Source organism: Drosophila ficusphila, unplaced genomic scaffold (genome assembly GCF_018152265.1).
Source record: "Drosophila ficusphila isolate 14025-0441.05 unplaced genomic scaffold, ASM1815226v1 contig_791, whole genome shotgun sequence".
NCBI lineage: Eukaryota > Metazoa > Arthropoda > Insecta > Diptera > Drosophilidae > Drosophila > Drosophila ficusphila.
In genome coordinates, this window is record NW_025064737.1 from 20,779,324 (window position 1) to 21,060,286 (window position 280,963).

At 41.3% G+C, this 280,963-nt stretch overlaps 32 protein-coding genes and 1 long non-coding RNA gene across 43 annotated transcripts; 19 read left to right on the forward strand and 14 right to left on the reverse strand.

Moving 5' to 3' along the window:
• The first annotated feature begins 624 nt into the window (after positions 1-624).
• On the forward strand, positions 625-1,294 carry LOC108095699 (enhancer of split malpha protein). The gene has a single exon (XM_017196870.1). It carries the CDS (start codon positions 686-688, stop codon positions 1,100-1,102), a length of 417 nt encoding a protein of 138 aa, XP_017052359.1. The 5' UTR covers positions 625-685; the 3' UTR covers positions 1,103-1,294.
• Positions 1,295-4,716: 3,422 nt separating this feature from the next.
• Positions 4,717-5,434, forward strand: LOC108095687 (enhancer of split M1 protein). The gene is made up of 2 exons (XM_017196858.1): positions 4,717-5,008; positions 5,071-5,434. Exons 1-2 carry the CDS (start codon positions 4,798-4,800, stop codon positions 5,325-5,327), a joined length of 468 nt encoding a protein of 155 aa, XP_017052347.1. The 5' UTR covers positions 4,717-4,797; the 3' UTR covers positions 5,328-5,434.
• A 981-nt stretch (positions 5,435-6,415) lies between these two features.
• On the reverse strand, positions 6,416-7,382 carry LOC108095701 (enhancer of split M2 protein). Its single transcript, XM_017196873.2, has one exon. It carries the CDS (start codon positions 7,273-7,275, stop codon positions 6,610-6,612), a length of 666 nt encoding a protein of 221 aa, XP_017052362.1. The 5' UTR covers positions 7,276-7,382; the 3' UTR covers positions 6,416-6,609.
• A 5,163-nt stretch (positions 7,383-12,545) lies between these two features.
• On the forward strand, positions 12,546-13,886 carry LOC108096012 (enhancer of split m3 protein). The gene has a single exon (XM_017197361.1). The coding sequence runs from the start codon at positions 12,752-12,754 to the stop codon at positions 13,433-13,435; it is 684 nt and encodes a 227-aa protein (XP_017052850.1). The 5' UTR covers positions 12,546-12,751; the 3' UTR covers positions 13,436-13,886.
• Positions 13,887-14,672: 786 nt separating this feature from the next.
• LOC108095720 (enhancer of split m4 protein) lies at positions 14,673-15,405 on the reverse strand. Its single transcript, XM_017196894.1, has one exon. The coding sequence runs from the start codon at positions 15,336-15,338 to the stop codon at positions 14,880-14,882; it is 459 nt and encodes a 152-aa protein (XP_017052383.1). The 5' UTR covers positions 15,339-15,405; the 3' UTR covers positions 14,673-14,879.
• Positions 15,406-19,721: 4,316 nt separating this feature from the next.
• On the reverse strand, positions 19,722-20,586 carry LOC108095709 (enhancer of split m5 protein). Its single transcript, XM_017196881.2, has one exon. It carries the CDS (start codon positions 20,504-20,506, stop codon positions 19,970-19,972), a length of 537 nt encoding a protein of 178 aa, XP_017052370.1. The 5' UTR covers positions 20,507-20,586; the 3' UTR covers positions 19,722-19,969.
• Positions 20,587-23,709: 3,123 nt separating this feature from the next.
• On the forward strand, positions 23,710-24,809 carry LOC108095712 (enhancer of split m6 protein). The gene has a single exon (XM_017196884.2). It carries the CDS (start codon positions 23,800-23,802, stop codon positions 24,010-24,012), a length of 213 nt encoding a protein of 70 aa, XP_017052373.1. The 5' UTR covers positions 23,710-23,799; the 3' UTR covers positions 24,013-24,809.
• Positions 24,810-28,070: 3,261 nt separating this feature from the next.
• Positions 28,071-29,048, forward strand: LOC108095691 (enhancer of split m7 protein). The gene has a single exon (XM_017196862.1). The coding sequence runs from the start codon at positions 28,182-28,184 to the stop codon at positions 28,746-28,748; it is 567 nt and encodes a 188-aa protein (XP_017052351.1). The 5' UTR covers positions 28,071-28,181; the 3' UTR covers positions 28,749-29,048.
• Positions 29,049-31,217: 2,169 nt separating this feature from the next.
• Positions 31,218-31,947, forward strand: LOC108095717 (enhancer of split m8 protein). The gene has a single exon (XM_017196892.1). The coding sequence runs from the start codon at positions 31,304-31,306 to the stop codon at positions 31,841-31,843; it is 540 nt and encodes a 179-aa protein (XP_017052381.1). The 5' UTR covers positions 31,218-31,303; the 3' UTR covers positions 31,844-31,947.
• A 645-nt stretch (positions 31,948-32,592) lies between these two features.
• LOC108095819 (protein groucho) lies at positions 32,593-39,480 on the forward strand. Of its 7 annotated transcripts, none has more exons than XM_017197096.2 (13): positions 32,593-32,756; positions 33,801-34,164; positions 34,317-34,411; positions 35,114-35,177; positions 35,247-35,429; positions 36,212-36,400; positions 36,463-36,561; positions 37,170-37,226; positions 37,365-37,541; positions 37,600-37,871; positions 38,058-38,731; positions 38,798-38,997; positions 39,058-39,480. In XM_017197096.2, exons 2-13 carry the CDS (start codon positions 34,129-34,131, stop codon positions 39,163-39,165), a joined length of 2,154 nt encoding a protein of 717 aa, XP_017052585.1. In that variant the 5' UTR covers positions 32,593-32,756; positions 33,801-34,128; the 3' UTR covers positions 39,166-39,480. The 7 variants fall into 7 exon arrangements, with proteins under 7 accessions (XP_017052585.1, XP_017052586.1, XP_017052587.1 ...); XM_017197092.2 differs by having other exon boundaries at positions 32,594-32,756; positions 36,206-36,400; XM_017197093.2 differs by lacking the exon at positions 32,593-32,756 and adding an exon at positions 32,792-33,088 and having other exon boundaries at positions 36,206-36,400.
• Positions 39,481-39,881: 401 nt separating this feature from the next.
• Positions 39,882-42,804, reverse strand: LOC108095820 (exocyst complex component 8). Its single transcript, XM_017197099.2, is given in 7 exon segments — positions 39,882-40,623; positions 40,677-41,206; positions 41,261-41,833; positions 41,836-42,032; positions 42,087-42,417; positions 42,478-42,633; positions 42,694-42,804. Coding segments are annotated over 7 exon segments (2,013 nt in total). The 5' UTR covers positions 42,734-42,804; the 3' UTR covers positions 39,882-40,437.
• Positions 42,805-43,129: 325 nt separating this feature from the next.
• On the forward strand, positions 43,130-44,353 carry LOC108095871 (charged multivesicular body protein 2a). Its single transcript, XM_017197174.2, has 2 exons — positions 43,130-43,563; positions 43,619-44,353. Exons 1-2 carry the CDS (start codon positions 43,251-43,253, stop codon positions 44,074-44,076), a joined length of 771 nt encoding a protein of 256 aa, XP_017052663.1. The 5' UTR covers positions 43,130-43,250; the 3' UTR covers positions 44,077-44,353.
• Positions 44,354-44,509: 156 nt separating this feature from the next.
• On the reverse strand, positions 44,510-45,673 carry LOC108095872 (UMP-CMP kinase). The gene has a single exon (XM_017197175.2). It carries the CDS (start codon positions 45,590-45,592, stop codon positions 44,831-44,833), a length of 762 nt encoding a protein of 253 aa, XP_017052664.1. The 5' UTR covers positions 45,593-45,673; the 3' UTR covers positions 44,510-44,830.
• Positions 45,674-45,729: 56 nt separating this feature from the next.
• LOC108095873 (DNA replication complex GINS protein SLD5) lies at positions 45,730-46,732 on the reverse strand. The gene is made up of 3 exons (XM_017197176.2): positions 46,534-46,732; positions 46,016-46,469; positions 45,730-45,957 (listed from the first exon to the last, which is right to left on the reverse strand). The coding sequence occupies exons 1-3, from the start codon at positions 46,642-46,644 to the stop codon at positions 45,836-45,838; spliced, it is 687 nt and encodes a 228-aa protein (XP_017052665.1). The 5' UTR covers positions 46,645-46,732; the 3' UTR covers positions 45,730-45,835.
• A 41-nt stretch (positions 46,733-46,773) lies between these two features.
• On the forward strand, positions 46,774-47,493 carry LOC108095874. Its single transcript, XM_017197179.2, has 2 exons — positions 46,774-46,926; positions 46,989-47,493. The coding sequence occupies exons 1-2, from the start codon at positions 46,801-46,803 to the stop codon at positions 47,445-47,447; spliced, it is 585 nt and encodes a 194-aa protein (XP_017052668.1). The 5' UTR covers positions 46,774-46,800; the 3' UTR covers positions 47,448-47,493.
• Positions 47,475-47,960, reverse strand: LOC108095875 (phosphatidylinositol N-acetylglucosaminyltransferase subunit P). Its single transcript, XM_017197180.2, has one exon. The coding sequence runs from the start codon at positions 47,958-47,960 to the stop codon at positions 47,484-47,486; it is 477 nt and encodes a 158-aa protein (XP_017052669.1). The 3' UTR covers positions 47,475-47,483.
• On the reverse strand, positions 47,926-48,376 carry LOC108095876 (EKC/KEOPS complex subunit PCC1). The gene is made up of 2 exons (XM_017197181.2): positions 48,286-48,376; positions 47,926-48,226 (listed from the first exon to the last, which is right to left on the reverse strand). The coding sequence occupies exons 1-2, from the start codon at positions 48,315-48,317 to the stop codon at positions 47,926-47,928; spliced, it is 333 nt and encodes a 110-aa protein (XP_017052670.1). The 5' UTR covers positions 48,318-48,376.
• Positions 48,377-48,853: 477 nt separating this feature from the next.
• On the forward strand, positions 48,854-50,668 carry LOC108095662 (tRNA (adenine(58)-N(1))-methyltransferase catalytic subunit TRMT61A). Its single transcript, XM_017196826.2, has 3 exons — positions 48,854-49,099; positions 49,153-49,611; positions 50,310-50,668. Exons 1-3 carry the CDS (start codon positions 48,931-48,933, stop codon positions 50,630-50,632), a joined length of 951 nt encoding a protein of 316 aa, XP_017052315.1. The 5' UTR covers positions 48,854-48,930; the 3' UTR covers positions 50,633-50,668.
• LOC108095663 lies at positions 50,608-51,654 on the reverse strand. The gene is made up of 2 exons (XM_017196827.2): positions 51,263-51,654; positions 50,608-51,018 (listed from the first exon to the last, which is right to left on the reverse strand). The coding sequence occupies exons 1-2, from the start codon at positions 51,529-51,531 to the stop codon at positions 50,682-50,684; spliced, it is 606 nt and encodes a 201-aa protein (XP_017052316.1). The 5' UTR covers positions 51,532-51,654; the 3' UTR covers positions 50,608-50,681.
• A 14,293-nt stretch (positions 51,655-65,947) lies between these two features.
• Positions 65,948-88,569, reverse strand: LOC108095995 (E3 ubiquitin-protein ligase Arkadia). Of its 2 annotated transcripts, XM_017197339.2 has the most exons (11): positions 87,959-88,569; positions 86,055-86,448; positions 77,769-77,950; positions 74,708-74,778; positions 73,683-73,772; positions 71,133-71,414; positions 68,780-68,964; positions 68,595-68,701; positions 68,050-68,203; positions 66,670-67,919; positions 65,948-66,456 (listed from the first exon to the last, which is right to left on the reverse strand). In XM_017197339.2, exons 1-11 carry the CDS (start codon positions 88,026-88,028, stop codon positions 66,443-66,445), a joined length of 2,799 nt encoding a protein of 932 aa, XP_017052828.1. In that variant the 5' UTR covers positions 88,029-88,569; the 3' UTR covers positions 65,948-66,442. The 2 variants fall into 2 exon arrangements, with proteins under 2 accessions (XP_017052828.1, XP_017052830.1); XM_017197341.1 differs by lacking the exons at positions 77,769-77,950; positions 87,959-88,569 and having other exon boundaries at positions 86,055-86,396.
• Positions 88,570-101,446: 12,877 nt separating this feature from the next.
• Positions 101,447-117,392, forward strand: LOC108095943. Its single transcript, XM_017197279.1, has 3 exons — positions 101,447-101,840; positions 110,771-111,011; positions 115,625-117,392. Exons 2-3 carry the CDS (start codon positions 110,825-110,827, stop codon positions 116,242-116,244), a joined length of 807 nt encoding a protein of 268 aa, XP_017052768.1. The 5' UTR covers positions 101,447-101,840; positions 110,771-110,824; the 3' UTR covers positions 116,245-117,392.
• Positions 113,114-114,243, forward strand: LOC108095942. Its single transcript, XM_017197278.2, has one exon. It carries the CDS (start codon positions 113,169-113,171, stop codon positions 114,183-114,185), a length of 1,017 nt encoding a protein of 338 aa, XP_017052767.1. The 5' UTR covers positions 113,114-113,168; the 3' UTR covers positions 114,186-114,243.
• Positions 117,393-119,918: 2,526 nt separating the features above from the next.
• On the forward strand, positions 119,919-124,830 carry LOC108095700 (glucose dehydrogenase [FAD, quinone]). 2 transcript variants are annotated; one of them, XM_017196872.1, is made up of 4 exons: positions 119,919-120,018; positions 122,682-123,887; positions 123,950-124,236; positions 124,297-124,830. In XM_017196872.1, the coding sequence occupies exons 2-4, from the start codon at positions 122,693-122,695 to the stop codon at positions 124,663-124,665; spliced, it is 1,851 nt and encodes a 616-aa protein (XP_017052361.1). In that variant the 5' UTR covers positions 119,919-120,018; positions 122,682-122,692; the 3' UTR covers positions 124,666-124,830. The 2 variants fall into 2 exon arrangements, with proteins under 2 accessions (XP_017052361.1, XP_017052360.1); XM_017196871.1 differs by lacking the exon at positions 119,919-120,018 and adding an exon at positions 120,094-120,179.
• A 32,932-nt stretch (positions 124,831-157,762) lies between these two features.
• LOC108095880 lies at positions 157,763-172,299 on the forward strand. Its single transcript, XM_017197187.2, has 6 exons — positions 157,763-157,914; positions 158,245-158,356; positions 170,478-170,648; positions 170,758-170,934; positions 171,001-171,115; positions 171,177-172,299. Exons 3-6 carry the CDS (start codon positions 170,576-170,578, stop codon positions 171,319-171,321), a joined length of 510 nt encoding a protein of 169 aa, XP_017052676.1. The 5' UTR covers positions 157,763-157,914; positions 158,245-158,356; positions 170,478-170,575; the 3' UTR covers positions 171,322-172,299.
• A 109-nt stretch (positions 172,300-172,408) lies between these two features.
• LOC108095881 lies at positions 172,409-173,137 on the forward strand. The gene is made up of 2 exons (XM_017197188.2): positions 172,409-172,461; positions 172,527-173,137. The coding sequence occupies exons 1-2, from the start codon at positions 172,455-172,457 to the stop codon at positions 172,964-172,966; spliced, it is 447 nt and encodes a 148-aa protein (XP_017052677.1). The 5' UTR covers positions 172,409-172,454; the 3' UTR covers positions 172,967-173,137.
• A 956-nt stretch (positions 173,138-174,093) lies between these two features.
• Positions 174,094-175,667, reverse strand: LOC108095878 (protein HGH1 homolog). Its single transcript, XM_017197186.2, has 5 exons — positions 175,508-175,667; positions 175,205-175,392; positions 174,647-175,150; positions 174,372-174,589; positions 174,094-174,307 (listed from the first exon to the last, which is right to left on the reverse strand). Exons 1-5 carry the CDS (start codon positions 175,590-175,592, stop codon positions 174,193-174,195), a joined length of 1,110 nt encoding a protein of 369 aa, XP_017052675.1. The 5' UTR covers positions 175,593-175,667; the 3' UTR covers positions 174,094-174,192.
• Positions 175,668-175,855: 188 nt separating this feature from the next.
• LOC108096000 (seminase) lies at positions 175,856-176,869 on the reverse strand. The gene has a single exon (XM_017197346.2). The coding sequence runs from the start codon at positions 176,824-176,826 to the stop codon at positions 175,972-175,974; it is 855 nt and encodes a 284-aa protein (XP_017052835.1). The 5' UTR covers positions 176,827-176,869; the 3' UTR covers positions 175,856-175,971.
• Positions 176,870-176,902: 33 nt separating this feature from the next.
• LOC108095999 (seminase) lies at positions 176,903-178,120 on the reverse strand. Its single transcript, XM_017197345.2, has one exon. The coding sequence runs from the start codon at positions 178,086-178,088 to the stop codon at positions 177,084-177,086; it is 1,005 nt and encodes a 334-aa protein (XP_017052834.1). The 5' UTR covers positions 178,089-178,120; the 3' UTR covers positions 176,903-177,083.
• A 326-nt stretch (positions 178,121-178,446) lies between these two features.
• LOC108095650 (seminase-like) lies at positions 178,447-179,697 on the forward strand. The gene is made up of 2 exons (XM_017196815.1): positions 178,447-179,248; positions 179,654-179,697. Exons 1-2 carry the CDS (start codon positions 178,447-178,449, stop codon positions 179,695-179,697), a joined length of 846 nt encoding a protein of 281 aa, XP_017052304.1.
• A 33,357-nt stretch (positions 179,698-213,054) lies between these two features.
• Positions 213,055-217,670, forward strand: LOC108095862. The gene has a single exon (XM_017197163.2). The coding sequence runs from the start codon at positions 213,552-213,554 to the stop codon at positions 215,964-215,966; it is 2,415 nt and encodes an 804-aa protein (XP_017052652.1). The 5' UTR covers positions 213,055-213,551; the 3' UTR covers positions 215,967-217,670.
• Positions 217,671-229,929: 12,259 nt separating this feature from the next.
• Positions 229,930-230,613, forward strand: LOC108095721. Its single transcript, XR_006245809.1, has 2 exons — positions 229,930-230,231; positions 230,287-230,613. It is a non-coding gene; the product is annotated as an uncharacterized LOC108095721 (long non-coding RNA).
• A 6,941-nt stretch (positions 230,614-237,554) lies between these two features.
• Positions 237,555-245,477, reverse strand: LOC108095831 (fructose-bisphosphate aldolase). 2 transcript variants are annotated; one of them, XM_017197113.2, is made up of 4 exons: positions 245,223-245,475; positions 240,870-241,686; positions 240,493-240,692; positions 237,555-238,852 (listed from the first exon to the last, which is right to left on the reverse strand). In XM_017197113.2, exons 2-4 carry the CDS (start codon positions 241,663-241,665, stop codon positions 238,763-238,765), a joined length of 1,086 nt encoding a protein of 361 aa, XP_017052602.1. In that variant the 5' UTR covers positions 241,666-241,686; positions 245,223-245,475; the 3' UTR covers positions 237,555-238,762. The 2 variants fall into 2 exon arrangements, with proteins under 2 accessions (XP_017052602.1, XP_017052601.1); XM_017197112.2 differs by lacking the exon at positions 237,555-238,852 and adding an exon at positions 239,426-239,779 and having other exon boundaries at positions 245,223-245,477.
• Positions 245,478-246,644: 1,167 nt separating this feature from the next.
• LOC108096005 (dipeptidase 1) lies at positions 246,645-261,616 on the forward strand. 2 transcript variants are annotated; one of them, XM_017197356.2, is made up of 8 exons: positions 246,645-246,937; positions 252,125-252,859; positions 253,025-253,094; positions 253,159-253,335; positions 253,427-253,511; positions 253,596-253,671; positions 253,834-253,972; positions 259,267-261,616. In XM_017197356.2, the coding sequence occupies exons 2-8, from the start codon at positions 252,204-252,206 to the stop codon at positions 259,372-259,374; spliced, it is 1,311 nt and encodes a 436-aa protein (XP_017052845.1). In that variant the 5' UTR covers positions 246,645-246,937; positions 252,125-252,203; the 3' UTR covers positions 259,375-261,616. The 2 variants fall into 2 exon arrangements, with proteins under 2 accessions (XP_017052845.1, XP_017052844.1); XM_017197355.2 differs by having other exon boundaries at positions 246,645-246,910.
• The last annotated feature ends 19,347 nt before the right edge of the window (positions 261,617-280,963 follow it).

A 280,963-nucleotide genomic window follows, 5' to 3' on the forward strand; every position in this document is an offset into this window, starting at 1 on the left:
GGTCCCCTATCCCTCTGCCTTTATGTTGATTGCCCATTAGGAATACAATTTGCAACTCCTTTTCCATGATGTGATCCCCTTGTTGATCCTGGGCTTCCTTCGGTGTCGTGAGAAATTTTACCAAGGAACACCTGCCCCGTATCGGTGTGTCCTGGATTGCCGATGTGTTGGTGATTTTTTGCTGCCACTGCGAGGATTTCTCGGGCCACTTGAATACGTTTCCGAAAATTTTGAGGCCAACGAAAAATTGTTTCCCACACTCGACGGACAGTTGCAGTTTTTGTAGGGGTTTGTTTCCTTCGCCACCGCCGATGCACTCTTCTCCTCCTCGTCTCGCTCTCTACCTGCTCCTTGGAACTTCCCCCGGCTCCTGGCGAGCGTCGTATTTCAGGTTCTCCGCCCCGATTATCTCTGCTCTTCGAGGGCGAGGGTCTCTGGTGGCTTCGGTCTGTGTTTCTGGTCTCTGTTTGTGTTCCCCGTCCCTTTCTCCCCTTCTGCGGTGCGTGTCGTTTGGCAGGGGTCCGTTCTCGCCCTCTCTGTCGCTCGAGCGCACAGGAAATGCACTTCGAGCCGGGCCGGCTATAAAAGCCGACAGTTTGCCGGTTGGGAAATCATTCTGACATCGTCAGCCTTTCAAGCAACACACGCACTACCAACCCAAAAAAAACAAATTTCAAATTTCAATATGTGCCAACAAGTCGTCGTTGTCGCCAGCACCAACAACAAGATGAAGACCAGCTACAGCATCAAGCAGGTCCTGAAGACGCTCTTCAAGAAGCAGCAGAAGCAGCACCAGAAGCCTCAGGGCTCTCTGGAGTCCCTGGAATCCGTTGACAATCTGCGCAACGCCCAGGTTGAGGAGGCCTACTACGCCGAGATCGATGAGAACGCCGCCAACGAGAAGCTGGCCCAGTTGGCCCACTCGCAGGAGTTCGAGATCGCCGAGGAGCAGGAGGACGAGGAGGACGTCTATGTCCCCGTTCGCTTCGCTCGCACCACCGCCGGCACCTTCTTCTGGACCACCAACCTTCAGCCAGTCGCCAGCGTCGAGCCCGCCATGTGCTACTCCATGCAGTTCCAGGATCGTTGGGCACAGGCTTAGAAACACCATCGCCTCACCCTTCAATCTTCAAGCTTTAAGAACTCGAAAAACATTGTGATAGCATCAGCGGCTTTAACTACCCAACAATCTCGGCGATCCAGCGCTTCCATTAGTTGTTAAGATATTGTGATAGAAAAAGAGAGCTTTAAAAACAAACGTACAAAATACAAAACAAGAAATATCAAAATCAAATTCATTCATCTTGTAATTGGGCACAGGGGTTTCGGGTTTCAGCATAAGAAAGCAAACAACTCCCTTTTCAGTTTGTTGTGATTCTTTTGGCATTCCACATGAATGAATCGCTTGTTGTCCTACGCAAAATGTTGTTCTGGAGTCAACGTGCCAGATAAGAACGTCTACTGGCAGACATATTTCGAGTTATTTCCAGAGCATGATAAAAGGAGGAAAACACTTGAATTACTTCCCATAAAGTCGGTTGTATATGATTTCTGGGAAGATTGTCGAGTAAGAGATGAACGTTAGAAGGGAAATAGAAAACAAAAACAAATTCTAGGATTCTGTTTAAAAGGTATATGATTGTAATTTCATAATGATTAAATTCAATGACTCAACTTTTGAATATTGATAAACTAATATCCAACCAATTCTCAGAAAGATTAATTAAAATGATGTTAAGCGTAATACCGCAAAATAATTTAATAATTAATTAACTCTGGTAACAAGTTATTTTTAAACAAGGAAATGCATAGCGTACTTCTCTCCAACCTTGTTCTATTAAAATCTAAGAAAATATGCTATAATTGACTGCAGTTAAAATACATCTATAACTGGGTCAGTTAAGAGCGGTAGATCGCATCCTGCAACAAACCAGCCCACACTCGACAAGAAAGTCAATTCTTGGGATGGCTGCGTCCCAAAATGGACAACCTTGTGGCCAGCCTTGTCTTGTGGCAATTGTGGCCAGAAGGTGTGATGTGCTCGCACTCTGGAGAGATGGCCGGGAGCCAAGTTGGCCCGGAGCCAAGTGTTATGGCTATCACCTTGGTTAAGGCCGCCATCGCCACCTGTGCGATGCCAAATATGGATGTCGTGCGCATAACTTCACGGCAACTCCTGGCAGCGAGCTGCTTGTCGCTTGTCGCACAACTTATTTACGATCCGGCGAGGGAGTGGAGAAAGGCCGAAAGGCGGGGAAAACCCCAAGAACCTGGTAAGAGATACCAGAACCGAGAAGTAAAAACCAAACACCGAAAACCACAATTAAAATGCAACATGTAGACGTCAACACCTCAAGACATCGAATCACATGCCAAGGCGTCTCGAGGCGGACGTTGAAATTGGGCATAAAAACAGTTGCCGCAAAAGATAATCGCCTTGGCTAGGGAATCTCAATCCGAGGCAGGTCCCTCAAAAGATTCCCACTCTTTCGCACACTCCGACTGTCCCACTCTATCAATCTCAAACGCATTTCTCCAGCACTAAAAATGCAAATTGATGTTGACAGCGGGGAAGAAGCAGGCGAAGGAGTTGGAAAAAAAGAAAATAAAATAACATAACAACATGAATAACCAGAAAGATCGAGAACGATTCGAGTATATATTAGGTAATCATATACTCTCTTTTATTATATTATCTTACCTATTATGATTTTATTAAAATTATAAGATATCCAAATTAAATAATTCACATTCATGTAAAAAAATTTGATCTAAAAAGTTAAGTATACTGTATGCGATAGTTATGATTTACTATTTCATTTCCATTACTTATCCATAAATACTACAAAAACTTACTTTCTCTCTATATGAATATATGAATACCATTTGTTAACTCTCTTAACAATACAGCAATACCCCTTCGAAAGAGAATGGATAAGTTCTGGTAGCGCCGTGACGTAAATTAAGTAGCAATATAAGTTTCTGTTAAATTGCCTTTGACAGCACATAATTAATTTCGTATGCAAAGCGACGCTTGTCTGCACGAAAGAATTGAAAATTGGAAGAGAGAACCCATCACGGAATGCCGTTGATAATGCTGATGACACTGTTCGAGTCACTGGGCGGTGATAGCGATGAGTCCGGGACTCCGTGGAACGAGACCCGATGGCTATCTAGATGGGCCGTGGCTCATTTGCATACCTGTGCAGTGGGCACTGATCGCCGAGTACCGAGTACCGATCACCAACCAAATCACCAACCTGATCCTGCGCCGAGCTGTCTTCGCCGTGGTATTTTATGGTCGGTCTTGGCTTGGGGTCTTAGTTCTGGAACTGGGATTTGGAATGGGAATGAGACTGGGAATGGGGATGGTTGTCTTCAGCGGTGGGTTTAATGTACGCGTGTGTACCCAATTCCCGACGACCAGCGGAGCGGCCTTCGCGTGCGTGACGAGCATTCGCTTAGCGGTCATTGATTGGCCAGGCCTGTTGGTTTTGGCCAGTTCTCTACGGAGGGGCGCCGTCAGCAACAAGTGTGTGAACATCATTAAACGGTGATTAGGCCCGGCCACCACGCTCCCTTGGCCACCGCCGGGAATTCCCCCTCCACCTCCCCCTCCTCATCGACACTTGTGTGTGCGACTCGTGGAGAGGCCTCAATTACTAGTGTGCCCCATGGAGATAGGCGATTGCGATGAACTGTAGAACAATGTGGGCGGTCAGAATGTTGTAACCGAAATAGACCAAAATAAGTGTGGAGATTTTTAAGATCATTTGTCAAATAACCAGATTTTATTGTCGATTTTATTTTGATGATGTGCACTGCGAAACATCTTACAAAAAGGGTTGGTTTGAAAAACAACCATAACTTTTCTAAATTTTGTGCGATTTCAGATTAGTACTCCTCTAAATGATTGAACTGCATCATCGATTTCGATTTTTTGATCTATTTTCTCGACATTTTTATGATGTACCCCCTTGCCGAAAATCCGAAAAAACGCTTTTCCCAAAACTAAGCCAAACCCTGCACTTAAATATTTGATGAAAATTAAAGGCCATTGGAAAAAATACTACGCAGTTCTAGAAAAACATAAATCATCTCCCAAATAAAAAGTTTCCTCAACTTGGAAATCTGTAAACACAGTTATCAGAGTGATAACAGCAACATAGTAAATTATACTTCCCCGATATTATCAATATTTTTAGACTCTAAACCATAAACAAGATAGTATATCGAAATTTGATGATGCTGTTTTGAGAACAACACTTTACAAAGACCGCAGACGAGCCAATCAATCAAAAAGACGCAAAGAAAAAAGTCTTAGCTGAGGTACTTTTAATACCCTTACAACATTGCAAAATGTAAAGATCTTGTCAAATAAAACAAAGTAAAATATAAAGATACCCAGTAAATTATATACCCGTTTGCTATAATTTAAAACAATAAAGTTACTGGTCTTTTTTAACCTTTCCAACGTACTTTAATATGTTTCAAACTTGTTATCAAAACTTGAAGTCTTTTAATAAGGGTAAACATTTTGTTAGTCACCCAAAAAAGTGCTGGCACACCGTAGAACTTTGTGGCACACATAAACGAGTTTTTGTTTGGTTTGCTGATAAGAAGACCGGTCTTATCAGCACGGTATAACTGATATACTATCTAATAGTAGCTCCACAGAGCCATAAAAATATATAAAAATCAATGAAAGCCCAGACATTCACGGCAATTCAAGTCAATAACTACTTCAGAGAGAACGCGTTCTTCTGTAAAAACCCAAAAAGTTACGAAAACCCCAACATGGTGAACCAAATTCTTACACTCTGCTGCCTGGTTCTGGTGGCAACCGTATCCGGAAACACAGTATCCACCAACGATACTGCCTGCCCCTCTTTCTGTGCCAGCATCTACAAGCCAGTGTGTGCCACCGATGGCCTGAACTTCAAGGAGTTTGCCAGCGACTGCAACCTTCTGTCCCACAACTGTCGCCGCGAAAGGACAAGCCAGCAGGGTAAGTTGAAAAAAATCGAAATTAGTTTAGAACTTGATTTTTAATAAAATATATTATTTTAGCCTATGCTGCCACCGATGCCGCTTGGTGCAGCTCCGAGTTCGTCGAGAATCTGCACGAGAAGTTGGGCAACTTCAAGCTGGAGGTCAAGGAGTGCTTCAAGCCCTGCTCGATGATCTACCAGCCGGTGTGCATTACCAATGGCAAGTATCGTGCCGAGTTGGCCAACTCCTGCCTGCTGGACAACTTCAACTGCGCCCTGCAGGCGTCTGGCGCCCAAACTGAGCTCTTCCGTCTTTTGCGAGAGCAGAAATGCTAGACGAGATCGGTCGTAAAAGCAGAACAATACACAGACACATCCTTTGTTCGAAATAGTCATCCTTTTGTTTTGAACGAAATATAATCCCACGAATTTATGAGACACGAGTAAACGAGTTGTTAATTAGGGTGTTCACAGTGGGAGGCAAAGGTTGGCGAAAGTGAAAATGATTTTAGGGCATGGGCAGTTGGTCAGATTTGACATGGTCAGCATTGCATTTACTTGTCCTTTACACTACACTATTTATGTACTCTTTTAGTATTTTTTTAATATATATATATTTTGTTTTATCTTTAGAGGTTGGTTACCAGTTTCCAGTACCCCAATTTATCAGTAGCATTCTTTTTTAACCACAAAACGTAATCAAGAGCATATAAATGTGAAATACAATGTATGTTTGCGGTTAGTTCTCAAGGGTTTTAGTGACCCTTACTCTTCAAGGGTATAAGCTCTTTAAGGCACAACTCAATTCACAATCCACTGACTCGACACAGTTCATTAACACAGGAAATAAGTGTCCAGGTTAACTTTGGTCATCCCCCTTTAGTTTTTTTATGTATAGCCTGGGAGCATCGATGTGACATTCACTGCAAGATGATACCAGTTTGCACATCCCCCGCTCTCTGCATCTTCAGTTTATCGGTTGGCCAACCCGTCTTTTCAAACCGCTCATCTGTCAGGCCTCATTAGGTTCCACTCATAACACTGCTTCCGTTATCCTTTGCTCCGATCTTCGTTCTTCCGTTACGGCAGTTCTCCAAAAGATCGGGTTCTGCTCTCAGATCCCCAGTCGTGATAAGGCAGAATAGGTGTAATGGTTGTCATTATCCCAAATCGATGATTCTGTATATTTTGATTTTTAATTCTTTACGAAGCTCTATTTAAACGATCAACCATGATTGTTGCGTGTCGCATGTCTTCAACTTGATTAATATAACTAGTGCCCCTTCCCTTAAAGTAACTCAAAGTTACCATCATCATAAAGAATGGAAAACCATAAAAATGATCATAAAACTCAAAACCCTAAAAAGAATTATCCCCCTTATTATTTACTTTTTTTAGACCCAAAACAATAATAAAACGTTTCCTTTTCTTGTTCTTCCATTTGTATGGTACAAAATGAGTGATTATGTTTTATTTTACATGCAAATTAGTATCACATTAACAACGTAAATATTGCGCGGGGAAATAAATAAGTGAAATTACGATAATTAGGGGTGTGACCCCCAAGCGATTGAGATCTATTCGGTGATGGGGTGAGGTTCTTGCGGGCGGACTTAAGCTAACAGAGGGTTCCGGGCATTTGACTGAAGCTCTGGCAGAGCAGGGCGTGCAGGAGATCATCGTCGACGCGATCCTGGGTGTTGGCCCAGAAGAAGGTGCCGTTATCCGTGCTGATGTACTGCAGTGGCAACTGCAGATCCCAGAGGTTGCTGGGCAACTGTGTTGCACTGTTGCTGCTGTTCAAGTTGATGTTGCTGCTGGTGTTGCTGTTGCTGTTGCTGCTACTGTGATGTCTGTGCTGGCAATTACGTCCATGCTGGCAGTTCCCACAGCTTTGGGCACTGACCTTGTCCACGTAAACGCTGCTGATGAGGGTGGGCGTGTTGGGCGGCTGGGTGAGGGACACCTCCTCCTCGGGAAGTTGCCTCAGCTCCAATCCGTACTTGTGAAGAGACTCCTCTGGCGTTGACTTAGGCTCATCTTCGACGAGCAACTCGGGTTGCTGCTGCTGCTGCTGCATTTGTGTGTTGTTGAGATCCACGTTGTTGGGATGGGCCAAGGTCAGCTGGGCGGTGCGACCCTTGCCACCACCCACTTTCAGCAGACGACGCAGCGGCTGCCAAACTTTGCGCATGTGCCGTGCGGACTTTTCGTTCGACGGTGTTGTTGCCGCTGTCAAAGCTGAAGTGTTGCTGGCCGTCATGTTTTTCGTATCCAGATACATGTTGCTGCGGTGTGTTGTGGAGCTTTTTCTTGTGAGTTTTTCTTCTTTTTAAGCGAGCGTTGCGTGTGCGCACCTCGCGAGAGCTGGTCGTTTTCTGATGCTGCTGCGCCGGCGTCGCTCATATTTATATATGAGGCGAGGTTGCTGCGCTGCCGATGGCCAGTCAAGAGTGAAATCGTACGCCGGCTGATCTCACGAGCAGCTACGGCCCAAGCACCGTACGAAATTTGAGTGCACTCTCACACACAGCCAAAGTCGGGGTGAGAGGTGAGCCCGGCAAACGAGGAGCAGGAGGAGGAGGGGATCCCGGCTCGGTAAAGGCCTTTTTATGTGCGCGTATTTCCCAAATAAATTCCAACAGGAATCCACAAGCTCCAGTCTTCTGTGTGTGTACTTTTCCCATGCACGTACAATCGACAAGGGCCGCTTGATGAGTTTTGGCTGCAGGTAGATGAAGACGACGCTGCCGCACAGTGGGCCTCGCACTATTGGTTAATGGTAATCAAATGTAAATCTTATTGTTATTGCAGTTTTATTGCTACCATAATAAAAGCTACTTTGTACGGGTCTTCCTTTTAGAATTTTATTAACTCTTTTACATTTGAGAGGGTTAAGTCCTTCTTTATTAATAGTTTCCATACACAACATTGTAAATGTGTCTTGGGATTTGGTGAAATTAAATGATTATTAGACTTTATTATATAAAATATTAGAATTAAATACTTTAAAAACCATGTTTTCTATTGGGAATTAATATTCTTTGTATTTATATTAAATATAAGATATTTAGACAATTAAGAAATTTTTATTACTATCCTCCTACTATTTTCTGTTAATACTGCCTACCAATTATTTGTCACCCAATGCTACCGCAGATTTAGAACCACTGTGCGCATCGCCTGTTCGTCATTTATGCACGACTGACTTTGTTTTCACATTCACACGGTACCCAGGGCCCGGAGCCCAGTAGTACATGGGTAGTTGTCCGGTCTTTGGTTCTTCGGGGCCAGGGACTTCGGGGATAAGGCAGGGGATGGGGCACATCTCGCCACAGGGCCGTAGTCGAAGGGGCACGAACAGCACCTGTTCCCTTCTGCGAGCGTGGGACTAAGACGCTGGCCATTTCCGTCCTGGGGAACTGGCAGTGGAAACAGGCGAAGGCAAAAGGCGCAGGCGTCGCCGCTGCTCGATGTCGATGTCTTCGAGTGTGGGAAAGGGCTTATAAGAATTTCACTTGGGTTTTCGGCTTTTTTCGGGGCACTATTATTGTTGTTGCTGTTGCTGTTGTTGCTGCTGCTGACGCTGTTATTTCTGTTTCCTTTCGATGTGATTTTTGTGTTTCGGGCTGAGCAGCTGTTATTGCTACTTGTTGGCCTGTTTGTTGTCATTTATAATCAAGGCTCGCAGAGCCCGGCGCTGATAAGTTCATTTTAAAAGGGACTAGTCGCAACGAGGGGATTATGACATGTTGTGGTTCACACGCTCTGGCAAACTGGCAACCTGGCAACCAGCAACTGGGAACGGGAAACGATGTGGGCATGGCCAAGGGGCATGGCTAAGGGGCATGGGGATGGGGATCTAATGAGGCCGTGACCTCATTCAGGCAGCAAGTCCTTGCCGGATCGCAGGTTCCCACACTGCAGCACAATCAGAGTTAGCTGCCATAACTAGTTAGGCCAGCTCAGCTACGAATCGGGTTTTCTTTTTCGTTTGTTTTTCTTTTATGTTTTTTCCTCATTTTGTGGCCGAAAACTCGTGCCAATCGCGTGTGCACCGCACGCTTGCGCACCAGAGATCTCTCGAAGCGACTTGACTCTCTTGCCTTTGGCCGCTATTAATCTTGGCTGAAACACCACCGCCTGCAACTCCCAACCCGCGCACCTTTGCCCCCAATCAGCGTCTAGGCTTTGAACTGCACGTTTGCCAAATTGAAAGCGACTGACTTGGCAACACGGACACCGGCTGAAAATCCAACTCGAAGCCCGACTTCCAAGCCAACTCCGACTGCGATTTCGATTGCGATCGCGGCTCCGACTGAGGCCAGCTTGTGCCTGGGCTTGCGCCTTTCGAAGAGAGATACTAGGAGTCGTTAGGCGGCTTATACACTTTTTTATAAGGGGAGCTTTAGTTAGAGGATATGCCTTAAAATGGGGGTACCGAAAAAAATCCAGTTTCCGATTAAGATATCCTAAGCTTAATTAGCTCAATTGGAGCTAAGTTATTAAGCTAAATAGAAGTTATAATTAAAATTAATGTTTACATTCACGAAAATGGAGCTGAATTATTAAACTTAATAGCACTCCTAATTAAAATAAATGTTTAGATTCACGAAAATATATTATATATGTTTATCGATTCCTTTTTAATTAAAATTCTTGAACAAACTATTTAATTTTGTCCGTTTCAAGTTATTCAAGGCTGTTCAAGAAAATTCGAAGATAATGGTAACCTTTTTAATCTGTTAATTGGTATTAGATATATAAAGAGCATTGCGAATTCGCTACCAGTAGACCCCTCAACACTGTCTTTACCCATCAGCAACTATTTGGCTTTTAAGCTTTTGGTTCACACGACCGGCGATGGCAACAAGTTTTGTGCAAAACTATATACACATCGGCAGACACACGGAGGGGCATATATGACAAGCAATTAGTGTGCATTGAGGTTAGTCGAAAATGGTTTTGCGGTCCCTCTGTCCGTCGCTCCGTTCGTGATTATTTTGCATATTCGCATTACTCATACGCCACGTGTGCCGGCCAAGTTGAAAGTTGAGGCATCTTGAAAGGCGAACCATCGAAATGCCTTGAGAGGCTTAATTGTTATGGCTCCAGTCAGCAGAAAGCCAAGACCAGTGAAGTCAAGCCAAACGGCTAACGGAAGTCAGGGCCAGAAGACAAACAAACAGAGCGATTCTGCAGCATCATGGGAAATGCTTAGCCAGGCAAAAAGCACGGCCACAAAAACTAACTCCGAGGCGTCCAACCACAAGTGTCATATTGCTGCGATGCGATGGTGATAAAGCCGGCCCAACGGCAGCTGCGAATAAAAGGGGCATAAAAACAGGCAGGCAACATTTTGTACACTCTGTGCTGACCAGTAGCCCTGAGATCAGCGAATTAAAGAAATACATATACGAGTCTTAGAACGACAACCGGATGTTAAAGTTTATGATGAGCGGCGACAAATGCCGAAGGGTTGGCAATCGGACTATGCAAAAACTGTTTTTTCGGAACCCCCAATGCGCCGAGATAGCGAAACTGTTACACTTAATCGATACGCTTCAACGAAAAGTCAACCGAAAGCCAAAGGCATTATAGAGGTGGTGCACTGAGAGAAAATATGAATACCTAAAATATGTTTTAAAAATGTTACTATACTTAAAAGCCCTTAAGATATGATTTAAATTGCAAGATACTTAAACTGGATGACATATTAAAACAAAAAAACAAATGTTTAAATGTTGTTGTTCCAATTCTTAGAGATATTTCAAATAATTTTTGTAAAACCCATGATCAATAATATAATTTAAAAAATTCTTTATGACATCAATTATAATTCGAGATAAACTCAACAAAATTAGCATTTATTCCATGTTTATTTTCAATTGCTTTAAAATACTCTAGTTAATTACCCAAATTAGACTTGTATTTTCTCCCCGTGCAGTTGCCGCAGTCATCATCATCAGCCAAGCATGCGACATAATTGCGCGAGTTAAGGCAGCCCCTCCAACTGCCCCTCCCCACTCGCCCCGCTCGCCAGTTCGCCCACTGCCCCCCATCGGCGGCCGACAGTCAGCCCGCTTGAAATCAACCAGCAGCAACAGCAACAACATTTCAGCAATCCATCGGATCGCATCACAATCCAGCCATCCGTCCAACGTGTGGGAAACACACGACAAATCTGTTTCCCACGGTCTCGTAAAGTAGGCACTCACCGCACTCACACACGCGCAGAGCCATGGGACCCACAATCACACACAGGCGGTAGTCGTAGGCTCCCTCGTGTCTCATTGTTGGTGTGAGCGGTGCGGAGCACCGAACTTCGACAGCGAATGGGAGCCGAGCACTGTCATCATTGACAATAAGTATGACATAGGAAGGAGGGAAGCGGGAATCGGGAGGGGATGGATGGGGCTGGAGCGGTCTGAGAGCCACGCGCAGTCGCTGAGAATGAGATCCAATCCAATCCGAAACCCGACTGCCAACTACCGACTGCTCGGGCTCCCTCTGGCCATGCAATCAATTGAAGACGACGCGCGCCAGAGCACCGCCACAGTTACGGATACAGATACATTTGTATCTGCGGCGAGGCACGCTCTCGCTCGCTCCCATGGCAGGCACCTTGGTAGGAATCCAATGAAATCGGTTGAAGATTAATATAGTTTTTAAAAAATATTAGTACTAGGTTCAAAAGACAGGATTCAGAGTTTGATATTTGGTAAAGGTATTTTTATAGCATACTTATGGGAGTCAAAAGGATAAACTCGATTCATTTTTAATTTCTTCGCAAATTTGACATATTTTTGTTGCTTTGAACAAAAAGACATTATTCTTGAGCTTTACCTATTAAATGCTTGAATTTATAAAATTGGAAACATCTAATGCATTGTTAAAAGCGTATTATGGGAATATATAAGCATTGTAACATCTTTCCAGTTTTGTAGCATATTTTTTGGGGCTCACTTAAAATTGAAAATAAGGTGTATATAAAATTTTTTTTTTTTTTTTTTTTTTTGCGATATTTATTATTGTCGCCGGAATCGTTCAGGACCATCTGAGCATAACCGGGCGTTTAGAAGATGGGGTAGGTGTGGTACATATGGGATATGGACCTGGGCTATGGTATATACAAATATTTACAACTATTTACAATAATTTACAATTATTTAATATTTGAATTTAAGTTTTATGTTCCTTCAATTAAAATAAACAAGTGTTTTTCAGATCGCAAGAAATTTCTTGAATAGTGTTATTACTTATTATGCATTCTATTTTAGTTTCCGTAAACCTACCACTTCATATTACAATTTTAAACCCACTGTGCCTCTGCAGATCGTCCAACCCCCATCGAGGGCCCACAGTAGCCTCTCTTTGTGCCGCTGCCGAGCGGTGCTACCGATCCGCGACCGAGGAGAGCCGAAGTGGAACTCGATTTTGGCCGAGTGCCTGGGAGCGTGTGTGCGAGCGATCATGCGGGAGCTTTGTGGCTGCGAGAGTGAGCTCCCCGGTCCGGGAGAGTCCGCCTGCCACACGGCTCGTATAAAAGTAGGGCTGGGAACTAGTTTTCCACTCATTTCGAAAAATTGCCGCCAGTCGAACGCACCGCAACCGGTGGAACGCGCAACGCACGCGCAACACGCTCGAAAAATTAAACCGAAAACTTGTAAACCCAACCAAATTCAGAAGTGATAATGTGCAGTTGAGAGACGAAGGGCTAAAGAACAATCCTTAGAAGCAATAAAACAAAGCAAACGATCATGGTCATGGAGATGTCCAAGACGTATCAGTACCGCAAGGTGATGAAGCCGCTCCTGGAGCGCAAGCGACGCGCCAGGATCAACAAGTGTTTGGACGATCTCAAGGATTTGATGGTGGAGTGCCTGCAGCAGGAGGGCGAGCATGTCACCCGGCTGGAGAAGGCGGATATCCTGGAGCTCACGGTGGATCACATGAGGAAACTCAAGCAGCGAGGTGGTCTCTCTCTTCAAGGAGTCGTTTCGGGTGGCAACAGCCCGCCCACTTCGACCAGCACCGCCCACGTGGAGTCCTTTCGCTCGGGATACGTTCATGCCGCCGATCAGATTACGCAGGTCCTGCTGCAGACCCAGCAAACCGATGAGATTGGCCGCAAGATAATGAAGTTCCTATCGACGCGACTAATTGAGCTGCAGACGCAGTTACTCCAGCAGCAGCAGCAACAACAACAACAACAGCAGCAGCAGCCACTACAAATACCGCAATCCTCAGGACGACTGGCCTTCCCGCTTCTGGGAGGATATGGACCGGCGGCCGCCGCTGCCGCCATTAGTTACAGCTCCTTTCTGAGCAGCAAGGACGAGCTGATCGATGTGACATCCGTCGATGGCAACGCACTATCCGAAACGGCGTCGGTCAGCTCGCAGGAGTCCGGCGCCTCGGAGCCCGTCTGGAGGCCCTGGTAATCGGACCCGATATCCTGCCCAATTGATCTTATCCCTAACATTATAATCGCAAACCCAAAAAATGGCTAATGACCGTTCTGCAACAAGATCCGTTGTCTTCCAAAGTAAATCATAACAACCTAAGTTAATTGATGTCGATTCGCTAATCGATTTCAAATTGGTTTTGAAATACTTTTAGTTTTAGCTCCGATAATCGTAGTTTGTAAATTGTTTAGTTTCAACTGTGATATAACTAAAATACGATGATCAATCAATCAGTGAACATATATATTCGAGTGCGCTGTTTCCTACTGCAAACGTTTCCTAAGTTCATTAGTTCATCGCGCCTCCTTCATTGTTTAGCCTACTTTAAGCTTTAAATAGTTTATAAATGTTAATTTATGTTTAGCTGAGAAAGACGAATCAAAAATACATTACCCAAATAAAATAAATCAATAAAATTGCAAAAGTATATGAAACTCTTCTTAATTGGTTGGGATGGGAAATATGTTTGATTCAGAGTTACTGAAGCAGATTTTTCTGGATTTTTTTTAGCATATAAAATAATTATTAAACCATTTTGGTTTAAATTTTAAAATATAATTTTAAACATATCCTGTTTTTAAAGTACTGGTTTAATACAGTCGAAAAATGTAAATTGAGTTCGTATGTATTTAAAGGTTACGCAATAACCAAGCAACAATGTTTTATTGGCACGAGTGATCCATTTTATTTATTGCTCCCATAAATAACCCTTTAATTAGCATGAAGATGCATCAGCCTTGGTGTATGCAACAAATTTGCGACATGGCTCTGATTCATTCTCATAAGCAGATCATCTAATTGGAGCTCGTTTTGTTCCACCGATCTGATCGGCATCCAACAGATCCTCTCTACCTGCCCGAAAACTGGTTGGAATTGCAGCCAAATCAACAGGCCAAACAACCCCCGACGATCTCCACTACCTGCTGGCAGGTAAATTGATCAACAATAAGACCAAAAAGGTCCAGGATCGAATCGGATTAGGGTCCGCTCGTTTTTCAAATGAGTCATGCCAATTAACAAAGGACTTCGCTCCCTATTTATTTTCTGTGTTGATTTGTAAACGGAAAATTGTCGGAACAAAAGGAATGAAGATTCCTTTTCAAATTAATTTTTTGGTAAAATGTAACAGTTTTTTGGAAGACCAATTTGATTGCTTCCCTTTTTTTGTTTCTGAAAATGATTGAATTGAAAGTAGAAATAAAAACAGTTGAGGTTTCTTTTGAATTGTATATATATTTTGATTTTTTTGTAAATGTTAAGTAAAATGTATCACAATTTTTGAGTAAAGCTCTCGAGTGGTTCGGCTTGCGTGTTAATTTTTGTGGAATGGTGTCAAAAATTAACGGAAGACGTTGATTAAAGCTGGAGATCCCGTGGAAGACTTGGTTGCAGGATGAAGGTAGCAGGACACTGATTTTTCTTAGGCCTGAACCCAACGATCCTGGGGGATGGCGATCTCGTTGGCGGTGCTGCAGTAGAGGGGCTCGATGAGGTCGTTGTCGGCTGGCAGATCGGAGACGGCGGTCCAGAAGAAGGTGCCGTGCTCGGTGCGGACAAAGTGAACGGGAACGGTGGGCAGTTGCTCGAACTCGTAGTCCTCCATGTCGCAGGACTGGGAGAGGCGCTCGTTGGCCTCGTTCTCGCAGGACTCCAAGGAGGCGCAGATGGAGGCGGACTCGAGATCGGCGTTGCGGCTGTTCTCCATGGATTCGAGGGACTCCAGGGAGTTGGCCTTGAGGGCGTTCTTCAGGTTCTGCTCCTCCTCGACGCGCTGCTGCTGCTTGAAGATCTTCTGCAGCAGTTTCTTGACGCTGTAGGACAGCTTCTTGTTCGACTTGATGGTCATGGCTTGGTTGGTGTTGCTCTTGTTCTGGCACATGATGATGTGTTTGAGTTGCTTAGCTGCTGTGTAGCTGAGATGTGTACTGTACGAAGCGTTGAGCTCGAATGATGTCTGATCCTGCGGCCGAGCGGCCTTTTATACCCGCACAGGATGGGGAGAAACCCGAAGCCGAGCAGGTCACAAAACACCGAGTGTGGGAAACTACAAGGATACGTGTCCCGAAAAATCCTATACACAGAGTGCGGATACCCGGCGAGGCAACAACAAAAACGGCAGGTGTGTTTTTCGAAAAGGGACTGCATCGGCATTAACCTGCGTGCGTCGGAGTGTGACGGCATGTAGTGCCGCTCCGCTCGCACCTGTTGGAGGTGCCGGCAATTTTATCCTGCTGCAGGATCGTGAGAAACGAGACTTTCTACCAGTTCCCACAGTCTCGCTGCTCGAAAGGATCCTTTTTGAAAAGGAGAATCGTTTTTTCCCTTTTACTGCCGATCACTTTTGGTTTTTATGTGCACTTATCTTATTATGTAGGCAGTGCGAGCGGGACGCAAGATGATGGAGCCGGGGGCGGGGGAAATCCCTTTTCCATTTCTCAAACACGTGTGCAGCTCGGGAACGTGGGAGAATATTTTCAATTTTCAACGCTCGAACGGAGGCGAACAATTAATGCCCGAAAACCAGAAGATTCCATAGCTCAATAGGCAAACAATCCGGAGAATTACGAGGGGTGGGGCTTTAAAAAGGACCAAGGAGGATTCTAAATGCGCTGTAATTTGAAATTTATCAAATTGTACGTGGAGGCGAGGCGTTGCCCGAAGGAGCGAGATGGAGATGGGGATGGAGATGGAGATGGAGGACAAGGATCGTCGACGAAGGAGTTGCTTTTAATTTCTGTTGCTGATGGCACACAATTAGCAGGGGACCGATTCTCATTATGATGGGTAAAAAAACTGTAAGCGAAGAAGGAGGAGGAGGAGCAGGACCACGAGGACATCGTTGGAGGAGCACACGCACAGCGAGCGCCCGTCCTTTTTTTGTGCGGCTCCTTCTCCTTTTTTTGTGTGTGGATCGTTTATGGCGCGTGAGGCGCTGAAGCCAAGGTTTCCCAGGATTTCTTTCTGCCCTTTGTTTTTTTTTTGGGCTCCCTTTGGATATCTCTGGCGTACTTAATGGATTGTCCCTTGACTTAACCATAAATATTTGGAACCCGGTGTGAGTTGGGACAAATTAAGTAGGAATCTTCGGGTCGGTGAGAAGTTGTAGGCTGGCGTTAACAGTGCGTCCTGATTCTGGGATCTATTGAACTCATGTCGAGGTGATGATGATTACATGGTTGCCTTTGTTGGCTAGGTGGGTGTGGTTATCGATCGATGGGTTCATCCTGAAGGTAATAATATGGGAAATAATGTGAGTGTAAAGCAATCAAACGCTAGATTGGATTCACATATCAAATAAATTATTGCCTTAGAAATATTTTTTTAAACACGAAGTCAAAGATCCATTCTTCAAAGCTTTTTTGTATCTTAAAAATGTGATTCTGTGCATTGGATATATAAAAAAAACACCAATATATATACTATTAAACTAATTTAGTCTACTAAATTAAGTAATCAGGGCTTTATTTTTTTTATTGTACCCAAGTCCAATGAAGTCGTTCAAAAGATACAATAAGCAAACAAAACCGAAAATGAACTGCCACATATTCTGGATTAAGAGCTAAAGCCATTTCTATAAAGACCCTCCTCTTATTAGGCTTCAAAATATCTTTGATTGAGCGGTAGAATATTTCTATAAAATCCCCTGTGTTTTATCGCAACAAGAGCTGCCCTCAATCTTTTCAATATCCTTTGCTGGATCAACAGTCCCAAATTATTGAATTACTTCTTGGAACTGACCTCTATAGCCTTGGACGAATCTCCCAGTTCCTCGTATCGCTTTTGGTTGACTCATGCTACCGCATTATTCGGACTTATTATGCACGGATTGTATCGATCTAATTGTGTTTTGGTCCTTTATTTTTTCGGTTGACTCATTGCCCCCAGTTTTCCTTTCTGATGGATATTTTTTGTGTGCCTATGTTTTTTTTTCCAGCATTTTATTGTGTGCCCACGTGCAGGGGCAAAACAAATAAAAATAGTTAACCATTTGGATGGGAAACCAAAGCCCCGCTGGGGGTCTTAAATTTTGGCTGCCCCTGCAGTGGTTTTTTTCGGGTTTTAGGTGACTACTGTGGTGCCTTCTTTTTCTCCATCACTTTTCTATCTTCCAGGGAAATCTTTGGCCGAACACGTGCACTGATTTCTTATCGCCGCCCGATCATTTAAGGTACCAAAACTGTAGATTAGCCCGGCGCACACAAAGGCGGAGACAGGGAAAAGACTACAAAAAATAAAAATAAAATCAACCTGACCCTGGCAGTCCATTGTCTCCCGGCCAAGTGTTCAAAGGGGGGTGGGAACGATCGTGTTTGTACACGTGACGACCTCGTTTCGCTCACAGCAGGGTGTGACTGTCCAAAACTGCGACCCCGTCACGTCCCTCGATCCACCTAGCCGAAACTATCCATCCAGAAACCATATATCTCCGGCCAAAATGCGGCAACGTGAGCAACTTGCAGACGTGAACATTTCACACATGTGCGTTCGATTGGCGGCGGGAAAAGCCCACCGATCATCGAGGTCTTCCCTCTCTCCGAACGCCGCAGGTCCGGTTACACCGGACAGGACCTTCCACACCCACACGGTCCGTGCGGAGGATGTGCTAACTGGCCGACTCTGTTACGGTATTTCCGTTTACATTTTCCGTGGTCAGCAGCGTGAACATCAAACGAGGCGTGCGAAAAATTCCGTTGAACGTAAGACGATCTGCACTTGAGCTGCGAGGATGAGACGAGCTGGAGGGATATAGTTAGTCCCATGTGCACAACAGTTAGCATAACAATAACAAAGTATCGGTAAATACTCGTATATTCTAAGGAAAAAACTAACACGAATTGCGGATGTCCTTTGAACAAAATGGGAGATATCGTTCATAGGCAGCTTTACATCTTAAATAAGTTTTTTAATGGCTGAATTTCCATACAGAAAAATAATAATAATAATTCAGGAATAATTGATAATAAAGAAAACTTCCAGCTTGGTAAATTGTTATTATATTATAGTTATGTCATTATGTTATAAGTTGTAATCATAAAGCAAAGTCTAAAGCCTAAGTTGGTCGAATATTTCCAACCAACTAGTGGGTACAGCCCGTACTTATGTAAATACGAATATGATCTGGTGGACCTACGTGGCGGTTTCTTTGGTTTTGTAATGATAAAATAACACAGACAGTAATCAATGTGGCGATGCACCACACATGTGGGGTCCTGCACATCATCGAATTACACAAAGACTTTGCAGCGAAGGAACGTTGCACTTGACACGAGACAGCGCGACATGTCTTTTATTTTTGGATTTATTTTTTAGTTTACAAATTAGTATGTGCGATGGTGTGTCGCAAATGCGGGAGGCGAGTTCCACGAAAGCAGAGGCCATTGTCATTGTTGGTTTAGGATATCATCGGAGCCTCGAGGAGTCCCGTTCGACGATGATCCCCGCCCATCACTCAGCACGCACGTGCAGGACACAAAAGGGGTCGTAATTGACGGTTAACTCGATGAACCCGGAACCTCCCCTGTGGAAAAAAAAGACCACAACGATATGTGATCGCTGTCCAGGGGTTCGAGGGATATGCAGATTCGATAACACCCAGCAACACGTGCACCGCAGTGTTAAGCTGTCGACCGAGGCGTAGACAGGTCTCGAGTTATATTGTGTCCCTGCCCCTCGGGGGCGTCGCTTGGCCAGGGGTTTGTCTGGGCTTCAGTGCCCGAGGACCTCCTACTTGGACTCGGGGGACCCTAATTCTCCGCCGAGGAGGTCCCAGCTGGGGTGTCACTCAGCAGATCTTGTTTAGATCGATCGTCAGGTGGGGGAGGGATTGCTTAATGTGTGCCTTTTACACTTAAACAGGGGAATTATTCTAATGAATTGATGTATTCAACAGGGGTAAACACTTTTCAAATTCCTTGAAAGGTAAACATTTTACACTGGGACAAAACAACTCCACTTCATATTGTCATCCTTAAATAAACACATAACTGAATGCCTCTATCGACTGTACTTTTCAAATAATTTTTATTTCAACCATACCGTGATAGAATACTTGGAAACTTTATATAAGAAATATGGTATGGGAAAAGGTCTTTATTATAGTTTTGGAAAATCCTAGTTAAGTCAGATATTTTTTAAAGAAAATAAATGCAACCCAATTATAAATTATTGCACAACATTTTATCGTACAAAAGTATTTATCAAAATATTTTTGATTCTGTATAAGGAGCTCTTTTTTGTAATGCGAAATAAATAAGCCAAAGTATTTAATTTTGTATGTTTTTTATTTTAAAACTATTAAAGCTGTTGATGTTTTTTCCTAAATACTAAATCTTAGTAAACTATTAAAGCTTGATTGGTTCTTATGATCTAGGTAAAGCTGTTATCACAGTGTTATCGATACAATTGGAAGACATGATTCGTTGTAGCAGGAGTTGCTGATGGAAGACATGATTTGCAGTTGGAAGACTGGATTCGATGTTCTCGTTGCTGATGATGGAGTTGCAGAACGAATTACCACGGACGCCACATGGTCTCTTGTGCTGGCTTGGGGCTCGCAACGGACTCGGAGTCCTCGACATCGCTGTGGTATCCCGAAGAGGCGGGGCTGAGTGGGCGTGGGGCGGAGGATTCGACCGAGGTCTGGATCTGATCAGCCTGCAGCATCCGTTGGAACTCCACTCCCAGGTGGGTCATCACCGTCTTGCCCACGTCAACACTCATGGCCGGGGTGCAGGCCATCACTCGGGAGATCTCGCTGACGGCGTTCATGTAACCATTCTTGAAGCTGTCCATCGGGAGCGGGGAAACAGGCGCCTGCTGCTTGACGACCTGTTTGCGCATGAAGACAAGTGCCGCCTCCAGCATCTCGGCCTTGTCCATTCGCAGGATGGCATCGTCGCCCTGGAACTCGGCCACTAAAGTCTTCAGCGTGTCCAAGCACTTGTTCATGCGGGCTCGTCGCTGGCGCTCCAAAAGGGGCTTCTTCACCTTCAAATAGTGCTGGGTTTTCGAGACGAAAGCGGATTCGTTGCTGGTCTGTGGTGCCATTTTGCAGTAATAGTAGTTGCTGAGTAGGAAAGAGCTGAGCTGATCTGTGCTGCTTGCAGGATGCTGCTCGAATGATGCTGGATTCGTCGACTGCACCGGCTTTTATACCCGCAGCCGGGAAGAGAAGGTCCTGGCTGGAGGACCTGCTACCTGCGAGCAGCGTGGAGATCTGGAAATCTTATTGCTGTGCGTGCGTGGGAAAGGAAACCGAAATCGCTGTGCAAAGAATGAGTTTCAGGCTCCTTTCTTGGGCTCCCTTTGTGCGTTTATTCCTTTCAATTGTCTAGCCAAGGAGTGTGGGTCCTGGCGACGCTTTGTAACTGCAATTAAACCGTAAAATGCTGGCCAAGACGTGAGAACGTGGTACACGGAATTGGTCCCAATTGTCTGCGACAAACTGATTCGGTTTGGGCCAGCAAATGAAAATCAAACTCGGTGAAATTGTAATTGTCTTGTTGTGGCTTACTGATCTTTGGCTTGTTGAGAGGAAAGGAGGAGGACCGTTTAGATCCTTTATGGGACCATTGCCTACGAACTATGGGCTTATGATAGTACTATAGATTGTAGTAAATGTGTCATAAAATTCAATAAATATTTTGTGGAACTTTCCAGAATTTTATATAATTTTCTTTAATTTCTTAAATGGTTTAAATTAATCAGCACATGATATTAATGCTTTTATTTGTTATTAAAATATTATACAATTTTTTGTGAGTCAATATTTTATCAAAGAAAAATTAAGTTCTGTAGATATTTAAAAGTAACAATAAAATCCTTTTAATTTTGATATCCAAATTATTACAAACAAGCACTTAAAAACATTTTCTATTCACGATATTTTGGGGACCCCTTAACCCCGCGTTTCCCCATAAATCTTGGCGTAATGTTGGGTCGATCCCCTGCACACTTCCAACATCCCTTAGAGCTAACCCCAATCCCAATCCCTATCCCAGATCCAATTCGAATCCCGAGAAAGTGGCAGTCACCGTTGCCGAGGTCTTGAGGGGTCTTTCGGTTTGTTTTGCTCGATTTTCATATCGTGAGAACCGCTTGAGACGCGTCGTGTGTTTCCCACGCGATGTGCACACCTGCCATTTAAGACGCTTATATGGTTACGATTACAGGCACGGATACACGGAAAGCCACCGAGACACAGATACACCAACACACCGACAAACACTTGGCTGCAAATACACAGAAGCAGCAACCAGATGAGGGCACACATTTATCTGTCGGCACACATTTATTGCGCCGGCGCGACGCTTATTATCAGCCCAAGTAGCAATCGTCGTGCGACTGGCTGATGGACTGACGGATTGACGGATTGACTAACTGCCCAACTGACTGGCTGACTGGTTGACTGACTGACGGACTGACAAACCTTCCGACTGATTGCTGCCTGCTTTACTTTAGTTTTTCACTCTTGTCGTCGTCATTGACGATTGTTTAATTTAAATTGCCGGCTACCAGTCGGCGGGCTTAATGATTATAGTCGGTCCCAGAGTTTTCATCCAAGTTCCGTGGAACTTGTACGCAATAGTTATTTGTACTTTACGACATGGGCTAATTGAACGAACGCACCCGCAGAAGAAGTTTAACGAGCCGTCTGTCATTGATCCGAATGGAAGTTGAGGGGGATTTGGAGAGGTCGGGGTGTACTCGTTGGCTTGTCAATGGGCAATCAAATCATTAATGTCTCCAAGGTGAGTGAGAATCCCCAGTTGCCAGCTGACAGCCGCCGGATGGATTTCAACGATCCAATCGGCCAACTTATGTTGCCAATCCTTTGAGGGATTTATGCCCGACCACCAGTCGGTTTGTCAGGTAAATGTCGCTGGCAAATGTTTGCGCAGCCATAAATTAGTCAGACGATAAGTGGGCAATTGTTGGCTGACATTAGCTCAGAGCCCACAATCCGTGGGATGCTCAGAATAACTCGGAGTTAGCTTCAAGAAGAATGGTCACTTCCTGGTGTTAATGCGATTATTCTGGGCTTAAATACGCCATGAGAAAATAGTCAAGAAATTAGTGGAAAAGGGAACAACATTAGCACTTTCCCTTCTTTATAAAACAAGTACAGATTTTTAGGTACCAAACTAAATCTACTGACTCTTAAGAAATATTTAATAATAACTTGAAAATCTTTGTAATCTCTCCATTACACTTTAATTAATTAAATCGACCTTGCCATTTAACATTCAAACACAATTGACTCCCCGAAAGCAATCAACATCAACCCACTTTATTCGCAGCTCGTGCCAAAGAACAACCCTCATGCAAAACCCACCTCCCAATCAATGGACCACAGACAACAAACACTTCAAATTATGAACCCACATAAGTTGAATTAAATCGCTATCATAGACACGACCACAAATGAGAAGCACCTTGCTCTAGCCAGGATTAAAAGTGCGGCGGGCTCCCAAACACGTGACTGACCCACGTCCCAATCAGCGGAGCAGCACTTGTCCTCCGCCACGCGCTTGGCCAACCGCTGAGCTTTCCAGGCCCAAAAGCAAACATCAATCAGGTGGAAAGCGATTGGAAAGCAAACGCGTGACCCAACGGCGGGCGAAGCAATTAACCAAAGTTGAACCAACTCGGCAGCAACACCACCAACAACAACCACAGCAACAAAATCAGCAGCAAGTGCAATATGTGTCAAAAGGGGCAACAGTAACAGCAACAGCAAAAGCAAAAGCAACAACAACGATGGCAACAAGGAGCAACCACCACCAAGGCAACGAAATGAGCGGGGCTGTGGCCTAAATTGCAAACAGCTGCCACTCGAACCGTGGGATACTTTTTCCCCTAGCCTCAAAAATCGAGATATACGCTCAGGATAGGGGAAGGCCCTTGGCTGTCGAACCTTATCCATGGGAACCACAACTGCTCAACGCTCTCAATATTTATTCTGTATTGAAACGGAAAAAAACGAGGATGGTTCGACAACACAAAAAAAAAAAGAGAAGAAGGGACCACTGGAGTGGGGGAAAACGAGATTATCCTGCACGTGTTGAGCTTGCTGCGGGGTTCCTTGCGCTAAAAGCGTGGCAGGCGCAACGTTGGGCTGAAACTCGGGATGATGTTGCTGCTGCACTTGCGCGGAGTTTGCACATGTGGCAGGCACATGTGGCACTTGTTGTTTTGGGTGGTGGGACCGTTGGGTGGTGGTTGTCTGTCAGCCTATAAAAGCGCGATCCTTGCCATCAGCCCACAACAGTTGCGATTTGAAAACCAACGCGTTAAGAAGTCCAATCAGAAAAGTGAAGTTTAAAAAATTACATAAAACCATGTCGAAAGTAAAGAACTTATTGGCCAAAATGCTGCAGCGTTTCGGCAAAAGCAGCGCACATAACGATAGTCAGCGGTACGACAGCTTGGAGGAAATTGCCCAGAATCAGGCCAACGAAAGGATGTTGAGAGAAACTCATTTCGGAATGGAGGAGCACCTGGTCATCTGCCTGGAGACTTCAGCGGGCAGCTTCTATTGGCATTCGCAGTAGCAACACTTGAAGGAGCGGCAGCATCATTACCTGCAACAAAAGCAATCCAAATTGCTGTCAAGAGGAACGGACAACTCCAGTAGCAACACCACAGAGAAGATACAGTAGCAGCAACACGAACTGCAATTATTATTGCAATGTCAACAGCAACACCTCAAAAGCCAAAACAATAAGAAGTACTGCAACTTCAGTTGCAAAAGGAGCACTCGAAAGACTCAGAAGCAGTAACGAAAACTACAATTACTCTTATTGCAATGTCAACAGCAGCAATTATTGCAAGAATCAAGGCATCAGCTAAACCTGCAGCAACATCTCAAAAAGCCAAAATAAAAACACCAGTAGCAATAACAGCGAACCCTGAGGCAACCGCAAATGAAACTTGGTCAAAACGCGAGAATATCAGCCGCAAAAACAGTAGCAGCCAAATGAACTACAACAATTGCGGCAGTGTCAACAGTAGCAGCATCTCTAGAAATCAAAGCATCGATGACAACAACAGCCAGCAACCACAACAATCTGAAAACTACAGCAGCAACACCAACCAAAAGCAGCAACAACATGGGCCACAAACCGGTAGTTAGATGCGACCAAAACGACTGAATGAATGAATGGATAATACAAAACATATCATTCGATGAATGAATGGAGCTGTCGAGAGATCGTGCGAATCGAGTTGCGTGCCGGCAACAAGTATGAATCTCCAACTAGTCTGAAGGATGCAATCAGACATCCTCTCCAGTTGGAAACCATTAAATACATTTGTGATATGAACTCAGCTAGTTAGTGTAGAGTAAATGTTATTAGCTTATAAGAAACTTAAATATAAAAAAAAAATTATTTGAAAGTATCAGTGTTTGCTATTTGATTAATTGGTTTGATTAATTAATGGGATATCCAAGCCAATTGGATTCTGCTTGAAAATAAAGCCACCAAATTATGCCTTTAAAATATCTTTTAAGGGGCTTATCAATGACAACTTAACCAGCCTCAATTAAACCTATTATTGGTTACATAAAGTCACCTTCAAAATACTAACTAATTGGTGTTTGTTATAAGTGAGAGCTTTTTTTGACACGTCTTCTAAATTTGGTATTACCCACTTTTTTAACCATGTGGTATTTTAGTCTTATACGCAATAAGCCAATTAAAACTATTATCCCCCACTTAAATCTCTTTCGAAGCCAAATGCAAATCAAAGCTAAAATTACTTAATCGGACAATATCCCTGCATATCCGGGCATCAAGCTAATCGCAGCTAATGATAATCGCCGCCCTGTCATTCCGAGCAAAATGATAATTTCCTGTCGCCGATTCCCAAGCTTCGGGCTTGCAAAAAAAAATCCAACTTTTTTTTTTTGCATTTTATTCGATTTTATTGCGCATGCGTGGCGCGCAGCAAGCTTCTGTTGGAGCCCTTCAGCTTTTGTTTTTTAGCTGCTCGCGTCTGTCGCGCGTTTGGCGTGCCAAGCATGCGCACACATATTCAATTACACGGCAGCAGCAACGGCAGGGCAGCAGCAACATCGGCGCACAGCAGCAACATCATCAGCACAGCAGCAACACCAGCGATTATAGCGATGCATTGACAATAAGCCAACCCCGTTGCGTGCCCAAATGGTTGCCCCTATTTAATAAAAAAAAAAGGAGAGAAAAAACAACACAGAGCTGGCCATGTGCAGCTCGAAAAATTTTCTCACAGTCGCCAGAAAATTGTAACGGCTTGTTGTTCAGCACACTCTCAGCACGCAGCGCACACACACTTCCTGCCCCAGCAACAACAACCACAACGACAACAACAACAGCAACAACAACTACTGGGTTCTTCAAACCGGCCACGTATATTGTTTATATAGTTAACGAATGCGATACATTTAATCTTTAGTGTGTGTCAATTTGCCGTACAGTCATTTAGTTTGCATGTCCCTCGTCGATCCATCGAACCTTCCCTTTTTTTGCTCTGGGTCCCACGATGATGATGTCCCGACGTGAGCAGGAATACCATACGCGTATATGTATGCCACTTAGCGCTGTACGATCCTATACGATTCGATCCCAGGGCCCAAGTGTTCAACAGAAGCTACAATTCAGCATTCATAATTGACAACAGCGGGTGCGAGGGAGAGGGCAGCTATAGGGCCCACGATGGACAAGAAAAAATTAAATAAAATAAAGGGCAGGTGGTAGTTTTTTCAGTACTACCCGTGACTCGCACAAGCAGCTCGGTCAGATTTACAGTGGTTCAAGTGGAATTGGAAAACTGTTAAAAAACTATAAGGGCTGATTTTTATTGAACCATTAACTATTTTCTTTAAATAATTGTAAATTTGTAATCGCATAACTGCAAAGTCTCATTATTGAGCTGCTTAGTGTGTTTATTTTGCATACCTGTGCACAAAAAAATCCTCAAAAAATTATACCGTACGAACATTCACGAATCATACCTTTTTTCCAGGATGCAGGTTCTCACGCACAGTCATTGCATCCCAAATTATCCATAGCAAGTAAAGACCAGGCTACGGAAATCCGTAAAACATAAGGTACCAAACCTGCGCAAAACACCTTCCACAAAAGTCCACTCCCTTTACGATAGACTCCTAGAAATTCCACAAATTTACAATAAACCCAAAAGTCGGTTCCCACGCACAGATAGACCCTGAAATTAACCATATCAAGTAGAAAAGAAGTATCGAACAATCCGGAATGTCATGAGTTTGAAACCTGCAAGGACACCTTCCACAAAAGTTATAAAACTGCACACATCTTGGTGTTGAAAAACCCAAGGAACCACATCCCTGAATTCACATTTCCACGATCTCTATTCGAGTTTCTACAATTTACCGTAGCAAGTTAGGAACAGGACACGAAAAATCCGTAAGGTACCCGACTCAAAACCTGCAAGTCTTACAATTTCACACATTTCCGATTTGGAAAACCCCATTTCCGACATTTCAAAAATCACATTCCCACGATTCCTAAGGAAGTGGAAAAAGTATCCTTAGCAAGTAGATGGCAGAATTCGTAAAATCCGAGTCCTTAGTTTCACGTAGTTGGAAAAGCCAAGAATTCTTCATTCATGCAAGGCACACCCGAAAATTCACGCATGTGTTTTGTAGGTTTGGCCCACTGTGCAATGTGCATAAGGGCTCGAAACTCGGGACTCGCACACGGACTACCTCCGATTATAACTTATAACACCAACGAGCGAGAAAAATCTTGTGGGAAACTTGAGGGCAAAGTGTTTCCCACGATTCGAATGTCAGTGGAAAGGAAAACAGAGAAGCAGCATGTGCAACCACCGTGGCACCACCACCACTGCACCATCGCATCTTCATCCCCTGCCAAGCACACGCACACAGAACCACAGTTCCGGTCAAAATTATAGCAACTGTTCTTGAAACTCTTAAAAATTTTTAAGTACATATTACAAAATTATTATGGAATATTTTTTTTATATCGATGTCAATGATTTTCTTTTTGATTAAACATCCAACATTGATCTAATAGCAGGTATCCAAATTGTATATTTTAAATTGTATTGTATTTGTTACCTCGCCTGTGCTCCAAACTTGTTTTTGGAGAAAAACCCACCACCGAAAATTCAGGCGAGAGGATCGTGTCCCAGTGACTGAGTAAGAGTAATTTGCTCGGCAGGTGGTGGCTCACGCTCTCTTTCTCTTCGTCAGCGCGCGCTGAGCACGAGCATAGTTGCCCGTTCGGGTTCAGTCCGTTAACGGTCGGATGGCTCTCTCGGGTCAGCTTGGAGAACTCAACGGTTTGGGAAAACTTTTACAGGTGATTGGGAAAACGTTGTCCAGGAGCTTTGCGAAAGCAACTGCAGCGGATGAAAAAGAGTGCTAAATCCATTAGGTGGACTTTTGAGCGCTTTTAATCCTGAGTCATAGAACTATTGCAATTGCAATTGCTGTTTCCTTCGAACTTATTGGTAAACCCTCTTTCACTGACTTTTATTGTAACGGACAGATGGACCCGAAGATACTACCCTATACTTTCTGGCACTATATAAGCAGCGGTAACCGGAGACGAAGGCAAACATTTTCAAACATTTTTTGAGCAGTCAACATCTCAGGATACAGTCCTCCAAGCCAGTGAAGAAATTCTTCAACAAGTCGCTCTACAAGTACCCGAAGTCAAATAACAAAACATAAACAATGGCCACCAAATACGAGATGTCCAAAACCTACCAATACCGCAAGGTGATGAAGCCTCTGCTGGAGCGGAAGCGTCGTGCCAGGATCAACAAGTGCCTGGACGAGCTTAAGGACCTGATGGCCGAGTGCGTTTCGCAGACTGGCGATGCCAAGTTCGAGAAGGCCGACATCCTGGAGGTCACCGTGCAGCATCTCCGCAAGCTGAAGGAGGCAAAGAAGCAAGTGCCAGCCAATCCCGAGCAGAGTTTCCGTGCCGGTTACATCAGGGCAGCTAACGAAGTGTCCCGCGCTCTGGCCTCCCTTCCCCGAGTGGATGTCGCCTTCGGAACCACTTTGATGACCCACCTGGGCATGCGCCTCAACCAACTGGAGCAGCCCATGGAGCAAACTCAAGCAGTCAACACTCCACTCAGCATCATCTGCGGCTCCAGCTCGAACTCCAACTTCAGTTCCCGCTCTAGTGCCAGCTCTTGCTCCTCCATCAGTCCCGTCTCCAGTGGATACGCCAGCGACAACGAATCCTTGCTCCAGATCAGCAGCCCTGGACAGGTGTGGCGCCCCTGGTAAAAACCAGGTCGAAATCAAAGGACTAAATACCCTCGACGGGCAATCGCGCAATTGGAACTGCAGCTTTAGAAAATGCTTTACAATGATCCTCATTTATTTGTTACGTTACCAAGTTTTAGGTTTCTAAGTTAAGTCTGTGATAGGGCACGCTTTATTAACTTTTGTCTTAACTCAATCGAGCAGAAGTCTGTTTTTTTACTCTACATATATACAAATGTTTACCAGCTAAGAGATCTCAAGAATACAACAACAAAAGATAAAAAATGAAAAGAAATTAAATACAAAACATATGAAACGAAACCTTACGACCATCTTCTTATTTGGGAATAATTCTTTTACAGCTCTCTCCAATAAGAAAATATTGGGATTATTGTTTGTGTTTTTTATTTTAAAGAAGTATTGGATCTTGGATCTGATTAACAACAATCCAGACGAGGCTAATAAGATCATACGTATAGAGATATCATTCATAATCAATAATCAGATAAACAAAGCGAAATCTTCTTTTTTTCTCTACAACAAACAAATTTTCATCCCATAAAAAACAAACCTAGTAAGCACTAGTTAAATTAATACATGTTCATGGGAATGAACTTTTTATGAATTATGTTCATTATCTTAAAAGCCATCATTATTTTAACAAGTTAAATTAATAACAGCTTCCAATAACAAGTTCAATATAATATGAAAAACATGATGCACTGATGGGCCCTCAATAAAACGACATTCATTTATCAACGCAAAGCCGCAAAATTACACTTACGTAAAGGTAATAATCGAAAAACATGTCTTACCAATTTGTAATATCCTCTATGGTACCCTTTTGTAAAGGACCGATGAACTATTGAAAAAATCTAAAACCGCATGCCCCCTGTCAATACTAATATCTCAACCTTTACATTTTCAATAAGGGTGTAAACGAAAGGTTAGCATTTCAGCACACGCCAAAACTACTTATCCCATATTCTATCCCATTTATTTAAATTCCATTGAGAAAATCTGACCACCCCTCAAAGTACTTTCTTTGCAATGAATCAGTCGAATATTGGGAGTTTCGCAAGCCCTCTTCTAAAAATGTAAGCATCCCTTGCCCTTTGACATACGCAATAAATTTCACATTACTACCTATTTTGACCTTTAAAGATTTCTACCTATCATTTGGGTAATTAACTACTTCACTACTTCTTTTTGAGGGTATAAAGAAGGGAGAAAAATTTACATGCAAAGGACCATTAATTTGTTATAGAAATCATCAAACAACCCACAAAAAAAATATCTAATGCCCACTCGATATAAGCAATGGAAAAATAGTAAGAATCTAATAGTACCTACTTGACATTATGTTACGGATAAGTAAGCATTCTACCTTCGTTCTTTTGTAGGCTGTTTACAATCATTTATCTTAATTGACTGACTTTGTCTTTTATCCTTTCTGCATTTTCATATATAATCAATCAAATATCATTAAATTTTAGTGGGTTGCATCGGACACCACATATATCATTTAAATTTTTCCAAAACAATAAAAGAAGTGCTAACATCAATTACTCAATGCAGTTTTCACCTATTAAAAGCCAATTAGGGGGGTTGCAGGGAGTCAATCTCATCCCAAAGGTGAGCATTCCTGCACACTGCTCACCCCGGATAATAAGTACTCAACATCGACCACGAGTCAAGCACGCGGGGCACACTTTCTGCGCCCGTTTGACCCACGTCCCCCTGCCACACCACCCATCGAAAACCGAAGAGCGATCGAACGACCAAGGCGACCCGGCACGAAGCCAATATGCCACATCCACTAATTGTGTCCAATAAACACTCGTCGACGGGGCACTGTGGGAACGGAAAGAGGAGATCTGCAGCTCGGAGATCGGGGCAGGAGTAGGGGCATTATGCCATCATCGTCTGCAGGCATTGATGAAACAATAAGCGAGTAGATGGCACGGCAGGATAACAATGCCAGGGCAGCCCACGCACAACCAGAGTCCCCCACCACTCCTCGATCTCGGTTCCCGATCCCATGTACCCATATACGTTCCCATTCCAACCGACAGGATGAGGCAGTGAAGTATGCATTAAGGATAATAACACCGGCCCAGAAAGCAATGCGAACAGCCAAAAACAGCGACAGCTGCAAAAATGTGCCCTGATCCTTAAACTCAAAAAAAAAAAAAAAAATGAGAAGCGGAGCGGAGCGAAGCATGTGGCCAAAAGGGAAAACAAACGAGAAAAAATTGTGTGAGAAACTTACTTTCAGCTCGGTTCCCACGCCACGAGCCACAAGGATTGTCCTCCGTCCTACGAAGTTGCAGCTGTTCCTTGCGAGAGAGACGGCACGAACGGGGCTCCGCCGTGCGAGCGAAAGAGAGGGCACGAAAGGTGCGTACCAGAGGGTGGATTTCAGGGCCCAGGGAGCGAGTATAAAAGGTCGGACCTCTGAGGACCAGAGTATCACTCACGATTCCTTCATCGAACAGGCAACAACCAGCCTAAAACGAAAGAAAAATTTCTAAAATTTCATTCTTCCGAAATTACGTAAATAAACCAAAACAAAAATGGAATACACCACCAAGACCCAGATCTACCAGAAGGTGAAGAAGCCACTGCTGGAGCGCCAGCGACGAGCCCGCATGAACAAGTGCCTGGACAACCTGAAAACACTTGTCGCCGAACTCCGCGGCGACGACGGCATCCTGCGGATGGACAAGGCCGAGATGCTCGAGTCGGCGGTGGTCTTCATGCGCCAGCAAAAGACCCAGAAGAAGGTGGTCAAGGAGGAGCCATCCCTGCCCCTGGACAGCTTCAAGAACGGTTACATGAACGCTGTCAACGAGGTGTCACGTGTCATGGCCTCCACACCTGGCATGAGCGTCGACCTGGGAAAGTCGGTGATGACTCACCTCGGCCGCATCTACAAGAACCTGCAGCAGTTCCACGAGGCCCAGACCGCCAGCGAGTCCCTCCAGGTCTCGATGGACTACTCCTCAATGGACAAGGCACCCCTCAGCCCCGCCTCCTCTGGATATCACAGCGACTGCGACAGCCCCGCCCCCTCGCCACAGCCCATGCAGCAGCCCCTGTGGCGCCCCTGGTAAAAACGGGGTTAAGTGGTAGGACGGTGGAGTGGCAGGACCAGCCAACAACGCATCTGTGATAGCCCAACTGTGATGGCAACAAAATAGCAAAATGAAAACAAATAGCAAACCAATTAAAACAAATATAAAACAATTTGAAAAGAACATAATAACAGTTTATTTATTTGGGTCTGTGGGAGGGGAACTATTACTTTTCAGCATTTCCTTTAGCTTTCTAATTGGGAATTGGAATTTTTCCAATAAAGTGTTAATAATATTAATGTTTATTTAACGTACAATTTACATATGCAAAAAAATTTGCATGACTTTTATTGTTTATTTCTTCTTTTTTATTAGGGGTTTTAAAATTAGTAACGGTTTTTCGGGACATAAAAAAAACATTCCCTTGAAATCAACCTATGATTGAAACTTCGCGCCAACTACACTTAAAAACGATTCCCTCAATCCTCATGAAGTATGCATTTGTTTGTAATTTTGGAGTTGTTAAAATTTCATCTTACATAATGAATGGAACTTAATAAGTAAATTGTATTTTTAAAAGGATTTTAATTAATATTTTATTTGATACGTGTAATTAGTTTGAAAGGCTGTACAGCGCGTATTTTTTCCAACACTGGTTACTTCAACCCTGTGCAGCCCAAGCGAGTGGCGCTCGATAACGATAGGCGAAATTGCAAGCCTGCTTAGTTCATGTTATGATCCGAGATCCCAACCAATGTCGAAGGGTTTTGGGATTTTAAGAGCCTTGGCACTAAAAAATCACACTAAAAAAATCAAATTGCGAGACCGACGCGGTCTGTGTGTCGCGGATAGGAAAATAAGAAATTATAAATAGAAACGGGCCTTGCCGATGCCCCAAAAGCCCCCCGATTGCCAACTGCCCCAAACGGCGAGGATATAAAGTGTTACCGAGGTGAAAATCCGCGTGCAAAGTTTGTTGCAAAAATATATTGAGGCGAGAACGCCATTTACAAGCCGCGTTTGTACAGCGAGTGCGCGTGTAGTAGAGCCGGAGAGAGCGAGAGAGCGCCGCCGCCAAAGCTGCCCAACACATACACGAATGTCAGACACTTCGCGGTCGGTCGGCAGAAACAGGCAATTTTATACGGGCGAAAAGTTACAAAAAAATAGTTTACCCAATTTTTATGTGGCAGAACCACGTCAAAGTGCAAAAGAACCCGATTGGACTGAGCGAAAAAAGGAATAGCGGGCGATAAAACGTGCTAATCCGGGCGCATAAAACTGGTACTGCCATTATCTCGCTTTTTTTAATTGCTTTTGTTTATTTTTTGTATAGGACACAGTATAATTTTTCTTTTGCGCTGTACTCGTGAGTGTGTGTGTGTGTGATTTGCCACTCGCTGGTTTCTATGTATGTGCCCGTATCTAACAGAGTTGCCGCCTGATATGCAGTTTATGAAAAACACATTGCTTTTATACTAAAATAAATAAAAAGGGTTTGACTAGTGGCAAATCTTCAACTAAATCTAAAAAAAATCAAAAAATGAATTCAGTGAAATGTTTTCAAGAGTGTGTTAACTCCAGTGCGTGTTTCGGCCAGCATGGCAACCCTGTTTAATTGCAGTCTGTCTGTATATGTTCGCATGTTGTTTGTGCGAAGTGTACTGTCTTTACGAAAGAAAAGTGATATATTTTCATAGGATAAATACTGCCCAATTCGACTGAACAACAGGGCTATTGCCCACAAAGGCCCCCGAAAAGAGAACAGTGATTTTGCGTAACAATTTCAGAGGCCACATGCAACTGTGCGCTTGATTTTTCGGCGGTAAACACTCACACTCGTACCCTCGCTCCCGTTTCCTGTGCTTGTGTGCGTGTGTCTCGCTGGCTCCGCGTGCCAGTGTGTGTACGTGCGTGCAAACGTATCGAAAAAAAAATGGTGCAAAAATATGAAAAAGCATAACTAAGCAAATATGTTGTAAAATTCCATTCTCAGGATATGCAAAATGCGAAGTAGTCCGAAAATGGAGTTCCACTAAGTGCCGGTTCCGCCTGCGGAAAAATAAAACTAAAGAGAAACTGCCATCGAAAATATAGGAAGAGAGGAAAAAGAAAAAAACAAGAGCCATAGAACTCTGGGAAAAGAATATAGTCGACGTTTTGAGAGGTGTTTCCAAGGAGTGGAGTGTTCAAGGGTAACCGGACGGAAGCTGAGGAATCGGCGAAAGAAGGAGGAGCAGCAGGACTTCCGCTCCCGGAAATAGGTGTCCACCTCGGAACTATCGCTACTGTTCTAGCCGGCAACATACCAGCCTAACAACAACATGTATCCCTCACCGGTGCGCCACCCCGCCGCCGGGGTAAGTTTATTTGCAAATAAATCCAACCTCTGACCCCAAGTCCGTGCTAATTGTGCTTCTGTCTCTCCCTCTCTCCCTCTCTCCCTCTCTCCCCCGTCGCCTCATGTGTGCCGCCCACTTACTCGACCACCCACCCATTTGGATCCGCGTAGGGACCACCTCCTCAGGGTCCAATCAAGTTCACCATCGCCGACACATTGGAGCGCATCAAGGAGGAGTTCAACTTCCTGCAGGCGCAGTACCACAGGCAAGTATAATTGGTGGACTCCACAGTGAAGGCTGCCTTTTAGGAACCACGATATCTTAACATTGACAACCAAATATGAAGTCTCTGTCAAATACGAATTTTAAGTCCAAGTGCTACATCTAGATTAGGATCTTAAATCATATTTTGATCCTGTGGAAGTGCAAATGAAAACAAAATATTTTAGTCTAAAAAAATAACGTTTATAATAATTTTTAGTTAACTGGCTTAGTATATTAGATAATCAAAATAATAGACACCTTAATTATTAGTTCTCTAAATTGAAATGTAATCCTCGTATATTGAGATTTACACGTTTTCCAATTAACCAAACAAGTGGCGTTCTTCTGACCGACATCTTTTATCCTCATTAAAAGTTATTGTTCCTAGAATTTGGGGCTTAGAACCTTTTACAATAACATGGCCCAAAGAAATCACATTTTAAAGCCTTCGCTGTACCGCCTTCGTATGGGATCGTGCGAGTGTGTGAGTGTGGATGCTGCGTCTGCGCTTTGCGAAAAGTAAAACAAAAAGCTGAGCAAACCGGTTTGGCGCGCCATATGCGCCGCTGTCATAGGATTAACCTGCGCCGCCTCAGCCGCAAACTCCACGCTCCACAATCGCCGCTTCCTTGCGTTCTTAAATTCAGTTCGCTTCCGTCGCCCAACTAATTTGCCCGTTGATCACTTTTCCTGTGAATTCCAGCATCAAATTGGAGTGCGAGAAGCTGTCGAACGAGAAGACGGAGATGCAGCGCCATTATGTTATGGTAAGTCGACGGCATGATTCGCAAATTATCGAGGTCACTTAGCTAATGCCTTGCCCTTGCTATCCGCAGTACTACGAGATGTCCTATGGCCTTAATGTGGAGATGCACAAGCAGACGGAGATCGCCAAGCGGCTGAACACACTGATCAACCAGCTACTTCCATTCCTTCAGGCCGACCACCAGCAGCAAGTGCTGCAAGCGGTGGAGCGGGCGAAGCAGGTGACCATGCAGGAGCTCAACCTGATCATTGGGGTAAGTGTATCGAGAACGGACGAAGGATCCCGCGGCAACAGCAGCAGCAACGCGTTTAAACCATTATCAGCTAGAGTCGAATAGGGAACAGAGCGGATTGGGGATGCAGTTGCCACTTGGACGAAATAAAATCAGTCAAGGAAAAGAAGAAGTGTCACTAAACTAAAGATTTCGTCTTACAATGTGGCAACTGTATACATAGTTTCAGTTATGTTCGTTCTTTGGGCAATATTTGATTTGAGTTTGTTTTTCTACTTCCTAATTTGTTATGATTTCGCATTCGACCAATCTAAACCAAACAACTTTGTGCAGCATCAGCAGCAACATGGAATACAGCAACTTTTAGTAAGTTTCTTTCGTTGCAAGTTCATTTTATTGTTTGTTTACTGTTGCCGTCTGCCGCTGCATCCGCCGAATGTGCCACTGCCACAACAAAAACTACAGCTACAGTGCCTCACTCCCTCTTGTTCCTTCTTGTCCATTTTATAATTGTTTCAATAACGCTTCAAACGCCGCCAAATTGTTGTTGCTGTTCTTATTAACCCCAGATGGTCTTTGGTCTTGATTCGAATTTAATGTCATTTATATAAGAAGTAAATAAAGCCCAGTTGCTAAAGCAATTATTTTGACTAGAATGCAAAGACCATTTAGTGTTAGTGTTGTTGTGTTTACACACATTCCACTGCTTCCATTATCTCACTAAGCACGATGTTCATTTTGGAAAGCCGCCATGCCGCACACACCCGATTTCATACGATCTTATGGTTCCATTGCAGCAACAGATCCACGCCCAGCAGGTGCCGGGCGGACCGCCACAGCCGATGGGTGCACTGAATCCATTTGGCGCCCTGGGCGCCACCATGGGCCTGCCACACGGACCGCAGGGTCTGCTGAACAAACCGCCCGAGCACCACAGGCCGGATATCAAGCCCACGGGTCTGGAGGGGCCAGCAGCCGCCGAGGAGCGATTGGTGAGTGCAGCACAGATCATAATTCCGCATTGTTGGAGCTCATTTTAATGCTGATGTTGCAGCGCAATTCGGTTTCGCCGGCTGATCGTGAGAAGTACCGCACACGCTCGCCGCTGGACATCGAGAACGACTCGAAGCGTCGAAAAGATGAGAAACTGCAAGTGAGTATCGAGCTTTATTCGGTGTTAGCATTATACACTGGTAGTATCATCTCCATCATAACCGATATAACTGTCATCTCATCTGAGCTGTTGCTGTCTCTCAACTCACCAAAAAAAAAAAAAAAAAAAAAAAAATTAAAACCTCGTAGTCTATTCATTGTTGTTGTCTAATTCTGCTAACACTCTCAAATCATGCTAAACAAAATCTATATTGCTTATTTATAAGAGACATGACAGAAAAAACAATACCAAAACTTAACATCACGATTGAAGGGAGCCTGTTCCGGTTTTCACTTTCTTGTAGTATAGAAGGGTTTCTACACATATTATTACTAACCTATTTTGTTGAAATTGAATTTATGTAACCACACCTTCAATTAGAAACTAAAAATAATTAAGTTCAGTTTTTGTTTTCTTAACTGCTTTATCCAAACGTATTTTTTCGTTTTATTTTAAAACAAGCCAAATAAGTGAAAGCCAGAACAGGGATACATAATTAGCTATTAATTATTGCTATTGTGGTTGTTGTTATTGCTATTGTTCTTTGTGGGTTTTTGTATGAATTTTGATTTATATTGTTTTCGTATTTTTTTCAAAATTATTTCCAGGAGGATGAAGGCGAGAAAAGCGATCAAGATTTAGTCGTAGATGTTGCAAATGAAATGGTGAGTTGAGTGTCGGCCCAGATTCAATGCAACCATTCCCAAAATATCCAGAAAAAAAAACTTTAACCAAAACCACACCTTTGCTATTCTATGAAACCGCCTTAAAATGAATACTAAATACATGCGTAATCCTTGCAGGAATCCCACTCACCGCGCCCCAACGGCGAGCACGTGTCCATGGAGGTCAGAGATCGGGAAAGCTTGAACGGCGAGCGCCTCGAGAAGCCCACCAGTAGTGGCATCAAGCAGGAACGTCCGCCCTCTCGCTCCGGCTCCAGCTCGTCACGTTCCACACCCAGCCTCAAGACAAAAGATGTAAGAAGAGAGAAAACATCAACTATAATGCAATGTTAACATAATCTTTCTCGTTTAGATGGAAAAGCCGGGAACACCGGGCGCCAAGGCACGCACACCGACACCGAACGCCGCTGCTCCGGCGCCAGGCGTTAATCCTAAACAAATGATGCCGCAGGGACCACCGCCAGCCGGATATCCGGGTGCACCGTATCAACGGCCGGCCGATCCCTACCAGCGTCCACCATCGGATCCAGCCTATGGACGACCGCCACCAATGCCGTACGATCCGCACGCGCATGTGCGAACCAATGGCATTCCACATCCTTCGGCCCTGACGGGTGGAAAGCCGTAAGTTCTTATTTAAGAGATAGATTATAAACAATTCTTTCCTTTCTTTTCCTGGTTGTAACTCCAACTTCTGACTGAAATAATATACCTCATATTGTTTTTCTTACTTAACTGAATAATCCTTATTCAGTTTAACCAATATACGAAATTAAATACAATATTAATAAATCTTTTTCCCACTTTTAGTGCATACTCTTTCCATATGAACGGCGAGGGTAGCCTACAGCCAGTGCCGTTCCCGCCGGACGCGTTGGTAGGCGTTGGGATACCCCGGCACGCCCGTCAGATCAACACGCTGTCGCACGGAGAGGTCGTCTGCGCGGTAACCATCTCCAATCCCACAAAATACGTGTACACGGGCGGAAAGGGCTGCGTCAAGGTGTGGGACATCTCGCAGCCGGGCAACAAGAATCCCGTCAGCCAGCTGGATTGCCTGCAGCGCGACAACTACATCCGCTCGGTGAAGCTGCTGCCAGACGGCCGTACGCTGATCGTGGGCGGCGAGGCGTCGAACCTGTCCATCTGGGACCTGGCCAGTCCGACGCCGCGCATCAAGGCCGAGCTGACCTCGGCGGCGCCCGCCTGCTACGCCCTGGCCATCAGTCCCGACTCGAAGGTGTGCTTCTCGTGCTGCAGCGACGGCAACATCGCCGTGTGGGACCTGCACAACGAGATCCTGGTGCGCCAGTTCCAGGGACACACCGACGGTGCCTCGTGCATTGACATCAGCCCGGACGGCTCCAGGCTGTGGACGGGCGGCCTGGACAATACGGTACGCTCCTGGGATCTGCGCGAGGGTCGCCAGCTGCAACAGCACGACTTCAGCTCTCAAATCTTCTCGCTCGGCTACTGCCCCACAGGTAAGAAAACTTTAAGCTATTCTTAAAAGTTGTTAGTTGATGTTAACGCTTTGCAATATTCTTTAGGCGACTGGCTGGCTGTGGGAATGGAGAACTCGCATGTAGAGGTGCTGCACGCATCAAAACCGGACAAGTATCAACTGCATCTGCACGAGAGCTGCGTTCTGTCGCTGCGCTTTGCCGCCTGCGGCAAATGGTTCGTTTCCACCGGCAAAGACAACCTGCTTAACGCATGGCGAACACCCTACGGTGCCAGCATATTCCAGGTAAGCTTATCCCATTTGCTTTAATTAGACCAGTCTTTAATGCTTGTTGATTTGTTCCAGTCGAAGGAAACATCATCCGTACTTAGCTGCGACATATCAACTGACGACAAATATATTGTGACGGGTTCGGGCGATAAGAAGGCTACTGTCTACGAAGTTATTTATTAAATCCACAAAACCAAGCAGTTTTTTCATTTTGTAATAAGCTCGTATAGTTTTTATTACAACAAAAACAATTAACTACAACAAACAAAATGTTCGAAATCATGCAAATAACAAACAGAAAAAAACAACACCAGCAGTATCGGCAGTAAAACAACAAGAGAACGCAGCAGTAGCAACGCATCAAAAAGCGAAGCAAAAAGGAAAAATTCTATAATATATATACAAAAAGGAAAAACTAAATTTTTAAGCGTACTTGTAGCTACTAAGCCTAAGCTAAGTCCAATAAATAAAAACAAACCAACAAGTTGAACACACAAATTGCAAGTAAAAGAAAGAAAAAAGAAACAAGTAAAATGAGAACCAGATCGAATTAAAATGATAATGCATGCGAGCAACAGAAAAGAATATGTTGTAAAATTAACAAATTAAAACCAGAAACAGTCGGCGATACCTACCTACGTTCATCTTAACATAAAAACAAATAGAAGGATAAGTGGAATAGTCATTGCAGTTGCAGGAGCGTTGAGATTATGATTACCAGCTGAGCAAAAGAGTTAAATTCGATGCGAGTGCTTTTAGTTTGTTTTATGTGAACGGTTTTTGTAATTTAGCTGACGAGTCAGGCAGCGGATGCAACAACAAATGTACTTTTAAGTTGTCAGTTTCCTTACCTCCCAACATCCCCCCACACACGCATACACACAAAATACACAAACACATTTGCATAAAAGAAGGTATATATATATAAATATAAATGAATATACTTAGTAAGCATTTTAGTTAAGAGTTTTACATTATAAATTAAACACGGAAACAACTTTTGAAACACTCACTCGCATTGGGGGTCAGAAAAAGCTAAGATCAGTCAGCTTTTGCTTGTATGTAATTTGAAAATATGTAACGAGGAAATGTGGAATTACTTGTGTGAATCAAACTCTTCAGAACCAACTGTAAAATCCTATATTTTGAGCAGCTTAGCCCAACAAGAGCCGCGTCAACAACCGAAACCGAAAAGTAGAACACAGCTAAATTGTTTAGTGTTTAGAGTAAATAAAAAAAAACGAATCGATTTATATATATTTACAACTATATATAATGCGAACGGCGAAATTGTAATAAGCAAGAGATAGAGTGCAGCACACGCTTCGATTTTTAATTTTACAAATATTATTATTATTGTGGTTATATATGTATATAATTATATTATAAATAATTGAAGCAAAACGAAAAAATAAAAAATTATATGTAATCGAAAGTAAATCTCCAGGATGTTCATTAAAACACGTCTGTGGTGTAGACGCTTCGCTGGCGCGGCATTGGAGCGCCTTGTTGCCGGGACATTTTCGAGTGCAACTCCCGCAGTCCTTCGCACTGGCGGCCTGAGATCTGCCGAAACTTTTCGATGGCAATGGGCAGCAGATTGTCCACCAAAAATATCTTGTTCTTCATCACGAAGTTGGGCTGTAAAGGAAGAGGTTAAAAAGGGTACAAACCATACTTTTTGGGAAACTTACATCCACGGCCATATCGCTGGGTGGCTTCAGGGAATGCTGGGCAATAAACAGTTCTTTCAGCAGAAGTTCTAGACTCTGCAGCAGGGTTTCACACTTGGCCAGGCAGCCACAGTGTTCGGTGAGCTGCAGGAAATGGCGAATGAAGACCACCGTGGATTGGTTGAGATTCATCCAGGTGTCGCCGGTGGCCTGCGCCCGCACGTCGATGCCCAAGACATCCAACTCCAGTAAAAGTCGCTTTAAATTCGACTTGGTTTGCAAGTTGTACGGCTGCCAACTCTCCTCAGTGCGTCCCACCGAATCCAGCAATCGCTCCTTGGACTCCTCGATCAGCGACTCAAGCGTGGTGCGCAACAGACCCTCTAAATGGTAGCTGATGTCCAAGCCGATCTCCGTGAGCTTCGTCGAGGGCTTGCGTACACGCTCCACGCATTTGGCCACCGACTCCAAAGAGGTTCCCTTGGTCAGATAGTGTTTGATCAGCTGGCTGGCGAAGTATTGCAGTTCAGCGTTGCACCAAACCACCAGAGCTGAAAGGATTGGTTTGTGATTAACAAGTATTATTGCATCAAGAAGGCACTCACCACTAACACACGCAGGTTGTTTCTCGAAAGCTGTGAGAAAATCACAGGCCACCTGCGTCAGATCACAGAAGAACAGCTCCGATATATCGGCATTATTCCTGCGGGCCTCCCTTTGTGCTACCCGTAAACTGACAGCACAAACCTTAAGTAGAGTGGCACTTGCCTGTCGGTAGCGTCCCATCTCCACGAGGATTTTTAACGGTCGCTTGGCGGCCCTCAAAGCAATTTGCAGATTTCGGTTATGACTGTTAGACAACTCCTTTAGCAGAACATTGACCAGTTTCAGCTCCTGCTGCTTAACCTTGGTTTCAATGGCGTCCGCCAGTGGGATCTTCTTCCTGTTAACATTTTTCAAGAAGTCCTGAGTGCGCTTTATCAGTTCTTGGGCGTCTTCAAAGTGGCGCTGGGCTACCAGGGTTTGGATCTCCTCGCTGGCCGTGCTTAGCCACTCGGGAGTCTCGTCTTCTAGGGATTTGGGCTCGCCAGGACTCTGAGGAGTGCTTTCTTTCTCTGGGGTAGAAGCTTTCGATTTCTGTTTTACCCTCGTGGGAGGCTGGGGTGCTTGACCCTTCTTGGCCTTTTTTGCTGGTCAAAACGAAAGGCTTCTTCCAGTTTTTCGATCCACTCAGTTTTTCCTGCTGCCGTGATGCTTTGGTAGATCTTAGATCCATCTGGTGTAATAATATTAATGGCATTCTTAACGCCATCCAAATCTTTGATGTTGATTACGGCTATTTTTTTGGGATCGTACTCGGTCAGAAACTCCAAGCGCCTAAAACATATTTACCATTAGTTTTTGGTTAATATTTGTATTGACAAACCCTACTTATCGTGCTTTACTTTGCAGACAATCAACACATCGTTGAAGAGAAAAAAGAAGACCTGCTGAATGGGCCTATAATCATTGGCATCCAACTGAATTAAAGCTCCCTCGTTCAGAAAGGTCTTGCCCTCCAGATTGCCGTTGAATCCTTGGACCATTTCCTTGACAGCTCGGGTGGCATGGCTATTTTCAGCATCCTCCGATGCGGTGGTGCTGTCCGCCTCCAAACTTTCCGTTTTCAGATGATTCGAGGTCTTGCCATCAGTCATGGTGGCCAAAATGTTGCGCTGTTCAATCAGAATGTGCGACATTTGGTACATTTCCGCCTCGAGATCTGCAGGCGAGAACATTATTACAAACATGTGGATATGAATAAATTGTGGGCGAAACCTACGAGATATCTCCTTTGCCGTCTGTATAAACTCCATGTAGTTCTTTTTGCATGTTTGTTTGAGCGTTGAGGCCGTAGTTTCGTTGTACGCCTCGATTTCCTTTTTTCGTTGTTGCAAATCGCTGCCGCCCACGCATTCTCTTGTCAAGTCTTTGGTATCTGTGGACGATAAACAACCTTATAAGCTCACTATACTCCATTAAACCAAGAAAAACTAACATTTCTCAACGCTAAAGGCAGGATCGTCGAATTCCTTCATGATTGGAAAATTAGAATCTGGAATGTAAAATCAGCTGAATCAAAACTATTCACAATAGGGCGTGGACACAATCGGTCTTAAAGGAGGGTGAACGCAAACTAAAATGTAACGTTTACACTGTTGTTCAGCTTATAGATGGACTGACGGACAATTCATGAGTGGTACGCATGCACTGTGCCTTCCGTCAAATTTAACTTTATCCATTTTCTAAACAGATTTGAAAATTAATTTCAATGTGAAGTACTATTACAATTTTAATTTTATTTGGATTGTAAAATTATCAAAACACTCCCCACCTGTTGCTATTCCAAATTTAAGAACACAGTGTAAACTACTTAAAATAAAGCGAACCGGCACAGCTTCTTCTTCCCGTTAGCCATTACCCTATAAGCGCGCACACGTCTTGGCCACCTTAAAAATCCACACCTTGCGTTTATTGTTTTGGTTGATGAGTAATCTTTGAGAAACTCCGTCATTCCTTCTTAATTAGATCTTAAAGAACGAAATATCCTTAAAAATGGACTGGCTATTTGGCAAGAAGATCAGCCCCGATGAGATGCTGCGCAAGAATCAGCGGGCGTTGAACAAGGCGATGCGGGATTTGGATCGCGAGCGGATGAAAATGGAACAGCAGGAGAAAAAGATCATCGCTGACATCAAAAAGATGGCCAAGGAGGGTCAGATGGATGCCGTCAAGATCATGGCCAAGGATTTGGTCCGCACACGGCGGTATGCCAAGAAATTTATGCTTATGAAGGCAAACATCCAGGCTGTGTCCCTCAAAATCCAGACGCTCAAGTCGCAGAACACAATGGCCCAAGCCATGAAGGGTAAACAGGTTGCCTTTTTTTTTTTGCTTATCAGCTACTAAAACGCCCTTTTTAGGTGTCACCAAGGCCATGCAGAACATGAACCGCCAGCTGAATCTCCCACAAATCCAGAAGATCCTGCAGGACTTCGAGAAGCAATCGGAAATGATGGACATGAAGGAAGAGATGATCAACGATGCTATCGATGATGCCATGGAGGATGAGGGCGATGAGGAGGAGACCGATGCAGTGGTGTCCCAGGTGCTGGATGAACTTGGCCTTCAGTTGGGCGAACAACTGGGAGACCTTCCCGCTGCCTCGGGTTCGCTTTCCATAGCCGGAGGGGCCGGTGCTCAGAAAGCCCAGGCTGTAGCCGCCGGAGGTGTAGGAGGCGGTGGAGCAGCCGGGGGAGCTGGAGGAGGCGGTGGCGGTGGCGGAGGAGCAGGAGCTTCCGGTGGAAGTGGCGCTTCATCGCCTATGTCCGATGCCGATGCGGATCTGCAGGCGCGCCTGGACAAGCTGCGCAAGGATTGATCTACTCCTAAGAACCACTGCCTGTCCATTTTATATAAGAGCCACCACCCGTTTGTATCTCCCAGAAAGCGAATGTTATATTAAAGACGAGAATCCTTGTGATTTTCGTTCCCTGCGTGTTTGAAAAATCGATGAGTAATTACCATTTTCATGCTTTTTAAGGGAGTTTTAATGTATTAGTTGCAATAAACTCGCAATATATTTTACTATAGAGCTATGCTAAAATTCGGTTTTATAAATTTTAATTTTGACTTTAATAAAATTGAGCAAAAGGAAACTATGAAGTGCGAACAGTAAACAGGTTACTTAAATACCTGATAGTACCTTATCTGAATAGTGGAAAAGTATCTTTACCATTACTAATAACAAGCGTAAATGGTTAAACAAAAAACAAACGGAAAAAATTGACACCTGGACACACACCAAATTTTTCTTTTAACGCATATGTGGACAGTTGTTCCATTTTATTAGTTTCTTTTTTAAATGATCTATAATTTTGGCATAATTTTCTACAACAAAATATTACAAATCCATTTTGTCTTGAGAATCCTTTTTGCTTATCACCCCTTAATTTACAAGATACTGAAAAAGTTATGTACCTCATTCCCTAATTGTGTATACTTTTTCAGTGTAGTTTATATTGGATGAGAAAAAGTACCTTTCGCATTATTAGTAACAAGCGTATATATTTGCAGGGGTACAAATGAAGAGAAAAGATAGAACTACACACAGGACCGGAAAATGAGGATGATATCTAGAAGCCGCTGGCCACGAATACCCGTTCCACCTCGCCAAACACCTGATCCGCATCCGGACTGGCATCAATCTTTTTCACCTGGCCCGCGCTTTCGAAGAACTTGATGATGGGCAGCGAGTCGTTGTTGTACGTCTGGATCCGCTTCTTTAGGCTCTCCATGTTGTCGTCCGTCCGGCCGGAACCGCTTTGCCCTCGACCCAAACACCTATGGACGCACACATCCTCGCTACAGTCGAAGAACAGGACGAACTGCATGTCCACCTTCTCGGACATCTGGCGGTTCCAACCGTCCAGATTATCCTGATTCCTGGGGAAGCCATCAATGAGGAATCGCGACTTTCCCGACGCCTTCATGGCGTTTTCCAGCAGCGAACACGTGACCTCCACGGGTACAATTTTGCCATTGCGAATGTAATCCTCGATGAGGTTTCCGAACTCGGAGCCCTCCCGCGAACGCTCCTCTCGGAGGAGATCACCTGCCGACAAGTGCGTGAACTGGAATCGATCCACTATTTTGGAGCACTGCGTTCCTTTCCCGGCTCCGGGACCTCCCAAAACGAAGACAACCTTTGGCTTTTCCACGCTCATGATTTTGATTTTGTAAGGTGGTCGATTGGGGGTGGTGGCTATGGTCCGATTGCTGGCCTTGGAATGTCGCAATAGCTGCTTCGTCAGCGTAAAAGGTGAGAATTCGACTCCGAGGGAACCACACTCGATGACTACTGCTCTCAATGAAGATTGAACCAAAGCCCGCCACATTGACGACTGAACTTTGGGGCTAATTGAATGCGTGGTTTGTCGGTATAGAGCGCAGTGTGACGTCACGCACAAGCGCAGCTGTTCCGGCTGCAATTGTTGACCAACACTGTCGGGGTTTTAGCGGGAACGCGTTTTTCTTTCAGTTTTGAATATTATGTAAAATAGTACATTTTTTAAATTATTAATTTATGTATAATTTAACTGCTAACGAGGTTGTATGTTTAAGTTTTGCTTAAAAACCTATTAAATTAGCTGCGCTTGGTTATTCAGTATTAGATCAGCCACTAGTTGGTATGGTATAATATGCTGGGAACCGGCTGCCATATCCACCTCCTCATCATCGACACCCACGATTACAGCGGGCACTAGAATATAAACAAATACTCAAGATAAAGCCGTAGGTCAGTGGTCAATGAGTATTACCTGCAACATTCGCCTTGAGGAAGACATGGCTCATCAGGTTGGGAGTAACTATTCTTTGTTCGGCTTCTCCTCTCTGTTGATTAGGCATATACTGGGTGGCCACTTTGTGGAAGTACTCATCCACATTGTTGGCAAATTCTTGGGCAAATTTGGCCTCCTCGGGAGACAGCCGTTTGTCGTCGTGTTCCCGACTAGCCTCTTGGTTCAGTATGTGCTGCGTGAAGGTCTCGATCTTCTGAAGGCGACACCGCATATAACTGGCCATTATATAGCGCACCCTCTCCAGTTCCATGGAGTGCACCACCGCCCGGAAATCATTTTTGTCTAGGTCGCGCATCTGCTCCTCCATGTGGGCCACCTGGGAGACCATTAGCTCCAGCATGTCCGTTTGGCTGGGTAGGATTTCCGGAGCGCACATTTCGTTGATCCACGCCGTCTCCAAAATCTCCAGAACCTTTGGTAATCGAGATGTACTTAGTTTGCAGGGTCTATACGGTTTTTGCTCAACTCTTCCCCACCTTCTGTGCTGTTATCTGTTCCATATCGTCGTCATCATCGTCCTCCAGACCTGCTCCATCGCTCACATCGATTTCGAGCTGGGTTTCTGGTACATCTTCTACATCCGACATGGTTTTGGGGATTATTGTTTATTTTGGTGCAGTTTTTGGCGCAATGGGTGAAAATGTTTGCGGCTCCCTGAGAATGTTGCCCATTCCCTGGGAATGAGAATACTACTACTACTACTGCTACTTTCTGCGCTTGCCAACACTAGAACAGCACATGCGATGGCAGCCGCACAACAAACCGATTTCCAAAAGAATTTTCGCTTAATTGTCGAGAAGATCTTCAACCACTGGCAAGATCTCCGGTTGGCTGTTGAGCATGGCATGGGTGGACGCAATGGACAGCAGGTTGGTTACATTCCACTCTTAAAACGGTATATAATCTAACCTTTTCCCCATGCCTTGCACAGGTGGCCATCGAAATCATGGACTACACCTACCAGTACTGTGTATCCAATGAAAACATCACCCAAGGTGAGCTGCAAGAGGTCCTGGAGGAACTGATGGACCAGGAGTTCAACACCCTGTGCGACGACGACTCCATTCCGGAGATCTGCAGGAATCTACTGCGTTACAAGCTTCTGGCCCAACAGAATCAATATCCTCAAATTGAGACTGAGCTAAGCAAACTTCCTGCTGGCAAGGAGTGGCTGCGTCCGGATGTGAAGATCACTTACACACCAATTGAAGGTGATTCTTCCTCCGATGATGACATGGATGAGGATGACGAGGAGGATGATGAAATGGGCGAGGACGAGGAGGATGCTCCCACAAGTAGTGGGAGGATGACCCGCTCACAGACCCGCAAACAGCAAGCCCAGGAATTCGTGGAGCCCGAAGAGGGCTGGACCACCGTGCGAAGAAAGTGATTTGCTTGTTCGAAAATTAAAGCCCCGTTTAGTTTTTTAGTTGTAATACGCTGTATTTACTTCCTGGAGATCCAGGAAACGTAAAGGTGCTATGGGAGCACGTGTCACAGGTTGGTGGAAAGTCCTGCAAAGGTTGCAGTCGATTGGAGAGGGCTGCTTTGGCACATTTTCCCGGTTTTCCTTACTCTGTTGCAACTGCGACCAAGAGGTAAATGCTGTGCCCTTGGGTAGAACCAACTTGGGATCCACCACAGAGGCAATTGAATCTACGTCCACGGTCATCGAGAGATTTATAGCTGGGTATATGAGAAAGGCAAAAAACCAGGCGAAGACCAGCACCAGAAATGGCACAAATACAGCGAAATACTTGTCCGGTAGATAGGAATGCAGTCCAAACTCCACAGGCAACAGGGCCCAAGCCACGTAGATGAAGAACAGGACCGTAAACAGCATATAAAAGGCAAATCCGTAGACCGCCCTATGCGGAGTCGGAGCCGGACTGTGTTCCGGCATTATCTTCGCTCTCTGGGATTACTTTTTCCTCCTTGGAGTCTCCAAACTGCTTGATAGTGTCCTGGCAGAGGAGTAGGCTCTCAAAGAAGGAGGTGATGGCTGTGCGCAGGCTCTTTACTTGGTCGGCTCGGAAATTAATGACTAGGACATCGCCATCCAGGCTCAAAGTTTTCTGCACGAAGTTCCGACGAGGTTCCTGGTCAACACTCAGCACTCTGTAGGCGATTTCAGCCAGTCGTGGAGTGTCAAACGGCACTCTTATTGTGCTGTTGAATAATATTATGATTTACTTGAATAAATTTATAATTTTATTTACGAAACTCACGATTCATTAGGTTTATTAGCAATTTGTGGCATTATAAAAGTTTTAACCGAACTGCAGTGGCTCACATGTCAGTGTAGAAGGTGAATGGCACATTAGGAAGAAGAAGCCCATATACCAATTTATTAAATTACCTAGAAAAGTTTTGAATACGAAGTTATCTGATAAGTTTTAAAACAAAACGAAAACATTTTTTGGATATTTGGCATAAAACTGTGAAAAAATTGAAACAAATCTAAGGGTCAGTTTTTTAGGGGACTGTCTCGCAACCATTAAAAGGTATACCAATCCAAAATCATTATAATACATCATAAAAATTATAAGAAAATCGATGAAAAATTCGAAACTAAATTAATGATGCAGTTTCTTAGAGAACATCATCACAATCATTTTGAGGTGTACCAATCCAAGATCGGACATAATTTAAAAAGGTTTTGACCATATTTAGAAAAAAACATTTTTCGGTTTTTGGCATCAGTGTGAAGCCTTCACTGTACCAACAAAAAAAATTGTATAGCACTGAAAACTGGAAAACGTGAATAACTTACCGATAGCTCGTCCATTTCGCGAATCTTCCATCTCTAATCTTTTAACACGCGCTCATTTTGTAAATAAACGAGAGTTTCGTTGGTTTTTTTTACCTTAAACATGAGTTTTCTGAAACCCAAGAGTCACATAGAAAAGGGCGATGTGGTGATATTGTATTTAAGTGTTAGTTCTATGCATGCCATTGAAGCGGTACCGGAAATAGTCAACAAAAAGGGCGAAACTATACCGCACATCTTTCAAACTAACTACGGTTCGCTTAAAGTGGAAAGTAAGTTTTTGTCATCATTTTAAGGTTCTTACTGATCGTCAAGTTTATTACAGATATAATAGGAGTGAAGTATGGAAGCCGAGTGGAGCTCTCTAAGGGTTGGGCCCATGTCCTTCAGCCAACTCCGGAACTCTGGACCCAAACACTGCCGCATCGCACACAGATTATTTACACGCCGGATATCAGCATGATTATACACCAATTGGAAGTGCGACCCGGTGCGGTGGTCATTGAGTCGGGCACCGGATCAGGGTCCTTATCGCACTACTTTCTTAGAGCTCTGAAACCCACGGGACACCTGCACACCTTCGATTTCCACGAAGCTCGCGCGGATCAGGCACGCGACGAATTCCGGCGACATGGACTTGCCGACTTCGTCACCGTCTATCACCGGGATGTGTGCAATCTGGGCTTTGGCGGAGAGCTGGACGGAAAGGCCGATGCGGTCTTCTTGGATCTGCCCTCACCCGATCTCGCGGTGCCGCACGCTTTCAAGGCGTTGAAGCTGTCCGGTGAGTGGCCAACATCTCGTTGACAACTAGTTGTCAGCGCCCTTTTGCGGGCAATCCGGCAATCAGGCGGATATGTAGGCTTAGTAGAGATGGCACGGGTACAATTAGGCCTTAGCTATATTGGGTACATTGGAAAGAGTACCTCAGTAAAACCCAACTTTTCGAATAGGATTCACATTCTTTTAACTTTCTTTTCTTTTTGGTTTTTAGCCATATTTTTATTTCTTTGTGTTGAATAGATATCTTTGTATTTTAAGGCAGCTTTTTAAATGTACCCAATTTCTAGAATAACCACGAAAAATACCTATATAAACCCCATCTCTGTCGGTCAGTCAGTCAGCTATCCATCCAGTAAACCAACGCTGCAGTCAGCTAGTCAGTCGGGCTGCCATTTCACCGTGTTTGACATTGAATGAGCCCGCTTTTGACACTTGATGCGGCAAAGGCAGGCTGACCGGGCGAGTTTGTCATTAGGCGGATGGGAACTTCAATTGTTCAGCAGGTTTGCACCGGACCTAGGTACTACTGTATTGAAAACCCAAATAAAAGGAATGCAAATCGGTTTAAATGTTAGGGAAAACTGAGTTTTAGATACCTCTGATTATTCTTTTAAGGTTCCAATTATATTATCCAAAATATTTTAAGGACTTCAAGCCTAACCTCTCGATAAACCTGATTTCCCCTTCCCTTTCCTTCAGGTGGTCGTTTTTGTTCGTTTTCACCCTGCATCGAGCAGTCGCAGCGCTGCATCCAGGAGCTGACCAAGCTGGGCTTTAACGAGATTGTCTCCCTGGAGGTGTTGCAGCAGGAGAACGTGGTCAAGACCCGCACGCTGCCCGTCATCGATTTGGAGTTCCTTAAATTGCCCAAAACGGACGAGACGACCGCAGCGAACGCCGAAGAAAGCAAAGCGCCCAAGGAGGTGAAGAAGTACCTGACCTCCAGCAATCCCCAAACGCTGCCCGGTCACACGGGCTTCCTCACCTTCGCCACTCTGCCACCGAATATACCAAAGGCCTGATGAATAAACTTGAATTTCTTTTTATTTGACCCTCGATCCTCGGGCTTCATCATTCGTCGTAGGAGTAAGAGTAGGAGAATTCCTCGAAGAACTTGCGCTCGCTGGTCTTCACAAATCCGCAGTGGTAGCAGCGCTGCTTTTTCACCTGCTCCTGGGTCTTTCGGTTCCAGGACTTTCTCTCCGGCGCCCAAGGAGTCCGCTGCTCCGGAATGGCCACCTCAGTGCGCTCCGGATTGCCGCTGCAGGTGGGACACCGACCCACAACCGTCGGTTTGGGCAGCATGCCATAGATAAGCGGTCCAGGTGGTTGCTTCCCGTAAATGGTGACGATTTCCGGGAGGCTGGAGTACGGACGGGTGGGAAAGAGCTTCTCGCGATTGAGAAAACTGAAATGCGGAGAAGAGTTGAATTGGGAAAATCTAATACGTAAGTGGGGTTGCGAATTATAAATATTTGTTTGGAAGAGAAAACAGCAGACAAGTCATATAAATTATTGTTGACTGCAGTTAATCGTAAACAAGTTGCTAAGGTAAAAATCCCATGAATAAATGGTTAGATACTTTATACATTTTCTAGATCTTTTCAAAAGAGACTAGTAAGTTTCAGTTTTCTCCCCAGCACAATACTAACTTGGGCCGCGGCTCCAGCCAGAGGTTGTTGATGCGCTTGGTGCGCATGATGTCGCCCAGTTTCTGGAGGAGTCGCAGGTTCTCGCGCTCGATCTGCTGCTGGCGCTCCCGCTCGACCTGCTGCTTCTTCCACTTGCGCTGCACGTGCTCGTGGGCGCGGGGCGAGTGGGTGTCGATGGCTGGGCGAGCGGACATGACCTTCTCGCGGTGCTGGGCGTAGCGCAGTTGCTCCCACGGCTGCTGCAGCAATTTGTCGCGACGCGAGATCATCTTCGGTGGTTTCTTTTTTTCGGCGGAGGACAGGTGTTGATGGCTTGGCTAATGGTTATGTGCCGTTTAATCCGCCCGGAATCACCTGTGTTTGCCACAACAAACAAGCGAGCGGTGTGCGTCCATAACAACCTTGCCAGGACAACGGACACTCGGCGAATGTTGCACCATCATGCCGGGGGATTAAGTTCAACAACCAAACAGCGGAACAGCAAGCAGGCAAGCAATCCAGGCGGCGGCCGCTTTGCTCAGCTGTCCGCCGAGTTGTCCATCCGCGCAGAGTGACATCTCCAGTGACTCTTGACTTGCAAATTTGCAGGCCACTGCCGGTGCGGTTGTTACATAATTCTGGGCCGCTTCTGCTGCTTGTTAGGTCCCCTGGATTTCTGTGTAGTAGCCGCTCTTCGAACACAAAAAAAAATAAATAAAAAAAAAATCACCGGACTTTGGTGTGGCGGCAAAAGTTCCTTTCTTCTTTTTCAGCCGCTGCAACTGATGTTGGTGCAACTGATGTTGCTGCTGCTCATATGTCAACCAGCAACAACATGCAACCGGCAACAACAACTGGTTGCAGTTGCAGTTGCTGTTGCCGCAGCCGTTCTAAATACTCCTCGTTTAGTGTTTTGATGGATGTTAAGTGCCAGGCCCATATTGAATTCAATCATTTTGCATCGATTCTTGGTAGTCGTTTAGTTTTTTTCTAGTTTACTTTTGAAGTACTTATACCTCGCTTTGAACCAGAAATTAAAGGCTATTTTGGTTCCTTGTTGATAAGGTAGCAATATTTAAATACTAGTACGCACATTGAATTCAATCACTTTGCATTTATGAAGATTGAAGTTCAGTGTTTTCCCTACTTTTGCCCCTGCCAACAAATCAACCACTTGCAATTCCCATCGATCCTGTCAAAAAAGCAACTCGGCGCAATTGTTCTCGTTTGAAGTTGATTAGCCCCCCGTTGTTGCTTACAAAATGTGTCTATTGTGTTGGCCTGCAACGGCAACAGCAACAACAACAACAACACAAACAACAATAACAACAACAATAGCATAAGCAATGGCCTAGTGGGCAGTGCGTGAGTTGGCAGTATTGGGCGAATTAAAAGGTCCACGCCGCATTATTGGCCAGTTAATTGGAAGATCGGTAATTCGATACCGACAATGGCAACGTGTTGCTTATCACAGCTCGCCTTGTTAGGCGCTGGGCCCATCGGGATTATCTTGTTTGATGAATCGACAACTGTAACGAATTTCCACCACTCAACTCCGGAGGGAGTCGGCCGATGGGTCGGCGCTTTTCACCTTTGGCCGAAATCGCTGAACCGCCCGCTTGACTCGTCACTAAACACCTGCTTAGTTGTGCATAAATTTCATTTGGATATGATTATTTTTATTGAAAGTTTTTTGCAAAATGGCATATAATTGTGCCGGCCCGGCTCTGTGGTCCCACTGACGACGGGTGTGTGTGTTGCTCTGTGTGTTGTGTTGTTGTTGTGTGTTGCCAGGGTGCAGCCTTACACCCGCCAGCAATATGGCCAGTTTCTCACCTTTAGAAGCCGGCCCCAAAGTCTCCGATAGCGCGGGACGAGCGCAAAATTGATGGCAGCGAGTGGCGTGAGTTGCTTTATGGTGATAATTTGGATACCCTTTACAGGTGTATAATTTTCTAAATTCCTCAAATAAGCATGTTTATAACAGCCTTATCGTAATGAGTTGGTTTTTATTTAAGTAACTGAAATGTATACCTGAAATTACAGGAAGATTGCTTTTATTTCATTTAACTTATTTTTACAGCACTTTATAATGACACCATAAAGATATTTACCGATTTGTTGAGTACGTTCGCTTTGTATAGACGCAATAACTTAAATCTACCTTGCTATATAGCTTAGGGCTTAATTTGTTTATTTTTTCTTCATGTAAACGATTTGTTCTGCCTCATTTTTCTATTATTATTGTATAATTTATGAGTAGTTATTAATCATGCAGTGTGGAAACTTTCAATTATCAGTGAACATGTACTTAGTTATATTATATAATATTTTCTGTTTTAACATATTTCCACCCATGGTTTTGCGGATACCATTTACCCAATTTGGCAATTGACCCGATAAGCCCGAACACATGTACTAAGCCCTTTTGTTTCGTTTGGCACTCGCATATCCTACAAAGTGTATACAGAGAGTAGTGGACCGCGGTGCCGTCCATTTATTACAACATGAGCCGGCAAACAGCAACAACTGCGGAAAGTCAGTTGAAAACTGCGATTTGCTGTCAGCTAATAATAATAATTTCGATATTGAAAATACGTTTTCTTAGTTAGGTACGACACTAAACGATTTCGCCCAGTCGTCGTCGGTCGACGGCGGCGGTGGAGCAGTGCTAAAAGTCAGGCAGACCGACTGCACCACCAACTGCACCACCACCGACTTGCAAGTTGACCGTTGGTGGGGGCGTGCTATTTGCTGCCGCTGCTTCTTCCACTCCGTCTACCCTTTTTTTTTTTTTTGTTTTTTGTTTTTTCTTTGCGGACAGGTGGTGTGTGGTGTCGATGTTGGCCGGATCGTCGACTTTTGGCTCAGACTGTGTGTTGCCCATTGCCCGTTGGTGTTCAATATGAGCCACAATTGAGGCATTTAATCGAGCATCTCTTAACACGCCTTGGAATGTTGACTTATTATTGGCCCAGGCAGGCATTCGTACTCCCTCCTCCGTCTATCTGCATCTTTTAGGTGGTGCCTGCCAAAGTATCTCTGGGTCTGGCCAGTCGGCCGAGTCTCCCAAGTCTGCCAAAGTCAGCCAAAGTCTGGCAAAGTCTGCCGATTCTGCTGTTCGCCGGCCAGCGAATTGCGTCGGTGTCAGGAGTCTGTAGTTACCTCACAGTAAAAGCGTTTATCATCATTAGACTCAATCTAAAGACGTTTTCGGCCGGGGTTATCATGTTGATTATGTTGTGTGAAAACAAATTACATTTCTTCTCGCCCTCTCGGGTTTTAGCACCACTTGCTTGCCTCGTTCTTTTCTTTTCTGTTTTTTTTTTTTTTTTTTTGCTGCTGCTGGCTAATTACGTAGAAGATCGCTGATTTCAATTGTGCTTATTGACAAACCAATTGGCCAACGATGATTTTTATTTGGAGAAAGGAAAGGCTTTTCCGCGATCCGTGAGAAAAACCCGTGAAGTCGAACAACAGCAGAAAATATTTCCAATTTGCTAATGGCAATAATTGTTTCTACGTTTTTTTTTCGTTCCTCAAGTACCAATACTTGGCTGTAATTTTTTCTTCTATTTTTTTTTTTTGTTGTTTTATGTTGCTTTGCACAGCTGTGTTCTATATAGTTGCTGTTGTTGCAAGTGGCATTGCCTGCAGCTGCAACAACAACAGCAACATCGCCGGCAACAGCAACTTACAACAGCAAGAATAAGTGCTTTAGCAAGGTTAAGTTTGGCCCTGACTGCCTGATATACACAGGTCATCAAAGAAAAGGTTTCAAAAAGAACAGGATACTTAAAAAATATTACAATATTACCAAAGAGTTTTTTTGTTATTTTATTATTTTAATCCCTCCTAAGATGTTCTTGTTGTTTGTTTTTTTTTAAGTCAAAATAAACCCTAAAGTTTCTATATTCAAAGCTATTTTGCAGTCCAGTGTAGTTCATTTGTCGTGGCGTGGAAAACCAAAAACTCCAACTCCAATAAACATTTTATGCACTTTTAAATGCAATGCATTATTGTAGTTGCACCGATAACGTTATAATTTTTTTCAGCTTTGTTTTTTTTGTTTAGATTTGTGCCACACACAGACAGGCAAGACACAAAAGCAAATACAGAGCCACCAGGGTCAATGTCGCACCTTGACGCCACAGCGAATATATAGATTTTGAAGCCGACTTTTTTTTTTGTCACAATTTATTGCATTCGGGCTGGAGTCGAGCGCTTGCCATTTTTATTTGTATTATAGTATTTTATTTGCCTGAATCTGTGTGGCTTGGCCATTTTATCTTGTCAACGCAATCGCCTGTGAGTGTTTATTTTTAATTAATTAACAACAATCGCATGGGTGTCAATGGCATGCCTGCAAGTGACACACTTAGCTCCCATGGAATCGGACTTAAATGCCTATTGAATGCTGAAAGTGAGTGGGGGAAAATCGCTCCTTCTGTTTGCTTAGCCCGAAAAATGCACACAAAGTTTCTCCGGCACCAAACAACTTTGAGTTATGCAGAAACTACAACTCAACAGCTATGCAATGCCAATCAATAAACTTTCGCAGAGAGAAGCCGCAGGGAGTTCGATTCTCGGGGCTCCATGAGAACTAATTGAGCCATTTCGAGGTCTATGATAATCGTTTGTGATGCGGCAGCCAGCAGAAACCAACTAGCGTCCAAGAGAAGGCAACGCCTTCACATTATCCCAGAGTCAGACTGTGTCAACTCAAAAGTGCACAGCAAAAACATTTTAGTTGCTACAAAACTAGACATAAATTATTAATTATATTTATATTTTTCTAAAAACAACAATTGAGAATAAATATTTCAATGAAAACATAAAGGTATTATGAGATACAATGTGCTTTTATTTCATACCGCCTTTATAGCAGTGTACAATAAAATTAAAGTTTTGTTTATGAATGGAATTACACGACGACATTTAGATGGCCGAAAGAGCAGGCAGTCCGGGCCAACGGAACGCAGCTGGAAATCGAGAGGCCGCCGAGTCGGCTCAGATTCACAGACACTTCATCTAAATGTCAGGCCATATCTAGCGACACTCGCAACACTCGGATTCGCACTAGCTGTGGTTTGGGGTCTCGGGAACTGCGACTTGGAGTTGGACATCTCCTGGTCTATGGTCTCTGGTCGCTGGTCTCCAGTCTCCGGCTGTCGGCTCTCTTTGGCGGCTGCTTTGGCCAAATCAATTGAGCCGCCTTCCCCCATAAACGAGCCAAAACAAATGACTCCGTCTCTTGGCTCGCGAGGCTGTGACTGCTCTGCTCTCGGGACCCGGGGCAGCTCAAGATCATTAGTATAATTTAAGTAAATTAAACGCAGCGATTAGGTTCGGGATACAGCACTCGGCTCTGGTCTGGGTGAAATAAAACCAGGTGGGACGTGAAAAGGGGGACAAGGGGATGGACAAACGGCACCAAGTATTCCCCAATCGTCGTTGTCGGCAAAATGCTTGTGTTTATTTAAATTTATTGTAACATTTTCGTTGGCGATTTCAATTTGTAAAACAAGCGAGCAAACAAGCTGTTAAAATATAATGATTGGCACCAATGGAGCACCAAAGGAGTTGGGGCAAATCGGTACCCGAGATGTGGGTTAAACTGGCCGCATATGCTTATCCGATTCCCGGGAGATGCTTAAAGCGAATTTATGCGGCGTTTAAGCATTGTCCGGCCGAAGTATTTTCGCTTTATGATTGCCATGAGCAGTCGAATGCATAAACCATTTGGCATTGAAAACTATCGGTTAGCATACATTGTGTTTTTGGATTTCCTTTTTTCTCTTTCTGTTGTTTTTGTTGTTGTTTTTAAGAGTCACTGGCTTTTTCCCACACAGACAATGGGCCAAAACGGCGACAACTGAGTCTGGTTCGGTTGGTCTGGTCTCGAGTCTTGTGTCTCGGATCTCTCCGCATCGTGTGCAATATGAGGAGCGCTGCAGCTCCGACTCCGACTCCAAGTGCAACTGCAACTGCAGCAGCAGCAGCAGCAGCAGATCACAAAAGCTCGCAAGGAGCCAGACAGAATTACAAGAGCAGGGCTGCGGAACAATGCCGAAATGCAGGCAGTTCAATCGAATACAGTGGGTCACAAATTGAAGGGTTTATTTTTGACCTCATTGGGAGGAAGAGCTCTTATCTGTTATAAACACTTTCAATTTTTAATAAGCTTATTAATAAACTTACTTACTTATTTTTGTTAAGAGCTATCAAAAATAGAAATAAAGTTTTTATGTAATAAACTTTCTTTAAATCAATGACCACTGTTCTATAGCAATTGACAAAAGCCCCAAGTACTCCGGCACTAAAGGAAACAACAACAGCAACCACTGCAGTGAAAAGAACACAAAGCGAGTAACAAACAAATAAACAGTCAGTAGAGTCAGACACAAACAGCAATTCATATTTGCTCTGATTTATATGGCGTCTAGAAGTTTTCCATTTTTATTATGTATCATTATTATTATGATTTTTTCCCAGGCCAAGAGGCTGTGGAGCAGTCTCGGCTTTTTGTGCCCAGCTAGCCGGTGTAATCAATCAGCAGGAGGAGCTACGGACTGGTAGAACTCCCGGTCTGGTTTTCGGCTTGCAACTTTTGGCGGCCCAGGAACTCCGCTCTGTGCGAGTTGGGCGAAAATTAATGTTCTTTAATTTGCAAGTTTGTGTCCTAAGTCTTTCGTTTCGGCCTGCCACACACAGGCTAAATTGAACTCGAAAGGGGGGAGGAAAAGAGAGGGAAGGGGCTGGGAGGGGAGTGGCAAGAGCGGTCCGTTGTTGCTGTTGTTGTTCCACAGAAATGTCATTAAAGCGCCACACAGATCTTCGTGTGCTGGGTGTGCAAGGCTTTTTGATCTCCACTGAGCCAATGTCAATTGCTGGCATCGCCCGCGGATCGCTGAGACAACGGAGAAAGATCTGCATAGCTTGATATTCTAATTGCTGAAATTGTTTGCCACAGACAAGTGTGCTTGTGTGCGGGCTTGTGGCAGCCATGCCCAATGAATAATCATCGAAATCCGTTCGTTGACAAAACCAAACAACAGCCATCGAACACTGAAAAAAGCAGTTGTTAAATATAATATTTTACAATAATTGTATAAAGAAATTCTATTTAAATCTGGGAATTTGATGAATATGACATTTTCTCGCACTTATACTTAACTTAACATTTATCACACTTTGAAGTGACTATTGATCTGATTTCTCTGCGTGCTAAAAATGAGATGCCTGCGCCACAAGGCCCTGTGTCTCCTGCCTCTTTTGGTGGTCCCTGCCTCATTGGCCTCCTCATTGTGTCGCACTGATCCAAATCGCATCAAATTTTTCGCTGCACTCGTTTTCAGCTCAGTTTTCTTGTTCCCCTCGACTGATTTTTTTTGGTTTTTTCTTGTGGCTGGCTGTGTCTGCGGGTATCCTCCTTGCTCTGCGCTTTTCAATCAGATATGAAAGCTGGAGCGCGTCTTCGCGGTTGTTGTCGCAACGCAGCTTTATTTTTTGTGCTTTTTTTTTTGTTTTTTTGTTTCGTTTTTGGGCCTTTGACTTGATTTTCTTAATTAAATTTTTTGCTACGGCGGTGCCAAGGCTATTCCCGATCCTCCGGCTCCCGCCGATGATGATAATGGGGGTGGGGATGATGTGTGTGTTTTATAAGTCGAATGTTGTTGGCTCAGTCGCCTGATTTGAGGGCCTTGATTAGGCATCGCTCGTTGTTGCCGCAGTTAACACACTCCCACAACAACAGTTGCCTTCACCGCTTCACCGAAAAGTGCATTCACAAATTTGGCAAGAACAGCAGAAAATGAAAACGGCCACCAGAATCAGCTTCTTCTGCGGCACAATCTTAGGAGCCATTACGTGCACTTGGCCGCTCAACAAGAACTTGAACCTCATTAACCCATCAGCTCCCCCGAAAACAATTTGACCCGGGCTCAACTCGAGCGTACTGTTGCCAACCAGCCGGGGTTTCCACTTGGTCCGGAGCCAGCATCATTTACATCATCATTCACAATAAAATAAAAGTGCACACGCCCACTTAAAAGGGCCCCATAAATTGTATGGAATAATCAGTTTCAACATAATTTATTGTAATTTACGAGTGTCGGCCAAAGCGGGCCACAAGTATACATATATATATAAACTTTTTTATGCACTGACATTGCCAGAAGAGGAGTCGCCGTGCGCCGGTGCCTTTTTTATAGAGCAGCTAAATGCTACAAATGAAAATCCTAAACGAAACATCGAAAGCATCTTGATAAGCAGTCGAGAAACGGCAGGCGAGCGTTTTTCAGCTGAAGGAGAGACCCAAAGTTTGAACTCCAGCTCCAAAGTTGAAGTCGGAATCGGAGTCGAAGTAGATTTGAAGTTGAGCGTGCAAACACCTTGGAAACTCCATATTTCATTGCCTAATAATATTTTTGTTGGCTCTGCCCCATCTAGATGTTGGTTTCGAACTTCTCTGGTTTACATATCCAGCTCCTCCAGCTGGGCCTCATTGTAATTGAAACTATTGTTTTGGCTCGGCTCACTTATATTCCCCATTGTATCAATCACTCAATAAAAAATCATCGATCAATCAATTTCAGCCATCAGGGGAAGCAGATTCCCATCGAAGCGCGGGCTTTTGTCTTCGAACCATCCGCATACTCGTCCGAATACCATTTCCAATCAGAATTGAAATGTCAGCGGATAATAAACTTCAAGTGTCAATGCAATCGCCGATTGACAAACTGACAGACGAATATCCTTTTCCTTTTACTTTTATCGCCGTTTCGCAATCATTCAAAGTTTCATCGTAGCTTCGCCAGTGGTCCTCGTATCTGGATCTCTATTTTTACTTTTCCGATTTCATTTTCAGATATCATCGGTTTGTTTTGCATACGATTGTGAAGCTCATTATAGAGTGGGTATTTTATAAGGCGGCACAATACAAACAGCTTTGCTTCGAATGGGCGAAATTGAAAATTTTCACTTTGTTGGCAGGGTAAATAACCTTGAGTTGTGGTTGGGTTTCGAAAGGGAAACTTTAATTTACCCGGGTAAATCCAATTAAAATTATTGTGCAATTATAGGAGCATTGCTAATATATACAATTACAAACGATTACGCTTGTATTCATATCTGTTTAAATATAGCTTATATTTTTCAGAATTCTTTAACTAAATGGGAATTTCTGCCTTACCCACTTAAATTTTAAGCTCTTTCAAACTGAAACTTCATTTAAACATCACCCAAATAGCTGGTAATTTGTCTGGCTAAAAAGGAACTAACCTTGTTGGCGAACGGTAAAGCTAACATTTTTCTTGTATCTCAGCTGATAGATCACTTTGGTTGAAGAATTGGCAAATATTTGTTTGTTTACTTTGATTAAATTTCGCCGTCTAAAGCGCTTTCATCCTGCAATTACTCAACGGGCGTAATATGTCTAAAAACTCCTCCACGATGGCTGCAATTTCTGCGAGTTCAAAGTGCTTAGTAGGCCTGAAAAAGAATTCGAGCTGAAACACAGAAAGGAAAAAAGGATATTTTTGCGTAGAATATTAACGGATATCGATTGTCAGACATTGCCAGTGTTTTTTGTGACTAAGAGATATTTTATATTATTTATATTGGGCATACTAATATATATAGATTTTTTTCTACAAATAGTAAATATTATTCCATCCTAATTTTTTTCTGTGCAGGTTAAGGAATTTCAGCCTTCGCTGGGTTCGCTAATTTGCCACTGAGTGGAGGACTTGAGTGGGGAGTTACCTTTCCGTTGACCAGGTCGCCGCGCATCTTCCCAGCGTAATTTAAACTAAATCGGTTCGCTGGCCGAACTGCGTAGAGCACCGAAAGATCCCCAGCCAAAGTCTGGCCCAGTGTAATGGCTAACACGGACGCGGATCCACACACACACTCACACACAAACTCTTACGAATAGAGAGGCTGCGGTGGGAGCCGTTGCATGTGCAAAAGTTTGCCCCGTCTTTTGGCTCCGTCTTCTCGTAATAATCAATTATTTCTGTGTAATTTATGGTAATGTTCAGCCATGATGGATTGACTGCTCTAATGTCGCTCTAAATCTTTGTGGCTCGCTTGCCGGGTACGCTCGCCTGCCATCCTCCACAGCGATCCTACTGGATCGGTCCCGAAACCCAGCCGCAGTCGAAAGCCGGGCCAAAACCAAACCAGAGCAGAGTGGAGTGGCTAAGAGGAGATCTGGCCAAGGCAGGTGCAATTGCTCAGTGCGGAGAGATGCTCGGGTCTCCCACTAAAGGCTTTCTGCCAAACAGCCGAACTGCAACCAGAAAGGCAGGTCGTTGGACAATGGGTCATATTCTCAAATACTTTGAGGGTTCTTGATTGCTTAAATACGGTCTTTTATACTTAAGATAAACTAAGAATTGAGAAAAATACCTGCTAAGAGGTTTAGTAAATAATAAATAATATTTAAATATCATTACATTTCATATCCCATCATTTTACTTCTATTTCAAATAGAACATTTCATCTAACTTAATACTGTCTTAAATATCTCTTAAACATAAATGGAATTTATTATAAATCTTTGGTCATATTTATTATCCTATAAATTCGAATCCATCCCATGGTGCAGCTCGCTTCTTTACTTCCGTCACCTCGCCCCATTGCCGAACACCTCACTTTCCCGCAGAGGTAATATGTAGCATATGTTTTCGTAAGTTTTTTCTTGTATTTTGTTTAATGGCAGCTTAGATTACACGGGACTCCGATGATCAGGTGTGTGGGGCGGGGAAATAGTTGGGGCCTCGCATGTTGCCTGTAGCGAGCTTCCAACGGATCGTCGAGTCCCCCGGGAAAACCGAAAACCCCAAAGAAATCCATGTAACTGATGTTTAAAATTGCTCTGTGATTTTCGTGGCGAAATTAATGTTAAATAAGCTTTTAGTTTATGTCCCGCCACAGCGTTGATCAATTTCTCAGTCACCTGGCTCGTCTTCTGATTTTCTAGCTGGTTTTCCTACTGCTGCTTCTTCGTTTTCCCCTTCTAAACCTTGTTAACTGCATTTGTGTGTGTGTGTCTGTGTTAGACGCTGTTGCCTGGATTTCTGGCTTGTTTATGTGTAAATTATGCTCGTACACATTTTACCCACAATTGTGTATAAATTATAGACGAATTATTGTGTTTGCTGTTTGGCTCTGGCGTGGCTTACATATTAATATAGCACCAAAGCCGCCTCTAAACATTTGAAATTCAAACGAAGGAGAGTGTGTGTTGTGAGTTGTTTTAAGCGGAGTAAATGGAAGTTTAGATATTGCTATGTTGAAACAGGTACTACAAACATCATAAAATAAATGGTATAGTTAACACGAGTATTCTAATAAATATGTTATATAAAATATAAAATAATTTCTTGCTCTTTTATTATTATTGTAGGTTAAATACCACCCATATGCCCTGAAACTTATTTTGCAGACTGCCTAATGGTCTGCACTCCTCGCTGGATATTAGTTTTCTTTAGTTTCGGTTAGCAAGCATGGCTCTTGGTGAGGGCGTAGCGGAATATATTTGGCTTTTAAGAGCTGGGGCATTAGCTACGATGGCAATTGCTGTGAACTGCATAAAAATGATTTGGCATGCAGTGGCAGAGCGAAAGCCCCTAAAATGCCCGAAATCCCCCGGAGGAACTGCTTAGTTGCAGGAAGTAAATGGTTAGGGCCATGGGAAAGATCCACAGAAATCGGGCCTCGGGAATCCTTCAGCTCGCCGTGGTGTTATGCAAATGCCTGGGGCAACATCATCGCCACCAGAATCAGCAGCACCACCACTGCAGAATGCACCACTCTGGGCACCACCCTGTGTGCAGCACAATGGCTACCGTGCGCGTGCAACAGAACACGTACAAAACAGCAGCTGTTTAACATTTATTTGCCTATTTATTAATTTCATGTAACATTTTTTTCCTAGGAAAAGTTCCACAATGCGAAATCAAAGCCAAAAGGCAACAAGCTCGACGCATTCTCTTGACGCCAGGCAGTCGCCTCGGGTTTTCTGTTTGGACCTGGGTTCGGGTTCGGGTTCAGTTGCAGGGTCTTCGAAATGTCCAAGCCATCCAGCCGGGCCAACTGTTTTGGCCAAGACAATAAGCCAAGAGCCTGGGGCCATCGGGAGGGACTCTTTGCCATACTTCTCCCACTATTTGACTCGGTCTCCCGAGCTCCTGCGACTGTTTATGTTGCTGCTGCTGCTGCTGCGACTGTGGTTGTTGTTGCTGCGGCTGCTGCTGCTGCCACAAAAAGTGTCGTGACCCCGGCCAAGGCATTGCATATGGCCAGGATTGTGGGAGGCTCCTTAAGAGGAGGAGGAGGAGAAGGAGGAGGGGCAGGTCGGTCGGTACAAAAATTACATGTTGTTCCTGTTGAAATGTTTGGTTTTGGGTGCCCAGCATTCCCATTGTCGTCGACGTTTATTTATAAATTTCTTTGCGTTGTTTACTTTTTGAAATACACTTTCGATTAAAGTCTATCAACAAACCGAATAAATAAATTATACATATTTCATTTTATCTAGAATAAGAGCTATACTTTTTTTATATGTTTAAATATTGTTATACATTTTGAAATCATCGCTTACATCTTACAAATATCTACTATTATTAATATTGTTCTTATTTTATTTTATTTATATTTTCTACTAAAGTCTAATTTCTAAATAATTAAAAAAGAGCATTTAATACTCGTTTAAAGAGATGCCACAATCAGTCTGATTTTATGTGATTTGGACTGTTGGCTAATATTAAGGGCTGAGGGGAAATATGTAACAGTCCTCGTGCTGCTCCTGCAGCCTTCGCCAGGAGTCTGGCTTACATAAGCATCTCTTCTGGCTAGGACAAAGGAAATGCAAAAATGCCAAAAATCGCACAACTCAAAAAAATCGTAAAAAAATAAACAAAAAACAACAAAGAAATACAGAAAACGCGAGTAACTTGCACACAAAACGATTCTGGCACCCATGAAGAGCAGTAGTGGCCGATGGATTTGGGATTGAAGATGGGGGATTGGGGTTCGGGATTTGGGGAGGATCGGACGGGAGGATCATCGAATTGGCCTGGGCGGGTGGTGATCGTGGCACATTTGCATACAATGAGGCCAGGACTGCGGCACACACAGTCCTCTCTCCTCCCCTCCTCCATCCTCCTCCCTTCCCCCTTTCCCAAGTACTATATGTTATCTGCGACTGTGACCTACACCAATATTTCTGAGAATGCTGCTGTTGGCCGACGTCGTCGCCTGTAAGTGTGTCGTCGTCGTCCAGTCCCAGGTCTCCATCTGTGGACTCAGTGCCACACAGAGAGAAATCACTACTAAATTATCTAATATTATTTACTAGCAAAATTGCGAGATTTTACGGGAAGCAGAAGTAGTCAAATATTGTTAAAAATTCAATGAGAAAATGTTACTTCAAAATAAATAAATATTTAAAGAGCTAAACATCAGCTGACTTAAAAACATGTTTTGGTTGAAATAATTGTGTGCGTCCCAGATAAAAATCAACAAGAATTTTTATAAATTATTTAAATTAATTTTACTTCACTTTGTGTTCCCGAAAAAAAAAACCAAAGGCTTAACATAAAGGTATATATTCTATTAAAGACTTATGCTTTGATTACATTTAGGGATATTTTGATAAAATGTTACTTATTTTAATGGTTATGAAAAGATATTTCTGCGAGTGCCTTCCTCGAGATCCAGCTCGCCAGTCACATAGGCAGTCAGTAATCTCAGACAACCGACAACGGACGACGACGAGGAGTCATTCAATCGCGCCAGCTGCGGCGTCTACATCGTCAGCGTTCCGTTCCGTTTCGTTCAGCTTAGTTTTTTCTCTGCTCTCTCGGCTTTTTGTTTGCTTTGTTTTTGGTATCTTTTTTGGATTTTTTTTTTTTTTTTTTGGTTATTTTGCTGGCCATTCTACTTACAATATTTGTTGGATATCACCAAAAGATCTCGGCAACAGCAGCAGCAGCAGCCGAAAAAAGGAGCCAGCCTCCTCGTTGGGGAGCTCTCGAGTGGGGCTGTGTGTGAAATCCAACTGTCTGGCGTCTGTTCTGCGTCGTCGCCGAGGTTTCATTGGGGTTTCATTGGGGCTTCATCGGTTTCATCGGCTCCATCGTCGTCACCATGAAGTGGTGCCCCCAGTACGAGTACTTCGAAATTGAAAATGTCTATGAATGCTACCCAAACTTGGCGCATTGGTGTGGGGAGTGGCTTTCGGGCTTGAATTTGGTGTGTGCTTTTTTTTGGGGGGATATTCGGTCGGTTGGTTTTTGGGCGAAAGCGAATGATTCGAATTCGGCTGCTGGTTCAGAGTGCAAGGCATTAATGGAGAACCCAGGAAAATCATGACATTTTCCCATCGCGCTTTTCGCCATTATGGTAATCGACTTATGATCACTGATCAAAAGGAACGCAGCTGAGATTTCAGCTTAATTTATGATACGTGTTGGGATCTGGGTCAAGTCAATCTCCTTAAAAGTTTTGTGTGCTTGTGTCACAAAGTCCTCATTCCCACTCAAAAGAAAGAAACAACTTCTTGAATTTTCTTCAAACGAAAATACTTTACAAGTTTGTTTATTCAATAAGCAAAATACGAAAGCATAGCAATAAATATGTGTATAAATAAACGTTTAATAAATAAAATAAAATAATTAACCTAAATAGTCTACGTAGATGCATATGTGTAATTGTGGAGTTACAAATACATGGTACAGAAATACGAATTATCGTAAACTTTAAGCGCGCGCCATAAAAATGTCGCTAATAAAAACGTTAACACTAATAGAGCTCTCTTGGCTTGGCTTGGATATTTCTCGCTACTGTTTGTAATATTTTGCGGGCCAATCGCGAAACTAATTTCCAAGCGCTATTCTCATGCATATAGACTCATACTTATTTTTAAGTGTTCTTTTCAAGATTGCACATACAAAATTGGAATTGGAAAACAAAAGGGCTTTGTGGAAATCACTTAAATTAGCTGTTATATCGAGAAACGAATGTGTTATAGCACTTGCGTTTTTGTTTTCTTTGTTAGGTAAAAATAATTTAAGCGCTAAGATGACAAGTGGCAATTAATTTAAGTGTGATTATCACCTGGCCGCCATGAAAGATCTCCAATCCCCAGTCTCCGATCCCCGATCTCTGGGTATTTCCGAGCTTTGCTGGTCACTAATTTTTGGGATCTGCAAGAGACATGATTTGAAGGGCGGAGGGGCATTAGCATAAGCGTGGCATGTGGCTAGCGGAAGCAAATGGCTTATCAATAATTAAGCTGCCTTTTACTAGTTCTCCGCTTTGTTTTGGCGGCCTTAATTACTTAGCGATCGGGTGCCAATTGGCCGCAGTTTTTTGGAAATCGTGCCAGATCTTCAGTGAAAAACAGACTAAATACTAACCTCTATCCTCAACCGGTTCGCCGGCATCCCCATGGCCCGTGGCCGCTGGCATCGCTGGCATCTGTATCGGTATCGGTATCGAAATGGGTATCGGTGGCACCACGACCACTGCCGCCGCTGCCGCCGCTGCCGCCGTCGCCGCCGCTTCCTGCTCCTCCCTTCCGTGATGAAGTGCTAAGTGCTGATGTTGGTGGTGCAGATGTGGCTGTTGGCCCAGTAGAATCTGCTGCTGCTGCTGATGTTGCTGCTGCTGCTGGAGGGGATTTTGGTGGCTCTGACTCTGGCTCAGGTGCTGCGAAAGGTGCTGGTGGTGGTCACCGGTTGGCGGCCACTGCTGATAGGCCACCGGCACCAAAGGATCCGACATCCACTCGAAACTGAACGCCGGTCCAATGGCCTGCGTGGTGCCGAGGCCACTTTGGTGGGGCGTGGCACTAGTGGGCGTAGGGGGCGTGGTCGTTATGCAGGGACTCAGCTCGTGGGAGGATCCAAAGCTATCCAGCGAAGCCTTCTGCGCCGATTCCGACCACGGAGGACTGGGATTCCACTGTTCGATGAAGTCCGCCGGATCGGGAGGCAGTGTTTTATTGGGTAACCTCGGTCTCGTGGGAACTATGGTGGCATATATAACGGAGGCATCGCTACTGGCCACCGATGAGGTGGCATATGCAGCTGCCGGATGAGTGTGGATGGCATAGCAATCGGGTTCCGGAGTAATCGCCGCCGCCGGAGAGCGTTCCGCGTGCAAGTAGAGTGGTTCCAGCTTGCGAGCTCTCTTCTTGGGCGGCGGGGGCGTGGCCGATTTGGAAGTGGGCGGATTGGGGGTACTCGTCGAATTGGAGGGATTAACCTGGCTGTAGTCCACCGGTTCCTGAAAACTGAACAGCGGCTGATCCTCCTTGAGTTCGATGGCTGAATCGGCGTGATAGACTCCGCCGTAGGTTCCCATGTGCGGATGGTGGTGATAGGCGGTCGCCGGATGGTGGTGATGATGGTGGTGGTGTGGGTGGTGCGAGTGGTGTGTGTGGTGTGCATGGCTGCCAAAGCCACTCGTTATGCCCAAAGTGGGCGTGGCTCCACCTGGAGTGGAAGGCGGATGGGAGGCATGAGGACTGTAGTATCCACTGGAGGGAGTTCCAGGAGGCACACGGATTCCACTGTCCAGTGGCATTCCGAACTGGATCTTCGACTGGACGGTATAGTAGTGATACAGCCAGGAGTTGGCCAACATGATCGAGGCCTCGCGCTCACTAGAATGGGAAAATAAAGAAACACTTATGGTAAAAATCTTATAATAACAGAAAAGGTTCTTTAAGTTGATAATATGGTTATAGATAATTTATTTTATATTTAAGAAAATAATTTAATTTAATTACTTACTTTAGTACTTGGTTCGTGCAAACGATAACAGGTTGTTGAGTGGAATCGGGACTATCTCGCACCTGTAAAACTACGTGAACCCACGTGTATTCTCCACTGGATCTTTGCATTCTCACCAAAAGAATACAACTTCGATCCTGTTCCGATTGCGTAACTGTTTTTTGTAAATTATAAGACAATATCATTAGTTCAACAAAAATATAAGTGTTGTGGAAAAAAAATGATTTTATTGGATTCTTAGAGACTTGTGGTTAAGCAGGTTTTATATATTTAAATACATTTTGTTGGAAAAATCCATTCAATAGAAAGGTTTAACCAGCGTCTATTCGCTTTGAATTGATTTGAATATCATGAGCTTTATTAACGATTAGTTAAATATGTTTTTAATACTAATGGCAGGCATATTTCTTTCCAACGCTTTTATTGCTTTAGGCTGATATTTAATAATGTGTTATCTACTTTAAAAGAAGCCATAGTGTCATAATGAAACCGTCATTTACATTAACTTGCTTATGATGCTTAATAACGATAATGTTCATACTTACTTAGTCTGTGTTTATTCTGCGCCTCTCTCAGATTTTCGCTGTGGATGAGATTGTACCAGGAAGTGCCCTGCAGCGTGGTCTTATCGTAGCCCAAGTGAAACTCGCCACTGAAAGCGATGAAATAACCATAAAGATCGTTTATCTCTAATTTTAACTATCAATTTCCATTTATCGCCGCTACTCACTTCTTGTCGATGTGGGCTATTTTCATGTCCATCGAGTGGATGGTGGTGAAGACGTTCGTGGCACCTTGCACCACACACTCCCTGGTTTCGGGCATGGCGATCGGAGTGCAGGTGGCCAAGAAGACGGGCTCGTTGCGACTGCAGAGCGGCAGGAATGACAAATAGTGACCCTGGACGAGGACAACCTGCAAGTACACAGATGTGCAACGCATTGAGCTTTTGTTCTTTGCTCTGAGATTGTTTCCCTTGTTCTGCGACTGCAGCTTCGGCTCCCACGAAAATTGGCGCCCAACGTGGGGCAGCCAGTAGGGTAGAGTAGGTACCATGGCCATTTTTGGACCGGCATGCCGGCGCACTCTCTCATAGACATTTTACTCTGATTCCATAATTTAAAAAAGGCAATCACAGAAATGTTTGTATGCCAACTCCTCCACACAGAAACCCACCAGGCAGTCTCAGGCTCGGCGACTCGGAGCCATTGTCTCCCAATTAAAACGTGCCTGCATTTATTTCGTCCCAACTGCAATTGCATTTTCGAGGCTTATGGGCCTCCGCCGCCGCAGCTTCTTCTTCTTAAATGCAAATGCAGCCAGCCCGACGATCCTGATACCAAAACCAAAAAAAAAAAAAAAAAAAAACCTCCCGATCCCCCAAAAACCCGTCGGATGACGCAGACAGTCGTCGTTTGTGGGTTTTGTTTTTCTACTCACGGGTTTTTGGTAAATGAGACGACCTTAGACTGGGGACCAGGCGCCACTGCCGGCGCTGTCGCCGTCTCTTCTCCGCTTCCCTGGCTCTTGGCTTTTATTTTCCGATTTTTTCGGGCCTTTTGTCTATGGGGTATGGCCGTCTGGCTCACTGGGTACTAGCTATGAACTGTGCCTGACCTCATTCATAATTATTTATTGGTCCATTTTTATTGCATATTAACGAGTGCCAGGGAGTGAATGTGCTTACATTTAGCCGGGCTTTAAGCTCGACCTGGCGGGTTATCGTCGGTTCAGTTCATGTGGGTCTAGAGCGTCGAGTGTGCCATGGATTAGATTAGGTACTTAAGTTCTGCGCAATGCAGAGAATGGTTTCGAATGTCTGTTATTTCAACATTCAGTGGTGTTCTGTGTTTTTGTAATATTTTTAATTTTTATAGAACTTTTACGGCTTCGTAAAATCTGATTTGCTATAAGCTAGATAATGATTAACAGAATTTAAGGCATTTTTCAAGGCGTTTTTTTTACTTTTTTAAAATACCCCTTATATTATGTCAGCTTCCTTGATTTGTTTGTTTTTACCCAAGTCAACCTCTCACACCTTTATCCGCAGAAAGCGCTGAGAAATCTCGTTGCCAGCACTTCCTGCACCTCATTAAACTGCCAACAGTCAACTTAATTAAAAACATTTTTAGCCAACTGTCAACACCTGGCCTTATCTCCATAATTTTGCTCACTGCACATCTGCGAAAAGCGAGGCACACCACAAAAAAATGGACGCGGCTCGGATCGGCGGAGATATGAATAAAAGTGAAGCGACCGCCCACCACATGGTGCACAGTAGCATATCCAGCAGATCCAACATACATGACCAAAACGGGAAAGAGTTGCTGCCACAGCCAACGCGTCGCTCAACACGTTGACAGATTTGGTCTTGTCTTGTTCAACCTGCGGCCGAGATGGCTGGGAAGACAACTTCATATGGCTGCCTCGTTTTATTCACATCATCATCTCGCCGAGAGGCGGCCAATCAGAGCAGGCAAAAAAACCAAAGAAAAAAACCAGGTGGGCTGCGGCTGCAGCACCCACCCGTTTCCCATCAACTGTCATCGTTTGTCAGCTTATAGGAAACCCGGCTCGTTGGCAAGATGTATGACCAGTTGGCCGCCGGCTCAAACGCATGGTGCCAGTACCAGTACCAATACCACTTCCAAACTCGAAACTCCATCTCCATCTCCATTTCCCTGCCCTCATGCATAATTCATGCCAGAGCAAGATGTCGATGTTGAGCGGCGGAGCGGAGGAGCCTGCAGTGCGGTAAAGTGTTACACGCAACACGCTTCCCAGGTGATTCATTCATCAATTCCTGTCAGAGACTTACACGCGCTTACTCATCCACGCAAGCATGCACAGAAAAAAATTTTAAATTGATTTACATTCAAATGAGTTGTTAAGAACATCAGTGGAAGAGATAAATAACAGCTATTAGTTTAAAAAAATCTTTAAATTATAAAATACTGCTATTATATTACTAAAATCAAAGGGTGCTGGAACAACTGTGTAAAGTACCCCAACTAATTTGAATATTAAACAAATATATTCATAAATTTGTTACTAATTTTTCTTTCCAGTGTATTGACACTCACCTTCTGATCGCCAAAACGCATTTGCCGTCGCGCATTGCGGCTAACATTCATGCGACAGAGGAACATGCGATGCTCGCCCTCGAGACTGGAGGCGCCACCAGCACCACCGGCACTGCCATTGGTGGACGTTGAGTCGCCGGTGGTGCCAGCACCACTGCTGTTCGCCTGACTCGAGCCACCCGGCTGCGGCGGCACGTTCCTATTCAGTTCGGCCTGGATGGTTGCGTGATCCTGTTTGTCAATGATATCGTAAACGGAGTCACCGTGTATCAGCAGATCCTCCTGTAGAAGAACGGGAGAGGAGACATGGTTAACAAGGGATTACACTGGTTGGCAAATAGTTGGGCATTACACTAGATCGGCTAGTGGTATTTGGCTATGGTTCAACAACTGTCGACGAACAGTACACTCAAAGTATACACCTAGGATGAGTTATTAGGTGCAACTTGGACAAAATAAGACCTGTAGCTGAATGGAGCACTATTTTGAACATCTGGAAACCTCAACGAACGAATCCCATGATTTTTAGCTGAATTCGAAAAAATATATTTTTGTCAAATTTACGAATTTTTGTAAGAAGTTCCCCTCCATTTATTTTTGTAAAAATTGGTCAAAAATTAACATTTTTAACTATGTACATCAATAGATAGGAAATTTTATTACGAGTTCAACGAGGTATGACATTCCCGATTCTGACTAAAATTGTTCTCGTTTTTCCGGAAAAACGAAGCTTTTTGTGAGCAAATATGGATTTTTAGAAGCAAATAATTTTGTAAGTGTTTTTATTTTATATTTTATTCCTATTTTATTGATTTTATCCTGTGTAAAACGTTCAAATTTATTTCCAATTAGTCAGCATCTCTCCCTGCAATTTGTTAATGATGTGTCAGATGAGTTTCGCATGCTCATCGGCGTTTGGTGAGGCTTCAATGTTAGTGGCCAATTGCCTGCTGGCCGTTTATGTCATGAGCTTTTATTATTGTTGACAATTATGGCCACCGACGAGCGAAGGAGAGAGCGATCTAAACGAAGCCAACCAGGCGAACGATCGGCCAATTTATAATGGCAAGCCGATGTGGTTGTAATTTATTTATGGCCACTGTCGCTACATGACACATGACAATGGCAACTTGTTATGGGAATATGCAAAAATCGAATTCGAATTATGATGCCCAACAACAGCAGCAAGATCGGCAATGGTAAAAGCAACCGCAGCAGCCGCAGCCACCACAAAGTTGCCAAGATCTATTGACATTTTTGGCAGTTTGTTAATTAACTTGGCCAGTAGTTGTTGCTGCCGCTGCCGTTTTGCAGTTTTTTTTTTTTAGTTTTTACCGCCGCTAACTAACTCCGAGCCTTGCCACAAATTAAAAGGTTGGGCAAGCCACTTTTGGGCCTGTCCATGTGCACACCAATTCCGTTTTTATTGTGGCCGTAATTATGCCAACACATGGCATACGATACGAGTGAATTTATGAACTTCACTGACCATTTAGTGGCTGCCGGTGGGTGTCTCCCCACCAGTTCTCCACTCCCTGAACTCCTCCGAACTCCTGATAAGGCTCGGCACAAAGGCCAAGAGGCTGTCAAATGTCATGGTTGCCAATTGGCTTACTTGTTATTTTTTTTCCTCCTCTCCTAGCTTTTTTGGGCTCTCCTGTCTTGCCGTTGGCTTGTTCTTGTCTAGCTCTTTGACTCACTGGGTCGGGGGAAGTGCAACATTTGGTTGATATGAAAGGTTGTCTGGCCGCGGAGAACAAGTGGAGCGTTTCCTTTTGATACGTGAAGCTGATCGAGCTCCCAATTCATGGGATCACAGGCCAGGCTCTGATTTATGGCATAATCTTAGTGGGGGCCCGTACATTGCACATACGCCCCGTTGCACCGGCATTCGAAGACTTCGAGGAGCCGACAATCACCTGGCCACTAATCTCGGGTACCTTTGTCAATGTCGGCGCAGTTATATGTAGAACGGAGATATGTCACATGTGCTCGGTTCGGCTAGATTTATTTAAACCGTCGGCCGGCTCAAATGCAAAGTGAAAGGCCAAGTACATATGAAGGTATATATACTCGTTCGCACAGATATTTTTCTACATGTATAACCTTGCTATTTAAGCGGCATAAACGTGCAATAAACAAAGCTTGAAACACGGGGCAACAGCGACATCGAGCTGAGGTTTTTAAGGAACCAACGGACTTATATAAGCTCAATGAATCGGGCCTGTTTAGGTCTTTAGACAGTTGCTAACTTGTCAACGGGAGCAGCAACAACATCAGCAACTAGTACAGCACAAAAAGTGCAACAAATATGTTGCTGTTGCAGTTGCTGTTGCTGCTGCAATGCTGATGTTGCTGCTGCTGCTGCTGTGCTTATGTTGCTGCTGCTGTTAGGAGACTATGACATGCTCTGACGACGACAGGCATCGTCGTTTGCCTGTTGTCGCTTGTCAGAGATTTGTATCAACGTTGTAACAATTTCGGCCCCCGAAACAGAAAACCAGCCCAAGCAATCCGCAACTTTCGCAAAGTCCGAGAAAATCCTCTTACCATGGAATGGCCCAAGTACTCGGCCGCATTATCCGATATATAGAGCAATTTGCCATTTTGTGTGAGCATCATCAAAAAGCCGGAGAGTGCCTGCAAAACAAATACGAGTTAGAATACAGGGTGATTGTGTGTGTTGCAATATGTTCTTAAAATAAACTTTATATTTAAACTTTACATAACAAATAAAAACTATATTGCTAATCTCTTTTTAATACCTTGTTTGAATAAACTTGACTTGGCTCTTTAATAATTGTTATTTTGTTGATAGAGGGCGTGTAATTTAAACGGCCTACCATGACTTTGAGCTACTTCTTTTTTAACACCCTCTAGTTGAAAGAGCATAAATTGAATCTTGTGTTGGAAATGCAAATTCATTTTCGCGTCTGAGCACTAATAAATTGTTAGCCCAAAAGCCCGGCCAAAGCCCACGTTGACAACTCGCAAAAAAAAAGTCTGCGAAGAGAGATCCGAAAAGGGGGTGTATGAGTAGTACCGTGGTTATAGTATTTAATTCAGTCACGAGTGTGCACAGGTATGTAGATCAATCTCAACCGACTGGAGCAGTCAGTGCCAGGCAGCTTGACTGACTACTGTCTTCGGTCTTCTGTCTTCTGGCTTCGGTCTTCTGGTGGCTGCTCCTGTAAATCTCTGGCTTTTCCCGGGCAGGCATTTATTGTTTGGCCCGCTGGCTTTTGGCTGATTTCCTCTTCTCGCTTTTGGCGCAGCAAGTGGCGGCGAGCAAAACGATTTCTGACTTATGATATGGCCAGCTTTTGTGCCATTAATAGAGTTGTTTTCCCGGGAACTTTCGGTTGAGTTGTCACCGCGCTGGCTTAAATTGAGTTGTTTCTCTCGGTTCCCCGGGAGCCTAATCGAAATGTCATCGCAATGGAAAATTGCCGAGGTTATATGGTAAATGAACGCAGATCCGGCAATCGGATTCCTAATTACGCTCTGATTGAATATGAATTGTAAGGAATATTTCTATGGAAGCCCAAGCCGGCATTTCTTATATTTATTCTTACCTTTGAGAAGCCAATATTTGGTGTTGCTGTCTGGTGATGAAGATGATGCATCGCATTGTGCCGCTCGAAAACTGCAATGAGGAAAGTACAGAAAACAGATTCTTGAAAATAGTGCTAATTAAGTTAATTGACCTTTTGTGTCTTGCGCAGGCGCGCCCTGCCGATCAAGAGATCCGTGTAAATTAGGGGGAAATATCCAATAAGTGGATATGAGTATTTTCCCAGGCCGGTTATTTGTATGCAAAAGCCTGGCTAATTAAAAAACTATCTGTTAATAATAGACTCGGAACCTCTCTCACTTTGCGACGGCGGTTGTTAGATGCCATTGATTGTTAATTCATTGATTATATTCTACATACAATGAGCAACGATGTTTGCCGCCTAGCGAAAACAAAAAAACAAGTGAATCACAAAAAGAAAATGTGTCATTGTCACTAAGAGCAACTGCAACAACAGCAACATCAGCATCAGCAGCAGCAGCAGCAACAACAATGATAGTGGCAACAGCAACATCAGGCTGCGATCGCTGAGTGCAATTGCTGGTTTGCAGCTGCAATGCAGGCAGCATCAAGATCAATTATTTTTAAAACACTACGAGATACTCCCGCACCTGGCAAACAAAACAAAAAACCGAAGAGAAACAGCCACAAAATCAGCATCAGGCCACAATCACCACGGCAACAGCAGCAACAACTGCAGCAGCAACTGCAACAGCAGCAACCGCAACTGGTAATTTCATTGAACTTGAACGGAAAGGCCATGAATGCAGTCAGATTTTCGCTGGGCCTTTAATATTATCCACTATCCGGGCAAAATACTCAGAAATCCGTTTTGCCAAGAAGTCTGTCGTCAGCGTACCTGATTCAGCCAAAATAAAAATAAAAGGGGAGTGTCAGTCAGCTCAATGCTTTTCCACTTTGCTACAATGCACAAGGGCAAGGGAATGTTGGTGATTTTATTAGCGCTCTGGCTAAACACATCTCAAATGAAAGTAATACACAGAATTCTAATGAATAATATACATTTTAAGCCAGAAGGTGAGGAGTTGGAGCTTGATTAACTAATACTGATAATGATAATTGCCATTTTGCAAAGAGTTAGTTTCTTTGCATTGTAAATGAAATGGTAATATTTTATCGATGCTCATCAAAATGTAAAAATGAATGAATTAAACACCTTGAACTACAATCGGAAACTATTTTTAATCTGTGACCACTTCACAGGTTTTTGCCTTTTCTGTGAGATTCGCTAGCAAACACGACAATACTAAATGCTTGCCAATTATACGGTCTTCGATCTGATCCAAGCCGCCGGGCTCAAGATCTTGCATACGAGCTGAAAACGGAAAGAATCGCATTGTATTGAAAACTCAATTTCGTTTTATAAATATGTATTTCATTAATCGCGACTATCTCGCCAGCCACACCCACCCACATATCTACAAACACAGACGGAGAGCAAACGAATCCATTGAACTTGGAGCTTCAAAGAGATACAAAGCGATTTCGATGGCGTGCCAATATTAACACAATTTGTGATTATAAATGCTTTTAAACGGTGCAATGACAATGAACAACAACAACAGCAACAGTAACAGCAACAAAAGCAACAGCAGCAGCAGCAAAAGCAATAACAATAAGGAAAGCACACCCAAATAACCGAAAGATAGGAGGCCCACAAAACGCCGACTATTTCTCACACTTGTGGCAATGTGCAGAGGAGCGAGATGGATGGAGAAGAGAGCAGTACTTAAGTTTAATTTTTTGCAATTTGTAGAACACATAAATCGCACATTTTGATTTATCGCAATATTTATAGCAATGCCAGGCAGACGCTCGTTGTTACCATTGCAATTGTGAAATTGCCTCGCAAGACTCGCAGCTTGCAGTTTGCAGTTTGTACTTTGCTGTTGGAGGAGTTGGTGGTTGAGATAGTGCGCCTGGGATGCTGGTATTCCACGGATCTGCAACAGTTTCACATGGGTTTCCTCCAGTTTTTCCTACGTTTCTGTCTGCGCACTCAGATGCGAGCCGAGAGTTAAGAGTTCCCCAGTCTGGTGTTTTATCTATGGGCCTATGTACCGCACAACGCTAATTTGAAAAACAATTTTCGTAATTATCCACAAAAAAAACTAAAAAAAAACAGAAACAAAAACAACGAAAAGAAAAAATAGCAGCGCAAATAGGTAAGTAAAGAGCGAACGATCTTGTTCGGTTGCGCGTTGACCTGCGCGCATGCGCATTAAAGGAGGATGGGACCTCTGGGGATTGGGGACCGATCCGATGGATCCCCTGGATCCGAGGGGCCCCCAGCAATTTCGGCCCGCCTGGAACTGGGTGCGTGCCTAGACGCTGCGGCAATTACTTGGCCAAAAACAATTTCAGCCCGGCTTTTGGGGGCATGATAGAGGGACACTCGACATATGAATGATGTTGGTTTAAACTGAAGCGAAGCCATGCGCCTAGCGGTTTTTCATTCCAGCTTAAACGAAAGCCAGAGGTACACTTTGCCAAAAAAGAGGGTTTTACTGTTTGGAATTTGTAAACAATAAACTAAATCAATGGCTTTGCAACGATTTCTTGAATAAACAGCTGAAGAATCTCTCTATTTCCAAACGCTTTTGAACTCTTTTCAATTTAAGTTTCTTTAATCTCAGAGGACTCATTGGTTTTATTTATTAAACACACATAACGCCCACATAAATTGATTTGTGCAAACCGAACCTATTCGCAAATTAAAATCATATGAAAACGTGTAAAAAAGTGTTAATGTGCTAACCAAATTCCTACGACTCGAATTTACAGGTACTCATTGTGATGGCTGATTTTTGGTAAGGTTTTTGGCAAGAACGTTTATTAAAGTGCAGCGGCGGTGGGTCCTGCACTCGGCAGTCTCAATCTTCGCGGCTGCGCAGAGTCACAATCACAGCCGCAATCTCCATCTGCTCATGACTCATGCATATTCAATCAGCGTGCAGCCAATTATCAGCATGCATATATGTATATATATGTATGGTTATATCCGTATGTGTATATGGATGGGGGCCAGAGTACCAACTCACCTTGTTTGAAGTAGTTGGCTTTCCGCACATAGACACAGACCAGAGCCATCAGCTGCAGTTGCGAGAGGCGCTGGCGCGTCGATTGGGGCAGCGGCAGGAGATCCCTCAGATTGGCTATCTCCGCATTTATGAGATCGCGTCGCATCTTCGAGGCGCCCTTCGTCGACTTGTTGGCATCGAATCTGCAACGGGCAAGTGGATATGGATATGGTTAAACAATTAGAATATATGGTCTCGTTCACAGCTACGGCTTAATAACTGCCTGCAAGTCCGAATGCAACATACAAAACAAAACTAGCCGCCAGGCGATGCATGTGTTTTCACAGCCGCCTTCTCGGGTGTGTTTTTCCTTTCCAAGTGTGTCTCTCTTGGGCTTATTAACCCATTACGAGGCGTGCTGTGTCATTTGGGAATTGCCGAAGGAATTCCACCTATTGCTACCAACTTTATTCGATTTTTATGGCACAAGTTGTACCAACACCCACATTTTATCTTTGTTTTCAACTTAAAAGTTAGAAACATAAGCAGCTTGGCATTTTCCAATGTGAATAGAATACTGCTGAAAACGTGGTTGTTAAAAAGCCACATAGCTTATGTTATTATTTTAATTAAGCGGTTACAATATGGCCAGTAATTTTTTTGTGGTAATTGAGTAGCTATTTTAAGTGGCACATTATAATTGATTACAAATTAAACAAAATATAAACTTTGCGAGCTAGTCGTTTGAGTTTTATTAGCTGTTTAGTTGAACTGTAGAATTCAGCTTTTGTAAACCCTTACAAAAACCAAATAAAGTCTCTAATTTAAAGGAGGAAGGAATGTAATTATGTAGTTATAGATTGTAAATTTTTGGATTGTTGCAAACGCTTAAAAACCTAAAAACCCTTTAATTTAATAAGGTAATATATTTTTTTTGTCTTATTTAATCAGTATTTATTTGCCTCTTGATCCGATGACCACAATGGGTTAAGGATGGCTCGCAGAAACCACGGCGCGATGCCCGATGCATAAATAACTCATCGCGCATTTAAAAATCATACGGCCAGCGGTATGTGGCTGTGGTTCGGCGGTGGTGCGGTGGTTCGGCTCGCGGTGGTTTGCCGGTGGTTTCTGGCGGTGGTTGATGTGGGGCACACTTGCCACATGCCTTGTGCGGAAAAATTGTGCAAGTAGGTTGGTCAGCGCTCCACTCCACTGCGCAGCATTGCGATTGTTGTTGTTGTTGCTGGTTTTGGGCAAGCGGCACAAGCGTTTAGCGAAGCTGTCCGTGTGTACTTTTGTGAGCATATTATTTACAAGGTTGAAATCATAAATCATAAATTTGTCTTTTTATGCAGCGGCGTCGGCGGCGCATGCGGCGTATGAGTATTTTTTATTTATGCTGACGTTTCGCCCGTCCATTGTTGTTGTTGCCGATTATTTTGCAAGCCTTTATGATAAATATTGGTAATATTGTTGTAATAACAGCAAGTGCCCGCGCCTTTTTGGCTTTCCTCGTTCGACTGTCTGCCATTTTGCCGCTGTTATTGCCTCTAAATGGCCATGTTAACATTTAAAACAATCTCACTGCGTCCGTGTGACTGCGACTCTGAGTTGCATGCAACCGCTTCAGAGGCATGCAATAAAAATAAAAAGAAATAAGACAACACAGTAACAGAAACAGAATCTGAATCTGAGGCCGAATCGAACGCTTCGTTCGCCTTCTGGCTTTGAAATATATTCATGCATAAGGCCTATTCACTCTTGACCACTTGGCCGTAATAGAACAGATTTAGCTCGGGCCCAGAATCGAAATTGAGTGGTCGAGTGGCTCACACTCACTCACTCGCTGGCTGGCGCGCATTTAAGTCAAGGTGATTTGTACAATTAAAACGAATATTGATTTAAACGCTGCGATTGCGATTGCAAGTCGCTTGTGGTCAGGCTGACATATTTGTTTAGCTTTCAGCAGGGCGCCTGTGTGGGATTTGGTGAAGGGTCTACCAGCTTTTAAGCTATCTAAGGTTTTTCGGTGGGTATATTAAATTCCCAGCTAGCTGTTACTACTCTTGATTTATATCTGGTGAGGTCCAAGTTTGGTCACTCGATCCTCCCACACGTTTAAGCTGGGAACGTTCCTCTCCCAATTAGCTACTTAAAAATGTCAAAGGCTTCTGCGATCTGCTATCTGGCTGGCTATTTGTGGCATAATTAATAAGTTTCTCAAATATTTATCATAAACAAGATGCCAGTGTCGCAGGCGATAATATGATAATGCCATCAGCCTTTCGTAATGCATGGCCGAAATAAAAAAATGTAAGGAAAATAAAAATCCGAAAAACGTGTTAATGGGCAGGCTGAGATATATCAGATATATATATATAAAGCTGTAGCGGGTGGAGAACGTGGAGAACCCCGGCTGCAGCTGTAATCTACATCAAAATTTATCTGAGTGAGCGAGACATGTCAACATTTCTTAATATATCTATCGCTACCTTGAAATCTGCACTAAGTAGCACCAACTTGTTGGCCGTTCGCCGTTGTGGCAACTACTGTACAAGTTGTTGTTGCTAATTAAAAGCATAAACACGATTCTTAGCGAGGCGTTGTGGGATCATCCAGCCAGTGGCCACTGTGTTGGTGGGGCTGGCAACCTGGAGCCACATGCTTAATCTGCGACTGGGGATCCTCTGGCGCAGTGGAAGAGATCTTAATCAAGTCTGGTCCAGCTCCTCGGGTCCTTCTGGCCCTCAGAGCTCAGAGCACAGAACTCACAGCTCGACCCTCGACTAGATAAACACACACCGTCCTGGCGATGGCAACTTAACGTGCTCCACAGAAATTAGGCACAAATCTTGTTGGCTGAGATTCCTTCGATTCCGAGTGAATCGAGTGATCTCAATGCCAATCGCCATCCCTCACTAATTAGCACATAAACCGCCCGGGTAACATAATGCCAAACTATTAACTTAAATGGATTTTAAATGCGCATCTATGGGCCTGACTGAAATCCTTCGTTTTCCGACTGATTTTTATGGTGGGCCCCGGCCCTCAAAGCGCCATCGTAAAAATGTGGGCAGCGAATAAATCACAAGACCACTGAACTCCCCAACTCACCCCAACTGAACTCCACCCGCTAGGGCTGCACTGAGAAAAATTATTGCCAATATGGATAGAACTTTAAAAAGAAGTACTTTATCCACGAGTTTTTAGAGTTTCAATAAATTCAGATCCTGAAATATTTTTCGTATTTTTGTGTTCATTATAATCATAGCATCTTAAACTGATTTTACAGCTGTCATAAAATATTCAGGTTAAGTATTTGGTTTAAGAACCAACAAAATAAGTTAAATATTAACACATAATGAAATTTAATAACATATTAGCAGTTTTGTTCTCTTGAACATCCTCCTACTTATTTTAATGATCAATGCACTTTTTTTTCTGTGCAGGTATCAATCCAAAGCCGAGTTTTAATATGCATCAGGGGCGTCAGTCGGGTTGGAGGATCTCGGCCCAGTCCACTCGCAGACCATCGAGTCCCAGAGCCAGTCAGTCAGTCAATACCAATTGCAGGCCAAGAGAAACACGAAATTTGCGCAAATTTTTATTGCACTTTTTCCTGGAGCGTCTTGTCTTCTCTTCTCTTCCCTTTTCTTCTCATCGCGTCTGCTGACTTGACTTGTGCGAATTGTCTGGTCGCAGACTAGATAACTCCCACCCCCCGCGATCCCCTTTCTCCTTTCTAGCGCTGTGTGTGTGTGTGTGTGTGTGTAATTTGGGCGAGTTTATTTGCCATATTCCCACGATATAGTTCGGCCAGGCTATTGGGCTTGCGGGCAGCTCTAATGATTTCTGGCCGCTCCGCTCCGCCCCGCCCTTTCGAATTTCTGCATCTCTGGCCGCAACACAAAAAATAGTGCAAAACGGCGTATAATGAATGCCAGACCTCTCAAACTGATGGGCAGTTCTCCGGGGCCCAAAGACTCACAAGCCGGAGCTTCGGGTAACCCTAAACCTGGCCTGAACCCACACCGTGTTTGGGGTTCCTGGCAAATTAATTGCCCAGGCGCCGCACAATGCTTTCCATTTTTCGAGGTTTCGAGGATTTCTTGGAATTTTTTGCTGCCGCAAACACTTGTTTTGTCTGCAGGACTTCGCGGGTGCCGCATTGTGTTCTGCGTAAGTCGGTGGCAGTAATCGATACCTTTTTTCTTTCTTTCCAACGCACACCTACAGATTAGCATCGGGGCGACGTTTAGCACAGAAAAAAATAAGAGCTCGACAAAAAAGGCAGCGCAAAATGTTGGCCATCTAATAACCATGGGGAGCTCAGCGGCCTTTAGCCAAATTATATGGGGGGCCATAGGTAAAAGTTGCCTCAGGTGAGCGTTAAGTGTTATGAAGCCAGGCCTATGCTTAAATTGTTGCTAAAAGACTGTGACCTAAAAGTTGTTGCGAAACGAAACTCTTTAAGAGTGAATTTATACTTTGCCTATTTTAATATTATAAGGAGGATAATGGTTACTTTTAGAGAAATATTCATTAAAAAAAAAGGAGGTTAATTAAACCCAAAATCTATCCTATTAATCCTCTTCAGCCTGCAGCAAAAGTTCGAAATCTATATCCTGAAGCCATCCTTCAATTAACTCAATCAATTAGCTAACTTACGAGTTTGTGGGTCCGTAAATCGCAGCCATATAATTTACTGCTCTCAAAAGCTCATAAAGAAGTCTGGCGGGCAGCTACTGTGTTTATTTTGACGCATATATTTCAAAAATGCGAGCCACACCAGCGGACCACGCCATCACCACCACCACCACGAGACCATCCTGCACCGCTCTGTACCACTGAAGTGGAGATACCAAAACCGCACCGAAAATAAACCACAGACCGCAGCTGAGATTTCATTGCCTCAGAAGAAATGAAATCAAGCTGCTACCGTCTGGCGTTCGCTGCTCTTGTATGTTTGATTGGAATCTTAGCCACAATTTAATGATGGACTGCCAAAAGCACACTTCGATGATTGGCTCTTGGACATCGTCATTTGCGGCCGATGCAAGTTGCTGCGAATCTCCATCTCCTCCGACGCCGCCGCATAATTTTTCATATTTTTATGATTTGTTGCTACCGGGTACTAAACCCGTTTCTTTTTGCTGATTTTCTTCTTGTTTTTTTTTTTTTTTTCAGACTTTTTTGTTTTTTTTTTTTTTTTTTTTTGTTTTTGAGCTGAGCCTAACCATGGAGAGCGGCTACCGTTGCTGCATTTGCTTTCGATTATCTTAATTTGCGTGCGAAACTGAGTTTTTTCTTCCTCCGCCCGTAAGCCAAGCCCCAAATTGTGTGTGTACGGAAATTTTCCCATGACTTGGTTCTTGGATCTCGGTCCCTGGCTTCTGTATACTTTTGTGCCCGGCGGTGGCTTGGCCAGAAATTACCCCAACTATGGTACGGTACGGTTCGGTATGGAATGGCTCATCGGCCTGGGACTCTCGGGATTGATGGTTTGCTGCCGTTGCACTTTACCGTCAGGCAATTAGCACAGGGATGCCGCAACTAAATAATTTGGTAAGCCCCGGGGCAACTTCATCGATCTCCGAACTAAACCTGCGGCGGAGGTGGCTCACTTATTTGCTCAACATTTCGGTTCGGAACGGATTCGGATTCAGTTTCGGATTCCGCAGATAACTCTCGGTTATAGCGAGGAATTCCGAAATCGGTTTGACGCGCGTCATCAAATATTGATCGAAGAAATTAGATGGAAGCGGAAGTCGGCCACTGAAAGAAAATCAACCAATTCCGGGAAAATCTATTCAAGTTTGAATAACGGAAATTAAAATGAACAGTAGCACTGTAGAAAAAATAAACACAATTTTAAAAAGAAAATGGCAACCAGTAAACCCATTTGAAACATATTGAGACATTAAAAAAATCCTTCTATTTAAAGAGTTTAAATACAAGTGAAATACAAAATTCATTTTAAGTTTAGGTAAGAAAGTAACTATTTTGCAGTGCATCGGTTACAGCGAGATCTAGTGCAGCATTTACTGCAGCGATTGCCGAGTTGGGTAAATAGCTTACTCCGCTCGGCTGATCGCTTTTCTCGTGAAATGTGTTAATGAAATTAGCAGCATAAAATTGCTTCCAAAGCAAAGAGCCCCGTGCAGTGTTACAGATACCCGAACGAAATTGTATCTTAGCCGAGTGTCCGCGGCATGCTAATTACCAAAATTAACACCAACGGCGCAGGCCCGAAAGCAAATACAAACTCAAACTCAAACAGAATCCGTACGCAACGGTTTCGGTTAGTTTCACTCAGGAAGCAACCGATAAATGCACTTCTTTGGAGGCTCACCAAAGTACACAGAAAAAACAATATATTTTTTTTTACATTTGCTAGAATCTTTTATTGCATCCAAATTGATATATTTCGTTTTATATCAAAAATAACAGAATTATTATTGTATCAAGTGCTTATCCTTAAAATACTTTGTTGTAAGTGAGCTAGTTTTTTTCTGTGTACTCCTTGGCTTTGACTCTGAATCTGAAACTGACTTTTCCTCGGCTTCCTTCACCTTTTCTTCGACTTTTGTGGTGGCTCGAGTGGTGCCAGGTATGTTGACTCTACGGCTGGATGTGTTAAAAACAACAAACGCCAGGTTTTCTTCGGTTTAATTAGTGTCATTTATTATTTAGAGCATATTGATATAGTTTTCGTTGTTTAACGGTTGTTTGTTTCAGTGCGAGGCGTGTTGTTGGCACTTCTCGTTCGAGCATGGAAAATATTTATAGAAATCCGACCGATTTTACTATACCTACCACGAATATTACAATCTGTATCTGTGAGTGTGCAGAAGCGCGTGCTTCGGCGCGCGAACAATGAACTTTTTTTGGAGTGGAGTAAAAAGTTTGAGGTTTAATTTTCGATAGTTCGATGGCTGGGAATTCCAACAATGCCACATGCTAATTGATAGTTTCATGGATCCCGTAAAATTCAGATGAATGAACTGAATTAAGGCAGTAACAGAGATTGCCATTAGTTCATTTTTATTTTAAGAAGTTATTGTCTTCACAATATATATTTTAGCAATTTTATTTGTACGCTAATGGTTTGCAAAAATGCTATGATACGATAGATGAAAATGTCAATAGAAAATTTCAAGCCCAGTTGACTTTGTCTAAGGCTTATCCACTATTTAATGGTCTATCTGAACTGCTACTACAAAATGCTCTAATTTCTATGAGGATGCCGCAACCGCAAGAGCCAGAAAATGACACCCACCCAAAAGTAGAGGAAAAAAGTGCAAGATCAGGGCAACACCTACCCAAGAATCTCCCACACAAAGGCAGGATATTCCCCCCAGCAAGAAGGCCAAGAAAAAGAGCTGGAAAATCTCAGCAGACAAAGAACGAGCCATCAACAACATCACACGTGAGTTTTACACATTTCAGAAGCAACGGCAGCCAGGAGATGTGGCTAACTTTACTGGCATCTCCTCGACTTTGTCGTCGATTCCCGGGCTTTCTGCGCCTTTTTTTCTCTGCCATGGAGACGCCTTTTTTGGAGCCCCATCGTCGTCTTCGTGGACGTCCGATTGCCAACGTGGTAATGTCAATCGCACTGTGCGGGTTTAACTTATGGCAAAACATTTGAAGCACTAATTAATTGGAGCTAAATAAAATGGCACAGCATCTCCGTTGCGGTTGAGCCGGGAGTGAATTTTGCGCGTTTTTCAGCTCCTCGCGAATTGGCGTTGGGGGTACGCAGACCGACCGGAGAGATTACGAGGGCCAGATAACTGCGAACTACAAGTTGCCAATACAAGAGGCCATTAAAACCGGCAGCAGGAGCAGCAGCATCAGTACACTTGGAGAAACTGAGGAATGGATACACAATGTTCTATCTCCCAAAAAATATTTTCTCTATCTGTTACTAGTTTCTATTTAATATACAATGCAGGAAACATGTTGATATTGAAAAACATCTAAGGTTTTTTCTGCAGTGCAGCTGTCCAAGAACAACTAACTGAAAAACAAAAGCAGTGAAAATCCAGCAGGAACCGGGGGAAAACATCGACGAAGAAATTGAAAGGAGTCTGGGCCTGAATCTTGGCCCGAGGAGCGAATAGGCCGAAAGGAGTTTCGCTGCCGCCAAATGCGAACTTGGCCTCGTATTTCAAATCCGAATTGACAAATATCGAAGCGTGCGAAACAAATTGAAATTAAAAGTTTGCATGTTGGCCCGGTTTGTGATGCGTGGCTGTGTGAAAATGGAGATAAGCCAGGATGTTGGCGCTAAGAACTTACCTTGTAAACATGCCGGCTGTCTGTTGCTGTTGCTGCTGTGTCGCATGTTGCTGCTGCGCCGTGTGTTGCTGCTGTGTAGCCTGTTGCTGCTGCTGCATATGCTGCTGTTGCGACAGTGTTGCTGGCGTTTCATGTTGCTGGAAGTTATGATGCGTATGCATCTGGTGTTGCAAGTGATGCTGCTGCTGCTGTTGTAGGTGTTGCTGCTGTTGCTGTTGCTGCTGCTGCAGTTGCAGGACATGTTGCAGATGTTGCTGCTGCTGCTGCTGGTGGGGGTGTTGCTGCTGCTGGAGGGCGTGGCTGGGCGTGGTCGAAGCCGTCACCTTGTCTAGGCCACGTTTATTATCCGCATACATTTCGTCGATCGCACGTTTGCAAATATTTAAACACAATTCTAAAAGCAAGATATGACAAGGCTGTTTTCGTCATTGAATCTCGGATTGTCACGGTTATTTGGGCAAAATCTTAGGGCAATCACAATGGGAAATAATGATAATATCAATCAATATGTAGATCTAATGAAAGTCTGCAGACTCGAGCTTTTCGTTTTGCTAATGAAATGAAACAACAATTGTTGATTAGGTTTGTTTTTTTCATCCGCTGGAAATAGTTCAATATATTGTTTGAATTGTCTGCGGCACAAAAAGCCGTATTTTGAAGGAACTGATTTGTATTGTTATTGCCTATTTGAACAATTGCTATGCTCTGTTCGGAGTATCCCCAATGCCCTCCAATGAGTTGGCGCTTTTGATGTTTTTTTTTTTTTTTTTGGGCACCTCGATTGCATAAGGAGTTGGAAATGATTTATAGCATTTGCTTTGCTTTTCGGTCTTCGATGGCGGATAAGTAACTAGGGGTTAATGAAATGTCTTACAACACAAATACTAAACACTCGTTGCGTTAGGATCTGTGTTGATCATATTTGAAACTCGTTAAGACTCAAATAATGATCAATCAATTAATGCTTTAACTTTCCGAGAAGAGGTTGAGGCTTTTAAATGTTTCTTTAAAAGTGAAATTTAAATGATGTGAAGCAACAAATTTGTATCAATCAAATTTAATTGCATACAAAAATAAACCTTTAAAAGATGCTGTTATGTACAAAAGAGGCTTATTTGATATTTATGATTTTCAAAAATATAAGATTTTAATGGTCTCCTTTTAAGTTTATTAAACAGGTAATACATTTATTTTTGTTTTATAAATTATAAGTCTACATTTTTCGTGTATGTACTCAATGCAGTGACCCACATATTATTTTAAAATTTCTTTTAAGTTTATCTACTTTTCCGCTCCGAAGACCGAACCTTCCCACTATCACTTTCCTTAAAGCCAAAAGCAAATACGGCACATTTCCAGGCCACTTGGGATGGCGCCAAGAAAAATCTCGAAAATCTCTTCTGGGTTCTACTTCTCCCAGCCGAAAAGTGCAACAATTGAAATTAGTTTTGTTAAGTGAATTTCAAATTTCCATCTCGAGTATTCACTACCGTCTGCGCGGCTGGCGTTTTGGCCTGGCTTTTTGGGTCTTTGCTGCAACTCATTGTCAAGTGAACTTATCACCGCGGAGGGAAACAAGCAGAGAGACGACTGAGATAAAAAATTTGTTCGAGTTGACGTTTGGAGTGTCATCGAGTCGATGCTTGAATTTGTTTAGAGTTGTTTGAATAGGGACCACCAAAAGTCATTGAATGAAATGAAGAACTCCACAGATATATCTCTTTGTACGCGACTTTGCCTGTGTTTTGATTTTTATTTGACTTTTTTGGGGTTACGGCTTTGGTTTTGCTCGCTTTTTAAGTATTTTGTTGTTTGATTTCTATCAAAGTTAATAATGAAATTGGTAAATTACGATTTGGGTGCGGGTGGGGGAAGGCAGAAGGCAGACCTTGATCGCAACTTACCTCTCTGCTCGAAAGATTCAATTTGCGATATCCATTTGGTTATAGAGCTAGCTCCAATAGTATTTGGCATAAACGGTTACTTCATAATTTACTTCGATCAGCCACAATGTTTGACACTTGATCAATAACTTGTATTTGCTTTATTTACTTAGGTATGTGGAAGAACTATTTACTTATATTATTAGATCCAAAGTGGGGTTTCTATTGCACACTATTTGCTTTGATTATTGCCTATTCTTTGCATAGGTATTCAGGGAATCATTGCATATTCAACACTTTGATTAAATCAAGATTTATGCGGTTTCTTTTCGAGAAAAACTTGGCTAGAATTAGCAAATCAAATCGGTCAAATGACGCACAACATGTCGCGGTAGGTAATAACTTAAGCTTTTAAGCTTGACAAAAAGATGGGGCGAAGGCGATTTGCGATCACAATACAATAAAATACCGACGGCTTTGCGGCCCAGCACCTAAGCTCTGGGGCTCGAGCAAATCCGTTCCGTTTCCGATCGTATAAATCCACAAAATCACACAAGAACCTCGGATCGGGGCACACAACCGTGTTGAATGCGCGCGTGCACCTTTCTGTGCGGATCACCGGAGCGACACAGAAGCGGCAAACTTGATTTCGAAACAGGTAAGGTGGCTTTCGTTCAGTTTCAGCCGTCTGCCGAGCTGGCCAACATCCAAAGCCGGGCTCTGCAAGTCCCTGTTTAGAAGTGCCCGTGTGTTGGTGCTGAGCGGAGTGCTCGCCCAATGAGGTTGCCGATCAGACACTGTCCAAAAATGGTATAAGAAACCAGTGAACTATAAGAAAAGATTCTAAATTCAAAAAGGGCTTAGATGTAGATGTAGAAATAGCTGAACATAAAATAAAAATGTAAATAAAATTATATTTTAAAGTTCCATAGATGATGGTTAAGAAGCCAGTTCATGTTTTTATAGATTTAAAATCTGCGTTTTTAGTAGTTTGGGTTTGATTAATAATTTTAAAGGAGCAGAAACTATTTAATTTATCATTATTATTATTATTTATTTCTTGGAATAAACTCAAAACGAAATTACCTTATTATTTCGCTAAGTGTACCTGTATTGATTACGCTCCGCTACCCACAAACAAGCCAACACACACTCTCACCTATTTGGCCAACTGACCAATACAAGCAACGAAGCGATCATTTTGTAGACGCCTCTTTGCACACCAACAACAAATAAACACTCACTCACACAAGTGCAAAACTCTTGCCGGTTTTTGTTGCCCACTCAGCTGTAAATCTATTCAAATTAGCCATAAATCAATTAAGGCCGATAAATACAGTAATAAAACAATCCAAACTTGACTCGCATCAGGGATATACAGATACAATCTGTGAATATTTTACATAATTACATTTCTAGGTAAGTTGAAGATTAACCAGCGTTAGTAACAGTTTAACCAACTTTAAGGTATGCTGGCAACTCTGCTCATTTATTTGGCTAACACATACTTGAGATTGAGTGTGTGTTGAGGTGATCGTTGATTGGTTACCTGTGGCAATGCTTGTTTATAAACTATTTACAAGTTTTTTCCTCTTTCGCTTTGCTTTGTTTTGCCTTTCGTAGTTTGTGGTCAACAGAAAAGGCGGCTAAACTGTGCGAGCCAATCGCAATCTGATTTAAGCCGATATTTCCTTTTTTCTCATTTGTCATGTGCGTGTGTTAGAGAGTATCTGTGGGACTAAGTCGTAGACTTTCCCCGCTTTAATTGCATTCGATTAGCCAAATTACTGTGGCTTAAATATGGGAATGAACGTTGATTATATTTGTCTAAAATGTGTTTTGAAAGCGATTGGTATACGCTTTTGCAAAACTTTGATGGGTATAATTATGTATTATTAATTAATAAACTGTACAGCAATTTCAAAAAATTAAATTTATAAAAAACTTTAAATTTCTTTAAAGGTATTAAGTTTCTTAATTTAATTTTAATTTTATTGAAATGGTCTGGCCTAAATAGTCGAATAAATCACGACTTCTGTGGTTGGGGCAGACATACTTAACATCAAATTGCTGTCAATGACTTGGGGACAGGACTCGTGTCTTTCTTTTTTGCCTTTCTTACCTGGTGGCTTAGAATTTCAGCTATGGAACATAAAGGAAATTACCATTTAACGAAGCGAAACATAAACAAGTCGTGCGTTATATGCAATGAATATTCGATTAGCCAAAAGAGTTTCGGGCCAATCGATTTGTAGAGGTGTAAGACAGCAAGAGGTAAGCAATTGCATACAAATTAATTTAATAATTGCCAAGATGGCCAAATTGGGAACAGTTTTTTGACATTTTTGATTATTTTATTGTTAAAATCAAAGCAATAAATTTAATGGAATTTTCTGTGCATTTTTTCGTGGGAAATTATATAAAGAGGAGAACTTAATAATCATCGGTCGAAAAGTAAGTATGAAAAAAAAAATGTATTTTAAGTTAATCATAACAATAAAAGCATATGTATACAAATATTTCGGTGAATGGTTATGTTAATTTTTGTGGGAACTCAAATAAATAAAGGTAAAATATTCACCATAAAATACAAATTGATATTTTAACAGCCTTACTAACCAGCAAGGATGAGTCATTTGTCCAATGGGTTAAGTATATATCATCATGTCGTAGTTAAGACCTTCGGGTCGCTCTTTGAACTTTCGGCAGTCGCGTGGCTCAGGAACGAGTCATTCAGTTGCACTCTTGGGTGACTCAAACACGTCGGGACTATCGGAAGACAGCTTGAATATTAACTAGGGGAAAAGGTAACAGAACGTTCTATCCCGCATCGAAAGGTTTTGGGTCAGGCACTCGTCTTGGCGGAAGTCAGGGAGTCAGTCAGTCAGGCACGCGCTGAGTTCGAGTCTTTTGATTTAACCGATCGGTGCTAGATCAGGCCATATAATTGGTGGAAATAGCGGTAACATCGGAATTACCCTGCTTCTTTAAACATATTCGAATAATTGTTCCAAATAAAGTAGGTTTTGGATAAGAAATTATTTAAAATTGGCTAACAAATATTAGTTCAATCTTATAGTAAATATACTATGTTTGATTTAATCCTTTGATTTTTCGCATAATATTTTATTGTTAAAAAAAGTTATACTCTTGATTAACATAGTGGAGTGAAACAGAGTAATAAGATTTCATTAAATTTTTTTTTCTCTGCTCAACGGTTGCTCCACTTTGCTTGAATTCCATTAGAGGCTTCCCTTGTTGTTCCTTATTGTTTTGGCCGAGAGCAATCCCACGCCTATAAAACGTAAGCGAGACCCCAGCACGAGTCAAATGTCGTATTTCATTAGACTCAACTCATGTTAACGCAGCGGTGTCTTGGGTCCTCAATATCCCCCACAGCCGATTCGAAACCAATATCCCAGTCAGCGCCAATAGAATTGTAAACACATCGGGCCAATGCGCCCACAAGAAAATAAAAAAAGGAGCGAAGCGGGAAAATCCAGAATTGAATTACATGAAAATGCTCGATGCGTTTGCGGAAAGGAAATCGTACAAACTGGTCATGAAAAATGCATCACTTGACCAGGGCGCAGACCATAAAACGTTTGCAGTCAGACGACGGCGACGACAACTTGGTAAGAACTTGGCCACAACTTGGCTTATGAACCGAACCGCAGTCGGAGTCTGGCTTTTTGTGGCTTTGCCTGGCAGACGACTGATCCTGTTCCCGGCCGGGTGATGAAAATGTACGACTTTGGCTCGAGGCGCTAAGTGAGCTTACAGAAAATATTTCACTTTTTATGGCAATGCGGATGGGTTAGGGTATATTTAGCTCTTGGGGGTGATTGTTGGTTTTGTGAAACAAAGGTGGCTAATACTAGCTTGTGGTATTAAAAGGCAATTTCGAATACCTAAATCAAAGAATCAATTTTTGAAATCTGTATAGTGTATGTTTTACAATTGGTTGTCTATTTACCGCAACTGAAATTATTTCAAAGCTTATTGCAATAAAATGACCTTTAAAATAAAACTTTAGTTTATACCAATATTAATTTAAACTAATAATAAGAAAAAGGTTTTTTATGAAGTGAGGAGGAGCTTGTTTACCTGCTTTTATTATTTAATTTTGGGATTGAGAAACTTTCGAATGAGCTAATGTTTTGTGGAACTTTATACCCTTACAGGTAATAGGTTCAAATCGCAAGTACAGGGTAACTAGTATTCTGTTCGGCCTCCTGCCATCTCATTTCTCTTATTTAGTTACAGTTCCACACACACCCAAAGAGAGCGAGAACGAGATACCTGAGCGGACGCCCCGGGGTCGCCTGGATCTTGGGACTTGGCCAAGACAATCCTCAAATCCTCAAAGCCCGGCCAACGATGATGACGACGACGACGACGACGATGGTGGTGACGACGACCAGCCGTCTAGGTGGTGCTAGCCTCTTGCCCTGGTGGTTGCGGTGGTGCTGGCCCCGGCCCACTCTGAAATCAATCGATTCGACATTATTATTAATTTTTCATAACTTCTGCGGCGGCCAGCGCCTGGCGGCCCTCTGTGTGCATTATGGCGCCCTCAAACCCCAGCTCCACGGCCATGTGAAACTAATCTATTTGTGCGGCAAAAAGGGCCGCCTGCCTAGTCGGACTCCAATCGCGGGGCTCATCCGCATCCTCGAGCCGCAGATGGTGCACTGGGAATATACTTCACTAAAGAAACTTATATATTTTTCATAGCTGGAAAATATAAATACTTACAACAAATTGAATAAACTACAGTATTAACAATTAAGAATAAAATACGATATTAACTATGTGATATATCATTCTCCAATCTTACTCAAGTACTTCTTAACATACAATTTTTGCATAAGACTCCTAATTGTTCCAAGTGTATTCTGAGCCTGGCGAGCGGACAGCCAAGCGTGTTATCTGCTATCGCTTCGCTTTGATCTTTCACCGCTTCTGCTTTGCATAATAAATTCGCTATCGATGAAAACTAACTTGCAACCCGATGCGCAGTGCCGGGATTTCCCGGCAATTTGTTTGCCTTTTGGCCATCGGCCGTTTAATTCGATTGCCAGCGCGATTTCGGCTTCGCCTTAACCATTTTATTACAATAGCATAATTATACCCTTGCAGAGCAAAAGGGTATTATAATTTCAGTCAGAAGTTTGCAACGCAGTGAAGGAGACACCTCAGACCCCATAAAGTATATATATTCTTGATCAGCATCACGAGCAGAATCGAAATATGTATGTACGTCTGTCCGTCTGTCCGTCTGTCCGTCTGTCCGTCTGTCCGTCTGTCCGTCTGTCCGTCTGTCCGTTTCCGCGCAAACTAGTCTCTCAGTTTTAAAGCTATCGTGCTGAAACTTTCCCAAAAGTTGTGTAGTTGTTGCACGCAGTATATATGTCGGAACGGGCCGGATCGGCCGACTATATCGGATAGCTCCAATACAAGAGAATGAAATAAAAAATTCTCACTCTATTGTTTTTCATCAGATCGACTTGAATTCTTCAAGATGGCGTTTTCTAACTGTTACTGAATTTCGGATTAAATTTGATCAAAATCGGATAACTCTATCATATAGCTGCCATAGGAGGGATCGAAAATTATATATAGAATTAATGGAAATAAATTGATAACATCGTTGTTTTTCATCAGACAAGTATAATTTTTGGAATATAGAGTGTTCTTACGACTCTTGAATTACGAGTTAAATTTGATCAAAATCGGACAACTATATCGACATATTTGATGACCGCAAGGGTATATAAGCTTCGGCTTGCCGAAGCTAGCTTCCTTTCTTGTTTTTTACTATGCTTAATGAGTTCTGCTTTGATTAGTTTTTCACATTGTTGTTGTCCGGGATCTCCTTCGTTGGGATCTCCTTCGTTGGGATCTCCTTCCTTTTTCGAACCCGCCCTCCTTCAATCTTCGCTGGCGGCAAAATTGATGTTTGTTGGGTGTTCGGACGCGGCTGGATACTCGATTTTAGCCAAGGCGAAGAGCCAGTTTAATGACTTCAGCTGGTCTCAGATTTCAAGTTGTTAGCATTACTTATTGAAATGTTTTAATTTAGCAATTGACTTTTATACGGCCTGGCGGCAATTGGCTATCATGTGCTTATATTGATCTGATAATTAGAATTTAACAAGGTGGCTGAAATATTATAAGTTTTCTATTTTTGACCATTTGTTAGATTAAATCTTTTACAAACTATAAGTAGGGCAACACCTACAAAACAAATGAGAATCTCAGTTCGTGGCAATACTCTTCTCAATTTTATAATTTTTTAATGAATATTTTATTAGTTAGTTTTTTTAATATTTGCCAGTTTCAACTAAAAATAATTATGGAAATAAAATTAATCCAAATTGCTAGTGCATATTGCTGATTTGATCGATCTAATAATTTTCGGCAAATATTCGAACAGATTTTGTTTTATTTCGAATTTAAAAATCCCGCTTTAATGCTTTTAGCCAAGTTTAGTAGCTTTTTGGCTCAAAGCTCTTGACGGAACTATGAGTACAAACAACTGAACTGCTTACAAACTGCTTTATCCCGCGAACTTTTTAAAATCTTTATTCAATATATTTTATTATGTAGGTATTTATATTAAACTACGCAATCTTCATTTTTATTAATTAACTTTCTCATCGGTCTCCTACAACCGCAGAGAATAAAGTTATTGTCGTAAATAAATCTTTAAAATTTATGATAAGATGATAAAAAAAAGATATTTGTATTTATACAGAAAGAGCTACTTATGAATCGTAAAACAAGTTTTTTTTTTCTATTTATAACATTCTCTGACGCATTTGTCAGTTTATGGGGTCTTGTATAAATATTATCATAATAAAGTTATAAGGCAGTTTTTAAAAAAACTTGAGCCAAAAATTAGTCATAGTTCAACTTCATTACTTAACACAACCATCTAGATTTTAAAAGCAGACAAATTTTAAACTTTTAAATATAAAATCAAAATAAAAGACATATTATTAAAGTAAAATTAAAAATTTTTTATAAAAATAATTTTTTTTACACAAATTTTTATAAAAATAATTTTTTTTACACAAATTTTTATAAAAATAATTTTTTTACACAAATTTTTATAAAAATAATTTTTTTAAAGTTTACAAATTTATACAAAAATTAAGTTGTCGCCAGACTTGGGAAAAAGGGTTGTCGGTGACAAAAACTATAAATGAAAATTGTATCATAAGATTTTTTGTTTGGCTGTCAGGTGTTCTGCAGCAGGTGCGTACTTTGTTTTCCATTGGCGAAAACGCTATCAAATTGTCGGTATCAGCGAGTTGTATGTGTATTTTTATGTGCTGATCCGCTGGGGGCCATCGGCACACACGCATTGTGTTTCAACATTTTGTTGGCGCGTGGCTTGCTTTTGTTTTCTCCCGCTTCCCACTCTGTATTTAGAACACCGTCTATATATAATGCAAATATTTTTGGCGGGGTTTCGCGGTTATATTGAAGAGGCCTTGACATTGGGCATGTGCGGAAAAACAACAAAGTCAACTACGGAGGAGAATAAATAATTACAAAAGTCACAAAAGAGGGAAACAACTTGTAGGACCTGATATTTTGAAAAAGTGAATTTATTATACTCTTGTAAATGGTTTGATTGTAATATATTTGTCTCAATGTAGTATATTATTATTATTGTTTAATATAATGTATTGAAAATTGTATTTTGACCCTGATGCTTAAATCAATAATTACAATCATAACTTCTTAAGTTTAAAAATTATGGAACTCTCTGCTAGGGTATGCAAATCTGGCACATGCCGGGAAAAAAAACCGGCAAATATAAAAAACGAGTACTCTGAGTACCGAGCGGTCGGCGCATGTTACTGTTATTGTTATTGTTACTCACTCAACCGCAGACGACACGCTTGCACACAGATACAGACACTCACGGTCAAGGCATTTGCAATTTCGATTCTCAGATTTTGCTAAAAATAAAACATCTCCCTGCTGACCGTCGTATCAATTGATAACCGCCTTAGTGCCGAGTAATTGTGTTTCTTTGTTACTCCGAGTCCAAAACAAAACAAACACGTGGTATTTTTGGCCAGCACGATCAGTTACACTAAATAACAAGAAAGGAAGCTAGCTTCGGCAAGCCGAAACTTATATACCCTTGCAGTCATCAAATATGTCGAACAAAATGCATAAAGGCTAAACAACATCGAAGCTATAACGATTTTTCTATTCATTTTCCATATTTCCGACTATAGATCATATGGGAGCTATATGATATAGTTGTCCGATTTTGATGAAATTTAATTCGTAATTTAAGAGTCGTAAGAAAACTCTATATTTCAAAAATCATACTTGTCTGATGAAAAACCACGATGTTATAATCTTACTTCCGTTATCTATATATATAAAAATGGAGACAAAATATGTGCGCAATCGCATCACATGAAAACGGCTTGACCGATTTGGCTGAAAATTGGTAGGGAGATAGCTTAGAACCAGAAGAAGGTTTAAGCATAAGAAAATTTTGGGAAAACCTTCTGGAAAAGTCGCTAGCGGCTCAACAGATGTACACAATGTTGTATGTAAAAAAAAAGATCATAGCTGCGTTGATTTTGTGTATCGATGAAGTCGGTAAAAAAATATTTAAACAAAAAATAGAGCGAGCTTAAACAATTTGAAATAATGCCTGCTGTTAGACGAATAGGAATTGGACGTGCAACATTGACTATTATGTTGTTAAATTGTGTTGACCAGCGAAGCGGGCACAGGACCTCTAGTTTCTATATAGATTTTTCGATCTTTCCTATGACAGCTATAAGATATAGTTGTCCGATTTTTATGAAACTTTTTTCTCAATATAAGAGTTGTTAAAAAACTTGATATTCAAAAAATCATGCTCATGGGATAAAAAACAACGATGTTATCAATTTATTTCTATTAATTCTGTATTCTGTATTTTTTGATCTCTCCTATGGCAGCTATACGATAGAGTTATCCGATTTTGATAAAATTTAATCCGAAATTCAATAGTAGTTAGAAAACGCCATCTGAAAGAATTCAAGTCGATCTGATCAAAAACAACGGCCTGAGAATTTTTTATTTCATTCTCTCGTATTGGAGCTATCCGATATAGTCGGCCGATCCGGCTCGTTCCGACTTATATACTGCGTGCAATAACTACACACCTTTTGGGAAAGTTTCAGCAAGATAGCTTTAAAACTGAGAGACTAGTTTGAAGAGAAACAGACAGACGGACAGACGGACAGACGGCCAGACGGACAGACGGACAGACGGACAGACGTACAGACTAGACTTCTGCATGAATGCATCCAAATCGACAAATGAATCACTTATTCTAAATGTGGGCACACTATTTTTTCTGCACAGTATATTTGGGTGTGAGTGAATAGGGTAGTATTGTCTGTTTTGATTGACAGTAGTCTCACTCATTCCATAGTTGTATAGCTGTTAATGAGGACAGCAAAATTGGTGTGCAGTAGTCAACGCACTGTACAGTCCCTGCAGTTCTGGCTGTCACCTGGTGTCTCGTGGCATTCAAGCAATCAATGTGTAGGAAAGGAAAAGGGATATTCCTAAGTTTCCCTCTCTTTCTCACTCTTATAATACGATTTCGTTGCTTGCACCCGACGGCGACCCGACTCCAAATTTGTCTTCTATTCTTTCGTTTTTCTAATTGCACTGTTGTCATTCTCCGTTAGAAACAAAAAATTGGTTTTCGGTGGAAAATATGGCTGAGGGGCGCTCGACTTATGTATACTCTTTTGATGCTAAAGTTCTTCATATATTAGGTATAATATATATATATAATCATATATATTAAATATATTTTATAAACATTATTTAATTTATTGAACCAAGATAACCATAACACAACATTGATTGCAAATATAGATATAATATAACTCGCGTGTCATATATGGTCGGTTATACCCAAAAAAGAAGGGTATACTAAAAGGGTGAAAAATAATATTGAACTGCTCATTCTTTTGCGTTGTGCGTTGACAATTAGTTGTGAAATTACTTAATTTGTGCAATGGGCAGCGGAATCGTTTAAAAATCATGTAAGTGTCGTTAAGATTACAAAAATATTATGTATTTTACTACAAACTTATTTAAATCTTTTTAGGATTCAGCCTGTGTGTACGAAAAATTCGTTTGAAAGGTAAGTTTGCTTTAAATTAAAAAAAGTAATACATATATAATATGTAATAATAAAAATATTTTTGTACCATAGATGGACGCAAAACAGCCGTTGTCCTGCAAATATTCCTCATAAATGGTAAACAAAAACTTTCTAATTTCATATTATTTATGTACTTATCCCTTATGTTACAAAATAAGATTTATTAATAAAAAAAAAAAAATAATATATATATATTGTTTTTCATATGAATTTGGGGATGACATTTCAGACATTGGCATAGATGATTTCACTAAGGGTGCCCTCGCAAAAGCCATCGATGACAACATCGCCTCTACGCCATCTACGATATCATCGATGTCTTATACGAATTTTCTGCATACAAAATTCGTATAAGCCATCGATGCCTCGCTCGATGACTCGGACAAAATGGTCATCGAGAGCGACATGCATGTCAAATCCTAGAATGCCATACAAAACTTTATATGAAGTGACATCAGTGCGACACCAGGTGCTACGGACACTGGCATCGGTGGGTCGTCGTCCATGTCATCGACGACAAGCCACTTTTGGAACTGCAGGGGTGTTTTGGTGTGCAGTTGACTTACTGTACAGTGAGTGAAACTTCATGACTGCTTCATACACACATATATGAATAGTTCTCGTGTGTATGTATGTCCGATTTAAAAATTGATTTGTTTTTTCGTTTTAAATGTATTTATATTTATTTATATATAAAATAAAGAAATTAGAAATTATTAATATTTAAATTTAAACTAATTATAATAATTATTTTATGTTATTAAAGAATCTATATTGAAGTTATTAATATTGAAATGAAGGAACAATATTTTGTTTACCATGTGGCAATTTTGGTCAGTTTTTCGGAACATACATTTTTGGCAACAGAAACTTACTGCACTCATCTGCACAGTTGTTCACAGTCAACATACAAGCTGTACAGCGTGTTTAAAAAAGGAAAAATATAGTACTCCTTACGAAGAGTACAACCATATACTGAACTCACACGAAGTGAGTACACTAAAAATGTTGTGCCATCTTCTTCTGACCTATAGAGTATACTGTACAGTAAAGAATGAGTGCAGTGTTTTTGAAGACACTACACTACTGTACAGATCTGTTATGCCACAAATGAGTGCATTCATGCAGAAGTCTAGTACAGACGTATTCTGATTCTACTCGTGATGCTGATCAAGAATATATATACTTTATGGGGTCTGAGGTGTCTCCTTCACTGCGTTGCAAACTTCTGACTGAAATTATAATACCCTTTTGCTCTGCAAGGGTATAAAAAGTGTTGACAAATAAATGTGTTAGCGATTTGATTGACTACCAAAGAATTGAATTTAATTCTGTGGTTTTTGCTTGAATTGCAAACGAAATAATGATTTATTTTATCCTTAATTAGTATTGGTAAGTGTGTTACTGGAGATAAGTTGGTATTTGAAAAAGGGGTAAAACCATAGATTTGTAATCTTTTAAATTTGTGTTAAAAATCTTTTTAAAATTATAACCGCATAGGCATGATGTTTTTCTTTTTAATGCTAAGATTAGTTTTGGTAGGGCTATCTCGGTCCTTAACTTATCAGTCCAGAGGCCCGTGCGTCTGACTCGTGTTCTTTGGGCTAAATTTGGCATTAGATTTGATTGCGTACTCTAATTTTATACGTTACACGCACAGCGTGATATTAAAGTATGTTTATGAAACTCTGACAATTGACGCAAAAGGCTGACCACGCCCCTTCGCTTTATGGCAATTAAATGACACTTTGGCAATGAATAAAAGAGGCGTCGGGGGGGATGGTGAAATTTGTGGGCGGGAAAATGCAAATTGCCAGACATGTGCGTGCTGGACTTTATGGTCTTGTTTCTTTTGTTTTACGCGACGTACACGTGTCGGCAATTGAAATAGGAAAGCGGCTATGGCCCAGACACCCACGAGCCCATTAAAATCACACATAAAGAACATGGAAAAAAACAAGGGGAAGCGCTTCCGGAAGGGAGATTTCAACGACCGTCGTCTCATGTGTTATGCTAATTTCACTTTTATTGTTCTCTGCCCGCCTTTTGCTGCCATTTTAGTCGGCAGCAGACGATTAAAGCCAAACAGGAAATCAGCCATCGTTCCCCGTTTACCGTTAGTGTCGCAGGCAGCGGCGAAAGCCAAAGGCCAATGAATTGCCTTTCCATTACGGCAACGGCAAGAAAGACCGAGCGAAAATATATCTTTAGAAACAGTAGGTTCTCGGGCGGTGAATAAAGTAATCTGTATAATTCCTGAGTTTATAAATTTTTAGAATAAATAATTTAATTAAGTTTAATTTAATAAGCTTAACATCAAAATATTTAATAAAGTGGTAATAACTTAATTTATCGTGGTAAACAATCTTGTTTTTGAAGTGTTCAAATACTTTCATTTTTTAAACAAGAAAATACAATATTATGAAATTTAGGTTCACGTAGATTTTATATTTTGAATTTTGCCTGTGTGTGTATGTATGTATATAAAGATAGCCGTCAGTGCAAGCACAACTCATTGAAACACACAAGCAGAGCAGAAGGAGAGGAAGCAAAAGCAATCGGCTGTAACAAAATTTCCGACACGTGCGACAAAATTGCCTTCCATGGGGAGGTGGAAATGCGAGGTGGTGGGGCAAGGCCCGAGGGTCCGGATTTAGGCAACCAGAAAGGCACGACCAAAACAAACCCGACCCAATCCCGAAAACCTACCCCTGGGGTTCCCCCGTTTTCTGGCAGTGTTCCTCAACATTGTTGCAGCAACATGTTTCGATCCATTGAGATGCGTTGGCGACTTTTAAGCGGATGTGTGTCAACCATTTTTGAGTGGTCCTATAAATAGTTTTATTTTGATGGATGCTTGAACATAAGTATGTACAAATAAATGCTTCGTCTGGCCGCGATATTTTAATTGGTACTGTTGTTTCTTCAGATAATGCCAGCGATTGTAATTTAGTGATTATTTTGCGTACAAAGGTCCAGTTTATAAAAAGTGACTAATCAGTTTCAACGTAGATGATTAAATCTTTCAGTGCAGGACGGAGAATTTAATAACACAAAATATTAACTTTTAAATATTTGGAATAATTTCTAAAATTATTATTACCAATCTTATTATTACATTTTTTTAACTAAGTTATAAATATTAAACTGTTTTTACTATTCATTATATTTTTTTTTTTTTTTAATAATTTTATTAACTATATTAAACATTCTCTGCCACTTTTGCCGGGTGAACGGCGGCTGAGCTGCCATTAAAACGTCGCTGGTTCGACGTACCACGTTCATTCTGCTTTGGACGGTCGAGGCGTTCGGAACACGGGTAGAAAACGGGAAAAGCGACGAAAGCTTCGAACACGAGCGTATACGTATTTTTCGCATTCACAATCGCGTATTCGCATATCCGTGTTTGCTGTTTGCCAGCGCGTGTGTACCACTGTGTGTGTGAGTGGGTGTAGTTGTGTTGGTGCGACGGCCACACGCGCAACGAAAGCGAAAGTTTTGTTTGGCGCGCGTGTTGCCATTGGCGTCTGCGAATTTGCCTCCACCTAGAATAGATTAAAAGCGTGTGAAAACAAATAAAAAAATCAAGTAAAAAAATAAGATAATGCTCATTATTCCCAATGAGGCTGCATTAAATTAAGGGAATCTAGAGCGGAAGAAACACGACATCAACATCATTCCTGCAAATACCCGGTAAGTCGGCAGGCCTCGAGAAAAGGTTGCCCATAAATCTCCCGGCATTAGCATTAGCATTTGTGTGCCACACGTGCGGCGCGAAATAATAATACGAAAAAAAAGAAAATTGCACTTGACAGCCGACATTCGATGCTGAAAGCTCTCCTTCCAACTAGAGAGGCTGCCTCTGTTTTCTGTTTTCTTTTTTTTGGCCCTCGAGAATGCCAGATTTTTTCATGCTTGCCTCACCTTCTGAAGGACGAATTTAGGTCAGGATCCTTGGGACTTATCACATGACTCATGCCACGGCCTTTGGCCTTTTGTTGACTCTTCCACCGCTTGCAACTGCATTTTGGCGGAGCCACATGGCGTATGCGCAATATTGATTTCTTGTTTTACTCTTTATTTTATTTGAAGTGGTTAAACTTTTAAAGTAAGCAGGGTAGAAATCTTAACATAAGCGAGGCAAAGAAAGCCACATGTCAATAAGTATAAAGGTGTTTGGATAAGTTGAAAGCCCCCAATGTCAGGCTTCTACAAATGTATTTCCATAATTTATATTCCCTTGGTTTCGGGAACTTTTATTGTTTACACAATCCCAGTCGCACTCAATTTTTTCACAAGCAAAAAGTGTAAGCTAAATAAAACAAAAACTTTGCTTGCCTTGGTAAAGCAATAAAGCCCTTTATTTATTTCTTCGCTGTCGAGTTCCAAGAACTAAGATATAAAGAACTTCCTTCCTTTAGTTAAATGGTCTTTGGTTTTCCCTCAGTCGTAAACCCGTAAGAAAGCGTGTGAAAGAATTTTTTCAAATAAAATAAAATAGAAGTAGAGCGATTGTTTTTGGCCAGTTTTGCAGCACTTTTTTACGGCGTTCTGAAAAGAAGCGATGGCTCAGCTAAAGTGAATCAAGCTGTGACTCCCACAATTGACAGCTGTTTGTTTATTTATTTATATTCTTACTGTGAAACCAATGCATTTGTTTAACTAAGATTTTTGGGCCTGGCAAGATGTTGTCTGAAAAGGGGCCTGAATTTTAAGTGGTGCTTAAGGGAAAAAAAATCAATGATTTCCTATTGACAGTGGAAAATTATTTTAACGGTTCACATATTGCTTATGCTCATTGTCATTATAGGAACATTATTTTTTATTTTTCTAAAAATTCTTGTTAATTTTGTCTTGGGCCTTTAGCGAACAGGAAGTTACCAAAACCCTGTGTGCACATTAAACAGGTACCTTCCATATCTATATCTCCGATAGGTAACTCTTGCGCGTGTTCGGGGGCCGCTCCATTCATGACACCCCATGACGCCCATAATCGTAGATTTATCATTTTTGCTCGAACGCGCGCCCCGCATTACAACTACAAACAAAGCAGTAAAAAGAATAAAGAAAAAAATGCGCGACCCATCCGATATATAAATATAAACAAACAACAACACGGGTCGGGGAAAAATATACGAAGCTGATATGCGGATCGTTCGGTTTGGCCCCAAATGTGGAGAAAAGAGAGCGCGCGCAGCTTGAACGGAGCAACACGTGCGCCGTTAATTCAATAAAAAAATATATACACAAAAAATAATAAATAATAGCTGCAAAAAAAGAAGAGCAAGAGCAACTCTCACACTCACACTTCGCTGTATTCTCTAGGCCACTGGGCGTGTGGGAAAGACAAAGATAGAGCTATAGCATAAAAGTTCATTAACGGCATGTGAGCTTTCCTCCGTGTGTTTGTGTGGTTTGTGTGTTCATTGTTTTTGTTCGACTCTCTCGAGGCTTGTGTTTTAGATTAAGTGGAGAGCGGCTTTTATCTCTCTAGCGCTTACTTGCCTAAGTACACTGCTAAAAATTCGATCAGACTAAGAGCATTTGGGTTTTTAACTTCAATGTTTATGAAAAAATTAAAAATTTATATAATTACAATGTTTTCTAATTAACAAAACAAAAAAGTTTTTAGTCACTTTAAAAAATGCCTTTATGAAATGTCAAGAAATAAAGAACAATTCGATTATTTTTTGATGTGTGAAACCCAAGTTTATTGCTCGTTTTTGTTGATTTTTCTCTCTTGTCTAGTCGCTTTGCTCGTGTCTATGAAATTATCGCCAAGTGGACTGCCGCTGCCGGTTTCTCAGTCACCGCCGACTGCGATTGAATGACAAAGTCTTCTTTGTTTTTGCGTGTGTTTTTCGGTTTTAATTTATGCAGGCAACTACAAAATTAATTCTCTTTTTCGCTTGGCTTTTGGTCATGTCGTTTGGCATCTGTCTGTGTTTGGCCGCACGTGTGCGCCGATTTGCGCCTGTGCTTGTGGGGGGCTTTATTTTAAACTGTAACGTCTGTAAATACTAACGGCTTCTGTGGGTGCCCCATGAATGCCAAATGTGAAACACGAGACGCCATAACAATAAAAAATTGCCTAATTTCCTATGGTATAATTAATTCGGCAAATGGCAAATTAAGGGGATCACACTGTGAGATCCACTAAGATTTATTCAAATCCTATGGCATAAATTTACGGTTTCCGGTGGGAACTTAATGGTTATAAATAGAACAAACATTTTTGTTCAGCTTCAGTGGGGTATATATGTACATATGTATAGGAACACACCCAAGTTCGTTTAACTATGTATGTCTCTAGATGTATGACGTATACGCAATGTTTACCAAATTATTTGGTTGACATCGGAATTTCCCGTGATTACCGGTAGCTAGGTTACATAACTCTAGCACAAAGTTATTAAAACGACAGGTACATTCAAACACAATTAAAGTTAAACTGGACAAACTAATGGAATCTCATACATTTTTTATATTTTGCATGGGAAATAATATAGTTGCTTTCTTTAGTCTAATTAACACAAAACTAATGTCACAAAGTAAATTGGAAAAACTTAAATTTTTATCAATATAGAGACATATAAATTATTAAAACAATAAATGAAAATGTATTTTACTTTTGGTAATATTTTTAAATATTTTTCGGTGTGTTAGCTATCAACAGAAGTGGCCTCTTGAACAGTCCTACGACAGCTGTTTGCACTTGGCCAACTGGATGGCCGGCAACTGGACAAACACTTCGTTCGTTACCGAGCAATATAGCTAATTGCTGACCCAATAACGAGAGACACACGACGCCTTAATAAAAATAAATGTAACCGTAAATGAGTGCACGCGCCATTATTTGTGTTGGGAAAAACTCGTTTCAGGAAAAGTAAACCGACCTTCCCCATTCCCCATACTCCATTGCCGATATCTATATCCATATTTCCCTCCTATAAACGAGCCACACGTGCGGCTAAGACAAGCAATATGCGCTCAATGGCTGTTGGCATCTATTGTTTTTCCTTCTCCCGTTTCGCTATACATATATTTTTTGCTCGTTTTATGACCACATTAGCGAATTATATTTCACTGCCAGTCAAAGCGTAGAGGCACAGACTAAGCAGACATAAATTAAACAAAGGCGAGGCTTTCGGGGGCTTGGGCCAACACGCGCTGCTTCTGGTTTCTTTTGGTAATTCTCTTCTCTTTGTTTTTTGGGGATGCCCCTTAGACGATTGCTGTCGGTGAACTGTTTTGGCCAGTCTTTTGTAATGACAACTTGGGGTCAGACTGGACGGCTAACTTCAAAAAGAGTTGATTTCCGACTGACAAATAAGTCAAGACTGATCCTCCATTGTCTGCATGTTTTTTAGTCTGAATCTCATGCTTGTGTGATTCTGGTTTCCTGAAGAGATTAATTGCCAACGATAATGTTTTCAAGCATAATTGCGCTTATGTATCAATTGACCTTTATCTGCTTTATGAGATCGTTGAAAGCAAAAGGAATTATGTTGCCAGAAACACAAAAACTTTTCCCCGAGAAAACCCATTTGTTCTTTTTGTAAAGAAGTTTTTCTTTGCATCGCCCTGTTGCTTGGCAAACCGAGACACACGTGCCCTCAAAAGTGATTAATTAATGGTAATTGTTGTGCTTAACATTTTTATGACGTGCCAGAGAAACGAGCCGAACAGAATTATTGCTGACAAAATGTCAAACACTCCTGAAAGCCAAAATTTATGTTCTCGAATCATTAAATTCATGCAAAATCGAGCTGAACAATAGATGGGCTCTGTCTATTCTACCCACGATCCAATTAGCCGTCACAACCGAACGTAATAAAAGGCGAACAATAAAGTTGGAGATATTCCGACAGACAGTTTAAATTTCAAACATTATCTCTGGTTTCGATATGCAAAAAACCATGGCGGTCTATTAATTAGTGACGCACGACCTGTATCAATCACATTCACGTTTTATGTTTTCGGCAGATCTGGTTTCGCCTTGTGGGCTAAACAATAATATTTTTTATAGCCTTAAGCATTCAGACGTTTAACTAATTAGGTTGTTGATTTATTTTTGTTGAGCTGGTAATGGATCTTAATAAAATAGTATTAAAAAATCATAAAAAGAATTTTTGCAAGTGAAATATATATTTTATTAATTTTTATACCCTTGCAGAGCAAAAGGGTATTATAATTTCAGTCAGAAGTTTCCAACGCAGTGAAGGAGACACCTCAGACCCCATAAAGTATATATATTCTTGATCAGCATCACGAGCAGAATCGAAATATAGCTGTACGTCTGTCCGTCTGTCCGTCTGTCCGTCTGTCCGTCTGTCCATCTGTCCGTCTGTCCGTCTGTCCGTTTCCGCGCAAACTAGTCTCTCAGTTTTAAAGCTATCGTGCTGAAACTTTCCCAAAAGTTGTGTAGTTGTTGCACGCAGTATATAAGTCGGAACGGGCCGGATCGGCCGACTATATCGGATAGCTCCAATACAAGAGAATGAAATTAAAAATTTTCACTCTGTTGTTTTTGATCAGATCGACTTGAATTCTTCAAGATGGCGTTTTCTAACTGTAATTGAATTGCGGATTAAATTTGAACAAAATCGGATAACTCTATCATATAGCTGCCATAGAAGGGATCAAAAAATATATATAGAATTAATGGAAATAAATTGATAGCATCGTTTTTTTTATCCCACGAGCATGATTTTTTGAATATGAAGTTTTTTAACAACCCTTATATTGAGAAAAAAGTTTCATAAAAATCGGACAACTATATCTTATAGCTGCCATAGGAAAGATCGAAAAATCTATATAGAAATAACGGAAATAAAATTATAACATCGTTGGTTTTTATTTGATAAGCATGATTTTTGAAATTTAAAGTTTTCTAACGACTCTTGAATTACGAATTAAATTTGACAAAAATCGGACAACTATATCATATAGCTCCCATCTATAGTCGAAAATGAATAGAAAAATCGTCTTAGCTTCGATGTTGTTTAGCCTTTATGTATTTTTTTCGACATATTTGATGACTGCAAGGGTATATAAGCTTCGGCTTGCCGAAGCTAGCTTCCTTTCTTGTTTAGATCGCTTTTAACAATTGTGAAAAACGTTAGAAAAATGTTGTCATTTTTTGCACTCTCATTCCCCCCACGGCAGATGGCAAGCCCATTTTTGTTATTTTTTATTTAACTATAACCGTATCTAAATACAATTATGACGCATTTTGATTGCCTTTTGGTTGATTTTTAGTTTGTTTAGTTTCTGTTGTCCCTGTTGCTGTCTGGCTTTCTGGCGCATGTGCTGAGATAAGAACAGAAATTAGCACTTTGATGACTTGACTTGCCCATGGGGTAACATGGTCACTTTTGCACTGGTCGCAAATAAGCAATAAAAATTCAACAACCGAACGGAAAATACCCTGGATATTTTGTTAACCTGAACATTTGAAAAAGTGAAAAAAATAAATTTGTTCATTTTTATTTCATTATTTATATTTAATAAAAAAACTCAAGCTGCAGCTACTTTTGTACTATTTATTTACCTACTGAATGTACCCGTTGGTAAAATAAAGAGGGGTAAAAGCTAATAAATACGCAAATCTCGGGTAAACATAGTCGATGTAAACACTAATTGTAAGAAACAGTCATAAAGTACACATGCTGCGGAAAATTCTATTCGCAAATTTGGATGGGACTTTTATTTGCTCACAACGTCTTCAAAATGTCGGCGCGTGTAAAGTTGTGAGATAAGGTCAAAATTAGTGGAATTCCCCATAGAGATTAGAGGCCCACGGGCGTGACTGTAATTGGAAAGGGAAACTTAATATAACACAGTAGGCTGGCAAAATATTAAGTATACGCCCCGGAGGACCGTGAGTTTTATTACCTGTGCTTGCCAGCACTTGTAAGCTCAGCTGCTTGGGAAACTGTTTATCTTAATAAAAGACGAATCGTTTGGGTTATGAATATTTTAAGTTATATTTTGGTTAATGCAGTAACTGTAAGATGATGGAGGAAAACATTTAGAAAGATGAGACCCCAGTGAAATTTAAAACGCTTTCTGGGCACACAAACAAGTGAGGGCAAAGCTATAGCTCAGGGAAATACGTGATGGCTTACATATGTTTTTGGCCACACAGAAAATGACTTCGAGAAATCTTTTGTGCAAAGAAATAAGTGAGGCTTCGAAAAGGGTTATATTTATTAAGAACAGGACGGAAAAAAGAGTTACAAATATATACAAAACCATGAAGTAAATTTTACTTAGATATTTTTCTTTGTGTACTCATGTCTGGGCTAATGTTAAGGGAGTGCTGCTTCTCAAGTGAACAATGAGGGGCACTGTAGAGCCCGCAGCGTTTAGCGTTACGCATGACAAATAACTTTCAAAACGGCAACGCCTTTGCAGACGAGCACACGCGTACTTGTAAGATAAAAAAAAACAGTTCCCTGAACTCCAATTTCTTGTCGGACACGTTGACAATATTTGGCTGGGTCTTGTCTCTCTGATGTAGCCGCCGGTCACAACAGTCTGCCGCGCAAATTAAAAAAAAAAAAAATACAGGGAATCCAAAAGAACCAACTGAAAAGAGAAAATCAAATTTCCCTTCCGTTTCGTTGGCGTGCGAAAAGTCATTGCCATAAGCAGATTCCTTTGTTTTGTTTTTACTTCTTGCTTTGACAGCTGACAACAGTGCGTGTGTTTTTTTTTGTTGTTTCCTCCTTTTTTGTGGCGTGTCGTGTTAAACAATTATTGGCTAATTTGTAGGCACGCAGTGGGAAATCTCATCAAAGTTACTTGATTGACTTGACCCCCAACCTGCAGGTGGCAGAGCTACAGGTGTTTGTGCCGAAACGTGTCTCAAATTGTTGCCCAATCCCCGTTTAGATACTAAATCTGCTCTACGCTTTAAGCGCTGTACATTTACTTTGCTCCTGGCTTTTCCGCAAGAAGATCTCCTTTTTCCCTAGAGATTTCTTATCACTCTTACCACCCTGCAACATTTTTCGTTTTAGGCTCGCACGCGCCGCATTAAATTTGCCACTGGGGCAATTCGTTGAGGCTTAGTATTTGTTACGCACATTTTGGTCTTTTGTTACAGACATTTTCCCGGCCGCCACTTAAAGCATAAACTTGCACGATGGCTGCACAGGGAAAATAATATTTCTATTTAGATGAAGTGTTGATTATGAAGGATATCATCCATCAAAAATTTTTTTTTTTTTAAGTAACTATGGGTATATCTACCCCTGTTTTTATATATAATGTATTAAAGAAAAGAAAATATTCCTTAATTGATGGGAACCTTTTTCTCAGTGAACTGAGCAATCGCCTCATCTCGGATCAGCCTTAGAAGCTTTAACTATCGGATGACGGATAAGGCATAAATAATGAAAAGTAATTTCAGCCCATATTGGCGCATTGACATCGGCCTGAAAACGAGCGGCAAGAGGGCGAGAGGAAGGGAGGTTGTGAAAGCCTTAGCACCCACAAGTATTTTAAATATTGCGGGCTGGGGCCAATGGAACTGGAGGACAGGTTGGCGAAATGCCGTCAGGGGCCACAAACATTTCATCATCGTCGCAAGCGCTTTTACCAAATGTAATTACACTCAAGAGATACACGTGCCGCCAACAGCCTGCCGTTCCTTGGGCGTTTTCAATTTGAATTTGACTGCCGACAGGCGGGGCTCATCTTCCCTCATCTCCTGTCAGCCGAACGAGCGAACCACTTGAGCAATTTCGCGTGCCCATCAATATTCCGGCCCACCCCCGCAAAACTCGCTTTAAGTTTGTTTACCTTTGGCGATGGATGGTCGTTAGCCAGGATTTGGAACCCACCTAATGAGCTTTGGTCGGCGGTCGGGTGCGTCATCTTAAATTCCCTTTCGGTGTCAAGGTTGCTCCAAAATGTCAACTCGGAGATCGAAGGCGACTTGCACTTGGGGCTCTGAACTCGGTTCGAGTGATTTATGTAGTTATAATGGCTGAGTCTGCCAGATCTGGGATAAGACGATTACTTTGTGAACTAGATTTGCCGGGTTTTAAGCAAACAATTTTTTGGGATTAGTAAAAAAGTGAGATGTCAACAAGGGTAAGAAAATAGAGATTGACTAACTTATAATAATGGCAAAAGAGAGTGAAAAAATTTGCCTAAGTTATGCACTTTAAAAGGAACTTAAGCTTACTTGAACATTTGACCTTCAGCATAAGCAAATTCCCAAAAATTATTTTGCATGACTAAAATCTTTTGAAATTCCCATTGTACGAGCCGAACAATGCGATGCTAGCAAACTTCCGCTCTCGGTTCTTATCGCCACCGAAATAAACACAATTTACGACCGCCGCACATCCTGACCCTTCTTAATGCCCACAAAATGTGCTCGGTGCTCTGCAGAAAGCGACTGCAAGTGGCGGCCAGCACACAAATTGCTCCAAGTTAAACGAACTCGAAAGAATTCGCTTTCTTTGTATTTGATTGTCTCATTTTATTTCGTTTACTGTCCGGCGCGTGCAGCTCGGTGGCTTAATTATGCACCGAGACGTTCCGTTCAATCAATTAATCAATGCGGCGGCTAATTAATTTGTGCTTTTATTTGCATTTGCTTTCAGTGTGAACACACGCTGCCAAAAAAAAACAACAACAACAAAAGACGAACCAAAAAGATGGCGCCCACCATATGTTCGGAGAAGAAGCAGTTGCGCGAAACGAGGCGACATCATGGCGTGGCCACAGCCGCCATTTCATCCTCCACCGCTGCCACCGCATCCTCCAGTTCCTCCTCCTCGTCATCAACCGCAGGATCCACATCTGCAGCTGCCGCCACACAAGCCAGTTCGGTGCTTAACTTTGGTGAGTAAACATATGCAGTGAGAAGTTGAAAATAAATTAATTTTGTTCAAAAAATACTTTAAAAATGTTTTAAATTCGAGAGAAGTAAAAATTATATTTAAAAAGTTTAAATGGATACATATTAAAACTGAAAATCAATTTAAACATCAGTCAGTCACTATCTAGTAATTCGATTTGTTCAGTTCTAGTAGTCTGTGGTGGGCGCACGCGGCGTATACGTAACATTGCTTTACACATTCATTGCAATCTCCGCCTTGTCCCTTGCACTTTTTCCTCTTATTGAAAGCATCCCCTGCTGATTTGCTGTTGCGACTGCTACTGCTGCTGCGTTTCCCAGCTTTTTAGCTGCCCAGTTGCCAATTGCTTGGCTCACATTACTCGGTCATGTTTAATTAATTTATGTAAACTCGGCCACCCCCTCCGGGCACTGGGAACTGAGCTCTGGCCTCGTTGGCCACTTCCTCATTGCCATAACATATGTGCGGCTCGACGAGAGAACTCGGATGCACGTGCCCCGGTCGATGGGTTCGCACTGGGTTCTTCACGTGTTGGCCTCCGGTGTTCTATTGCTCCACGGAAGGCACGCGAGTTTGGGGTTATGCCACAACAATTTGCGTCAGCAATTGGCTCCAGCTGCTCTTCCGCCTGCGTTGGGTGTTGGGTAAGACACACTCGGTTCGCAAATCTGGCCGACACATTTATATAAGCGAAATGGATATGAGCTGTGTGGGTGGGGAAAAGGTGGCAGTCGAAAAAGGAAGGCAATTTATCAGGTATCCGAAATAGAACATTTCTTACTTAAGTGGTTGAATAAGAATACTCCCTTTTTGACATTATATATGTGTAATAATGTATTGACTTCAAAGAAGAGTGTTAGGTAACCATTGAAGTTACAATTAAATTGATGGTGCCTTTTACTGATAGTTTGAAACTCCATTGGAGCTCTCTTCTTAGAAACCTTTACACAGCACAAGCAAACGAACCTAAATGATTACTCATTACCAGAGTAAAGTTTTACGAAATTTACCTAGATTTTTTCCAAGAAAGATTTCACAAGCACACGATAACAGGGGCGTCGGATCGGGGGGCCTTCCACATAAGTGTGTGTCATAACCTCCAGCGTTGTTTTTGCCGCTGTGCCACTTTTGCCGGAGCTTTATTTACATGTTTTGCACATTTGCTCCGCTTGCTTTTAGCCAAGCTGGCTGATTTTTTTTTTCGTTTTGTTGCTGACTTTATTGGTGGCATTTTCAATGTGAATTCATTGAAAGCACCGCTGTTGTTGTTGCTGTCGTTGTAGCCTTTTTATTTGTGCTCGTTGCTGCCTGCTAATTTGCAGCAACACATAAAAATAAACCGAAAGAAATACACCGACACACGTCTAAAATAAAAATGGGTGTGACGAGGCCACGTGCAAGCCTCCCGGCGACATCCCCCCTTTTCGCTGCTTTCACTGGGAAGGCGTTGGTAGAACAGGGCGTGGCCCAAGGGGGTTGGAGTGTTGGCCAATGCCCTCGCCCTCTGCCTTCGGCCGAGGTGTTTAAAATTTTATTTTCAAGCGTCACCGGTGACTAATTCACCGAGAACGAAACGAGGCACGTGCAATCGCACTGCGATGACGAGGCCACAAGCAAAACAGCAAAAACATAAGTTCACTTAAAACAATGAAAGAAAAAAAAATACATTTTTTTAAAAAGGAATTTAATGTTAAGAGCTGACTAAGCTCTTCATATTAAATATTGGATAATTTATGCTATATATATTATAATATTTTTTTTTACGACAGCGTAAACTAATTTTATAACCAATTACCTCCAGACGTGCAGCCGATTTCCGGAACTTATGAAGTAGTCTGTTTACTTTGATAAATTCATGACGGAATTTTTGCTTTCGTGTAGCTACTGTGCAATGCGATTGCAAGTCAAAATAACAACCACAAAGTAAGTTATCTTCCGGAAAGTTAAGGGTTTTGTTTTGCAGTGAAAAAAAAGCCTTACTTGTTCACAACATTTTCGTTTAATGAGGAAATAGAAAAAATAGTGGGATCGTTTGCTTGGTTGTTATTTTTTTACGTTACGACCTTAGTAGGTTCAATTGTCTTTGAAGTTAAACACACGAAAATATATTTCACAACAGAAAAAAAATTATTACCGAATCATGGAATTGGAAATGGTAGAAAGTTTAAAAATCATGCACAATTGCGCCAAACTGCATTTGGACCAGATCGATCCCATAACCCGGACTTTGAAATGCAGAAGTCTTGAGATTTTTGATGTCGACGAAGATGTTAGTTTCTCTGATGTCGAGGAAGAGGAGCAAATGGAGCTGTCTGTCTACGAAGACGAACCAGACTCTCAAGATCGAGCATTATTGGCTGTCCATGATATAGACTGTCTGATCCGACAGATCGAGCTTATGCAGTTGGCCATTAGAAACAGGCAAGTTAAGGAAAGTAGCGAAAAAATCAGCGAAGAACCGGTTGAACAATCGTTTGAAATAAAGACAAAGGCTCAAATTCAGTGCTTGGATCTGGAAAATCTGGAAACAGCACTTGAAGTCAGGGTAAATCCAACAACCAAGCAGCCCAAGTTTCCACCATTGACCTGCGATGATTTACTGGAAGCAAGAAGCCTCGTCAAAGCGCATAATTGCATTCAACAAGAAATAGACCATATTGTCTGCAGATACCAACAACTACGGAAAATCAGTAGGCAAATGCGCAGAAACCTTCACTGCATGGGACTTGAATTAAAAGACTTAAGCTCCAAAGTGCAAGGACACCTCGAGTGGATCCGAGAAGTTGGCAAAGAGTTGAATGTTTGTAAGGAGAGGTACGACTATCTGATGAAGGCCAAGGTGTCCAAACTGGAGGCCAGGAAAACCTGTAAGGTTCATGCCGAAAGATTGACCAGATTCAATGCAGCCTATCTGACCAAAAGTAAACTGCGTCGGGAAATCATTGAGTTCAGCGAGGAGGTCAACGATCTAGTGCTCCTCATGGGTGAACTGCACCAAGAACTGCATCGAAGCATGGCTCTTTTCGAAACTCAACGCACCAACGAGCAGGAAAATCCAACCGAATTCCTGATTTCCACAGCCGTGGCAGGCAGTCTGTCCGATATGTTCCGTGAATCAGCCGAAAAGCTTAAGCCCTCCGATAAAATCCAAAAATAATGCAAAAGTTGATTAGGAAATATTGGTGGAGAAAATAAATAAATCACGTCCATTGGTATTCCAAAATTTTTTTTAATTTACAGACCCAAATTTTACTAGAAACTGAAATATAAAATGATGTGGGGAAGATGATTACCTTTGAAATATTTAACATTCTAATTACAGCAAATAAATACAGCAAATTGGTATTCCAAAATTTTTTTTAATTTACAGACCCAAATTTTACTAGAAATTGAAATATAAAATGATGTGGGGAAGGTGATTACCTTTGAAAAATTTAACATTCTAAATACAGCAAATAGTTTCCAAATGTAATTTTTCCTTACCTCTGCTAGGAAATTCCAACCATCTTAGCCTTGATACGTAAACAATTTTCCTCCATTTCGCTTCCCCATTGTCGTGAGGCGTCATCAGCTGGCCGTCGCCTTCGCGGAGCCACTCTCACGTTTCGCTGCACTGGGGCCGTGGTGCAGCACAAGCTCTATTTGCTGAAAGCAGGGCACACTCGGCTCCAGTTGGACCCGAGCGGTTTCAGGGTGTGTGCAGTGCCATGTGCAGCGTTAACTGCAGGCGGCGCGTCATCAATCCGACCCTGACCATAGACACACTCGCGGAATCGGCGATTGGGTGTCGTTTCTGCGGCGGAAATGGGAGCTGTTGTGCAGGTGCACTTTCAAAAATAATACAACACAAAAAAATTAATAAAAAATATATATATAACCATTTTTATCGTTTGCCATTATACAACTGGATTAATAAATAACACTAAATAAAGTAATTTTAATAAAGTATTTTAGTTTATTTTTTTTACTGCTACATAAATTCAGTTGTATTTTTTCAAGTGTTCTGCCTTCGTGACTCCTACAGCTGATGATTGCAAATAAGCATTGCAAAAGCGTAGCGATTGCAAATTGATGCGAAACGCGTTGTTGTCGTCGTTGGAACGCTTAACCCTGGAGCTGGTCACGTTTTTTGCCCACACGCGATGGCCACATTTACATGAAAGAAACCCACACATAAGCATTGGCTAGCTAACACTAAGACTTTGTCATAGATCGCGACATCGATTGACAACCGACTGATAAGCGTAGCACTTGACCACTCGACTGCACCGTGGGCATCGCGGTAAAGTGCTGAGCTCTCTACTTTTTTTTTTAAATAAATCGGAAAACCAGTTTAATTTTAGACCTCATTTTTATTCCATTATTGTGTTGCCAATCATCACAAATCGCTGATATTCCATAATATTATTACAAAGTATAAAAAGAGGTTTGTGAATGTAGTTCACATAATACAAAGTATGCATTCGAAAAAAATTTAACTAATAAGCAAAAATATAGTACACCAAACTAGGTTAAATATAACAAAAAAAAATTGTGAGTCACTTATTCTTTGTTCATGACTAAACTCTTTTGCTTTTGTCTCGTTTTTCATTGCAGTGGCCAAGGGTTCGATGAACTCGTCGAGTCGTCGACGCGCGGTGAGATTTCAAAGGAAACCGCCGCATGTCCTGACCCGAGGGGTGTCCTCCTCCACGGACACGAGCAGCGGGGTGGAGACGGAGATGGAGATGGAGGGGGACTCCGGGCAGGGGATGCAGCTGGAGGGGAACAGCTACTCGGATGACAGGATCCAATTTCTGCCGCAACAGCCACATTCCAGCAGCGATGACAACATCAAGACAGTATTACAGCCGACATCGGCCAGTGGATATAGTAGCAAACACAATCGATCGGCGGGGGCCAAAAACTGTGATCAGGATCAGGTGCCAAACCAGGTGAGCGTCGACGACGGCGACAGTGGGTACGAGTACAGTCAGGATCCGGTAAAGGAGCAACACCTTTACCACCAAAACAGCGAGGGTCTTCTGTCCATTGCCATCAAGACCATCAAGCTGGTGCAGCGCAACAAGCTGCTTCAGAAGCGACTGGCCCAGCTCCAGCTGGAGACCTCGGAGTTCATTGCCTCGGTGCTGGCCAACCCGGAGAACCGCCACTTCCGGGAGAAAATCTCGCCCAAGGCGGAGGCCAAGGTCAGCAACATGCTGCTCCGCCACTGAACGGCCGATTTTCTTTTTGATCTGGAAAAACCGAAACAAAAGTTACCCTTTCCTGGACGTGGGAGAGTGTTGAAATTTGAAACCGAAATGCAGTTTTTAGGGAATATTATTTACCTAGAGATGGAATACATTCAGCACAAGCTAGTTAGCAACATGTTGCAGCAACATTGAAAGACCGTAAAATAATATTGCCTACTTATGGGCTGCGCAGGCAAAATGCCTCACAAAATGGAAAATTTAGGTAAAACCATATCGAAATATAACATATATTTTTTAAATTATGTATCCGCCCGAACTTCTAGTTGGTAATGCAACTTAATTACCTTCCCAAAATTCCACAACATAAATTTTGTTAATTTATTATTAGCAAAAACATTTCCAACTGAAATTTAGGCTAAAATATATTTTTATTTTATTTATTTAAATATTATACCCATTTTTTATACAAGTAATAAATTATCAAAAATTTAAATTTCCATCACAAAAAAGGTAAACACATTTTTTCCACGCCCAGAGAAACCATTTTTAGGGAACTTTGTTTCGGAAAATTCGTACTGATTAACTTTATGAAAAATGCATCAAAGCTTAACAATTTAAATATACAACATACATACAAAATCGCTATGCTAACATTTACAAAAGAAAACATATTTATATAAATCCAAAAGTCCAAAAGTGTATCTGTAGTCGTTAAGTATAATACATTTTATGTTTTACAGTTTCTACACTCAAGAATTAATTTATAATAAATCTAACTACTACATATATCTAGATAAACAAACCAGGCATAATCAATGAAACCCTACGACGCTTTTCGCTTTATACAACAAATAGTTATAGTGTAACTTGATTGACATGCAAAGCAATTGGTTTAAAAAAAAATACGTAAATCATTTCGGTCTGAAGTAATGAAACCGAAAACTTTTAATAAATATGCCTAAGTATCTATGAACTATCAAAATGCTACTAAGCAAAGCAAATCAAAGCAAAACCAAAATGTAATTACCCTCAAAAACAAATCTTTCCAATTCTAAAACTTTTAATCAACTCAACGTAACTGGCATTTCCACAAATTAAAAAAAAAAATATCAACTCATAAAATCCACCACAAAAGATTTCATCAATAAAATTAATAAGGATTAAACATATTTTGCGTTTACTTATTTCTCTTTTGGGGTTTCTTGACTCGAACGCAGTTTGAATAAAGCAAATAAGTCATGGCTAAGTGAGTACGCGTACTTTGGTGTGTCAATAACACCCAATCAAAGCGTTCAAAGACCGTCTCGGCATCCAATGAATTGACATGGAGTCTTTCATGGAGTTCGTCACGTCAGCATGCGTGTTCTGGAAAATGTTAGTCATGCGGTAAGTAAAGTTAAAAATATATATATGAATTAATAAAAATATTAAATTGAAAATAGATTTCTTATGAAATTGTTCTTGTTATTTAACATTTTCTGCTTAATAAAGTACAAGATTTTTGGGAACATCCCAGTGTTTGCCGGCTGTAACGCATATCCCCTTTCAATACCCAGAAAATTATTCAGCAATTGTTTCAAGTTCATTCAATTAAGTCGGGCCTCCTTAGCCTGGCTAAGACCTTTTGAGTGTCATTTGGCGATTGGATTTTGATTATGAAGGTGGAACACCCTTGTCTGCACGTTGACTAACCTCATCTTGGCTTTTATTTTTGGCCACAATCTTGACACCCAAAGCACTCGGCTCGATTTCAGCCCTCAGACGCGTAATCATAATTTTACCAAAACGCTTGTGACGTTGGTCAATCATCGCGTTGCGTTTATGGCATTGTGGGTGCTCCATCACCGGGGCTATTATTATTGTTAGTTTACAGGCATTATATTGTTTTATTGGGTTTTTTACGCACTCTGGTCACGTCTTCATCTGTTCGAGACACGTGATTTATGGGCACAAGTACTGGGCGCACCGACCCACTTGACACTGAAGAGTTTTTATTACCCGACCGGCAAACGGTGCAGAAACTGTTGATTTGTGTTTGTTTTGATGCCGTGATTTGGATTCGTATTTGGAAATTTGTATTATTTGATATCCGTCTGAGCAGCCACCGTTTGTTGTCTTTGGCTGCCGAGCGTTAAATCGTTGGTATTTGTGTATCAAATCAGATCGGTGAGCTGGTTACCTTGGCAAGGTCGTTTGTCAAGTGCTTTGGGGAGTGTTTGTCCAAGCGATTAAAATTGTTAATATTAGAAATGAGTCACTTGAAGTGGCCTATAAATAACGTTCACTCGGACATTAAGTTTACTGGGCAAGATGCATTTGTGTGGCTTGTTTGCTTGAGCCAATTTTTACACTTGACGTTAGCATTGGAAACTATTTGAGTTTGCTAATTTGCAAATCGAGTATGTAGAATGTAAATTCGTTAGCAAATATTTTATAAGTTAGGCTGTGCTAATTACGAGAAGGTTCTTTAGATGTTTAATAAATATTCATTGAAGCAGAAGTGGATAGTTTTGGCCCCATATCTTTGACCTTTAATTTCATTTTTTTTTTCAATTTAATTTGTCTGCTGAAATTGTGCTGTATCACCTTTAGCTTCTGGCCAAATATCACCATATTGGAAAAACCAGCCAAGTGATTATCCATTTCTGTCTTTTGTTAAGTAGTTAAAATTTAATTAGCAAGGCTCATTGTTTCCAGCCTTTTATCTTTAATCAATTATCAGGTCTCGAATTGAGCACTTTGTAGAGTGAGTGTTTGTACTCCATAGAAGTGAATGAGCCCGTCTATTTTACTCTTGCCGAGTCATGCCAAATGAATATGCATAAATGCTGGGCAAATATCAAAAAGAGCAGTGCAAAATGCATTTAAACCGATTTGTTGGCTTTGTGGCTATAAAAAGAAAAACAGGCAACATTCATGTCCAGCACTCAAGGTCAGCTATTTTGCGATTCACCGAAATCGCCAAAAATTTGAGAAAAAATGTGTGTGTTGTGAAAGTATCTGCGAAATCGGGCGAGCTAGAGCCAAACATTTTTTCCAGTTGCCCATTAAAGAAACGATTTGGCTGTTGTTTGTATGCAAATGAGTCTGGGTCAAGCTTTTATAATCGGCTGAATGCCATCTTAATGGTCTTCGGGCCCATGTAACCCAAGCGATCTGGTGAGGTCATCTGCGAAGCCGGAAAAGCATCTCTGCAAACATGACATTGAACTTCACCGGCAGTCCAATGACTCGTTCCATTACTTTTGTAGTTCCAATAATAATTCAAAAATCGAAAACCGTAAACAGCGGAAGCACTTTAATTCACCTACTTGATCTTTCGCACCTCCACGCTAATAAGACGGCGACAAATCGCTGATCACCGACTTGTCCATCCCGATTAGGCTTACAGCGATCATCGAGTTGCTAATCAACTTCAACATGCAGAAAATTCCCCAAAAATAGCTCGTAAAATGGCAAAAATTTGCAAGTTCATCCGATGAACTTGAAATGAGATGGTCCATCGCCGAGCGACGCACAAATGTATCTGATATCTTTTTTTTGTGATCGCCCGAACGGAGCGCGTTGACCAACTAGCCCGGCAGCTACCCGTGTTGTTACCCGTGTTTTTTTTCACTTTTTTTGTTATTTTATCTCGCATAGGCTTCAACGTTGCAGGCCGGGCAGCGAAGTTTCATTTAACCGCTGGACTTCAGCGGGCGCGCATGCGCATTCGTAAGATAAATCGGTGAATCGATCTAGAGTATCTGCCAATATTCGTGACCCATTTTCGTACAGAGCAAACGCGCATATTTCGTAAGTGCATTCTATCGCCAACATTTCGCATGGATTTTGCATGGGCAAACGTGTTTAGAATTTCACAAGAGAATTTGTGACAAATTGTGCTATAATGTGCCTATGTGTTCAAATCTGGTCTGCTGACGTAAACTCTATATCTATACTAATATTATAAAGAGGTAACATTTGTTTGTTTGTTTGTTTGTTTATTTGTTTGTTTGCAGGGAATAGGCTCCTGAACTACTGGTCCGATTTAAAAAATTCTTTCACCGATAGAAAGCTATATTATCGTGGAGTTAAATAGGCTATAATTTATTTTGAAAACAATTAGGGATCCGTAAGAAAATTGCAATATTGTCGCATATAAAGTGAGTTGCTACCTCATCACACTGACAAACACGCTCCCTTAGCATTTTAACTCAATTTCTGTGTTCACTGTGAAATTGTTAAAAAAAAAAGAATTTTTATTCAATTTAAGTTGAACTGTGAAAATTATGTGGATCGTGCATTTGAGGATAAATTCCCCACTCTGTCCATAGTCCGAAATGCTTAGAGGACGACGTGCAAACATTGGCCGCAGACATCCAAGCCAGCAACAAGTATATTCACAAAACTTAAGCGAAGAAAGACAAATGAGCTCATGGAGATTACTGACATCATTCAATCGCTTGGCATTCCAATATGACCCCACTGCGAAATACAGTGATAATGAAAATTTAGAAATTGGACCAATGGCGACTATATACCGATATTGCAGTGCGTTAAAGTTTAAAAGAGAAACGGCTGGATTGTGCTGCGCAAGTGGAGAAGTCAAACTGGAAAAGTGTTAAATAACCATCTTTCTATACTTCCATATATTTGAAAAATGTTGCAACATTGACTTTTATGTTGTTAAATTGTGTTGACCAGCGAAGCGGACACAGGCCCTCTAGCACTCTATATTTAACAAGTTTGCTTTTAATGAGAACTAGTCAAGTTGCTAAACCAACAAAGAAAGAAAAAAAAACAGTTCTGCGGTTTTCGGCTAATGAAATGCATTTGTGTTGCGGGTAGAGTGCAATAAATTGTGCATGCTCGGAATTTTTCAAGAAAATATTACTGAATTTAATTGTGGTGTCTATTTCATATTCTTGTTATTTTGAACTAAAAAGAAAATCAATTGTCCATGCAAGCAATTAGTGGTATTAATTTTATTCATCCAATTATATAATTTGTTAAGCTATTATTAATGTTGTTAAGTTTGAAGTTTTATATGCAATATATTGTGGTGTTATCAACTTTATGAGCCTTGTGATTTTTACAGAGATAATTTTTGGGCAATCCAACCGCAATGTGTTAATTCCCACTAATGGGCTAATATACTACTCATAAGCACAATTAGGTTGGAAATCAGATTTAACAAATTTCATGTTATAGTTATCGAAATCTTCAGGCGGCACGTCTCAGCCAATTAAGTCGTGTTTAATGACCCGCATTGATTGGCGTGGAACTGATAGCCAGAACCTTAATGAATGTAACGCCCTTCGGAAGGCGGGCCTGAAAGTGAAACCAGCTCAAAGTTGTTCTTTAATCGTCGTAACCGATCGGCTGAATCGAAATTCAAGGTTTAGGCCAAGTTATAGAACTCGGGTAAAGACGAAGCCGAGGTATTTCTTTATTTAAAAGTGAATCCGATGAATCGTTGAACGAGTTTTAAACTTGGCTACTGTATCGACTCATTCAACTACTTGCCGGCTGTATTGAGGTTAATTGAAATGATTTATTAACATTTGTGCAATTTTTGTCGGCGCTTCGAAAAACCCCAAATTGAGATAATTTGCATAAAAATACATTTGGCGCCCACAACTTAAAGTAATTTAATTTCGATTTTTTTCCCAGTTTTTTTTTTTTTTTTTGGTAATATTGTTGTTGTTTTGTGAAGATCCGCGTGCGGTTTATGGGTCAACGCTTAAATATTTGCTGGGTCTCCGCGATCGATATATTTTGATTTTATTTGCAATGTTTGCTTTGATTTGGTTTCTTCTTCATTTCGTTTTGTTTTGACCACGAACCGGTTGGCTAGCATTAACTTAACTTCGCTCCTTTTGCGAAGTCATTATTTTTATTGGCACTTTTGATTTTCGCGATTTCTTGTAACCCCAAAACCTGTTGAACTTGAGCTCAAAACGCGATCCGGACGCACCGCAGTCGATCGGGCGTAAATACCTTTCAGAACATAAAAAATAAAAAAAGAGGGGGAAAGTGAAATCGTTCTCAAGGTCGTTGCAATTTACGTGCAGCTGCTAATCAGGAGTTCTGGACTTACTCAGAATAATAGCTTTCAATAGTTATGTACATTTTGCTATATACTTTTCTACTTTAAATTCTTAACAGCACAACTCTTGCTTTGTGGCAATACCATAAATATTAAATGTAACAATGCGAAAATGGTTTTTTGAACGAAAAAAAGTCATAAATAAGATAATACAAATCAAAGCATAACAAAGGTAAAATTGTTTTGCTTTGACGTTTTTACAGCAAACAAGTAATTAAAATTGAAGCGAGGCAACATCATTATTTTTGTTGTATGGTTTTATAAAAAGCTGTTAGTTGTTTCCTGGAATTTCTTAAAATTTGTAAACTCGTAATTGAAAAAAAAAATTGTTATTACCAATAGTAATTTTACTACATTTTTTTTGCAGTTTAAATAACCATGAGATTCTTGGGAGTGCTGATTTTCTCCCTGTGCTGTTTTCAAGCTTCGAGGTGTCAACTTCTGGTGGATTTGGCCCGTGATTTCGAGACATCGCTGCTGAACACAAGGATTCCGGATACCAGTCGCTTTCTGCCGGAGTATGACTTCATTATCGTGGGAGCTGGTAGTGCGGGTTGTGTGCTGGCGAACCGGTTAAGTGAGATTTCCTCTGCGAGTGTTCTTCTTCTGGAAGCTGGAGATCAGGAGACCTTCATCAGTGACGTCCCACTTACGGCAGCTCTCACCCAAATGACTCGCTACAATTGGGGGTACAAAGCCGAGCCCACGGAACACGCCTGTCAAGGGTTAAAGGGCGGCGTTTGCAATTGGCCAAAGGGGCGTGGCGTTGGGGGTACCAGCCTGATAAACTTTATGCTATATACTCGTGGTCATCGCAAAGATTATGATGAGTGGGCAGCTGCTAATAACTCAGGTTGGTCCTACGACGAAGTACTTCCGTATTTCCGAAAGTCAGAAAGGATTGGCATCCCAGAGCTTTATAAATCACCCTATCATGGTCGAAATGGTCAACTAGATGTGCAGTACACGGACTACAGATCGCAGCTCCTTAAAGCCTTCCTTAAATCCGGCAGGGAAATGGGCTACGATATCACGGATCCGAATGGCGAGCATCTGATGGGTTTTGCGAGGTCGCAGGCCACCATTCGAAATGGCAGGAGGTGCAGCACAAGTAAGGCTTTCATTCAACCGGTGGTTCAGCGGAAAAATCTACACATTTCCATGAAAAGCTGGGTCACCCGACTGATCATCGATCCGGTTACCAAGACTGCCACTGGAGTGGAGTTCGTAAAACAGCGACAAAGATTTGTAGTGAGAGCTAAAAAGGAGGTGATCCTCTCAGCAGGAACTATCGCCAGTCCGCAACTTTTGATGTTATCCGGAGTGGGTCCGGCGGATCACCTTCATGAGCACAATATCACAGTGGTGCAGGACCTTCCGGTGGGTTACAATCTGCAAGATCACATAACCGTAAATGGTCTGGTGTTTACTGTGAATGATTCAACGGTGAATGATGCTCGTCTGCTGAATCCCTCGGACATTTTTCGGTATATCTTCAATGGACAAGGACCCTATACTATTCCCGGTGGCGCTGAGGCATTCGCTTTTGTACGGACTCCAAGTTCAAAATTTGGTAAATTTATAACAATCTTCATATTGCTAAAACGAATTTAACCTTTTGATTACCCCTAAAAGCCAAGGACTATCCCGACATGGAATTGGTTTTGGGTGCAGGATCCCTAAGCGGAGATCGTTTTGGCACCATGAGAAATTTGTTGGGCATCACCGATGAGTTCTACGACTACATGTTTGGGGATCTGCAGAACAAGGAAACCTTCGGCCTAGTTCCAGTGCTCCTGAGACCCAAAAGTCGGGGCAGAATATCTTTGCGGAGCCGCAATCCTTTTCATTGGCCAAAAATGGAACCTAATTTCATGCATGATCCGGATGACGTAAGAGCGATGATCGAAGGAATTGAAATGGTAGATGTATTTTAATAAACATTTTTGGAATGCTAAACTCATTCTGTGACTTCTTTGCAGATCCTTAAACTGGCCCGATCGAAGCCCATGGTGAAGATGGGAACTCGTTTCCACGATCGTCCTTTTCCGGGATGTCAGCACTTGAAGTTCGCCAGTAATGAATACTGGAAGTGCTGTCTGCGAAGATATGGTTCCAGTTTGCAGCATCAATCGGGAACTTGTAAGATGGGTCCTGCCGAGGACACAACTTCCGTGGTGGATGCCCAACTCAGGGTCCACGGAATCCGGGGATTGCGGGTTATAGATGCTTCCATACTGCCCAATGTTCCGGCTGGTCACACAAATGCCATTGTGATCATGGTGGCCGAAAAGGCGTCGGACATGATCAAAGATGCCTGGCGAATGAAGATCAGCCCCCCTAACTCCTGATTTAATTTTTAAGCCTGTTATTTATTATTTAGTCGAGCCATTAAGCCAAGTTCTCATGTGATACCTAAGCTAGCTTGTAAGGTTTTCATTGGGTTGTAAATGGGGTTTCTTTTGTGATTGGTGTAAGGAACAAATATTTATTCAATGCACTAATATGTAACTCTTTAAGTATTAGGAGTTTCTTCCTTTTTCACATTAAATTAAACTGTAGTTAAAAAAACTTGGATTTCATTTAAATTAATCCGCCAAAACTGTAAGTTATTCAAAGACGTTTTATATATTTTTGTAGCAGCCAACATTTGTTGCTCTGCTCAAAGCTTTTTTGTACAAATTTATGTAAATAATTTCACAATACAGTGGCGCTTCTTTGTTGGAAGGTAGGTGGCGTGTTTCACGTTTTTGTGCTTTACGTATCGTAACGGCTTTTGTAACGTAAGGTTATTAAAACGCCAAAAGTGGAACCGAAATAAACCAAGATATCTTGTACTCAGAAAAGGTGGACTTGCCCCAAATTTAGCTTCTTCTGTTACCAAAATAAGCAGTGTCACGCACAGGCATATTTCCGTTCACATGGGACACAGGCGGAGGCTAATACCAATGGCTTTGCGTGCCCCATTGAGGATTGTTTTTAATGACCGCTCGCCGGGTAATTGCTGACCTCCCCCTTAGAAACAGAGACAAAGCACCCGCCTAGCAACCGTTGCGTTTTAGAGGTTCCTTAACCCGGCCATAAAGCTAACCCACTTTGTCTGGCCGCATACGTATTTATTTGTATGTGAGGCCATGGCCACGTGGCGTATGTGGAATATGCTTAATTAAAATTAAAAAAAGTAGGCGGGAGTAACGGTTTATAGTTCTCAATTTAGATCAGAAAGCTATTTAAAAAAACCCTGCTATTAAAAGGTTACTTTAAAAATTCTTAAATTCTTTACGAAAAGTATTTAATGCCCGAAATTCTTCAGACAACAAACACTCAAAGGGCCAGCAAAATCAAAAGACCACCTTACCTTTCTGCATACTGATTGATTCCGCTAAAATATTTAAGCCAACCTTACAAACCCGAATAATCGAGCGTTGCTGTGGGCAGGATTTGGCATACTTGCGGTGAAATAATTCTGCGGGTGCGAACTGGGATTTCTGTCGGTGGCAAACGCGCTCTATTCAAATTACCAGGATGCCCGTGCCTGTGGTCAAAGTTCAACAATGCGACATTTTGGGGCGCAGATTCCCAATATACGCTGTCAGCCACAAAACAATCCAATTACGCCCTCGGTTCACTGCAGTTTCCGAGCTAATTGATTTCGAAAATAATGGGGTCCAAATGAAATGGAGTCTTAATGAAAATCGGGCAGGTGATTGGGTAATTAGAATGTCCGTTTAACAGCGTTTTTACGCCAGCTCCCTTACATTCTGAAGGGGACTTCTAGCCAATGTTTTTATCCGCCTTTTCAGCTGTTGCTGTAAAAGAGGGTAAAACGGATGTTACCCAAGTGAGGCAACTTAAAGATAAGACTGGAAAATGTTGCACTTAAAAGTGGGGGTTGCATGCAAAGCAGCTCACTGAGTTTTTACCCTATCTCCCCTGGCTGATCTAATTAGGAATCTTATGATGTGAGAAGGCGACTGAATGGGTCATAGAATGCCGTGCTCCATGAACTGTGCAATCAGGGGCGTCTATATCTAGGAAGTAGTGTGTGTTTGTAACCTTGCAACAAGCACTGAATCATTTTCCTCACATGCTTCGTTGCCCGTCAGATGATTTAATAAACGTTAAACCAAAATAAGAAATCTTTTTAAATTCCTATACAAATGTTAAGTATCAATTATTGACATTAAAATCCCTCTTACTGCATTTTACATTTATTTTTATAAAAAAAATGAAAAGTCTTTACCATTTTTGTAATAGTTTCAAACTTTGTTTGCCAACATTTTGTTTCTTTTTATTTTATGCTCGGCTTACTCGCCAAACTGTTCGAAGCCCTCGAAGAATGCAACGGAAACGGAGAAGAGTTGTAAAGTTGGCTTAAAAAAATTAAAAGTGGCCAGTGAGGTCTAGAGAACTGACCAGTCAAAGGCTCAACGAAAGGGGATTCAACGTTCCGGCTTAGTAGTTACTTTAAAAATGTTTCTGTTGCAGAAAAGTAGAAACTTGCCAGTAAAAAAACAGCAAAGTCCTGAAAAGTTGGATAAAAGTTTTCTCCTTTTGTGTGCAAATATTTAGCACGGAAATTGCACTTGCAACAGGAGAAGTCCTTGAAAAGAAACGAAAAGGATTGCTGGTGTGATAATTAAATGCGCACAAGGAGCAAAAGGAAACTTTTGTTACCGAGTTGCGGTATGTTGGACTAATTGCATTATGGTGTAATGAATTAAAAGAGGCTTTCAATTTGTCACTCTGACTAAATGGTTGAATTACTTAAAAGTGTGCCTTCATAACCGAATCACAGTAAAGGTAGCGTTTTATTATAGTAAATGTGGCTTGAAGAAGTAACACTTTGCACACTTTTGGTGAAAGTTTTTCCCAAGATTTCGTGGAAAAATGGGCACAACATATGTTGGTGTCAATGCCGGCGAATTTTTGCCGAGTTTACGAGGCATTTCGCAAAGTACACGTCAAGGCGGTAAGTGCTCGGGAAATATGGCAGCCTAGGCCAGGAGGGCGTTATAATTTATGGTAAGCCAATAAAAATAATTGAAAAACATTAATGCCAAGCCGCCTGAGACTGGCAGCGGTTAATGGCGAGCATTGAACTCCGGGCCCGGCCCAGAAATGTCCTTGTCTGGCTGAAACAAAAGGCAACTCCTGCGTGCTCCTTCTGGCCGCTTCATCGATTTGCTTGGAGGGGAATCGAAGTGAAATCGGAGCTGGCACTAACCAGGCTACCGGAATATTCAAGTAATGGCTGGCAATAAAAAAAGGAGCCATAAAAAGGCGAAGAGAGCAGTGGCAGAAAAAGTCAAAGTTGAAGGAGGCCTTCTTGAGTTTCGAGGCTGTGAAAGGTTTGAAATAAATAATATATTAGATGCGGGAAACGGCTGTCTGTATTGATTTCAAATAAAATCTGTATAAAGGTTACAAAAAAGTGTGTAACTCTGATACGTTGACAGTAACAACACAGCTGGTTAAAATAATACCAGATAATTGAAGGCCCTTAAAATTAGCGGTGTTTAACTTAATTAAATCTTATCATTAAAGCTAAAATAAGATTGCAAGTCAACCATGCATATTTTTATATAAAAATAGCTCAAAGTTTTAACCCTTTTACCTGTCGAAATGACAGTCACCTGTCAGGATACCCAAAGGAATGACAAACATTCAGGTGATGCGATGGCAGAAAGTTTTTGCTCCTGAAGGCCACATCAAAGAACATTCTGTTCATCGAAAACTTTGATTGAAAGGCCAGCAAAAAGCGTCTATTGTTTGGGCAAAGCAAACTGACTGAATGAGTGAATGCCTAAAGTTGCCTTCCCTTAAATCCACTGCTAAACCGAAGGGCTTTTTAGACTTTAAACCGTGAAAGCCCAAAAAACAGCAATTAGCTTATTAAAATTATGTGCAAAATTAGAATGAAGGCAAAAAAAGGGTGACACACAATTTAATCCAATTTGAGAACGGAAATCCTTTCAGGGATTAACTCATTCTGCGCAAGGCATGTGGCTTTTATCTTTTTATTAAAAAACATGCTTTTAAAATATCAAATTTAATCGGCGTCAGCGAATTGTGGCATCGTATTGCCGTTCATAAATCAAACCCCAAACATTTTGATATCCTCTGTGTATACTGTTTTATTTTATTGTTGAGTTTTTTTTAACTCGGCTAATGCAGCGACTCCCTTGAGTATTTTTGCCTTTCGCCACCCTTGAAAAGGACTTTCCGCAGACACGTACGCATATTTTTGGTACTTTTAATGGCAAAATTTATTAACTTCGTAAAAAAATGTGGGTCTGGGATTACTTTTGAATTATTTATGACTGCTTTCGGTGGGTAATAAATGCCAAAGCCCAGTGAGCTCATGATAATAAACATATGATTTGCTTGAAGAGATTTGTGGTGATTAACAGCGTATCAGATCTCACTTGTTTGGCCAATTAGCGAACATTTGACTGAATTAATGGACTGACATTTGGAAATTGGTCAATATCATCGTCGGACTCTGGGGCAATCAACAAATTTTGTGTCCATGAAGCGTTTCGCTCTTGGTGTGGACTTAACGCAATATAAATGGTAATTTCCTGTTTTAATTTGTTCCGGGGGACCATATTTGCAGTTTGGACATGGGACATTCAGTGATAGTGCACGAAATAATTTATAGCTAACTCATTGAGATGTGTTAGGGGAAAAGCCTGTTGCTGTCAGAAATCCGTTAAATATAAATGAACTAACAAAACTCATATGAAAACGAGAACTTGTGGCTTTTCGCTATCTCAATATAAATACAACAATATTTTTAAAATATGTTTAAGTGTTTGTAGGCTGTAGGCCTTACCCAGATTAAATGCTTAGCTCGGGCCTAAAAAACATTTAAAGCCTTCAAATCCAAAATTTTCCCCCATTACTAAACTTCCGATTCCAGCTGCTGACATGGAAGGCTAAAGCTAATATTTGCTTGCCGTATTTTAAATTAGGGATTTCGGCTGCATGTTTACGGTGGCCACAACTCACGAACACGTGCCCAATTTCGTCCTGGTTTCATTTGGGCCCAGGTGGCGTTAACCCTTGTAGGTCCTTTGTTGACTCGTCGCTCGGCGCCTTTTCATTAATTTTCGGATGCAAATGCAGCGTTTTTTGTTGGGGCTTAGCCAAAATGGGACCAACATCCATACCTTTTCACCTTTCATCAGCGAAGTGCGGTTCCTGACAGTTCTCAAAGCAGAAGAAAGATTTAAGCTAATAATGTTAAATGTACTTGCCAGAAAATTTAGTTAGCAAAACCTTTTAGTTAAAATTTAAAAATAAAATCAAGGTTTGCTTAAACTTAATGAGACTTTTATTTCTTAATCGATTTAGTGATTTCCGTTGAATTGTCAATACAAAAGTCCATAGAAAATGTGAATTCCAATTTCGCAGCAAACTCTTTGAGCTGCCATTAGCGGCTTTATTTTTTGGGGTCAATAGATTTGGTGTCTGTTTGAGCCCGCTTCATTAAGCGCTTTGGCTGTTGACTTTGCCACGCACAATTAGACGCCCGAAAAGCGCATCCAGGAAATTAGCAACGAGCTGTTGAATGGAAATTCAGGAAAATCGGCCAGCAAATAAGCGGATCGTTTGAATATCAAATTAGGCAATAAAGGGTTAAGTATACTGGGTGTGGAGTCTAATTTGTTTGTTGAGACAGTTTAAGAAGAGAAAGTTAAAAAATCTTACAATACCTTTTAAATTGTAAAAGTTAAATTGATATTGTATAAACATATCTAGAACAAATCTTAAGAATTCCTCGCACATAATTACCATTGATTAACTGTTTCAATTATGAGCATTTAACTGATTCAATATTTAATTTGCCAATTAGTCAGTCAAGAGCAGTTGCTCTCGACAGGTAAATGCGACAATAACTGGTGCTGCTAAGTGAAGCTTATGTGGTCGTAAATAATCGCCGAAGAGAAGAGATATTTTACCTCCAGATTCCTAAGCCCTTGAGCCTGCTACAAACATGCAACAGCCATAAATATTTTGACGCACTTACTGCCATTTCGTGTTTTTGCTGGCATCCTAATTACATTTTAATGCTCCGACATTTGGCAGATTTTATGCGAAGCGGTAACGATGTCCTTACACCTTCTTATGATGATGATGTGTAAGGGCAAATGTTTTTCTGTCGCCAGAAACTGCAAGATAGCTGAAGAACCCTATAGTATCTATAAAATGGGAATGTCAATGTGACTTGAAGTTACTTTCAAATTTGCATGTCCCCCACTCACGCTATAAATTTGTACCTGCGACTTTACAATCAATAAATGAAAGCGAGTCCTGGCTCAAGGATTACATCGATCAGTTAAACCATCCAGCCAATCAGCGAAAGTAAAAGCAAAGTGCTGTTAAATTATGAAACTTTACTTTACGCATCGCATACAAATGAGGTGCAAGTGTATATATCCTGCGAGATGAAAGCGGATTTCCCGGAATTAGTTAAAGTAGCTTGACACTGAATCGACAGAAGGCTGAAAGCGATTCAGTGTTCGAATTTGTAAAGCTTCAGCGTGAATAAATAAAAATCAATTACCTGAAGGCTGTAATTAAGTATGCAAAGTGAAGTTGAAATATTTTGCGAGAAGGCAGTCGTTGAATGCTAATTGGCTGCCATAAGCTGTAAGCAACCGTAAGGTTTCCCAGCGTTTTCATTAAAATGGGAGCATTTTCCATTTAGCTGAGTGGAAAACACACTTTATTTTTCTCTACCATGCGCGAACTTAAGCTTAAGTGATTCAGAACGATGTGTAACCTATTGAAAATACATTTTTTTCTTCTGATTCTCCTGTTTATAATATAAGTGTTTATTTTTTCCTGCAGCATCCGCAAATTGAAACAGGGAAGATGTGTAAGTTGTTTACATATTTGCCATGAGGCGCTGTGGGTTGTTTAAGTACTCATATTTTGTTCAAGTTGATTCACCAAGAATAATTTATTTGATTTCAATTAAAGTATTTAAACACATTTTATTTTAAAAACAACATGCTTTCATTTTTTAATATAAAGTCTATGCCTATATTCTGCGTTTTCTGCATTTTTATTTTCTATCTCTGAGGAAAACATCCTTTGGTGTCCTTTATCTGGCCCACTCCACTTGGATGTTCAAACAGACGCCGTTGTCAACAGCCCAGAGCCTTGGGGCTTGTAGGAAAATGGGACATTTGGGATGGGTGACCTTAGAGCTATGCTGGATTGGATGTTTAATATGGACGGGGAATGTTTCAGCTTGCATAAATATTTGCCAAAATCAGAAAGCTAATTGAATAGCTGACCTTTTCCTCCCACCTTTAGTTTAAATAAAATTAGTTTATGTCTTTCCAATACTTCTTTAGTATAAAATTGTATTCAACTGTCGGTGAAAAATTTTGTAAGTGTAAATATTTACATTGCCTGTCGATGGGGCTCGTATTCACTGACTTGAGTTGATTTATTGGTAACTCAGCTTGAGCTGAGACAATGATAATCTGCGCATAATACGGAATTTCCCTCCCGACAAGAGACACAATGATTAAGCACTAAACAATCGATGGTATCAGATGGGTCGTCCTACATCGCCCTTTCACTTCCTTGACAAGGGTTCACCATGTTGGAGTCAAGGGCAATTCTGGGGATTCCTTTTAGATTTGTACCCCGAAATAGACATTTGTCTTTACCTAGTGACTTAGTAGCTGGCTTTAATATTCATTTAAAATTATAAAAAAAAAATCCAGGAGCAACAGCCGCCAAGATAAATTGACAGAATGCGGATGTTGTTTACGCTTTCTCCTTGTAAAAATACAATTTCCTCGACCATGCAGTCGTAAATCAACATCGAGACCACCATTTTCACGATACCATAAAGTTATCTTCAATTGCCAGAATGAATTCGACGAAAATTTATTGCTTTGAATGTATGTTGGTTAAACTAACAGCAAATTTTATGTTATAATTAGGATATTTTGACCGCCATGTTTGTTGTGTCTTAGTTTTGCTTAGAAAACATGCAAACATTGTGGAAATTTTACACATGCTCTCAGACAGCTTAACTGATGGGAGCTGTCCGTTTTTATTAAGATTGTGGTTAAATTGTACATTTATCTTATAAAGAAAAACATGAATTGATTTAAGCCAGATGTGACCATAACTTGAGCATGATTTTCTGAAAACTGTCAAACTTCTGGCTGTCTGGAATACAAATGAAGCGCAAACAGCTTCCTCCAGTAAATGTCCTGTTAGCAGCCAATAAGGCGAAGCCCTTCAAAAAACTGAATCCATTGTAATGCCTCATTATTCTGAGAACACTCTGGCCAGGACTTTTATTATGGCTCGTGATTGCGGCAACATCTGGCCAAAAGACATCGCACAATGTGCCTGTAATTGTGGCGGAAACGGTTGAATGGAAATGGAAATATAGTCAGTCGCTCTTGGCTTAGATCCAGCTGGCACCAGCTAAAATTGGGGTGGGGTTTTGATTGGAACTAACATCAAACCATTTTAATATTTAAAATATCATTTACCCTTCTGAAATAGCCTGGTTAGTTGGAGTTTCTCGGTTGAATTATTTAACATTCAGAAAATGGGATACGCTTTAAAAATATTTCGTGCTTTTTTGTTTGATTTACTTCACTGTTTGAGTTAGAGGTATTTTTTTAATAATTATTAAATTTAAATATTTTCTTAAGAAAAGAAAAGATTGGAATGAAAAGAGGAATTATTTTAGCCCCACTTCATTAATTATTCATTTGATTTATATAGTCTTTGTCCCGGAACAACCATAAAACTCTGTTCAGCGGCGAAAGACAAGCAGGAGCGACATGAAAATAAGCTAAATTAATTCTCACGTTGTTAACCTCCGCGAAGGAAGACAAGCTTGAGATTGCCGCTGAGCATAAAGCGGATTAGGGTCCTTGACCTCAAGGAACAGGGACGTGCTCGTTAGCTCCCACGAGCCTGATGACAAAGAGCACTTCCAGACAGAAAGGACATTCCATTCCGCCCACTCACTCCCACCACTGCCATCATTTTCGGGCATTGTGATTTTGAATTCTAATGGACTGCGCCTCATCCTCTTTGCGTTTTTTTAATCGCCGGCTTAGTCCGCTTACTTCTTCAGCCTCTTAATTGCAGATAATAGGGAGACTATAATACTTCCATATTAAAGCCAGCTGGGGTATTCAATCACTTGCAAAGTGAGTCTACCTGTGGGTTAAAGTGAACACACAATTTGTTAAGTGTCAGAACAGAAAGGTTCTCATATTCAATCTGACACTGATCAATGATGACGATTTCTCACCTTCGCCAGAAAACCGTTGCGAAAACACGCATTTCTCAAAGAAGATTGCGGGGAAAAATCAACCGTAGAGAAATGCAGAAAAAATAGGAAAAAATTTTCTGGTTATCAATCTATCTTTAAATAAAATAAAGTGAGTGACTATTGTTATTTTGTAATAAAACGTTTTTATGTTAGCTATGGGTTATGTTCATTATTCTAAAAGCTGTACCTAGAGTGAATTGAGTTTACGAGGAGTAAATATTGTTGACTTTATGATGTTACAATATGCATGACTCAAACCCATTAACAAACCACAACATTTGTTTGTCCGCTCTCCTTGGCAAGCACAACTCAGAAGCCAGTTGTTCAAATGTTGTGACATTAAATGATGTTTTGGACAATTAACAGCAATAACATTTGTGTGGCCCAAAAGCTGGAGAGGGTTGAGCTGTGAAAACTTCAGCACGAAATGGGTGAGGCATAAATTTCAGCACTCGGGCGACAGACATCTTGTGCGAAATGCATTCCTTCGAGCTGTCTTGACACTGAGCAATGTGAGCAAGGAACAAGGACATCGTCGCCAGGGGAGCAGAGTCCTTGGAGGCAACACCCGCAGCAGCGGCAGCAGCTGTTATGGATCGGGGCGATAGACATTCCAGGACACTATCGCCCCAAATCTGTGCCGCTTCCCAGCTGCAAGCTCCACCTTTGTCGGGTTGTCGGTTGTTGGTTGTTTGTTGTTGTGTCTTGGTTGTCGGCTGACGGTTGTCGGCTGTTGTTAATGATGATGACAACCAAAGTTGGTTGTGCTCCTGTCACCAACCACTTGACATGCTCGGAGCCGCTTTGTCCTCAACTGTCCGTGGTCATAACGCCACAGACATATGTCAGTCCGAGTCTGAAGTCACACATGTTTTTGGTTGCGGAGATGTGGAGACACAAGCCTGTCATGGGTTGAGAATAACATATTCCTGTGGCCACACAAGCATTTATTTTTAATATCCATACCAAGAGGAAGTTCATAAGCAAATAGAGCGTGAATCATAAAAATTATGAATCAATTCTGATGAAGACAAATACCGACACATATATTGGGGCTCTTTCTTCTCCAGTTCTTAATTATTTTTCAAATATTAATATGCTTACCAGTTATCCATTGGGGACTTGGGGCACCGTTACTGGGTTAAATGTGTTTTTATTTATTTGTGGCGTTTCCTGCGCAGACTCCGTATCCGATTTAGTCGACAGCGCTGCCGCAGTCGCTGCTTCAGTCGGCGTCGCTGCTGGCGAAGCAACAGACGACTATAAAGTCCGTACACCCGATGAAAGTCTTAGTAATTATGCGGCTTCCGAAGGAAAAGGAACCATACGGGTTCCTTGAAAACTTACAAGAAACATTCCTTGAAAGAATACGAAATAAATCTTGTCACGTGGGCGTGAACATTCCATTCTAATGCTAATTAAAATCTCTTGTTCATCAAAGTTCCCTTTTATGATCTTCTAATTGGATATCTGATATCCAAGGTATCTGCCAGTTAGATAACTTGATTGCTGTTGGAAAAATATTAAAGAGCTCAACAAGGAAGACGTGTCTCTTTAATGATTAGATACCTTAACTAGAATTTTACGTAAGTTAAAAAAGATGCACCGATTGTTATATAAATAAGCTTATTTTAAGGCCTTCACAACCAATTATGAAACGTTTAGTTGTCACAAAATGCAAATTTTGTTGAAATGTTTACCGAACAAGAACGTTTTAAGCATTTGGTGCATTTTGATTTGAGGTTCTCACGTTTTTGCTGTCGGGATCAGAGCCCGGATTTCTCGTTTGGTTTCTATTTGCAATTAAATTTGCATGCTTTCAGTTTAACACCGTGCCGTTATTTGCCATGCATATTTTATGCATCTAAAAGTAGCAAAAAAAGTTTGCACAAACCACAGCCGGACATGTTGCTAAAATATATATATTTGACAGCACCACGAACTCAATTTATTTTTTGTTTAGTCATCACAGATGGTAAAACAGATAAAACTCATTAAAAAAAACTCTTTTTTCTGATTTAATCGGTTCATTATTGGAAGTGAACAGCAGGAACTTATAAACAGAGTTTTAAAGAGTAACAAACTATTTAAATTAAAAGAAATAACATATAGTGCACGAGATATTCCCCTCTAACTAAACATTTTTGGGGAACTTATGCTTCCATGCACTTCAATAATGACTCGTCGACTTTCGTCACTCCCAATGTGGCTCCACATATTTGATAGCTTGGAAATGCCAACTAGATGGTGACAACCCGACAAACATTAACATTAACACCCCACCTGTCCCCGTGTCATCATCATTAACCACGGGAACCAGAAAGAGGAGTGGCTGCCGGGGTGCAGCGCTGATTTGCCACATTTCAGCTCAATCGCTCCGGCACAAGGAGCTCCTGCCCGAGGATCCTGGTTCGTGGCTCCTGGAACAGCTGCTGCCTGCTTCTTGGCCGTAATGATGATGTTGCTGCCTAAAAAGAAAAGCGAGGAGTCACGCGGCTTGGGGAATCAAAAAAACAGAGAACCCAGAACACAGAGCACCCACAATGCCACATTTCTCAGTGTCAAGACGGCTTGAAGGAATGCAGAGAACGTTTGTTGTTCAGTTCTGCTGTCATTGCGTCATTGCGTCAGTTTGTCATTCTGCCGCTCCATCTGGCCAGCTTCATTGGGCCGGGCTTTGGCATTTGCTTTACGCATCCTGTGTTTGCTTTGCCATGTCATCTGATTTGAGTTCCCTTTATCTTTGACTTGTCTACAGCCCCATGTGCTTCCAACTACAAAATATGAGCTGAAATGAAATTCCTGAAAGCACTCTCATTACAAAAATAGTTGGAATTACAATTAGTAATTTGATTACATTTATACGATTATACATTTTTTAGAGTTTTCAGTATTGTTTGGTATCACAGAAATTTTATAATAAATATGTGCGGCATGTAATTATTCTGTTTCCATGCGAATTTCATTAAAACGTCAATTCGAATTAGATTTTCCAATTAGACAAGTTAATTTGTAAACAGAAACATAGCAGCCCATTTAACCGCAAAAACCTTTACGGCTTTAGGCCATTTCCAATCTCCTTACCACATCGACAGCCTTCGCTTTGCCAGGTATTACCGAGTAGACTAAAAACGAGTTTATCATTTTAACAGCCGGCAATTTGAGGATTGATGGCAAGCGCTTCAAAGTGCAAAACAATTTCCCAGGCTTTTCCCAGCACCCTCCCGCCACAGAATAGAATTCGAAATTGAAACGAAGGGCAGAGAAAAACCAGACTGAGGGCAAATGGCAGGTGAGGCTGACGGATTCTCCACTTCGCTCGCCTCGTTCTTAAAAAGGATTTTCATGCTGAATGTGCGAGTTTGTTTCTTGGCAGCAATTGGATTTCCATGTTTCCACATTGTTTGCGCCAGTCAGGTGAGAAATTGACATCATTGATCGGCGTCAGATTGAATATGAAAGCCCATTGGGGCTGCCACAAAACAAATTGAATTGCATAGATGGGATTTCTAGTGGCTTTCTTTTCGCTAAGCATTTCAATTGATTTATTTGTGCCGATTTTATATTTGGAATGACAGATGTTATGGCAAATAGAAACAACAGGTTGTGATGTCTTTGTATTTTCATACAATATAAAGTTTTTGTATACCACTTTAAAGGTTAAAGTCGTTTATTACATATTTATTAAATGGTGCTCGAATTAAATTGCTTTAATATAAAATTATTGTCCAATTTAATTTATATGAAACACATTATAGAGTAGTAAATATCAGTTAGTATTACTGCATTAATATATGCTAAGCTTTTATAATTTCCTATAATTTCCACTCTTTTAATCCTCTGTTGTGGCATTAAATTTCATTTCCCCTGGTCATAAACCAAATTTTCCTTAAAACAGAAACATTCAGTGGGAATGCGGAAGTTTTTTTTTCTACTACTTTTCCTGCAAAGGTTTTCTTTGCTCCATTTTACTTCTGCCCACGATTTCTTTTTGCGAAGGAAGTAAATTAGAATTTCGCTGTGCTTGGCTAGGGAAATTTATGGCTTTCGCTCTGGAAAACTCACCTCGTATGGGACGTCGCAGTAGGCGGCTTTCCTCGGGACCACGCGGCGTATGCGCAACAAACGCGATTTTTCCGTTTGATGAAAATGTATGAAAATGTGTGCATATATTGCGGCGCCTTAAGCTGGCGGGCGAACCGAAAATTAGCATTCACTGGATGCCCGAATCCGCCCAGCTGCACTTTAATTTGCATACTTGATGGCGCCTTATAGTGATCCTGGAACATCTCCGCTGTATTCCTGTACTCCTGAGCTCCTTTACTCCGGGCTTAGGACCTTAACTCCTCCGCCCTTCGATACGTTCGCCAAAGGAATATGCAAAGCACTTTAGCTGACAGGATACCCCGGGCATATCCCTGCTATTGTTATTGTCGCATGATGAATTATTCAGACGCCTCGGCTTGTGTGCTCCCCATGGTAAATGGTATTTTAAATATTAAAATAGATACACGTTAATGGGAACGCCAAGAAGTAGGCCACAACTATTTTATGGCCCAGGACAGCCACAATTTAGTTGGCTGTTCCTTCGACTGCTCCGAATATCGAAGTACAAGTTCCTGTCAGGATACGTTTTAGTCCTAGGTATTTTAAGTTGAAGCTGACTGTAAGGCAAGGTTGCTTTAAAGTGGAAATGAAACCAATGAAGGAATGTTCCGATTTCGTTTACCTTGTGGCTAAATCGAAACTCCTTGCCCCGAATCCATTTATTTTGGACAGTGTCCACTTCGTGTTCATTGCCTGCAAATCTTTCGGTAGTCAATATGTGCGAGCCATTACTCAAAGGCTTGGACACTCCGCACTAGGAATCCTGTCTGCTTGTCCGTCACGTATTGTAATATATGACCGGGGACAAGGCCTCGGAATTCCAGCTGCTGGTCATCAAGTGGGCCAGATGCCAGATGTCCAACTGGCACATTGCCATTATTAATGATGCAATTGACATGGCCAGCATGCAATGGCCAAGAAATATGCCATCACTTCAGGGTAACTACATAGTTGCGAATCGTTTGTCAATGTGCAAAATCAGTAAATAGATCACTAAATCCATTTTTAATCGCTACTAATGAAATAATAGTTACTTTTTGTAAATGCTTTTTAATAAACTTTGTATAAATATATACAAAATATGTAAGAGAATAATTTGTAGCTGCAACAAAACAGAAGATAGAAAACAAATCATTTATATTAATTTATTTTTAATCGTAAAAAAATGGGTACTTCTTAGTCGTTAGAATCATCGTTTTATCTCTTAGGCTCCATTCCTTTTTTTGTTCCATTTCCTTGTCTGGCCTTCCACAGGTTTTCCAACCGAATTTTTCCTTTGCCACTGTTTGCTTTCGTAATAGATTTTCCTATTTTTCTTTTTTCCCCTCAAGGTCTTTTGTCACTCGTGTGACTTTCCTCTCGGGCGTCCAATTCAATAAAAACTTAGTACGTGTTGTTTGGTTAATCGATGCTTGCTGCTGCGAATGTCTCCCGATTGTTTTCTTTGAGGTTAATACAACGTATTGGCCAGGTCATTACTGTTTGCCTTTGTAATTTGTTTGCCTAATGGAAACACTCAAGAGGGGGCTAATAACATCACATGTGACTATTAGGCGGCCCTTAATGGAGCATCCGAAACTGAGATGGAAGTATGCTAATTTCGGGCCGGTCAATATTGGCTCCTTCTCCTCAATTATGAGATAGATGAAGGCAGTCCCTTGGATGTTTGCCTTATTTTTGTACCCTTGCGATATGGAGCAAGCCAGTTTTCTGGGTCATAGCTTCGCCGAAGGGCGTAAAATTGTACATGCAGGACATCAATTCAATTTGTCCAACAAGGGGACAAACGAGAAAGTCAAAATGGAGAAAGTAATAAATTTACAAAGAGGTGCTGATGTGGGGAAAGCGGGAAAAGCGGAGAAACAACACGCGCAAGTGGAAAATGAGCTGCAGCTTAGATAAGTGGGGCTGTTAACACTTATTCAGGGCAATGGGGTAAGCCTGGCTCGCATAAAATGTAACAGGATTACAACGGTGTCGATGCTGCTGCAGTGTTAGTCCTGCTGAAAAAACCTTAACTTTCCTTGGCGAAAGGCAAACATAAACATGCCGGCAAGGCCAAAGTTGTTGCTCAGTTGGCAGGGGACTTTCCCTATCATCCTTCCATCCTGGAAAAATCGACAAGCAGCCGTGGCAGAGCAAACAAACAGAGAACGAGGAAAAGCCAAGATATTGCTCTGATAAGAAGGTCCTGCTTTTCCAACCATGTGAAGCCATCCGTGTTTGCTTGACATTGTTGATTTTTGTAGCAAAATCAATAGCAAGGTGTTTTAAACGAGAAAAAGCATGTGTTTTTTTACATTCAACCCAAGTCTTTTACTTTGAAATTTTGTTTAACACTATTTCCTGAAATTAAAGGTTAACTTTAACTTCTCTCCTAAAAATGGATAAAATCCAACTAGTATAATAAGGCTCCAAGCAAAGCCTTTCACTTAGCTGGGCTCTAATTGCCTGCCATTATCTTTTTGCCAGGTTTGTCAAGCAGCCACTTCCGCTTGTCGCCAATTCCCGTCACGTTCTGGCCATAAAGCTTAAGTCAGTAAGCCAATTGCAGAGTGTTTATAATTGAAATTGAAGGAGTGGGCAAGCGGAAGTAGGAGCCACGTCGAGAAAATAAGGGTTTTGGTGGAAAAGCGGATATAAAGCGATTTGACTTGGTGACAACTTAATTTCCTACTCTGAGCTTTATCCTGGCAGTTGCTACAAGGACACGGTAAAATGGGAGCTAAATTACCAACATTAATACACCTGTGAACAAAGTTGTTGTCCTAGGAAAAAATTTTAAAAGGAACTGATTTTCCTTATCCTATTTGCTTTTGCGAATGTAGGAAACCAGAAAGCCAGAAAAAATGTTGTAAAAATTTGTCAAAATTAACTTTATAATTATAATATCAGACAGGAAAATGACTATTCACAGGGAAATTACCATGAATTTGGATTAATGCTGCCACAAATTATGACTGGGCAATTATTTAAATTTCAAATGACTAAGCTAGAAGGGGTTACAGGGATTGCAGGGGAAAGTCCTTTCTGGCCACAAAATCTCGGTCGGAAGTGCAGCTGCTTTCCACTTCATTGGCTTAACTGCAGACCGTGTGGCCAGGACAGTATTGTGGCTGCTAAATAATATACAGTCGAGGGAAAGAATGGCTGTGTCGTAAATGGCCCTTTCTAAGTATAGCCCCGGGCCCTGCCGGGCATAAATTTCTCGGTCCTTACAGAGATATCCTGTTGAAAAGCATTTAATTTCTGGCAATTTCACAGCCCTTCTCCGGTGCATCTTTTGGCTTTTGCTCGCCTGAATGCCTGCAACTATTGGATTTGCATGCTGTCTGGCGACTGTCAAAATGTCATGAAATTGCTGCAAAGTTTGGCTTAAACCAATTCTATTTGCTCAGCATGCAAAATGTTTGTTGGCAACATTCGAGTTGACAGCTGCACTTATTGGCTTAGGTGAATTGAGTTGGAAACAGAGGAGTTCTTGTTCTTCAATATTTGCACGGAATCCGTTTGTTCATAATCAGGGATCTTATCTTTTCCTTTAGTCAACTTTAAATTTAAATCAAAAAAAGCTCACGTTCCCTAGCTTTTTGTGATTTATGTTATGTATATTTTTTAATTTCCTGTTTAATTAGGTAGAGGGCAGGAATATTTTCCAACATAATTTAATTAATTAAAAAGGAAAGTTCTAAAGCTATCACCAGTCCCCCTCGTGCTCCCGTTCTCCGATGAATTTATACTTTTTGTCAATTAGCTAAAAACCGCAGCTAAACAAGCCAGGAATACAGAGTGGGCGAAACAAACATGCCTGTTGATGTTGGCGCGTTGAAAAAATGCAGGGAATGAGCCGGGCCAATTCATTAATTTACTTGACCAACAAACAGGCAGGAGAGCAAAGCAAACCACCCAGGAAAACATAACAATTAAACGTGCTTTCTAAGCCGGCGATTCAACGAGGCGAAAAGGTGAGTGAATTTTCCCCAAGTCCACCTGTTCGCATTTTTCTTTTTTGTACCTGGAGCATGGAAAAATTGAAAACAAATAAAGTTATCATCAAAGGATGAAAAAGAGCATAATGAAAGGTTAACTAACTACTTTTAACGTTGATACTGGCAAGGTTGGGAAAGGTCGATAAATAACGAACGAATTGGTAATCCAATGCTATTATTTATTTTGTATAATAATAGGGCATTAGCTGAAATACAAATTTTAGGGCAAATCTAGGAAAAACAAAGCTAAAACCAAAAATAAAGTTTGGGCACGAGAGATTTTCTTTACGTAAAATTGGGAGGAAAATTGCACTTGGACCAAGAGGGCTTTAAAGCGGGTGGTACAATAATTAAATTGTCAAAAAAACCGAAACCAAGCGAAAGTTTTGTGACTGAGCAAGCAAAAATTAAGTGCGACATTGAAAATACATTTTCTTCGAGTGAGTAAAAAAGTGTAACGTGTTTCAGAAAATATTAATATTAAAGTTTCGGCACTCCAAAAAATTCCATAAAACTATTCAAGAAGCTTATTACAAAGTTGTGCCAACTTTTTCCTAAAAAGTTTTTTAACAATGCCACATAGTTTTTGTGTCAATGAAGAACATATCGTTCAAAGGCTTTAACAAAGCAACCATTTATTAACACACTTAAATATTGGATAAACATTGGATTTGATTTCAATTAGCTAATTAACGGAAACAGAGGCCAAGTAAAACTGAATCAGGATTTTAAGGTCTTTTTTAATTAAAATCAAGATTTTCGTTGAGCTTTAATTCGTGCCAGCCAAATCCTTTTTATCTTTCATTTGGCGCCTTTGGGGACTAAGTAAATATGCATACAAACCAGCCGTATTTTAATTTAATTTTGTATACCATTCTACTGTTCCCAAGGCTTTACCTTTTTTTTATTTGGGAACAGGTGTCCCTAACCCTTGGGTTGGTTATTTGCTTATCCCAAATTTGTTGAACAATTTTGCTTGCGCAAATTTTTACTGTTGGAAAATCTTTTTAAGAACCTTATCCTTTCAAACTTGAAAAAAAAAATGCTTTGTCGATTTATTACTATATCTTCTTTATTACTTTAACTTTTCACCTTTCTCTCCTGCCCGATAAAATTTGGATAATTTTATCAATATTAATAAGAGATTTTCCTCTTAAGAATGATTTATTTGACATTCTATCAGCTAATTTTATTCCAATCAAGTTGATATCTGTTGATTTCAATCATCGTGTTTTGCTCTTGTTAAAGCCAAACACATATTTGAGTTGGCTGTTACACAGACTCAAGTTTATTTTGTTATCACATCAGCAAATTGATTATACGCCCCGTCGGCCTTGTGACATTGTACACTCAGTTTCCCACTGCTCTTCTTGTTTGTCTGACAATTTGACATTGCCCGCAGCAGCAAATTGAAAATGGAAAACTGGGAGCGGAGTGTCAGTTCCGCAAATGTTTGCCATTAAATGCTGCGGGGTGCTGGTTCACTTTGTTCGATTCGGACAACGAGTAACCAAAATTACAATAACAAAGAAAATTATATTGTGATGCAATTTTAGTTGAGAAGTGGTCTAACCGATTGCTCTATCTCCAATTAAATAAATTAATACCCACACATTAAAAACTAGCAGTCCCTAGTTCATTTTCAAACCTAGACTTTAATAAACATAATAAAACTGTTCCTTCTCATGCTTTCAGCATCATTTTATCTAAGAATACTCCATCTCTTAAAATAAACTCAAGCAAAAATGTCTTACATTGTTCTTGGTCTCTTCAAAGGCCTATATCCGTAGTTGAAGTGCAACTTCCAAAACACTAATTTAATTTTCTGGCTTCGTTCTATTATCAGATAAGGGGAAGTTGAGTGGCAAGGCTCTTCTCTTTTGTCAAGACAACGGTCATGACAAAGCGAAAAATTTATTTTACTAAAATGCTTCCCCTTAGAAGCTTTGTTTCATTCATTACAAGGTATGAAACGCACAATTAAGTGCTTGTGACATTGCCTCCAGGGAGCTTCTGGACCAAACATAATTCATAATACTTATCTAAAATCTTCAGCAATCTTCACAGCGACTTAAAAAAATAAAATAAATAAAAATAAATAAAATAAAACACAGTTTAATTGATTAAATTTCTTTATTCCCTTGTTTCCTATATTTGAATTCTCAAACTTTTTATAAAATGAAAAAGAAGAACTTAAAGGCAAAAAGGTGAGAGAACGGCACACTCCGTGCTATTCAACCAATCTAATTAATTTTATGTACTTACCACATGTGGATTTCATGGGTTTTCCCAAATGGCACCGTGCAAACTTAAGCTAATTAATGCGCCTGCTCAAATATTCACTGCCCCGTGTGCGCTTGAGGAAATTAAAATTTCACATAGAATTTTCGAAAATTATGCCTAAGCACTTAAGTAGGTGTTTAGGACCGATGAGGAAGGGGAAAACTCGGAAAGTTCGTGTGGATGTTTGTTAAGGGTGTTGAGTGTTAAGGATAAAGTTTGCCTGATGTTCACTGTGGTTGCGATACATCGTTCCCAGTACCGCACAATCCATCTGGAATTAAGCAGAATTAGGAAGAGAAGGTTCTTTGGCTAAAAGCCAGCTGGCATGGCACTGATTTGGTGAAGCAATTCAAACGAACTATTTAAATCGGTAAGAAATACTTTTTCACACGTTCACACAAATATTAATCATGAAGAAAAAACTAAAATACTTAAGGCTTAAAGGTAGCTGTACATATTTAAAAGTTTTCTTTTTAACGAAATTGCTAGTCATGACAGAGATATTTTAATTAAGCTGGTGAATATATTTCCGCCAAATTCAACTCCAATATTCATGCTTCAGTTGTTGCACATGTCCACCATATTGCTGACATGCTCATGTTAAATGTGACCATGTGCACAGTTTCACACTTTGCCTCGCCCTCGGCCATATTATATTCGCAGACATCTGTCGTTCGTGGAATGGCATCTGATAGTCGGGGACGCGGAAAGTGTCAAGTAGAAGTGAACACTTCACCCAGACGGGAACACATTCCGTGACATCATCATTTGCCCGTGCGATCTGGAGAAGGAGGGGCAAAGAAACTCAGCTGGTTTTCTGAATACTTTCAACATCTTTGACTGCACCAGCTTCACTTTTTCCGTCAAGCAGCAGGAACAAAATGGTGTGTGTGTTCCATCAAAATGACGCTGCAGTTTGTTGGGTGTCGGGTTCCTTTTTTTTTGGTGCTATGAACAAATTAAATGGGGGATATTCATTCTTGTCTCTTGAGACGCGTTTGTTAAATCCGCTTGGGGGTACATGAAACGTTAGTGTCTTCAACTCTTAAATTTCTTTAAGCAGCTCATAAATTAACCAGGTAAAGAAGATTTTAAAATAATAAATTATATAAAACTACATAAAGGATTTCAATTGTCCCTCGGAATAAATTTTTTTATGCTGAAACACTATATCAGCCCTACTCTGTTAAAGAAGTAAATTCAAACCTCGACGTTCTTGACTAGAAGAATTTATGGCCCTTGCGGCACAAAATCCATGCATGAGCAGGCTTATATTGTCCTTGCGACCACGTGGCTTTTGCGCAAAAAACGCGAATTTTCCGTCTGATGAAAACGTTTGCATACATTTCGAGGCCTTTTCCTGGTCGAGCTCCAAAATTAGCATTCACCGCCCGAAATCACCCAGCTGCACTTCAATTTACATTCTTGACGCGTCTTGCAAAAATTCCGAAAAAGGCTTCTTGTTTAAGGGATTTTACGCTTGCTTTATTTCTGCTTTTACTATGTTGCTTGAATTATTTCGGTTGTTCTTATTGAGTAGCAAGAACGAAAAAAAACTAGCTCAACACACAATATCAATAAACTGGATTATTTAAGTAAAACTCCACATTCAACACAAATAAAACGGAGATCCCTTTTCCTCCTCGGATGATTTTTTTGCAGCATACTGAAACCATTACTCAAGGAAATACACATACTGGACCTAGAATCTTTGGACACGTACCCTAATATATGGGGAACATCAGAACACGGAATGGGCAGCGACCATCTGTGGCATTGTCATTATTAATGACGCAATTGACGTGCTCCGCAAGGAGAATCTAATACCAAATCAGTTTACGTTTAAAGCATTTTTTTTTTTTTGCTGGTGATATTAAACTTTAGGATTTAGCAATGTCCGAAAACACTGTACTGTACTGTACTCCACTTAAGTGAAATATTTTGTTGTCCTTTTGGTCCTCGCTTTATGTTTGATGCGTTTATTGCCCCCGAATTCAGGCGTGTCCGTCAACAAAGGGGGTTTGCCCAGACGAAGTCTATAGTATATACCGTGGTATTAACTACTGGACATAAATTGGTCGACGGCTTCTGTGTGGGTTGAATGGCCTGAACTCGTAACGGCCGTAACTGAATGGAGAAAGGGGCTTCAACTTTTTCCTTACTGTCTGAGTTGGCCATTCGTTTGCTCATCGTAACCCAGTTTCCATGACATGGTATCGATTTGCACCCAATCAATGACAACAAGTGCGGGGCTTGACCCATTTGATTCCTTGAAATCCTGTTATGGTAATAAATATGTTAACATCTCGTTCAATTATACCCTCTGTTACCGGGAAACTAGATCCTGTTGCTTGTTAGTTGAGCTCAATTTAAGGTCAGCAAACGAGTTCATTCCGCCCGAGCACTCCAAAGTGAGAGAATATAAGCAGCTCATTAATTTAACTCAAGCGAAAATGAATAATGACGCCGGGCGAAAGTGGGAGTATGATGAGTTAAAAGTCTCTATTCCAAAGTACAACAAAAGCGGAGAGGGGGATGGTGGAAAGTGTCTGCGAAGCAATTTCACAGGATATTTTAGTGGCCCTGCTCCGGGCTTGATTGTTTCCCATTTGGCAGCTGTTGCTTGTTGTTCGTTCGGCTAGTTTGCCTTAGTTTGCTGTAGTTTGTTGCTGTTTGCTCAGAGGAACTACAAGTAAAATATTTATATTTATACCCTTGCAGAGCAAAAGGGTATTATAATTTCAGTCAGAAGTTTGCAACGCAGTGAAGGAGACACCTCAGACCCCATAAAGTATATATATTCTTGATCAGCATCACGAGCAGAATCGAAATATGTATGTACGTCTGTCCGTCTGTCCGTCTGTCCGTCTGTCCGTCTGTCCGTTTCCGCGCAAACTAGTCTCTCAGTTTTAAAGCTATCGTGCTGAAACTTTCCCAAAAGTTGTGTAGTTGTTGCACGCAGTATATAAGTCGGAACGGGCCGGATCGGCCGACTATATCGGATAGCTCCAATACAAGAGAATGAAATAAAAAATTCTCACTCTGTTGTTTTTCATCAGATCGACTTGAACTCTTCAAGATGGCGTTTTCTAACTGTTATTGAATTTCGGATTAAATTTGATCAAAATCGGATAACTCTATCATATAGCTGCCATAGGAGAGATCGAAAATTATATATAGAATTAATGGAAATAAATTGATAATATCGTTGTTTTTCATCAGACAAGTATGATTTTTGGAATATAGAGTGTTCTTACGACTCTTGAATTACGAGTTAAATTTGATCAAAATCGGACAACTATATCGTATAGCTCCCATATGATCTATAGTCAAAAATATGGAAAATGAATAGAAAAATCGTCTTAGCTTCGATGGTGTCTAGCCTTTATGAGTTTTGTTCGACATATTTGATGACTGCAAGGGTATATAAGCTTCGGCTTGCCGAAGCTAGCTTCCTTTCTTGTTTTGTTTGTTTTTCCCAAAACTGGTGCAGCAGGACGACCGAGCGCCCTCGTCCTGTCACCATCAAGGGGTCTCGATTACAAAAGTTGGAAAACTCGTTGTTGCCTCCTTGTATGCTTTATGCTTTTGCGCTCTGTTTGTTTATGCCTCTTGCTGTGTTTTATGTTTTCGCCACAGTTTTGTTTTGCTTTGCCTTCAGCAGAAAGTTTTTACGGTCAGCTAGGGATGGCCAGACGGCTTTGAGCTTGCTTTATGAATTTGGGTTTGCTTTGGCGCTCCCCTTTTACTCTTTTACTTGACCACCCAAACATTTTATCAGGTTCCTAGAAATGGTTTGAGAAAATCTAAAGAAGAATTCGGGCTAGGCTTGAATTTCATACCAAGTTTAATAAACATTCATAGTTTTTTCAATTGGTTTGGAATATTAAATAATTAAGTTTTATTTTTTTTTTATTGAAAACGTAAATTCAAATATAATTATCCCAGCACCACACTGAAAATACCCATAGCGACATGAGCTACATGGTTTTCCTTTTCATTTGTTTCTCTATCTCTTCTTTTATTGAAAAAAAAGGATTGCCCTTTGGGAAAATAACGAATGCAAGCTCCATGAATTCGGTCCATTAAATTAATGAAAGGTATTTGAAAAATATTGCTTTAAATAATGACAACAAATGGTTAGTTCAGCGAAAAATGATTTAAAATGGAACGACCTCATCCATTAGCCTGTTCGAATAACCGAATTGGATATTGACTGGCAGAAGTCCATAGTGATAGCCTTTTATCCACCGGGCTCCCAGTGCGAGTCACGTTTGCATTCCATTCACCTTCAGTTGAACCAGCCACTGCACTCAAATTGCAAATTCCCCCATCCGGCTACGTGCCCCAAATATACCCAATATGCCGCCCAACTCAACACGAAGCTCGGCTGCAACTTGAGTTCCTCCGCTGGCCTTTTAATCAAACTTTGCCGGGAGTGCCAGAAGCAAAGGATAGAAGGCCATGACGAAGTATAGAGTGGGCAAAAGTCTGGCAGGCTTCACTTTTGCTGCGGTCGCAAACTTTATGCCACAAGTCGAAGCCCCTGGAGAAAGGTGCTCCATGGCTGAAAGGTGCACAGTCGGCTAAAAATGACAGCAGATGCGGTCAACTCTGGAGCAGGATGGCTGCACAGACGAAAATTCAAATCAATTTTTAAAGTACCTTAGTATACATATATAAAAAATATTTATATTTTTTTTTTAATGCAAAAGCTGAAGCCTTTAAAATAATAATAAACAGTTTATGGTAAATAACAAAATTTGTATATTCAGCAAACAAGAATTTGCTGATTTAAGGCCAAAGCTTTTCAATTCTGTTTTCTTGTTAATAACAATGTCAATCATCAGACATTGTTTCTCCTTCCCTCTCCGCATTTTTTTGCCATTATTCATAACAAAATGAATATTTTTGCCATCGTTCGGTGGCGTTTTTATTAACTAACATGTTTTCACATTGTGCCCACACAAAAAAAAAAAGAGAATAATCATCCTGCTTTTGTTGGGCTCGCCATTTATAAACACTTTTACGGTGAACCACAAAGCATTGTAAATTGAATTCATGCGAAATATATTAATTTGCCGCATTTTTGATTATGTGGCTTATACAATATACGGCTGTGTATAACCGCACCTAATGTATAAACTCGACAAAAGGAAATCCATAAATTCTGTACATATTAAGTGAGTTTTAAATTTAAAGTGAAGCAAAGCAAAAATTTAATTTAAGCCAACACATCCAGGCGTAAATTACCATCAAACCTCACAAGCTTCAAAGCAGCGAAGCTGTGAAATTTTACGCGCTTTACTTTTTGTGGTCTGAAAAACGAGACTCAAGTGGTTGGCAGTTTGGGCAGACCAAAATGTGTAAAAATTTAACATCCTTGTCCTTAAAGATGCCAAAATACTCGAAATGTAACCGGGGGAAAAAAGCGACAATACAAGCATTTGTACTTCTCTTAGCAAGTAATAAATTACGGGCTTTATGAAGGGCACTTTACAACCGACATAAAAAGACTAACGTAATGTCGGTTAATGTAAGTAAAATTATCCGTTGTATTACAGCTCGAGGGGCTCAGTTCATTTTTGCGAATCCAAGTTTTTTTCATTCCGAAGGTGAAAAGCTCAGCCATCAATACACCAATCGATTTTACCATGTTGATAAGTTTTTCACCCGAAGCGGTCGCGCCTCGCTATATTATTTATTTCAAACCTTCCGCACATCGGATGTTTTCGTCACCGATGACTTCCGGCGAGTTTTTATATGTTTCCGTATTTTTTCCACCATGCCTTTTTTTCTGCTTTAAAAATCTACATATGTTTGACACATTTATTTGAGTAAAAATTGATTTGATTTTGACTTTTGCACTTTTGATGTTTTAAGCATCTTAGAACTAAGTTTATGACTTATGACAAAGCAACCGACAGACTTCTTTAAAAGCATTAAGCTTTTCATCTTATATAACTATATTTAAAAAAATAGGAAGGTCCATTAATTTACAATACTATTAAGATTAAATGCATTTTTCTAAGTGCCTCATCGATTCAAAATAAAAGTACACATTATTCTTCATTAAATGTCTTTGTGGTGGTAAATATTGTAAGAAAATGATTGAAATGAGAAGTTGTCTTTGTCTTCGTCTTCGCTGATTCCATTGTGATGGCCAAGATCCAAAAGCCGCAGTAAAGCCACAAAGTTAAGTAAGTTGTGACAAAGAGCGAAAGCCACAGAAGCTGCTTGAACTGCACATCAATGCTCCTTATACAAGGACAATGGCTAGCTTTTCTGCTGCTGTTGAGATCTGAACGACAGGGAGTATAATGGGACAATACTGCATATTGAGGGCTGGCAAACAGATGGAACAAAAGGTGAGCCCCACGGGCTGAAGATGGCGTCAACTTCCGTTTCCGTCACCAGTGGAATTGAATGTCGTTTCCGTTCATTGGCTTGTAAAGATTTGAAGCACAAGGACTATTATATGTCCTCTGAAAGTAAAGAGCATAAGAACATTGAAATCGTGGAAGATTTTTAAAGGATTTATTCACCGAACTGTTGCATTGTATTTACATATTTTGCAGACAAATATGGAGTATATTTTTTCTTATTTATTTCTTACAAAATATTCACCAGTAACTTTTACTCATAAATTACAAACTTTTTGTCTTCTTATAATCGGTAAAGAAACGTTTACTTGAAGGTATGCCTTTTCTATTTTCTGAACATTTTATTTACCCGCGTGGAAAGATATTCTTCAAATGAGTTGAGAGAAAGTTTTCCGCTCTTCTCTGCCAATATTTAGCACGAAAACTACATTTGCCGCAGCATCCTCCCAAAAACACTTTTGATGTTCATGCCGTGATAATTAAATTGGCGCAAAAAGCGCAGCGAAACTTTTGAAACCGAGTTGCGGATGCAATGCGGCATGCCGAAGTAAAACGACAAATTGCGCTAAGCGGCAATGAATACAGTTTATTTTCGCGGTGATTTATGTTGAATGATACACTCATTCAAAATACCTTTTGCTTTTCGTCCAACAGTCAAATTTTAAAAAATTAAGAAAATGTAAATGACGGACCTTAATATTTAAATTTACATTTAATTTCTCCTAAATCCGTAAATGTGTTTTATTTCTAAGAACAAAATTGGTCTTAAAATATTACTGATTTGTGCTTTCTGACAATAACGACACCAAGCATAGGTCATAAATCAAAACACAACCTTTTATTATACTTTCAAAACAATTTTTTTACAACGGTTTAGCTTCTTTACCCTCCGGAAATCACCATCATTTCTCTTTCCCATATTATGATTGCCAATCCCTTGCGGTATTCAAACTCCCACACGAAAAACATATTCGCCATGGTTCAAATAGCTGAGTTTATTAACTCGATTAAGAAATATGAATCCTGAATAATCTATGACAGCAGCCGGCAGCTATGATAACACGTTAATAATGAATGTCAAGATCGAAGTCGAGTGTTATAAATTATTTATGATATGCTTTGGGAATAGATTGCAATTATCTAATTATTGACTCAATTATGAGAACATATTAAGCCTTAAAATAATTTTTTCCACGTTCTTGGAACAAAGTAAACTTCTTCATTGCCAGGAGAAGCTTTAATTTAAAAAAAAAAGTAAATTGATTTGGTGAGCAGTGCACTTTTTGGTTGAACGTGCGTGGCTTTCGTTGAAATGAGAGGGATTTTATTTGGGATCGAATGGCTGCAGTGAAAACCAATCAAGTAGGATTGGTTAATAAATTGCAAGCTTTTTAAAATCTGACTGAGTTTCTTGTTAAATCATTAGGTTAGTTCACCATTCCATTAAAGGCACTTGGGTCATTTGTGTGTTGATTTCTCAAAGAACTGTGCGTACAGGAACGAGCCAATTAAGCGATGTGCGGTACGGAGGAAGTGCCCAAATAGGCCAGCCAGAGCATTGCAGTTAGAGGCTCTTTTAGGCCGACTTAGAGCGGGTTTTAGCCGTTGTCGTTTGCACGCACAATTACGTGGGCGAAAAGCGCATCACGGAAATGGGAGACAAGTCCGCCGGATGGGGAAATTGCAATGGAAGCAGTCCGGGAAAACTGACAAGCGGCTAAATGGACCGACGGTCGAACAAACAGATAGACAGACACACAGGCCCACACTGCGTATGAGCGATTCCGCATTGGGAGTGCGGGCGGAATAACCCACTCAACCGAGGGCTTTGACATCACGTGCTAAGCATTTTGGCGTTAGTCCAACGGAATTGCTTGCCAAAGTAAAGTCAATAAAACTGCACAGAGGTACTCTCTGGCGATTCCTTTGCACAAACAGAGAAAAGCAAGTAGAGCGATTTTGCTTCCGGAGATATATAAACTGAATGCAACAGATATACTGAATTTTATTTACTTACTTTACTATTCTATGCTACACGTAAACTATTTTTCAAACCATTTCAATTCTAAAAGATATTAAAAGCTGCACCGATAGCAACCTGTTGTGTGGGCGAACAAAGTGAAATGTCCTTCTCTTAGTTATATTTCATAATCCAATGTGAAATCCTGAGGCCAAGCCAAAAGCCGCCTGTCAGACCCCAAAGCCTTAATCCTGCCATTCAACAGATAAAAGGAGCGAAAGGAGAAAGGAAACTCGACAATAAGCATAGAGCCATCATACAATTTGATTTGTGACTGCCGTGAAAGGTTTTCATATTCAATCTCACACAGATCAATAATGTCAATTTGTCACCTGAACCTCGGGATGAAGCCATGCAAATGATAAGCATACCAAGAAAGTTTTCATTTTTTTAAAGAGATTTTTGAGTTGAGTTCTATTAACTGTCAGGGAGATTATTCTGAAACCCTTTCTCGAGTTTAGGTTAACCACAGAAAGTCGTATTCATGTTCAAACTCAGCTGTGCCTTGTCACATGCAATTTTCCGCAGCTAATTCATTCGGTTATCCCCTGCGTGTTGCCAGATGTAACTGGTAATGGGGGAAAAAAGGAAAGAGTGGGCTCGGGAGCACAAAAACAAAGATATAATAAAAAGCATAATAACGAATATGAGAATGCGAAAAGAGCCCCAAGAACAGACGGGTGACATTAGCATACAGAAAATGACAATGGAGGGTGAATTCAGCACAAGAGGGAAAGGAAATATCTAGAGGGGAAAGGGGGTGAGGTAAGGGGCCAAGGCAGTTTCAAATGCCATGGGTTAGTTCGCCTCGCATTACGTATACGCAGCGTGCACACAAAAAATTACGAATAGTCACGTAGCGAAAGTAAATTCAACCCTCCTCATTTCCAGCGTTAGTCAGTGTGTATATTCCCGAATAAGCAGTGTGTTGTGCGGTGTGTGGCGACGCTTGTCAGCCATTTTAATAATTGTTGGGGCCATTCACTGGTACTAAACTCCCCCTCATTTGCCCCTGGTCAGCTAGAATGTCACTTCGGGCTGTGGTAACGCAAAAAAACTCAGCCCTGGCCATAAACTTTCCACTCGTCGAGATGTATGAATACCGGAGTGAAGTGAATATCAGAACTCAACAGTTGCGAATGCAAATTGTTCGCAGGGCTCACATATTTGCTTTTAATTATCATGTCGTGCATATTTCGTGCACAAGAATGGCAAATGTTCTCGAACATAAATGACTCCCTAAGTTAGCTTTCGCAGCAATTGGCTAAAAACCTTTTTGTGAAGCCAAAAAATATTTAATTTAAATACAAGCCAGGAAGTAAAATTCCTTTTTTGTACAAATAAATAAAAGTTTTTATGGTTTTGCAAAAACGGGGACACTGAGAATGATTATCGGTCTGTTTGTTTGCGCCAGTTTTTATGTCCAACTCTGGAAAATAGCAAAACAATTTCGTTTACCCTCTGTTGTCTGACCCACTCCACTTGGATACTCAAACAGGCGACGCTGAAAACTACCCAAAGCCTCGGGGAAATCTCTAGGCAGCTAGGAAAATGTGGGATTTAAAGGCTGACCGGCTGAAATATGGTCTGAATTGCAGAGGGAAATATGTTTTATTTATAACTTTAAATATTTTCACAGATATTTACAGATATATTTCCTTCTGCAGATCAGAACTTATTTTTGTTATAAGGTTTTTATTGAGGGAAAAATAAACACTTTGAATATTAAAAGGACCATCAGCGATCGAAATGTTTTCCAAGGACAAAATTCACTTTTTTTGTATAATCACTTTCCTTTGCTTTAAAATATAAAATAATCCTTATAATACATTTTATTAAGAATCGAGTAAAAAGTATTAATAATAAATATAAGTGAGACTTGAGCGGAAACCACCTGCACCAAACCTTTTTCGCTATTCGTTGTTTTGTATTTGTATTTTTTCTTTTTATGACTGTCAGTTTCCTAGTGGAAAAACTTCTGTTCTAGTTTTATACATGGCGGATTTTCTTTATTTTCCTACGTGGGTTAAAAAAATGGGGGTTTCTGTTTATCCGCCAAGTCAACTTTTATGACAATGCGAAACATGTGATAATTCCAATGTGTCCCAAAAGAACTTGTTTAGTTATGGTATATGTTACTTATTTTCACAAGGGGCTATACAACAAATTAGACAAAATTTTTCCTTAGCCAAACAAAACTTTTGTTTTGTGACAATTCAATTACAAAATTTTTCCATTTGAAATAAAAGTTCAAAAGTGTTTTTTTTTTTTGTTTGAAATTTCTCATATCCCAGTCAAACTTTAATGATTGCTAAATGTGTTTTCAATAAAATGTGAAATAAAGTACAGCATCAGACCATTAGTTCAATTGGAAACGTTTTAATCAATTAAGTCGTTATTGAAATTAGGAATTTGGGATTAAAAAATATCTTTTATCTCTGCAAAGTCAAAATTAAAGTCAAATTATAGTTTAATTTCTTGTGGCTTTTCAATGAAACCAAACCAACCTAAGTCATGAATATGCGTGGGTAAATTAAAAGCTTACAGGAAATTTGTGAAAATTTAGCATGAGCCCTTAAGTAGGTGTTTAAGTGCCCAGGGGGAAACCCAACGCCGAAAGTTGAAGCTAATGTTTAAGCCTGATGTGTGGCTGTTAAGACAAAGTTTGTATCCTGTCACCTGTGGGATTTTTTAAGGGTTACGGAAGGGAGGGAATGCGGGTTGCTCCGGGCATCATTTTCATTGTGCAAATATTTAAGCATTGCGGAAATCCCTGACACACACTTTCCGTCAGCTTATCTAAAAGGTGTTTTTGAGTTCTGAATCTTCCTGGGGTGAGCTGGCTCATCTTATTATGTTAATCGCCTCACGTGCAAGCAAAGTGCTCAAGGAATTAAGGGGTGGATGTATGAACAACTGTGTTTTATATTATGAACATAGCACACGTGAGTTAAAAAAACACTAAAGTTATACTTTTACTCACGCGAACAGTTTACGAGGACGTTGAGAACCCAAAGGCGCAGTGCGCCAATAATTTCTCTTTATTATTTTAAGAATCGGTTGAGCAGCGAATGGGGGAAATCAGAGGAAACAAAAAGATATATATGTCAGCGGGCATTATGCTTCACGGTATTCTCGTTGCGGCACACTTGGCCTCGTCCGCAGAAAATGGCAGACGACAGGGAATAAATGTTGGTTGCAGACTGGCAGGGATTACTCATCAAACCAAGTGCAGTCGGTCCAACGTGGCGGAAACCGCAGAGAAAGCCACTAGAGACCTGCATTTAATTTTCTTTATTTTTAATTTCCCCAAAAGAACGTTTCCTTTTATCTCCATCCAGCTTACTGCCGCAAAATTATGTTCTTTCTTTTTTTAAAGGCACTTTAGTTTGAGTAATAATCCATAATTAATTCTTTCCTTTTAAAGTTTATGCTTGTGAAGGAGAAGAAAGCTTTGTGTTATGTATCCAATATTGTTTTGCCTTTCATAAATCGATTTTAATTTCTCATGGCAAACAGCTGTCACTCATTTCCCTTTTTATATCACCAGTCTTCATAAATAATTCCAGACAGTAACAATTTAATTGAGAATTAACGACACATATTTGCCAGATGTCGTCTGTCGTAAATAAACTGTATATTAAGTCAAGAAGTTAAGAAGAAATAATCACTTTTGCTTAAAAAGAGAGTAACATTATAAGATTCCTTAAACGCTGAGTCAGATGTTAAATATTTCTCTACCGAAATAAATGTTTAGAGCAGAACGATTTCAGTTAATGAACATCTACTAAAAGGGTAAACAATCTGAGAGATATTGAAAGCTAAACAAACCACTTGAAGTAAACAAAAAGTATCCACAATCGAACCAGTGGCAAGCCAATTAAAAGTAAAATCGAATTGCTTTCTTTGTTTTGGCAATATGATTCACCACAAAAACATACACATAAGAGCAAAATCGAAAAGTACATTTTGCGATTGCTTTTCAAATTTATTTACTTTATTTGAGATAATATTAACTTCTGTATTTTCTTAATTTTTACAGTCTTTTTAAAACATTAGTAAATTGAAAAAAGTTCAAAAGAATTCGAGACACTTTTGGGGAAGGAAAATTGCCGTGAAAAGTTAAAGTTCCAAACAGAAGCCAATATGGTCAGAGGCTAAAAATACATATAAAATGCACCAGGAGACATAAACCAACAAAAACGAGAGCAGCAACAATTTGCCAACTTTTGTAATTGGCTAGAGACAAGAGGGAGAGAGACAGATGCCGAGACGCAAAAAGAGAAGGAGACAGTGGGGCAAAGTCAGACAGACAAGTTTAAATGAAAAATTCTAGCAGTTTCTGTTCTTATTTTGGGTGCACCAGGGAAAAATAAGAAGAAAACACAGAAGCCAGAAGGCAGAAGGCAGCAATCAGGAAAAGGCGACGAGGACAACACGAGCAACTCAAAATGTCCTGCCACATTTTCCTGTGTGCAAGTAAGTTTTTTTGCGGCTTAAAATGCAGATTGTTAGCTTGACCACGTACGAGTTTTATATTTTATGTCTGAGTTGCTGCCCCTAAAACCAAACTCATTATTCATCTCCGGTTGACTAAAATTAATGAGTCTGGTAAACCACTTTACCACTTCACACTAATGTAAACTTTGCAGCAGAGTTATAATTCTTTAAATGCATTTAGCTTTTCGGAATTTATTAACTGTCTTAGAAAACTGGCTTAAATAAAACACTTTAATTTAAAACACTTCAATTTAAGAACGTTATTTATATAAAAAAAGATGGATAGATACCAATCATTTTTTTTTTTTTTGTATAATTAAACTTTCCTTTGCCCTTGTTCTTGTTGTTCTCACCACAACGTAAACAGCAAAAATTTAAAAATAGAGGAGCGAAAACAAAGCAAACACACAACGAATTCCAGGTTAAATAATGCATGGAAAGTCAAATGTAAACAGTGCACTCAATTAGGTTCGAAAATGTAGTTCACAGAATTTGAATCATTTTCCCGTTCTTTAATTCAGGAATATCTGCGATTGTATTAAAATCGAAATGTAGCTTCAATATTAAAATTTAAATATCCAATCCAATATTTAAATATCCAATCAAAAGAAAGAAAAAAAATAATAATTGATTAAATAGAATCTTATTCTAGCCACAGACGCCATTCTACGGGTTAAGTTTGTTTTTAAATTCTTCCCATACTTTGTGCGCAGACTCCGCGATTGTCCGACTTATTCGGCAGAGCAGTCGGCGTCGCCGCCTCTGCCGATGCCTCAGTCGACGCCGCAGTCAGCACTCCGTCCGATAAAAATTTCAGTTCTCATGCGGCTTTCCTCAGAACCGCAACGATACGGATCGGAACGGAATAAAACTATACGAAAATATTTCAAACTACGAAACGTACTTAGAAGCGGCACGTGGGTGGCATTGCAAATAACAATATTCGAGTGCTAAAAAAATAAATACAAATAAAGTACAATTTAATGGTATGAGTTACAAAAAAAAACCTTGTTTTTTTATTAATTCCTTATCGAATTATTAGTGTATTTTATTTAATTTTGATAAACGAAACTTGTGACAAAGTAACGTCAATTATCTTGACACTTTAAAATGTAAATTACAAATTTAAAATCAATTCCATTCGTCCTAAAAAAAAGCAAGGTTCTAGTTTCTAATGAAAATGATTTTATAAATGTTCATATAAGTTATTAAAAACGAAAAACAAGTTAAATGAGATGCTTGTTGGAAAAATAAGTCAAGTTGCTGCTCTCCAATTAAAATCCAGAATTTTATTCGTGCATTTCCGTTTCAAGCAGCTTTACGTGATTTAATAGCAGAGTGGATCTGTACGAAATAAACCAGCTGGCGTACAAAATTGAAGCATGCCCATCAATTATTTGATTTAATCACCATAAACGAAAGATTAAAGTGAGTATTAATGTGCACCAGGCTAAGATGGTTGGAATTGTGCCAAAAATATCTGAAGCACACTCTGAAATATCTCATAAAACAAGTAATTAAATAATACAGATTGAGATTTGGAACGTGCCTTGAATTAAATAATTATGTTAGGCTTGTCTATTATTGACCACAAAGGAAAAATGTTTTTGGTACTCTCACAATTATATTCTTTTTACCAGAAAAGTTGTTGTCTTCTAATAAAAGATTTTTTTGTGATTGTCTGTAATTTCTTATTCAAACTTTTCCCCATTTTAATTAACTTAATTAGCATTATTTGTATACAGTCAATAGGCTAGCTTTCTTTTTTTCCCGATAGCATATATAACTATGTGAAAATGAATTACCAATGTTTGATCAGGTTTTGTTTACTTTTCACACTGCAGTCCATGTTAAAAATAAGTAAAGTGCATGAGCGTACACGAGGAAAAGAAATAATGCGGTAATAAACAATAAAAATAAAACAATAAAAGAAACCGAAAGACTCAACAAAATTGCGTGGGAAAGCAGGCAACATTATCGTACCAGTGAAAAAAAGTGGGACAAAAAGGTAGTCGCATAAATGGCGAAATAACGAGGGCAAAGGCGACAATAAGCGGGATGGGATGAAAAAGGAAATCCAGGCGCGCACTGAGAAAAAAACTGATTACGTTAAAATGTTAATGTCTTAAAACCATTATGGAATTCAAAACAAAAATGCTACTGGGATTTCTAAGCAGTTTCCTCAACTCTTTAAGTTGTTTTGTTATAATTATTATTTTTAACTATTATTTGAAGATCAGTGTATGGAACCTGAAGGGGCACCAAAGCCCGGCAAATGTCGTGCGTTAGTGTGGCAGCAGGGCCATTTAGTTGGGACCAGCGTCGCATTACGTATACGCAATGTGCACGAAAATTACCGGCAGTCACGTAGCAAAGCAAATTCCAACTCCACACTTTTACTACACACGAGTGAGTGCACGTGTGCTTGTGGGTGTGTGGTGTATGGTGTGCGGTGTGTCTGGGTGTGCGTGAGGCTTATCAACCATCATAATAATTGTTCGGGGCAATTTTGCTGCCAAGACTGGCCAAGGTCCCTTCGAGTCCATTCCGACATTCGACAGGAATAATTACACACACATTTGGCTGTCATAAAAACCAAATTTGTTGAAATGTCCAACTGAAATGACGGCACAAAACATACAGAACATTTTGTGTATTTGGATCTGTCCAACCGCCAAATTCGTTTGTTTTTGGCTGTCAGTTTTTAGTTCAGCTTTGAAAACAAGGAAAGTTTGCCTCTTTATTTAGATTTTATTTTGCATGCTGTTGAAAATGGCATTGATGTTGCACGTGTTAAAGCACAAAAACAATATTTGCTAAAAAAGGAGGTGTTTAATGACAGTTGAAACGAATGACATTTTTCCGATCAACGAACATCGGCCAGTGACAGAAATTCATTAGTAAAATGCTGGCATTAACATTCAATCAAATCAATGTTACTACAAAGAGAATCAAATAAGTATTATTTTTATAAATTATAAATCCATTAACGTCATCACTGGTTTATTTATTTGCTCCCATAATTTCGGGAAAATAAATCAATGTTGCTTACTTTTTTGATTGTTGAGAGGCAAAAAAAGACAAACTGTATGTAAATACTTGTTGAAAAGGAAATAAATCTCAGAGCCCGTTTAAAACAGTTTCGGATTGTTTCGACTTGAACTTTAGGTTTACTTAATCTAATCAAAAGCTGGATCTCCACGTTCAAAATTTTGTTGTCTTGTCATGTGAAAACCCATGTTTAAAAAGGCCGACGGCTGAGCAGAAAACTTGTTTGCATATTCCAGGAAAAAAATCTCATGCATATAATTTTGTTTTGTTATATTTCATTTTGCAACTCAATTGAAGTTTTTATCCGCCCCGTAATAAAATTTGAATTTCAAAAAGACTGCATTTTCAGTCTTTGTTTCTCTCTTTTTCGTATTTAATTCCGTCTCGCTCTTTTTCTCTGTGTACAGAAAGTAAATAGGAATTTCGTGCTTGGCTACGAAAATTTATGGCTATTGGTTTCACACAAAACATACATTTGACTCTGAAGTCGACGGCTTATGTTGTCCTTGGGAACACGCGACGTATGCGCAACAAACACGCTTTTTCTTTGATGAAAGTGTTTTTGTACAAATTATATTCGGGGAAAAGATGGAATTAGCAAGGGAAAAGGTACACACGGTAATGACTTTTGCCGAAACGCTTTTAAGCTACCTTATTACTACGAATGGAATATGCAATACAATTTTGCTTGGACCATGGCTTAAGCAAACATTTTTAAATATTTGAATAAAGATGGAAACTATTATTTTGTACTGGCTTTTTGTTCTTTTCAACTGTGAGTATCTCAAATATTAAAATGTTTTCTGACAACAGCTATTTTTGTATCCCGCATGGAAGCTTAAGAAAGCAAAGCAAAAGCAGGCCAAACATTTTCACATTTTATACTCGGACTTGGCTATTTTCTCCACAATTACCTTTCCTGGGTTTCCTTCCAGCTGGTACAACAATCACGAAACCTAATAAAAGTCCCAGTCTGCCTCACACAATTACAACTATTACACTGGATAATGCTCGAGGTACGCTTTATTGCCTGCTAAAGGGACAATTTCTGACCAACAGGAAAGCAGTCCGAGTTACAGAAGCAAACTAGTTGGTATACATTTTTAACGAAAGAGTTTTGTTTGCAAAGTTGTTTGAATTGCTTTAAGGAAACATTTCATGAAAGGCGAAACACGTTTTCACTTACACTTTCTTATGAACAGAAACTAAATAAAGTTGTTCCTTCTCTTGTAATTTATTATCTTCTTGCTCAGCTAGAATCTTTGTTTTCTCATTAGAGCGTTGTATAAACGGACATCAGCAATTGGACCGATACCATCTGGCGCATTGCCATTATTAATGATGCAATTGGCAGGGTGAGGAAATTGTTGCAGTTTTTTCTGCGAAATTCTGTATATTTTCTGCTCCGATCGTTACCATGTATCGTAAACCTAAAATTGAGATTGCCAGGGATTCATCTTTTGTCTTACTTCGTTTCCTTTATTTTCCTTCCTTTGTCTGTTTTCGTCTGCTGTTGTTTTTTGTATTCAGCTTTAGCAGTGCTTTCTAAAAAACGTTTCAATTCTCTTCTTTGCGACTTTCAATTCACTAACGAGTTGTTTGAAGTGGTCTCAAAGAATGTTTTATTCTAGCAGACAAACAAGTTGTTTCTGTAGGTATTTTTATTTTGAATGCATGTGGAATTACATTTTCATTTGCTACTAGACTTATTCTCTCTGTGATAAAATCAGTCAGAGGCATGAAATTCCTGGAAATTCAGTGAGTGACCTGCAGCCGATAAAGCTCTCGTCTGCAAATCCTCGATTTCGCCAGCTTTTGGCCCCAAGCAAACATCACGTATACGCCTCTGTGTTTTCCCATTGCTCTTTTTGGCCAACTCGCCCTGCCGATGCGCCACTTTCCGCGTAATTGTGCGTGCCAGCGACAACAAAGAGTCGAAGAGCAGACAGGACCCTCTGCCCTCCGGAAACCCCTTCTCTTGGCCTGTCTAGCACCCACACCCGGGCAGGGTAAATTGGCCAACAGCGTGGGCGAAAGGACCTTTAACAGGACACTGGTAATTGAATATTGAGAATGTGGTATAAGCTTTCCGATTGCAAGCTGGGGCTTCTCGTCGTCGACCCAGTTTCCTTGTAATGCTATCGATTTTCACCCAATCAATGGCTACAAGTGCGACCCAATCGACAATTTCAGACCCTTTTATTCACCGTCTGATCCTTTCAGTGTTTGTTTGACTGCCAATGATAGCTTCTTAGAAGGAATAATCACGTTTGTATTTCATTCAATCAGTTTGTAGCTTCAGATGGTAAACTCTTTTCTTGTTAACTTTAACTTGGTATGAATTTTAGTTCGTAGCTAAAAGGATACCCAGATTTACAAATTTCTTAAAAAGTGATGTATAACTATTTCACTTGGTGACAAGCTCATTTCCTGTCATCCATAAAATGGGAAGAAAAAACATTGTCTTAAGTTGCGAAAATTAACGTCACACTGAACACGGTTGTCCGTCATTTAAATAAAGTATTTGACATTCATTTTCTTTCGCTGTGGATGGTAACGAACTCATTTGCGTGTGGGCAGTGGAAGTGGCTCATTAGGGATGAAAAATTGTTGACAAATGAAGAGTTTACAGGAAAATCAAGTGCCAAGCCAGAAGCGTTCGGCAAATAAGTGCCAAGGTTCGTCCTCTGGCGAGCATTATGCTAATGAACTGGCAGGTAAACAGCAGCGGAAGCTTTCACTTGCCGGTGGACTGTGCAATTTAACATCCTTTTGGGGCCACTTTCCAGCATTGTGCGTCTTTAAGTTAGCCAAAATTCCATTAGACAAGGAGTACTATAGCCAACCTGCCCGGAAAGAAGCGAAATGAAATATAGCTTCTGCCTTTCAGCTTTCTGCTTCGCAAATTGGATGTCAAGAAAGGTTTTAGGAGGGAAAGAGAACAACAGGAAGTTGATTTACAAATTTGCACTGTGCAGATTGCTTCCGTTTCGGGAGGATATGATTTGTGTTTCAGTAGAACGTCTCGTTGCTTAATGGATTCCGCGTTTTGCATGTTTTCTTTCACTTTGTTAAAATTAAAAGCTAAGACATAAGCTATTTCTCCTGATTGAAAAGGTTTTCTGACCTTTGTCAAATCTGTTGAAAAACAAACTTCGTTGATTTCTGATTCTAATCAAACTTTTTACCAGCATTAAAAATTTTAAATAGAAAATCTTGGTTTTTGCTATGTCTGGCAACTTTTCCATAATTTACCTTGTCTGTCGCAGGCTTTTGCTCCCAATTGACGAAAGGTGCACAATCAGCCGAAATGACTTTTGGGAAAAATGAGCGGGGCAAAATGAGCTGAAGTGACCACTCCGCAAAGATTTATGCCATATTTTTATGGAGTCGTTTAGCAACAATGCCAATCATCTGATCTTTCTTTTTCTTTTGTCAGCTTTTGTTAATTCTGTACAACGAAAATTAAATATCCGTGCCGTGGCTTTTATTAACTGTTGTATGTGTTTCGGCTCTGATGGGTTCTGCATATTGCATACGAAAAGGAGAATAAAAATTATCCTGCCTTTTGTTCGACTGGCTTTATGTGTGCAGCAACAGCGCTCATAATAAAATTATATGTAAACAGCTTTTGTGTATAAAAATTATATGGAATTTATTAATTTACTGCATTTCTGATGATGCGGCTGAAAAACGTTGTTTTGAGCTTTAAATCGTCAGAAATGCGGTAAATTTGCATGGTTATCAATTGTATTTGATCCCATAGACAGTCAAAATTATTTTGTGTGCTTATTTAATACAAGACACATTGCGAAAACAAATACACATGAAAGTTTGAAAAATACAAATTCTGTGTCGTAAACACTTGAGTATCGGAAGTCAAAACATCAATCGCCTGTAGCATACTTATTTTTATTTTACCCGCAAAGCTGTCAACGTCAACTGATGTTTTATTTATATCAAACCTTTCGCTCAGCTGGAGGCCTCAAGTTTCCTTCCGGTTTTTCCTTGCGTTTTCCGCTGATTTTTTATGCCTCGACCCGGTTTTTATTGCGTGCCGTCAATCCCTCAATAAACTCCAACTCATACCTTTTGTTTGTGGTGACTTCGATTTTATTTCGATTTTGTGGACTAGAGCCAATGAAGGCGTTGCCCTTTCCTCCATTTCCATCGGGAAAAGAACTTGGTTGGGTTCATTACTTAAGTTCCGCTGCTGTTGATTTTCAATTATTTTTATTGACTTAAGTTATAATGTATGATGGCCTTGCCAGCAATTTTTCCTGATTACTTGCTTGAGGGAACTCTATATGTATTTTCCTCCGCCGAAGCTGAAGCTCGCCACATTTGTGTAGTTTTTCCACTTTATCGTGCGTTTGACTGAATTCACTTTGGCTTGTTTTTGGCAAGACCGCTTATTGAAAAACTTTTTCCCATCCTTTAAAACAACTTCTTAAGTCGAAACTTCTTCTTAAATGGCAACAACTTTTTGAATTTTCAACGGAGCTTCGTAATTTTGCGCTGTTTTCACCTTGTCTTTCTCGAGCAGAAAAAAAATGTTGAGCAAGTTCATTATTTGTTCGGAGCACGCCTTAATTATTTTTGCATTCTCGCACGAAGCCAAATTGAAATGCTTTTTTTCTGCTCATTATAATTTATTCAACACAGCGAAGTCTGGAACTTTTCCCCTGAGAATGATAGTTGAAAGTTTTAAATAAGAAATGGGCTTAATTAGAAAAATTCGTTATTTAAAAGTTTGTGTATATGAATGGCACTCGTGAAAGTTGAATTATTTGTTTGACAAAGATTATTGATTTTTAAATTTAGTAAACGTAATAAAATGCAACTGCAAGGCAAAGGAACTTTGCACTTTGATAAATAGAATTCGCAACTATTCAGAGTTGCATAGTTTGCGGCATTCTCCAAAGTTATAGTTGCAAAAAATGCACTGAAATAAAATGGAAAAATGCGCAGAACAGAAGAAGGAATGAACTCTTGCGGCGAACTTTGCGGTTTATTTGTTCTCTTTTTCTCAAACTCATTCCCACAAAATGTTTGCAGTTTTTAGTTGCACTGAATACAATTTGTTTGAGCCTTTTATCTGATGGTTGAGTTTTCTCTTCGGGGCACATTAAATTGTATCTGCTTTCATGTTTTACCATTCGTACAACAGATAAATTACACAACTAACAAAAATGATAAAAACTTTGTGGCTTAAGGTTTTTGCTTACACCAAAAAACCGCAAGCCTGTCGAAACCCTAAGCTAATTTGAGTGGAAAATTTAAATGTTCCCATTTGCAGAACGGTTTTTTCCGGTTAGGGGCACATTAATTAAGCGAACTTAACACGCCATTCCATTGGGAAGAGCTGAGACCCAGAGGTGTCTGCATAAAATGAATTGACTGGTTGGTTAGACCGAATTACTTTCTGTTTTTCGCTCTAAAAGTTTTTCCTTTCGTCGGGCTTCGTGAGACAGCTCACTCATTTATTCAATATGTCATTCAGTCATGCCAGTACAGACACACACCCAACTTTAAATTGAGTTTCTTAAGCACAAGTTTTCAGAAAAAGGGAGGAGCGGAAGGTACAGATAGAGAACTTTTCCTTTTGGCCTTGGTCGCTTTGCACAATGTGTTGATTGCTATTTTGTTATTCATGGAATTGCTTAAAAATTTAGATTGCCTGATAACTTATAAACTCCGATTCGCCGTCCCTTTTGTTTTCCGCTATTTGTGTTCGACTTGAAGTGATTCGAAGAATATAGGTGATTCCAGGAATGCGAACTTAAAAGATTTTTATTAAATTCTCTGACAGTCAGAAAAGCACGTTAAAGCAACCACAATAACCCAACAATTAACTGCGAAAAGGTCAACTGAAATAGCTTTATGAGAAACCTCAACCAACTGGGATGGGATTTTCACCTGTTGACTGCTCCCTTTGACCACTGGAGCGTGTGAGCATCGGAATCATCGAGGGCCAACAAAAAGTGTCGGATGGCAGAGGATATAGAAGAGCATCTGTGTTGGCTGCTCAACCAATTGCGGTCGAGAGTCATTGAACACTGCATAGACACACACTTTCAAGCACGAGTATATATTCCTCAAATCGATGTCAACGACTTTGAAGGTGGCACACGCATTGTACAGCAACACCATCACATTCACAATTTCCAGGGGATTCTACACAAAAGAAGAGGTTTGCTGAATATTTGCACCCAGCCAATCTATTTTGCATGAAATTCAAAAAGTTCGCCATCCAAGAATCCTCTTGTATGCAGTTTATGTTCTTTTCTCTTATATTGAAAAGATCCATTATATTAGCTAAAAATGTAGCCATGTTTGGCTATAATTAAAAATTTTAAACCGACCTTATCAAACTTAATTTATTTACCTATTAAGAGTGGAATTTCAATATAAGTTAATTGAATCCTTGTTTCCCGTTTAAAGATATTCAATCGGCAAATAAAATCCACTGATTGTCAAAGCCTTTTCCAAATAAAAACATTTTTATCGAGCTGATTGCTGCCATCCCCTTGGTAATTGATTCGATCCGCATTTGTGGTTTCAGATTCAGGCTTCCTGGCGGCATGCATTTCATATATGTGTTGTTTACAGGATTAAATGATTTAATACCCCAAACTGGAACGGAAAAATATTTAAATTAGCTTGGCTATCCATCTAGGTTTACATTGATTGAAAAGCTTAAAACAGAAAAATGAAACACTTATCCGTCGCTAAGCATGGCAATAAGCCCACTTCAAATGTATCAACGATGGCCAATACCAAAACTTTTTGGCTCGCATATGCGACCCATATCATCGTAAGCTCCTTCTGACCCGGACATAAATCGACCTTCATTCCGGTGACCAATTTCCCATTGCTTTGCGTGCTGCCCGGACATTCCGGCTAAAAGGTTCTTCAGGAGAGAGTTTCGGCCCATAAATAGTGGAGGTCGTTAGGAGTTAATTGGCCTTGAAAGCACGTCCCCTGGAATTATGAGTTACAAGCTGCATAAAACTTAAACGCTGCCATCATCTTGGTCAGCGCTTACAAATATTTGCCCACGTAATTGCTCCAATTTGCATGCTGAGTAGTTTCGGGCCATGGCTATTATAAAGCCAAAAACGACAACAAGTAAACAAGTCCACAAATTTTAATGGAAATTCCTGCTGATGAGTTTTTCACTGTCGTCTCTGTGGAAATTTGTCGTGAAAATGTGTATATTTTGTTAGATCATTAGATATGAATATTTATTTGGTATCTTTGGTTATTGCAGTTATTTTTCGTGTGAAACTGAAAAATTCCAGGGACCTGCAGTTGCAAAATTGTAAATGCCATTCGCAGTTTTGCATTCTCGCGAAAATTGCACTGGCGCTGCAGTTATGCAAATTCAACGCAAATGAGACTTTGTGTGCGAATATGTGTGTCTCTGTGTGTGTGCGCCAGTGCACGTGTGTGTATCTAGTCTCACATGCGTGAAATTAATTTCTCCCACGAGAGAACCAGGTGCTGTCAAATTAAAGGTAAGCCACCTTTTAGGTGAGCGTGTGTGTGTGTGTGCATGTGTGTTTGTGTATGGGGTCTCTGGGCGCGGTAAAGTATGCAACTGCAAAACAAAGTCTGTTTGCGAAAAATGAAAATTTTGGACTGACATGAAGCGTAATTTAGAGGTTGAATTTTGTTATGACAGTTTGTGTTCTCTTTAAAGAGTTTAAAGTCTCGTATCCAAAAAAAAACAAAATTACAAGGCCATGACTCCACTTTTTGCCGGCCTAACGACATGACATTATATTTCAAATATTAAATCACCGAACACCCAAAAAATCTGCATAAATTCCACACCCTCATCAGCAGCAACGAAATGCGTTGGACCCCTACATCGATTGATTATGGTCTAATCGGAAATGAGAAGCGCTTACTCAATGCCGAAATCATAATAAATCACCTCGAGTTGAGACAAAAAGTGGACCATTCAAAATGCAGGACCAGCGCCCCAATAAGTGGAGGGTTTCCCTGTGCGCTCCCCAAAAATTCACCCCTAGGTGTTTGTCGCTCAATCAAAGCTGACCCAGAGCCTAATGAGGCACTCGGTCCACCTCGCCCTGGGTTGCCATTTACAGGCAGATTATGAAATTAATGGCCTACAATTGAGCGAGCTACTTTGTCAAGGGAGAAGATTCGGGGATAACTTTGCCTTCATTTTTCATTTTTAATGCTCGCCACGGGCCAAGTTGGGTCCATGAATACGCGATTAGCTTGCACAAACTTTATTAAAAAATTCCGACAATCCGAGTCGAGCGGAGCTTTCAATTTCGCTGGGCGGACTAATTTAATGTCCCGCCAGCGAGAATGGCCACGTTGAAGGCTTTTAATTGCTCGGGCATAGCTCTTCATTGGCTGCCTTTGGCAGTGTCATAAAAGTTTTGTGGCAGCAGCTGGCAGCGGAAGTTGACGGGCTGTCCGCTTGGCTGCCTTCGTGGCTGATTCGATTGTGGCCCAGTCGAAGCGACAAAATTAAGTAAGTACGGCCAAGGAGTAGAGGTCACAAAGGCTGCAACCCCTCTTCTCGAGCCTTCTCCTGTTCATGTGGCCAAGTCCACCCACACACCGGTGGTCGTTAAACGGGCACAATGGCCACTTCGACTCCTGGCTGGAAGTGGGAAACAATGGTCCGTGTGCACTCGAAACAATAAAGGAAATGAAGCCAAAGTTAATTACTTATTGGAAAAATGTTTAAGAAAGGCATAAAAGGTTAAATCCTACTAAATCAAATCATTAAAGGAAACAAACCGAATTAATATTGCTTTAACAACTGAGAGAACTCTTTAAAATCGCTCTTCATTTAAGTACCTTTTTTCTCCCAGTGCATTAGTATTTATGTGCCTCCGACCGGGAGGATAGTGATGCATATTGAAAGCTGGCAAACACAATGAACAAAAGGTAAACTTCATTTGGCCAAGACAAGGAGTGGGAAAAACAGAGGAGAAGGAGGAAAAGAAGGATGAGGCGGTTGGTGGATGGTGGTTTGGGGGTGGGGCATCCGTTTCCGTCAACACTGGCACACAATGCCGTTTCCGGCCAAGTTGGCTTCCAGCCAGAGCAAAATTGGTTGGTGGATGGGAAAATGTGTTTGGCAGCTCGTTCGACTGCTTAGTGGCTAATTTGCAAATAGATGAAAATGCGCCACACAATTATAGCTTTGGCAGTAGATGTCGAAGTCGATGGGAGCTCTTCGGATTTAATTATAAATTTCTTCACCTCCAACTCGGGTAGGGCAAACCTTATTAGCTGCTTACCTTATTGTGCCTTTCTTGAAATATGTTTTCCCGGGTAGTTAATGCCAGGCAATCTAGTCGGGGAACCTAATTACATTAGCCGAGCAGCTGAGCGACAGGAGTTCGACAGGCTTGACCGCAAATCAAACACCCACAGACTTTCACACACAATCCGAGAACCATCCACTCAAAATCGCATAATTAATGCAAAGCACTTGCGGCTGACCGGAATGTTGCACATACGCCCCGTGGGCCACACGGAAAGTGTGTGGCCGAGCCATAATTTGCAATAAATATTGATCCACAGACATGACCTCTGCACTCCGAAGCGTCAACTGATAGATGGCTATTTCTGTTTGGTCTGGCCACAGCCACAGTTACAGTCACAATCATATCCACAGCCACTGCCACGAGCCATGCAATGATAATATTTATCTGTCACGATGACAGATTCGCTTGAAATTGATTGCCAGCTTGCGAGAGAGAAAAAATATAGAATTATTGAAAGCGTTTCCATGGTGGCCAAAGCTGTCGGGTATATTCTGCTTTGACTGGGCCCACTTTGTACACTTTACAGCCGGAATGGGTCACGCCCAAATCTCTTTAAGCCACACGCTTTCGGCCCCATAAATTGTGTTTCCCGGGCTTAGCTACAGTTTCAGCCCGTAAGTCAGAATCATTTGTCATAATTCGAGGAGACCCGAAATAAAACAAAAACCCAAGAAAAACACTGCCCCAAAAGTTGACCCAAACAACACCTTGGGCCATCGAAGTGGCCATTAAAAGTGCCAGCAACAAACAGGCAACAAAAACTTTGGGGATTGAAGGGGGGAGGGGCAAAAAACATTCGGTGGGGAGCACATGGGCAGCACTCGACACGAAAATCGACTGAAAAGCAATTATTTACACTTCGGCAATAAAAATATGGAACACAAAAAATGGAAAAGACAGGAGGCGTTAGTGGTGCTGTGTCAAAAATGCGTTGTGCAATTTATTACCTTTAATTTTTCTTGCCTGCCTTTCTGTCTTTCCCCCGAAAAGAAATTGCATTTCTGCCGATTGTGGATAATAATTTTTATGACCATTGCCTTCGCTTGTACTCGTACTCTTCGTTTCGTTTCAACTTTGAGCTGAGCCAGAGATTTCAGCGGAAAATCGAAAAAGTTTTTAAGAGCCTTCAATTCGCTTGTTAATTTTAATCCCTTGGCGTACTTCTTTCGTTGCAGAAGCCGCAGTGAAATGAACACCGAGGAATGTCCGCAATCGGTCATCCTGTGAGTCTCCTGCGAATCCTGTGTGAGTGCTGACTGCTCAGAGCTCGAAAATGGCGGTGTCCAGCTCAATTATGGAAACCGTCGCCACTTTGGCCCTGCTGTTTGGCCTTTTTATTCGAAATGGTGAGTGATTTTCAACGGAATTCGATTAAAGTAAATAAGTTGCAGTTAATTAATTAACTTCATTTATTTTATGCTTTTAAAATATATATATTTATATTCCATATGCCAGGTTACTGTATAGACTGTTTTAAGTGCGTATCATACAATGGAGCCAACAAAGCCTGCGACGATCCGTTCCACAACAACTACTCTACGGCAATTTTGGAGTCGCCGTGCATGGGCGGGCGAAAGGGGCGTGACGGATTATTTCCAGCCACCGCCTGCATAAAGATCGCCGGCTATTACGGTAAGAAGTTGTGCTCTGCCTTAAGGGATAATCCTCTTAAACGGATTTTGCGTTATTCATTCAAAGATGAAACCGGGGAGACGATAACGGTGAGGGGTTGTGCTTTAGACAGCGGAACTCTGACCACCGACACCGAGATTATAAGAATGTCGCACTGCGGAAAGTTCTATTACGACGACAAGTAAGATTATTTATTTAGTGTGTGAAGCTTTATCAAATTGGATTTTTACCAATATCCGCAGGTACGTACACGGCTGTCTGCAAAGTTGCAGTGATGCGGATGCCTGCAATTCGGCCAGAAGGCATCATGTGAATCCCGCGGATCTAGAGGCACTGATGAGGCTTCTCCTCAGCATCGCAGTATTCCTTATGGCTGCCATCAGGTAACATCACGGCTACTTTTACCTGGAATATCCGGAGCAGGAGAAACAGGCGGAAATATCCTGGGAAACGAAGTGAGGCAGCGGCGGGGCATTTAATTCGACTTGGCTGCGCGTGGAAATGTGGAAATCCTTTTCTTTTCCTTCGAATCTCTCTCTGTGTCTAGGATCGCACCCAAATGTAAAAGCACTCGAGCCGCTGCAGCAAGGACACGCTCAAAACAGTCACACACAATCACACTCTCACACATTATGGAATTCATCAAGCAATTATGTGATTTATAAGCGAATACTTAACAACTATCAAACAATAATTGATGAACTCGAAAGAAAACTATTTAGATGCTAAGCATTCGAGAGTGGAAAATCAAAGAAAACACTGCAACCTAAATTCAAATTCTAACTGCAATTATTTTTAGCTCCTAAGTAAGGATCCTAGATTTAAACGCTGTCGCTGCTAAGTTTCCACGGAACAATATTATTAGTGCATGGCAGAAATGGTTTACGATTAACATGCGATGTGTTTTACCTTGGCCTAAATAAGTATTTTTTACTTCTCTAGATGAGTACTGTACATATACGAAACCAATAGAAATATTTGTTAAAGGAATGCTGAATTTTGGGCAAATTATAAATAGTTATGTGTAAATGGATTAGTGGGTAATATTAGCAACGAAAACTGCGAGCGGCAAAGTGAAGTTAAACTTTATTAAGCTTTTAATTCTTTGGTCAAGAAAAACAACATTGTTTTTTGTTCACTATCAAACCACAAACAGATTACAAGCTTTTCTTGGAACTGACCAAGCTATTTTATAATCTTTTTTTGATCTTCTGAAGCTTTTCCTTTTTAACAAGAATTTGATTCAACTCTTAACTAGCGATTCCGGACTTGCCTAAGTCTTAAATCAAGTCATAAATGTCGATCATAAATGACACAATTCGTTGCTATTTAGACTTCTGTTTGTGGACGCCCAATTACTAACACATACCGCCAGTCTGCTGCGGTTGATTCACTGGCAGATTGGTTATCTCGCCCGGATAACCCGATAAGGTATCGGTACCACAATTGTCACCTAGCAGCCGCCAAGAAATACCGTCTTCGATTAGAACTGTTTAGTACACTCTAGCAGCTCAATCGATATGGACGGTAAGGCAAAGAACTCTCTTCCGGTTGGATCCGCCGACTAAGTGGAATAATTCCGATGTCCTCAGGTCACAATTGGCTTCACTTCAGCCACGGAGCAATCCCCCAGGCAGCCGTAGTTGCTGGCCACGATTCCGATGGCGACACCATCTTCATTGGCCGCGCCTTCTACTGCAACGACATGCTGCCGGCCAAGATTATCCCCAACAAGGGAAAGGCCTATGTGGCCTACGCCAACCAGGAGGTGGAGCTGGAGAACTACGAGGTGCTGAGTGGCTCCAACTACGAGTGGTTGCCGGCTGAGAACGGAGAGGTTCCTCCCGGAGCAGTCAAGGTTGGCCAGAATGTCGACGGAGAGACTCTGTACGCTGGAAGGGGTTACCATGCCGGCAGTTTGACCGTGGGCAAGGTGCACCCATCCCACGGCTGCCTGTACATTCCCTACGACTCCGAGGAAGTCAAGATCTTCGCCTACGAGGTGCTGTCGCGTCGCATGGAGGCGAGATAGGTGCTCCAGACCCCGTTACTGCTTGATAATCACAAATAAATTCGACACTTTTTATAGACGCTTTGTAATCTGTTGGCCATAAAACTCTGTTATCTCAGTAGTTATTTTTAATCATTACTGAAGTATTTATGAATTTAATAGTCAATAATAATAATATGGAATTTCCTGTAAGCTGTTAAAGCCTATTTTATTTTCTCCACTTAGTTTTTCCCTCGCAGTTTTCGTCCTTTGCCCTTTCATGCAGGAAAAGTTATAAGTTAACAAAACCAAATAATTACTTTTAAATGCCATTCATTAACAACTAAGTTCAAAACTCTCTAAATTACGCGTAGCCTAAATAGTTAATTGTAAAGTCTAACTAAATTTTCATATGGATATGGAGAACCAATAGGACCAAACTAAATAAAACTATATGCAAGGGTAGGAATCCGAGGCAATAGCATTTGATAAGGGCAAACCGAACTACTCGTGTTTGCATCGATTTTCAGTTAGAATTGTTCGTGTTTAGTATTTAGTTTAAATCTTTTTCGGACTAAGCGAGCTTGCAATGGTTTCCGCAAACGAAAAATCAACAACTATGTATAAACAAGTGGAGAAGTTTTGATAAAACGCAACGGTTTTTGATCGAAAGCAGACAGCCAACACGTCAAAATCAGATTATTCACATTTTCCTCTCTGCTGAACTCGCTTGCTTGCCACGCAACTAAACAAACTAATCCAAAAGCAAACAATTTAAACGCAAACAAAGTACGCACCTTATTGGCTATTGAGGGCCCATGGGGGCCACCGAATTCTTCAACTCAACATACTCTCACACACAATGAACGACCAAGCAAAGTTTGTAAAAATTAAACAAGAGTACATTAAACGTTTCATGGCAAGGCAATTGCCAAACATTTTTGAATGCAAATGTATCTAGCACTTAAGGAGAACTTTATACATATACAATTGAGGCGGCAGCGAGGTGGATTAACGATAATTAGATAAACTAGATAACGAAGCTACTTGAACTAATCAAATTGAATTGAAAATCGAAATTGTTTCTCTTGCATTTCAATGCGCGCGTACAACTTTTTCTAGTGCAACATTTTTGGACAACCGACGCATTACCAACTAAACTATCAGCATTTCTGAATAAAAAACTGCATACATATATTGAAAGTTCGATATCGTCTATGAGTTTAACTAACACTACACATATTTACAAAGGGAGGCTGTGGGTCGATTTAATCTATCAATGTCTTCACATAGGCGGCATCTTCCTGTACGAACTTCTCGGCTTGTTCAGCGGGCACTTCAACTTCGGTTTTGTAGTTGTCCAGGCCAATCTCATCCTCTTTTCTGAAAGAAAGAAAGAAGGGATGTATAAAAAAGGAATACTTTGGAAATTAATCGCATCACTAACTTGATCAGGATGTCCACCACGTTCTCGCAGGCCAGCAGGCAATCGCTGTCTTTTCCCACCTTGGCCTCCCACTTGTGATACTCCCGCAGAATCTCGTAGACACCCCTAGATCGCAGGATCTCTCGGCTGCGACGCGTGGAACACAATTGCAGAAGGCATTCCAGTAGCATTTTTCGCAGATCCGGATCCTCTTCGCGTGTTTTGGTTTCAGGGAGGTACTATAAAATCAGAGGTTTTAGAGATCTACAATCGATTAGTATTTACCACACACTCACCTGCAGTTCGATGGGCAGCAGTTCGTTGTCCTCGTCGCTGAATTCCTCCGGTCCGCAGAGAGGTTGTAAAATGGCCACCAGGATGCCGACCTGTTCGTCGAGGATTACGTCGTGGTAAACCACATCGAAGCAGACGTTCTTCAAGATGCCAATGGTTCCGCCACGTCGCACCACACTTCCTTCGAAGGAGGCGAAGGGCAGGAGTTTCTCTAGGAGTTGATACTTCCTGTGGCAACATAGTTCCCTGCCCTTTGGAACTTGGGTTAGATTGCAGAAAATAGGCGCCAGATAGTGCAGCTTGGCCTTCTTTTTGTTGTAGTCCAGCTGGGCAAAGGCCTTTGCCAGGCGGGGCAGTGTCTGATCCCCTCTTTCAAGAGTGTCCAGGATTTCATGGACCAGTGATTCCACGCGAGTTAGATTGCTTAAAACCATGCTCCAAGGATCCGCCAAATCGGATTGTTCGTCTGTTATATGTTTTGCAGCCACTTCCACGATGGCAAAGGCCTGGAAAGTCATAATTATTATTTATATAAGAACATAGGAATGTTAAAAACTCACTGGTTGCACTTGTTTTGCCAATTGGAAGACTTTAATTGCAGACTCCTCTTCAGCAGTTAAATTTATCAAACTCAACACCGCATCCTTGGCCACAGTTTGATTATCATCGTAGGTCAGTCCAAAAATTGCCATTAGCATTTCGTCCAGCGAAAGTATTGTTGATTTGCCCTCTGCACTGCCGGTTAAACCTGGAAAACAAGAAAATGTAAAGTAAATAAATAAAATGTGAGACTGCGTGACGTCACAATTGCCCATGGCAAACGCACGTGCAGCAAGTGGTTTTGGTTTATTTTTGAAACTCACCTAAGACGTGGGTTAATGCCACTGCCTTTAAGTCCAGTCGTTGATTGGGCTGCATAAATTGTACCAGCTCCTTTACAATCTCCATTTTTATTATTTTTTACAGATTTTACTTTAATTTTGCAGCGGAGTTTGTTTTCTTTCGATTTGGAGATGGAACTTTTTCTTAGAGATGGCAGAAGTTCATAGGAAGTCTTCGATAAAAGCGGTGTGTGTGCTCGCTAACAAGTGGCAAAAGCTGAATGCTTTGTGTTATTCAGCTTGTGACAATGAGCATTTAACTAACCCAGCAAACAAAAAGTACCATGAAAAACTTTTTGGGTTAATCCCCTTAATTTCTAAAATATTTACTTCCCTATATCTTTTTTTTTTTTACAAAATGTATCAATATGTATTTATTACTTAGTAAATTTACTTACTATACTTTTAAACCGAATTTTGTAGATGGTATTATAATTTTTAGCGGCTCACCAAAAACCAGAATGCCACTCGGGAGTGTCGTGTGATTGTCGATGGCTACGGTTCCTGCCCCTTCCACTTGTTACCTTTAAAATAAACTTCCTAACCTGGTGGATATCGGTGAAGATTCCGGGCAATCCGCCTCTTTTGCAGGCAGGACCCCAAGCCACAATTCCGCAGAGCTCCTGGCCAGAAGACACCGGACATCCGGGATCGAACATGCAGCCTGGGCTCTTTTTGAATTCCTTGGCGCAGGCGATCGTCTCGCCCAGGATAACTCTGCCGTAATTCGATTCGCAGTTCATTCGATTGAGCACGGTGATCCCTTCGGATCGTATATTTTCAGTAGGACCTCCACAGGCGACCACAGAAAGGCTGCTGTGGGAACTCAGAGGCTTGCTGCAGAGTTTCGCAAAATGATTGCCACGCAGTCGGTTGGTTAATTTCAGCACAGCCACATCCATGTAGGTTTCGGGCCAGCTCCACTCCTTCGAGACAAAAACGGCTTGGATTCCGGCAACGGAAGACTCCCCTGCAGATTCCTGATTATTCTGTTCCATTAGAAACTCAACGCTGAGTGATCTCAACATTGACTTGTGGGCATGCATACAATTCGAAGAAGTCAGCGCGTAAAGTGCACTGAAGTAGGAGGCTCCGCAAACAAACTCATCACCATTCATGATCCTCAGAAGCCATAAGTCCACATGTCCTCCCTCAGTCATCCGAATGCCATTATTATTCACCGTTCTCACAGGCGATCTGGCGTGCAAGTAATTAGCAGAGGAATTCCACCAATGAGAAGATGCAATTTTGATGTTTGCTAAGAGCAGCGGAATTAGCAGGATTTTTTGCAGAATTTTCATCACTGCAAGTGCTTCTTTTCGTTGCTTTAGAAGAACTTAGTATTTCACAGAGCAGGGAAATTAAAAAGGCATCACAAAGTTGTACAAATTGATTTTACGCTTATTTAGGAACGTAATTTAACTTGCATGGAGTAAATACATTTTTTGGCGGTCTTAATCGGTTGTGATTTAAAACAGAAAACATTTTTTATGAATGAAAATTGAAATAAAAATATTTTTTTTAGAATCCGTGTAGAGCGATAAAACTAGTTTACAATTCAGCACACCATTTCTTTGAGTGGGTCTTTAGTAGTTATCCTTTTTGCTTTTTTCGTTGTAGTGGTCGTTTCCTCTGTTGTTGATGTTGATGTTGATGTTGATGTTGATGTTGATGTTGCTGTTGATGTTGCTGTTGTGGTGGTGTTGTCCCCCGGTTCGTTCGTTTTATGTTTGGGAGCCCTGAGTATGTATCCTGATTCGATGGCCTCCTCTGTGTCCCTGATGAAACGTTTCACCCTTGCGATGTTGGTGAACATGCCTGGAATTGAGGTATCCTGGCACTTCGAACCGAAGGATACAATGCCACATAATTCTCTGTCGTGGACCATCGGACTGCCACCGTCGTAGAGGCACTGACTTTGTTTCTTGGGTTGTCTCACACACACCGAAGTGCTCGATAGCTTTGGACTCTTGAACTTTTTACGGCACTCCTTTGTTGATATGACACTGACCGTTGAGTTCCTGGCCTTCGGCCAGGCCTCCTCCACAGCCATGTCTTCGTATCCCCAGCCGAAGACCACCATCTGCATTTTGGGACTCACTTTCGCGGTGCAGAGCCTGATGAACTCGGTGAGACGACCCTTGATGGGCTTCTTGAGCCGCACGATGGCCACGTCCATGTAGAGTTTTTGAAAGATGAACCGCTCGGGGAACTGAATAGTGTCGACCTCAGCGTGGTTTTCCGTGTCGCACTTCGAGAATGCAGTTCCCTCGACGATCACGCCTTCCAAGGTGTTTCGGTAGGGATATATGCAGTTGGCCGAGGTAATAGCCAGCAGAGGAGAGTAGTAGGCTGCCCCACAGGCGAAGCTTCCATCACTGCTCATTATACGCAGAAGCCAGCCCCCGAAATTCGGTCCCGTATTCGATTCCACTCCGCCCCAAGCCCGGCGAAACTTGGGGGTCATTCGGATGATGTCTCTGGGGTAGATCTTTCCCCTGCCTTCAGGCAGCCAGCATCCCAGTAGAAAGCAGGCCAAAATCCAGCTCTTCGAGAATACCATTTCCGTTTAAGTGAAAGACTGGAACCAGTTGGTAGAACTTTTGTTGATTTACTAAGTGTGTGGAAAATTTCTTTATAATTAGTGTGAAAAACAATTTGGGTTTTTAAGCCGCCGAGCAAATGCACTTTCAAATAATTTCTATCTTTTATTTTATAAGCATATATAGCATACATAAGTCAGATCATCTGGTGTCTACTCCCCACTCAAATCAGAATTTTAACATAAAGAAGATTAAACCATGATAGAAACACCGCTGCACTTATGCTGTAAATAAAATTAATAAGAACGGTCATGCGAATTCTCCTCGCTTTGCCAGTCGATAGAAGCCAGCAAACTCCTATTTAGAAGCTGTAGAGCGATGACAAAGATTATGCTTTGGCAGCTGATGGTTTTGCAGTTGTGGCCCCATCCAACGTGGAGCAAGGTGTACCCACGCCCCATCACTAAAAGAACACCGCAGTTGAGGCGCTTGTGGGAAGGTATGGAATCTAACACGGGCACAAACTTTGGCGGGTGGCTGTTCATAGTCCACCACGCGGGGGAACTGCCAATCTGCGGAGCATCCTACTACGCCCCAATACTAATGATCGCCTCGGGGAACTGCATCGGTCCCCATCGCTACGATCTGGAGGGGACGAGTGTCGAGCCCACGTTCACCGACGAGAATATCTATGGAATGATCGACACGGTTTACACGCACCAAAAGTTCATTCAGGGCAAGTTGTTCATGGATGTGGCGCTCCTCCGACTTCAGTATCCCATCAGGGGTCTGACCACCGAGTTCATCAAGCTCTGCACCGTGTCTGTCATGGCAGGGATGAAAATGACGGCCTACGCCTGGGGCTTTGACTCCATGGACGTGTACAGGACAGGCCTGGACGCAAGGTCCGGAACCGTGATCGTCCAGAGAACGAGAGATTGCCTACGGAGGCTCAGGGACGCGCCCTTCAGACTCTCGAGCTCAAACTTCTGTGTGACCCTTTCGCGGGATCCCAGGAAGTGTCTCTACGATGGCGGAGCCCCACTCACCTTCGGCAACGAGCTCTGCGGCGTGGTCTCCTTCGGTCCACGTTGCAACAACCTCGAACATCCAGGGGTCTACACGGACATCAACAAGGTGTCTCCGTTTATCCGCAGTATTGAAAGGGAAATGCAGCCAGGTGGGATATTCGAGAGGAGCTACATAAGAAGGCCGTCAACAAGAAGGCCATCAACCAGAATGTCGACGAAAGATAAACCGAGATCTGAACAGACAAACGAGCGAAAGAAAAATCAAAACTTCAGTGAAGCGATTAAATCGAACCAATAATTGATCAAAAAATTGTATTCTGGAAACTTGGCCTTTTATGCGATAAAGTCTGATAAAGTATTGGGAACTATAAACAATGCATATCGAATGGAATTCGTGATATATATAAAGATATGATGATTTCGACTTAATAATAAACCAAAAGGTTTTATTCTTGACACTCATCAAGTCCCGTACACTTGATCGATTTGATATTTTAAGAAACCCCTGGGGAAACCGGAATACCACGAAACTGTAATACTTGTATTATTTTTAGGTTCAAGCCCCTCAGACGCCGGAGTGCGTAAGTGGTTGAAGTAAGTCAGAGATTCGCTGTGATGTCATTCGAAGGGGCAGTCATTGTCTCCTCCCGAATCGTGTTTTCGCACAATAAATTGGCAGCTTCAATGATTTTAAAATGCCGAACGAAGATGATTAACGAGCACTTTTAAAACGAAACTGATCAGGTTAACCTCAACTCAGAAGCACTCTCTCTCTTTTGGGAACTTTTCGATTTTCGTAATTGATTTCTTTTATGGGGTACCACATATTAATACGGTTCTCTGGGTGATGCAAAAACAGGTATGCACTTCACAGGGCTCAAAAGCGCTAATGTAGCACCATATAAATGAGTATTAATAAAGTCTGATTTATTTATGACCGTATCCCCACATGCTTAGAATCCTGGCTAAATCTGGTTCTGATCACACAAAAGCTGAGACCAATCGGTCAGAGGGCAGATTAACAATTTTTTATGTAACACCTCTTGACGTGAGTACTTCTAAATATTTATCAGACTTTATTTAGACACTCAAAAGTCAACTAAAGTTGCACTGAGAAAACAAAATAACATACAAATTAAACAATTTTAATAAAACTGCAAAATGTTTCATTCAGTATATTTAAAGTAATACGTAATCGAGACTCAATTTCAAAATATTTCGAAGCTGCTGATCGAAATCTTTTTTTGGCACATTATTTTTCCACTGCACAAACGAAAGCCCGTTGAAGCGGCGATGACATCACGGGCGGGTTTTCGGGATTTTCGGCCCACTTGCGCACTTGTCGTAATACCGCCTAGCGGTACTTTCGCTCTCAGCCAAAAATATCAGCCCACTTGGGGGAGGCTGGGCGGTATTATTTCGGGAACTGCGTAATTTGGGTTTCAAGTACAAAAACCGGACACTGAACCCGGTCGACGACGTCGCTCAGCGGACTTCCTGATCGTAGGGCTCGCTGGGATTCTTCCTCTTCCGGTTAATGGTGGATGCCCAGTGGATCACGTAGGCCCTGGACAGTGGGCTCCCCCGGGATCCAATCTTTACCTAGAATTGGCAACCAGACCACGAAGTTGCGGCTAAAAAGTGCGCACCCACCGGCGCGATTGTAATGCCCATCATGAGATGGAGCGGTTCGCACGCCCAGATCCAGCGACTTAGTCACATAGTCGCCTGGTACCCTCATAAACATAATGTGTTTTTTGCCGGCAGTACCTGGCCTGCATGCCAAATTAGGCTAAAGCGCGTGCGCAGCTCGCTTCTGACGTTACCCATTTGCCTATTAAGTCAACCCAAAAAACTCATAACCCTCCAAAGCCACAGGGGATATTTTGGTGGATTGTTTACTTTTAAAAATATAATGATTACATATTTATGTGGCAAGCTATAAAAAACAAAGAAACTGTGAAGCACAAAGTAAATGACATCATTTAATTTATTTGCCTTAAATACGCAAACATATCAATTGTTGAAGTGGACTTCTAGGAAAAGCGCTTTTATTGCTACATTATTAAATGGCAACTAAGTGCCTGTTATTGAAGTGGTCTCAAATTTATGTCCTCAAGGAAATTAATAAGCAGGAATATAGTTTTTTCTTCTATAGAAACCAAAATCAAACTTAAGTTTTTTTAGTGTTAAAATGTCTGCCAAAAATTACTCCGCTGTGTGCATACAAATCGCTTGTGATTTATTCAAATCATAAGCTCTGCTGTTTGATTTGATTTCAATTGGCAACAACTTCCCTCTGTACGCGGGATTTTTTCTTCTTATGTTTCTGCGAACGACAATAGTTTCTTAGTGAAACCAAAAACTCCCGCATTTTAAATGATTTCCATAGAAATAGGATTTTACATTTCGCCAACGGCATCAACAACAATAAAAGCAGCTTTTGCTTGCAGCAAAGTAAGCAATAATTCTTGCTTATCTTAGTGGGAGTTGGGTGGCGAGAACGAGCAGCATTTGATATCCTTGCTGCAGGCATTACTATTGTTCTGCAACTTTATTCCACAAAGGAAGAGAAAAAATAATGCGAAAAAAAGAGGAACTTTGTCTGTGGTAACCCGATATGGTTAGTGATCTCTCCAGCGGACATCTGTTGCTCTCGGGAGATACAGCAGATACGATGTGTAATTGACGCCTCAGGAAGCCAAAAAAACCTGCCATCCAGTGATCCCCAGGCAGACAGATCGGAAGCAGAGATGACGTTGATGTCGGCTGATGATGATCATAAGATCCGGAATTGGCGACATGACTCTGGGTTCATCGATCAGTGTAATGATCTTCCTTCGATCTTGAGTTACAGTGCATGGGGTTCGCTTAATGCTGTGATGTTTTCTTCCGCTCCCGTTCAATTTCCTCCTTTGAATTCCCTCCTGGGTGGCTTTCCCATTAAGAGCTAAGCTCCCAACTTTTCTACTTCAAAGTTCACCCATCAAAACTAATCAATTTCCTGTTGCAGGTGAATAACTCAACCGACTTGGCTGCCGGGTAATCCGATACTTTCATCTCCGCAGATGAGGTGCTTGACCCAGCATCGTTAGGATAAAAAGTACTTTTATGTAGCCTGAAATCGAAACTTTTATGAGATCCCGATGCTGTTGGCCAACTGACCTTTTTCAGCGGGCCCCCTTTTTTTTTTTGGGGGTCTCTAAAACCCCGATGCTAATGACCGCCGTGAACTCTGACATGCGATAGCCGATTGTGCCACAAACCGAGTTGCACTTTCCAGGGCCCCGCCAACCCAATTAAGCCCTGCGTTACCTAACCCACAAACCCACAAACCCCGGAGTCCCACTTTCCCACCCAAATACTCCCAAACGGGCGGAAGTTTCCGACGCTAGTCCACAAATACGTAGCTGCAACATCGAGCCAGTTGCAAGTCGACTCGAACGTGTCGCCAAGGGATTCTTGGGGGTTGAGGGTGGTTTCTAGGCGTTGTGTTTTGGTTCATTGTTGCGGTAGTCTTTACCAATTTGGGCGCGCCACGTGTAAAGGAAATGCGATAGTAAAAACACATCCAAGTGGCATTGAATGACACCAAGAGTCCTGGAACTCTTTGAACAAACTCCTTTGTCTTTTCCCAGAACTGCAGCCAAGAAATCAATGTGCCATCAATGGGTTTTGCTCGAACTTTGCCAAGTTTTCAACGGCAGAAAGTCCTTGAGGCTGGCGCAAGTTTCCACTTTCATTAGCATTTCCCGGCCGGGAAAACTTTCTGCCAGAGATACAAACAACAAGTGTCGAAAACTTACATCACAGCGAACGGGGAAACTGCCAAAAAGCAAGCCGTTTATGTTGTGTTTACCACCCAGCTTTCGGGTCAGCGGAAGGAGCTTGCAACTCGAACGTGTTTGCAGGAAGTTGGCCAGGCCAAGAGGCGAAAAAATGCGGCCGAAACGCAAACGAGACAGTTTCGCAACGAACTCTGAACGCAGCAGTCCAGGTCCATAAACTCGCTCCGAAACTGGGAGCCCGAGTCCCGAATCTCGAATCTCGAACCTCGAACCTCGATTATCGAGTCCCGAGGCGTCTTCATGGCAACCAGGCCAGCTGAACAGGAGGGGCTGGCCGAAAGGAAGGGAGTGCGAGGGGAGGGGATGTCCTCGTTCCAGGACTTCGGTTCGATCCGATGCGATTCGGCTGCGTTTTCGGTTCGGTTTCGGCTTTCGACGTCCTGCACTCGCTGCTGCCAGAGTTTTGAAGTTCGCGCTGGCCAAGTTTCGAATCAGTTGCCGCCGACTTGTTGTCTCATTTGCATATGAATCGATCAGTGCGTCAGTTAATAACATCGGTTCACCAGAGAAATACATCTCAATTAACTAACGATCAATTAGGAGAGTGCGGTTTGCCAAGTGATTTACCAAACAATTCTGCTTCACAACTGAGTGAGTAAATTTTGCTTTGCTGAATGCAACTATTCTGCATTTTACCTGTTAGCTGGAAACTTTGTGTGGAATTATTTATCGCGGCTGTCGAAAGTTTTGTGCTGCGGCAAATTAAATTTGCTCTGAAAAACTGTGCCAGCTGGTCGCCCCAGGAATTTGCAGAGTTGTATTTTTGTGTCAAGTTTAATTTGTGAAAAGTTTACTATGCATACTAAGCAGGCGGGATTTGTGTTTGCTCATTAATTAAAATTGGCTTTGTGATTCCGTTTGAGTGAGTGAACCAGCCTTGCATTGAATCATAATACCAGGCGATCAATAATATTTTTATATTTAACTGTGAATAGTGACTTACCTGAAAAAAAAAATAAAATAAATAAAATTCAGAGCTTGGGGTGAACTAATTGGAAGAGACAATAAGTAAACGTTTCAGCAAATCAATTTGTCACTCAACTTCTTTAAATCGTTAAAAATGTATCAAAACCACGTATTGCTTTGACTTAGCTAATGCGTTTCCCCGGTAATCACTATTTTATTCATGTCAATTGCTTGCATTACAATTTTAACGAGTTCAATTACCACACTGCAAGAATTGCTCAGCTGATAATCCGATATACTTGCATTAAGCCGCCTGGAAGGCAGACAATCCGCTTAAGCAGATTTATTTGCCGGATTCCGCGGAATTCCCTTTACACGCGAAACTGTCGCTGATTTGATTACCAAAGAGCAGAAGGAGCCAATGAGATGAAAGTGACTCCACGAGCACAGGAAGACATGAAATTTTAATTTAACTTACTGCCTTCTACGCATTCCGAAGCGTGTGTTCCCCTTCTTTTGATGGGCCAAAGGACAAACATCAGCGCTACGTGCTGGGGCATCAAACTAAAAATAAGGACAGTGCAATTTTATAGCGCCATTGTGGGTAATTTGACTGATTCGCCAGGATCAGCAAAGCCAGACAACATTTTTTTTATTGTTATTCTTGTTGCTTACTTTCAATTAGGCGCTCGCACGAGCCGAGAAAATGGGGAGTCCTCTCTCCTGGAAAGTCCTTTGCCTTCGTCCTTCCGTGTGTGTGTGTGTCTGTATTTAATTGTACATTACGTATACGCCACATTTGACGCATTGTGGCTGCTGTTCTGTGGCTTGTATATTTTAATTAGCGCCTGAGAAAATACACCCATCTGTTTGTTCCTCGGCCGCTGTTTGTTTTTGTCCACGACAACGTTTTTATGGTTTACATTAGTCGAAAATTGTCGCATGTATTTTTATTGGCCTATTACTCGACCCGTTTAATGGCCGAAAGTGAGCACATTATAAACGGCTATTTATCCAACCGTATAGGTGATAAGCTGCATCGCACCCAACCAAAATTGAAACTGTGTTTAATGGCCCTAAAAGCTGGGCGTTCATTTGCAATGCGAAATGCTAATTTATCCATTACATCAGCCGCAAAAACAATGGAAACACGGAATGCAGCAATTAAACGATGTATGAGATAATCTACCGCCTGGTTGAACGGCCATTTATCAATTAAATCAATGTGGCTCCTTGATACACAGTTCGAGTAGAATCTCATATTTATGATGGCAAGCTCTGTTTTCCCGCATAATTACATTAAATTATTCTTCTGCTTGGAATAACATGAAAGTCGAAGGCAGAGAAGGACAAACCGAGCAGATGAACTTGCCAAAAGGAACCCAGACCTACTTTGGACCCAAATCCGAAACCCCGACTCACATTGAGGGCTTTCAGTCTTTTGGCTTTGTGTCAAACTGTCACTTCGCAACAATTACGACTCTGAACTTCTTTGTGCCCTGCACCTTTTCTTTTGGGCTGCCTTTTAATGAGCCGAAAATATAAAAGAAATATGAAGATGACGGGCCAAAGCCTCCTGGCGACTGGTGCAAACATTGCATTGGTTGTTGCCGCTGCGATTTTCACGCTTGTATGGTTCTTTTTTTCGAGTCATCCTCTTTTGCTTTCCACTTTGGTGGCCTCCTTGTTTTTGGGGCCTTCACCTTCACCGGTTGCGTTCGGGCCATAAAATATTTAAGGACCTCTGAATGCACTCACACATTTATGAAAGTGTAAATATTTAATGACGAGTGTCCTCTGTTTCATAGTCAGATTTCAGCGGCGGCCCTCCACGGTTTCACTTTGCCCTAGGCCCTCTTTTCTATCCGGAAATGTTTTACACATTGCTACACCGAGCAACACATGTGTGCACTTGGCAAAACTCTTCGTCTAGTAGTTGCATTGAATGGGTTTTCAATTAAGAGAAGCTCTAGCTAAATTAAGACTCAACTTTCTGTGCTCAATGTTTGTGAATTGTATTTCACTTTAGTTCTAATAGAAAGTGTCATTAAACTTGCTTAACTTTTTTAATTAAAAACTATTGAATGCAACTTTTGAGCTATTATGTCTTTTGTGCTATGAAAAAGCAACGTAATGATTTATTGATTATGTTGTTGTTGTATGTATTCAAATAAACCTGATTTTCTGCCAGTGCAGCAAGAATGCAGGGCAATGGCTGATGTGTTCCTGCCGGGTCTTTTGTGGCCCGTTAGCGGTTTAACGTTACATGCGGCGTATGCGTAATGTCTGGGTTTTACTTCCCTGGCAGCCAAACGGCCAAATGGCCAGCATGCATTATTAACTCGCCTTTGTCCGACCATTTCCCCACCACTCCCCCTCACCGTTGAGAATCCATTAGCGGGTGCAGGCGAACGTGACACATTTATTAACTTTATTATGAGGCGCGTAATTAAATTGGGTGATGAATGAAGGTCGCGAAGAGTAGATGCGGCTGTTTCTCAATCAGCTCACGCAGCAAAAGGCAAAGTTAGAATGGAAAAGGGATAGCGAAAGCGGAAACGGAAATGGGGCGTGGAGTTAAAGTAAGGGGACAGCACAAGACAAGCGCAAGTAATGAAAGCCATTAAAAATGGCGGCGGTTTAACTGGAAAATCGATACCCGAGTCATAGGAGCAGAAGGCGTGAATAGCGAAATGGAATAGAATGCAGGTGAACCACATAGCTACACAACCCATTGTCTCTGCGTGTGTGTATTTATGTGAGTGTGTGCCAGGACTCCACCCAGTTTTATACAATTTTTATAGTTACCAAACACACACTAACAAAAACTAAGAGTCGCCTTCGGGGGAACAGAAAAACAACCGCATTTAGAGAAAGTGGTATGGCCACCTGCACATATTATTATTGATATTATACCCGTGTGCTAACTGCTTATATTTAACCCGTTGGGATGATATAACCAGCGTATGCGGAAATTAAGAAATGAACAAACTGCAAGAGGATTAAAGATACCAACTACGATTAGCTGGCACGCGAATTGAGTTGGCACAAACAAAAGTTTGGGGAGGAAGGTCAGTGGAGCGGCGACCGAGAAATATTTATGGCCATAACTCATACTGAACTGTTGATTTCGCCCAGTCGTCGGGCATGAATAATGCCGGCTAATGTGTCGCCAGGGAATGGCTAATGAAAGTGCTCGGATAGATCACGTTCCCTGCCAAGCAATTTGCTCTACTACCCGTTTTTAAACTGAGTCGTCAATTTAATTGTAGGCTATATATCATAGAGAACTGTACAGTGAGTGCATTATTAAAAAGGGAAAGTCAAAAAGCAATCTAGTGAATTAATGCCGAAAGATGAAATAATACGCTACAGACCAAGAATATTTTTTCTGCTGGTGACATCATTTTGTTTTCTTATTATACGAATTTCATTGGAAAAATGGAAATGGTTTAAAAATACCATCTGGAACAGTTCGTCATAAGTTGTCCAACCTTCCAGTGCTTTGTATTCATTACAATTGATTGGCTCACATCCTGATGTGTTGGCTTCTCGTTATCCTTTCTATGCAATCAATGTGAGCGTATCCCATTTTTTTCCCGTCCTGACAGCAGAGTTATTTTTCAATGCTAATCCGGGCAGCACCTGCGACATGTCCACGCGCATTCCAATTGTGTCACTTTGGCTTTCACAACAACCCTATCTCGGCGACACCAGCTGTCCTCCGTCGCTTAACCCCCAACCCTTAACCCCTTAGCGCTCCACTCTTATCCCCTTAACCCTCGACTGCCAGCGGCCACCTTTGCGAACATCAATCGAACGCGACAACTAAGCAAACACGGTGCGTTGGAAAGTGCAAGGCGAAAGTGCATTAAAAATTCATTAGATGTATATGTGCTCTGGGCCCCCAACATCCAATAAATGCACTGAGAAGAAAAACTAGTCAAGAATCTAAAAAAATAAGTTTGAGTTTGCAAAAGGAAATGTGCTATGTAAAATGTCTATCGCTTCAGTTGTAAATTACTTATATTTTTTACAATTCATACTGTTACTTTGGAAACAAGCATCTGTTTGCTTAGGGATTTTTCAAGAACACTTCCCCTTGTTTTCTCTGCGTTCCCGCCTCGGGATGAGAAAAAAGTGTCTGAGGAAACAAAAACATTTGATTTACTGAGCGCTCCGTCGTCTGACGATGTCACGACGCCCCACGGAGCCTGTAGACCAGAAACAAGGCGCCTCTAATTGGCACAAATTTTCAATGCACCCCGTGCCTGCTGCGTGATCGGGCCCTGTCCACGGTCAGTGGGTGGTGCTGGGTGGTGGCGGGCTGGAAGAGGTGTACCACCACCCACTGGCTGCAAAAAAAAAAAAGAGAAACCGAATCCCCACCCCACGGGCATTGGCCGCTGTGCGGTATTTTAATGCCGGGCACGTAGACGGGCGCACTAATGGAATTAAACAAATTACTTTATGGTCTGGGCCAGCGGCACAGGAAATGTAAATTCCAGCGTGGACACGAGCACTCCGGGTCGAAGCTATACCTAACCGTCTTATGATCCGGAGCACCTAAAGCACCTGAAGCACCTGGAGCTCAGCTTAAACGAGGATCTGGGGCTGCACTCCCTGGATGGACATGCAATTTTCAAAACTAAACTAGTTTGCACTCGAGGCACTCGGTACGTGATGTTGTCGTGTTGGTTTTTCCTCTTGTTTTTCCTCAGCTTTCTCCGTTTCCTTTTTATGGCGCTCAGGCGAATGTCCTGACAATCGCCAAGTTCATGCCGAGCTGCTGTTCTTGAACCTCTATGCCAACTGTGCGGACAACTGTGGCAAATAATTGCTGGGCCAACACTCCGCAGCTCCTCAAGGTTCACTGACATTTGTTCGCAGCGCTCAATTTGATTAAGTGCACGGGGATTGGGCGCCGAATGGAGTGCCGGGGTTGAGGGGTAGAGCTCCCCGGTTGCCCAAGGCTGGGAATGGGACTCGCAATGAAATGCAATTAGGTGCAAGCTCATGACACCCGCCAAACACCCGCTCAATGCCAGAAGAAATTGCATTAGACCTCGCCGGCACAAATTGTTTATTATTCACGCAAGGCGAGTTGTCCTCAGTATATCAGCAGATTTACATAGCCAAAGACTCGACACACTGCGAAGAAAAACACCCTTTTCTATTCACTATTAAAATATATCTACTTAAATATTTAAGAAAGTAATCCTGATAATTTGTGATGACATTTACTATTTAAGGCTGAATGCCTTGGCATTTAAAGGGAAATAAAAGTAAGAGTATTATCTTCTCTCCGTGTACTAATCCTTAAAGCCGAAAAGGGAAGGATTTTCAGCGCTCAGCTCGGACACGTCTGGCATTTATGCCATCGCATACATTCCGGCGAAGGTGAGCCGGCCAACCTCTGGCTTTCCTTTCTAATATCGCAGCTTGGCCAGTGACGATGACGATGGAAAGAATATGCCACTGTCACACTCGACCGAAACGCTTTTGTCCCTGCACAAAGATGGCAACAGAACAGAAACAACAGAGGAGACAAGTGCGTTGGGTGCAAACTCTGAAGGTTTCTGAGGTTGGGTTCCGAGTGCCAGAAGGTGACAGTTGCGAGGTGGGTCAACAGAAGAGTGGAGGGGGAGGGAGGGGGAGGGTAAGGGGGGTGTGGGGAGGTCCTGGCAGAAGGGCTGGCTTCTAACAGCATTACACAGACACTTTGTCGGTGGTAAATGCTTTTACTCTTCTTTTTTTTCGGTGACGATTTCCACGCTGCACTGCACAAAGAGCAAATAAATGCTGTCATGTGGGAGCGAGTCCCTCTATTTAAATCTGAATTTGTGTGAGTACGTGCCTCTTCAAAGTCCCAGGGGTCATTGGTGGCTTTATTCACAACTAAAAACAGCACGAACGAGAGAGTGGCTACCTTTTCATTTAAATAAAACAAAACCAAAAAAGATTTGGTATGCCAAAAGAGAAAAATAATAGACGCATTCAATTAATTACTGAACTAAAGGGTCAATGGGCTTTTGCAAAGTATTTTACTTGTTATTATGCTCTGCAGATCTTAAATATATTTCTCTTTTAATGGCTGGCGGTGTACTCCCATATTTTAGTGATGTTATGTGCTGTCTTCTCCAATTCTCATAAATAAAACCGAAGTTTATGTGGCAAGTGCAACACTCCCATATAATGGCTAGATAATTTTCCATCCTTTCCCTATAAGGATCTGCAAAAAAACACCCAAGGACACAGCACTGCGACAGCGACAAACAAACACTTAGGGACCTCTTACCCACACACCCATTAACACCCACGTACTCACACACACACAAACACATATGCACCAGCTGTCTGGGGTGACAAAGGTAAAACACTTTTCCGTGTTGCTTTTTCCCAGGACTCGCTTTTTATCTATGCATAATTACTTAAATAAAATGCTTGTCTGCTCCTCGCGCGAGGACGTGGCCACTTTAAGGCGCAAGTGTAGTATATTTTTATGAGTGCCTGTGCGAAATTCCGGAGTTTGTGCTCCGTCAAGCGGACGAACAGAAAGTGATCCAGCACAGAACACAGATGCAGAACTAAAATCTGGACGGGATGCGGTGCGGTTGAAACTGGCTGTGCTTACGGCCAAAGTCAGAGCTCTTGTTATGGCCAACTTGGCTTGTTTGTTGCTCTTGCCTTGATGCCGAATAAACAAAGTTCCCCGCTGAAAAGAAAACCCTAACTCGGCTCCCCATTTAGCATAAAGGCAATAAAATTTTTGCATGACTGCGGGCATTATTTTTGTTTTTAACTGTTTTGTGTTTCCACAGGAAACTGTTATGTTTTTCTCTTTCTCTGTTTTTTTTTTTGTGCTTTTACCTCTGAACAGTTTGTGCTTTTGGCTTTTGGCGGCCCCTGGAATTGCGGCCAAAGATGAGAAGCAGGCCAGGTCAAAAGGAGAGCCCTCAATCCAATTTAAATTATGCGCTATTTACTTTCCATTCACAACTCGATTTAAGTTTGCTTGGCGAGCCAGAAAAGTTTGGCGCCAGCCCTAAGAACCTCAATCAGCATTCATATGCATATGGAAAACAATAAAACATTTTGAATATATTCGCAAAATGAGAACGCACTTGCTGTGACATTTTCCTTTCACCAAAAGCCGACTGCCGGTGGCACTTGATATGCAAATTGTTGGCTGTCATGAAAATATGCACATTAATTTTCATTGCCTTGCTTTTTTATATTATATTTTTTCCTACCGTGTCGGCCCAAACGCAAGCACATAAACAATTTATTTGCGAGTACGTACGTCAACGGCGGCGCTAAGCGTGTTATTCCAACTCACGTGTTTGGGTTAGCGTTTTTTAAAAGCCCGTAAAAACTGAGAGGAAGCCGGGACACGTGAACCGCACTCGAGTTGCCGGCGTGGGATGATTTTTACCCGGCCGCAGGCAGCTGCATAATCACATGCAAAATGCTCGTCGGAGCTAAAGAACCCAGCTACACGTGCTAACTAATCGCCGGGGGTCGTTCTACTGATGGCTGACTGTCAATGACAGATAGCAGGGACCACGCGGCGTATGAGTGTTATAATTTACCATGTGCGGGAAATAATAACAGACCAACGATGTCGAGTGATGAGCCACATCACACTGGCAAGGTACCTATTTTCAGTAATTCGTGTCTAGAAGTTTCAAAAGGTCAATCTATCAACAGGTAATAATTCGTTGTTTGAAAAACCAAACTGTTTTATAACGTTCTCAATCACGTTTCGTTTCTAATTGCGAACTTGGCAATTACATCTTATGTAAACTGCTCAAGGGAGTATCTTGTAATTCTGTGAGTCATTTGAATTTAAAAATAATATTTGAAACTCAATTTGTAAACACTGTACCTTTCTCAACAACGCCACCGGGGTTTTGCCCACGCACACCTTGCAAAGTGAAAAACAAATAAACGAGGTGTTTATCCCAGCCAAGTAATAAGCAAACACACCTGAACAGAACAATTTCCAAGTCTAGACACCGGTAAGAGTTGCTCCTATTAGCCTTAATTAAGGCTAATTCGTGTAAGACCTGGGATGAGCATGTTTTCCAACATGCTCCAAACATTGTTAGCCTCGCCGCAGTAATGCAATTATGAACACACTTCATTCTGCGATGCGACATTTTAATCAGGCTCTGGAATGCCGAGCAAACCACTCAGAACTTGCCTCTCGAAACTCTCTTCTGCTCCCTGCTCAGTTGGCCATGTCGAAAAGCTATTTTCCACTAAATTAACAAAAGCCAACAACGAAGCAAAAGTTTGTTTCCTGATATGCGCATTCCCTGTCAACTTTTAGCAAACATATTTCGCAAAAAAATGGTACAGCATGGAGGAAAAATCCAAGTGAACTCGGGAGAATACTTTGCGAAAATGTACTCAGATGCGTGTTTCTGGCATCGGAAAGTGCAGCACGGCGTATGAGTGACACATAAAACTTTAACGCACACTTTGCCGAGTAATTTTTGGTCGGAGTCAGATACCGCAGATTGTGGGCCCATAAATTATACGGCCTGCGCAGCCTGTCATGTTGCAGTACCCTGACAACTTGGTCCTTCAGGTAAACAAAGCCGTAATCCGTGCAGCATCTCAAGCAGCTGCCAAGCAGGAAAATCCCGGCCTAATTGCGTTCATTTACCATGCCAAAGGAAATTCAGTTTCCGCCGCTTAACGCCTTCAACCAATCCACATCGTCTCTGATCATCGGTCCCTAGTTGTGAACCGGAAATCCGTGCGCACTTTCGAGTGCATTTCCGCTTCGAAAAATATAACGAATAGCCGTGAGCGTGATGAAAATTGTAACTTTCACAGAAATGAAACGGAAATGGCATTGAGTGGCGTCGCATTTTTTTGCTGGCTTTCAGTATTGGCTCGACGCGCTCAAGTGTATGCTATAGATTTAAGCTGACAGCGAACTGGATCCCACTTATTGACACAGAATTTTAAAGCTGAGCTCATTGCTCATCGCCATTGATTCGGTTTGACAGCCAACACCCAGTTGCATCGCGTCCCCTCGTCAGGGAATATGCTTTCCCCCTTTTCCCGAAATCGTTAATAACGATGAAGCGTGTCAAATGCGCACAAATATTTCGAAGAGCAGCAGATTGGGTCGGGCGACAAAAGTTGAACTAATCAATTTTTCGCATGATTGATGCCCAATTGTGCTGCATTCTTTGTTTGCCCCCGAGCTTCTCGCAGCATTTGTCATCGACGGTTCTAGAGAGTCACAATTTCACACGGAAAAAAAATGCATAAATTTAAATACAAGCTGGCAATAAAGAGCAATTGCTGCATGACTCAAAGAACTGGAAAGCATTAAGCATTTTAAGAACCTTATGAGTTCAACAGTTACCTGTGGCTATTTGAACTTTACGTTTTTCATTTGACTTCCTTTTGTACCAATAAACGCAATTACGGCTAAAAACTCCGGTTAACATTCTTTATTGTACTTAAAAAATTGTTTGATGTGACACCATTGACCACATTGGTTGACGTTTTTTCCCTGTGCCGGACAACTTTGTTTTTAGTCGAGAGTCGAGTGAGCGGTGTCGGGATGGCCAAGGCGAAAGTTGAAAGCTTTCCGAGTCCCCAGACCCGGTATAATCGCATCAGCGAGTCCTGCGGCTTCATGTCAGCCCTTTTTCCAGTTGATGCGATGTCGGCGGCAGCCATTGTCGGTCGCTCTAGCTTCTTGATTGGCTTTTCGCCGGGGAAATTGTCATATTAAAAATGCCCCGTAAATCAGGTTTTGCCGCCCCAGTGACCCGAGCTAATCAAATATGAAAATGTGCACACTCTCTGCTGTCCTGCAAATTTGAATTTCTGAAATGACATTAGCTCAGCTAGATGACCAGTGCAAATGTCAGATTGCTCTGGCTTGCGGCCACACCTTTTGACATTCGAATTGGCCACAGAAGTTCATCCGAAAATCCCGCCACCGGTTTCAAGTGTCGAGTAAACAAAATGCAAATGGCTCAAGGCCACAAGCCACTTGCTTTCAGGATGTCCGGATGCGAAATGAAAAATGCCAAGGGGACAAATCAATTGGCCGACACAGCTAAGCAATACAGTTTAGCTGTTGCGTATCTTTTACTCCAAGGACTGCGCAATCAATCAATGGAAATGGAAAATGTTTCCCACTTCTCACTGTATATTGTGGCCAGGATGTTAGATAACTTTTCCTCTGAAAATCGACCAATCGCGGTTATTAGAAGCCAGCTCGTCTCGTGCTTTTGCAATTAAATCGGGTTGTGGGTGGCGGAAAACGCTATTTACACATTGAATTGACGCAGGCTATTTTTGGCCACAAATCAAACAATAAAAAAATACTGCCATATTTCTCACACCAGCAATAACAACAAAATGCTCTGTGAGAGTAACTCAAAATGTGGCAACATGCGTAGTGACAACAAAAAAAAATTGCCCTGCTAAATGGCTGGGCAAACATTTTTATAGCCCGCTGCCTGCTTTCTTGGCCTTTATGAATATTTATCGCTAATATTGGTTATATAGCCACAACAATAACAACACGCAGATACAATAATCACATGTCAGAATATACAACCCATAGCCGATTTCATTATTTTGCGCGAATTTCCATGATTAAGGCAAACTTTGACGCGTGGCTGAAATTGGGTTGGGTTCGAATCAACGAAGTTCGGTTTTCTGTTTTTCTCGATGTACATATGTGGGGCATTAGCCTATCAGCTGATTTCACCTTGAGATTAAAAGTTTGTGCGGAAACTGTACGCAGGTTTTTGGAGCGTTTAGCACGTGTAAATGTTGGTTTAAATGTTGATATTGCAGATTTAAATGGTGATAACAATATATGAAATTTAACAACTGCAACCCCTCAAATAAAGGTGTCAATAAGTGTACTTTGATTTAACAAAAATGTTGCATAAAAAGGTATCACATCTAAAAAGACACACCAATAGTAAAGTAACAAAGGAAGTTTATTGTTTTGGAATTTTGTTGTGCTAAATTTGTATTTGTGTTGCGCAGGAAATTTGCTTTTACTTCGACTTTTGTCGCTGTGAGACATTTCCATCGACTTTCTGCCAATCATCTTGGAATATTATCTCAGAGGAAAAGCCCCATCTATGGACATGTCATTGAGTTTTCCTCTTGGCCGGCTTATTCATCGGCATGTGCACCTTGAACCCGCCACGGGGTGAAGTCGCATCCATTATCGCCAGACAATAACAACCCGGGGAAAGAAAAATAAGTGGAAATAAAAGAAAATGATGTCCGAAGTCAAGTTTGCGCCCTTCAACCCGAAATTCCCAAAAGCCAATGCACCGGAGGCTCTAGAGAAAAAGCCGCAAAAAAATAACAGAAATATGTAAACTGGAAGGGAATTGCAAGTCTTGGCGTGATATTTGCAAGATTCAAAATTGCTTGCACTTATCGTATATGTTATGAACGCTATTTGCATATTATTTATTTGCACGAGTTTAATGAACTGCACGGATGCCCCGCTCTTTGCCCCCCGAATCCTCATCTTTGGGAAGCAAATAGTCGGAGAGCTTTGCTGTTTACCCGCAAAGTTTATACGCATTTTTAAATATAAGCAAGTTAAGCAAGCCAAAATAAATGCAATTTCCCACCAGCGGAAGTTAATGCAGTATTTAAATGAGTGGATGCGCATCAATTGAATTTGGTGCCCGGCCGTAATTGCATTTTAAATGCTTTTAAGGTCAGAATGCAGCTGCCTTTTGGGCCGTGGGCAATCAATCAGCCTTGCGTGCATATAATTTACGCCGTGTATGTGGCTGGCCAACGTGGCGTATGATGGATGTACGAAAAGTGCATAATTGGATTTGTAATCAATAATGTGTCAGGGGACCCAAGCAAAACCGAAAAAAAAACATCAGCACACAACCACCGGCAATGATCGATAGACAAAGGCGACTTTGGCAACAGAATCTCAATAGTTTTGTGCCACTAACCCAGATTTTTGGCAAAGGGCGGAGGAGAGCCAAAACTGGTTCGCTCAGGGGTTAAAGCACGACAGGACATTAACCCACAACTGGCCTGCCGGCCGTGTAATTCAATCCTTTTCTGGGCAGCATCCTCGGCGGAGATCGCCTTGGGGTATCAAATTCCTTTTAGCCACGTGCCAGCATCCTTTGGCATCCCCGCTCCCCCCTCTGCCCACGATCGCAAGTAAATATCGATGAGGGCTGTGTTTTTTCAGCTCTTCGAGCTGATTTATTCGCCGGCTCACACTGTGCGGCTTGTTTGTCCACTTGACGCTCATCACGTTTGGCTATTAAGGCCATTAACACCTCCAGTCATCTGGCCTCTCCCCCTCCGCCACCCCTCCTTGCGTTGGTCTTTTGACTTGGTTTCATTTTTATGGATATTTGGTTGTCTTGGATTTTTTTATCCGAGCAGGGTGATTTGGGCTTATGCAAATGCGTTTTGTTTATAAGGGATGATAGGTCAACAAAGTCCCGATTTTTGATAGCTTTCTGCTTATGAAAGTGATTAATTAGTAGTGGATTTATTTTAGGAGAAGGAAAAATGCTGAACACATATTCCTCAATATATTTCTGACTGTCTGTCTGCTTACTTAAAAATAAAATTACGAAATAGTAAATTTTAAGACCGACATATTTAGAACTGTCAAACTTGTCATATTTTTAATGCAATATTGGCGCCTAATAAATGTTCAAACGTCATTCACACTTTCCTGGTTGTTTGCACAACGAATATTTTACCTAGTTGTTACCATTTAATGATGGGTACGAGAAACGTCAATAAATTACTATTAAATCGTATCCATCCGAAGTGCGACCACCTAGAAGCTTCGCCTGTAGTAGTAAATAATAATAAAGTTGGGTGATTTCACTCTTGCGCCACTTTTATTGGACTTCACAGTTTCGCACATCATAAAACCAAGAAATACAAACATCATTTGACATGCGTGACTGCGGTTTAAGCTCGTGTTGAACTTTTAAATCATGCCCCTGCGTCGTGCTAATAAAATTTGTTTCAGAACATTTCCAAATTTAATAAGTTTTGCAATCGAGCGACTGGCGTAGAATTCCCCAATTGACTTACTGTGAATTTATTGCATCCGACGAGCTAACAACTGCCTTGTGACATTCGTAAATCAATGGAATCAAAGGCCTTAACTATTCTCAATTAGAAAATATATCACCCGATTCGATTTGTCACTTGAAATAAGGGCAATAGAACTCGCTGTGGAAAAGTTTTGTAGTCTGGAAAGCCAATAATGCCAATCGATTCGCTTTTAAGATTTAGGGAAGTGTGGAAACCTACCGAAATGTAGAAAATTAAATTGTGCATTTTTGTTTAATTTTTTCGTTTCGATTTTGTGGACTCACTTCATTACTTTTTCTTTTGGGAATACTTTTTGAAATCCAATTTTGCCCTTGGCCAAGAGTAGCATTTCTTAATTGACTTTTTATGTCAGAGTCGGCCGAAAGTTTGGAGAGTGCGAGCTGCGAGCTGGGCACATGCGAAAGTTGTATTTAATTTGCTAATTGTTGCACTTAAGGCCGAGAAATGCGAAATTTGCGTGCCTCCGACGGGAAATTAGTCAACAAAAGCCGAATGCTCAGCGGCTGTGTTTGAGATCTTATAAGCGCGAAAATACATTTAGCTGTCAATCTTCATTCTGCATACAAACTCGCACAAGTCAGGCGACTGAAAATATTTTGGCAACGTTGAATAGCCCGAGGGCAAAGGGCATGAAGGAGCGGAAAGTGGGGAACGTTGAGTGGCACTTTTTGAACTTTGGCATCGCCGAAGTTGCCTCAATTGATTCGAGTTGCCATCTGAGGTAGACAGACACATCCAGAAAGTCAGTCAGCTGCCAAAGGGCAACAAACAATTTCACTAATCGACTTAAATGGAGGCACTCAAAACGCTTTCTTAAAAGTCGACAGGTAAGAAAATCGAACTTCGCAATTTGCCAGCGACAAATAAAGGCAGGAAAACCGATCATCGACGGGGTTCAATGGGTCGATTGTTGAACATTAGCTGACATAACTTGAACTCTACCCTCGGGGCTCCGGAGGTCGAGTAATCAGTGTCCTTTTCAGACTCAAATCATTGATTTATGGCCCGCAACCTTTGTGACTTTGGCCAACTTCTTTGTCACTCGAGAGCGTATAAAAGCTAGACCCTGTCACCTTTAGACCTTCGTTATGCCGGCACAATATTGAGTTAGGTCCGACTAAGACACGCCCCAAAATATACACATTTAATATACATACAGCCATTAAGCTGCAACTCACAATACTGTTATTATTATTGTTTGCGTTGGGGGCAGCAAAAATACATATTTCCCCCCATTTTATTGACACAACTATTTAGCAAAATGATTGTTTATTGTTATTTTCCATTGTCTGGTTGGATCGCATAAAATGTTAATAAGTCAGGACCAGGCACAAGGCGCTGTTACGTATTTTCCATATTTTCACAATCTCCTCTCCCCGGGGCTGCATATTAAATAGTTATTTTCCTGTTTACTTTGCAGTTTTCCTGGCCGCAATGTCAAGGACGTTGTCGCATTGTCGTTTCCATCCTTTCGGCTGAAGCTAATTTTATTGAGAGGAAAGGGAAGGGGACTCAGCCAGAAGGGGAAGCAATTGCCAACAATTCCCGATAGAATACGAAAATAGTAGGTATATAGAAAAGCACAAAGGGGCAATAGGCCAACGGATACCCTAATTCAAGCCGAGAAATACTCAATTTAAAATCTTTTCAATTTGAATTGTTTAATTTAGTGAGACTCGGGATTATTTGATGCCAAAAGCAACCTGAATGGGCTTTCATTCCAAAAAGAATCAAATGAATAAATTTAATCCCATTAAAGCCTGAATGAATAATACCAATGGGGGTCATAGTCAATATGCCAATACTTTAATATTAGTTTCAGTGAGAGGATTTGCTACATTGTGTACCTCTACTTCAAAATAAATAATAAAGTTGTTTAATAACTTTACAAGTTGTATACTGTAAACAAAGTTTTAATTATGCAATTTGTTTACCCTTTTGTTTAATAAACCTTCCTTCTTCCGTTTGAAAGAGTATTCAACTTCTGGCTCTGCCCAAATTTCCCACCATCAGTGCCAAAATAACAGCTTCCAGCTTTGTTCTGACGAAATTTCAATCAGTTTTTCCCACACATGTGTACCCGACTATATTGGTTGGCTTGTTTGTGCGAGTTTGTGTCGGAAATCATAGTTATTTTGGAGGCACGTGCACACACATCCTGCAGCCTTCGAAATTTTATGAATTTCTCCTGACAGCCGAAACCGAAAAAGTTACATAAAGCCTCATTGTTTCGGCTGGAATAGCAACTTTTGATTAGCACTCTAATGTAATAATCAACTTTGGGCCACACATACTGCCGTGGAATTTGTGGGCCGGGAGAAGTGATTGTGGTTTTGTGGAGGGGCTTACATAAGTACATATTATTGACTGATTGAGGGGTTCCCTTGTGCCGGAGTACTACTATTACTGCTCTGCCAGACTCTGCAGATGCCATGAGGCACTTCAGCTTATTTATTGACCCCCTCGGCCACTCGAACAGGCACTATTGTCGAGTGGCGCCTATTGAGTGTCTTCGGTTTAAATGGCTAAACATTCCCAACCTCTCTGATCTGAAGTTTTTCCGCAAGTCGAGCGCTTTCCTTGCGAATTCTGCGAGTGTTGCCAGGCGGTAGATTGGGGGCTTGAGGAACTACATCGCTAAGTAATTGCTAGAAGTGCTCTTCTCGCAGGGAAAAGCCGTTAAGGTCGCCCAGCTAATAAATAAATATGTCGAGCTCAATTTTATTCATTGGCCATTGGGGAGTTTTTGCCCCAGATTAAAGTTATTCCGGAAAATCCGAACAGCGTGTTACTTAATTCATTGGGGATTTTTCGTGGACTTTTTTCTGATGTATTTGTTAAATAAGGGTTTTAGTTAGCATACCAATTCTTCTTATTATCGTTTATGTATTCCAATCTGTTCGTAGAAAGGGGAGTAATTTATTGTGCTTGCTTTAAGCCCCACAATAATAAAAGAGAAATAAAACTGCATGATGGATTTCTAGACCATTGTCCCACAACGGGTTAAAAGATATTGCGCCTTCGAGGATGATGAGTAACGCGCTCCGCTTATCAAAGGCCAACAGTACGAACCCCCTACAATAGTCCACAGATAGACACTCCCTCGTTTCGCGACTCCTCACTGCGACTGCCCATAAATGTCAAAATAACAATTGCAGTGCCTTTGATGTGCAATCTTTTCGCTCAGCTTGCACATTTTATGGCGACTCACTCTCGCTGCACTTCAGCTCAGCTGCTCAACTGCTCAGCTGGGGAGCGGAGACGCCGATGGCTCATATTTCCTAGCCGGACTCTGTTTATGATGATATATTAATGCGCCAGCCAAGAGGTGCCATAAACCAAAGTCACTCGAAGCCACTCGACGCTGGCGGTGTTTGGAAGGGGAAAGGGGAATGGGGAAAGTGGAAAGGGGAGCACAACGCCATCGTGATTGCTGCTCTTGGGATCCACATGCCAAACATGCCACACGTACATATATTAAACGCTTAGTTATGTGCTACTTAACACTTCCCTCCATTTATTTCTGCTCGTGAGCGAAAATTGTTTATTTTCATTGCCATAAATTTTGATGGCCGAGCTGACCAGGCCATAAATCTTCCAACTTAATCCCGTTCCTCTCGCTCGGTAATGCCTCTCTGCACTGCAGAACGGTTCGGTCCGGGTGCGAATGGCTTCGGTTCTAATTGCTTTTCCAATCAGCAGCAGCATTGACTTGCTGGACTCTGGATATGGAAAAACCGGAGGAGGAGGCGCCTCTTGCGTCAGCTAAGTGTCAACTTTTGAAATTGCTAATCATGCGAGGAGCACACAAAGTCGCCTATTGAGTTCTATATTCGAGAGGAAGGGGCCGAATGACGTTATGTGTTTGTTCGATAAACAAAATGTTGTGGCTATAGAGACGTTTTAGTGTGCACACACTATATGGGCAATATCTTTTTTCCCATATTTTGCTTTACGGTTAGGCCAACACATTTGCCCACATGTTCGTCGGCTTTTAAAGGGGCAAAACGGAAACACGAGCGAGAAAATAGGTCAACGGGAGTGAGCGCCCAGAACGTCGTTTTTCTTCATGAAGCTCACGCTACATTTTCTCGTATTTCTTAAAGCGAAAATGTAACACTGAAGGGAGTTTTTCAGGTACTAACCTTTGAAACATAAAATTTAAATAGCTCTGACCTTGGGTCCTTCTCTGTATAATTTAAATAAATATTTTAAACTCTTTGTATGTAAGGAAAATATTGATTTATAAGCAGAAGTGAAGACGTCACTTTTACCTATTTTTAGATTGCGATTTACAACAAATAAATGAATGAATTTGAATATATGCAAACGCAATAAAACTTTTTCAATACGCAAATACGTATACGCCGTGTGGTGCGTCTGCTTATTAACTCAAGCTGTGCGTAGGCAATATTTCCTCCTTTGCCAGAGGAGAATTCATTGAAAGAGCGGCAGCCGTTGTGTGCGTTCATTCATTAGAAAAATAAATTGGGTTTTTGTTTTTTGGCTGCCTGCCAACCGCCAACGAAGCGGCAAAGAAACTTATCTCACGTTTTCGGTGGCATTGTGGTCGCATTTATCGCGCGATAAGCCACTGGCCACTTTCTAATCACGGCCAAAGCGATTTGGCACTACCTTTAGTTTGTTCAGTTTAGCTTGTGATACAACTTTTGTGGTTTGCTCCTCGTCAAAGTTGGCCTCATCTATCACGGATGCGGATGTTTTCGGTGCCGCACAGTCCCCGATGCTCTGTTCCTTGATGTCATATCGATTTTCGGCAGGCCACATGCCCCATTCCTTGCACCCCCGAAATTCCAAGCCCTTGGTGTTTTTCCCCCTTTCGAATTGGACACGAAAAAGTGTCAGTTGACTGACGGAACTCGTGTTTGCAAAACTGTTCGATTATCTTGTCTGCGAATTGTTTTCTTTTTTTTCACTTTTTCATGTACCCTTCTTGGTGTTGGTTTTCGCCTTTTGGCTTAAAGGTGTTAACTTTATCGTGCCCACTGGTCAGCAGTTGTCCGCGTTTTGTTCATTTACAATGCAAACACTTGTTCGCCGGAATGAAGAGCCATTTGATATTCATCGCTCCTCGGTCGGTTGGCGTTTTAGCATTTTATATAATTTGTTTTTCATTGAAAAATATGAAATATAAATTCCCCTGCGATATGCTTTGGCACGTACCATTGGCCCACCAAACAAAAAGAAAATAAATAAATAAGCGAAAACAAAGTATCGAAAACAATTGGAGTGTATAATTCGGTTGAATTCAAGTAATTGGAGACTTAAAGTCGCTTTAGCGCTGAGGATTGGGACTAATGCGTTACAAATTTGATTTCTTTTAAAAGTATCTGAAAACTTGCTGAAAAGAAAAAGCAAACAAAAGGGAATTCTATTTGTTGGCCAAGTGAAGGATTTCTTAAAGCTGTTAGCCGGGAATTTATTGTAGGCTTTTAGTAAGATAATAAATACCAGCCTATTATCTTCAACTAGAAACCTCTACATATTTTACCGAGCTATCATCAAGTGTTATGTAATCTGTATAATCTATATATTTATTTAGCTCTGTTCACCACATTGCACTCATTTTCTGTGGTTGTTCCCCCTTATTAAAACGAGTTAACAAACACCTTTTCTTGGGTCGATTTGGAATGTTCTGGATGGATCCACCTTCCAATATCCGGATCAAATAGCAGCCATTAGGGACCATTAGAAATTCAGAAAGTGTATGAATATGCATGCCACTGTGTACCCACTGTCATTATTTTTAATCAAAAGCGTTATTAAAAAAACAACGTACCTACGTCACGGGCCAAAGTCTGCGAACTTTATTCAAGCAGTTTAAGATAATTTCGTTGAGCACATTGTTTTCTATGGCTTTTCATCGAACGCTTTTGTTTTTTTTGCAACCTTGCAATTTTCAACACGACTGCATTTTGTGACCGCAACAACAGCAATTACCTGAAAGAGGGGAGAGGGGTCGCCGGGGGGCAACCTGAAGCCGAATTGGAAGCCAACTCGCTTTTCGCTTAGAACTCGGTTCAATGAACCTTAAACTTTCGTTAGAAACGCCATTCGATGGCAGCCGCAAAAAGCGATTACAATAACCACCGGCAATAATTAAGGCAATTATTGCGTTCGATTTTTTGCAACATACTAGTTGGTAGTTCGCAGTTGGTTGGTACTTTACCGCCAAGAAGGTAGAGTCTTTGTGGTCGATGCAAACGAGGTGCAAGACCGCACGTAACTTCGGCTTAACGATGCCACAGTCCAATCCCCCAAAAACTATAAATAACAGCAAGTACAACGAGTTAACTACCTGTAAACAAGTTCAACTTACTAACGACTCACAAGTTCAACTTCTATTTTCGGTTTTATGCAGCTTGTGGGTAGTTTAATGGATTCCTACTGAGCACTTACATATGCTCAAAAGGTGTTAGCTTTGTGGCTCAGGTGTACAATTGAATTCAATTGGAAATTCTTTAAAGGAATGGAGAGCAGAGACTACGAACAAAAATTTTATTTAATTCAATTATGAATTCTTGTGAATTTTTGTTAGCATTCTTGTATTTTGCCAAATGAATATGCATGCGATTGGCCATTTCTTGGTCAATGCTGTTGGCCATCACCCGAACATTAAACTGCTGCACAATGACAAGTTTTTATGGACTTGGTTCTTAATTAATGTTCATTAACAATGTGCAATTCATATTCCAATTACCGTTCCCAGCCAACTGGTCACTCAGAAACTTAGAATATGTAATTCAAATGGCCAGTTGATAGCAGACCAAGTCGGTTATTACGAAACCGATTTGCAAGTATAATGCCTGATTTTCTAGGAAAGCAATAGTCGAGAACTTCTCGTAGAGCATTAACCTGCTTATCTGGCCGGCACTTTTCTTTTACACGATTTCCATGCAAGATTTACGCCACTCGATGGCCTTGAGGTGGTGCTGGTTTTTTTTTCTTCACCGCTCAGCGGAATGGAGAGGGGAAGCTATTAATAGCTGAGGTAAAACCGCCAAGAGGTCGCACCAACTGCAGGCCAAGTAATTATAAAATCATAAAATATAGACATACATTTTGTTAAACTCTTTTACCGGCCAGATTTAAGTCTGTTTACAGAAATATATTTATATATACACACAGGCGAAAATGTGATTAAAGGTCGAAGCAAATAATGTACATCTTACTTAAGTCAAAAATATAATAAAAAGGCATTTAAAATGTGACACATTACTTTTTTATATCGCATGAAATGAATCTGTAAAAAACGAATAATCAAATTTTTAATCATGGTTATTGTTTACTTAAGTAAGCCTCAGGTTGCCTCAGATTTATACGTTTTTTACTGTGTACCGTTTTGTATAAAGTTCGTTGAACAAAAGGCCTCTGGCTGCCAGCTGTGCTGCCCTACTGTAAGTATATAGTACATATATATTAAATCGGGGGGCTGGGAAGTGGACGGCCTAGCGTGCAGGTTGTGCGTTAAACTCAACGATATTATTTAGGCCAATAAAACTAAACGGTTCGGTTAGCCGAACACACTCGTTAATGTAAATGTGTTTTAATTAAGAAAAGACCGCACACCCAATCCACGGACACTTACCCGCTCTTCAAAAGGGGCTTACTTTGAGTGCAGCAATTTTAAGTTTAATTAATGACTCGCGTTCTCAGATAAGCCCACCCGGGAATGAATCGACGGTTCTCCAAACTCCGATAAAATTTCAAATGGAAATCTCTGCCCGATTCCACGCCTGATATCTGGGTCATAGTGGTGTGTGGTCGGGTGTGTAGACGGGTGTGTAACTTGGTGAAGGGCGGAACCCTAAAGCCTTTGACTAGACAAGTATTTGGTTGCTACTTGTCCAGAGACCCGCAAATATTTGCTTATTTGCTTCATAATTTTACAGAACGTTTCCTAAGCCCATTTGCTTGACTTTATCGTTTGACTGATAAGCCCTTGAATCGCTTGTATCTAGATAAAGCAATCAGACAAGTCAAATGCACCGAACGCCAAATTACTGTCAGCCTTCGGGTATCATTTCTTGAATGATCCAAGGTGACTGGCAAATGGACAGTATTCGGGTTTGTAGGTTATTAAGAGGCCTTAAAATTTTATAACATTATGGTGGAAAGTCACCGAAGAATCCAGATAGCAGACAAAAACAATTCATTGAGAGGGTCATAAACCAAATGGTTGCTAAAATAATAAAAATATAAAAAACGTGAATGCACTGATTTTGGTAAGAAAAATATTCCATTTCCATACACATCGTATTGCTTAATCTAGTATTACTTAATCAAGTTAGCCAACCTAGGCTAAAAAATTTATTTTTGTAAAATACAGTAATGATATCATTGGCAAGATGCTTGCTTATAAAAAAGATACTTATCAGCTACCTGACAAGATACATAGGTGATAGCAATAACAAACAGATAAGATATGTAAAAAATCTTTGGTAGCAGGCATTTTCCTTACATGATTTCACCATATTGCCATATTACCATTTGCTGATTTGCCAAAATATTCTAACAACGATTTATCGCTGAACTCCATTCCATTTCTGTTTAGGTAAAAGTTAATTAATTGCGACATTAATGCTTAGTCTTAGGGGATTTTCATTTGAAAAGGTAGTATGTGATTTTTGCATAATTTCATTCATCAATCAAAACTACTTGAACAACTAATTAATGGAAATTTGAATTCGATAAGATATAGCCACGTGAACTGAAGAAGTGGTCTTATCTAAGGTGAACCGCCTCCGCAGATTGGCAAGGACGGCTTTCGTTAGTTTCCGCACATATTGATGGTATTGGAATTTATATTTAACGTTCAATAACTCTTTTCGATTTCGACATTTTGCATGAAAACTAGCGTTGCGAAATACTTTTTTCCGCCTCTTGTTTGCGTTCAATACGCAGAAGGTGTCAATCATGACGGTTTTTGACATGGTCGCGGGTCTTGGCTAAGGCCAAACATGAAATTCGAGGGAAACTATTTCGAGTTGAATTTCCCACATGTCTCTCGATAAATTATCAACGCGACCCCAATACATTTCCCTCTCCGCTGGGAAAAGGCCATGTCAAAATGATGGAAAATCGTAGGCCTTATTTTTGATGGGGCGACCTCGCCTTCGAAAAGAAAATTGGGTCATGATAAGACAAATAAAACTGCCAATTAGTTGAGACCCATCCCCCGTCATCCCATCCATTAACTTGTGTGACAAAGGCAAACCTCAAAACTCAATTTGAGTTCGAGGACCACTAAAATGTCAACAGCCAGGACGAAACGAAAGCGAGCCAAGAACTCAATGGCGGCCAGGATAAATGTGTGTGTAGTTAACGGTGTAGTGGTGGTCAGAGCTGTGGGCACGGTGCATGTGCTGATTCCGTTCGCAATTTGAACCCAGCAGTGAACTCCAAAAACATGTTAACACAACAAATACAACTGAAAATGTAGCTTGCCTCGAAATGAATAATAAGAGAATTTCAGAAACATGAAACCTTTCTTTTTCTTGGTTAGCTAAGTAACCAATTAAAATAAGTATAATACAATTTACTCACACTAAACTAGTTCACCCTAGCAAGCCTTCACTGTGGTCTTGTTATGATGAACTGTTCGCCGGGTAATTTGATGTTTGAGGGGCTGTGAATCTGAATCTGAATCTGAAATGCGACGCCAGCGAACCAAGTGCATTGAACTGGCCCAGCTTTGCATAAATTGGAGTCCCTGCAGGGGGGAATTACCACATCGGAATTATCGGAACCAACAGCCGTGTTATCACCCGATGCACTCACTAATAACCACTGGGATGAGGGGATCGCAGGGGCAAGTTTCTCGATTAGTCAGGCACAACCGCAAGAGGGTTATTAACGCCGACAAGTTGGCCAGCTTTGTTGGCCGCATCTCCCACCTTTCGGGTTGGAGTTGAAGTTTACCAGCTGTAATTGAGACGAGCTCCAGCAAGTTAACTAATTACGCCGTCGACCGGCACAACTTGGTAATTGATTATATTAGTTGGAGGTCGTGAAGAGAAGGGCTTTCGAGGGAATATTGCGCTGAAGCATCGCAGTTTGTTTTCAACAACATGCAGTGGCTCTGCAATTCATAAGTTTTTAATTGAATTCAGCGCAATTCGTCTGGTCTTTGTTCTGGCTGCTGGGCAATCGATACCGATACTGATTGAATTCTGCACCCGATTTGACATCGGGCGAACGCTTTCGATTCGAGGTCAAGACTAGCCAAGCATTTAAACCGTTACGCTGCGCAGTTAGTACTTATATTTCGCGGACCGCGAGTCGCGTCGCGTCGAATTAACCACACGCGACTATTTCATCATTTGCATACCTAATTTATGTGGACTTTAAGCTCTACGGGGTTTTACAGTATCAATTTTTCCATTGGAAAAAAACGTCACCAGAGCCCCAGACGTTGAATTGATGACAGCCAGACGACATCAGCGGAGAAAACGATGTTAACTTGTTTTGCCACCGCCACCGGCCTATTGTTTATACACAGAGAGTTAACGAGTTAATGGAAAAGTTTCCTAGTAGAACTGGCCAAGAGTTCGAGTGAGTTGGCTATAATGGCCGTTTGCTTGTTTGTTTATATTTTTTGCGCTGGTCATGTTCACAATTAAATCGTATTCTTCTTTCATTTGCATTCCGCCAACCGCAAAAACAATGTATTTATCCGCTCGATCAGAGAGATACATCAAAAAAGTTCCAGAACAAATGGCTTTGAGTGTTGTTTCGATTTGTTGTGGAATCTGTTTTTGTGGCGGAAAGTTTGCCGTACTTATGGGCATTGATACTACGTAGGTAATATAGGGTAAATCCTCAGCGAAGCTAACAAAGTTACATCCAGCAGATAAAAAGTTCAGCCAATATTTGCTTTTTTGCTTTCGCTTTCGCCGTGGCCGTTCCCTTTGCCGCATTTGATTCAATTATAAGCGGATAAAAGTACGCCAGTATCCATATTCCCGTACACACATATTCCCATATTGGCATAATCGCATCAGAGCGAGGGAAATCAGGATCTGCTGGTCAAAGCTAATTGAATTGGGTTCGCCGAAGCCGAGCTCAACTCCCTGATTGTCTATTAAAACTGTTTGCCCGAGACGTAATCTTATCAGGCAACGGAAACTGTCAATATTTCTGCATTATACAATAAATAATATACGTTCGAGGGGATTCGTCATTTCGCTCGACTCACCTGTTCGTAAGTTAAAAGGGCTGGGCCTCAGCCGTCAATTAGCAGATTTGCCAGGGCTAAAAGTTATTATAAAACTGTCTACTAAGAAGGCAGCCACTCAAAACTTTGGCCGAGTGTGAAACAAATTAGCGCCCTGGCGGAAATCACTTTACTCAGAAAATAAATATATAAGTGTAAAAATAGCAAATGTTTTTTCAATATGCCAGAAAAGCGATTGGCAGCTTGTGTAAGCGAGAAAATTATATCGGAAGTTTGTGTGGTCATCATTGAGGTATTTCTAAAATATCTAAAAAATGTATACAGAAATTTTAACAATAAGCCCAGAAAATCTAAAACAAAAGTAATTCCAGGTCTTTAACTATGTATTTACATATGCCAGGAAGTTATAAAACAATATCGTAAGTTGATAAGTTGATATCGGGAATTTTGACAATGTACATGGGAGTTTTAAGTGCATTGCTGCAATTTCATTCGCACTTTAAGCTTCGAAATGGTGTTCGAAATGTTGACATTGCCACAAAGTTCTTATCAGGTCTTCACCTCGCCCAAAAGCCCCATAGCTCAAGTGAAATTGGTTCGAGATAATTTCCTCATTCGGCAATGCAATCAACTGACTCGATGGGCCCGGCATTATGGCCAACTAATCATTAGCCGGACTTGATGGGCCTTTAACCAGCTCAAGGACATGCGACATCATGATGACCAAAAGTATTCGACTCGACTGCATATGGTCCGGTAAATTAATGGCTCTGGCTCACTCAGGGCCCGTCCCTATCGAATCAGTCTTCCATTTTTGGGCTTGGGGGGAATGCACACACGTGTGGGCGCCACACCGAAAAAAACAATCATTTTCAGCTTAAGTAGGGCTCAAAAATGCATGGCGCATGTTGTACAAATTCGGTGATTTTTCGGTGCCTTCGTTCAAATATCAAAGCATTTTGCTCTTTAAAACAATCCAATTGTCAGAAGTACTTTTTGTGCGGTGCACATATAGAAATTCGCACCCAATTTGGAGGGGAGACATGAAATTATCAACCAGGCAACAAATATGGGTTAAATATCGTTTATATGAATTTTTTATGGTCTTATGGGGCTTAAGTGCTTTAATTTCACCGATAAACACGTGCACCGTCTTGGGGGCAGAGTAAAGTCCGCGACTGAGTGCAAAAACTTAATTTAAATATTTTCCGAGGCGAGCACTCGAAATGCACACAAAAAAGCCAACGTCAAAAGTGACGTCACAATTTAAAACTGAAGTAAAGACCGAAGTGGAGACAAAAGCGGTAAAAAAACCGGCTTTAACATAGACTGGCTTACAGAGATTGTCTCTTTGTGCTGGCCTGGGAATCACTCTGTTTTGGCCTTATCTCAGTGGCTCAGACTCGGTGTTATTCATGCTCACTGCGATAAATACTGATCACGTGCTTTGTGAGTCCCCCGGTGATGGTCGAAAGACCAGCCTCCTCAGTTGGCCAGCAGGGTGAATAAGTTCGACTGGACATTAACATATAAATATCGTTGGCACTTTGTTCCCGGTTATTTTTTTTTTCTCAGAGCAGCGATCTAACGCGCCGTTTACTCACGCCTTAAGTTTATCGTTTCGCCGAGTCATGCAAATGAGCGCATTATCCAGCCGGTGCAAATTCTTAACCCGATCATCAGACGCAGTGCAAACAGTCAAGCGCCGATACTGGGAGATATACTAACAATCCGATACGCAGATATATATGAACATAGGTAGATATGCACCCTAGACCAGACGACAAACTGCAAACACCTGTCCAGACAAATCACTATGCAATTGTCGCTGGCCATAAAAATTACATCCGATAGGGCCAAGTTATCAACTGCTAGCCGATCTCAAAAGTACTCTAATAAAAAAATATTTTCCATAAAATTTAAAATGTTCTTAAATGTATTGTTTTATGCATACCTATACCTTATATTCTTTTCTCAATTGTCTTTTTAAGTAGAGGTCAATTATACTTAATTACGATTTTTAGTGACACTTGCATTTCGATTAAAAGCAATTGATATTAGACTTGTCAAGATAATGGATTCAATGAAAAGTATTTAATGCAGTAGACATGCACAATCGAATTGTCAATTTTATTCAAGAATCTCTGCTTAAAAAAACTCATTGTTGGTCGGCAATGCGACTTTGATCTCAACTCTCGGACACAGTCTACCCCATGAAATTAATCAAATTTGTAGAAACCGAGAGTCTGCACGCGAGCGGAAACTCTCAGTTTAAGAACAAAGTGTTTCCCTTTGAAAAGCGAACAATCAGAGTCCAAATGGTTACTATCAGCACTAGCACTATTATTTGAACTACTGGGAATTGCCTTTTGTGTTCCGTTATCAATAAATAATCAAAGACTTCCTTCCTAAGATAACCTTTTGAAAAATGAGAGCTCCTCTGTGATTTTAGTTTTAGTTCTTTTTCCCCACCCAGTTTTATCAAATGACGAGCGAAGCGTTAAAACGCGCGTTAAATTCACACCCCTAAAATGCCGCTAAAAGATCGCTTTCACACTTTAAAATGCCATAGATAATGTCCACAGAGATCTTTAGATCGGGCTAGAGTAAATATGAATTAGTCGGGCGCTCTATTGACTCAACGTCACACGCCGTAGATGGATGGATGTTTTGCTTGGATGGGTTTTAGTCAAATGTAAATGTTCGGAATGTTGCCGTATGATCGATTGTTGGCGGACATTGATCGAGCTCCCGATTGATAACAGTCTAGTTTGGAGCGGATGTTTGAGTTTGCAGAGGATTAAATTCAACTTAGATAGTGATAAAATTCTTTAAACTTTCACACAACTTATAAAACAATTCTAGCAAGCATTAGCATACTTAATAAATGCAAATAAATATGTACAATTCTTAGTAAATCGTGTTTAAGTAACCCATAAATTATATTTGCCTCCAATAATAGACACTAAATATTATTCAACTAAACATTATGTTCTGAATATATTTATTATACTCGTTAAATAATATGCATGCCAACATCAAGACAAAGACCCCAGCTGGCAATCTATAATTAAATTTTAATAAAGTCATTGCATAATTAAATTTCATAAATCTTCTCGTGACAATAGCCATAATTCAACCCAGTTGATTCTGTGGGCAAATTAAACGCGCCATCTTTATCGGCAATCATTCATTTGGCATCTTCTGTCGTTTTCACGACTCGTTTGCAGGCACCGCAGCTATTAATAAATATATATCTCTTGTCGTAAGTAGGGCATGCAAACGCCGCTCAGACCTGACACCAAAAAAAAATTGCCCAGATGAAAATGGTTTCTGTTGATTTTTCACAGTCTCCGGACGCGTGTCCAAAAAAAAAAATGCGACTCGAGTGTTTCATGGAAATGAAATAATAAGGAAATGCACAGAGAAAATAGTTCTTTGTCGGATTGGAATATAGAAGTAAACTTCTCAATCTTATTGCCTAAAGTGCAATCTCTTGGTAAACATATTTCTTCCAATAATTTAGAGTACGATATTTTGCATTAAAAATTATTCTAAAAATTCTTAAATTTTCTCTTTGTGCCAATGACTTTTGGCCAGATGCCTCAAACTTTTAATAACTACGGGGAAGCGAAGAGAATTTGCGATGAGCTCATTAAAGTCGATTCGCCGGTCATGTTGTAAGCGGCTGATCGTCCGATTTGTGTACCGAATGGCTGGATAATGCGTAGTTATAAAGAAAACTCAGTTACCAGTAATCAAGGGGGGCTCATGTGGACTGAGCGTGTGGGGCTCCTTAACGATTTTGGGTAATTGACTATTAGTTTCTATGACAGACTTCTGGACAGTTCCCCAACAAAAAAAAAATGAAAGGGTGGATTGCTTCCTTATCAACGAACTACCGATAACGAATTTCCTATGTGCATAACGGGAGCGTGCCGATTTCAATAACGAAATTAAATATTTTCTGAGTCATTGCCGAGCGGGTTTTCGGCAGCCTCAGCGAATCTGCTGTATCATCTTGGTCCAGCATGTATTTGTTTTTAATTTCACAATCAAAACAACACTAATAGCAGCCAGTGCCTTATCGCACGGACATATCTCGTGTGTGCTATCTCGCTCTCATTCTGATTGTTTCCCTCTCTCTTTCCTTCTTGCAGCTGGCGGCCAATGGTGGGAATTTCATCAGCTGTTGTTGTTGTTTATTTAGCGGCAGCGGCAGCAGCAGCAGTAGTCGGCCTAATAAAAATGCAATTTTTATGGCTAAGAAAATAGAGCGCGGACGCCGTTGTTGCACATTGGAAATTGTGCAGAAGCCAGAAGAAAATGTGTCTTGGAAAATGGAAAAGCTCGAGCAGCAGCAGCAGCAGCAATAACATTGAGCTAGTGATGTAATACAGAGCAAAAGTGAAGCGGCAATTGGCATTGCAAAAAAAAAAAAAAAAACAAGCAGAAACAGATTATACAATTTGTGTTGCTGCGGCACTCAACTAGGACAACAGCAGCAACAGCAATACTTGCAGCGGCAACAACCACTGAGGAGGCAATAACAACATCACTTGGAGCAGCAGCAACAGCAACACCATCACTTGCAGCAACGACAACAAAAGCAGCAGCAGCAGCAACAGCAACAACAACAAGTGATAAAGACCGGCTGGCAACAGAGAAGCGGCCACTTGCAGCAACATAATTTCAAAGTCGGAGCGTGGGAATCGCCAATCACGGCAGCAACACCAGCAACAATTATCGCACCACGGCAGCAACATCGCGCTCTCCCAGCTCTCCGGATCGCTCTTTTCGCTCGCCGTTCTCGCGCTGGCGTTGCTCCGTCTCTCTCGCTCCCCCGGGGCCTCTCACTCGCACCCGCTGCCGAGCGGCAGAGTATATTTGGAGGCGTTGGGGCGACCGCTCGCGACAGTTGTGCTTGGAACGCTTCGGAGTGAAGATCGTGCTCGTCCGATCGGTGCGCGTAAAAAAGAAAATACACGGCGAATGAATTTGAGCCAAGACTTCCCCCAAACAATTGACAAGACACGTTAAGTAAACACAAGTGAAAAAGCAACTGCTTGAGAGCAAAAAAGAAATTGTTTTTTACAAATCTCGCACGTAAATTAGCAAGCGTTCGCAAGAAACAAGCCTCACACGAATAAAACAAAAAACCGATATTAAACAACAAAACTGAAATAAAACCTAAAAAATTGGCTGCAAATGTGAAGAGACGAGAGACAGCGGATATTCCGAGTGAAATTTGTGTCATAAGCAAAGCCAAACAGCCAAACGGCCAAACAAAACGAAAAAGCCAAGCAAAATAAAGGCGATAAGTGACTGTGAAACTGTAAAGTGATGTGTGGTAATCGAAAAACAGCATAAAGAATGGCCATAGACCTCCTGATCCTGGCCCTGCTGCTCGTCTCGTTCCTGATCAACCTGCTGGCGCTGTGTGCCTTCTGGATAACGCCGGGACTGAGGACCACCGCCAACCGCTTCACGATCAACCTGCTGGCCATCAACCTCATCGGCTGCTGCATCTTGGCCCCCACTCTCTTCCTTGGGCTGCCAGGCAAGTCAGCGGAGGTAGCCTCCACGCCCACAGAGACCTTGGAGTTCTTCTCGAAGCCGGGAAACCACCAGGTGATCCTCCGGCGAAATGGCCAGCTGGTGGAGCAGGACGGCGTGGTGGTGCGACGCAACATCAGCGAGAACGGCGATTCGGTGGAGACGTTCTTCAAGTGCAACGCCACCTACTGCCGCGAGTTGACCATCGACGAGCGCGGCGATGGCGGGTTCGTCATCACGGAGACGGAGACCCACGAGGAGAACCTCTCCGCCTTCGAGGGCCAACCCACAGCAGCTCCCATCCTGCCGCCCGTGCAACTGAGGTGCTGGTCCATCGACATGACCGCCGCTCTGGGCGCTCTGGCAGTGCTCCTTGTGGTGGGGGACACCTGGTGCGCGGTGACGGATCCGCTGCGGTACCACAGCCGCATCTCGGGGGTGAAGACCTGGATCTTCATCGCACTCACCTGGGTGGTGGGCATCCTCTTCGGGGCACTCTCCGCCTTCCGGGTGCTCGACTTCGAGGCGGACACGCTGTTCAGCAGACAACGCCGCCTGGCAGTCACGTACTTCAACATCAGCAGCACGAACAGCATCTTCGGCGTGGTGTACGCCAGCGTCTACTTCATCGTCATCATCCTCTTGCCCTTCGGCTTCGTGTGCGGAATGTACTGGAGGATCTTCAGCGAGGCGCGCGGCAACGGGTTGCGCATGCGCCAGAATGGCTCTTCGCCGCTGCTGCAGAGCGCTCTTAATCTGACGGCTGGCCAGCAGGCGGCCCAGAGCAATCAGTTCTCCAACAGCCTGTGTGTCCATCGGCATTCCATTTCCTCGGCAAGTTCACACGGGGGAAACAGCAGCTTGGGAATCGGCGGTCTGCAGATGCAGATTGACCAGCGCCAGCAGCCCAGAAGTTCGCCGAGTTGCTTGAGAAGGGATTCGGCAGCGAAGGTTCTGCTGCCCACGATTTCCGATGACGGTGGTTCGGATGCGGATGCAGAGAGTGGAACTGGGGTCCAACTGATGCCCGTGCAGGAGCACGCGCTGTCGGACAGGAACCAGAACATCATGCTAACACTGCAAACGGCCAGCGGGGAGATCAAGCGGAACTACTCCGCCAGGCAGCTGCCTCTTCTGGGAACCTCCTCGCAGGACCTGAGGGAGGCGCACCGCATGCAGGGCATCCGCCAGGTGCACAGTTCCCCCAATCTGCACAAGTACACGGAACTGCGACAGGATTCGCTGGGCGAGGAGTGCGGCTCTCCGCATTTGTTGGGCCACGCGCAGCGGCAGCAGCAGCAGCACTCGCAGCAGTTGCACCTGCAGCACCAGCAGCAGCACCACCACAACCACCAGCAGCAGCACCACCCGCACTTCAGTTCGCCGCGGCAGCACGGCCACGCCCTCCAGATCCCCGCCATCCACGCCTCCCCCAAGGCTCTCAGTTACATGAGCTCCCTGCGTCATCGGCTGAGCAACGCCAGTTCGCTGTTCAAGTACCGCGAGGAGTCGCGTGCCGCAAGGATCAGCATACTGGTGGTGGTGATGTTCGTGGTCTCCTACCTGCCCTTCGGCTTGCTGGTACTTCTGCAATCCCGCCTATCGGCTGCCAACTTTGGCGGCTCCTCGCAGCTGGCCATCTTCATGATCCTGCTGGCCAACCTCAGCTCGCCGTTCATCTTCGCCTACAGGAACAAGCGGGTGAGGAGGGGAGTGAAGCGTCTGTTCGGCCTGGAATCTTCAGCTGGTCTGCAGCGCCACTGCAGCAGCAGCGTGAAGACCAACGGCACCGCAGGTCCTGCTGCAGGCGGAGCGCAGCTGCAGCGCAACAGCAGCAAGTTGTCGCAGTACAGCAGCAACAGCTGTCGCTACCTGACGCCCCAGAGTTCGCTGGTGGGTCAAGTGCCAGTGCACACCACACTGACCTTGAGACCCAACAGCAGCTGCAGCACCATCATTAACTTCGGTGGCGGCAAGGGTTCGGCGGACTCTGAGGATCCACCGCCGGCCACGCCACCGCCTACTGTTGCACCACCCACCCCAGCACCACCGGCTCGCCCGCTGCGCCCCAAACTGCAGAGGGGCATCACCATCGTGGAGCATATAGCCATCACCCCCACGTCGCCGCAGAAGTTCCAGAACCGGCGGGCCAGACTCTTCGACATGTTCTTCCGCAGCTCCAAGAAACTGCAGTCGGGCTGCCAAAGTCAGAGTTTGCCCACCGAGGTTTAAACGGGGCTAAGAACTATATAACTTAGAGAGTAGACAAACACTAAACTCGCTTGCTGAAGAATTCTAAAAACAGTATTCGTAATTTGTAAGTTTAGCAATTAGCAAAGACAACTGTTTGAACTTGAGTTTTAAGACCAGATCATGCTGTCCTAGAAGCTTCTCATGCCAAAAGAAAAAGAAAACCACAAACACAAAGAAAGTCAAACTGAACAGTTTGAGATGCTTTAAATTAACACAAAAAAATTAACACAAAAAAAACAAAGTACCTTTTAATGATTGAAAACTTTGTACAAGTCAAATTAACAGAGATAGGGTGACAGGAGTTATATCTTAGGGTGGATATCAAACTGAAAAGTGGAACCAAGCCAAGCCAAGTCGAGATCGTAATCAATGTACCTAAGCAACAAGCATATGAACATTTAATGTTTTAACTCAAGTGAAACCACAAACAGCAAAGACAGCACAGTTATTTCGAGCTCCCACAAGTAATTTATTATTTATTGTAGCGATTGTACATATTTATTAGACATCCACACCGCAAAGCTTTAACTCCAAAAAAACAACACAAAAAACACATTCTGGCTAAACGAGAAGAGACGGAAACATTCAATTCATAAGTTAATTAAGTCAATGTGCAAAGCATATGTGTATTCTAGAGCCTAAGTAGTAGAGCCGAGTAGTCTTAAACCGAGCACCTAGTGCCGAACAGTGCTTTTTTTTTAGGTGGCCAACGTCAGCGACTTTTGCAGGCGGCGTTTTCATATTGAAAATGCCTTTTGGCCGGTGCAAGGGTGGCTGGCGGTTGGCCCAGTCTATCAGTCAGTCAGCAGTTAGTTAGCCCTTGGCTAAGTCAATTTGCTTTCCTAGAACTCCGCGGGCATTGCGTGCAGCTAAATACCTCATTAGATTTAATTTAAAGTGCGATATGGACAGCGGCAATAGGTCAAAGGTCGGAGCCATCGACCTGGCTTATGCATAATGCATGGGAAAATGTTCGATGGCCCTGGCATTTGTCTCTCTGTTTTAGTCCGCTCCCGGCCAGAAAGCTTTATACCTTAAGTTCTCCTGCTTTGATTTCCCTCGGCTGCACTAGAAAAAAAACAAAACCCAAGCCCAAAATCAACACACTGATACACACACACACACAAAACACTAAACAACCTCGAATTTATATTTCTAAAGTTTATATTTTATATAGAGTGTGTGCATAGGAAATATCTATAAATATTCATGCATGTGTGTCGGACAAGGAAAATATTTCAAAACCAATTATTGTGATGTTGAGCAAGGGGGCAACCAAGAATGTAATTTCGAAATGCATTAAAAATAACTTAAAACATGTATTAATAGATATACTATATACAAGCTTATGTGTGTATACATACCTTTACTAAATAGTGATATTTTTTCAAATTTATTCTACTGTCATTCGCTAAACCATTCGATGTAAGAGCAAAAAGCAAGAGTTAGAGAAAATGAAAAACAAAAACAAAATTCAATGTGACAAATTAGCTTTTAATCTGAAGAGAAAATGCAGCAAACACGAATAATTAACAGCAACAATTGGTGGCTATTGCAAGTCTAATCCGGTATAATCCAGCCAAGCTGCTAACAAATTCAAAAATAAAAAACACAACCAAACCATACCAAACCACAAAAAGAGCAAGAAACTATTCAAATAAAAGATTATGTGTCTTAAAAGAATTAATTATCATGACTTTTTCACTGGGGGCAGTTCAATTGGGGGCTTGAAAGCGGTAACCCACGCTGATCTCCACATCTGCAGCCACAGAGGTTGGACCAAAGAGTTCTGAGTACAGTAGGCAGTACTTTCCTCATCCAATTAATACGAGGGAATTTATCGATCCAACCTGCTCTCAACTTCGCCGACAAGAGCTCTAGAACACGAACAAACACTTAACCAGACCACGGGGCGCACAAGTTCAGCATTTCATTCAGCATTTCAGTTTTCGACCCATGGCCGTATTAATTGATTCATAAATCGAAGAGAAACAGCTCGAAATTTTATTCTTTTTGTTTTATTTTCGCCGAATTGTGGCAAGCGCGTGTTTCATTTCAAAACGAAAACGAATTTTGCACAGGAAGAAATAATCTAGTGAACAATTGCAAGCCAAATTTAACATCTAACTCAGTCGATGCTAAATAAAACTTCCAGGGAATGAAACAGAAATTATATTTAGCAAAATTTCGTGCCGTGTGCTGTCCAATCCGCAAGTCAAACAACCCATTCGGTTGTCACATTTTTAGAAAAGGGGAAAGCTGCGGGGTGTGGCGGTGTCTCTCTATATGGCAGTCGGTGATTGGTACGAGTACGGGTTTGCTACTTAGAACTCGACCACGGAGATCAAACACTTGGCCAAACCAATCGAATTGGGGGGTATTAGAACGGATTAGAGGCGGTGCAATTGGGCGTTGCGATGACTAATCGTTTGGCACCGGGCTAAAATACTCGTGTATAATATCAAAGTGCCATGGCTTACCTCAACACCTGACTCACCCTGCTGGCCCAAGTCAAGAAACGTGATAAGTACGAATGATAGATACTCCATATAGACACGCTAATTTTTGCAGCAATGCGGTGACAACGGAACGTCTCTGTTTGGTCTTTCAACAGAAAAATGCGGCACATAAACAAAGTCAGAACCGAAACCGAAACAGAAACAGAAATGGAGACCGAGAGCGAACCCTCGGACACCCCCAGCGAGTATCTGAGTATCTAGCGGATGCGTTGCTGTCCCCCAACAATTCGGTCACCGAGAGCGTCGCACTTATTTATTTATTTTATGATTCACTGCGCGTCTCGGTCTATGGTGCGTTTAATATGCCTCGGTGATGCCTCTGACATTTCTACCCATCACTCGGCACAAAAAAGTCTTCTGTTGTTTGCCAATTGTGGTCTCAAAATAGAATTTCCAGTTTCGAACTCGCCGGCGGTGTGAACAAATTGTCTGAAATATCACAGATTAAATTAGCATTTAAATTAGCTTGTTTAATTAGGTACACGGTCTTCTTGTGTGAAACATGGAACTTTAACCATTTACACAAACTTAAAAACAAAACGAACTAAAAAGATCGAACTCCAAGAAAGGTCCTTGACTTAAATAAAAGATCAATTATAACCATCAAGCTCAGCTGCAAAATCGCTAGATTGCAAAAGTTGCAAGCAAATAAAAAGCTCTACAAAATGAACTGCATCAATTAAAAATCTATTTTCTACTTGAGTGCTTTAACTGGCTCCCTCGTTAAATCCACTAATTTCTTCCCATTTGGACAAGCCCGTCAGGCATTACCCAAAATGTCAACTTGCTTCCGTGGTGTTAAGCCATAAAATATTAATTTGAATAGCTGCATAATTAAATAAAACTTAAACAACATTAAAACCCCATTTTTGTAAGCCTGCTGAGTGGCAAGACAAAAAGAATGCCAAAAGTCATTAGAACAGATTTTGGCAGTTGGCACAGAGGCACAGATTTCGATATTTCTTATTTTACGCTCAGCACAAGCGGTCTACACAAACACGAAACGAATAAATTGGATTTAAACGCTAGAAACTGTCGAAAGATAGGTGAAGAGCAGAGAAGACCGCGTGGGTGGACAAGCTGCCTGTCATCTTAGGCAAATTTGTCGATTAGGCAAGAGGAAATAAACTTTTCGACTGCGACATATTGCTTTTTTCCCCCCTCTGATCCACGGATAATGACACGTCAATGCGGCATATGATGTCAAAGATCGGAAAACTAATAACTGAGCCGAGATTATCTAAGCGCTGTGTCAATGAACCTCTCGGAAGTTTCGACCCAACCTGTCATAGGTGCTCGCCAAGAATTAAATATGAATGCCAATCGCCGCTTTGTGTCATAAATCTAAGCGATTTCGGATTTATCCAATTTGCATGTGAACTTGAGTGATTCGAGTGCATTGACTCGGCTGCACACCCTTGAGCGGCCAGAAAACCAACACGGGTGTTTCTGAAATACAGATACGGCTATGGATTTATGTTATGTTCGTCGATTTTGGGGATCGTCGTTGTTTTCCGCGAAGAGGGCCGTGTATTTACGACAGCTGCAGTCTGGCCGCGTGGAGTGCTTTGTTTTTCACGAAACTACTGCTGCTCGGATTCAATCTGCAGAGTTGGCAGAGTCAGGCCATGTTACTCGTATAATATGCAAATGAATGACGGGCCTTATCAGCCTGTTTTGTTATCGCTGATGGGGCACTAGAACATCTAACAGCATAATCAAAATGATTTAATATATTTGCCAGCGCACACACACACACTACTTCAGTTTCTTTCTCGAATTTCTACAATAAGTTTAAGAGTAGAGTCAAGTTTTTGGTTCAGTCCTAGGCCAAGAATCCGTGGAACTGTGCTTTTCTCACGAAGCTTACTCTGGTTTTATCTTTTCTATATATATATATATATATATACAGTACTCCGGCCGGGATTTGTTGGGGAAATGGGCCCATAAATATGCCGTCGGGCTGGCTGTCTCTGTTTTTGCCTCCGACTTATCGCTGACAGTTAACCCGCTCGCGACTCCCGACTCACGATTCACGATTCACTGATTCGCAGACCCTCTGTCCGGGTGACGTCACAGTGGCAATAGCAACATATGAGGGCCTCCAATATAACCCACCCACCGCCCAGCGCCACCCTGCACCCCTCCACCCAATATTTGAACTCACGGAGAGCCGAGGCCAAGGGATGTTATTGCGGCCCGTCAACATTCAGCCAAGTTCTCAACACAGATCCAGAGATTCATGGAATATTCCATGACACGATTCAAATATTGTCCCACAGTAAGCAGAAGTCTTGGAGCTGGGGACTTGAATCTGTCCTCTCCGTAGTTGTTTGTAAGTTTTTCTCCAGCTTATCAGGCGCCTCGCTTAGCGAGCCATCTTCGCAAAAGAACGTATTCAAATTAATTTAGACACTTCTGATGATTTGTATACGTTTTTGAAGCTCTCTATTTTGCATATAAATTATTTTTAGTTCTGTTTTGGCACGTGCAACTAAGTACGGTGAGCGAATGGCTAAGTGCATTTCGGCGGCTGACAAAACTGAATTTATTAGTGAGTGCCAAGGCGAAAAGGAAAATGTGGAATGTTTTATTGCGATTCGCAGAAATTGTCAAGTGAGAGCTCGTGTTCAAGCAGGAGAATCTTTTCAACTGACACTCACTAAACATTAGACTTTGCTGCTCATGTTATTCGCACTTCCAAGAAAGGTTGGCTGACTATTGGTAGACAACCTGCTTGGCAGTCAATTGAACTACAAGAAAATCGGAAAAAGAAAGGAAAAAGGATTCTCTAAGCCTTTTCCTTTACAATACAAATTGTATCTTTCAAATTATGTAGAGTGACTTGAATGCCTTTCTTTGAAGCAGTGCATTGAAATCATAAAATTGTGATGCCAAAAATTTGATTGCTAACAGTCGACGGGATGCCCCCATAATAAATTCAACTCTAATAAGCCGTTTATGCCTTGTAATTTTCGATATACTCTATGCACAATTTTTTCAATTAAATTAAATTTATGTCTGCATCGACAGAAGGCGCTGTGGGGGCTGGTCGGTGACATGTGTCTCGTTTTCATTATTGCTGCCAAATTACGAACCCGTCTATGAGTAAGCAGACACAAAGAGTCGAACAAGAAGATTGCGAGCTGTTTTCTATGCGGTGCACACAGGTTCCCATGCTAGATTTAGCCAAACAGCTGTGGCACCCCCATTCGCCAGCAGCATCGCAAATAAATTCATTTCCGCATGGCTATATCTTTAGCAATTCGCTCGGTTGAATTGCCGTTTAAATATTTATTAACAAGAGGGTCGGGCAAAAAGGTTTATGGTTGAACAAACAGTTGCTGCGAAAGAAAAGCGTTTGGCCAATAATATTTGATTTGTGGCAGTTTAGCCGGCAGTAGCTTTAACAGTTTTTTCCCCATCGACATTTTTGGTTCGGCTTATTGCCAACAGTTGACTGCACTTTTCCGTGCACTTTGGCAAAGGGCCAGAAACTGGAGCTGATGAGACGGGGAAAAGTTTTCCCGAAACATGCCCAGAATACTGGTATCATAACTGTGGCTCTCAAACTGCTGTTTGATTTGCCTGTTTGCACAAAAGCAAGCCGGGTCGAGCCAAACTTGAACACAGCTAAGCAAATATTAGCCTGGCTCAGAGCAGCTCAGCCAGCTACCGAACTTCGACGGCATCAACATCGGCATCAACATCAGCATCAGCAACAGCAGCAGCCATAAAAAACGTATTATCACTCGTATACGAAAACATTTTTATTTATACAAGTTGCTGAAACTTTGTTATTTTTTTTTCTCAGCTCCATTTGGGGCGCCACTTCGTCGACATTGTAGGCTCCTCAGACGTGGATGGAGTCGGATTTTCCGGGGGAAGTACCCCGTCAGCGAAAGAACGAGAGTTCGGATTTTCATTCAGGAAGTTTTGTGGCAAACTGATTTAGAATAAATGAAAATACACATTGGCAGTACGTGCCTAGGTGCGTTGGCGCAGGTGGCGGATACGTAATGTACTCGCACTGATTTCATCTGGTTCCTATTGGCAAGCAGCTTAAGATTGGATTGCGCTTTATTTTTATATACATTCTGAACTTAAGGAGTGCTTTGCTTTAAGTTGTGTGTTTCGTCTCTGCCAGCTGCAGGCTGACATTTTGCCATTCGGTTTTTGGTTCCATGGGCATGTTTGTTTGCTGACTTCATTTCCCGATTCGTGAATTTTGTATGCCATCTTGGGGCAGAGGAAAAAGAGCGGAGTGAAAACAATGGCAGTGGCGCCGGGTGAACTTGCACTTACATGCAACTCCAAGTCTGTTGGGAGAAAAACGGGTTGGATTGTTTATTTAAGTTGCACAACAAGAGTGTCGAGCGTAATGAACTCGATTTGGGGCACCCAAAGGCAGAGGAAGGCGGATCGGTTGTAGAAAGAAATTTTAATAATAGAAGAGGTAAAATGTTACCAAGAATGGTACATTTAACCTTTAAGTTTAAAACGAGATTTCTAAGCACAGATTTACACCACGTTTAAAAGTTACAAGTTAAATAACAGGTTTGAAGAATCTACCGGGAAGTGTGGTACTTTTCATTACTCTTTCCCGTTGGCGTGTCGAGCCTTCTACTAAACATTTTAGGACCGGCACTTGACGTCCTTGCTATTGAAAATTACTGAGTTTTGCCGTTCACGCCAGCAAAACCGGAAAGTGGCAGTGGTGGCACATGGTGTGGAGTGCAGTGGTGTGACAACACTTAGGGTTAACCGCCAGCCACCGAGCCACTCGCTCCACAGGAGCCACTACCACCACCCACTCGACACAGCCCAAAACACTCTCGCACAGAATGTTCTTTGCCTTCACTTTATGCTTCATGGCGTTTTCGCCTGCCAGCCTGCATGCCTGTATTTCATCTACCCACCAAACCATCCTGCCATCATGCCATCATGCAATCAGGCCTTCCTGCCTTCATTCCATCTTGCCTGCCGGTTAGCTGGCTTGTTTGCCATCCTGCCCAGGATGCCAGAATTTCAGCCTGCGAGGCACCATGAGCGTCGACTTCATCGGTGAATTGGGGCAGACTCAAGGAGTGACTAAACTGCGTTGCTCCTCTGTGATTAGGTGAAGAGTTATTCGCCAAAATTCTACCATGAGAAAATTCTTTGAAGCCTTCAAAAGGCTTTCTTCAAGCTAAACTCTAATTGAAATATGTAGTTTGTTTCAGGGTAAAAAGAATTCCAGCTTCAGATTTTGCAGCTGTGAAACACACCGAGCATCGATCAAGGGCAACTAAATTGATTTCATAGTTAATTAGAACTATTAGTTCTCTTGCTTCAATCTAGCACGAAACACTAGTCATCGCCAAAACAATAATTAGATAAGAGAAGTGGATTTTATTATGATTCATTCAGATTTTGTTCTATAAATTAGTTCTCCGTTCATAAATATTTATTGATTTGTGACTCATTAGTAGGCCTTAAATGTAGACCTTCAAAGTTATACTTTTTTATCCGGAAGCAGAAAAGTTCGTTAGTATAAAATCAATGTTTAGTTCCTTAGTTGAACTTCTTAACTGCAATATATTTTTAAGCAAACATTTATATCCTACATCATTAGTTCGAGTTTCTATAGTCAAGCATTTCAAGTTTCCGTTGAAGTGTGCTATTTATACGCGAAATGCATGGAGCCTCTTCACTGCCATCCGTTGCCATCGAAGTGAGGCGAAAATTTCCAAGTGTTGACAATATTTCTTCTGCCATCCGCAGCTACGTGGTGGCATCGGGAAATGAAAACCGACAGCGATTATGCAACAACGCTTTCCATCTCCTAGCGGGGAACCGAGCCACCCATTCCATTCCCCGCACAGTGGGTGTGAATCGAGCGGTGGCAGCGTAATATTGTTCTTTAAATGGCACCAACAGCAATGGCGCACCAACAGCTGTGCGAGTGTGCACCTGTGATTGAAATCGAAATGACACCGCCAACCACACGGCACGGCAATCGATACGAAAGTGCAGCTGTGGTTCAACTTTCGACTTATTATTTTTGGCCATTTCCCACGGCGATCCAGACCGACAGGGAGTGGCAACAATAACGTGCCACAAACCTACTGACAAATTTAAGCGAATACATTGAAAGAAACAAGCTCGTCAATTGACTTGAGTTCTTTTATAAGCAAATTTGGAATAAATTTCTGCAATAAGGGCCTAAAATTCAATAATGCAAGATTGTTGTTTAAAAGCAAACCTATAAATTCTAAATATGGTGATTTCTCTAGTGTACCCAATTAATTTCGGTGAGTCCTTTTCCGTTGAGTGTAGCAAATAGGCGGGTGCCTGGCAACGGACCAGCCAAAGTCAAGGTCGAACCCCGGGCAACTTTGGCAGCTGTTTGCGTGCGGTTGCATTTGAGTCGGAGGCCGTTGTTTTATTGCATTGTCATGTGGCAGCAATTGAATATACTGTTGCAGCTGGAAAACATGCAACGTTTTGTGGTCAAGCGCACGACACGTGCTCTCCGCACCAGGCGATGTGAGCCAGTGGCTCCTCATGTTCTCCGATTGCCGGCGGTCAACGGGGCGGATGGGTAATATGTTCAGGCCGCGTTCTGACAAATTGCCGACAGAAATTTCCGCTGGATTTTCCACTAATGGTTCATTTTCCATAAAGCTGTCAAACAGCGGCACTCTGCTCTCACTCATTGACTGACACTTTGCTCTTGAATCGAATTCGGTCAGTTGCCAAACATCTGAATACCTCTGTAGCCGCCAGTCATTGGAGTTTTTCCATGTATTTAAAGAGCGTCTGTTTTGTTTACGCCAAGTTCGCAGCCGAAAATCCACTTTTTGTTGTGATTTTTTTCGGGTATTTCCAATTGACGTTGAGCTTGGTTATGTTTATGCTGTTGGTCTGGGATTTTTTCTTTCCCATTTTTTAGTATGCTAGAAATGCCAATGTTCGTGAAATTTGACACAACGAATTTTTAAGTACTCTTTACCTATTGAAAAACTGTTTGAAGGCTACAGCACTCTTAAAATGGTTTCGTAAAAGCAGCTTTGTTTAAAAATTATCATGACATTTTAAAATTTAATTTTTTTGAACTTCCTTAGCCTTTTCTTGAAGCGAAAACTATCCTTTTTAAAGGGTATAGAAACTAAAAAAGAAATGTTGGTGTGAGATGAATGGAAAACATTTGGATGACCGCGCCGAAGTCAATTGCTACTACAGTGGCGTATATAAGTTGGTTTTAAAGTGAAATAATTATTAAATTTTTTCTAATAATAAAATATATATGCATTTGCACTTTAATTACACATTTTAAAGAGATAGAACTGGATGCCTAAAAATTATTCTTACAATATTTTATTTTATTTCCAATAAATTTTTGCCCCACTGTAATATGCCCTCTAGGTCAAAGCACCGCATGCAGTCAGAGCCGAAAAACGGAAAAATGAAAACAATAATCCAACAATAACAATAATTTCTTGTGTTGAATTAATAAATGTGTATAATAAGCCCGTTGTTGGCAGTAGCAACAAAAGCTGGCTCATAATAAATTTGTGATTTCGTTTATTTGTAGTGGAATATCTCATGAATTAAATAAAGTAGATTTCCATATTGCCATTGTGGGCTTTCCCAGCAAAACTCGCTGCGATTGCATCGGCCTTTTTCAGCTGCCAAATGCGTGTTGTGGGTGTGGATTTTGGACTAAGCCAAATTGGCTCCACTTCGATCGATTAAAGTAACAAAGCGATAGCCTCTTTGGACAGAAAGAAAAAAAGAAACAAAAATTCGACGGGTTGTAAATCGTTCAACCAGTTGTCGGCGGCAACTAAGTTTTGTTTGTTTCGCTCCCCAGCGAGAAAAGTTTAAACAATTGGCGATTTCGCATAGCAAAAAATACAAGAAAAGTAAAGAAAAGAACTGGAAACGAGCAGCAAACGAACCCCAAACAAACAATCATGCCAAGCGGGACCAACTGAACGCAAGTGTAGACTTCCACTTCCGGCGGCGATGCACTGCCCATCGAGGGTCACTCAACGGCGACCTTTGCTCTTTGGCAGGTCAATTGTCGCCAAACAAGTTAGTTCATGTGGGTGGACAGGATTTCGAACTCACGCTCACAGTCGAAAATAGATTTTAATTACGCCAGAACTCAAATAAATTTCATTTAAACAAATTCGGCATCTCCCGCCTTTTTTAGGCTAATCAACGTCCGGTGTCTAAACAGAGAAAAAAATTTAACATAAATGGTAATCGATTAAATTTATATTTAAATTAAACATAAAAATTTTTAGTGGTGGGAATACAATACAGTTATTTTTAGTATATTTTTAGGTTTGTTCCATATATAAATAAATTGTATAAATCTTTTTCTCTGCATGACTAATTCTGGTAAATGATCTAATCGGGCAGGGTTCAGTGCACTTGGCAATGCATCTTGTCCGTGTCTTCGGTAAGGCCCTTGACTCGAGTGCTTTTGGGCTTGACGTCTGGCAGATGTCTCTATTTGTCCATTGCCGTCATCGGCCGGTTGAACTCTGGCCAATTGCTACTGCTGAGTGGGGATGACTGCTGGTTTTGCTTGCTCAGCTTTGAACGCTAGGCGACCAGGTGTCTCTTGACCACATTGGACTCTGGCCGGCTCAAAGCGATGGAGAGCGATAAATGTTTGTTTGTAGCGGTCTCTTCTATCGTTAAGCTTTAAATGTGGTTTCCACGGAATTCGGCATCCATAAAAAACCAAAAACTGCCTGCTCATTTGCCGATCTGAAACTGGGTAAAGGGCAGCACACACATTTGGGTACAACATTTGACATTTTAATATTGATGCCTCCGTAATGACAATAAAATATTATTGTGATGTGCATTTAGCATCGTTAATATTGATATTATTGTGGCAATAAACTCAGTTTGTATGAGTAATAGCTATCCCAGTCTCATTAAAATTCTTACATTAATGCGTTAAATGATTTGTGGGCTCGTCGGTTTTTTATTGAATACCTTTCCTTTAGAGGCGCCAATACGTTTTCCGCTCTTTTTAATGTATTCCGAAATTGTCTTAACAGTTCTTGCCTTTCTTTGGACCATTTTTTTTATCCAGATGTCGCAATGGTTTGCTTCCGCATTTTACTCATTGCAATGCAAAAAAGGTGCCACATCGCCGTTGCAGCCGGCCGCAAATGAATATAAAGAGAGGAGTTCAATGCGAACAATAGAGACCGGATCACGAATGCTGTGCAGAATGCCAAGCCGCCCTAAAAACCACTTCCGCCGTTTCAGCTGCACGTAATGCTCTGATCCATTTCCCCCTTCCCGGTTTCACGGGGTCTCAAACTGCGGAATCCGGGGAATCCGGGGGTTCCGGGGATGCCAATAAACGCGACAACTGATTGGCATTCCAAATGAGACGACGCGCGTGCTGGGAGCATTGAGCCCTTTTTGGCTACGGCTCTATAAATGCCAAAATCATTTGATTTTACAAATCCCACGGAAAGTGGAAGTGTACGTATATATTAACGCACTGTTTGCGAAATGAATGGCCATTGTTAGGCGTGTCTATTTATGCGGATTTGGGATTTCATTTCAATTTTCATGTCGCTGGTCACGCACCGAGAGAATTCACAGGTCAATGGGCACAGATTACGTTTTCAAAGAGTTCGAAACCAAAAATACCTAGAGGAAATGGTTATTTTAAGGCTTAGGAAAACCATTTAGGTATTATTTATTTATTTACAGGATTATTTTTGTGAATCCATAAAGGGAATACGGTACATAATATTAACATATTTTTTAAATTTAATTCAAAACTATAGTAAGAAATAATTTATGTAATATGAATTAACTTAAGTGTATTTATAGCCCGACTTTACGCCCTGTTTTCAAAGCATTTGGAACACTGCCGTTTTAACAGCGAGTTAGGTGAGGTTTTTAATTATTTAAAATGCTAATTCGATTTTGTGCCACAATAACTGATTGTATTTTTATGTATTTGCTTAGGAAGAAGCAATAAGCCGAAACATGTTTGCGGGTCTTTTAACACCTGATCCATGTGTCGGCTATTTTTTTCTGCCCTGTTTTTATCTCGAAGAAATTAGCCTATCGACAGGGATGGAAATGTTGAATTGTTTAAAAGCACTCAAATAAACAAAGAATTCCACCTAATTAGCTTAAACGCACATAAGTTCAATTATTTCACCACGACTTTGCTGGAACTACCAAAAAATAACAAAATTTCCAGGCAAAATAAAGAGGAAATTTCCTTTTGGAATTCGCATAAAAATTAGCCAATTAAGATGAATCGAAAAACGAAAGAACTGACACTAGAAAAACAATAAAGAGTCTGAGCATTGGACACTCTTATGAAGTTGTGAAATCGCGAGTTTTTTGCTTTGTGTTTTGAGGCATCCCTCGTCGAAGGAAACATGTGTTTGCATAAAACAAGACCAATCGACATAATAAATATTTATGAAATCAATCGAGTGAGGCGAGGGGGTCGAACAGAGAAACTTGTATAATGAGATTTGCTAAAAATAAAGACTCGAATCAATTTAAAAGCCGCCGGGGCGTAAAGTCAAAATCCAGATAGTTTGATTGCCAGACAACTCGGCGACGCAAGTAGCCGACTTTGATGTTTTGTTAACTGGTTAGGCGCAGAACTCTTGGCCAACCGAAGGCAAACTTCGATCACAAGCATTATTCATAAGCGCCGTTAAAGTCCAAAAGCCAGAAAATCCAAAGCTAGCGCTTGCCAGTCAATCTGGCTAATTCAATGGACCCCCTCTCGCTCCGCTTAATTAGCCATTTCGTCAACGACACGCCCAATGGCTCTGATTATATTATATGGCAGCCCCACAAACAGCTAACAAAAAGTGACAAAGTGCAGGCAAAAAATTGTGCGACTGGCCCACAAATGGCAAAAAGTAAAATACACACATCAAATCACATTAAGCTATGTGAAACGAAAAATGGCCAGCAGAAATGGCCACTTTTCTGGCTTATGTCATCCCCAATGAGCTTCAATGGAAAGAAAATAATTGGATAAAGCTGAAAAATAATTATAACGTACCTTCTATTTACATAAGCAATCCTGATTTCCAAGCTGGTTCACACAATCGTTAAATTGTAAGAGTTTTTTCACTATTGATTTTGTTTTTATTGTTGTACTATTAATAAATAAGTTGATTAAAGTTTGTACGGTAAGTATATATTTTTGAAAAGAATTTATTTTAACCTTTGGCACAGACTTTATGTAGTGACCTGAGCTGGGCAGCAGACACAAATGCAGCAGCGAAAAATGCGAAATAGTCACGTCAAGAAAAATTTTTCTTAACTAATAGTCTTGGCCAGCAAAGCTAAACATTACACAATACCGGAACCTAACAAGCCTTTTTAATTCTGAAGTTTTAAAGGTAATAAAAGAAAAGCAAAAAATATACATACAACTTCTAGCTAAAAATGAATTCTTTGTTTTGGCATAGTATTTTGGTTTTAATATTTATACAAAAAGTGATTGAAATTAAAGCCGACTCAAACATAAAATTTTTTTTAAATAGTATGCAATGCGCGGATTGTAAAGATCTCGACCCAAATTGCAAAATTAAAGATTACGGATATTACTGTGAGGATCCCGAAGACGCAAAAGCTGTTAAAATTGATATGAATAAAACTTTCCCGTTGGATCACCTGAAAAAATGCATGCCTAAGAATCATTACTTCAACGCAGGAAGTGAGTGAGCTTCCTAGTATTCTGACATTCAGGCAACAAAAATAAATCATTTTAGGGTTAATACGCGGTTTATGTTGCTTTTGGTCACCAGAAAATGGCTGCCAAGCGGTACAGAGTAAACTTGATACTGCAGAGTGCTCCAAGTGCTTCGCGGATTCAACCAAGGGCTGCCCCTGCAATTCCAGGTCTAAAACAGTAATAAATGGTCAAGAAAACCGATGCAAGTCCTACAGCTATTTGCTTCCCATCACTGCAAGCCTTTTGGTTTTCAAAATTAACTAGCTTAGCTTATAAAGTTTTAATTTTTGTTTTAGCTGCTTTTTTTAAACCCTTTTTGGACTAAAAATATCAGTTAAAACAAAAATTAAAAGGAAAAACATAATCAATTCTTTATTATTGTTTTAATGGTCGTGGCAAGGTTACAACACCCGTGGGAAAAACGCAGTTATATTTTAAAGCCAGAGAAAGTCGACTTAAAATAAGAAAGTGAACGAAGAGAACCGTTTTAGATCTAGATTCATTAAATAAGTATTAATAGAGTGCATTCCCGTCTCGTCATAGCTAATGGGGTAAGACAATACACTGGCATTAGAAGCGTTGAAACGAACTCGCTTCTCAGACATTGCAGCCATTTCAAAGTCGTACTTTCTTGAATTTATTTAACAGACAGCTGGCAATTTAATGAAATTTATGCGACGCCGTCTCAGTCGCCGTCTGTCGAACCGAGTTGATCGATTTGCGTCGCTCAGCGCTGATTGATTTTTCAGTCTTCAATTCATTCGGAATTTAATTGCTCGTTTGCCTGAACTTGGGGCATCCACAATACACTCCCGCGAAAATTTTCGCACTTTATGCGAATATTTAAAAGGCGTATGCAAAGCAATACACAAACCAGCGAAAATCAAACAAAATCCAGAGCAGCCAGTCAGTCGGCCACTCGGCCACCAGTCAAAGGTTCAAAGTATCGATTGAAGGCAAAATGCGAACGGTGAAATGCAGTTGGCCAGACGAACAATGAATGCAAAACTGTTCAGCGCTCTCCGCCATTGACAATGGCATTGACGCAACAGAATCTGTGTCGTTTTATTTTCGTTGCATTTTTTAGTGCATAACGGAAATGCCGTTCTTTCAATACATCTGCACCGCCAGGTGCCACAGTAGTGCCTCGATAGGTTTGATAAATTAATTTATAAGTAGTTTAAGAGCTATTCTATCATTCAGAGGTTTAAAACTGTAAAATTGGTCATGGTAAGTCCTCTGCCAAACAGTCATCGTTGTAAAAACCATTAAAAAGTCAGAAAAATCGGACACCTGCAGGGGTAAATAAGTCGAGTCTCTTTAAATCAAAAAATTTTAACACAGTTCGTTCAGTTCGTTCTATCAGAAACGTTTAGAGGGTTAGAGGTATGTCACTTTAAAATCGGAGTAAAATTTGTTGAGTTATGGCTTTTGAAGAGATAATATTGGGTTACTATTCTAAAACCCATCAGAAATTAAGAAAAATCTGACACTTGCAGGGGTCAAACCTTCCCTCTCTAAAATTAATATTTTAACGCAGTACGCTTAGGAATTCCATAACAAACGCTTAGAGGTATCCCACTTTAAAATCTGATCAGAATTAACTAAGCTATGTGAACTAAAATAATTCATAATTAGCAAAAATAGATATTATTTTAGCTGACATATTAAGAGACTACTGTAACTTAAAATTTTCTCTGCGTTCACGTGCTTTCCGAATGATTTCGTAATAGCGCTTTAACGTACGCATAGCTATCGAGAGCGACCAAAGTTTAAAGTGTACAGTGCAAATCAGATAATGTGTAAATCAGAGAACGTGGATTCCGGAAACTCTTGGTGCGAATTGAGTCCAATTGAAATGCGGGCATGTAGAGTAATCGTCGGCCATGTGGCTGCAGCTAAGGTGAGGGATAAGTCGGCTTCCTGTTTCTCAAACTTCGCCATTTATAATTAACAATTTACCTAATCCCGCAGCCAGTGCGGAAACCTTTTAAAATTGCTTTCTCAGCCGGTTAAATATCTACGAAAAAGTTTTTCAATGCCAAGCCGTTTCTCATCCTCTTTTTTGCCTCGAAATTTCGCTCATCAAAAGGGCTTGGGCTTTGTAGAGTGCCTTTAAAACTGCGCATTCGAAATTGACGTCAGAGCCCTAAGCCTTATCCTTCAAGTCGGTTTCCCCGTTCCCACTCTTAACAATTTCAATTAATATCAAAAATCATTCAACCCAGTCCGGCAACTTTGTTGTCGCTAAAAATGCACTAGCCGGAATCACCATTGAAAACTCAACAGTTTCCCACAGTTTCGCACTGTTTTGAACACAGTTTTGTTCTATTTACCAATCTGAAATGGAAAATCTGAATGGTGAAAACCTTTTGTGCGTTTCAACGCAATGCCAGAAACTTTAATTGCACAGTGTCACGAGTTTTTCCGTCCCCGCTTCCGCGCCACTTTGTCCTTGAGGAGGCGGGTTAATTATGCCAAAATATTTTGTCAGCTTCACGTGGCAGGGGAATTTGCTGCTGTCAAAAGGACATCACTGGCTTTGTAGCTCTGCCTGTGAAATCAGAACTTCCCTCGGCTGCCAGCGCTGTCCTTGATCCTACCGCCTCTCAGCTGTCGAGCTCTCATCCTGACGTATACATAATGTTGGCGACTGACGGTCGGCGGATTGCGTATACGCCATGTGGGTCAATGAATTAATGCCGCCTGGGCCGTAAAACTAATTTTTCTCTCTTTTATTCGTTTATTTGCTTTTATGTGCTGTTTTTGTTAGGCTTTTCAGTTGTTAAACTGCAATGACGTAGACATAGATTTGATAAGAGTGTTTTATAGCAGTAGGAAACTTCTTACCATGTAACAATATGCAAAACCGTAATGTTTACTTTATTGGTTTATTAAAATAAAAATATATGCAAATATAAAAATATTCAGGGCATAAACCACATAAACTTGACTCTAGAATAAATACCATCATGATTTATAAATAAACAAATTCCAGGAAATTCCTACTTTATCAATTATTGTCGCATATTTAACTTAGTATATTGATTTCGCTGAAAGGAAATTCCCTAAGATAAGATACTAAGTTAGCCGACATTGTCAGTTATAGAAAAGTAGATACAAATATAGCTTTTCAACAATTTCAACATCTGCTGAGTAATTTTTCCTATTTGTCAGCCACTTTCTCCGAGTAACACATTTCTGATTTAATTTAGTTTATTGTGTGCAATGTGCCGGGGGATTCCCCTGCCAGCTGCTAAAAGGCTTTGCATGTTCCACTTTCAAGTTGGGTAGAAAGGCAAGGGGATGACAAAGAATATAAAGTAAAATAAGTTCCCTCTCATTACACATTCGCGGCAGCAAAACGTTTGCTCTGCGGCCCACCCATTTGAATTAAATGGTACTCATTGCACTTGCTCATTAGAAAATATTTGCACATATAATTACTTGCGCTTCACCGCCGCCCCAGTCGCCCGATATCTTCCCATGGAAGCGGGCATTATGCAAGCTCACAGCTCGACTCACGCGATGTGTGGCTCGAATCAACGCAACGCGTCGCAGATTGCATTTCAAAGGCATTTTAATTGCACGTGAGTGAAAGGAGGGAGAGCGGAGAATGTCAAGGCGTTGGGAAAGTTCTATGATGCAACGGGAGTGAAAGTCGGAGGCAATGGAACTCTCAGAGCTCCCAAAGCGTTCGTTCACCTAAGCCTCGACAGTCTGGAGATTTGCTCAGTTTGATTTGATTATAACAGCAGCTGGCGGCTTCTTTGCGGCTCCATTTTTGGATAAGTGCACAGAAAGAAATATCTCAAATACTTAATGATAACTGTATTCAAATAACTATTAAACTAAAAAATAAGCATTCATCTGAATAATAAATTCATGTTAATAAATACAGTTAAAAGAAAACATTTTATAAATTTATAACAAAAAGGTTTTTCATTGTGTACATATCGTGCACGAGCATCGCGTAATATCCCCAGCTATCTTCACCCCCCGGAACTTTGAGTTCGCGCTGGCGATTTATTTGTTCTGTCGATTATGGCAGCGAATTCGTGCAAAAAAGATAAATGGAATTGTCAAAATTGTTGTGATTGCCTCATTGTCATGTTACTGTCAGCACTGTATTCAACTCCTTAAAAAGAGTACAGTAACATGCTGCAATTAATTAAGAGTTGAGGCTGCTGTAAGTTATTCATGCTGAAATGCAGCAGTGGGAAAAACAGGTTGGTTTCCTCAAGCAAAAGCAATTTCCGGTCCTGATGGAAATGTTTTTCTAAGCTGCTTGGCATACATTTAAAGATAGCATATAAATCGATAATTTTACTAGACTAAAAGTTGAAACTTTTACAAAGTATTAAGTACCCATAAAATATAAGTTACACCGGATTAGATCTTATATTATTAATTTAATAATTTGTACACCACACCCACTGCACTCTGAGCATTCAGTCTTGAAATACTTCTGAACTGCCAGACAGCGAGTGGGCAAAAGAATAAGAACAGAGGAAGAGGAGCCCCTGGCCAAGCAATTTGTGTCGTTTTTGCCGTCTCATTTGGCACACGGCCAGTCCATTCGGCCAAAATGCAATCGAGTGCATGCCCGTCTGCCGGCCAGCGATTCCAAGTGACTCCGCACTTCCGTTCCCCTCCCAACTATAAATTACATTCCATTAAAAAATCATGCCGCGGCGCACAAATCAACATCAACTCAATGAGCATAAATTGCCAAGACGAACTGCTGGAGCTCCGGAGGGCTGGGAAAATCCGGGCGGGAGGACAATGGCAGGGCGGCGCTAACGGATCGATCGGCCTTCACATTGGCCGCCATGACGACGACTGCGACGGCAACAACGCACATGGCCGAAATGCACACGAACGCGGCCAAAAAAGGGAGGGATAAAGAAGTGACAGGACTTTGCACTGACCAGCCATGTGTGCTACAGTGGGTCAAAACGTTTTTAGAAAATAAAAAACAGGTAACAAAAATGTGAAAATATATATTCGCTAGAGAACTTAATTGGAAATTATTGGTTCAAAAGTTTGAAATGGCTTCATGTGATGCATACTTTAAAAACTATAATAATGAAAATAAAATGTTGAGCTTGTAACATTTTTTTGTTTTCCATTTCTCATAACTGACGCTTATAGATCTGATAACTGAATTTATTCTGATCCACCGTGCGACGTGCGAAATGCATTTGGGAGTAGTCTAGCGTGGATTCCGGTGCCTTCGAGGTTCCCTTTGATGGCTAATGGGTTGTCCAGTCGATCCAGAGCTCGTTTTGAGCTATTTTTGCCGTGCTGGCGATGGTGTCACGCATTTGGTTTGTTATTGGGCCCCCGAGTGATGTTTGCAGCTAATTAGAAACGGCCCACACTCACAAACCAGCACCGCACACTCATTTGACCAGGGAAAGCAATCTGCAATTACAGTCGGCTGGGCACCGCCCCTTCTGAAGAGCAAGGAGGTCGGCGGATGTCTCAGGACATGTGCCAAATGACTGCCAATCGATTCGGCATTCGGAGCGGGCATGTAATTAATGGAGCGTGGCTTAAATTATGCAAAGCTCAATCAACTGCTTTTCGCAGTCCTCGAATCCGACCACATTCCCCAGATCTCTGGTCCACATCTCACGGCGTGTCAATTTCCGCCCGACACGTTGTGTGCGACGACTTGCCAACACCCACATTCACATCCACATCCACATCCAGGTCCACTTCCTACTCGGCGCCACATGACGTGCCGTTGATATTTATGTCGTCGCCATTGTCGTCTCAGTTCTCGCAGCCCCGTTTGCCAGTCTCCGTCGCCAGGACTCAGGATACAGGACGCAGGACTCGGTTCTCCGTTAAGCGTAATCAGCAACGTGCCAGGGAAAGGTAAAATCACAATTGCACCGCAGGAAGCCGAAGGATACAATGAATGTTCAATGCACTGAAAGGAATACAGATAACAGACTATTGACATCAATAACAAGAGTTTTCTATAAGTTCTTTGTTGATTTTTCCAATTAAAATATTTCACACTTTTACCTAATCAGTGATTTTAAGTGATTTTTGAAGAACTTAGGCTCTAAAAATTAATAATATCGAACTATAGTTTAGTCATAAATCAAAAGCAAATTTCCTTTAGTGCACAATGGGAACGAGGGTCCGATGGTGGCAAAAGCTGGGTTGAAACCAGTTCAGAAACGTTGCACGACGAGATTCTGCCGGCAACGTGATGGTGTTTACATCCTATGCAAATACAATTAATTCCACTTTTGTGGACAATCTTTGTGCCAGCAGGTCGGTGGGGGCGAGTGTGACATAGGAAATGTTGACACTGCCACGGGCATTGTGGATCAGGATGCCAAATGCCAGCACCCTTTGTGAGTTCCCCCAACCGGTGCGTGGGGGTACTGGGGCACTTTGCCATCAAAGTTTTAGAGCAACTGCCCCCAGCAATAACTTGAGCATTGCGAATTTCCTTATTCTATCAAAGACAACCAATGACGCAATGTTGTAAACAATTCGTTGATCTCTGTGCTATAAATCAGCCGTTTCTATGTTTTGGTGAAAGAAATTGTGATTTAATAGACCATAACCAAGCAATTATTTTGACACTGAAAAAAAAAACAAGAGAGCTCAAAAAGGTTACGACTTAAATTCGAAAGACTTATATAACTACGAAAAAATCTTTTATTTGACCCTTATTTTTAAATAAGTACAAATTTAGTCTACGAACTTTTTAGAATTTAAAAAAAGAAAGTGTTTTTTTAATAGTCGGGTACATTCCCCTTTACCATGATGGAAAAAAACCCCGTGTCATCTTGTCGGCGGGTCTCTTCGTCTGCGCCGTTGCGCATTTGATTTGGGTGCGATTAAGCGAACTTTGCACTTTTGAATAACACAAAATCAATTGGAAATGGATCACGGTGCAGATTACACCACTTATTGCACGCCGTGTTTACATTTGCATTCGCAATGGGGTAAATTGTAAATTAAAATGAAACCAAGCACCCTAAAAGCAAAATAACGATGAGTTTGGGGGAGATTCGGCGAACAATTTAAGAATTATAATAAAGCTATTAATAATTTATTAACAAAAAATAGGTATTCATTTGTTTAAGATTGAAAGCGGTTTTCTACATTGATTTGCCTTGTATTTTTAAAAGGAGATCAAAATAATTACTTTGTTTTATGAAGCTTTTGCAAAGATAGCTTACACTCATTGTTCAGTACTTTTCAAACTGTAACTTACCCTTGAGCATTGCAAAGGTTTTTAGCTAAATGCCATGAAAATGAAACAAATGGATGTTCTTTTGCTCTTTAGGTTTTTATTGAAAGATGTTATTTCAACACCATATTTTTAAGCTGATGTTAATTTTTTTGTTGTTTTTTATTTCTTGTATATTGGTTAAACAGCTTGTTGTTGTCTGCTGTTTGTGGTGGTGACTTTTCAGTTTTGTTTGACAATAAACTATTTTAAGCTTAATCCTTGCGGTTAGTATTATATATCCTTCGTTTGTGTGTTATATTTTCACATTGCACTTCAAACAAATATGTAATTAACAACGATATGCAGAATTTGCAACTTGAATAACGTATAAAATTAAACATTCTTGATAAATATGTGTGTTAGTCATCGGTACAGTATTTCAGTGTGTAAATATGTACTGTGATAATGACCTTTGCCCTTGTTACGCCCCCAAAGATGGAGTCGAGAGGCTATAGTAACAAGCCCTGTGCCCCTGCACAGATAGGCAGCCAATGGACGCTGGAGTACAGCTCAAAATATTTCTTGTTAGTTTTTCGTAACAACATTTTGTTTTACAACAGTGTATATATATTCATATATATGGTTAATAGAGTTGTTTTGGGGTTTTTCGGGGTTTATTTTATTGTGTTTTGTTTATTTGCGTCATTTGTTTCACTTATACTTATCGATCATAAATATAAAGTTTAATAATAATAATAATGATAAAACATCGCTTTTCATAAAGGATTTTTATAAAACATTAAAAAATGTAAAAGAACGTTGTGCGATTTCAATGTTTCAAGATTTTGACATTTTGATGTTGGGATAGTGGTTGGTCTTGTTTTCACTATAAAATGTGTTTTTTGCTTAACGATTTACGACATATTTGGCTTGTTCACATTGAAATCTTTCATAATCATAGTAATAATAAAATAGAAATTGCATAACTTCAACAATAATAGGTTCATGCGCTTAAAACTAAAGATAAAATTGCTTCTCCATCGAACATAATCCTTCCTTTTTTCTGTACTCATCATTTAGTTGCTTTCTAACATATATATCATAATTAATTCTCAAAAATGTGACGTACTACATATATAACATTTTCAGAAATTGTAATTATTTTTTTTTTTTAGATTTTTTAATGCTTGCTTTTCTTAGTTTGAGAAACTAAGTTAAAAATAAACAAAGTTGCCGAACGAGTCCAGCAATCTGCTTCGTAGTTTGTTTTACATAGTTGCGAGTAGACAAAGTCGGTCCATACGCCTTAGTAGGCGTGGTTGGCAACGAACAGGGATCCGGATCCGGCTCCAGCGCTTCCGGCAACGTACTTGCCCTGAGCAGCATCGCCGTTGGCCTGGGAAGGAAAATGGGTGAAAAATTGTTAATTTCATTCGGCAATTTGTTCTGGAAAATAGTAGTCCTAATTACAAACACGTGGTCTTAATTATTACTTATTTATAACTTAGCGGGCGCAGCAGAAAACTTTTTTGGCCAGCTTCAAAAGTTTTCGCACTGATTTTTGCTGCTCACGAAAAACTTTTTCCAGCCACCTGCGGCAATTTTGTTCGAACTTTTTACGCATCCAAGCGTTGAACTAAATGCTACGGTACAGCGGAAAAGTTTCGGATAATTTAATTCCGCAACTTCTTTGGGAGAAAAATGTTGATTCGATAACATTTTGTAGCGCGAATAGCGGAAAGGGATGGTCCGAAATCGTCAGCACTTTTCAGTGGCCGGTAGTTCTTGTTTTTCAAATAATTTTAACTTAACTGTCAGCTGCAGAAGTTTCAAACTTAAACTTTTTTCATAATAAGTACTTGGTACTTTACAACGTATTATAATTATTCATACCAAAAATAACTAAATAGTAGACTAAATGTAAAGCTATTTTAAACTAATTAATGTATACATAAATCAAAAACGGAGATTTCAAATAAGGTATCAAAATTAATTTATTTATGGTAACAAAATGTCGAAATCCAAAAGTATTGATAAATATCTAGTCAGTTGTAAAAGTATAGGATAGGCTAAAAGGAATATGTTTGCAGATCCTCGGTTGGAGGAATGTAAGTGCTGCCATTCTTAGTCCGGCTTGGGCCTTAATCAGTATCTTTTGCGTTAGCAGCTGGCTTTGCTTCGGCGTGGATATAGCATCGCTAGATTCTGACTCGGATTAGTGCGTGGCTTAGTATTTGTGCTGGGCAACAAAGAGGCTGGCATTGGCGGCAAACGACGGAATTGAGCCGGCCACGTATTTACCCTGGCAAGCCTGGGAATTGGCCTGTAGATGCGGGAAGGAGAGCGGGATTGCGGTTGGGATTAATCGAATTTTGGGTTTTTGAGATTAGGTGAAGAGCAAGCGAAGCGTAGAAGAAATGAGCGAGTGATGTGAAAGCAATAGTGATAGTCGGCTTGAGGCTTGTTTTTAGTTTACCCCACTTAAGCTTCATTGATTATCCGATTTCAGTACTTGTGATCATCCACATGCAAAGTATCTTCACCAGCGAACCCTTCCACAGATCCTGCTTCATAAATACCACAAGCCGCTAAACCATTAGCCTAAGCATGGATAGTACGTGGTTATTTGAATGGAAATTGGTTATAAGATTAAAAAATGAAGCATAAAAAATAATAAATGATAAAAAGATTGTTATATATACCTATAGGCGGAATTACGATAGGGTGTTAATGAATTGCACCTCGTAAAAGATTAGTATTAAAGTTCAATGGAAAAGAATGAACAGTAGATAAGGATTTATTAATGGTATTGATAGATGGATTAGATTAGCAGAAAATTTTCTAGGAGGAACATTTTGGGATTAAATATTGGTTATGGGATGTGGATAGGATTGCAGTTTATACAGGCGTAACAATATTTCTTTAACTTTAATATAACGCTATTCCGAAGCAGAACACCAGCATTTACAGTTCTTTCACCTATTAATCTAAGAACTATTCCCGATTTAAGCTATAATTTACTATTCCAAGACTCACCTTAGCGCGCTTGAGCAGCTCGTTCTGGCCGGCGGCGATGTTCTCCTTCTTTCCAGCCCAGGCGCGCAGGACGGAAGCCTGGAGAGCGCGGCCGTAGGAGAAGGTGAGAGCCCATGGGCGGATGAGGGGCACTTTGTTGATGGCGCTCAGGTTGACGGTGGCCTCCTCCTCGGACTGACCTCCAGACAGGAAGGTCACACCTGCAGAAGAAAGTTGTTTTAATAGGATTCAAAAGGAAGTTGATGTGGGAAACTCAATTCCGTTTCGAAGAAGGTGTTAAAGAAAGGTGTCAAAAGATTGTTATTGCAAGGTACTTTCTGGATCTGTGAGATCACTGTGACACCTGTTCTTCAACCCAAACCGAAACCAGGACTCACCGGTGACGGCGGCGGGGACAGTGCGGCGCAGAGCCTGCACGGTGGCGAGGGCGATCTCCTCGGGGGTGTTCTTCTTGGCCGACTGACCGGCGGTGACCATGTTGGGCTTCAGCAGAGTACCCTCCAGGTAGACGTGGTGGTCGCTCAGGGCCTTGTAGACGGCGGCCAGGACGGTCTCGGTGACCTTCTGGGCGCGGTCCAGATCGTGATCGCCATCGGGCAGCACCTCGGGCTCCACAATGGGGACGATGCGCTGCGACTGGCAGATGGAGGCGTAGCGGGCCAGAACGTTGGCGTTCTCCAGGATCGACTGGTAGGACGGGGTGTTCTTGCCGATCTTCAGGACGCAACGCCACTTGGCGAAGTCGCAGCCGTCCTTCTTGTACTGGGCGCAACGGGCGGCCAGATCATCCAGACCCTGGGTGGTGACCTCGTCCTCGGATCCGAACAGTGGGACCACACCCTTGTCGACCTTGATGCCCAGGATGATGCCCTTCTTCTTCAGGATGTCGGCGAAGGGGGTGCCATCGTCGGCCTTCTGGTAGAGGGTCTCGTGGAACAGGATCACGCCAGAGATGTTCTCGGCCAGCTTGGGGTCAGTGCTGAACAGCAGCTGACGGTAGGCACGGCGGTTGTCCTCGGTGTTCTCCACGCCGATGTCCTGCAGACGCTTGCCCATGGTGGGGCCAGACTCGTCGGCGGCGAGGATTCCCTTTCCGGGGGCCACGATCCTCTGGGCGATGTCCCTGAGCTCATCCTGCAGCTCCTTGCTGGGGTAGTTGAAGTAGGTGGTCATTTTTGAGATTCGAGTGTAGTTCTGCATCACGCGAATCCATTTTCCAATCGAATTTGGTCCAGTCACCGAAGGCAGTTGATGTAGATTGGCGGAAGGTGGATTTTTGGTGAAAGAATAAGAAAAGCGGAAATTGCATGTTAGTAATTTTGTTACCGCTTTCGGCAACGGCTTAGAGAGTAGTAAGCCATTGCTTAGGGAAAAAATTTTGAAAGATATAAAGGTCCAAAAAAAGAAAAACTAAAAATTTTGAAAGGTTTTGGGAAAGACTTCTAGACAATGTGATGAAGAAAACTAGACTAATAACTCCAGTGTAAATTATTCAACATAATGTCTCGAAGAAACCTGCTTCTGCAAACAACTATCAATCAATCAAAAAATCAACGGATTATTTTCTACTTTGACCCATTTTTTTTATTATTATTATTATTATTATAAATGTTTGTTATTAATTGATTTGTTGTCAATAATTTATTAACTATTTTTCAATTAAGTAAATAATCGTGTATGAACTTGTTTCATAAAAGTGCGGCAATATATCACCATATTTTCAGTGTCAGGTCAATGACAAAGATATTGTTGCTAATTTTCAAATATTTTTCCATTGTAGATAGGTCATTTTGATAATCTTTGTATTTTTCACAGCTGATTCGATAGCGAAGAGCGAGTAATTCAGCAAGGTGAACAGCGCATGCACGGAGAACGTGCTTTCCTTTTATTTTCTCTACATCAGTTACTCATTCTCTCTTTCTCTCATAATTTAGCGTACACACAAAAGGTTCACTTTTTTATAGGCTTTTTTTATATCTTCTAACAGTTATCAGTGAAAATATATTATTTTATAAGGGGAAATCCTTTTGGATATTATTGCACAATCTGATTCACTATTAATTAAAAATTTATTGTTTGTTACTCTAATTATTTTCAAAAACCGAAAGACTGATTGAACTTCAGAGCACTCAATATAAAAACGAACCAACCTCGACGATGAATTTTTAGTAACTGAGCAAAGTCACGGAAACCTCGGAAATAATTCCCTGTGATGTAATCAAAGTCATGGAGTCTTCCCTCTCCCTCTTCTGGCCTATGTCCCTCTCTTTCCCACCCACATAATGCGTGACGTGGAAACTTTCACTTTTATTATCGCCGTTGCCGCTCTGCCTCTTCCGCTGCTTTCGAAGGCAGCGACGTCAACGCAGGGCGCATGAATTTCAGCTTGACATTGAACAAGGTCAGGCAACAATGTTGCATTGGCTTTGGCAACAAATGTTGCCAGCGAAATTGTTGCTTACGAAATGTGAATAGAAATTGTTGAAAACCGAAAGTCGTGTGGCGCGTGTGATGAGTGATAAAGATGACTATATCCAGTGCGAAAGAGAGGGAATATCCTCTAGCAATATATAGATACAGATACGAAATATTCTGGGATGACTAAAACTCAGTTTTTACTTGTTTGACATTGACAGTTAGCCAAGGACTGGAATGGCATAAATATCAAGCTATAGATTATAGCACCTCAACTTATCACAAACGAATGTTTACCGCGTGCGCTATAGTTCCCACGCCTTATATATGTGACACCTATACACTGAGAATAATTTTTGAGAACTGTAGGAATTTTAGGAAATGAAAATAATAATTCAAATCCAAATTTTAAGTATTTTTTTTAACTATTTAACAAAATGTTTTGTATCTAAAATAATACAAAGATAGACGAAATTCGCTGATGTCTTTTATACACACAGTGTTATCTTTGGTAAAAGTTATCTATAGGTTATATGGATTCACTTCGCACGGAACACCCACCTACACTTGCCGGCAATCAATCGAAGACTGAAAAGTTTCGGAAACTAAGTGAAATATATACGATGTACGAAAGGAAAGAGCTACAAAAAGTAAAACAGACAACGCATGACAACAAAAAACAATCAAAATAAATTTACGTTGCTATCAAGAAGCCGTGTATAAAAATAAAACCGACACATGTCCCTCTATAAGTATGTGTGTGGTAGTAGAAAAAACAAGCTGATAAAAAACAACCAACAAAATCTAGAGGCAAAAAGCGCCATGGAATATTGTAGAACTTGCTCCGGAAAGATGAACAAACAAGTTCGTTATGTGGCTGCTTTTTGTGTCATGTATGGCATGTTATCGGTGGAAATTTTGAATCGAAAACGAGCCCCCACTGCCGGTTCCAAAGGTCTTGCACTATCATTATCATAACGAGATTTTAGGTCCGGCCTCCTCGACCACAGACAGTGGGTCAAAAGAACATCTACCAGGGAAGATAACACTACTTCTCATGTAGTTACTATGAACTGACGTCAAAGGCTTAACAGTAATCATGGGTTGCACAAACAAACCGCAAATGTATTAACAACAATTTTTGAAGGCTGGGAACTTTGAATTAACCACGTACGCCTCTATTCCTATCAGCTTGCCCTTTCTATGTGACCCCAATTAATTTCCTTTGGTAGTTGTTTACTAGCTGATCAATAAATACAATTTTTGAGATAGTTCTTTATCTATTTCTAAGCGATAATAGCCTGACAATTTTTTGTATCAATAATTTAACCGTTAACGACACTACTATAAGTTAGTATGGAAGCCCACGCAAAAAAACTTTATCATCATTATTAAAATTTGTCCAGATTATTTATACCTGATTTTTTTCGAACTTTGTTATTTATATCACAAACAGGTTCCTCCTGTTGACCTTCAAAGAAGACCTTGTCCCTCCACAACTTGCTTTCATATTCAATATACAAAACAACCCTTAAACTTGTTTCTCTCTTTTCTCAGTTTTTCGCTCTATGTGTAATCCTCAATAGTTTATTGTGCTACGCCTCGCATTCATTCAGCAAAAGGGAAATTAAAATAGAATTAAAATAGAAAGGTCTAATGATCGATAAAGTAAAGCGGAATAGATAGAGATATAGAAGCTGTCAACAAACCGGGGAAATTACGATGACGTTGGCTAATTGAAATCTAATGAATGTGTGTGAGAAAGATACAAAAATGTATGTATTCCCCGATGTACATGCATTTAACATTTGCGCCAACTATTTTTAAAGGAAAACCTCAGAGGCGGCTACAAATTGCAGTTGAAACTTTGCCAATAAGCAAATGAACTCAATCGAAAGAGAGAATTGGGGGGAAAGAGATAAAAGTAGAGAGAGCCGGTTGAGCCGGTAGAGAAAACTACTTTCGAGAGCCAAAAGTCACCCGATAAGGTTTCTTATCGCCTGCAGTTCCCCAACTCTTTTCCCCAATTTAGGTGCATAGGTCAACAACACTTGGGAAACTCAAGGTTCTAGAACTTGTCATACGAATTTTGAACACGAGGAAGTGGGTGAGAAAAAATTCGGAGTCCATTTGAAATGCGCACTCACTCACACGCTTACAGATTCTGTGAGATTCTGTAAATTTGGATTACGAAACAGCCGAGAAAAATGGGAACGATTACGCGACTTTTCCACTGCACTGGGGACTTTCTGAGTTTCAGCGGCTATATAACTGAATTTTTCGGTTTTATTTATCACTTTATCACGCCCACTCACCGAACTGGAAACTGAATCTGGGAAGTGGTGACTGGCTGGGTCCGCTGCTGCTGCTGCACTGGAGGAGAGCGGTTAACGCTTTTATTTTCTGACTTCTGGCTCTGCTCTGCCGCTGCTACCGCCTCTGCCGCTGCCTCTGCTCCCGCTGACGGCGACGGCGACGTCAACGTGAAATTCCAAAGCGAAACAGGCGAGACATGGCGAGCGAGACCCCAAAAGGTTGTTTAGAGGTCGTCGCCGCCCGTGTTGGGCAACCGACTGATCCAAGCGCTAAAAATTCCCAGACCCCAAAGCGTTCGGCCTCCAATTTAAAGCTCCAACAGGAAGCTTTTAGTGGGTGAAACAACCTATATACGAGATTCAAAAACAAGATAAAACTTTGGGAACAGCTTTGTACTGCTTGAGTTTTGGCGGTTTGAATTTAAATTAATTTGAATTTTTACTCACTCTAAGAGCCAATAAGTATCTAAAAGCATCCTAAAATTTTATTTCAAAGATGTATGATTTTGTATGAGTAAAACCAAATTATACTATTAAGTGATTAATGTGATATTTATAAATTCTGATTTCTTTTAAACAAAAACTTAAAATTATGATGGATTCATAGATAAAAAAAAAACAGGATTTTAAATTTCTTTGGTTGAAGTAATCGCTGAAAAGCTTGAAGGAAAAAAATTATATATTTTCCATCTTGTGGTATGTTTATTTTAAAACAACCTGCCAACAGCACATCTCCACATTCTTACTGAACACTCTCTTTTAATTGTTAAAAATGAAAAAGAATAATTAATTTGGTGTATTTTTCCCTTAATTACTAGCGACCTGCTTTACTTGGAGCGGTCAATGAATTTTTCGTGACCATCAGCATCAGGCGTCCCAAAAGCAGCGCAACAAAAACGAGGGGTGGCAGTAGCAGCAGCTAGGATAAGCGACTTTCACGCCATGCCTGACCTCCTGCAATGTTAAAGGACTCAACCCCCTGGCACTCGAAACAGCTGATTGAGAGGGTAATTTTAGAGAGAATTTCCCTTTATTTGCCACGCGAGAGTTTGAGTGAGTGAGAAAGCAGTTCTCTTCGGAAGGACATGTTTTGAATAAACTAAGCACTTGGCACACTTTTCTGAATAAAAAGGATGAAGGAAAATGGAGAGCTTTTCTTAAATACTGTTAAGGAAATAACATAAAGCTAATGTGTTATACTATATTAAAATACAATTATAGAAAATATTACAAATAGTAAATTAATAATCAAAGGAACTCTTACCTAATGCTCCAATCTGTAGCCGCCATGCTCTCTTTTGGACTTGCTCTCTGCACCTCGTGTCTTCGTCCTTATTCGGATTTTAAGCCTGCCTCACTCGCTTCCCCATTTCGCTCGAGGATTCTGGTTCAGTTTTCAGTTCGAAATCGTGCGTCGGCCGGTCGAGTTGTGTGCCAAACGCTCGGCACCTGTCGCCTCACACGTGTTGCGTTCCAATTTTCAGTGCGCGTCTCCTTCGCACACCCGCGTACACCGCGGCGTATACGTTACGTTACGTATTGCAGTGCAATAACCGGAATATCTGATTGTAATTATGTGAGATAAGAGTGGAGTGCCCAAGAGCCAAGATTCCAAGCACAAACAGTGATTGTCTCAGCTTAATATTTTGAGAAAGCATAAAAACGGAAAGATAACGTGTAGCTCCTAAGTATGTTAATTAGTTTTAAAAGTTTTGGTAAGAAACTTAATATGCTCACAGATAAACAATTCGATTCGTACCAATAAATTGTTAAAAAAAATTATGATCGAAAAGGAATCATCAAAAAAGTTAATCTCAGAGCATTTGTTAAAGCTTAACTAGGAATATTAATAAATTTAAAAACAAAATGTGTATTTAAGCAACAACTTATTAAAAAAGCAACATTTTTTAAATATTTTAAATTAAATATAAAAACTCTTTGTCGCTATGTTCATAAAATGCAGTAATTTTTTCCTTTGCATTTAAGTTCTTGTGGATTAGTATTATTTGCTAGCTTAAATTTGGCTTCCCCCTTCTTTGTATAAAAAGTACCCGAAAAACTGTGTGCAGCAGAGAATGCAAAATAGTTTCCCCGAGTTTTGCTGAGTATTCAGTGTACATACGACTATGGGTTTCATATGCAGATTTCTGCCCGCCACAGTCATAATATTGAGCAATTGATGAGAGCGCGTTTAGCCTGGCTTTGTGGCATTTGGCTCATTAATATGCGGCAGGCGACACAAAACACACCCTCTTTCTGTCCCTCCCCACCACATACAGCCACACACTTAGACAATCCTCCCCGTCTGTAGATTTGTGTCTGTGTTTTGTCTTGTCCTCATCTGCATTTGCCCGAAATGAGGATGAGAATGAGTATCCTATAACCGACTGAGCAGCATCCTGGATGCTGATGATAATGTTGATTCCTGCCTTCCGCAACAATTTGCTTTGAACTTTATCTGACCCCCCTTTTACCACGCCCCTGGAGCTATCCCTGAACCCAAAATGTAGCCCAAACTCCGGCTCACATTTCTCCAGCTTTTGTTGTGGCATTTATAAATGCTTGTTACCTTTTCCTCGTCTCATTTTTAGCCTCAGCCAGGACAAAGTGTTTATGGTCTCTGGCAGTTTAAGTTTTGTGGCTTGAAACAGGAATCTGTGCTGTTCCTAGAAGAGTGCAATTAAATTGGGAATGTCATTGCTATGATGAATTTTCAGATTGGAAAGCAGATTACAGGCAAAAATCAATTTATATTCGATCTTTGAATTGGGAAAGTTTAAGGAACAATCGTATTGTAATTGCATAGTTGCAGCTCATTTTTTGGACATCTGTTGGGCGATTCGATTGCTTATTACTTGTGGAATGTCTTAACATATGTCGATTTGTTTTGGGTCAGAACTTTTTCGGAGCTTCATTTAATTCTTACGCCTGCAATTGACCTTAACTGGAGCATAAATTATGCATACAAAAAAAAGGAAAATAAAAACAATAAATGGAAGGCCCGAAAGCGAAAGCGAAGGTCGAGGCAAATCAAACAAATGGCAAGAAACATGAAAATGTTGTAAAATAATTTCAATTCATTCTAAGGCCATTTCGCATGCCTCTGGGTTGGTTGTCATTCCGTTGGTATTTGTGCGGTTTGTTGTTTCCCATTTTCCGGCCCTCGAAAAAAACCCATTGAATTTTTGTGTTCAGTTTCGCTTGTTTGCGAACAAACCAAAATGAGAGGAGTATGAGAACAACACATTTCACCATAGCACACATAGAACGTCCTTGTTAAAGTTTGATTTGCTTTCTTTTGTATTTATAATATTATTTTATTCTAACATATGAGCCCCATTTCGCCTCGAAGCGTCCATTCCATTAATTTATGCAAATAAACATGATGAAAAGTTTCCGTTTGTGTACGTTTTGAAAGGTATTCGAATGTTTTTCGCTGTTATGGAAAAGTGTTTAAAAGTGTTTAATATTGCTATTCGTGGCAAATTAAAATTTAGGTTAATGACTTGGCATAGAATAGCATGTTGGGTTCGCACTAAGAGTGATAATTAGACATCTCATTATAGCGAAAACATATTCTAACCTTTCGTTCCAACATTAGCAAAACACAAATTGATTTCATGAATTCAAATTTAGATTTGAGCTCTGAATATTAAAAAAGCACTACCATGCTGTGGGTTAATATTCTTCTAGGAATTAATTTCAAGCTTTCCCTCTGCTTTGGGGCTTTGTCTGGTCATGTGATCAGCTGCTATTACCGAGTCCTCTAATGACACGTTTTATTATCCTTGTTAAATTGAATAAGCATAAAGTAGAAGTAATTTCAGTATGGCCTCGAGCGACTTGAGCATTATAGGGGAAGCCTTATCACACCGGGAGGGGCATTCCTGACGAGCTTACAAATCCCTTCCTCCCAAAACTCGTAGTCCTCGAAGAACGGAAAATATTTTCAAGGGGTGGTGGGTGCTCTTCGCATCGACTGCTTGCTACAATTCGCTAGTGAATGGAATTTGGAGCTGAATGGAGGGGGAGTTGGGGGGTTTGATTATAAATAACGTAAAGTAAGCGCACATGAATGCATTTTGATTGTCTGCTGTAGTTTACGGCACGTTTCCTTTATTTTTTGCCGCTGCTGCTTCTGGAGTTGTGAGGAAAATGGAAATGAGAGACGACAAACTCGCCGTGCAATATCTGGAGGCGTAGGGGCGTGGCAACTTCCTTAAATGGTGCACTAATGTAGAAAAGAAAAGCATTTTTATATTTATTTGCTTGCCACTTTGCATGGAAATTCCAACTGCAACGAGGACATCGCATTTCCTTACTGCAATTTTCTAACGCGAGCACTCCGGTTTCTTGGTGGAAACCCGCCCGGTTTTCCCTATTTTCCCCACACTTTTTTTCGTCCCGCTTCCTTTGCGTTCCTTCGTTCGTTATTTTTTTGAGGCCATACAAAATAATGTTTCATGTTGCAATAAATGTGCGATTCAGTCTGCTAGCCCTGCTCCCTTATATGCCATCTCCCTCCGAATCCCCGTCGCTCGTTCCGGCGTGTCCCTGCGCCCATGCATGCCACTCAACAAAAAATGCATAAATGAAATAAAGGAAGGCGCACACACATTGCTCATACGCAGCGTTGCACGCAGTTATCCTTGCGCCCATTTTGTCCTCCGACTGCAATTGTGTGCCGCTCACTTTTGAACAGCAGGAATACAATTTATTAACCCCCAGCCCTATTTAATATTCTTCAACAGGGCTTAAATGGCACACCACCTGGCCTTAGCAATTTGTAATGCAAATCACAATTATCATTTATGAAATACTTTATTTTCTATTTATTTTGTATATCATTTTACCATTATTTTACAAAATGTATATATTATTATTGGTAAGACTACAGACTTAAATTAATGATATGTTAATTTGTGTGTGTTTGTGACATATTTAAAGCAATTTCGAGAAGTTCCCGGATCAATTTAAATGTCTGCTGTCTTTAATTTGACTTTTCGCATGCTGTGAGCAAGAACCCTTCAATTTAATTAAATATCCCATGTTGTGGCTCTTAATTTCGGTTTGCAGGCCGCTTGTTTTAAGGCATCAATGTTTAATGAAGCGCCAAACGTTTTCGATTTCACAGACCCGACCTTTGTTTGTCGTCCTTCGCCGTCCTTTGCTTCCTGTTAACCCAACTGGGTCTAATTTGGCTTCCTCTCTTCTGTTGTTGTATTAATAATTCGTGCGTTGCGTTTCAGTCACGTTTTGCATGTCGGAAAATATTCGTGGCGCGTTGCCCTTGTCAATGTTGTCATTTCCTGCTCATCGTTGACTCTGTTGATTTTTGCATAATTTGTGTTTGGCCAGATAGCTTTAGGATTGTGTCAAACAGCACAATGCGGTAGCGAAAAGGAATATTTACGGTGAAGCAGAAAATCGAGCCCCGAAGAAACCGAATCTGTAATCAGTAGAAAATATGGAAGGAAAAGTAGAAGCGCTAAAGGAGTCGGAAGCAGATAAGATATCGCCTCAGTTTTCTGCAGTGAAATGTTTTCATTTTGTTCGCAAGCATCGGAGCATGAAAATCAACATGCGAATGCCATTGGCCCCTCGCTCTGGATTCTACCATTATTTCTTTGTGAACTGCAACAACAGTTGGCACATGAAAATGGAAAAATAAGGGGAAAATAAAAACGGAAAAATACAAATAGTAACAAGTGTTAACATAATCACTGGAATAATAAAATGTTTGCTTTACTCAGCAAGCTAAGAGGATTTAAAAAGATATTATTTATGGAATTAATGAAACCCACAAATATTGTATATAGAATTTAACCGGAAAAAGTTTCTGAAAATGTTTTTTTGTAAGCCGAAATTCCTCATGCAAAACGCCCAACCTGTAGGACATGGCCAAGTTGGGAATGCATTTCCATTTGCCCAACTTACCATTTCATTTTGGCCATTTCGTTGCTCGGCTTCGTGGCCGACTTATGCGTTGAAAACTATTAAAGTAGTTTAGCTTAGTTTTCTTGTTTCGGGGCAAAACTTTAATTTCACTTTCTGGGACAAAGAATATATAAACATTTGGGCACTTGGTCCGTTATGCCAAACCAAACATGGCTTCAATTTCTTGGGGAAATATTTAGAACTTTGCTCCCTCGATTTTCCCCTGGCTTCTTCGCTTAGTTTTCTGCCACCTGCCAGGCTCAAGTCAAACTTTATGTCGTATGCGAATAAAAAAAAACACAACCAAAATAAAACCGTACGGATAAAGTATTTCACTCCCAGAAGTTTTTCACCGAACAGCAGGGGAAACTATTTAAATTTTCTATGATACCTTTTTTTTGGCTTTGGCGATATGCTGGCTAAAAGAAAGAAAAAAAAAATTGGGAGGGAAAACTTTGCTATAAATAATTTTGCATTTTTATTGTGCATTTTATGCATTTTGTGCGCGATTTCGATTTGAAGTTGGGCTCTGAAATAAATATGAAAAGTTTTATTTATGTTTGTGGGTGTGCGGGTGTGGCTTTGGGGCACGGATTGGGTTCGGGGTCAGAAGCCGGGGTTATTCGGTGGCACAGCCGTGGGCGTTATATTTATGACATTTGTTTGCCAACAACTTTCAATAGCTCAATCACGCCACCCGCACATGCAATAGGCTAAGCCGATCCCCCTGGCCGCTTTGAGCCACCGGATTTGGGTGGAAAGGACTCCATCGAAAAGCAAACAAACAAGTCCTTAGATTTGAGATTGCTTATTTGGAATGAGTACTTAAAGAGTAATGGTGTTGTAAAAGAAAGGGGATTTAAATAAATATTGGTCTTGTGTATGTATAAATAATTATAAGATATTAGATATTAAATTCTCTCTGAGTCTTAACCTTCTCTTCTCTTATTTGCCATTCATTTTAGCTGGAAGGCGGAACACCATCAATGTGAGTGCTGAGGACTGCGTGCTCTTCCACTAGAGCTCCGCGCCGCTCGGGGGGCAATGAAATCGCGGAAGCTGCCAAAGGGCTTCGTGCTTTGTGGCCTCAACTGTTTGACCTTCGTCTACTTCCCGCTCGTCCTGCCCATCCTGCGATGCTCGGCCGGAGCATCGCCATCGGCATCGGCGGGCGGCGGTGGCTCAAAGACCGCCGACGACTTCGACTTCCGGATGCAGCGGGTGCGGAATGTCCTCAAGGAGGTGCCCCTCATCGACGGGCACAACGACCTGCCGTGGAACATCCGCAAGTTCCTGAAGAACCAGCTGAAGGACTTCCACTTCGGCGGCGACCTGCGAGAGTTGGCTCCCTGGTCGTCGAGTGCCTGGAGCCACACGGACCTGCGCCGCCTGAAGGAGGGCATGGTCTCGGCGCAGTTCTGGTCCGCCTACGCCCCCTGCTCCTCCCAGCATCTGGACGCAGTGCAGCTGACTCTGGAGCAGATCGACCTGATCCGCCGCCTGGTCCAGCTCTATCCACACCACATGGCCCTGGTCACGACGGCGTCTGGAATCGAGCAAACCCATCGGACGGGCAAGATAGCCAGTCTGATTGGCGTGGAAGGCGGACACGCCATCGGCACCAGTCTGAGTGTCCTGCGTATGTTCTACCAGCTGGGCGCCAGATACTTGACTCTCACACACACCTGCAACACACCTTGGTAAGTTGAGTTTACTGGGAACACTAAAAACTAATTAAAACTTAAATATAGTTCTCAACTAAACCATTCGCCATGGGAATAAGAATAATTTTCTCTGAGTTGCTAAACTTAATCATTAACTTCTATATTTGATTATTATTTACCAAAATAAATTTATTTTTTTAGGGCGGACTGCTGCAAAGTTGACGAACCGGGGAAGTACCCGCACATAGGCGGCCTCTCGCAGTTTGGCAAGGTGAGTGGTTCCTCCAAGGATTCCCCATCCCCCAACTAATTTAATTCCCATATTTACCGAACAGCTAGTGGTCAAGGAGATGAACCGACTGGGCATGATAGTGGATCTGTCCCACGTGTCGGTGCCCACGATGCTGGACGCTCTGGCCGCCTCGAGGGCTCCCCTGATATTCTCGCACTCCTCGGCGCACGCCATCTGCAATAGTTCCCGCAACGTTCCCGATCATGTCCTGCAGCGCATTGTGAGTCCATTATGGCGACATTAATCTGGGGGCACATTAATCCTTATCCACATACCCCAATTCCACTCTCCACTCTCCACTTCCAATGCAGGCAATAAACGGCGGGCTGGTTATGGTGGCCTTTTATCCGCATTTCGTCAGCTGCTCGGGACAGGCAACATTGCAGGATGTTGTGGGTAGGTGGTGGCCTCCGGCCCAGTGGGTCATTCGGTGGGTGCACTATTAATCTTTAAACTTGTGCTTTTCGGTCCACCCTTCAGCGCATATCAACCACATTAGGGAGGTGGCCGGCATCGATCATGTTGGCATTGGAGCTGGTTACGACGGAGTCAACTTGTAAGTACAGCGGCTCTTGGCCAGCGACTCTTGCAGCCCCAATTACATTTCATTTCATTTGGCAAATTATGGTCTCTCTCTCAACCTCTCTCTATTTTCTTTTTATTTCTCGTCTTTCTGCGCTTTTTCCGCCTTCTACGCTTTCTCCACTTTCCACTTAAGAGTGCCCAAAGGACTGGAGGATGTGTCCAAATATCCGCATCTTTTTGCTGCCCTGCTCGAGTCTGATAAATGGTCGGAGGAGGATATTGCCAAGTTGGCTGGCAGGAATCTAATACGTGTATTCAAGGAAGTCGAAGCGGTGAGTCCACAGTCCACAGCAAAAAACACTCAGAAATTGCTCACTTTTCTCTGGCATTTTTCTATTGTTCAATGCTCTTCCCCCTGAAGAATGCTTAGATACTCTGACAATGATTTTTCCTCCTTTTTTCCAAGCGGGACTGACACTTTTCAAGAACAAAACACTTTAGATGGAAAGATAATCCCTTTCATTGGGAATTAATAACAATAGTTGTAATGGAAACTGCAAAGCTTTTAAAGCAGTCTTTCCAGTAGCGAAATAAAATTTTCGGGGCAAAAATATTGGTCCTTAACCTCTCAAGATTGGAAGGGAGAAATAAACAAACCTATTTTTTGAGTACGTTGCAAGAGTATTAAATATTTTTCGATATTTTTTCTTGGTATTAGGCGCGTACCTGACCGACTTAAAGTCGAAGCCAGTCCCCAGAACTAAACACACATTTCACGGCAAACAAACAAAGAAGTCGGGAAAAAGAACATTGGTATGGTCTCCTCTCTGCGTTGTTATTGCAGTTGGAAAATTCCTTTCGCAAGGATAAAAGGAATAATGTGGCTTTGCAATGGAATTTGCACATACTTGGAGTGGAAGCCAAGGAGGGAAGGATAATGGGGAGCCGGGAGCAGAAGCTGAAGCGGGAACAGGACCACTGGCAGGACATTGGCTTGACGTCGAAAAGACGCAAGTTGTGAAATAATTTTAAAAGGATTTTCAAATGCTTATTCCGATATTTATACACGGGCCTGACCATCGCAACCGAAGCAACAGCTCCAGTCTGCAGTTTGTTTGCAGGATGCGGTTGGCTTGTTTGCAGTCTGCTCTCCTCTCGGATACAGCTTAAAGTCCTGCGAATGGGATTGGGATTTGGCCCGGCTCGGGATTTCTTTTGCTGCTCCACGATGACTATGTCTGGCCACTCCACGCTCAAGCAGCATTCAATTTAGATCAATACAGGATGCCCGGAGCCCCTCTCGAGGAAGTTACTCCTCGGCATTGAACGGCACTCGAGCGGAGGCTAGTGCCATTCAAAGGCTTGCAAGTGGGTTTGTTTTTCAGTCCAATGGCCGGATAGTTGGGTCTGGACTTTTCAATGCATGAATCAATGGGTATATGAACAGCTAAACGATGCAGGCAGAACTCCAGCCTATCAACGGTTGTGTGTTTGCCTCTTTTGAATGGAAAAAGTGCTTTCAATTAAATGATAGGTAGAGTGGAATGGTAATTAAATACTATGGATTTAGATTCAGGAGTTCCAATTTAGATGCACTTGTTTTAACTTTTCAAGAGACCACTTTCAAGTGTTTTGGTCATTTTCAGCCTCTCCTAAGGGAGAAAAAATTATTTACAGTTTACAAACAGGAGTCTTGCTTTCTTTACCAAATTCGAGATACAGGGCCTTACTTCCTTAAAATTTATTGAATTTGGTTATTTTTAAAAACGGAGGCAAAAAGTAAGATCAACTTTTCTTAGATATAGATCGATTCCCATTTACATGCAGACTATTCAAGCTCTCTAAATCAAAATAGTTGAATAATTGCCCCTTTCATCTTAGAAGCTGGCGAGTTTCTCCTTTGGCAGGACCAGTTTAAAGATTTAATAACAAAAATAAATCATACGCCCCTCTGAACTCTGGTCGTGCTCGTAGATTTTATTGCTTTTGCTGATTATAAAACCTCCTTCAAGTTCCTCCCAGTCGACACCCCGCCTTTTGACCAAGTTGAGAAAGAGATGCCGCAGCATTTTTTAATTTAGCCCTTGTCTCTCGCTGACTGAGAGACGACGACCAGGCAAACTTTAATCATATTCTCGCGCAGTCCCCTCAGCCTCTACGTTGTAATTAGTTTTAGTTCAGGGCGTACATATAATACGTAGATATACTTAATGTCCGTTATTACAAGCCGTTCTTACCCCATTCAAACAGGCAAACGGGCAAACGGGCGAACGGGCAATGGTAATAGTAACAACATAAAAATAAGGCCACAAAAGTATTGCCTACTTTGCAGCGCGACTGATTAAAATCGCAGGGCTTTTATTGCGCTTTGCACTCAGCAACCAGCCATATATACAATATACTCCTTTTTACTGCTGTTTATTACATGGCCATAATGCTCATTAAGAATTGTATTTTAATACGTTTCAGTTTGTTGCTGTGTTTTTTTTCTGGCTTCCCCCTTTTCCAGCTGTTTGCGGTAAAAAGTAATTAAAAATGTTACCCAACGCCTTTTATCTTTCTCCAAAAAAGCCCAGAGCATTGGAATTTAAGCCAGGCCATATATACTTATCGCAATGACATTTGCTTTTGTTTTGCATCAGCGCGAGTCCCCAGTTCATTGAACCGAACTCGAAATCCACCCATTCCATCCCGGCGAACAGCGCGGCGCAATAAAATACGTTATTGCCTACTTATGGACGTCGCCAAAAGCTCGGCTCGTAATGCAATTAAATAATAACGAAAAGCGGGTCAAATGTTCAATTATTAGAAGCTTAATGCTGTTTTGGGTTGTGTGTACCCAGGGGACTTGGTCGGTCATGGCTGTGATAATTAAGCAAGTCATAGAAATTAGGCAAAAGGCCATTTTAATGATTGCCATCTCGCACAAATGCTCACAAGAATATGTATTCGAGCTCAGACCAGCACATATATTATATAATACCCTTTTAGGCTGGACACGCACTCGGTCAAAATTCGAAGCGGCGTGTTCCTCTAAACGCTTTCGCTTAAATTTTTTGAAATTAAAAGTAATATTATCTATGTAAAAATTTCTATGAGAAAATTGTTTTTTTTTAACCATTTTGAATTACGTAGCCAATGCCAACCGAACTACTTAAATTTACAGCATACCACACGATAAATTTCTTTAAACCCTTTAACAACTTTTAAAAGTTGGCCACTGTGTGTCAGACTTTGGCCATCGAAAGACTTTTTATTTGAAAACTAAAAACCATTTTTTAAAGATTGGAATCACTTCGTTGGAGCATCAATTTTAATTCGGTTCAAAACTTAGTGCATTTCTGGAGCAAAAGACCAAAGCCAGATTCATTCCGATCAGATTTAGCAGAAGTAACTGGTTCTGGGAACACATTCCCAAGGACATTAGGGACAACAAAGATTCCCGCAAATTTGTGGGCGTGGGAGGCGGGCAGTGGATCTGTTCGGAGAGCCGTTGCCATAGCCATAGCCCATGAACATGATAATTTTCTCGACGCCAGTTTTTATCTACACAAAAGCAGCAGTGGCGGGGAAAAAGAAAAGCCAAGGATTTCAGACCCCCTCCACTGCCCACTCCTCGCTTGTGTTTGTGTAAATGTATCTTTTATTTTAGCCTTTTATATCTAATGCGAGAGCGAAGAACGGCATTTGGCACGACACATCGCCCAAGTGGCGGCAACGGAGGCTTTGTCTCTGAGAAGGGCGAACGTCCCCGGCAAATGGCAGCAATTTGTGCGAGACAAATTCATTTAAATATCTTTCGCAAGCCCTGTGTGCACTGGAAAATAAAGTGATTTCAAATGGGGGTCAATCCTATCTTGTTGTAATTCGGAAAGGAAAAGTGACAATAGCGCGATACCGTGCATTAAGTTGACACACAGAAAAACAATGAGGATGATTATTAAAAGTGACTATAATCTTATAAATGCCTTTTACTCTTAAAATGATTATTATTTCCTAAGGGATTTTAGGTTTTTTCAAAGTGTACTGTAAGTTTTCAACATCGAATTGTCATATTTTAAGATACAATTCAATCTTTTCTGATCCAAATAGGTTAAGCCATGATCAATCAAAATCTATATAATCGCCAATCCTTTATGATGTGGATTTTGTGTGTGTGATTTTGTGTGAGTGTTGGCGCTGACCTTCTTGCAATTGATTTGGCTTTGGGTTGCTTTTCTGGGAAATGCGTTGTTCTGCGGTGGTGTGGGAATTCGTTTTCCGCTTTGAGCTCTTCACTCAAACTGTAACTGTGAACTGGCTTTTCATTTCCACTGAATGGTTCAGGAGGGGATGGGGGAGCGAACGGTATACGAGCGGCGGAATCCAGCTCAAAGGCCGGAAGAGTCTAGCCAAAAGGCAAATGGCTCAAAGTTCCCATAGTTGTTGTGCTCGACTGTTTGTGCGAGTGGGTCATGCACACAAAGTGCAATGACTGAGCCAAAGCTGACGTTTTATTGTTGTTTGTGTGGCAGGGCGCACATAAAGCCTCATAAAAAAGTCGTAAATTCGATTGTTGTATGGCAAACAAAACCCAGGAAATGGGACCAGCCGACCTAGGCCTCACCAAAGCCTCCCCATCGACCCCCCTTGGCCCCCTCGCCCCCCTCAAAAGGTGTTTGGTGTTGAAAACAAAACATTTTCTCTCATTTTATTTCGTTTTTCCGCCCTCCCTCTTTCGGTTTTTTGTGTTTGTGGCATTAAATGTGCTTCAACTTTTGCCAGGAATAAGAGCTGTTTTGGCATTCAGATTTTGGCCTCACTTTAAGGATCCGGTGTGCTTGTATGTATGAGTGTATGAGTGTATGTGTGTGTGTGTGTGTGAAGAGTGCGTGTTTGTTTGTGTGTGCAAAAGTTAGACATGCGGAAGAGGTTTCTTTATGAACATTTGACTCTTTGTATTTACCTCGTGTTAGGTGACGAATTTTCATCGTGAACTTTAAGAGAGTCATTTGTAGGAAATTCATGAACTTTTCCAACATGTTTCTAAAGCACAAATTTTGCATTTGTCATGAAGTAGATTGTTAAAGGAAAACTTATGTAAAAAGAAATATGAATCAACAAAACCATTTTTATATAATTTTATTTTATTAAAGGAAAACTTATGTAAAAAAAAATATAAAAAAACAAAACCATTTTTGTATAATTTTATTTATGCCCAACAAATGTGGTACACATCAGTTTAAATGTACAAAAATAATTATGACAAATCTAAAGTCAATTAATCAACTTCAAAGTTCGAATGCAAATATACATTTCGCAATTTTACTAAGAGTGTTTACCATAACTAATATCCAAGTCCAATTTCGTTGCCCAAGTTCCGCGCTAAAACTTGCGAACAATATTAATGGCATATGAAGAGTACACGAGAAGTTCCAAGAAATCATTTCTGGATTTCAAAATTCAAACAAAACTTTGGCAATTACGCTAAATAACTTTCGTAAGTTGTGCCAGCTTGGCAATGGCGCATTGCAATCAATTTTCATCAATCAAATGCAGCTGTCGACACTCCCAGCCACATACACACATGCATAAATAATAGCTAATGGTATTTTAATCAAATGAAATGTACTCGATTTAATTGCAGGTACGCGATCAGATGGAACTTCTGCGAGTGGCACCCATTGATCAGTCAATTCCAGCCGAAGACATTATGGGCAGATCCTATTGTCGTTATCAAGGACCAAGAACGTGATAATTTCTCCATTTGTAAAGTTCACCCATATGCATAGCGTTTCATTCATGGCAGCTCCGTGGCAAAAAATGCAAAAAATTATGTCAAGCGTACGTGTTGTAAACTGAAACTTGTTTTAGGTTAATTGACAAAGTTTTCCTCCTCTCAGCAGCTGATGTTGTTGTTTTTCTTATTGTTGTTGTGTTGTTAATGTATGGGTGGCATGATGCTGCACATACTCTCACACACACGCATTTGAAAAAAACGCCGACATTTTGCAATCGCTCAGAGTCGAGCAGCTGGCCAACTGCTGCCGCAGCACTGAAAAAAGTGAACAATGTTTGAAATCATTTCAAATATAAGAAAACTTCTTACTAAAGTTCTGTTTGTCCGATTAATCGATTCAATTTTATATAGTTTTATTTAGTTTAAAAACTGACCAATCATCGAATTTAAGACTCATCATATTTAAATTTGTTAAAACTTTCTTTTAAATTTAATACTTTAAAAATTGTTTATGTAAATTACTTAGTTATACAAATAACCCTCATCGTCAGTTGAAAACAAGTTATTTTCTCAGTGCTTTCAACTCTGAGCGCAGCTGGCATCGCCCATAAACAAATACAAAGTGGCAAGAGGAGACCACCACCCACCCACAAAAGCCCCAAAACCTCCAACCCCACAATCCTCCATTCCAGAACTAGCCAACATTGTGTAAATATCATTGCCATGTTTATTTTTATCTCTAGCTCTAGTCTTAGCAAGAAAAAAAGAGAGCACAAGCAAAAAACAAGGATGAGAAACAGAAAAATCCATAGCACAAAAAAGCTAAAAAAGTGAAGTCTATAATAGCGAAAGAATAGCACATTTAGCCTCAAACTGATAAGCCGACAACAAAGCCGAGGCTAATCACAAAAGTCAAGCTCAATGTTAGTACAGAAGGAAAATCTAATTTTTCATCGTGTATTTTTTCTATGAAAAAGTTATTAAAGTTTACAAGGAATATAGCTAATAGTTAATGAAATAAATGTTGAATTATTGTACGCGACTTTTGCCGGGCTTTTTCGGACCTGATGGCGAATGACGTTCGTTTATTGGCTCGGCTTTTGCAGCGAATCGATTTAATTATAAAACATTGTGCGTTTAAAGGGTTTTTAATTTCGTTATTAACCTAAATGAAATTCCCATTTAATTAGTTAATTAACATTAAACATTTAATTAGCCAAGGTTTAATGCAAAACGAGCAACCGAAAAAAATGGAGTGTAATTCAATGCACGAATTGAATGTAACCACATTTTTTGCATCATTTGTAAGGCTTAAATACCAATCTTTTAATCAATATTCAAGTAAAGCGATGCAAATGAAAAACAGAGAAATGGTAAGCATGTTGTATAATTAATAGATCCATACCAAATTCAACCCGCCAAAATTGCAACCAACAAGCAAACCAATTAAGCGAGAAATGATATTAAATAACAATTGTATAGAAAACAAATGAGAAAAACTGTAAGCGCGTTTGTTCAAGAACAATTTAACACGTATACCTATACAAACTCACCTACACATAGTCATATATAGATATTTATATTAAATATTCTGATTTAATTTTGTCACACAATTTTCATAGGCAAAACTATTTAGGTTTTTATTATTTTACCATTCATCATACTCTTTGCAACACATCTTTAATCAAACAAATTGTTTTTTTTTTAAGGTGAAAAGCGTTCAAAAATAGAAAAAATTCAGAACATATTTTACATTTAAATTAGATGAGGGGAGAAACAAAAAAGAAAATAACACATGTGATCAAAACTAAAGTTAAATTAAAGATCTATATTATTACTACTTATATATAACTATGATAATTTAATGTTTAACAACACCATAAGACAGACAAAAATGAAAATACAAACAAATTCAACCATTTTTACTGCTGATGGACATTGAAAACAAAACTACACTTTATCGATTATAATTAGCCTATAATAAAGTGAGAAATTTAACTGTAACCATATAGGAAAACACTTGAAAACGCTGATCACGTGAGCAGTGTTTGAACACCTTGTAAATATTTGTATGAGTAATGATAAAAAAGTAACTGTATGAAAAATACGAGTATGTCAAGTTGTGAATTGGAAAGTATCCAAGAACAAACCAAAAATATTTAAATTAATTCATATGTGTAAATCGGAAGGTGTCGTAAATGGCCAGCAGAAAAATACCAAACGGAATATAAATAAATTCATGAAAATTAAAAGTCGAGATACAGATTGAAGTATTTTTTGAATAGCGAAATGAGGGGTTGGCTTCGTGGAAGTTTCGCGGGGCTTATTTGTTTGAGGAAACTCGCTTTCCCCTAAAGGAAATCAGTGGATGTAAGTGAAACTCTTCAACAGCCATCAACACTTCCAGCTTCACTTCCCTTTGCTTTTGTTATATTCTTATTGCGATGATAGCACTCGAAACACACATCCTGCCAGCACTTGGCTCCCGGATCTTTGCCCCACCCATTTATCTGTCTGAATCCTGTCGGGGTTGGCTTGTCAATTCGAACGTAAAAATAAAAGGATTTGCAGTTCCAGTTTGTTTATATCAGCGCATTTTATACGCCCTAAGCTGGGGTAGATAAAACTCCCGTGCTTGCCAATGTAATTCATTTGCGCTTTGGTGGCCAAAACAGTTCAAACAGTGAAAAATCATGGAATTTATCCCGCTTTTTGGGGCGAAGGTCAAGCAGCTGGAATCACGCTCGCCGCAAAACCACATAACTCAACGCTCGTAAAACTTGCAAATATTTCACATTCGTTTTATTTTTGTAGGCGGGGGCTTGTGCGCTGCGAGCGTTAAAAAACTATGCATCAAACGAAACGAAATGTGTGTTTTACATAAAATTTCAATTAAATGAAATAAAGTTTCGGTTTTGGGGATTCGTCCTTGGCACTAGAGGACCCATTTGCCGGGGGCTGGCAACGCACGTCTCGCTTAAATCATCTCGTTGGCAGCTGGAATAAAACCCGCAGTGCCAACAACTTTTGTTAAACATTTGTTACCAGCAGCCATCCCAACGGCAGCCCCAGCAGCCATCACTTACCAGTGGAAACTAATAAAAGTAATAAAATCCAAGGGCGGGAAAATCGAACCGAAGTGAAGCGAAACGAAAGCCAAGTACGTATAATGGGTACGAATAAAGTAGGATTTAAAAAATACATACTAAATAATACATACACCCTGTTTCAGATGAAGGTTATTAATAAGTCTAATTTACTATGGTATTACATTTGATTTAGCGTTTCGAGGTGTCTAGTTCGACTCCAAATCCTCTTATAAAAATCTGGACTTGCGAACTCTGAAAGGACCAAAAATATGAAAGCAAAAAACTTAGCAATAATAAATAAATACCAAAGAATGCCGGAGGCAAGCAAGAAAAAAGAAGAAAAGTGAAATAAAAAAATCATACTAAACATTTTCGTTTAGTTTCCAATGACGATTCGCTGACCCACCAACCACCACCCACAACCCACCAGCAACCCACCGCAAACAATGTTGCCGCCTTATTCCGACTTTTGGTGCCACCTCCGCCTTTTCCCATGGAATGCCACCAAAAAGGATTGCTCTACGCCATAAATTGTTGTATTTTATTGTCCAATTTCTTTTTATTATTTTTTCTGTGTTTCTCTTAGCCTTCTAGGGTTTTTTGCGCTGTATTGCTCATGCTTCATCTAGTGCTTCTTTTTTTTTTTTTTTTTTTTTTTTTGGCACTTTAAGCCACATGCTGAGTTGTCCTGCTCAACTGGACCAAGAGCAGGACCAGCACAAACTTAGCCACGTTTTGATTGTCGTTGCAAAAAATTGTTTTTCATATATAAAATATAAGCACATTCACGCGCACACTTTAAAAAATGAAAAATTCCAAAAAACAATTTGACTTTTTAGTTATTTTAATCTTGATGTGCAACAGTTTACATTATTTTAAGTGATTTTAATAAATAAATGCTTAAAAAAAGAAAAAGTTAATAACAAATATTTTCGCTGCGTGCAAGCACACAAACAATTATGTTTGAATTATTAAATGGACGCAAGGATTGGGAAAAAAGGGGGCCATGGAAGGATTGTTTTGTTTTCTTCGGCTGGCTGCTAAACAATTAAGAAATTCCTGAAATATTCAGAGTGTCATTGCCCAAAAACGTTGGCTTTCTTGGCCTTGCTGCAGAACGAGAGAAAAGTGCAGAGCAGCAGGTGAAAATGTCTTCTTTAGCGGTGCAAAAAGTGGAGAAGAAAAGTTGTCGTGCTGTGAAGCTGGAAAAAGGAAAACCTGAAACTGAAAATCACACAAATCGAATGGAATTTGAGGGGGAGAAAAAGTAAATTGTATGCGATTTCATTTCTCCCAACAATGCGTATGCGTTACGCGGCCGAAACATTTTAATGAGCGTTTGCATAACAAATGCGGTTTTCCACATCGTACAACCAGTGAAATACCACCCAGAACCACCCAGAAAAGCCACAGAACACCCTCTCTGACTGACGGAAAGCAGAATTTCCAGCTCAACTGAAACTGAGTAACTGTTTCATGCAATTATATTTAATGATGATGTTTATTGTGTAATACACTCACCCACATGGCCCTTTGATTGTTATGATGATGAAGCGACGAGGATGATGGCATCATCATTTCGCCATCGCCCCACCAAAGCTCATTTCAATTTATAAGAATTGATTTTGTATTAAGTAAATTGAATAATTTATAATGCAGTTACCGGGCATTAAAAAATCCGCACACATAACTGCCTCGTCAGCAGCTGGGTCCCTTGTGTGATGACCAATTGCCATATTTCAGACAATCGGACGCATTTGGGTTAAGCTTTTGCTAAGCTGCCAACAGATGTCCCCATTTCCTGTTCTAATCCTCCCCTCTGCAAACCTTTACCAATTTTTTTTAATTTAGATACTGTGTTCACTGAAAGAAACGTTAATATTTTTTGTAATCATTCGTTTTTTGTAAGCCCTATGATTTCTTTGTAAATTCAGCTTACGTTTAATACCATACTCAAGACTAAAAGAAGATATTTATAAATATATAAAACAACTCTTAATTCCCCAAGGATTTCATTTTGTTACAAGTATTCTTGTTACTTCCAAGAATTTTTTATAATAATTGGTTTCATTTTACCATCATAAAGCTACTCTATCCTTACGAGACTTTTTTTTACGTTCGCCGGTTGAAAATGTGGAATCTGCCCTGAACCGACATATGTTGTTGACAACCGCAAGGCAATTAATGCTTAGCACCACAAATCCTTGCCACAGCATCGTAAAATATCAAAAAGTTTCTGAAGAGAGAAGACGAGCTCTACGCCGGAATGAATCCAATTATGTGCTTAATCACTAAGAAGCCCCAACCGAGAAGGGATCGTGGAAGGTGGATTTTGGGGCGGGGAAAGCGGTCGAACGTCGTTGACAACGGCGAGAATGTTTGGGTGTGAAGTGATGATGATGGCGACGTGTTGTCAAAGTGACAAGTGCCCACACACACACTACCACACTTACTCACTTACCCATCCACTGGCCCACTCCTTCAAGCTTACTTTCCCATCTACACACACTCCTACAGTCGTACTTTCATTTGGATACACAGTGGAAATAAGTTAAGAATTTTTTTTGATAAATTTCTATTCATATAATATTTTAAAAGTTCTTGCAAAAGTACTTGGACTGTAAGGGAATTTTATTTAATCTTCATTACGAAATTCAAGCATTGTTTGCATAGCACATTTGTCTGATCAAATAGAATTCCTTGGCATTGTATTTTTTTTCCAGTGTTGCTATACCCGCACATGTGCCTGCGTAACGCTCATTCTTCCAGGCACTTGGCTCAACATGTGGCATGGCTTAAGGCGCACGGCCGGACGGCCTGAGCCTTTAAGCATTAAATACTTTAACACACAAGCGCTGTTAAAATTTATTCATGGTCGTTTTTAATGCCAGCGGGACGAGGGGGAGGGGCAGGGGTTACTGGCAGGCCCAGGCCAGGACTTGACATGCAAATGACTGAGTGTGTGTGTGTTTGTACCGTGATGGGTGATGGAGCCCCTCCGATGAGTCGCCCTTTTTTTTGCTGCCTCTTGCTCTCTGCTGTTATTGTTAAGCATGCTTTTCAAAAGCTATTGAATATGTAACCGCCCCCGATGGATTCGAGGCTGAAGAGTCCTCTTTTTCTGGCCCATCCCCATTCCCCATCCACAGGGCTCGTATAATGGCTATTTTTTACACTCATTTGGCAAGCAGAACTACAAACGGTTACGTTGGCTAGAAGCTCAGCAAGTAATTAAGTTATTATATAAATATTAAGTTGAGAATGCTTTACAAATTTTGTTGCAAGTAATTAAATTTGCTTACCTTAAATCAATTACATTTTCCAAAGACTTCAATTTTAACCAACAATGAATAACAATAACAATAAGTTCATATGTATTTACCTTAAACTGTTTTTCAATAAAAATATTTTCTAGTCTTAACTGATTTAGTCACAAAAGATCAATAACATTTTTCATAGAGGGCATCTCCTTATGGACTTCTGCATGCAAAATAAATAAATCTTGCTCTTTTTGGGCTCCACTCGGCCCGCTGTGCCATTTCACATGAATTTCATATAGTCGGGGGGCAGGAGGACCTTTTAGGCGTGGCCGGAGGGCCGATGTGATCCAATCACTGGTTAAATGGCGAGTAAACTGAAATGGAAGGGGTGGTGGTAAAAGGGGCGACAGAGCTTTCATTAGTAGTGCCACCAGCGAATCAATCCCACCCTCGTATCAATCGACATTTCGCTGAAAGCGGCAATTTAACACTTTTGCCCGCTGCCACGGAGTCGATAAGGCGGACGGGCCCCCTTCAAATATTTGAACATTTAATTTTAATTTTCAACTTTTCCGCTAGCACACCCGGCTCCATGTACTTTACGGCCTGAAAGCCCGGGGCTCGACACATGCGCCAAATATTTGTCACTCTGATGCCTGCAGGCTTGACTTGGCAGTAATTTTCACATTTTCCCCGCCCGTTGCCATTTGATTTGCTTAAAGGTTAAGCAACTGTGACATCCTGCCCGGATTTCAAGAGCAAGCCCCTTTGCCTGACTTTGCCCAAACACTTCTGTTGACACAATTAAAAGCTCGGAAAATTATAATGCAAACGTTAGTCGACTCGTGCGCAAATTAGAGGGGCAATAAAAAAAAGAACTCAAGAGCTTGACATTTTTGGTGGTAGTAGAAAGCGTTTTACTTTCCTCTCGCTTCCAGGACGAGAAGCTGGAGACGTCGGGAGACAACTCCTTCAGACATCAGTTGCTGCCATTTCCGCATCCGTTTTGCTTTGTTAGTCCGCTTCCTGTTTCTGTTACTGCTACTGTTCCTGCTCCTGCACTCTTGCCCGAGATTGTGTATCTGTGTTTGTATTTGGTGTCTCTGTGCGATTTCGGTTTCATTGCACCCATTGCCGTGGTTTCCCATTGTTCCCGGCTCCGACTGCACTTAAAATGTTTATAAAGTTTTCCTCTCCATTCCCTTTTTGGAGGGGTAATAGAGCTTTTCCCCAAAGGATGAAAGTGCATCGTGGATTGGATATTTCTTAACATTGATTTTAGATAAAGAAGTTTTAAATTTAAAACTTAAATAACGTATTCCTATTATAAAAAATATTTTAAAACTATGATTTTTACGTATCTCGTTTTTAAGCATTTAAAGTTACCATCCAATCTTAATTAAATGGTCTCCCCTATGATATTAAGTCTCACCAAGTTGATCTATAAAAAATCTCGGTTAAACTTTGAGTAATAACCATAAAAAGAGCATTAAATCTGCGCAGTGGTAACCCTAAATTCCTTTCGCTCTTACTTTCCCGCCTCGGTTTGTTTCCTGAGCTGTTTCTTATTCCTGCAGCTGAAATGGGTCCTTCGGTTGCCGCAGAGTCTTCAATTCTATTTTGGTAGCAACAACTTTCCTGCTCCTGTTTTTGCGGCGGAATTTGGTATTGTCAGGAGAGTTTCCTTAGCTAAATTTGCAATATAAGAGCTTTTTTAAATAAATCTGTAGGAAACGTAAAATTTAAAAGCGTAATGTACGTTCTCCACCATCACTGTTTAGTTTTGAGCTCACTGTTGATTTTCAATCTGGCCAGCCTGACCTTGTAACCAATTCGTTACTTTCCCTTCGGCTCAATTACTTTGTACACTCAGGATCTAGTTGCTATTGGCATTAACATTTTAATGTGGGCTTTCCGGGGAAAACCGCCCAGCCCATCGGATGGCTTTGGGGCTTACAAAACTCCTTTTGTTCTTTTGCAATTTCATTTGCTTTGCTCTCGAGTTTGGCTTGCTCATTTTTCCTGCATTGCAACTGTTTGTTGCTTTTGCTTGGCTTTTATTGTATTCCCGTATTTTTGTGTACTTTCCTTGTTATTTTTGCTCTTTAAATATGCCGCAGTATTTAGCATGACAACGACTTTGACAACGGCAACAACCTCCGAGGGACCCGAGCCTTGTTTTCCCCTTCTCAGATCTCCCAGTTCGCCTGTCCAGGTTCAACAGACTTTCCAACTGCCAATATTTCATTTGCTTTTTACGTTTGCCAGGCCACTTTTCCCCAGCCCCGCCCCCTTTTCTATCGCTATTTGTCTCTGGCCCTCTTTTTCCAAACTCCCTCGGAATGTGTGTTTGCTTCCCTATTTGCCTGCGGCTTTTTCTGCTTTTATGGAATTAATTAAAACTTCGCTGTGCTCATTTGGCACAGCCAAAAAACGAGAATCAAAATAAAAAGGGAAGCTAAAGACAATGTTTAATGTGGTTTCGGTCCCAAAACTTAGCTCAAACAATGGACTAAATTGGGTCCAATCAGTGGAGAATAATGTAATCAAGTTTAAATAACATAAGCCCTTATTATGTGGTCGGTTAAAAGAAGTCGTTGTCCCATTAAAATGTCTTTAAAGGTTTTTTCATATTAAGTAAAAAAAAAACACATTTTTTCAGATATTTACAACTGAAAAATTGAAAAATTTGTTTGTTACATTTTTTTTTAGATATTTTTTTACAGTTTTGTTACTTTGTCCCAAACACACAAAATATCCACAAACTCAAATCGTTGTAGCTTGTTGGGCTTCTGTCAAAAGTGGCATCCGCTTGATGACAAATTCCAAACAAACCGCTCGTCCTTTTCGAACTAACATACCGGCAAATCCAATCCAATTCCCCAAACAATGCAGACAAAGGACAATCCTCTCGCTCTGAGGTTTCAGCCATTTCACGTGTCTGCGCCCCGTGTTTGGGCCATCAAGCCGCACTGCCGGCAGTGAGTAGCCTGATTTTATGCATTTTATTATCTGCCTTAGTCACGTTTCAATTTACGGCCCATTGGCGGTTACAATTTGCAATCACGTTTCGCTGGCAACTCACAAACGCCAGCCAACTTTCTCCGGCCTGACACCTTTATTAGGGTCTGGCACCAGCCACTCCAACTCCTCCAACTGATCCAAGTCTGCTCCAACTCTGTTTATCATATGCCCACCGAAGTTGGTCTTGTTGTGGCTCCAATTGTTGCACAGCAAAAAAATTTATGGAAAAAAGAATAATTATTGTGCTTAATGGGATAACTACTATGGGTACCTTTTCTTTGTGTACAGTTCAAAAAATTAGGTCTAAATAAAACAACATTTAAAAGAATATTTATTTTTTTATAGAAATGCTTCTTTTATTATAATGTCCACCAAAGCTTTTATACTTTTCTCCCGGTGAGTGAAGGCTTGTTTTAGTTTTTGAATTTATTGCCATTTCTTATTTTTCCTGCCCTTTCCGGAGCCGCAGTCTCTCCATCCGTTCGTTCGCCTTTGTCTTGCGTTTATAACTTATTTTCCCGGGCAGGTGCAAATGTTCTTGGCCCTCGTCTTACCTTTGCCACTGTCTGTTTGCGTCTGTGTTGGTGGTGTCCTTCTGCCCACCTGACCCGCACGTCTGCCTCGGCTTCATTGTTATGTCCTTTATCTATGACGGTTCATTGTACTAGAACGCTCGCTGGCTGCGAGGAACATCCAGAGGCCCCGGACAGACTCAATTTCATTCCCTCGGCTCGCACCTGTAGCTCCGATTGCCTTTGTCTGGGTCACGTGGTCTACACAGAGCAAAAATACTAGAGAAAAGGAGAAAAAACCATAATGTTTTGTGTCCAATATTAGTCAGAAATTGAATATCTTTATTTTGTAAGAACTTACTGTCAATAAGAATTAGATTGGTCAGATTGCGCATACCCTACTTCGGTGTTTGGACCCAACTAAGTTTATCTAATTTTTTCTTGTGTATATGCTTCACCTTCTTCTTCGTTGAATCCGGAGCCCGTTCGGACTGCAATCGTAAATTGTAACTTTTTATTACATAATTTCTGTCATTACCCTGCGAAAGGCGAATGGCGGGTTGAATTGGCTGGCCGCCTTTTAACCCACGTCCTGTGGCCATATTCGTAATGACTTCAATACATTTCGACTGTCGCCGGCTGACTGACGTTGCCTGCTCCCATTTTCCGCTCCCCACTTTCCCGCTTTTCCGCCTTTCGCCCCTCCCATTACACCTTCCCTTTCTTAGCTGCGTGCTGTGCATACATACGAGGGAAGTGGCGGTTCGGAGCCTTCCTTTATGAGCCTTTTACTGCCCAGCCTGGTAATGTTAATTTAAAATGTAATTAGTTTAAGTAATGAACACACTTTTGGGTCGCCCAACTGCTCGTCGCATTTTTATCTACCAATTTTCCAACTCATTACGAAGAGGGAGGAAAGCACTTGGGATTTCCTCAACCTCATTCTAATTTCTGCACTCTAAGACGGTTCCTTTTTCTTGAGGTTACTACTGTGCCACCAGCTACTACTATGTTTTTTTTTTTTTTTGTAGGAATTTACTTTTAAAAGTAGCACTACACAAATAAATGTATATATTTTATTTGGTTTAAAGCTTATATTCGATTTGTATGCCAAATGTTTTTGCAACACTCACTCACAGAATATACCCGTTTCTAAAGCACTTTTCCGGGAAACCTGCATTCACCTTGCTTAATTCCTGGCAGAATTTTAAATGAGTTTCCCAGTTGCTGTGCATAATTTGCCCATTTGCGAGGAACTTTTATCCCACTTCAGCCAGTTTCCCCCTTTGCTAATTTCGCTGGCTGCCATCATAAATCAAACAGCCTTTTGATCATCAGCGACGGGCCAAGCACCAAGGACGAAGGACGAAGTACCAAGGCAGCTGGGCCGGATGGGTGAGAAAAAGGGAGGAGGAGGGAGGAAGGAGGGGTGGGGGGCGTGGCTGCAATCTGGGAGCAGGACTCTAATTAGCCGTCGCCTTGGCCATCCCTTTGGCTTGTTAGCTTTGTCAGCTGGCTTTTTATATCTATTTTTGCTTCATTAAACCAATTTCCGTGTCGCTGTCAAAACAACAATTGATTTCCGCGCCAATCGCTAGTCCGCCAGCTGAGTCCTTTGAGCCTTCATCCTGCGCAGCCCGGGGTTTTCCGTTTTCTTCGCTGCGCTTTTCACGCTGCCCAGCAATTTTCCTTTTGCGGCTGGCCACTTGTGTTTACATTGGCAGCTGCTGACAGTAACGAGTTGTTCTACACACGTCCAGGCTCATGTCCATGTCCTTGTCCACGTCCTCATTCACATCCACATCCACGTCTCTGTTGCAGCTCATCGCCGATTGTCCTTTGTCAGCACATCGCCTGTTTGTCTATCACTCCTGCCTCCTTGATGTTAAAACCGGGGCATTCGCACTTGCAAAATATAAAAAGAAGAACTTTACGGGAGCCCAGCGGCCCTGGGATCATCCAGCTGTGGAAAAATCCATCGAGCTTCCACGAATCGATGCTGTTATCGCTGATGTTTGCAATAATACTTACCGCCAGTCTGTATTTTTATGGTACTCTTTAAAGTTGGGGTATCCTAGTTTGACATGGCGATGGTAAAGTAGAAAGACAGGATTATCTTGTTTTTCGATCTGCATATAGAGGTCTACCAGTTTTCCCTATAGGTAATGCCAGCTGAATATGCGTATGTATGTTTTTAAATTGAAAGAAAAATGTAAGAAAACTCTAGCGAACTTTGGTCAAACAGAGCAACGTGGGTTCGTTCCATTTTTCTCCGCTTGCTCGGTTTGACTTTGGAGTTTGGTTGCGTTTAATGCAGCAGAAATTATTTGCATTCTGCTTTGGCTGCCATTTTTCTCGCCAGCAAAGCGAATGGTGGCTTCTTGCTGCTCCGGCACGGTGTGTTGGCCCGGCCAATATGATTGAGCAACTTCGGCTGGCACACGTGCTGCCAATATGTGTCTGTTTGCCATGTGGAAAAGGCAAGGCGTTTTCAAGACCGGTTGCTCGGCAATGCAATTTAAATAAATATATTTCCTCTGATGCTGCTGGAGCTGATAGCAAAATATCGGGAGTGCCGTCAAGTTGGCAAGTCGAACAAACAAAGCAGCGGCGGCAACATGAGCAGCGTTGGCAACTTCTGCAAAAGAAGGAAGAATGTAGTTGGTTGGCTGGGGGTACGCATAATTTACCAATGCGAGCGGGAAGCGAAGTCCCGGTTGCTTTCGTTCCGGTGTGTGAAATTATTGTGTGCTTTTGCCGTGCGATTTACTTTTGCCGATTGCAATGAGATACCATACCATTCCGTGCCCTGCCATTTCGGTACATCCAGGAATCCCGTGCAACGCTGCGTATACGTAACGCGCAATTCGCGCGCCCAGTCAAGCATGCTGGCAAATACATCTACCTCGTCTGGCAGCAATATGTATTTACATCTGCGTAGAGCACACACGCAAAGGGATCCATATGCACATCGGTCGGTACAAATGTTCAATATGGCTTTTTTGGCTGCACATTTTAATACTCCGTTCGCTTTGGGCATATCAAGCTGATGTCTAAAAAGAAAATATTAAATATATATAATAAGTCCTGACTGGCATATTCCCTTGAAACTAAGTTTCATGGCTTTATGTAATTAAATATTTATATTTAAGTGTTCTATTGGGACATATTCCTTTGGTATTTAAAATGCCGAGAATCCCTTCGGCAAACAATAAGATACGTATCGTTATTTTTTTGGCTCTGATATGACTGGATGTCATGACAGTCATTGATCTGGCTTATGCCAGTTGGCAGCCGCCTCTGGAGCTGAACCACCATGTCTGATTTTGGCAATTTATCCAATGCAAACGAAAACAGAAGAGATGCCTTTCCACTGTTTCTTTTGCCTTGCACATTTTAATTTAAATACGCGTGTATCCCTTAGCAGGTTCATGGAAGTAGCCAGTTACTAAATTAAATTACCTCGGGCTATTCACTTAATAGGACAGCCAAAGCGAACTCGCCATGAATAATTTAAAATATTTATCGCTGCGACACCCGAGGCAATGGGAATGCCATAAAACTCATGCCGCGCAAATTATGCACATTAATGATATCAAAATGTGCGAACAAACATTTGAGTTATGACCCCCCACACACACACCGCCCAACTAATTGTATGTGCGATAGTGTGAACTTCGTTTTATTAATTCATTTAAATTCATAGCTCAATATTCACAAACTCGCCGTAATTTCGATAGAGCACAAGCTTTCTAATTAGGTGTATGTCCCATGGCAGAGACACCAAGCTGAAAACTGAGAGCCGTCCCTTCTTATTACATGAATACATTTAGTATGCGGACATAGAGCTAATTTATTTTACTAATTCAGCAGGTTTGACCTCTTCCTGGCCGAAAGACCGGAGCCCCGTCCGTAAACACTTCATCCAACTACGACTCACCTGCACAGGACTCTGCTGGGAGGCAGGACATTAATGGACATCGACATAATCAAATACGAAATTTGCCTCGGCCGGTCCTTGGGGTCGAGTGACCAAGGACTACTCATAAGCTGACGATTCCAATTCGAGTTTTATATAAGAGATACCGCACTTCACTTTGCTTCGACATTCATGAATTCATTCATAAATTATTGGTCCCCGTGCAGTCATAAAGCGACCGAGGCAACCACCAAATATCAGCCAATTGCACATGGTCAGCATCGGAGGAGGAGGCTTCGAGGATGGGCTGGGCATTCTACTGTGAGTCAGTGGGAGGTTCTGGGTGGGTGGTCCACCCGCTCGGCCTTCCTGTTCTGATTGCGCTTACGCAAGAGCTGCTCCCTGCTATGGCCCCTTTTTGCCGTTGGCTGAATGGAAGTTATTCGATATCTGTTGACAGCCTTTGATTTGCGAACTTTGACCCTCTGATGCCCAGTACCCTCTTTGTTCTTGATTACTTAGTTTTATTCATCCTTTTGTTTTTAAAGAAGCATTTGAAATGGCTAAATTTATACTTCAGTAAAAAATATGTATATCTTAAAGTGAGATCAGACCCATTTTTTTAATTTATTTCTCAGTGCATACGAATTCTGCTATGTTATGTAATATTCAATTTTAAATTAACAACAAAAGCTTAAAAAGGGTTAGGATACTGATACATTTAAATATGAAGTTTTGAAGTTTTTATTTTAAATGTTTTATTTAAAATTAAATTAAAAATGAAAAGTAGGTTATTGAAAGACCTTGCCTGACTAGACTTCCAAACCCTATTTTCGTCAAATTGTAAAAGTGAATTTTACATTTCTGTCATAAGCCCTGCGTAAATGCAGTTCTCACATGGATCCGCTGCAGTGGCCGCCAGGACAAATGAATTGGTTAACAAACGCACAAATTTATACCAGGGCGTGGCCCCGCATAAAGATCTGGTGTTGTCAGCAGCACAAAAGTGGGCGGATCAATATGCCCCTCTGTTGCATATTGGCAACTGTTTTTCCATTGGAAAATTCTGCCAGCAGGCAGCAGGAGAAAGTTGATGACTAATAAGCATCTAAGCAGGCCGTGCGACCGAAAAACAAACTGGAAAACAGAAAACTGAAAACACAGAAGCGAAAACTGGGAAACGGAACCAGAGACACCCACATTTTGCACGTGTTGTTAGTTCACCGATTCCCTTGAGTGTGTGTGAAATTATGTCTGTGGGTGTGGGTGTTTTTCTGTTTTCTGTTTGTTTTTCCATGCATTTTTTGAGAATGAAAAAACAAAAAGTTTGCCAGAGCGTTCGAAACAGGACAGTGAATGCATTTTGATTCCATGCACAGTGGTCTGATTATTATTATTAAAAATATGTCTTAATTTACTGTTTTAATTTCAGTTATTTTAAGCAAGTCTCTCTTATATCTAGAAATATATTTAATTGCTATTATTTATTTTTGAGTTTAATTAGTTTGAAGTACCTATAGGAGGGAAATGTAGATCCGCAAGCACAGTGACTACCACATGTTTGTGCCTCTGTCTATGGTGTTGTTTTAAGCCCGAAGCAAGGACCAGGAAAAAATCATTGCATAAATTTCCCAGCTGCAACAAATATGCAAAGAGTTCAGTTTAGTTCAGTTCAGTTAAGCTCACCAGGGTCTTGTTGGTCTGTTTGTTGTTCAATTGCCGTGTGCAGAGTCGCCTGGAGCAGAGTTCAGGGCTTGAAGACTTTGGCCAACAGTCCACAGTTGACACTGTCAGTACATCGGCACTTTTGCCAATTACAGCGACACGCTGGCTGTCGGCCTGTCAACAGAGCAGGTCCATAAACCACACTTTTGGCCTCTATCTCTGCACTTGGCAGTTGCTCATTTATTGTCATTTCTAATTTATTTCATCTGACAGTCATTGTCCATTTAGGATTTATATGCAACAAATAACACTCGTATCGATTCGCATCTCCCACACTCCGCACATCTCCTCCCCGATTATTGTCTGTTGTGGTTTATTGGCTAACTGCTGTAAAATTGATAAAGTTGACTCTGAACATAATCAAAAGTAATAAATATTGTAGCTTCTGTGCTTGAGTGCAATCAGAACAGCATGGCGTCACATGTTTGCGTTGCCTCTTCCCTTCTGCCCTAAACCAATTTATTTGATTTGATTTCATTTGGCCCAATTTGAGCACGCCTTTGTCTTCAATTCTACGTGCGAAACACTTCGCAAATCGAATGAGTTGACTTTGCCGGGTGTGAGTTTGTTTGAGAGGTAGTTTACTACCTTTCTATAAACAACATCGATATCCGCCTGTCTGGCTTTACTTTTTGGCTGCGAGTTTGATTAACTTTTAGCAGGACAAGTCAATAAACCCGAGTTGGAAAGAGATTCAAAGGAAAAAAAAACATATCCACGCTTTTATGACAGAGTAAAATAAGTAATGAATTGTTGTTTTATTCATTTTCAATTCAATATTATTCAATATTATATTCAATTTTCTTTTTCTCACAGCCGGAAATTAAAGTTTAAATAATTTTTTAGTGCCAAAAATGTTAAAGAACACGAAGAACATTTGATCTATTTCCACTTTTGTCATTTTTTCCGGCATTTGTTTAACCCAACTCAAACAGAATGGGAAGCACGCAAAAAACCAAGGCGTTCGCATAGTTTTTTCGCCAGAAGAGAAAGACAATTGGCAAATGTGTGCCAAGTGGCTCTCATGCCACATAACCATCTATAGTAACCATTCAACCATCAGATGTGTAGTTGTGTCGCTTCCCAGTCAACTTTTCTGCCAATGTTGATTGTTCTTGTCTTTCTTTTTGTATGTGTGTTGTGCACTGTGAAAAAAAGTTATACCCTAAGAAATCAGTAGTTTATACTTAATATCGTCGTTTTAATAAATTTTTGCTTTAACAGCTTTCTAAAAGTATTCTTTGATTTTGGTAATTTATTTTTTTGAACGATATTGAATAGAGTTTAATTTGACCAGAAAAGAGAATGTAAAGACTTTGGTGAAAATGCTGTCACAAAATCATTTTGAGAAGCACTTATAGTTTTATATATGTTTTTTTTAACAGTTTCGCTCTGAGTGTGGGTCTTCTTATTCACGTTTGCTTGATTTGCAGCACTCGTATCACGGAAAATATCAAATTTCAATAAATCAAATTCAATTTGGACAGACACACACACGGAGATGGGTGCACCAACACTCCGGCGGCCAAACATTGGTATCCTGTGTGCTAGTAATATGTCTTTGTTTCAGTCGCTGCTAAAATATTTGCTCAGTCTTGTTGTCATCTGCTGTCCCTCTCCGATCTGTTGCCCTCCCTCTCGCACCCCCACCCTTCCCTCTCCATCTCTTCCCTTGGGCTCACTATTTGTCCTGCTTATTTGTCTGACTTGCCATGTGTGGGTGGCAGGGTGTGCGTGTGTTTTCGCATTTGTAATTGTATTTGTGTATTTGATTGTCATCAGTTTAATACTCACACAAACATGCACAGTTTCTGGGCCCAGAAAAGAAGAAGAAGAAAGGATCCTTAGCTGCTCAAGGGTATAACTTATTTGCGGCTGAATTTTATTGTGTATTTTGTTCGATATTATATGGGATGCGCGCGCGTGTGTGTGTGTTTGTGTTATGTAATGCAAGTGCGCCAACAGATTGCCAAATTATGTATGTATGACCCCAGTATAATGATTTAGCCCTTTCGTAATATGAAAATTATTATTATTACACTGGCCCACAAAACACTAATGTATGAAATTACAGTAAGAAGCTTACATTTTTCTATTAGAATAATATATTTATAGTAAAAGCGAACTGTTGCGAGGGAAATATCGTACTATGAAGTTTCAAACAAAGTAGGTTAAAAGTATAATTCATATAAAATGTTATAATTAGATCTGAACCTTTGCATCTGCATTTTCCCTTAGCGGAGTCCAAGCATTCCGCTTTTTATATGTGTAGGCTCTCCAAGAAGGGAATAAGGAAGGGGGCGTGGTCGTTGCCCCTGGCACAACGGAAATAATGTGAAAAACATTCCCTTCGGTGTGATTGTGTGCGTTGACGTCAACGGTTGATAAATTCAATTTATTTTTGTCGGCATAGTTCGGCACACTTTCTCGCATATTTTCTTTCCATTTGCGAGGGGGCGGGGCAGCGAAAAGAAATTAGCCAGCGGCTGATGATGTGGCTTAGGCGCACGGTCGCGCACCCACACATGCACATAAGCGGAGCCGTTCAAATTAAATGTAGCATACTTTCATGCGCCAGTGCGAAATGAAACCAAATACTAAATTAAGTTTGTCCGGATTTCCCACATTCTTGGCGGTTCCATGGAAATGGCTTCAGGGATAAATTTTTCATATGGCTTTAAGCTTTTACTCTCATAAAGCATTTTTTATTTGATTTACAGATAGATGCAGTACAATTATATGATTTTAGACACTGAAATGAAATATTTTTAAAGGAAAAGCCCAGTATAGTTTGCTTTCCAAAGGGTTAACTCTAGCAATAGTCCACATAAATAACCTAGCTCTCCAAACAATTTATTTTTATATTCCTCCCACAATCGCATATATCACAAATGATTCATTATCCCCATTTCCGCCCTGGGGATTACTCGTCTTTTTATTAATATAATTTGCCTGGCCCAAGTCGGACGAGATTCATTTAATACTTTTTGCGATTGTATCATATTTATTTCCTTTACGTATTTGCGTTTAGCCAGAGATACACAGATGGCAAATCAAACCCACTCAGGCATGGGCACTTCCGCTCTCTCTACTCGAACTAAATACATTTCCGATGCGCCATATTTATGAATGCCGAGACGCAGTGAAGTGTGGGCTGAGTTGGGATCGATTCAGATGATTCAGATGAGTTGGGGCAAATAAACCTTGGGGAGGGGGGAGCAAGGAGATCGGTCTTTGGCCCTTTTCCTCTTCGTTATGCAATGAAATGGCATTCGTCGTCGTTGTCACTTGATGCATAATTTTTCAAGCTCTCTGCCTGTCGCCGTTTAGTTGTTGCACATTTATAACAGCCAGCCAAGACGCACTTGGAAAAATATTTACATTTATACACACTTCATACTTCATATATAGCAAAACTTAATTTTGATTTGGTTCTTTTTGACAAAAAATGTTCAATACTTAAAGAGCAGAAATTTTTTACCAATTTATGAACCAGAAGTACTTTTAGCCGGAGTTTTTCCATGTGCAGGTTAAAATGATTGCATTTAAACAGGGTAAGGGGAGTGCGGAGATTGCAGTAAGTGGAGCGAGCATGCAGCCAAGACAACAGCGGTGCCGTGACTATTTTAGTTAAATTAATGACGCTCTATTTGCCGAGCAAGTGCCCCTGCCGTGCAGGCAGCTTGAGGCTGTGATAAGTGCTGCCGGCATGAGTAACGGCCAGAAAGCAGGTGCTTCAGATGGGCGGAGAGGGGCGTGGCTCTGTCACCTGGCCGACGGCACACATATGTAGTAAAGTATATCCTGCAGACCCACTTAGCCTGCTAATCACATGCAGCCCGTGCTATGTAGTCCATCAATCTAATTATAAACGAGTGCAACTATTTGACCAGGCCAACCGAGAAAATTTCACAACTTAGTATGCTAGTTCAGGCCTCTTTGCACGCAAAACCAAAATTATATGCAATAGTGGCAGCAGCCAGATTTACGACACCCTAAATATTTGCATCAACGCACGATTAACGGTTTTGATTATGAGGGAGATTTTCATTGGCAGTTTTCAGTTGCGGTTAATGATCACAGTCCAGCAAAATAAATTACACCGAAAATATATGTTTAAGCTCCGAAAAGGGAACCATAAAGTCACTTTCGACTTTAAAAGCTCTAATTGAATACCACTGAAACTAATAAAGTCTAATGAACTGAAGTTGTCAGTAAGTTTAAACAAACCTTTAAAGTTTTTAAATCAGATGTCAAACAAATGGTTTTGCAGACGAAAATTAATAAATGTACAAAAAAAGTATTCAAAAAAAAGTGTAAATATTTTACGAATGGTTGACCCAACTAATAATTGAGGTGTTTTAAATACTTTATTGTTGTTTTCTTTTCTCTCTGCTTGAGACAGGTGACGACTTAAAGTGGGTCAACAGTTTTACTCAAGTAGTCATTAAAAATTTAAGCCAACCTTAAACTTTGTGAATATTTGTGATGAAAATGCGCCAAACTTCCACATGTTCCAAATAAAATTTTAGGTTGACAACAGATTTGGGCTTGTATGTAAATGCAAGGCGAGTGGAGCACAACGAATTGGAATCTGATTCTGAATCCGAATCCGAATGCTCGTTCACTTATGTATGTATCTCCACTCTCCATCTTGATGCGTATGCAAATAAACATGGAGAGCTCCCAGAGTCATTCCAGATGCAGGGGTCGGGTGATATGGCAGAGTGATTCTATTACGGCTGCTGCTGCTCAACTCGGCATAAAATTGCAAAACAAATTTTATTATTGAAATTGAAAATCAAAGAAACTTTCGCCTGCACAACCCTATGGCACATGCGGAAAATATCTAAATTATAAAGGCAGTAACTAAAAGGCGTCTCTAAGAGGCAGAAACTTTTACTTTGATTTTGATAATTTATGAGCTCATCCAGATTGAAAGACAACTCCAAGTAACTCCTAAGTAAACTCACAAGCTCTTTTCTGGTAGCTTCAATTCGAAAATTGGCATTAAATACACTAAGAGAATGGGTAAGAGTAACAATATGCTGAGCGTTGAATGTTAATAATAATATTTTTGTTTCAAGACTTTGATATTTTTCTGCCGCATTTAAATATTCTATTGTTCTATTTGCTTTCAAACATAAGGAGATTGCCCTTATTTGAGGGTGGGAAAAAGGGAAAAGCTGAATTTCTGGTAATAATCTAGGAGAAGAAAAGACAGTGTAGCTTGCCTGGGAATGGCATGCCAATTTGTATATATAAGTGATGGGGGAGCCCACCTTGAAGCGCCTTTTCAAGCTTAGAGAGAATTTCAATTATTTTATTAGCCACATGAGCGGGCCAAGGCTTGGGGTTTCTTTTGAGCCGAAAAGGGATAACTTTCCGGGCCAGGTGAGAGATGGCTGGTGCGGCGGGCATTGTTGCCCGAAGGCGATTATTATGAAATATGTTGCATACTTGCAGGAGAGCTACGGCCCGGGTTCAAAGCTAGTGGCTGAGTGGGTTCTTTTGCATAAATCTTTCATGTACTGTATGAAAGCATATTCACTAATAACCCAATATCCCTTTTTTCCGGCTACCGGGGACTGGGCAGCCAAAAAAGGACAACTGTGTCCTTACGGCGAGCGTGTGTGGGTCGGTTGGCTTAGTCTATCGACGCTAGTTTCGCATTTAGTTGAGTGCTTTGTTCTGGCGGTGCGGAATTGGGACATTCTGGCCTTGCCTGTGCATATTTTTAATTAAAGCACAAAAGGCCACAAAAACAAAAGGCTGTTAGGGCGACGACGGAGAGAGGAAATCCCTTTTCGGCATGAGCCGGCAAATAAATGAAATATTTATTAACAACCATCCGACATTCTTGGCATTTTTGCGAGCGTAAGTGAAAAGCCGAAAGAAAAATAAAAGCCAAACAAAACCATAAATGAATTCAATTACATTAAGTTTTTCTTTCGCTCTTTTGTGTGGCAGTTTGGCCGTTTCCTGCTCTCTGCTCTGCGCTCTCAGCTTTTCGCTGACCCCTGACCTCGCCCCTGAATAAAGGGGTATCGAAATCGCCAGCGTATATTATGCTTT

Excerpts from the sequence above, each read along its gene's own strand:
- LOC108095699 (XM_017196870.1), top strand. The coding sequence starts at position 686 with ATGTGCCAACAAGTCGTCGTTGTCGCCAGCACCAACAACAAGATGAAG.
- LOC108095687 (XM_017196858.1), top strand. The coding sequence starts at position 4,798 with ATGGTGAACCAAATTCTTACACTCTGCTGCCTGGTTCTGGTGGCAACC. Across the intron at positions 5,009-5,070 it reads CGAAAGGACAAGCCAGCAGG|CCTATGCTGCCACCGATGCC; the intron begins GTAAGTTGAAAA and ends ATATTATTTTAG.
- LOC108095701 (XM_017196873.2), bottom strand. The coding sequence starts at position 7,275 with ATGTATCTGGATACGAAAAACATGACGGCCAGCAACACTTCAGCTTTG.
- LOC108096012 (XM_017197361.1), top strand. The coding sequence starts at position 12,752 with ATGGTCATGGAGATGTCCAAGACGTATCAGTACCGCAAGGTGATGAAG.
- LOC108095720 (XM_017196894.1), bottom strand. The coding sequence starts at position 15,338 with ATGTGCCAGAACAAGAGCAACACCAACCAAGCCATGACCATCAAGTCG.
- LOC108095709 (XM_017196881.2), bottom strand. The coding sequence starts at position 20,506 with ATGGCACCACAGACCAGCAACGAATCCGCTTTCGTCTCGAAAACCCAG.
- LOC108095712 (XM_017196884.2), top strand. The coding sequence starts at position 23,800 with ATGTCGAAAGTAAAGAACTTATTGGCCAAAATGCTGCAGCGTTTCGGC.
- LOC108095691 (XM_017196862.1), top strand. The coding sequence starts at position 28,182 with ATGGCCACCAAATACGAGATGTCCAAAACCTACCAATACCGCAAGGTG.
- LOC108095717 (XM_017196892.1), top strand. The coding sequence starts at position 31,304 with ATGGAATACACCACCAAGACCCAGATCTACCAGAAGGTGAAGAAGCCA.
- LOC108095819 (XM_017197092.2), top strand. The coding sequence starts at position 34,129 with ATGTATCCCTCACCGGTGCGCCACCCCGCCGCCGGG. Across the intron at positions 35,430-36,205 it reads AGCTCAACCTGATCATTGGG|CAACAGATCCACGCCCAGCA; the intron begins GTAAGTGTATCG and ends GTTCCATTGCAG. Across the intron at positions 37,872-38,057 it reads GCCCTGACGGGTGGAAAGCC|TGCATACTCTTTCCATATGA; the intron begins GTAAGTTCTTAT and ends TCCCACTTTTAG.
- LOC108095871 (XM_017197174.2), top strand. The coding sequence starts at position 43,251 with ATGGACTGGCTATTTGGCAAGAAGATCAGCCCCGATGAGATGCTGCGC. Across the intron at positions 43,564-43,618 it reads AATGGCCCAAGCCATGAAGG|GTGTCACCAAGGCCATGCAG; the intron begins GTAAACAGGTTG and ends CGCCCTTTTTAG.
- LOC108095872 (XM_017197175.2), bottom strand. The coding sequence starts at position 45,592 with ATGTGGCGGGCTTTGGTTCAATCTTCATTGAGAGCAGTAGTCATCGAG.
- LOC108095873 (XM_017197176.2), bottom strand. The coding sequence starts at position 46,644 with ATGTCGGATGTAGAAGATGTACCAGAAACCCAGCTCGAAATCGATGTG. Across the intron at positions 46,470-46,533 it reads AACAGATAACAGCACAGAAG|GTTCTGGAGATTTTGGAGAC; the intron begins GTGGGGAAGAGT and ends CGATTACCAAAG. Across the intron at positions 45,958-46,015 it reads CCTCAAGGCGAATGTTGCAG|TGCCCGCTGTAATCGTGGGT; the intron begins GTAATACTCATT and ends TTTATATTCTAG.
- LOC108095874 (XM_017197179.2), top strand. The coding sequence starts at position 46,801 with ATGGCAGCCGCACAACAAACCGATTTCCAAAAGAATTTTCGCTTAATT. Across the intron at positions 46,927-46,988 it reads GTGGACGCAATGGACAGCAG|GTGGCCATCGAAATCATGGA; the intron begins GTTGGTTACATT and ends TGCCTTGCACAG.
- LOC108095875 (XM_017197180.2), bottom strand. The coding sequence starts at position 47,960 with ATGCCGGAACACAGTCCGGCTCCGACTCCGCATAGGGCGGTCTACGGA.
- LOC108095876 (XM_017197181.2), bottom strand. The coding sequence starts at position 48,317 with ATGCCACAAATTGCTAATAAACCTAATGAATC. Across the intron at positions 48,227-48,285 it reads GCTAATAAACCTAATGAATC|CACAATAAGAGTGCCGTTTG; the intron begins GTGAGTTTCGTA and ends ATTATTCAACAG.
- LOC108095662 (XM_017196826.2), top strand. The coding sequence starts at position 48,931 with ATGAGTTTTCTGAAACCCAAGAGTCACATAGAAAAGGGCGATGTGGTG. Across the intron at positions 49,100-49,152 it reads CGGTTCGCTTAAAGTGGAAA|ATATAATAGGAGTGAAGTAT; the intron begins GTAAGTTTTTGT and ends AGTTTATTACAG. Across the intron at positions 49,612-50,309 it reads CAAGGCGTTGAAGCTGTCCG|GTGGTCGTTTTTGTTCGTTT; the intron begins GTGAGTGGCCAA and ends CCTTTCCTTCAG.
- LOC108095663 (XM_017196827.2), bottom strand. The coding sequence starts at position 51,531 with ATGATCTCGCGTCGCGACAAATTGCTGCAGCAGCCGTGGGAGCAACTG. Across the intron at positions 51,019-51,262 it reads TGGCTGGAGCCGCGGCCCAA|TTTTCTCAATCGCGAGAAGC; the intron begins GTTAGTATTGTG and ends TCCGCATTTCAG.
- LOC108095995 (XM_017197339.2), bottom strand. The coding sequence starts at position 88,028 with ATGCCAAATACTATTGGAGCTAGCTCTATAACCAAATGGATATCGCAA. Across the intron at positions 68,204-68,594 it reads GCAGAATAAACACAGACTAA|TTACGCAATCGGAACAGGAT; the intron begins GTAAGTATGAAC and ends TACAAAAAACAG. Across the intron at positions 67,920-68,049 it reads TGCACGAACCAAGTACTAAA|TGAGCGCGAGGCCTCGATCA; the intron begins GTAAGTAATTAA and ends TTCCCATTCTAG.
- LOC108095943 (XM_017197279.1), top strand. The coding sequence starts at position 110,825 with ATGGCGCCCACCATATGTTCGGAGAAGAAGCAGTTGCGCGAAACGAGG. Across the intron at positions 111,012-115,624 it reads CAGTTCGGTGCTTAACTTTG|TGGCCAAGGGTTCGATGAAC; the intron begins GTGAGTAAACAT and ends TTTTCATTGCAG.
- LOC108095942 (XM_017197278.2), top strand. The coding sequence starts at position 113,169 with ATGGAATTGGAAATGGTAGAAAGTTTAAAAATCATGCACAATTGCGCC.
- LOC108095700 (XM_017196872.1), top strand. The coding sequence starts at position 122,693 with ATGAGATTCTTGGGAGTGCTGATTTTCTCCCTGTGCTGTTTTCAAGCT. Across the intron at positions 123,888-123,949 it reads GACTCCAAGTTCAAAATTTG|CCAAGGACTATCCCGACATG; the intron begins GTAAATTTATAA and ends TACCCCTAAAAG. Across the intron at positions 124,237-124,296 it reads TGATCGAAGGAATTGAAATG|ATCCTTAAACTGGCCCGATC; the intron begins GTAGATGTATTT and ends ACTTCTTTGCAG.
- LOC108095880 (XM_017197187.2), top strand. The coding sequence starts at position 170,576 with ATGGCGGTGTCCAGCTCAATTATGGAAACCGTCGCCACTTTGGCCCTG. Across the intron at positions 170,649-170,757 it reads TGGCCTTTTTATTCGAAATG|GTTACTGTATAGACTGTTTT; the intron begins GTGAGTGATTTT and ends TCCATATGCCAG. Across the intron at positions 170,935-171,000 it reads AAAGATCGCCGGCTATTACG|ATGAAACCGGGGAGACGATA; the intron begins GTAAGAAGTTGT and ends ATTCATTCAAAG.
- LOC108095878 (XM_017197186.2), bottom strand. The coding sequence starts at position 175,592 with ATGGAGATTGTAAAGGAGCTGGTACAATTTATGCAGCCCAATCAACGA. Across the intron at positions 175,151-175,204 it reads TGGCAAAACAAGTGCAACCA|GCCTTTGCCATCGTGGAAGT; the intron begins GTGAGTTTTTAA and ends ATGACTTTCCAG. Across the intron at positions 174,590-174,646 it reads TGCTGCCCATCGAACTGCAG|TACCTCCCTGAAACCAAAAC; the intron begins GTGAGTGTGTGG and ends CTGATTTTATAG.
- LOC108096000 (XM_017197346.2), bottom strand. The coding sequence starts at position 176,826 with ATGAAAATTCTGCAAAAAATCCTGCTAATTCCGCTGCTCTTAGCAAAC.
- LOC108095999 (XM_017197345.2), bottom strand. The coding sequence starts at position 178,088 with ATGGTATTCTCGAAGAGCTGGATTTTGGCCTGCTTTCTACTGGGATGC.
- LOC108095650 (XM_017196815.1), top strand. The coding sequence starts at position 178,447 with ATGACAAAGATTATGCTTTGGCAGCTGATGGTTTTGCAGTTGTGGCCC. Across the intron at positions 179,249-179,653 it reads TGAAAGGGAAATGCAGCCAG|GTTCAAGCCCCTCAGACGCC; the intron begins GTGGGATATTCG and ends TATTATTTTTAG.
- LOC108095862 (XM_017197163.2), top strand. The coding sequence starts at position 213,552 with ATGGCCATAGACCTCCTGATCCTGGCCCTGCTGCTCGTCTCGTTCCTG.
- LOC108095831 (XM_017197112.2), bottom strand. The coding sequence starts at position 241,665 with ATGACCACCTACTTCAACTACCCCAGCAAGGAGCTGCAGGATGAGCTC. Across the intron at positions 240,693-240,869 it reads TGTCCCCGCCGCCGTCACCG|GTGTGACCTTCCTGTCTGGA; the intron begins GTGAGTCCTGGT and ends TTTCTTCTGCAG. Across the intron at positions 239,780-240,492 it reads AGCTGCTCAAGCGCGCTAAG|GCCAATTCCCAGGCTTGCCA; the intron begins GTGAGTCTTGGA and ends CCGCATCTACAG.
- LOC108096005 (XM_017197356.2), top strand. The coding sequence starts at position 252,204 with ATGAAATCGCGGAAGCTGCCAAAGGGCTTCGTGCTTTGTGGCCTCAAC. Across the intron at positions 252,860-253,024 it reads CACACCTGCAACACACCTTG|GGCGGACTGCTGCAAAGTTG; the intron begins GTAAGTTGAGTT and ends TTATTTTTTTAG. Across the intron at positions 253,512-253,595 it reads AACATTGCAGGATGTTGTGG|CGCATATCAACCACATTAGG; the intron begins GTAGGTGGTGGC and ends TCCACCCTTCAG.